General features: G+C 52.1%; 1 protein-coding gene across 5 annotated transcripts; it reads left to right on the top strand.

Moving 5' to 3' along the window:
* Positions 1–65,184: 65,184 nt before the first annotated feature.
* On the top strand, positions 65,185–213,608 carry LINGO1 (leucine rich repeat and Ig domain containing 1). 5 transcript variants are annotated; one of them, XM_064456779.1, is made up of 5 exons: positions 65,185–65,230; positions 100,377–100,419; positions 143,281–143,451; positions 148,815–148,900; positions 211,652–213,608. In XM_064456779.1, exon 5 carries the CDS (start codon positions 211,664–211,666, stop codon positions 213,503–213,505), a length of 1,842 nt encoding a protein of 613 aa, XP_064312849.1. In that variant the 5' UTR covers positions 65,185–65,230; positions 100,377–100,419; positions 143,281–143,451; positions 148,815–148,900; positions 211,652–211,663; the 3' UTR covers positions 213,506–213,608. The 5 variants fall into 5 exon arrangements, with proteins under 5 accessions (XP_064312849.1, XP_064312847.1, XP_064312848.1 ...); XM_064456777.1 differs by lacking the exons at positions 65,185–65,230; positions 143,281–143,451 and adding an exon at positions 77,860–77,968; XM_064456778.1 differs by lacking the exons at positions 65,185–65,230; positions 100,377–100,419; positions 143,281–143,451; positions 148,815–148,900 and adding an exon at positions 194,475–194,989.
* Positions 213,609–221,089: the final 7,481 nt, after the last annotated feature.

Here is a 221,089-nt window from a genome sequence, read left to right as displayed (position 1 = left end):
TTTCAAGGCTCTCCTTGCTCATGGTGTAGCTCGCCTCCCATCTCTCCATCCCCCTCCAAACCTGCTCCCAGCCTTCTGCTTGGATCTTGTGCAGCACACCCCTCCTTCCTCTTGGATGTCTATATTTCAGGGTATTTTCCCCCGTACCATGTTTCACTGATGGATTATGTGCAGCTTGTTTCCTGCTGATTTATTTCCAACCTCTTTAGGGCCCTTGGTGTGACTTTGCTGTCTTTGACAGCGTTTGTAACACCTTCCAGCTTACAGTCATCTGCAAACATAATTAATTTGTTGTTTACTCTTGCTTTCAGATCATTAATAAAGACATTAAACAAACCTGGGATGTGCCGTTTTCTTAGTAACTTTTTATGAGCAATTGTCAGGGGCTTGGTAAGTTCATTAGCTAATTCTATTTAGTTTTGGGGTTACATATTGTCCAGCCTTGCTGATATGTACAGATTCTATTTTGCCAAGTATTCCCTTTCCTGCTCTTTATCTCGAGGTCTAGTGAGGACCTCTGTGTTGCTTTGCCTTCTGTCTGTCGTCAGTGGTCCTCCTCTCTTTGCCTTGTTAAGGGCTGATTGAGGGATAGAGGCATGCAAGGCTTGGCCCTTTGGGTGGCTGTTTGATCTCAACTGTCTCCACCATTATTCATGGGTAACAGGCAGGCTGAACGTGTCCTCTTTTCTCCTGCCCACTTGGCACAGGATGTCCCGCTTCCCTCTCTGGAAGGATGCGCCAGGACCACCTCTAACCCACCAGCAAGCATCCCTGGGTTTGCTCCTGGCTCCCTGTCCCCAGGCTTGCTTTGTTCCCTGCAGCACCAGGGCACTGGGGATAAGCCATCATTTGCCAGGGGACCATCACCCTTGGGCAAGGGCAGCAAGTACGGCTTGAGCAAGGAGAAGACGGCTCCAAGCCCCCCTAGCATCCTCCACCTCCAGGACGCTTGCTGGTCCGCTCCTGCCTCTGCAGGTGGGGTTGTCCCTGTTCCAGCAGCAGGACACCCACCTGTGACAGCAGGGATTGCTGCTTGCTGGCAGTGCTGGCTTCAGCGTCACTCAGCTCTGAATAGGAGGAGGCTGGTGGGAAAATATCAGAGACAAACCTGGCCACAGCGAGGATGGAGTAAAGCCTTCACTGCTTTTTTTATCATTATTCTTTTTTCCCCTCCAATAAGGAAATTACTACCTCTGGTTGAAACCTCATGTGTTATCCAGAGAAGTGTCCCCACCAAGTCCCTGTGGCAGCCCAGGCGCTCCTGCCACAGGCTGCTTCATCTGACTCCCTTGCTGGAGCCCCTGAGTGCAGCCCCATGCCCAGCATCTGGCCAGCACATTTGCTGTCCCTCAGCCAGGCCCTGGCGGCAGCTAGGGATTTGTTTTTCCCTTTCTGAGCCAACATCTGGCCGAGCAGCAGAGGGGCAGAGCCGGCGTGGAGCAGTGCCTTCACTCTCCGGGTGCTCAGGCAGGGCTGTCAGCCTGGCTCTGCCCTGAAACCTGCTCCAGCGCCAGCACTGCTGGGAGGGACCTGCAAGCTTCCCCCCGCAAAGGCAGCTCCAACCGGGGCTTGCCTGCTCTCAGAGTGGGGAGGCAATGCCTGGGTGTCCCTACGTCCATTTACAGGCAGCAGGGAGCTGCCCTTGCCCTTTGGTGAGTGCCCACCACGGGGAAATACGGATGCTGGGGTGGGCAGGGGGCTGAAGGCTCGGGGAGCATGCCGGAGGGTGCTTTGAGGAGGGCTGCGGGAAAATAAGAAAAGTCAAAATCTTTCCTTCCACTGCAGCCCGGTGGGCTGGTGTTTGAGGCTGCCACAGCCTCCATCCCTCTGGGTGCAGGGCTGCTCTTACGCCTCCTCTCAGTGCTGGCTGGCCTGCCGGCCTCCGGATGCCTTTGTTTATCCAAGCCCAACTTTTATTTAGGATGTGTTTCCAGGGTAGCCAGTGCAGAGGGAGGTACGGAGGGCTGCTGGGCACCTCTCAGGCTCCCCATCTCTTGTGGGAGCCTCACTTCTGCTGCTGCATCCGAGCCCAGGGTGGGCTGGCAGAGCTGGGAACCCTTTCCCTAGATAGCAATGCGCCCTGTTTGCTTGACATGGGTAAAGCTGCCCATGGCATCTATTTCATGGGTTGCCTTTTGCTGTCTCCTGTGTCCTGCAGCCTCTGTATGAATAACCCAGGATGAGATAAATCACTGCAGAGCCCTTGCAACCCCACTGCCTGCTCTGTTTGAGACTTGAGCAATTTGGAGCAGCAGGATGCTGGTGTTCACCTGTGGGGAAGGGACAGCACATGTACCCTTTAATAAGCAGTGATCAGCTTCTGTGCTTGGCTTTTCCCCCTGACGCTATGCCCCACGTCCTGGCTGGGCTTTGCACCATCCCCGGGCTCCCGTCCTGCCACCCACCGCTGGAAAAGGAGGGGTTCGGCCACCCGTGGAGCAAGGATGGGGGTTCCTGATGGCAGTGACTGGCTGCAGCTGGGGAAGTGAGTCCGTCTGAGGGAGGAGAGCAGCAAGCGTGCTTGGAGCGCTCCGTGAGCATCTGGAAGGAATATCCCATCCGGTGCTGGCAGGACAGAGCACATTCACAAATGCTGCTGGGATTTAGCTTCTCAGCATCTGTCTTCCCAAGCGCTGGAGGGATTTTAATAGGAAACAAAGCAAAACCTTTGTATCTGACCTGGCCAAAGCAATGCCCTGGCTGGAGGTGCTGGGTGGATCTGGTCTGGGGTGGTGGGTCCCCAGCCTTGGCCACATGATGTTCCCCCAGGAATAGGACATCAGCTGGGTGCTGTTTCAGCCAGGCTGGAGCCTCTCCTGCCTCAAAACGTAAGTGCCATGCAGACAGCCATCACCTTGTGGAGGATTTCTTTCTACTTGCTCAGGGAGAAAGCGATGTGAACCTTGTGACTGTGGTTCAAAACAGCTGGGCAGATGTGCAATATCTCTGTGGTTGGGCTTACCCAGGGAACTAGAGAGCAGCATCATGGGGTTTGTTTGGCACATCAAGCATGCCCTGTCTCAGGGTGAGGGAACAAGCTCGAGGAGAAAGAGGATGCTGCAGGGAGATAAGGATGCTGTGGGGAGTTGGCGCTGCTGCCTGCTGCATTAGGCATGAGAAGTACAGCTCCCCCTAAGCCTTTCTGTTGTCTCTTTGCAACCACCAGCAAAACAGTCTTTGTCTGGCAGAGACTTGTGATGCTGTTAATTTAAGGAGACAAACAGCTCTTCACAAAGCTTCAGGGCCCCCAGTGCTAATTGCCCTGTCAAGCCCCATATGGGCTCTCACCCACACCCTCTGCCTCCCACACTGGGCTGCATTTAAGCTCAGGTGCCTTCAGCCTTTACTTCCCTTTATTGAGGATATGCTATGGTGCCAGGCTGATGCTGGGCTGGTGGTTGTTGCTGGCCTTGCTGGCTGCTCTCAGCCCTGGCAAAGCAGCTGGCCCCTGGGCAGAGGGGCTGCACCCCTTACCCAGATGCCTGCATTGCCCAGCATGGGGGGTCCCATCTCCTGCAGTGACTTGCCCTCTGAGGACCAGGATGGGGATTAGGATGTTGCTGCAGCATGATGAGCAAACATCTCCTCTCTATTGACGTGGTGTTACTTTGGGGTGTTCCCCCCAGGGACACCATGTGCAGCCTTTGCACGGGGATGGGCTTTTAAGTCCCAAAAAAGCAGCCTGCTGGGGTGACCCTAGGCAGTGCTGGGGGGCTACCTCTGTGCTGGGGTCTTGCAATCACACTGGACCTTGGGATAACCACGATGGGCCAGACCCACATCTTTCCTGCTGCTTTCCCCAGGCCTGGTGCAAAGGGCTTGGTGTGAAATGGGCTTTTTTTGCCCCCCCTGGGGTGTTCAGAGTCCTGTGACTGTACTTCCCTGTGACTAATACCCTTTGCTCTTCCTTGAGCACTGAACACATCACTCCCCAGTGTTAGTTTAAAAAAGGAAATCAATAAAGCCCATTTATTTTTAGCCTGGATTTAGGGTGTTTTGGAAGAGGAACTGAGCTGTGATTTGGAGCCGGCAGGCTTACTAGCTTCTCCAGGGCTTGTCAGGTAGAGGAACTGGCTTTTAACACTAGATAAATATTGACCGATATATTTTCAAGGAGTGAGTTCCCAGCTGTGTGAGCAGGGAACCCTCTGAAGGCACAGGGAGGGCTGAAGCAAGACCTTGGGGTGTCCAGGGAAGTGGTGGTGAAGTGTGCTGGCTACTGAGGCTGACTTTGGGCATCCACCAAGGTCTCAGGACCTAACTGGACTGTGAGAGACCTGGGCTTGGACTCAGAGCTGCTGGCTGGTGATAGGGCCTGTTTGAAGAAACGCTCTTTCTCACCAAGCACCACCTAGACCTAAAGCCCACTAAACCCAGCCCAAGACCGTGGCAAGCTCTGGCCTGGAGTAGTTTGGGCTGGCAGGGCTCTGGCTGGTGCTGGGAGGAGGGTGCGCTTCAGGGTGGGGTGGGAGGTGAGGAAGATGCCGGCAGTGCCGGTGCGGGAGGAAGGCTGGAGCAGCCCGGCTCGGCTGGGTGTGACCCCGAGCACAAGCGTTCGTGCCGTGCCGGTGCAGCGGGCAGAGTGCGGGCAGGCAGGGCCCGGGGAACCGCTGCCAGCGGCGGCAGCCCAGGAGGTGGCACCAGCGCACCGCGCTCGCCGGCCCCGGCCGAGGGAGGGATGGATGGACGGATGCTCCGGGGCGGCCGGGCCCAGCCCCCACCGCCGTGCCGGGGATGCTCACCCCGAACCGGGCACCCTACTCCTCCCCGGGAAAGGACTGTTCCTAGGGGCTTAGGGACGGGCTGGGGGCACGCAGGGCTCTGCTGCCAGGCTGTGCCCTCGGCCCTCTTGGGGCTAAGCACAGGTGGGGACCCTGGGGGCTGATCCCCTCGTTCCTGGTCTGGCACCCGTTCTGATTTTGGAGGGGTCTTCCCTCCAAGGTAGTATGAACGTAGAGTCTGGAGCCTCCTGCCCCGGTGCTGCCTGGCTAATGCCCTGCAGCAACCCCCTCCCTGGAAAATGGGGAGGGGATTGGGAACAGCCCTGTGGATACAGCCTGCTCTATCTAGCCCAGGGCTCCTGGTACCTCTGTTGCTCCCCATCTCTTGAGCAAGTAGGGGGGGCTGCCTGGGCTCCAGCCCACCTGTGCTTCAGTCAGGAAAGAAATTAGCGGTTTGGGGGTCCCTGTATGCTGAGGGTCTGCCTGGGCTGGTCTTCCAGTAGCTTCTGGCTACTGGTGGTGGCTGGAGGTGGGACATGTGCCTGGGGAGGGTGGGATGAGCATGTTTGCATTGGGATGTAGGGCTGAGCCATAGGGAAAAGGGGAAAGGTGGCCTGGTGATGGGACAGTACGTCCCTGGTACCTTATCCCAGCTGGCACAGCATTCTGGTGAGGGGTGAGATGTCCTGTGACTCCCAGGGGTGGGTGACAAGTAGTCCCAGAGCCCTTGGGGTCCATCCTGTCTCTGCTCTTGATGCAGGTGCCCTCATGGCTCTTCCACCTTGCAGGCAGTGGTAGCAGCTTCCCCCAGCGGAGACCACTTAAAAAGGAGAGACATGAGCTTTCTGTGTCCATCCAAATCCCTATTTTTGCTATCATGTGCTGGTTTTAAACCCAAACAACCTTCCTGCTGCTTGGGCTCTTGTTCTCTGTCTTTGGTGTTACCAAAACAGAGTGGGCAGGTGTTTACCTGCAGCAACCTTCCCTCCTAAGCATACGTTTGCAGGCTGCCAGGAACACACATCGAAACAGCAGCAGCATGAAGCCTTTTGTGCCTTGACCCTGGAAAGTCTTGGCTGCTGCATCACCTAGTGCTCACCAAGGTTGTGATGTGAGAGGCACCAGGAGCTGTCCTTTCCATCCAGCTTCTTGGAGAAAGATGGAGATGGCTTCTTTACCTGGAAAGGTGGAGGTTTCTCTAGGTCCACTGAGGTGGCAGGGTAAGATCCTCGTGGCTGCTTTAAGGGAGATGTGGGAGGGTGAGCGCACCCCAAACCTTTTTGCTGGATAGTGTCCCATGGGGTGGGACACCTTGGTCTCCAGCCAGACTCACGGTGCTGGCAATAGAGATGATACCGGACCAGGGACACAGCTACTTGCACCCCCTTTTCTTTTCCTTCCTTCATACAAGTCCTGAAGCCCCCAAAGATTTAATGGGGTGGGTGGGAATAAATAAGCAGAGGGAGATGCAATGACCCCCCCTTCCCATCACCCCATGTCCTGGTGCTGTGGTTTCCCTCCCAGTCAGGCTTCACCAGGGAATTTCTCTCCCCGCAGCAGAACCCATCTGTCTTGGAGCAGAATAGAAAGATGTCACTTTGCTGGCACAGTCATTTATCACAGCAGCTGGGGAAATTAGCAAGGGTTGGGCAGGAAGGAGGGAAATTGGGCTTGTCCTGGTGGTATAGGTAAAGGTTGCAGAGATTTCTAGACTATTTCTAGCTCAGCAGTAGTTTGTCCTGAGAAGGAAACACAGCAGGAAACCAGTGCCTGGGATTTCCCCCTTCAGGTCCTGATGGGGCTGACAGCAATATATTATGTCAAAATTTATGGGCCAGAGTAGCTAGGATCTCTCAAGCATTGGGGCCACAAATCTCCAGCTTTTAAGCAAAAGCTAATATTCTCCTTTCAGCTGTTAATTCCAGGAGCTGGTGTATAAATTAAGTGTTCAGCCTTGCCATAATACTCACAAGGGTGGGACAAGTCACAGCACCCTGTTGCAGTTTGCAGGGGTTACCTGCACTTCACTCTCTGTGCATAACAGCATCCAAGCTGGCCTTGGTGCTTTGCACAGGGGACAGTGATGGGATAAGGGGCCTCAATCAAGAGCTGCCAGCTGGAAATATGACAAAACTCAAAAAGGGAGAAAAAAGATGCTATTTTGCAGCTGTGGAGAGACAGTGCTGCAAACAAACGAAAAGTAAAATGCAAATTAAAACCGATAAAAATTCCTTGGCACTGTCCCCTTTAAGCATCATATATTTTTATCTTACTCCAGTTTTATTTGCTGGAAAGGGAAATGTAAAGGGAGAAACATTCAATTAAATGTGCCTGTCAGCTGGAGCCTCTAAGCTATGACACTCAGGGGGCTGGAGGAGGGATACTGCTGGAGGTCTCCTCTGCACTGTCACCATCAGGGTGGTTTGGGGCAGCCGGGACCATTGATACTGTCTCTTGTCTGTCTGTTTGCCCACTGCTGTCATAGCCATCTTGTAGCACATGATTGCATTTGTAAGGCAATGTTAATCGCCATAGTAACAACGGCCTTATTTCTGGCAGGATCTGTCCCCCCAGCTGTGTGCAGAGCAAGGCCATCTCTTCCCAAGGCTCCATGGGGCAAGGCTGGCTGTAGTGTCTCCTCAAGGACATGCTTGTGTTTCTACCCTTTTCCCTTCTGTGCCACCATCCCCAACCTGCCCATCACCTGCTGGCTTCTCTCCTGGCTTCTCTCCATCACCTCCTCCTCTCCAGTGCAGTTCTCACAGAGGACACGTGGGGCATGTGGACCAGTGCTAGAGGGACACAAGTCCTGCAATAAGGAGACCTCATACAACCAGGATCAATGCTGGGACTTTTGGGCCAGGAACTTCTTCAGTAGCATCTGGGTGGCTCTTTGGTGGCTGCACTCAACTAACACAAGAGGGAGATGGTCACAGGCTAGTTTTTGCTCAAACCACTGGATTTTCCTTCTGGAGGGTGACATGTTGGAGGTTCCATGAACTGTATGGGTCTACAAAGGAACACAGTTTGTAGGTGGCAGAAATGAAAGATGATTATCAACCGTGAAGCCCAGAATGTGTTCACTGTTGGGCTTCTTAAACATCTAAATGTTAGAGCTGGAAACATCCCTGCAAACCTTGAAGTCTGAATATTTCTGATTTTCTACCAAGGCCATATTTTAGTGGGCTTTGACACTTTTTCATGAATATAGTATTTGTGGAAAGAGCCTGGGGAGATGGTCCTGGAGAAGTTTCTCCCCAAACCAGGCAGGGCTTCTCTGAACACCCCATGCCCCAGCCAGGGCTGATTCCCAGCAGAAACTGGTGATGTGGAGGATCCTGGTCATTTGTGCTGGTGGGACTCAGCACTGACTTGAAGGAAACCAGCTGCTGGCTTTGTCCTGTTGAAGGCACAAGGCAGTGGAGAAGATGCTCCCAGAAGTACTAGCACCTGTGGGTACTTGGATTTTTCTTTATGGCAAGGAAATCTCCTCCCCTTGGTGGAGGTGGCTGCTTAGCAATAGTTGTGCCAGAAATGGCTGCGATGTGGACATCTGTCTCATAACTAGACTGAGACCAATGGCTTATTCCTTGCAGGTATTCATCAGTTGACAATGGCTTTCTGTCTCTATTGACCCAGGGATGGAGCTGAGCCAGTGACATAGAGGTAAAAGGGCCTATTTACCCATAAAAATATTCCTGAGACATTTAGAGCTTCTTCAAGCTTCAAATAGTGGTGAAACCAAAGATGTGCTGTGCATGGGGAGACATGGGAGCTGGTGGGACTGGAGCACCCAGCAGGTGTGCATGGAGCCTTGCTGAAACCAGTGGAGTTGGTGCAGGTGATGCTCATGAGATGTGGAGGGGCTGCTCTATGGATATGGGTAGATGCTGCAATGATGACAGCAATTCTTGGAAGGTGCCTTTTGTGCCCCTGTTCCCTCTTAGCTGTCCACTGGGCGAGGGGAAAGAACCAAGAAGCTGTGAGGAATATAGTCATAATAAACCCAGACCCCTGATCAGAAGGGTGTAATGCACTGGAGAGGAGGTGTTCAGCAGGCAGTGGGTGGTAGGTGTGTTACAGAGCTGGGGATAATAAGAATAATATAAAAAATGTCAGGGAGAGTGGCAGCTTGGCAGCCTGGGTTCAGGCTTGCCTCCCGCTGGGATCCTGCCGCCCACTGGCAGCTCCGGCAGCTCTGCTGAGCCTCAGGAAAACTGTCAGCTGCTGACATGGCACAAATAGAGCTGTTTCCCTGAAAAAAAACAGCCTCTGCTTTGTGTTTCCACTCGACGTGTTGCTGCTGCTGCTCGGTGAAACCCCTTGCTGAGCGCACTCAGGCGCACGCCTGGGCTTCTTGGGTCTGATTGGGGATGGAGAGAGGCAAATACAGATGACATAAAAGGGACAATATTTTTTAAAAAGAGCAAAGCCAGGAAAAAGATTGACTGGTTGGAGAAGGAAATGGGGGAAGAAATGTTTTGGATGAGAGAAGATCCTCCATGCCTGAGGCATGGGCTGACTTCAGCCCCTCCATTACCACCTCAGCCTTTTCCAGCCAATGTCCCTCATCCCCTCTGACTCCTACTTGCTCTTTCCATCTCTGCAGCTGACCTTGAACACATGGGTCCACCTCCCCATGCATGTCCCCATCCTCTCCTACTTGGCAGTTCTGGAGCTATACCTGCTTCCCACAGCCCTGCTGGGATGCACACACAATCCTTCATCCCATTCCCCATGCTGTTTCTTTAAACAGAGGAAAATTCCTCATCCTTACTGATTCAGCTCATTCCACGTGCTGTTAGGAAGATGTATAAAATTTAGTTCTTGCACAGATAATGATTATTTTTATTTTCTAGCTTGCTAAAAGGGCCAGGCGCATCCCAGAAGACTTTCCTGCATAAGCCAAGGCTGCCAGTATGTGTGCGGAGAGCAGACCAAGAAATCGCATCTTCTGCTGGATGTAGATGATCCACATCCAGCCCAGACCCTGGGGGATTAACTGCAGAGGAAGAACACAAGTTGGAGGAGGAAGAGTAAGGCAGAAGGAAGAAAGGATGAGCTACCTGGCAGTGATGTTGGAAGAGTGGAGGGTGGGCTGGGTCTCAGCTGTGAGGATGAGGATGGATTTTCAGAGTAGCCTTGGAGTGTTTTTTGTTGGAAACTGCTCTTTTGTCAAACAGAAAGTGCTTGTGGGGAAGGTCAGCCTTGATAAATCTCTCAATTTGAAAGCAGGCATTCAGAAGTGCTCAGGAATGTCCCATTTTGGTGATTTGTAAGTGGACAAAATGGGGGAGAGTTGGTTCAAAATACTTTTTGCCTGGGCAATGTGAGTTTGCAGTACAACATCTAAAGACAAAAAATGAAGCAAACCCCAATAACTGAATCCACTTGGACCTTTCTGGTGTGATGGGTTTGACTCGCAGCCCTTCCTGGCCATCTCTGTGTCCTTGCATCACAGCCCCATGAGGACAATGGTCCTTTTGGGGGAAGAACCCCTTTCCTACCAGTTCTAGCAAGAAAGTGGCTGAAAGCCAGTCCAGAAGCTCAAGAGAGGGATTGAGGGGACTGGGAATTTAAACATGCTTAAAGTTCAATGTCCTGCCCAAGGAAAATGTAAGATCTAGCTTTATGGGTGCTGTTACAGACCTCCTGCCCCTGATTTCCCATTTTGGCTTCAGGGTGCAGGGAGCGGGAGCCCTGCAGCAGCATCCTCCAGCAGGAGGGCTGGCACTCATGCAGGGGGAACCAGGGTTAGTCACTAAATTGGGGGAATCTTCCCTAAATAGCCTGTGCCAGAGTGACTTCTGAATACCATGTGGTTAATAGGGATTAATGGGAATTAAATAAGAATGGGAGAGAACTGCTGGGAGGACTAAACTGCCTTGGGAATAGGCATTAAGGGAAGGGGGGGTGGAAGTGTTACCTAGAACGTATCTGGGGAGATGGCTGCTGGTATGGGATGGCTGGAAAGTGGAATCCTTTGGATGATGGCTTTCCCAAAGCCTCAGGGCAGGGGGATGCTGCAGCCATATCCTGAGATGCAGGGCAGGGTTTGAGGGCACCACCTAGGGCATGGCAGGGGCAGGCCGACAAGGGGTCTGCTCAGAGCCAGCAAGGGCTACTTATTTCTAGACCTTGCACACAGAGCACAGAGTATTTTGCAGCTAGTCAAGTACAATTTGGGAGTCACATAAAATTCTGGGAGAGGTCTGGGGGATGCTGGCTCACTGGAGGGCTTTGATGGTGTGCAAGGCTCCCTGACCCTCCTCACCCTCACTCACAACATGCCAGACCCATGCTAACTAACGTGACAGCAAACTGATGTCAAAGGCAGGTAAAGGCTGGAAAAAAGCTGAAGAGCTGGATGCTGATCTGTACTTAGCTCAGTGAAATTACAGCAGACCCCCAGTAAAAGGCTCCCCTGGCAGATGCTGCCCAGGACAGCGTGGACTGGGGTGTCTGTGGTGTTAGGAGCCCCCCAGAGCCAAGGGCTGTCCTGGCTCCTGATGACAGCAGCTCCTCTAGATGTCCTAGCTGCTGGCCCGAGCACTGTGCAAGCTAATTACATGTTGTTAGTGGCTCCAGCTATTAGAAAGCGCCTAAGTGATGACATGAGTTGTACTGGCACAAGGATGTGGTGGAATTGGGTACAGAGCAGCCTGCAGAGCCAGGCGTGGGGATGTGTGGTGAGTGGAGATGGGTCATGGTGAAAGAGAGGACGCCTGCAGCCGGCTTCCCTGAGTGCCAGCCTGCTCCGGCTGGCTTGGCTCACCTCTGACTCTGGATTTTGCATTTTTTTTTTTCATCTGGGCAAGTCTCACAGAGGCAGCTGTTGAGAGGCAAAGAAGCTGAATTGGATTTTTGTGCCTGCATGAGGTAGGGTCTGGTTACACAGTCGGAGAGAATAAGAACCTAAATTGGATTTTGCAGCTCACTTGGAATGGGCTCCAGTTGTGTGGGATTATTGGGGATTTAAAGCTAATATATAGGAAATGATAAAGACACCATCCCCCAGCCAAAAAGATGGGGACCTCCATGTGCTGCTCTGTTAACAAATGTGGAGGAATCTCGCAATTAACGTCTGAGCTGTGAACAGAGCATTGCTGGTGAGGTAATGAAAGTTTGCAGGATCGCAGCATGGCTATTATCTCCTCCTCTGTTTGCAAAACAAAGGCATGCATGCCAATGTGGCTGGCTCCTTCCTCCTCACTGCCTTGTAGGGTCCGTGTCCCCTCCTTACCTCTCCCAGCCTGGGTGACCCTTGCGGGGGTCTCAAGGGGACAAAGCAAATCCTCAGCTCTGGGATGGCCAGCACCCATCTGCAGATCTGCAAAAGCATCATGTTCTCCAGTACAATCAATGATGGATTTTTTTTTTTTTAAAGAATGAAGTTTGGGATGCTTAATTGGATTTGCCTGGTGCTGAGATTTAGTGTCTGTGATTTGTTTCCCATTCCTCTGCCTCCCCCTCGTTTTGGCCCTAGAAATGTCAGGGCTAATTGTCAGCATTATTTCTCCTCTTGTTTCAGCCTTGCTCACCCGAGCACTGGCAAATTAGGCAGCGTGTGTGAGCATCATTGCCCAGTGCTGGTGTGGGCAGCCCCTGCTGTGTGAGCTGGGGTGGCTGAGGGGCTGGGTTGGGTGGGGAGAGACAGCTTAATTTGGGGAGCTTCTGCAAGCTGCTTAGCTGTAGAATGTGGCTGAGAGAGGCTGGGCGTGGATCTGAAACAGCAACAGATTTTTGTCGATTGATTAATTGAAGTGGAGCTATGGGAACTGAAGTGGCAAGGGGGGTGGAATCAGAGCCTGCCTGCAGCTGGGCAGGCTGTTTTTTGGGGCATGGTGGGGTCTGAGGCTGCCGGGGTCCCTGCAGAGAGGCCCTGCTCTGGGGGACTTGCACCCTGGCTGGTCTGGGGGGATCTCGGAGTGGGGAGCAGGGCTGGGTGCTGACAGACAGCACTCCTGAATGCACTGCACAGTCTCTTGCTTTGCAGAAGCTGCTCCGAAATGGTTTCCCTGGCTTCTCTGTGCAGAGGGTGAACTTGGGGAGCAGCTGCCCTGCTTGCTGCCAGCATCTCCTGCCTGCAGACACTGTGCCTCGCATCTCTTGCTCCTCTTCGCCCGGGTGTTTTCCCAGCCTCTGCTTTGCTCTCCCGTTGTGTCCAGGGTGCTGGGGACAAGGACGTGAGGCTGAAGGTTGGGGTCTGCCTAGGAAGCCCAGCCTGAGGTTTTGGTGCCCAGGTTGGAAACGTGAGCATCACCGAGAGCGAGGAGGAGGGCTGGGAGCAGAAGCGTGCGGAGGCTGTTTATTTTCTGTCCTTTGGGTGGTAGGCTCTTACCTCGGCCTCAAATTACAAGTCATGTCACATCTTGGGAGGCTTGAAATTGTGTTTCTCAGCAATGTTCCCAAAGAGATTAGAAGCATTGAAGTGGCTGAAATACCCTCTGAGCTTGGAGCAGAACAAGCTACTGAACACAGCGGAGTGGGATGGGGAAAGAGCTGTGACATCCTCACTGGGGTAGAGGTAAGGGTTGTGGGCAGCTCATACCTTGCCCCCTTCCCACACCCTTCCGGTTTGGGGTTGTTTTTTCAGTGCCAGTTCATATTGGTCCAAATATGATGTGGGAAGAGCTAGGGCAGCCACCTTTCCTCTGGCATGGGATGGAGAGACCCAACCACCATCCCAAATACAAGGTGTCTTTAAAGAGATAACTAAATGCTTACCCATGGAGCTGGGTGTGGTTTTCCAAAATTTACAGATGGAAGGAGGAGCTGTGATTTAAGGGGATTAAGAAGGGCCAAGCAGCCAGGCAGATGCTGACCCCGAATGTGGAAGGGATTGATTTCCAGGGCTGATTTAGAGGAGGTAAGCTTCAAAACTTCTTAATACAAGGCAGAAGCTGCATGCCTTTTGGAAGCTTGGCTGCTTGTTTTCAGTTGGCATATTGCTAACACCAGCGAAAATTGCTCAGCTCTGACTCTTTGCAGTCTCTTTTTGTTCCTGGAGCCCCTGCAATGGTATGCAGCTGCAGGTAGCAGTGTCAGCTGTGGGGCTGCATCCTGGTCCTCACCGTTCTCCTCCCTCCTCTGCACATCTATGTTCCTGGGACTGTGCAGAGCTGTCTGAGATGTCACCAAAGTGAGTTGGTCCCCAGGTGCTGCTCTGAGGGCCTGTCTGACAGAGTGATTGGTGATCAGCCGGCTGAATGGACACATCGTACCACAATTAGACACTTCCTCGTAAGAAAGATTCAACCAAGGCAAAGACTGAGCTGGTTACAAATATTGAAGGAGCCATTAAAGATGCAAAATCATTATCTCCCAAGCAATCCACTGACTCTCATGAGGACATTAGTGCCAGAAGAGTACATAGGAAAGATGAATGCTTACATACACGTAGGTCTTGCGTTACGGAGTGGACAGAAAGATGAGCTCGATGACAAACACATCCACAAACAGAGCCGTTGTTCCAATTACAGCCTGGAAAGAAATGCAGACCATTTTGCTCTCAGGAATGGATGAAAGAGGCATCAGTGAAGTGGGGCAAGGTCTGGTCTGCTGCAAAGAGAGGTGACCTCGGGTGCTGAAAAGCCAGAGCATAAGTGAAGGAGGAGCTCACATGGCTCGGTCTGTTTGGGGAAAAGCTGTCTCCAGTTGGGATTCACCACTCTGGTCTCTGCTGGCTAATTATGTTGCTGTATTCTTCATGACTTGTGAGACTCAGCAAAAGCCTTGGCGAGGGTTGCCTTGGAGGTCAACAAAACTAATTGAATTGAATTTCCAGTGAGAGTATTTATATGGCTATTTTCAGAGCACACTTCCATACCTCTGGAAAAATGCAAATCAAAAGGTTTGCTCCTCCGCAGCCTGGTGAGACCTGCTGCTCTGGTCCTGGCTGCAGCCATGTTGGTGGAGAAGATGTCACTTCCCCCACATATGGTCGTATCTGTAGTGGAAGAGGTACAGGGAAGCTGCTTCAGAGGCCTTCCAGCTGGGGTATTTAAATCCTCCTGCTCTGGTGAGAGAGAATCCCAAACAGATTTCTATCTGGCTTTGGGGCTTTATCTCTGCACTAACAATGTGCTTAGTGTGCAGGGTGAAATTAATATAGAGCCAAATTTATCTTGGGAAGATTTCAGCAAGTTTTAAAATTAATATTCATTGGAATATTCATGCTCTTGTGTCTTGCTTGGCCCATCATGGCTCTAACCAGGCAGCTGGGTCAACTTTTTCCGGGGCATCACTCGCCCTGTCAGAAATGCTAGAAATGTCCCAAAAGAAAATATCCACCTCTCATTTTCTCTGTAGCCTGTGAAGCTATGAACATGATGCAAATCCTGCTGTTGACATCTGTGCTGTGATGTGAAGCTATGAGAAAAGAGGAGTTCTGCCCCAGGTACAGCTCCTGTTTCTCATCCCAAAGGTGCCGGCTGGCTGGAGCAGAGGGATGCAGGAGGGACCCAGGGGTTTACAGCCCTGAACGGGAAGGCATCTGGCAGCCAGGAGCTGGGTCAGAGCTGCAGGACAGGGGTGGACTTGGCAACTGTAATAAAAGTATGTGATCTAACCTGTGGCCAACTCTATAGAGAGCTCTCAATGCTACAACTAAATGAGCTGGTGGCAGATTCAGGCAAGACTAAAATTAAAACAGGTCAGGTACAGGCAGTATCATGGAGCTGGAAGCCAGGGTTTCAAAGCACACTATCTCTGAGAGAGGGAGAGCAGAAAAAAACCCTTCCTGCATATGCAAAGGACATTTCCAGAGCTCTAATCCTTTGATTATAACAGATCTTAAGAGAAACTGTGCTGCTCCTTGAAGATGGGGAAAAAAACCCATAACTGCTCTAAACTGATGGAAACCGAGCTGCTAATCAGCAGAGAATAATGATCAATTTATTGGATGTGATATATTTAATGATGAAATACCAACTGTCTTTTCTAATTCCTGTGACTAATGGAGAAGGACATAGTAAAAAGTATCAGCATACACTGGTACAGTAAGTGCTGGAAGAAATAATGAGATGGGGTAGTGGGTATTTATATGAGAGCAAATGGACAAGGAACAAAACATGAAGTGCACAGAGTTGGGCAGCTGAGGGCTGCTGGGAGGTCTGGGAGGGGATGGGGCTCACAGGCTGCATTTCAGCAAAAAAAATCCACCCATGGAGACAACTTCCCTTTCTCATCACTTTTTCAAGACTCTATAGGGTGCAGAGATTCATGCTGGCATGCTGTGGTTGTGCAGGTACTAAAATGAAGGCTAGCCAGGCCAGTCCCCACGCTCAGTTAAGTGCCACCCCAGCACCTTTGTGTCCCTTTACAGCAGTCCTGCTCTGACGGTCCGTCCTCTTGCAGCTGGCTGCTCCAGCTCCAAGGGTGCTTCTTAACAAGCCAAGAAAAATTAAGACTGAGGAATGATTTTTTTTTCCTTCCCTTTTACTGCTGCCAAATGCAATCTATAAAGCAGTGAGGGAAAGGCAACAAGGCTTGTCCGGATTAACCAGCCAGGGGAGCATCCAGCTGGGGCCGGTGCTGTTGGAGAGGAGCCTTGCTACTAGTGCAGAGGCTGCAGCAGCCCAGGGCACTGGCAGAGGGACCATGCTGATGTCCCTCTCCCTTGGTGGCCTCTGTCCCTCCACCCTGATTGTGCTTCCTGATGCTGCAGGGACCCCATCTTGGTCTCTTTGCTCTCCTAGATGATGGGTATGGCATGTCTGCCAGCTTGCTGTGCATGACTTTGGAGGGCAATGCTGCTCTCCAGGACTGGAGAAGGCTTTGCTGAGCAAAGACCCTGCCCTTGAATGAACCAGGGAGGTGACTTTCCAGCAGAGAGATGGTGTTACTGCTCTGAGGGGCAAGGAAAGCCCATAAGGGCATACAACCCTTTCAATGCCTGATACTCAGATGCCTGGTCTGTCCTGGATGGCCACTCCTCCTGACCCTGCAAGAGGCAGGGGGTTGCTGGCATTTCCCATGGTACAGGGAGACTAGCTCTAGGGTGGGAGATGCCTTCACAGAAGAGCAGCAGGCTGCCCACTACCTCAGCTTGCCAGGCTCAGCGTCAGGGCTGGGAGCATGCTTGGGCCCTGCACACTGCCTGGCATGAAGGCAGCTGCCTGCCCTGGCATGCCAAAGCTGCTTTCCTTGTCTGCACATCTTGTGCTGTCATTTTTCCTTTTTTCTTTTTTTTTTTATATGCTTGCAACCTGTGAGGTGGGAGAGGGGTTGTGGGAAGCGCAGAAGCTGAGGGAGCCCGTGAGACACCAGCCAGCATCCCTGGATGAGGGGCCTCATGGGCATAGTCTCCAGCCCTTCCTGTGGGCGCAGGAGGAATGGGTTTCAGCCACCAGCCAGGCAAGGGATGACGACTCAGCTCTGCTCTGCTCCTGGAGCTGCACGTGCCTTCACCAGTGCAATAGCAGAGCCTGTAGCTAGATGCCACTCAGTACTAAGGCGTCATTATTTTTTATGAACTAAGAGAACATTCCCTAATGTGCCTTGGAACATTATCGTAAATAATTAAATCTGAACTGCAGTTGTCACAGTAAATGAACAAAAGATTGTTCCGCTTCCCATGTGCAAAGTACAAATCACAGACTTTTAGTCTCCCTGAATTTTTACTGCCAATTTAAGGAAAGCGGCAAAGAAAGAACTGATATTAAGTCTCCAGGTTGGGAGCAGATCCAAAACCCCTCCTAAACACTCAACCTTTGGGCAGATCCAATCCATTTCCCTCTCTGCAAGGGCTGAGAAGGTGCTTGGGAAGCAGGATTGCAGCAGCTCATTGTGATGGCTCAGATGCTGAATGCCTGCAGGCACAGGGGTTTTGGGACTGAACATCCACCTTTCCCCTGTGGGATCATGGACGGTTTGAAAGCAGATCAGAATTAGTGAGCTAATGGGGTGCTTAATGAGCTCCAGGTATTTGCCAAATGCAAGGACTGTTAGCCGGGGGCTAACACACCAGCCAAATTCTGGGAAAACCCAATATGCAATATTTGCAAGTCCTGCTTTATAGTTAAAGTTCAAATCCCTCCCTAGCTGATGGAACACTTCCACTCATGCATAAGTCTAAGGAATGTAACAGGGCACAATAAGGGGTTTGTTTATGTAACTAAGGCTTCGTTTAGCTCTTGGGCCATCACGCAGGAGCATCTTGGTTTGCTCCTGAAGCAGCTGCTAGAGCCAAGCAGACAAACTATGTCCCTGAGGGTGGGAGCCAATGGTCTGGTATGACCAGGATGTCAGGAAGCTGGTGAAGGGTCTGGAGAGCAGGTCTTACAAGGAGAGGCTGAGGGAACCAGGGTAGTTTAGCCTGGAGAAGAGGAGGCTGAGGGGAGACCTTATCGCTCTTTACAACTACCTGAAAGGAGGTTGTAGTGAGGTGGGTGTTGGTCTCTTCTCCCAAGTAACTAGTGATAGGACAAGAGAAAATGGCTTCAAGCTGTGTCGGGAGAGGTTTAGATTGGATATTAGGAAAAATTTCTTTACCGAAAGAGTGGTCAGGCATTGGACCAGGCTGCCCAGAGAGGTGGTGGAGTCACCATCCCTGGAGGTGTTCAAAAAACATGTAGCCATGGCACTTCAGGGCATGGATTAGGAGGCATATTGGTGTTGGGTTGACAGTTGGACTTGATGATCCTAGAGGTCTTTTCCAACCTTGACTCTATGATTCTATGAAAATATAGCCTGTGTCTGGGGAAGACTGTTCCTGTATATCACAGGGACCCCTGTGGCCACCTGGGCTGAGCTTTGGAAAGCATCTCCTGCCCCTTCGGTTTCTTTGATTTAAGGCTGTCGGTGTTGAGGATTCAGTGATTTGATGATGGATCCTGATGGCTGTGATGCATGTCTGAGGTCCACATCTCACCTCCCTAAATGTTCACACGCAGGTCTTAATTCGGAGCAAAGCAGGGACGTGTCACTCTGCCTCCCACTGTCTGAGTGAGCTTTGCCCTTCATCTTCCTCAAGGCTGTGGGGGGAAGGCTGCTGCTTGCCCAGGGCTCAGTGTTCATGCTGGTGAAGGTGTCATCGTGCCTGATAAAGATTGCATCGTGGAGGGGATGAGAGTCTGCAAGTGTCAGCAAGGCTGGGTCCTGGTTTTGATCAGACCCCCAATCTCTCACTGCTCTGCCAGGCAAACATGCCGCTGGCCTCCAGCAAGAGGAAAGCAAGCAGAATAATTGCTTTCCTCTACTCCATCCCAGGTTTATGATGCAAAACGTTTTAGAAGGGTGAATAATTAAGTGCTGCTCATAACAGGGTTGGTCAGCACTGCTGCCAGGCTCCTCCATCTTCAGGGACCAGGACCTGGACCAGGATGGGTGGTGCTCTTTGCAGGGGGACGAGAGCTGAGATCTCATCTTATGCTGGGTACTGGGCTTGTCCCACAGGCAGAGGGACCTGGGAGGAAAATAAACACCTGGGTTTGTTCTGACAAGCAAGGCAGACACTTTTCATTTGCTGAATAGGTCCCCACGGCTGAATCCGTTTGCAGACTGTCCGGTGCAGGAGGTGTTTCCCTTGGCGAGATCCAGCCACGGTAAATAATCCTGAATTTGTGCTTGACGGATGTTTGCTCCCTGCCAGCTTGTCTCCTGAGAGTTAAATAATTCCCTTTCCCGCAGCTCGGCTGTAAATTCAGTGTGATTCATGGTGGGTCCCTCTGCCAAAGGCTTTTACAGCCCTACCACCCCTGGGCAGGCAAGGACGGGGCAGAGGGCATGGGGTGGCCTGCGCCGAGTGGGAGGATGATGCTTGCCAGGGCATTGAGCCTTTGAGGGCTAAAGCTCTTTTGTGGGGTGGGCAGGGCTGTGGGGACAGAGCGGGATTTGATTTTTGGAGGGAGCCATCCCTTATTCCACTGAGTAATCTCCTGCCTGGCCATAAACCCGGCTGGGGTGGTGGGAGCCCGGACAGGGGGTGGATGGTTCATGGGGTGGGGGGGAGCCCCCTGGGTGTCAGGCTGGCCCCTGCCTGCTCCACACTGCTGGGGGAGGCTGTGGCACCCCGGGAATTGTGAAATGAAGAAGCAACTCTGCAAACAGCCTTTGAGTTTTGGCAGGAGCTAAGCAATGGGGCACTGCCACCCCAGTTGTCTGCCAAAGCAGAGATCCTGCAAACCATTGTGGAGCTGCTTTTGGGCACTCCCCTGGGGACACTGGGGCATCTCCCCTTGCAACAGGGTCAGGGCAGGAGGATGCTGGGTTGGATCCTGAACACCTTGTCCCAGCAAAGGGACCCTTGTTAGTGTTGTTTGCTGGGCTGGTCCCCTTCCCTTGCCCCTCCCAGCCCTGCTGGCGAGCTCCCATCGCAATTCGTTCAGCTCTTGGGGGTGATATCCTATCTGCAATATTAACACATGTGTAATGGAGTATATACGTATCTCCCCTTAAATCAGATAAACCCCATGGTGGATGCAGCTGATAAATCCTCCGGGCATTTACAAAGCCAGGGAAATTTAATTAATTCTTATAACCTCTGACACAGGCAGCAAGCAGTCGGCAGGGAGAGGGATCTTTTTGGCCTCTCTTCCCCACTGAGGAGCAGGAGGAGGCTGCAGCACCCTGTCTGGCATTGAGGCTTGGTCGCTGCATCCTGGTGGCACAGATTGGGGCTGGGGCTTGTGCATGAGCACGGGAGTCTGCTGGGAGGAGAGGAAACAGGAACGTGCCAGCCTGCCGCTCGTGGGCTTGATCCATCTAAATCCAGACACCTAAATGCGTTAAAACACTGGGACTGTATAAATATCTATTTCCAGGTACTGGAAGTGTGTCTAAATAAAACAAACCAGGCTCAGCTGATTCTCCTGGACAATAAACACGTGTAAATTGTGAGGTTTCTATGATGCACTGCTGGAGAGCACCCATTTCTGCTTGGAAAAATATTTTTGAGCTCAGCTGGTGGTATTTATCTCTGGCTGTTGGCTCTGTAGCTGTGAAAGCAAAGCAGGGCTCAATGCTGCAGTGAGGGGCAGATCGGATGCAAAGAGTATCGAGCAGGGCACCAGTAGTGCTGGAGAAAGGCAGAAGGGGGCATGGGTCTGCCTGTGGGACAGAGACCCACTGGAGGGTCCTGCTGCCAGCATCTTCTGCAGCTGGCTCAGAAGCTTCAAAGCATCCTGGAGTGTGGTCTTGAGCAGAGTGGGAGTTATGGGTGAGACTGATGAAGTGCTGCAAGGGGAGAACTGCTCTGACCACCCCAGGTTTCTACCAGCTGCTGGCCTGCCCCAGATGTGCTAGGCTTGGGGGACCGATGGGGCAGCTGCACCTCTGAAAGCTGATGTTTCTGGAGGGTCCATGGTGTAGCTCACAGCCCCTGGAGCTTCCATTAAGGGGCTTGGCAGCACTCTGAGCTTGGCCTGACCCCCACAAAAGCCTTGCACACGCAGCCTTGCTTGTCATCCCTGCTCAAACAGGGCAGGGCACCGACCATGCAGCGATGGGAATCCCATCTGGTAGATGGGATGGGCTCAGACAGCTGAGGTGCTGGGAGCAGCAAAGGCTTCCCCGACACCTGCATTCATGTGCCAGGAGAGGGGAGATGTATTTTAATGTGGCAGGTGAGGATGGCTTAGTGTCCCCTGAGTAAAAATGTCCCCAGCCAGGGGGCAGAACTATGCTCACGTGCCCCCGGCTTGCTGAGCACCCGAGGCTCGGTGCAGAGCTGGGTTGCTGGCACAATAACTAACATGGCAATGTCCGATGTGGTGGCCAGGGCTGCTGTTGGATGTCCTCACCCAGGGTGGATGTCCCCTCCTCAGCGTGGGCCAAGGCTCTCAGCGTGGTCCTGCTCCATCCCACCGGCGGGGCAGGACAGGTCAGTCCCTGCCTTGCCCAGGGTGTTCAGACTCCATCCAATTTCACCAGCGCTGATCAATTACTCAATTTTAATGTTCCTGCCCTCCTGAGAAGCTTTGTCTTCTTTTTCTTCTCCTTTTCTCCCTATCACTGGCCATTGCATTTTCATCTTAATCTGCCGATAGTTCATTTTCATTTGACATATTAATCTATGCTTCTTTCTGTAAAGATAACTCATCCCTGCTTGATGGCAGGAGTGCGTAACCAGTGCCATGCCAGGAATACTTTACTCACTTTGAAAAATATGGTGCAATAGCAAGTAACCAGATCTGAGCTGGTATTGCCCATCCATTTTAAGAAGCCAGAGGTCTCTGGCAGAGACCCGCTGGGCAATGCTGGTATGAGAGCTTTGCTCTGGCTTGCAGGCAGGTGAGGCTTTGAAGCAGGAGCTCGGGGGGTCACGATGCCAAGGTGAGGCTGGATGTTGGGACCCCCCCCATCTCCATCCTTTCACACACACACATTGGCAGTGCAATATTTGGCTGTTGGCAACGGGTCGATTTATTTGCTGTTGTTTATCAGGTTTGCAACTGGCTGGCGGTTTTAGTGCTGTTTGTATAAGGAACAGCATCAGTATACAACAGCAATTATTTCTGTATAAATAAGAGTATGGATGCTGTCAGCTGCCTCTGATGGGTCCTGGGATGGGAACTAAATTGACATCACCACCCCATCCCCAAAGGTGGCAGTGGGGACATGGGAGGTACTATACAGGGTGGCAAATGTCACTGAAAGGAAGATTTGACAGCAAAAACTGGCCAGCTTCCCCTGCACCCTTCTGCTGAAACCGCACAGCTCCAGAGATGCTCCTGGTGCTGTTCCCTTAAACACATAAAAGGGCTCCATCTGGTTTTAACTATTCAAATGAGCTGACAGGGTAATCAATATAAATGGTTAAATGTGGCCAGGATTAGTGTTGGCTCTGCTGTAGCATTGGGTAAAAGCTCTCAAGATGGGGGATTAGCTGCTGCCCTGGCACTATGGGGAAGCAGGGTGCTGAGCACTCCCCTTGCTCATGGGCACATGGTGGCACCACAGCCTGGGCTGGGGGTCATGGAGGGAGCATGTGTCTCCAGCTGCTCTGGCAGATACAGGATTTAAAACAATAACCTGCGGTACTTCTGGCTCTAGCTGCTTTTTTATTGCTAATATACTACTAATTGTGCTCTGCTGTGTGGTAATACTAATAAAGGAAGATTTAGAAAGCAGGAGGCTTAAGAGAGTAAATCAAGGGCATGGCACAGCCTTAGCAATCTGCATTGCAATTACCCACAGCTCCCTAGCACCAGGGAAGGGCGAGGGACCCCACCATGAGGACCCACATGCAGAGTCCCCATTGCACCCTGAGCTGCTGGGGCAAAGGGGTTTTGTGGGTGCTGCACTCTGTGTGGGAACCCTGATATCTCCCTGATGCTGGAGGACTTGTGTCCCTGTACCCTCCCCAACAGCAAAATTTCTCCTGACCCATTTCACCTCTCGGGGTTGCTGCTATACTGCTTTTTTGCTGTGTTGCCATGGCAATCCTGCCTGCATCCATCCCTGGTCCTGCCTACATCCATCCCTGGTCCTGCAACCAGTGAGTGCCACCAGTCTCCTCCCTTGGGGAACTGCTGAAGGGGGTTTGGTGGATTTGCTTGGGCCACAGCTTCCCATCTCCCCAAACACTGGATAAAACCTTAATAAAAGACAAAAAGAGAGAGAGGGAGGGAGACAAGCACCCCCTGGGTTATTCAATCCGTCTCTGCTGGGTCCTTATTGAAACTGCTGGTGCCCGTGCCCCTCTGCGTGCCTCGGCATAGGTGTGCTTCATCAAGCTGGCACTTGCCTCGGAGCAGGGTCATGCAGAGACAGCCACTGCAATGAGAAGAGCTGAAATTGCTGCATGTGGCAGGAGGGGGGCAGTGGCAAAGGCAGGGGGGATAGTGACGTCCTCATCCCCACCATCAACTAGCTGCAGGCTTTCTAGGCTTTTCTAGCCCTAGGTGATGGGAAAGCCAAGGCAAGGCTGTTCCTGTTCCCTATCTTCCCAAACCCTCATTTTCATCTCGTGTTATAGCATGGAAATGTTTGACTTTACAGCCTTAGTTTATATTGCTGGGAAGTAACTTAACCGTGCTCTCTAAGTGTTGAAGCTGCATTTCTTTTTGATGATTTCAAAGATTTATTAAGTTCTCCCAGGGAGAAGGAGGGGGGGGAAAAAAAACCATGCCAGCAAATAAGATTCAGTGGTAGGCCCAGTGAATAAACTGAAAATATATGTGCAGTGTTTAGAGATTTTGCTGGAGCGTTCGCTTTCTGCCAGCTCCTATCTACAAACGCGCCTCTGCGATGCTCAGCGTTATCCTTGGCTATAGAAGCTTTGACACCCGGGGGCGCTGCTCTGTGAACTGCTGCTTTTAAGGTTCCCTTTCTATTTTGGGGTTCAGATACAGGAGCTGAATAGGGGATAATTAAAGGTTCACTGTTTGCTAATAGCCTATGCACTGGAAAGCGCTCATCCAAACCACTCAGCTGAAATTAAAACATAGTAAGTGTTCTCTGAGCAGGAATCTGGAGCATTTCCTGGACAGTTCGTGAACATGAGAGATGGGTCCAGTTCACTGCACAAGTTAGTCGCCATTAATTAATGGACTAGGTCTATTAATTTACTCCTGAATCCAGTCATTGGGGGATGAGGTCACAGCTGGCAGAGAAGTACCAGCAGGATGCTGTTTTCTCTGCAAAGTAAATTAGCAGCATTTAATTTCACAGGAGTCTAGAAAAAATGTGTGTTAAGAAGTGACAGAGACCTGGAAAACAGCCGGGGCTGGAGCCAGGAGAGGCATGGCCAGCTGTGAGGTGGGTGAGAGACAGAGCCAAACTTATATCTGAGGATTTGGGTTCTTTCCCTTTCTATTGGCACTTTGTGGAAAAATTAAGCAGCGTAATCTGGTGGGGTGGTGCTGGTGTCGGAGCCCGAGGCTGGCATTGCTCCTGCCTGCTGCTGCCAGGGCCTGGCCAGGTCAGCAGGGGCTATCCCCAGGCTCTTGTTACCCTCCCGTGATGCCGGCTCAACAAGTCTCTGCCTGCAGCATCCTAGGTGAAGAGCCTTGGAAGCTCCCATCTGCCAAGGAGCAAGCGATTGCCAAAGAAATTGGCAATCCTGTTTTACTGCAAATGCTCCTGGTTTGAAAAACAAAAATCACAGGTGGAAATGCTAAGAAGATGCAATGTCAGTAGCATTTGGGGCCGACGAAGGGCAGCATTGAACACAGGCCACTGCGTGTGTCTTGGTGGTGCTGGCACTCAGACGACAAGGGCCAAGCAACCCTTCCCCTGTGAGGTTCCCTGGGGGCAACTGTGCCATATTAATAAGCATATCTCTATTAGGAGAATATATTTAGTTGTAAACATGCTGCTTTGCAACAGCAAAGGGGAGATTTTTGCCTGGGGAAGTGACCCCAGGGAAGGACAAAGGTTTGAGCCAGGCCTTTTTACACCGGTTTTAATTTAACCTTTGAGAAAGCTTTAGCTTAGGATATTTATGTATCTCAGCTTTACCAGTACAGTCCCAGTTTCCCCAGCATAGAGTATTGAAATAATGTTCTTTTGTCACTGTTACTACTTTTCAGCCCCTTCGAAATGCCATTTGTAGAGATGACCAAGTGTAAGATAACTGTGGGGTGCTGGGCGCTCCCTGAGAGCAGCTGGGAATGTGGGCTCAGCCTGGTGCAGGCATAAGCACCATCAAAGCCGCTCTCTTGCCCCCAAAACACGCTATCGATGCTCGACTGCCTTTTCTGAAAGGCTTGCCTGATGCTGTGCATTACTAGAAGATCCTCTGCTCTGAGGAATAACCTCGTCTTGCTGAGAGGAGTCAGTGGTGATGCCATCAGTCATTAAAAATAGAGGCTGGACTTCTACCAAGTGCTCATTCTTACTGTGCGTCTTCACGTGCTTGAAAACCTGCCGTCCCTTCTGCCCAGGGAAGCAAGAAAACGCAGGAGGATCCCGTCTGGCTTGGGTTTATTTTCACATGAGCCTCTGTCTTTGGTGAATGCTGAGAAAAAGCTTAAAGACACTCAAGAGGAGCGGGAGAGGAGCTTAAGTGCTGTAAGAGGGAAAAAACCATCCACATGCTGTCCCTTATGGGTTTAAGACATCTCAAGCGAGCTTTCTCATTTTTATCTTTCTAATTGGTACCCACTTCTGGCTCTGGCGGTACTGCCAGACAGGTTGCTGAAGCTGGCTTCTGATTTTTACCAAAAAGGAACATTTTCTCCCCATTTTTTCTGCGGGAAGATTTCTCTTCCATCCCTATGGGCAATGACTCTTGAACTCAAATTGGAGCTCTCAGGGGGTTGTCTGGCCATGTGCTGGCACAGGTATGCTCAGTGGAGGTGGCAGAGCCTGGTGGGACCTGGTGAATTTGGGGACTGCCTTGTGGGGTGAAGCAGGCTGCTCTGCTGCTTGTGGGGTTGAGCCGCATGCATACAGGAAGAGCAGTCCCTGGGGGAAGCTGGTTTAAATTACCATCTCCCCAAATAGACATGATTTGAAATAATTTCCTTAAGTATGAGATTATTACATGTAGATTATATATTGATTTTGAAGGCTTTCAGATGAGCAGAAACACTCTCCCCTCATCACAGAAAAGACTGAAAGGTTGGACTTGGGTTTTTTTTTCCTTTTTCCTTTTTTAAAGAGGAGGGGAAATGCACCAAACTAAGGCAGAGGAGAGGCATGGGAAGGCCGTGACAGGTCCAAGGTCTCCAAAAGAGCTGGGTTATCCTTAAGGAAAGGTAGAGCCAGGGAACTGGGGTTCCTGAAGCCCCATGGGTGTCTTTCCTCCCCAGCCCTCTCTCCCTTTCCCCTGGCACCCAGCATCCCTCCAGCCTGGGCAGGGGGATGCTTACCGAGGGAAGCACCTGAGATAAATCACTGTTAATCTTGGCTCACAGTACGTGAAGGGTAATAGCTCTGCAGTTTGTTTGCTCACCTGTTTGATGAGCTGATGGAAAATAAGGTAATATTCCTCCTTGCTGCCCTCACTGCTCCTGTCCCTGCTCTGACAGAGGCCAAGATGCCACGCTTGGGTGTGTGATGTTTTGGGGAACGGTGGGCAGATGCCCTGTAGGCCAGCAGATATCCCAGCATAATTATCCAAAGCATACCAGTAATCCACCTGCCCTGGGAACTGGTCTTCTAGTTGTAGCTGCAAAAAACGTAGCTTTCTGCATCAAAAACTACCCATTGTTGGGTAACCTACTCAAGCAGTGTATTAGTACTCAGGATGGACCCGGGCTGTCTAGATCCCCCCACCAATGCTGCTGGAAAGGGGTTTTCTAACACCTAACCTGATCCTTTCTCTCCTCCCCACACTGTATGCAGAGAACAGGTTTTCTCTTCCACTTTGCAGCTGTTGTCTTCTGTATACGCGGACTCAGTTTTGCCCTTGACTGTCTCTTCTCTGGGTTAAGCAACTCAAATTCATTCAACCTTTTGTATTCCCCAGATCTCCTGGATTGACTTATTGAATTAATTACCAGGCCAGGAGGAAGGAGGGTCCTGTCTGAGCCCAGGCTTATCACTGGAGGTAAGTATTCCTCCTCTGTCCTGATGCCTCAGGGGCCTTTGGAAGCACACAGGGGATGTTTCCAGAAGTTTAGGTAGCTTTTTTGCCTATGCCTCTCTTCCAAAGGTGCCAACAGCCTTGTGCCGGCCAAGAAATCAGCTCTCAGCATCTTTAAGGCCACTGGTTTGGCTTTCCTTGAATGCAGTCCTGCACAAGCACCTCGCTGTTTCTCCCGCCATATATATATTTAGGTATTTTCCCATATCTAATTAATTCAGCCCCCGCCACTGAAGCATTGCTCAATCCTTCCTGCCTTTCATCCTCCCACAATAAAGGCATCTTTTGTTAGCGGCTCACTGCCGGGCCATGTTTCTCTGTCAGGCTTGTGTAAAACACCCCCAGAACCTGTTAGATAGAGATGTTCATTACCCTCTTTTGGAAACCTTGGTGCCAGTGAGTGGAAGGGAAGAGATTCATTATATTCTGTGGAGGTATCTGTGCCTGAGACCCTCGGATGAGAGGCAGCCGATGGGAAGGAATGCACAAGCGATGCTATGATTAGTCAGAAAAAGGTTGGGGCTGTAACCCTGGGGAGCTGTGGCGGAGCTTGCCGGAGCATCGTAGTGGGTTTTTTAGCACCAGTGACTGTCTCATCATAGTCCTGAGTGGGGCAGCTGTGATGGGCTGCATCTCTGAACTTGGCCACAGGAAATGGGACTGAGGAAATCTGCTTTCCCCCTGTCCCCCGCCACCTTTTCCTCATCACAAACCCTTTGAGATAAAGGAATTTTTTTCCACTGATGGCATGTTTTATTTCCATCCTCTCTCCTCCTTTCCCCTCCCAGCCCAGGGATGATAAATCCAGCCTGGCTGGATGGTTCATGTGCCTCCAGGGGAGGGGTTATGCTGTGGGGTTCATTCTCCACCCGGCAGGGCTGGGGGTGTCCTGCTAGTAGGGTCTCACTCCCAGGAGTTTGGGAGATGTGGCTCTTGCCCAGCTCCACATCCTCTTGCCAGCAGCACAGGGGCATTTACTGGGAAAGGTCCAACTGGGATTGCAGTCACCGAGCCACGCACCGCCTTCACTCTGCCCCATTTGAGACATGTTGTACAGAGCAGGGAAATTACAGGGCATTGGGAGATGCCTTCTCATCTTTGCATTTCTGAGGCCAGGTGCCTGATGCTTCATCCCCAGCTCAGCTTTTCTACTGTAAAACCAATGTCCCTTGTCAGGGGGCTGGTTGATGGGAGCTGAGAGGTTTTGGTGTGGAGACCTGCCAGCCATCAGCACGCCCCAGGGTCCCCAACCTGCCCTGCCCCACCAGGGAGCAATCGCAATCAATCTGTGTAATTAGGTAAGCAAACAGCTGTATTTGCATGAAGTGCCCTGTCAGTAACAGCAGCCATAAAGCCCTGCAGCCACAGCAGGGCTGACGTTGAAGCGATCCAGCCTTTATGAGCAAAGATAAAATTAAACTGCTGGTGTGGGGAGAGTCACCGTGGGCAGAGTTAAGGTGACTTAGTGCAGGACCAGGTCCTGCTTTGCCTGGCCAAGGCAGGTTTTGCAGATGTGAGCAGGGGTGACTTCTCCAAAGCCCTGAGGGATGCAGCGTTTCTTCTTGCCCCTTTTCCAGCAGACATTTGCGAGCAGGTCATTGCCATCCCTCTCCTTTCCCTCCTGAAAAATGCTCAGCTGTTCCAAGTTATCATTGGTAGGTCTGTCAGAAAAATTAATTTTTTAATTAAAAACATTTTTTTTAGTGGTGCTTTAATGTCTGGGTCTGGAGTAATTATTAGTAGCTCCAGGGAGACTGTGCTTTAGAAAAATTATTGGTGCTACTGCAAAAGAATTTATCTGATTAACGTCAGCCTTCACACGTGGCTGTCGGGGGGTGGGGGCGTGGGAGAGGGGGATGGACAAGGACGGGAATCCTGCTGCTCTCAAGCAAACTGATTAGTCGTGGAAAATGAGGCAGGGCTCTGCAGGTACTGAATTTCCACCTTGGAGGTGGGCTGGGAGAGGAGGAGAGGTTAGGAGCAGCAGCACAGGGCTCCATCCTGCACAGAGGTCCCGGAATGTGGCTTGAGAGATTGGCGAGTGGTGGTTTTGTCCCTTGCTGGAATAAGGGGGCAGAAGAACATCCAAAGAGAGTGTGAGTAAAGCCTTAGGCCATTCTTGTCCCCACATACCCATCCTGGGTCGGAGTGGAGGGGCTGCTGCCAGCTATGGGGCTGGGGATGCTCAGCGATACCCCAGGCCAGGCTATCCCCCCACTGAGATGCTCACACAGGGCATTTTTGTCTGCACATAGCCAAATCCCTCTCTCAGCATTAGGTCAAAGGTTCCCTGAAAAAGGCAGCTTTCCCCCCAGTTATTCCCTCCCAACTTGTTATTAGAGGCTTAGTCCTGTCCTGAAGCATAAAGGTTTAGATTCCTCGCAAAACTCCCAGCTCCAGAGGGAGTTTTGCTGTGCTGTTTTAATCCCCATAGCCCCGGCTGCTGTGGCTGCTCTGGCTTTGGGCTGGTGTGGGAGATTAACTGGGGTGTCGGGATGAGCTGAGCAGAGCAACATCATTAGCAAGTGGAGAAAATGGCGTGAAGGCATGCGTTTGCTCATGCATCCCCCTCTCTGCAAGCACCTCCTGGTGATGGGGTTCTCTGAGATGCCTAGGGGATGGGTGATGGATACAGAAGGTCCTGGGCTGCTTGGGGGCAGGGGAAGCCAAATGCTGTACCACTCAGGATCACCTTTCCTTCACAGCACCCATTTACCTGATTTCATCATAATGTTTTTGGCTGCTTCTCTAATGGGTTCTGCAGGCTGCAGGCAAATGCTACCCTTTGTGTTCAATTAACAGGCTATACCTTGGAGAATGGGAGGTAATATAAATATTTTCCATGTAGTAATAAGACTTTTTTAAATTTTTTTTTTCTGTGGTGCTGTCATTATAATATTGATTTGACATCCAGGTGTCAGGAACAGCTGGATGGCAGAACAAAATAGCAACTTTAATTCATTTTACATGTGTGTGTGGGGAGACTTTCCTCCAGGCTTTCAGCCCCCCCTCTTCCCTCTGCGATGTTGCATGTTCCACCCTGACAGGAACATTTATAAACTGCCACTGTGGGGAGTATTATTAACAGCTCGATTCCTTAAAGATGCAATTAATTATTCACCTGCTTCCAAATCAGTTTAAGCAGCTTCTAAGCTGCAGTGTAAATAAAACTTTCCCAACTCACCTCTCCTGTTTCTCACACGTACACACACATATTCCTGGTATTTATAAAGCCGAGCTATTTAAATTGAGCCAAACTAATGGTTATTGTAAATTACTGCAGCTCCATTGGCTTCCTGGGCTCTCTGCTGAGTTACACCAGCCAGGATTTTAACTCATCCTTGTGAGGATGGCAGCTGTCGCTATTTTCTCATTTGCTGTATTTTTAGGCTATTTTTGCCTTGTTGCTGAATCCCTCCTGTTTTGTCGTGCCTTGGCCCTATCTCCCTTTTACCTGTTTGTTATTTAATAAATCATCCCCTAAATGACCCCCTGACTTGAGCATCAGCTACAATGCTGGTTCTGGAGGTTTCCTAGGGTTTTTTTCCCTTTTTGGAAATATGTTGTTTAGGTCTCAGCTGACAGCTGTTTTCAAAGGGAAAATACCACCTGTGCTCCTGGGGCTCTGCAAGCGAAAGGCTGTGCCAGGCCTGGGATGGGCTGATTTGGGGAGGCAGAGCGGAAAGGCTGGTGTTTGCTCTTCTCTCACTTCCCTGGGTTTGGGTTTGGATGGCCAAAACAGGTTGAAACAGCTTCAGGGTGATAGTATTGGGTCCCTTATGGCCCTGTTGGGTTTCATTTGTTGTGGTTAAGTTTCTGGGCTGAAATTTAGGTTTAGTAAATGGCAGATATTTGTGGAGAAAATGTTTGAGGGAGAGATTTGGGCTTTTTTCTCTAACAGAAAGCTGAGACTGCATTGGATTTTAGTGGGAGAGGGCAGCACTCCTGAAGCATCTCACCATTGCCACCCCAGAAAAGCTGAGCACCCAGGACTGAAGGGCAATGGAGGGGCCATGGCCAGCACCCCTGCTGCAGCTCTGCCTAGTCCGGGGAGGTGAGGACCTTCCCACTGCCTGGCTGCTCCCCTATGGGAGATGCTGGGGGCTGGAGGAACTGCTCATCACCAAAGCTATTCAGCACCAGGTCCTGTGAGCTCCTGTGGTCCTAACCAGGGAAAATCTGCAAACCCTGTGACAGAGGAGTGAGCATGAATGGCTGGAGGATACTCATCTCCACAAATAGTCTCCAGAAAGAAAAAAAAATAACTTAAAAAATTAAATTGATAAAAATCCCCTTTCTCATTGCAGAGTCCTTCTCTGGGATGAACACAGCTGCCACCTCGCATGCTTCAAAGAGGCCAGGCCAAATCTTTGCATAGATTAGTTTTTAACAATGGAGTTAATAATGATAATGGCACAAATGTCCTGTGCCTGCATGAGAGACACTTAGAAAAATCTACTACCACCAGGTAATCACCACGTTTCATACTGTCAAAGACATCAATCATGTTGAGAGCCCAGTCATCAGTCAGCTGTGCCAGGGCATTAGCAGGTGGGTTGGGAATGCAGTCATCTCACAGTGCCCCAAAAAGCTGCTCCCTGGGATGGGAGTGGGGCTGGGAAGCAGGATGCTGGCAGGTTTGTTGGGGGAGGTGTCAAAGCCCTGGCAGGCTCCAAACCCAGCCAGGCTCCTGGCAAAGCCTTCACTCCCTTCTCTCAAGGATGCTCCCTTGGATGCTCCCCTCTCTCTGGTGGCTGGGGCTGACGGGGCTTCCTCTGTTGGAGACAGATTGTTTGTTGCTGTTTCTCCATCTGGCTGGAATCACGTCTGTCTTCCACAGTGTTATTTGTTGCCTGATTGCCACTTGTAACCTGTCCTTTCTCCTTTGCTTTCTACTGAGGAGATGTCCTCAGCTGCATGGTCCCAGAGCCACCCCCATCCCATGTGGGATCCCCGTCCACTAGTGTTGGAAATCCTGCCCTGGGGGACTTTCTGCTCTGAAAAATAGGACCTTACTCCAAAGAGCATCCATAAATCCACAGTCCTGGCAGCAGTGAGCCAGCAGACAGGGAACGGGCAGCCATCTCATGGCAGCTCTACTCCAGAGAGCAGCCGGAGGTGATGGAGAGCCTGTCCCCATCTGCGATGAGTCCAGGGCCGGACCAAGGCCGAGGGGAGTTAGCTGGCAGCCACAGAGGCCAATCATAGCTTTGGAGAAGGGATAACAAGAGGCTGCCAGCGGCATGTCATGGGCAGCCTGGGATCTGCAAATCCTGCTGGATAACCCTTTATCACTTATTTATAGAGGGCTGGCAAGGGGAGAGACCTCAGTCCTCCAGCCTCCCAGCTCCTCTCGCTACTGAACCCTACGGGAGCAAGGCAACCCAGCGAGGGGTGGTCCTGGGGTGGGCAGCCACCAACCTGCCCATCTTGTGCATGCGTCATCCTCCCTGCTAACCAGCGGGCAAGCAGATTGGGAGCTGGGAAAGGGCTCCAGGTGCTGCTGGCTCTGAGCTGCTGTGGCTGGCAGGGCTGTCCCTCTGGTCTGCATAAATCAGCCAGCAGAAGGCTTGGGGAGACAGAGGGGACGCAGCCCTGCCTGTCACTCTGCTGGCCTCTCCATCCAGCACTGGACTGTCCATCCGCTGCCACCTTTGCCTGCCCAGACCCACTGGGCTCAAGCTTCTATGCTAGATGAAGATGCAGCCCAGGGACCCCCTCAGCTAAGCAGGGCTTTGGACCCTTCCAGGGCAGGATTTTGGGCAGAGGGCCATACACCTTATTCTGGGTCTCATAGTGACATGCTGCAAACCTCCCAGTGAAAAGGGAGCAAACCATCCAACCTATCTCACTGCTCTGCCAGCTAAAGGGAAATGGAAACCCCAATGCAAGTACTGGCAATGCCTGCCTGCAGACAGCTGAGAGGATGGCTTTGAGGGCTGGGCACTTGCTGGTGAATTTTAACTTTGATATCTGCATGGAGCCCTTGGTTGTATGGCACTTTTATAATTCAGGAGGCAAATATTATCGCAGAGCATAGCCCATTGCTCCAGCCTCAGTGGTGTGCTCCCCAGAGGTTGACCTGGGCTTTCTCAAAAGCAGTAAGCCTTCCTTGCAGTGCTGTGGGCAGCATCCTCGACTTCCACAGCGTGATACCCAGCTACCTCGAAGCCTCTGCCAAGGATGCTGCAAATGTTGCCCAACAGGTAACAGCATGTTTGCCCACACGGCTGCTCCAGGAAGGGATGTGGGGCTGGTGGCAGGGCAGAGTGGACTCCAGGAGTCCCCCCTATTGCTCTGTCCTCCCATGTCCCAACCCTGCCTGCCCCATTTCCTTCTTTTGCCTGGCAGCAACACTGTCTTCCCTCCTCTCCTCCTTTTCCCCACTTCTGGGAGGCTGCTTGATTGCCTGGCTCCCTTCATTAGCATGATACCTCTTGGAAAATTGGTAAACAGAGGTGTATGAATGAGGTGTTGATTGCAATCAGCAGGGGAGAAGGGGGGCTGAGAGCACTGGAGAGGCCAATGATGCTTCCCAATCACCTGGTGGCCCAGGGTGGCTGCTGGAGAGGATCCGCTCCCTGGCATGAGCTGCTCAGGGCAGCTGCACCACGCGGCTTGTGCCAAGGAATAGATCCTCTCCAGCAGCTGCCCAAGCATCCTTCTGAAGAAGGGATTCTTACCCTTCCCTCTTGGGAGAGCTGGATGCTGTCTTGAGGGAGCCCATCCTTGCTGCTGAGGGGGTGGGATAAGGAGGGGATAGGTGCCAGATCACCCTGTCCCAGGCTGATGCCAGGATGCAGCAGGATGAGAGCACCCTGGGGCTCTTATAAAACAAGAGCTTAAAGAGATAAGCATGCCCTAAAGCACATCCTATTATTAATCTGGGCAAACTGCAATGGAGTTGATCCCCTCCCCTGGCACCACTGGAGATGTTACAGGGGCAGGCAGAGGACGTGGACTGGTATCTGGCATTGCAGAAGTGGATTTGCCTAATTTCTGGCTTGTTGCAGGATTAAATGGCTGAAGCTACCTTCCCTGGGCCAGCTCCATCACTGGATTAATGCTACCTGGCTTCACTGGCACCACAAAGATACTGCAATCATGGCATTTGGCACATTAGAGCTAATGGCTTGCAGAGGTGAGGAAGAATTATCAGCCCTGTTTGGGGCAGAGACGGCAACATGTGTGTGGTCCTCCATCACCCCGCAGCATCACTGGCAGAGTGGGGAGTGTAGGGACCCCTCCATGGGGAGCCGTCCCCTGGGCAAGGGGTCCCCAAGTGGCAAAGTGAAGATAGGCAGCATGATGCCCATTGGATAGCCCAACACCATGCTGTGGCAGTGTCTGACTCACCCTGCTCCTGGCCCTGGGCTGCTGCCGACACGCTTACCCAGAAGTGTCTGTCATTAAGCATGTATTCAGGTGTGCAGAAGTTGCCTAATTTTTCAATGGTGTTACAAACCTCAGATGCCCTTGAAATCATGAGTTGCTGAAAGTACCCAATACTTCAAAAAATGGGTCATGGGAGGCGTGTGTCTGATGCCCAGCAGAAATAGGTGGGCAAAGGGCCTGCTCATGTGACAGGACAGCTGTGTCCTGCTAACAAAAGGGTGTATCGGGGGGTATCAGAACCCCCCTGGGTGTTAGGGAGTGATGCCTTGATCCCATGCTGAGGCAGGCTGCAGCCTGAAACACTGGGGAAACCCCAAGAGCAATGGGAAAATCACTCATGAAAGCTCAAAATTTTCCCTGCAGGGCATCCCTGTTGCCATCCAGGCCAGGTCTCTGGAGCCCAGCCCCAGCCCTGCCTAGAAAAGGCAGCTGAAATAGGATCCCAGAGGATTATTCCCCAGCCGTCCTCAGCAGGAAGCATGACCGCTGAGGATAAAGGCAGGAATTAGAGGAGGGCACCTGAAGACTGGGGCTCAGGCTGGGAGAGGCATACCTGCAGAAGGAGGCAAAACACTGGCAGTACTTTTTGCTACCGTGCATCTGTTATTTGACCTTATAAAACTCTATTTGTGGAGGTGGTTGTTATTTTTTGTTAAATCTTTTAATCTAAAATCCCATTAGGCTCAGCAGTGTGTTCATTTGCGAGCAGAAGCAAAACAGTTCAGTGTTGGCTCATTCCTGTATCCTTCTCACTTCAAACAGATGTAATAAAGTATTTTTTCTTTCCCTCTTGTTTCCCTTTGTGTTTTGGCTTTTTTAAGAGCCTTCGAGGCAGTTCAGCCTGTTTTCCCCCCTCCCAGCACCACACACTGCTTCTAGCTCTTCTGCTTTCTGGTCTGTTGAAATCAAATAATATTCACATGATGTCCTCTGGAGCAGAGACTTTTCTTTGCCTGGCTCTCCTGCCCAGCTGCACTGGTGGGGTTAAACCAGCCTTGCTGTTTCCAGACCACAATGTCTGGCCTTAGACTAAAACAGCATTAAAAGATACATTGAGGGGTTGTTTTTTGAGGAGGGTGTTTATACAAAACCCTGAGTATGCAGAGCAAAGCATGCAGTTCCCCATCTCTGCTGGGCAGCAGCAGCCCACAGCAGGGACAGCCTGGTCCCTACACCTTGGGAGGCATCACAGTGGCCCTTTTTAGTAGTTTTCCTCCCCCCCTAGTCTCCATCGTCTTTATTGCAGGACTCACTTAAAATCAGGCTTTGAATAATTCACCGGGAGCATACGGCAGTCCACCCTAACTGATTCGTCACAACTTCCCTCGACTTCAATAATTCACTTTCTTCACTAGGAGCTGATGTGATTTCCTTGTACATGGGTTTGCTGCCGAGCACGCCAGGCTCCCAGACCAAAACCATTCACGAGGAGGAGAAAAAGGGGATTTAAGGCCAAATGTCTTTGTTTTAAGAAATGCTAACTTTCAAGCAGGGCAGAGGGTTTGCCAGGCAACTTGCCCAGCTGTGGGAAAACAAATAATAACATGATCTGAAAATGGTCTTGGCTTGCTGCCGGAGGCGCTCCTCTTGCTGCCGGCATTGGTCCAAGGTGCCCATGGCAGCAGCGGGTGGTGGTCCTGCAGGCCCCTCCCTGGCTGCAGTGCAGACAAGCTCTGGTGGGTCAACATCTACCCCACAAGAGCATCCTGGACACCCCACCACTGGGGATGTGCCCCAGCCCCACTGCTCTGGCTGGCCAGGAGCTGCATCTCACCTCAGCCTTCCTGACAAGGTACCTAGGCGTATGTTATTCCCCAGCAAATGAAACCGGCATGCGTTAATTAGACAGCAATGGCTGGTAACAGTTTGTAAGAGTGAGAAGGGCCACAAGCTGTAGGGATTTGGCAGTCTTCTTACCCAGGCCCTGCTTATCTGGGTAAATTAAGGTTTAATTTAAAGTACAAAGGTTCCTACTGCAGTGTATTGTCAGAGTTGTGCTGGAGAATGTACAATCCATATGGTGGAGAGGTTAAAAATATATCATGTACAAGTTCTACACAATACTGTTTCTGCTGCGATCTCTTTTCCTCCTATCTCGGGAGAGCAGTGGCAAGGCTGGCGAGTGATGTGTAACAAGGAACCATTGCAATGAATAACCAGAAAACTCCAGGGAGGAGAGCTGGGTACCCTGCCAGGGCCCTGATCCTGCAAACATCAGGGAACGTATCTTTGCTGTCAGGCAACCTGAGGTAGGTAGTGGTGAAGATGCTTGGGTGCCTGTGTGGGAAAGGATTTATGCTTATGCTAAGTGTGATGAATTTCATTTCCTTGCAATAGCACTTCAATATTACAAGGCACTCCAGAAAAATCAGAGAGGGCCTGAAGCAAAATACAGCTGAGTCAATTGAAGTTAACTTCCCTGGGCACAGGGCCAGGCCCCTCTTTAGAGGCTATTTTCCAGAAAGGCACTGTATTGCTTGCAAAAGTATATTTCCAGTTGCTTTTGATTCGGCTGCCTGAGCCTGCCAGAGCCCAAGTGAGCTGTGTGTGGAAAGGCCCCTGGAAGCCTGTGTTTGCAGGAGTGGGGAGCAGGCTGTGAGGAGCCAGTCTTACTTCCCCCCCTGGATCTCTTGGAGGAGCTCCAGGAGTGCTAAAGGGGCCCCCAGCCCTGCTCTCTTCCAGGCAATGCGGTATGACCCGATGAGGACTAGGAAAGACAGGCTAGCTGGAGGAAGGTGGGAGCTGTCTTGCAGCCCCTATGGCATGGGGAAGGGTTCGCAATCGGGTAAGGCAAAGCCTCCCCCCCATGCCATCTGCTGGCCGGGGCAGCAGAGGGGCCTCCAACACTGAGGGACCTGTGAGGGGTGGCATGGCTAGAAAGGGAGTTACGAGGAGAGCCTGAATTTAGGGCTGGAGGGCCTGGGCAAGCTTGCTGCGGTTTGGGGTTAAGCTGAACTTGCTCCCAGGGGACCCCATGGTCCCTGGGGAGGGGGCTCCAAGGCTCTGTGCCCTGGGGCCAATGAGGCAAAGTATCCCCTAGCTCTGCTCGCAAGAGTCTTCTCCCCCAAGGCTGTGATTCCTGCTCAGTGATGGGTGGGCAGGAGAGGTTTACGCAGCTTTTCTCCCTGCCTTCCTGCTCCCCTTGTGCCCCCCACTCTGATGCTGCTGCTCCTGATAGCTGCTGCCTGTCTAATTGCATTATAGCCTATGGGGGTAAGGAAGCCACTGCTTTGGTTTCAAACAAGAGATGCCCTAAACCAACTAATTAGGCACCTGACTTGCCCCCTAACCTCCTGCAACACCCCTGTATTTTTCATGCCATTTTGGCACCGCTGATGAGCACAGCTGCTGAGGCTGTGGGTGGTGGGTGCCCCCAGCACCAGCACCAGGCCCAGGCTCTGGCAATGAGCTTGTGTCCAGCATACCAAGGGGATGCTCTGCCTCTTCTCTTTCATTCATCCTTCTCTTTGCTGTCATCCCTATTATTCACAGGTGCTTCTTCTGGCCTACTTGCATCCAGTTCATTTTCCTTTTCTTAAATAAAACCTGACTCCAGGCCTTATTTGGTAAATAGAGCTGGGAGAAGCTGGGCTTGCTCTTTCTTCTCCTGACAAGCCTTTCAGGATGGGGGAGATCAGATGGAAAGAGAGACAGCTGAATAGGATGCAAAAGCGGTGAAGAAAAATAAACATGAGATAAAGGGAGCATGGGAGAGAAAGAGAAATGAGGCAGATCCAGAGCTGGGATGGGGAAGCAGAGCAAAGGCAAGGAGGGACCTGCTAAACCCTGGCCACTCTAGCTCCTGTGTGTGAAGTGAGGGACTGAGGGGAGCAAACTGGGACCACACTGGTATAACATGGGCAGCACTTAGCATCCCTCCCCAGCTCCTCCTGGCTGTGCCAACATGGGGATCTGGGGAGGGGGACCTGGTCTGGTGAAAAGACAATCACATTTTCACCCAGGAGCTCTCCGCTCTTCCTGCGTCCCCTAACAAATTTTTGCCTGAGGTGCAGATCGCTCATGGAAGCAGCTGGGTGCTTTAACCTGGCTCCATCTCCAGCTGTCAAATGCTGTAAATATCTGGGAGGCGGTTAATGCTGGGAAACAACGGAGGTGCTTTAAATGCAGCCCAGAGCCAAACCCACTGCTGGTATGGCTCATAAATATCTCCTTTGTGTTTCTTCTCTGTCAGAAGGCAGCAATAAAAAAGAACAAAAGCCAAAACCACCATGGGGCGGCTTCAGCATCTCTGGTACCTCCTTACCCCTTCCAGGGCACGTCTAATAGCGATGAGGAGTACAACCCAATTAGCTGGGGGGGAGCTGGTGGCACGGGGCTGTTCTCTGGGCATGGGGAGCCTGGCACTGAGATGACGAGGTCGGGAGCTGACACAAGAGGCTCCTGAAGGGCTCAGCGTGGAAATCATTGTTTTTCCTATTATTTCCCCATTTTCAGCAGGCTGAGTAATACTGAACATCTGCCTGAAGGCAAGTAACCTGGCCCAGCTCTTGAAACCACCAGCTTCATTGGCAGCAAATGAAGTCCTCCGTTGAAGAGATAAAGCAAGGGCTAAAGTGCTAAAATTATCTGTGCTGAAACCAGGTGAGAGCAAATGCTGTTAGAGAGGGCATGCAATGGAGGAACAGGTAATTGCTGGCACTGAGCAAACTGCTGGGAAGCTGGGGAAATGTTTCCCCTTTATCATGGGTCTCGCCGCTCCATCAGCCCTAAAAGCAAAGGACCCTTGGGGCAGCAGGACCCACCCTCGGGGAAGGTGGAAGCCCCATCTGGAGGCAGGCATCGGCATTGTAGCTCTGCCCCAGTTGTGATTTTTTTTTTTTTTAATAAGCTGAATTCTCAGCTGGACCTGGCAGAAAAATCAATAGCGGGACTTGAGAAAGAAGTCAAAATACATGGAACTAAATTGGCCACCCTGCAGGCAGCTGTGTGGCTTCTCGGGTGGTGTGATGTGCATCCACACTGGAAGGGGGGGGAAAAAAATGACAATTTCAAAAATCCTTTGAAATAACTGCCTAAGATTATTGAAGTCTCTTAAAATACCAGGGGAAGATCCAGAAATGCCTTCTAAGAAGTTAGTGGTGAATATTGGAGGAGCGACGGAAGCCAGCTTCCCACTGCTGCAGGCATCTAGGGAGGGTCGGGGTGGCTTTTTCCCTTTCCCAATTAGACCTGCAGAAGCTTTATCTGCAAAGCAGCATATCAGCTTTAGCAGAAAGCCTCTCTTTCTCCAAAGTCTCTTTATTCCATCCTTTCAGATCTGCCTTTTCAAGTGCAGCCCCAGTGACATCCATCTGCCCTTACAGTAGAGACAGTGTCCTGAATTGGTTTATTTTTGGCAGCTTTGCCTTCAGCTCCTCCATGGTGGGGAAGCAGTGAGATGTTATCCCCGTCCCCACAGTTGCTGAGGATGCTGTGATGTTCTTAGATTCAGGGACAGCTATTTTAGTCCTCAGGGCCTCATCCACTGGTGGATGCAGGACAGATGGATGCTTTTGAACAGTGGCTACAGGCACCTCCTGAGGCTGTGCAAGCCTGTGCATGAGTTACTAACAGCATGTGGCTTTTGCTGGTTCATACCCAGGTGCCTGTAGGGACAAACCTGTATCCCACCCTGCATCTGCCCTGTGGTACGCCCAGGACTGGGCTGGCCTTTTAACATTTGCTGCTTGGAGTTGGGAGAGAAACGGGCAGCCTAGCCCTGAGGTTTTTATGGCTAGCAAGCTCTTCTGCAGATAGAGGAGAAAAGACAGCGGAGGAAAGTGGGGAAAAATATACAGAAACAATTTGCTTCTAACATCTCACTTCTTCTTTTCAGTGTGAGCCCTTCCAGGAGGAAGTCTTTAAAATTAATAAAATTCTTTTTTTTTTTTTCTTTCTATTCCCAAGAGTCTGGGTCTAAATTAATAAAATGTCAAATACTATTAAGTTCCAATCATGTGTCTGTGATAACGAAGGGACTGATTTCCAGCCAGTTTACAACTCTGATCTGTTCTCCCCCCCTTCTTTTTTTTGCTCTGATTAAATCTCCCTTTATTAGATTTAGTGTTTCATCAGCTCCCTCTGACTTCCATCCTTTGTGGTCCAAGGCTGGGGAAAGCCTTTTAACTGAGCAAAAGATTTTAAGGCTTTTTAGCATGCTAGTATTTTCCTCTAACATCTGCTTGGGCCAGAGGTGACAGCCCCTGCCACAGTGCTCTGCAGGGAACTGATGGGTGCTCCCAGGGACCTCACAGCCTCTACTCCCAAGACCACAACACCCATCATTGCTTTTCTCTCTTCCTTCCTCCTTTTCTGTACTTGGGAACTGATTATGTTAATGAGTTTAAGAGGCCACATAATAATCCATATGTACCATAGCCAGTGACCTTGCAAGGAAGAAAGAGCTTCGTTATCTTCCTGAGTGCTGTTTCTCGGTGGGGGAATGACAGAGGCAAGTACAACTAACACAAACAGCAGTGTGGGTCAGGCAGAGGATGGCTGGTCCCTGCCTGCAGCACCTGAGGGGCTGCAGGGCATGGCACAAGTCAGGGCCAGACCCTGGCATTGGGATGCGGCTGCCGAGGCAGCAGGGATGCCAAGCTGGGTTTTTTCCGATGGTGACTTTACCAGGACACTGTCAAAAAGAAAAAAGTCCTCAGCCACAAACTGGTTTCGGAAAGATCAACTGAGGGTCTCTGAGGAAGGGCAGCCCAAATGCCTGAACTGCCCAGCTATGAATCAAGGCAGCCCTTGCTTTGCTTGACAAGGTCATATGGAGAGGGTTCTACAGCCGGCTGTGTTCCTACAGGGATGATTTAGGGAAGGACAAATGGATGGACTCATGTAGACAGCTAGATAGGCTCATCCCCTAATGGCTGGGCAACAAGGTGACAAGGTGCTCCTGCTGATGGCTTCGTCAATCACCTGTCTGTCTGGGCTCTTCAGCAAAGTAGAAGACCTCAAAGAGTTAATCAGTAATTTAGGACTCAACATCAATGATACAGTCATTGGGAGAGAAGAAAGCCCTGTCGAAGGCTTTAGGAAATAATTTGCCTTGGCACTTTCTTATAAGGGTGAATTGATTTTTCCTGGGCTGTGTCAGGCTGAATTATGAATGGGGGAAAGCAGAGCTGGTGCTCCCAGAGGTGAAGGTGTGATAATTAGAGGCATGTGCGGAGGGGGCTTCTCACACAAACCTGGGGACACAGCGTCATCGTCCCCAGAGCCCTTGGAGAGGCAGGTTTGCTCCAGTCTGGGCACAGAGGTGGCACCCCAGATCAGGGAGGAGGAGCCTTTCCTGGACCACCCAGGACCATCTACTCTCCCTGCCCAGCCAGCAGAGCAGCTGATGCTGGTTGCTGAAGGACAAAGCGAAACATCATGATGGCCCTGGGAGGAGATGGGAGAGTGCAAGTGTGCAAGATGTGATCCCATCATCCTGACCTGCCCTGCCCACCACATCCTGCAGCCCTGCTGGAAGGGACCATGCCCCTAGCCCTGGTCTTAACATCTCCTTACAAGGAGAAGTGCTGCCTCACTGCCCACATCCATCTCCATCAGCCTGGCGCTGAGCTTGCTGCCTGGCCGGCAAGGTGGCTATGCCCCCAAGTGCTTTATCGATTGCTCCCTGCTCAGTGCTGCTTTCCGAGGCACAGACCCTCCTGCAGGCTGCTGGGAACTGTAGTGCAGTAAAGCTGGCGGTCAGGGATGGAGACAAAGGCAGCTGTCAGCTTGCTGCCAGCCTGACCTCTGCGGCTCCTCTTGGCAGACCTCACCCCTGGCATGAAGAGCCCCCAAGGAATGCATTGTCTGGTTCTGGCACAAGATGCTCCTCCATAGCTTGGGCTGAGTATCCTGCCATGCACCTTGGCTTTCGTTTGCCAGCTCGAGGGGGAGGTAGTGGGAAGAAAAGGAGGTCTGGGCTTTTTTTTTCCCCCGGTCTTCCATTTATCATCTATTATGGCTCTTTGGAAAGACCTGGGAACAGCAATTCCTGAATAAGAGAGACCCTGTAGAAAAGCCTCGCCTAACTGCAGAGACTTCCAAGATAAAGAGGCTCAGACTATCTGCTTTCTCCCCTGCCCCCTTTCCCAGTAAATCTGCCCCAAAGAACTCCTCGTTCATTAAGCTGTCTGCTCCATAATCACAGCTAACCCAGTAATAAACACTGGGCTCATCCAGATTGGCACAGCATTCCCCAGTTCCTGGGAGAATAGGCATGCCCTGCTCCCCAGGGAAATAGGCAGGGACAGAGAGGAGGAGGCTATTTGCATGGCACATCCAGCACTCAGGGTGGGGGGGAAAGGGGGGACCTGGCCCTGTTGTCTCCTGGAGCTGTGGCTCAGCCTCCCCTAGGTAATTGTGCACGGAAATGGATTCCCATTTCTCTGCTCAATCGTCCTGTTTGCTGTCACAGCCGAGCGTTTTGCATGTGCAATTACCCGTCCCTGCATATATCTGTGGGCACACTCAGGTGTCGACTGCCAGCCTTCAGCAGCTGCTGCATAGCTATGTCGCTCTGCATTTGAGCTTTAACAGCAGTCAAGCAGAAGCCATTTTCCATATGAAGCTGCAGGACCTATGGCGTAAATAAATGGGTTTGAAAGCCTAGCAGTGTAATGAGTTAATTTGAAACCTGCCTTTTCTTCATGTATATTAATTTACTTGGTATTATGTTTAATCTTCCACTTACTGGGGTTTTATCGTCTTCTTTCTCCCCTTCCCCCTCCAGTGGCTCCCTGGGATGCTCTGCCTTGGGCAGGAGCCAGAGGAAACCAAGCCAGGGCTGAAGAGTGGGGACCAGCCCTGGGCCAAAAGGAGCTGCTCAGTCCCACAGGATCCCAGGGTGGCACCTTGCAGTCTTCTGCTCTCATGGGTGCCTGACAGGTAGCTGCAGACCAATTTCCCTGCAGCTGGGGACAGACCACCCGCTGTTTTCACTGGTGCCCTTCGCCAAGGTGCTAATCACTTTAACCAACTGGAGGGGTGGCCATAGGAATTAATCAGCTCTAATCAGGACAGTGGTAGCTGATAAAGCAGCCAGGGGTGGAAGTGAAGAACTGGGTTGTGCTCAGCTCCCAGTGCCTGTTTTAACTGCCTGTCTCCCCCTGGGCATGGGGGAGGCCGAGCTCTGGAACCCCCCAGTCGCAGCACTGAGCCAGGGGACCTTGAACCGCAGTTCCCCATACCCTCCATCCAGCTGTGGCTCTAGCCCCCACTTTGCTGACTTCCCACAGTCGGCCCTGTAGGGAGGGGCTGAAATTTGGCTGCCTGGGGACAATTCTGCCCAAGCATCCATCATACTGGTCCTGCTCCTGTCCTCCTCCGGCAACCGTGAAGCCTCTGGTGCAAGCAGGTAGCACTTTGCACGAGCACCTCTCTGAAGGGGCATGGGAGGCCAGTGCAATGAATAAAAGGCTGGTGGAGCCAGGGAAAGCAGGGCAGAGACAGCACCAGCAGCTCCTCAGTGCTCCAAGGGCATGCTTGTGCTGAGGTGGTATGAGCCAAATTGGACAAGTGAGACATGGGTCCCTAATGCACAGCACAACTTTGCACTCCCAGTCTCACTGCAGGCAGCATGAGACTTTTCGTCACCCCATTAATGAGGCTGTGATGCAGCCATGTGCTCATGGCTGGTCTGGATCCCCACCAGATTGCCTGCTAGTCCAGTTGAAGAGAAATCAGAAGGTGTGATATTGGAGGCAGTGCACGGGAAGTGGGGAGGGAGGGAAGCATCCGGCAGGGCTCACCAGCAACCTAATGACAATGCAGTGGGTGCCAGAAAGTGTAGCAGGCATGTCTGACAGCATCAGGAGACCTTGCCCAGAGCATCCCCTGCCATTTCCAACACCTGTCTCCAGGAGGAGGATTAGCCTAAACTGACTTGGAGAAAGATTGATGGATGATCTGGAAGAGAGAGAGACAATTGTGGGGCTTATTTAAGCCAGGCTGACCTCAGATACTGTCCCTGAGGCCACAATGGCAGGGCGGGTTAATGCCAGGGAGAGGAAGATGGAAGACTGGAGGGCAAAGTGTGTGGGTCAGGGCCCTGGGGTGGCATCCAGCCCATGCAGAACAGGGTCATGGGCAGGAGGTTCAGTCTCTGTCCCGCTGCCTCTTTGGTGCCGGGGGAGCATCGGCAGCAGCTGCTGCTGGGAACATCCCCCTCCCTCCCCTCTCGCTAATGAACGTAGGTGAAACTTGCTGTGCCATGACTTTAATCAGCAAAGAAAACTGCAAAGCCATTTTTTCTTTCCCCACCTGCTGAATTCAGCGCCGAATGCGAATTAGGTGGTGTTTGGGCTTGGCTGCGCGCCCATTTCCCGTGCTAACACAGGGAGCAAGCCTCTTCTGCACATCAAGCTCCTAGGCAAATCCACAGCATGCCTGGATCAGCCCCTTGTATTACACACTATGTGCAATAACCCCTGGAGCTTAAAGGCTGCTCGCTGCAGGCTCAGCCTGCACGACTCCCTGAGCATCTGGCTGATAAACTCAGCACACGCTGAGGAGTAGGACTGGCCTGTGGCACCCATGGGTGGCCAGGCAGGGCAGGTCTGGCCACAGCGCTGGGATGGAGAGCGAGGACATGCTGCAGCGACCTTGGGAGCTGAGCCTACAGCAAGCGCTGCTGCATGCACACTGTGCTCGCAGCCCCAGGGAGCTTGTGGTTGCATTAGCCCGTGGCTGGTGTGCAGGCAGCATGCTCAGCAGTGACAGGCAGCCCAGGAAAGGGATGGAGGGGTAGGTATCCCAGAGCTCTGCGTGTGTGGGGGGTGCTGGAATGGTAACCGTGGGCTCACACCTATGGGTCCATCAGCGTGGCAGGAGTAATTTGCAGCTCCATTAGCACTCGGAGTTGGCACAGTGGCCCTGCAATGTGTCCATTTGATAAGAGGCAAGTTTCACTGAATAATGAGCAGTAATTGGATTTCAGGGTTAACCAGCTTGCAGCAAAAATAGAAAAGAACAGAGAGCCATTGGATATTTCTGTTCTGGCTCATCAGACACTGGAGGTTTATCTCTGCTGAGAATAGCACAGGAGAGGTAAAGTTATTAGTGACCATCAGAGCATGGTGATACCATCTCCCTCTTGTGTTTAGTGGGATGAGTCTGCGCGTCCTCTGTGAGTTTCATTTAAGGCTACAGGAGTTAATAACCCCCCGTGGGAGAGCTTGGCACGTACACCATTGCAGTGCGGCGGAGACGAGTGAAATCAGCCCTCTTTGGTATGCAGGAGCACCCAACCTCTCTGCCATCGGCCAGCAGGGAAGGCAGGAGCCTGCAGCCTGGGAAGTGGGCTGGGACAGCCAATGTCTGGGCAGATGCATTCAGGAGGCACAAGCCAAGGTCTCCCACCAGTGTCACCTCATTCAGGTGACAATCTGACATGGGGAAGGCCAGCATATGTGCGGCACTGCCATGCTTGGAGCTGCGTTCACCTGCTTCGGGGTGGCATCAGTGCAGATGGAGTGGGCACTGGTGGCACCGGGAGATGCTATTTTAAGCACTGCACACAACTGATAGCCCATCTTCCAGCAAGATTCATTCATGCTGGAAGTGGTGCAGAGAAGGGCTGTTAGCATTGTGGGGGGAATGGAGAGCCTGTCTTAGAAGATGAGACTGAAAGCACTTGGCTTGTTTAGCCCAGCAAAGGGAAGGCAAAGCAGGGATATGATTACTCTCCATAAATGTATCAAGCAAGTGAACACCAGGTACAGAAAAGAACCATTTAAGCTAAAAGACTGTGCTGGCACAGGAACAAATAGGTTTAAACTGGCTAATGTAGGCTGGAAATGAGGAGACGGTTTTTAACCATGGGAGTTGTGAGACAGTTTTTAGCAATGGGAAGCAGAGGAGGAAAAATATCTCATTGCTTTCCAAATGGAGCTGGACCAGCGTGCAAAGGGAGCAGAGCCAGTTGCCTGTAACCGCAGGGGCCTGAAGTGGGAGCCGGCAGGGTCCTGCCACTCTAGGCTCCTTCCAGGAGGTGCTGGGCACATCATGTGCTGCCGGCGTCCCCTGATGTCCCCAGTTTCATAGGGCAGGGAGCTTCATTCCCGCAGACTGGGACAGCTGACACCAGCCTCCCTCTGCTCAGGGGCTGGCAGGTACCCAGTGCTTGGGACAGCCCCGCAGAGTGCTCAGGAATTGAAGGGGTGGTGAGCCAGAGGCAGCCAGCATCGACCACTGGCGGGGAAGGTACCACAGGAGCTGAAGCATCAGCCGATCTGAGTGGGGCAGCTCATAGCACCTGCATTTGGGCTGGTGACCTGCTACCATCTCCACTTTTTCTGGATCTTCTTCTGGAAATGGCACACAGCTGGGCCACCAACTCCAGATTTTACCTCCTGCATGAAATTATTCTGAATTCCCTGTATATTCTAGGGCCTGCCTAAAGGATGTGTGAAGAATCTGCTGATGAGGACTCTAATCAGTTTTGAGAGCAGGTAATTTCTCAGCTAGAGTTCCTCTCTAAACAGGAAATCAGATTTACGAGATAGCTGCTTTATGCAGCACATCATGGTGGACTAGAGCAAAGCTTGTTGTAATAATAAGCAGAGCTGGAATAAGATAATTACTAATATGATGCATTAATTAATTCACGATCCTCCTACCAGTTGGGTTTTCCTATCTCACTTATCTCTAGTGTTAATGGAATAGGAATAATTCTAGACCCAGTCCTGTCATCTGGGCAGGTTTTTTGGACCCTGTACCTCCTTCCTGAAACCGGAGGAAAGGCATTCCCTGCCTTCAGTGCATTTTGAGTCTGGCACAATGCCTAGGATCGTAGTAAGACACAAAAGCATCTGATGGAAGTGACCACTGGATGGAGCCTCAAAGGTCATAGCAATACCTGGTTCTGGTACAGATGGTGTTCACTGATTAAAAATGCCAAGTGCAAAACCAGTGAGCACCTGTACTGCAGCATTAAGGTAAGGGGGGATGCTGCCTGCGCTCCAGCTGCAGAGCCGGGGCTGGGCAGCGGTGCCTGAGCACACCACCCTGCTCCTGGCTCCGTACCCCTGAGTGAGCTGCCTGCACCCCTGCCTGCTCCTGCCTTCAGCTCCAGCTTACCCCTGCTGTGGCGGCTGTAATTTCTGTGGGCTACTGCACCCCAGCTGATAGCCCACAGCCAGGCCCTGTGCATTCACACCCTGGGCTGCACAGGCTGGGATGCTGGGTAAAACCTCACCAAACACGTTATTTCATTTCAGCAAGACAGAGATAATGCAACTGTGTGAAGAGAATTCTAGTTTTGATTAAAAGCCACAGACTTGCAAGCCTCGGCTCCTGCTTGAATAAGGATGAGGATAATATTGGCAGGAGAAAAGGAAAACATCTGATGATGTCTGAAGCAAGAGGGTGACAGGTTTGGGAAGGGGTGGGTCACTGCTTGTCTTGTGGAATGGAGGCCAGTGCCTTTTCCCTGGGCAGGGTCCTGTGTGCTGAGTCCTCTGTGGCTCCTCTCCCCCCAACCTTGGGAAGGGATAAGACAAACCCAGCCAGGGGCTGAGATTAGATCTGGGAACAGAACCATGTACAATTCAATCATCTTGCAAACTTGCAACGGAGCAGGCTGAACATCACGTAGCAATGGGTTTTATGGATGAGCTCACAAAAATGGGACCTGTGGAGAGGGTGAGGGCTGCCTGGGGAGCGGGCTCTGCCACAGCTCCGTATGCCTTTCTGCAAGGATTAATGTCTGCCATGCCATGTCCAGTGCTGGATATTCAGCCACGCGCACTGCATGTGCTCAGGACATGGTGAAAGCTGATCTTGCAGAACAATGGCTGAGGATGCTCCTGTAAGGCTGGGGACAGCTGTTTGGACTTGGGTGCACTGGGGAGCAAGGGTTTCCTCCACAGGCAGCCGGATTACCAGGCCCTGCAGAGCTGGCAGATTGGGCCTGCAGTCTCCAGGCAGAATTTTCAGCATTGCTGCTGAATGCGCTGAGAACCAAGGAAGCCTATGGCTTCCCTTCAGACCCCACTGAGATGTCATATGGATAAAATCTTCCTTGCAAACCCCCTCTGGCAAGGCACAGGCTGCTGGCGGTGCTGTGCTCCTGGGGACAGATTGGCCCAGTGTCCCCTGACTGCAGCAGGACTGGGGTTCACTGGGTGCAGGGCAGCAGATAACCTGCCTCAACCACAGCCAGCTCTTCTCTCCCCAGGGATCCAGGAGCATTTCCCCTCACCTGGCTCGCAACGTTGCCAGGTTGCTGGGGGTCTTTCATTGTCCCAAAATAACAGAGGTGGGTTGCTTGGTATCCTGCTTGCTGTGGCCTAGCATCAGGGCTGCACCGCGGGACACGGCTGAGTCCCAGCAGCTTGACGCACTGATGCCATCAGTGCGTCGATCTGTCAGGGCTCAGCTGCATCTCACGCCCAGCACGCCGGGGCGCCCAATGGAGGCTGGGGGGGTGGGTGATGGACAGCCCCGGGATTGCCGTGCAGCCCCCCTTCCCGGGTTGGCTATGCGGGCGCTCTCTCTTTAAAGCAATCCCAGCCGCGATTTGTCACCGGGGCCGGGCGCGGAGGGGAGCGGGGAGGCGGGGGCGGACGGGGGGGCGCGGCTCCTCGGTACGGCGGCGGCGGCGGCGGCTGCTGCTGCTGCTGCGGGATGTTCCCGGCGCCGCGGAGGCGAGCGGAGCCTTGAGCCGCGTTACGCGGGGAACCGGCAGCAGCCGCAAGCCCCGGGGTATGCGCTCGCCCCCGCCGCTGCCGCTGGAGCGGGGTGTGGGGAAGCGGGCGCGGAGGAGCGCGGAGCTAAGTGGAGAGCGGCGGAGAGCGGGGCGCAGGAGCCCGGCCGAGCCCCGAGCGGCGGAGGATGCGCCGAGCCCCGCGGAGCCGAGCCCAGTTGCAACGCGGTGCATCTTGCCCGGCATCCGCCCGAACCCTGGGAGGTAACGCGTGGGGCTGGGGCTGGGATGGGGGGGGGGGTCCATCCCCCGGGGGTTGGCACCCTGCCACCGCCCCGTGCTCCCTGCGGACCTCAGAGCATCATTCAGCAAGTGGGAGCCGGACTTCTCGCAGGGGGCTGGGATGAGGGAATGCCCCCACCCCCGCCCTTCCTGCGGTACGAAGGGCTCCTTGGGACAGGCAGGCTGGGGGTGACCATGCTCTCGGCCCCCCACCCCACCCTCCCCCCGGCCATCAGCCCACCGGCCGAGCTGCTAGAGGCCCAGCCCAGAGCAATGGCAGATGCTCAGCGTCAACCTCAAAACCACCACGATCGAAGCTCGGCTTTGAGGTTTGATGCAGCCAGTAACCTCAGGCAGCACTCACTGGGGACGGGCAGAGCTTGGCGTGGGGCTGTCTGCTGCTGGCAGGCCAGTTGCTTGGCTGCCTTACCACCTGCTCCCCTAAACTGGCCAACTTTGAGCTGACTCTATGGGGCACCTGGTACCCAGCACTGCTAGGAGTGGTAAGCTCCCTTTGCACATGTCCCTGCCTTGGGCGGCTTAGGCTAGAGCTAGAGGAGATGAGAAGGGTGCCTGGACCATCAAGGCTGGACATCTAGGGATCAAAGGCTCAATGGTGGATGGTACCCCAGGTAGCAACAAGGGGGGTTTAATTCAATCCCAGACATATGATTTCCAGCTCTTCATTCACCAGATGATCTGCCCTGTTAGGGAAGCTGCCTGCATGTGTCTTACAGCTTGCTCAGCTCCCCTGCCAAATTAGGGCAAATTGCAAAGCTGTGCCCCTGCCCCCCGTCCATGTGTCTCTTGAGAAACTGAGTCTCCTCTCGTGTTCCTTGACTTGTACAGGAGCAACTCGCCGTAACAGTGACTGGAGGGCCCCAGGGCTCTCCTTTTATCTGCTGCGCTGCTAACAGAGGAAAGAGAGGGGTTTAATTATCCTCAAGTGTCAGTTCAAGAAAAATCTGCTGGGACACAGCTCTTGGCAGGTGCGAAATAACAGGACGTTTTCATGCATGGGAGGCTGAGCTGAGAACAGTTCAGTGGTTTAATTGGTGGCTCCTAAGAAGGGTTCATATCAGGGTACAGAAATGGGATGGTGCAGGCTCCAGCAGCAATCCTGGTGCTACAGCTGTGGCAAAGGGAAGATGGATGCTGAAGGCTAAGAGCTTTCCCCAGTGTGTCGCTCTGGGGGCTTGGTGCAGAGCGGGTGCTCTGGGCTGGTAGCACAACCTCAGTTGATACTGTCCTCCAAGGGGTTGATGCTTTTCCAGCATCACTTTGTTTCTGCTGACCTTTTTAGTCGGTTCCCAATGGAGTCCTTGTGGGGCCATCAGATGTGCCCTGTTTTATGGGGTACTTGGGGAGCAGAGAAGGAGGGAATTACCTCCAGAATCAAGGCATTCTCTGCAGCTGATGTCCAGTCATGTAAGGTGGGATGGCCTCAGGGTTTATCAAACAGCTTCTCTTCCCTCCTCCTGCAAAAAGCCCTGAAATGCTTTACAGAAGCTCTTGAGATAAATGTTTGAAGAGTTTCAGCTCTCCAGCTCCATGGGGAAAAGCCTCTTCCCTCTCCAAAACGGCTGCAGCAGGGGAGCTCAGTGCCCACAGGGGATGTCCCCACCCCGCCAGGGCTGCAGTGCTGGGTTTCATGGAGCATCTCTCTCCTTGCCTCCTGTCCCACCCGTGCCACGCCTGTTGGCCCCTGGAGCTGCATTCAGATCAGAGAGCAGAAGCTCCTCCATGCACTCCTCCAGCTGTGGCATCCCACCGTGGCCACATCGCTACCACAAGACAAGGCCTTTCTGTGGCCAGACCCTATAATGTCTCGGTCTAGGAGACACCAGCAGGAGGAATAACATAATATTCCATTTTATTATTGTTCATCCAGAGGTGCTGAGCTCTTCTCTGCCCTTAGCCTTCCCAGAGGTGGTGTGGGGACAGATGTTGTAAAGAAACGGTGTATCCCCATCCCCACTGACTCACTGGAGGGGATGCGATTATGAGGAGCTGGTGCCACTGCTTTTCTGGAGGAAGCTGTGGTGTTGTGTTTTTATTGTAGCTATGTTCCTTGTTTTAGGGTCCGAGATAATGATTTAGTTGTACTTCATTTTGGTGCTAGGTGGAACAAGCCAGCCCTCATACAGCTCCCACCAGCATGTAACAGCAACTGGCATTAGAGCTCTAGGGTTGGTCCTGTCTCGTCCATACTGACCACTATCAGTTCTGGCTCCTCTTGTTAATTGCTGGTGACTGTTGCTGATACTGTTAGGAGACTTTCAGTAAACGTTCTTGTAAGACGGTGAGTTTCATAGATGCACAGAGGTGGAGTGTTCAGGAAGACCCTGTTATCAGATGTCATCTCAGCACCGTCTGCTTTCTCTTTGTGCTTGGTGAATGCTGCCGTTTGCTTTCAGCTGTGCCTTCGTTCCTCCTTTGCAAATCTGCAATAGTGAAACTTGTAGGTTGTTGTTCGGGTGCAAACCTCGTTGATGCTCCGGGTGCTGATCACTGTGGCCTGCATGCTACTGATGCTGATGTGGGATAGTTGGGTATCTGGCCAGGGGTCGCTTGGCTGAGGACAGCTCTAAGAAGAGGCTTTCTGTCCCTCACTGTAGTTATCAGTGCCTGAGTTTCTGATGAAGGCATTGTGGAAGTGTGGTTGAAGGGCAGAGACCTTTCCTCGCGTCTTGCAGGTCAGACTGCCATGAGATGGGCTGGATCAAGTGAGAGCAGAACCCACACTCATTTCAACTGCAACAAGATTTTGATGCCACCTGTGACAGGAGCGTATTTAGACTTGAGGTATATCCCCTGCCTAGACTTTGGGCTTTGGATCAAGGCATAAGAGCTTTTGATGCATGCACACACAACAAGGGGAAAAAATTTAAAACCACAATCCTCAAAATGTTTGCAAATCCAAGAGCTTATCCTCACCCCGGGTAGAAAAATTAACCAAGAGTAGGATCAGTAAATCATAGAATAAGCCACATTCATCATTGAACATGAGGCATCTGGGAGCACAGCTGGCACAAAGCAAACGTAACGGCACCAAGTCTTTGTGGGGACGCTCAGGATATGGTGCCGCAGGTTTTTTCTTTAATACCATTGCAGCGAGTGGCTTGGGAACCAGCAATACATCATCAGGATTGGGCCTAAGATGGGTGTGATTAAGAAGAAAAGGCTGCCTGAGGTACCAAGGGCACCCATTGAATGAACCCCTTGCCAGGATTGGTGGAAGAGACAGTGGCTGATTCAGGACCAAATGGCTGAGCTAACACAAGCCCCCACCTTTGTCAAAGGAGTCTGATAACTTCTCCCTCCTCGGAGCTTTGGATTTTGGTTGAACTCACACACTTTTAGCACAGGGAGGAGATTTAAACAATCCCTGCGAAGCTGAGAACATCCCATATGGAGGTCAGCACTTCAGTGCAAACAATAACAACCATAAAGGGGCTGGTTGTTCAGCATCCTGTTGCTTTAGCCACTTTCATACCTCCATTTGCCAGCAAAACCCATCTCCAGTGAGGCCAGCCTCTGCTGCTGAGCTGTGGCCATCATCTCTCGGTACTTGCAGGAGCAGTGGGGAGGTGGAGCAGAGCTGTTCAGCAAGGTGGGAAGGGATCAGGCTGCCCTGGCATATCAGCATCAGTGGTGCATGATGCCTCGAGGCAGCCTCCATGGCAGCTGACCATATGTGGGGCATGTGCTGGCAGTGTCATGGAGAAGATGAGTTGGCATCTGGCCTTCAAATCTGTCCTTCTGCCATGCCGAGAGCAAACTCAGTGGGCAGAAGTAGGGCAGGTGGCAACTCCCTCACCTGCACTTGTGTTGAGCCAGGCTGATGTGTGCTCTGTGGGCAGTGGCAAGCGCAAGGGGAGGAGGACAGCACAGGTTTCATTAAAGTCACTGGGGGCTCAGAAACCCAGTGCACAGGGAATATTGCAAGCATCTGAAGGGGTTTTTTTGGGTGTGTTTGGATCTGGGACATCGGCCAGAGCAGCGGCAGCTCCTGAGTACCCCGGTGGTGTCAGAGGCTAGGGTCAGACCAGTCCATCTGGAGCTTCATGGCATTATCTCTTAAACGCCTTTAACTGCAATAGGATGGCCTGACTGATTGGATTGTGCTCTGTAATTAATTAGCTGGGTGCACTGTAAGTGAAGCAGCTACAGTGGGAAGAGAGGGGGAACCTGCCAGTGAGAGCTGTTAAGCTTCAAATGGCCGTTTCTCATTAAACCAGCATTGTGCAGCATTAGTCACTGGGCACAGGGTGTTAGTTCCACTCTCCTGGCACTTTTCCAGGCAAGTAATTGTGTTTTTGCTGCCCGACCGTGCCCCCGGTGCTCGGCATGCTGCACCCTACTGCTGCCATGGGAGCTACCAGCCCACCTGGCCTCGGGGACCTGCTGGGAAGAGAGGGTCAGTTCAGGCTGTAATGTATATAGGGGTGGTAAGGGGGTGCCCCCTCTCCTCAGGAAGTCCTTTCCAGTGTGACAGACCCTGCAAGGGTGTAGGATTGTGCAGCCTGGGCTGCTCTGCAAGTTCCCTTCACATGCTGGTGATGGCTTCTGTGTGTTAGAGGCTCCCGGGCACGGCTGGCACCAGCCCCGCCACTCTTCCCTCCATTGCCAGGGCCCGTGGGCTGCTCCTCACTCTTTCTGCTACGCAATTGCTTGGGCTCCTTTGTCTGCTTTTAGCATCCATTTGTATCTTTAAACACAAAGCATCCCTCTTAGGTTAATTGGGTTTTTTTCCCCCCTTTGTGTTTACTGTGGGGATTAATAAGGAACTGCAGCATAAGGAAAATCTGCAACGGCTCCTTGTTTATTGTTTCAATTAGGAAAATGCTACTGGGCTGCGCTCAGCATGCTTAGTGCTGGGCCAGGGTCAGAGAGGGGAAGGCAGGGTGGACATCTGCATGCCCAGGGGAATGGCTGGGAGTCATGGGGCAGGTAGCCCCTCAGCTAGCCCCGTCTCTGGCTAGCTAGCTCAGCTCCTTGCTGTCCCCTTGGCTCTGGCTTGCTCAAACGTTTCAGGTCTTTGCTGATTTCTAAGGAGGTTGTTTTTGGGTGTGAGTAAAGCCCACAGGTTTCTGAGTGGACCTTGTTTGTAACTCTAGGCCCATTTGCACGACTTTCCTTCCCAGACCCTCCCCTGGCTCTGGTTGATGATAGGAAGGGTTTTGGCAGCCTTAACTGTAGTGCGAGGGCAGGAGGTGGCCTTGCAGGGTGAGCTGTCACCCTGCTGCTGATGTGGGAGGAGGGGTGTCCCCTGCCAGCCCTGGGCAGGGGTAGCTCCTGGGTGATGGTACCTGGGGCACTTTTCAGGCCTGCAGCCTCTCCCTTCCCTAGCTGAGTGCTCATGTAGGTGGAAGAGAATGTTCTCTTCTCTGGGTGCCTCTGCCAGTTGTTGGATGTGTCCCCTGTGAGGTGGATCCTGCTTTCTGCTCGGGGCATCCTAGCCCCCAGTGCAGGGACAGCAAGCTTGTCTTGTGGTGCTGGACCCATCTGACGTCCATGGCTCTGTCTTCCACTCCCAGGTTCCTCCAGTGCCCATTTGGAAAGCGGTGGTCTCTGGGGCATTCTCTGCTAACAGGTGTGTCTGTGCTTTTGTAAAATTTCAAGCTGGCTTGTGACAGGGAAGCTGGTGCTCTGCCCGCAGATGCCCGCTGGCATCAAAATGGCCCCTTTGCCTGTTTTGCCCGTGTTTGCCTTTCCTCTCCTGACAGCATCGGGAGGCTTTGCCGTGCAACCCTGGGTGCAGCTGGGGAGCACAGCCCGTGTCCCCCTGGGCACACTTGCCCTTGGAGCTGCCCGTGAGCACCCCTTGTCAAGCAGCCTGCTGCATGTCGGGTAGTCTGGGATGGGCTCTGCCCAGGCTGCTGAGGGCCAGGGGCTTCCTGATGGTGCAAGGAGGCTGGAGTGGAGGAGAGCAGTGTAAAACTCTGGGGGGTTGGCATTGCCACCAAGCCGGAGGGGAGTTGTAGTGCCCTCTGCACCAAAGGCTGATAAATCTTGGAGGAAAAAAACAAAGAAAAACCAACAAAAACCGGCATGTGCCAGCTCAGCTTAACCCACAAAGGAAAACCACGTCATTTAAAAAAGAAAAGCTTTTAAAAATAGATTTTTTTTAAGCAGAGAATGCCACTCAGGAGAATCAATGAGCTCTGTTTCAAGAGCTGGGGAAACAAAACGCTCTAGGAGCTGTGAAACAAAACCTCTCATTTTCAAACTCTCCAAGTGTCAGGTGTGGCTCCTCGAGCTCTGTGTTTTTCCAGCTGGCTGTGCTGGATCCAGCCTGGCTATGTGATCGTTGCTGGCTGCTCCCGGCCTCTGCCACTTGCTGGAAAAGAGGAATTCACCATCTTGGTGAAGGAGAGAAGCTGTGACTTGGATCTGTGTTATATCTGGCCTTGGTTTCCCACTCGCTGGTGGAGCCAAAGGGGAGGTGGTGAACCCTGCAGAGCATCCCTGATTTTTTTGTTTTAATTGGCTAAGGAGCCTTCTCATTTGCTTCGGCTCTGACTAATGAGGTGCATCTCACTTTGACAACGTGTCACAAGCAATAAACTTCTCGGGAGCTGCTGGGCTGCCTGGATGCCCTCATGCTCCTGCCTGGGCTTAACATTGCCCTGCGCTGCTGGCTCTTGCCTCTCCCTGGCCCTTGAGCATCCTGCCAGAGAAGGAGAGGAGGGTTGGGATGAAGAGGTCTGGGTGCAAAAGCAGCTGTGAGCTGTCCTTGGGACCAGGGATTCAGGGGCTTCCTCTGTTGTTTGCCTCGGCTGGAAATTTGAAAGAAGAAATTGCCAAGGACCTGGACCAACAATTGTTTAGCAGCCATGATCTCTGCTATGTTTTCCCAAAGATCTCTGCTGTGGCTTAGAGTGTGAGCACTGTGCCAGGCTCCAGCTAATCTCACTGGGGGATTGGGATGGCTGGTGGTGAGCCAGCATGCAAGGGAAGATCCTATGAAAATTTTTTTTTTCCATAAAAAATGTATTCTTATTGAACGATTTGGTAGGAACATATCTCCTTTGGTGAGGAGAGAAGGGTTGGTCTCTCTAATAGGAAAATCTAGATAGATCCATGATTTTCAAGGCATTCCCCACAGGAAGGCAATTCTGGCTTTATCAAAGTGCCTCAGTCTCTCCAGGGGGTGCAGAAACTGAATTCTCCTTCCCTCCCCATCCTGCAGCTATCGACCACAGAGTGCAGGGACAGGGGCGAGAGCAGTCATGCCGGGATCCTGGCTCTGGACGGTGGCATCCTTGTGCGTAGTAAGAGTTTACGGTATAGGTATTTTATGCTGCGCATATAGGTGAGGAGAAGGCTATGGGTGAGCTGGGGATGCTACCCTGGGGCAGAGATGCTCAGCCACATCTGATGGTGAAGGAACAGGTCAGATGCTGCTCTGTCCACAGGTGTGGACACTTTTGTGCTGTTCATCACTTGTTGCTGGGTGACACTAACCTTCACTCTCCTGGCATTGTTAAGGGACTGCTCAAGGTTCTAATCATTGATGGGAAGCACCAACTATTAACATGGCTCCTCTTTGTATTCTTGATGGATTCTCTTTAAGTGTTTTTCTTAGTGGATCTCTACTGTTAGCTTTTGTTTTCTCCTCAATAGCTTGTCTAATAAACGCTATTATCTTGGGCACAAATCTACTTCATGTCTCAATTCCACTTGGCAAGAGTTGGTAATAACAGTGGAACAGCATCCTTTGAAAAGGGGCTCTGTCACCAGCAGCCGCAAATGCTGCTTCTCCACTTCCCATACCTGTCCCCAGAGCAGATAAAGACCAGCGAAAGATGCGTGGCCAGAAAGCAAAAGAGGCATCTGCCTGATAAATTGGATGTCTAAGCAGTGCCAGCAGCAGTCAGTGCAGCAGCTCCGGGGATCAGGGCAGCTTGGCCCCTGTCACCTTGGTAATTAGAGAAGATGTGCTTATGGCCTGGGATCCTTCCTAATTCCAGCAGATTAGAGGAGAAAAATGGTGGTGAAGGGTGATGGCTTGTCGGGAAGGAGATCAGTAGTATTTCTTACGGCTTGAAGGAACTTCTCATCTATGGCCAAATAAAGCTGTTTCGCCCCAGTCTAAATCTGGGCCTGGAAAGGCTTTAACTGGCAAGTGCTGGGGTGCTTCTGGGTTTTGGGTAGCCTGCAGGTCCGTAAATGGAAGCATTAAGGTGGCTTCATATTTCATCTGAGGGCAGCATGTTCCCGAGGGTCCACAGAGACCTGACCCTGATGCTGGCGCTGCAGCAGCTCTTGCTTTTTCCCTTCCCTTTGCGCGAGCGGCCAAAGCAGAGGACAAATGGTGTTTTAATTAAGGCAAACCCTATTGCTGCTGGGCCAGGCAGAGCTCAGCTGCTGTGTTGTCAGAGCTCTCAAGGAGGATTTCCCATGCTCAGGGGGAAAGGGACCATCAGACCAGGCTCCTCTTCTGAGTTCTTGGTTGTCCCATTGCTGGAATGTTTGGCCACCTCCAATATCTGTCCCCTCCCAGAGTTATAAATATTTTATCCTCTCAGTACCTACTGCATCAAATAATCTTTTTAAAGAGCTTTTGATTTTTCTATTTTTTCCTTGCTGGATTCTTGCATTTTAAAACGCACCCGCCATGTCTGAGTGCTGCACACATGCTTTCGGCTTCCCCCCAAATGTAATTGCTTTAAAACTGCAGATGGTTGGTGAAAGCAATTTTCTTTACATTATGGAAGACTCCTGCTCCTCTCATCCTTCATGCAAGTTGCTCTCCTGCAGTTCTGCCAGCTCTCTACCGCTGTGTGATGCTCAGCACCTGGGCTTGTGGTACCTCTGCTTCCCAGGATGATGCTCTTGCTTTTCCAGGGCTGTGGGAAGAGGCTCGAGTGGGCACATGGTGAGGGACCTCTTTATGAGGGATAACTAGCTTCTGTTGCAGCTTCTGCTGAGCAAGGGTGATGCTCGCTGGCACCAAAACCCTTGCCTTGGCCGTGCTGCTAGCAGGATGCCTGCTGGCGCCACGTCTCCCTGGCTGGCCGGGTACGTGTGCCAGGCATGAGCTCACCTTGGTTTTGCTGCTCCGCTGCCCACATTTAACATGCTCTTTCTGTTTGCAGGACGTGTTGGGCTTTCAAAAGCATTAATGATGGAAAATAAATTGGAATCAGAGAGAAAAAAATCTTCAGGCATTCTCTGTAGGCCTTGTCTTGCCTTGCCTTTCTCACCCATGTTGAAGGCTGTGGCTGGAGGGGAATATAAATGAGCAGGAACCCTGGGTCCCTCTGATCTGTTGTGATGTCTTTTACTCAGTGGATCTCACTGCAGGAAGCCTGCCTGCTTGCTGGTGCTGATAAACCTGAGGAGGCCTGGAGAGGGTGGAAGTGGTAAGGCATTGCTGGACCTTCTCAGAGGGCTTGCAGTCCTGAGTCAAAGAAGGTCAGAGATCTTGGGGCATGAAGGCTTCTGAGGGTGCCCTGCTTGGGTGGCTTTAGTTGTATCCTAGCATGGGACAGCATTTCTCTGTACCACGCTCTTTAGTTCTGCACCAACCTGTTCTGGGGAACCAGGACCTTGTGTCAGGGACTCACCTTGCAGATGGACTTAGCTCGCAGGTAAATGCACCTAAATATGCTCCATTCACACCCTAGCTGCCGCATTCCCTGCCCTGTGCTGAGACCTCATCTAGTGCCAGTCTCCTGCTTGGAGGGGCAGGTGGGACCCTCTGCAGGACCACTGCCCTCACAAGCATCAGGGCGCTGGTTGGTGATGGGTGCAGGATGTTTCCTGCCTGAAGCTCAGTTTGAGCCTAAAAGGGATGAAATTTGCTGTATGTCCAAAAGCCAAGGGTTCTGGCAGGAGCAGATTCAGACACATAAAAGAGTGTCTGCCCCTCTGTCGCAAACAGTCCCTGCCTGAAATGTGACTTCCCACAACTGGATAATTAATGGCATGGCGGGTTGTTCAGATGGGAACACGGTAAAGAAAATCCTACCAAGTTCTCAGTGCTGACTTTTTCATGGCAGCCTTTGGAGGTTCCCTCTCCTCCTTTCCCTGTGCTTCCTGTGCTGGAGGGAAGGTGCTGGCCACCCTTGGGACGTCCCTGCCAAGGCCAGCAGCATCTCTGGAGGCATCCAAAGGTCTTGGCTGAGCACCCTCACAACAGGAAAAGGTGCAGTGGCTTTGTCAGCATCAAATTGTTTGGTCCCTGGAGGAGAGACCATGTGCCAGAAAACCCAATCATTTTTCCTGCCCCTGCTCCTGCAAAACGAATGCAGAGCTGGCATGGACCATGAGTCCATGGAGAGCCGTACCTCACGCCAGCCTCCAGCAAGAAGTTGTTCAGGCACCGTTTCCTATCTCAGTCTGGCCCCTGGGCTGCTCTTGGATGAAAACCAGCCTTGTAATGAAAGCTTTTTCTACGTCTGTTTGTTTTCTGAGCATCAGTTTAACGTCTGGAAAATCCTGTTGCAGCAGAGCCCAGAGCACTTCAAAGATGCTCAGGGAGAGGACAGATGCTCTGTAGGGATCCTGTGTGTGCCAGGTGGGAAAAGAAACCCAGCTGGCCTCCGCAGAGAGCTGCCCCGTCTGGGTGTTGACCCTCATGCTTGCAGTGGGAAGGGCTGAGTTCTGGCGGCTCTAAGGTCTGGAGGCTGTATTTGCTGAGCACGATTTTGCTTGAAGGACAGAAATTGCAGATTTTTGGTGACTCTAGTTCTGGGTTGTTCATGTGTGCATGCATTTGCACACGCTGAGGGTGGATTGTGTCCTTCTCTCTCCTTTTAAATGGGAAGAAACCCAGATGTCTCCCACTCAAAACCTACTGAACTGAGATTTTCTGTTCTCCAGAAGGGATTGGGTTTGGTGTGGTAAGGGGAATGCTAAGGTTTGCTCCCACAGCACAGGTGCCCAATACTGGGAGAGCCTGGTGTGGTATGTACCTCAGACCTTTGGAGGTGTCTAGATGAGGAGCTGGGGGTTTTGGCAGGAAGGATTCATGGGTCTGAAACTTGCAGCAGTCCTCATGTTAGCATGCTGAGTGGTGCTCGTACATCACTCTCTTCAGGGGCTGGATGGTGCTGGTGGCTTTCAGCTCCCACCGAAGCCGGGGTCGGGGCCATCTGGCTGCTCTGAGGTGCTCTGTACCTCCCCAGAGTGGGACTTCTTGCAGCGGTATTCTCCCATTCACATGGTTATGTGCTGTCTTAATAGTGTCAAGTTCTGAATGAGCTCGGGCAATTTGCTTTATAAAGCAATGCACTAAATATGTCAACATTCAGTGCAAGTTTTTAATATAATATTTCAGATTGTTTTGAAAGAAGCCAAGATCCTTCTTTCCCTCTTCATTAGGAATGTCTTATGTGAAAGAGAAGAACAATAGAGAGAGTTTGCCAGAGAGAAAGCTTTCCCAAGTATTTGTTGCTGCTGAGAAATCATCTGCTTTTTTTAAAAAAAAACAACATCCAAAAAAACCCTCGATGCGTAACTATCAAGGTAATTAAGCAGCATGTAAGTTGCCAAGGAAGGCTGTAAGACTGGCTTTGCTGGAGATGTTGAAGGCCAGGCTTGACTGTAGCAGTTGAGCACGTTTAGGCACAGTGAATCACCATTCCCAAATGGACTAAATGACGCAGCAGCAGCTCCCAGTCACCCGGGATTTTCAGAAATGCAGTCTGGGCTGCTCTGGCGTTAATGGTCCCAGGCTGGGGGTGAGTGGGTTTGTGAATCTTGTACTGTTTCAGACCAGAAAGGATGGCTTTGGCTTTTAACTTGTGTCTCGGCAGGACCAGGAGTGGGTTCTTTCCTGGTCTCTGGTGGGGAGACTTGGCCTCCTGCCATGGAAAGGGTAAGACCTTCTGCCTGGCTGGTTGCAGTGCTCTGTTCTGGCTGGTGCTACTCAAAAGGGAAAAAAAACCAAAACCAAAACCACGAAAAAAATCCCACTTTCATCAGGGAAACTGGGTTCCTCTCTATTCTCCAAAGAGTTTCTCTTCCATCACAAGTTAGAGGAAACTTTCAGGGAATTCCAAACTTTCCTTTGCAATGAGGGCAAACCTGGACAGACGGTGGGAGGGAGCTGTTCCCCAAAGTCCCTGCCAGACCCATCTCTCCTTCCATCAGGCCTCCCCAGCCATGGCCCCATGGAGGCGATCTGAGAAGATTTCCTCACAAAACAGATGGCAGCCAAGAGCCTAGAACCTTCCCATCATGGAAAAGCCTGTCTGAAAGTCAGGGAGCCCCAGCCTCATTAGCTGGCTTGGGTGGCACCGCGGCAGTGGACCCTGGAGAGGGATTTGAGCAAAGAGGGTGATCTCGTTGCTGGGATCAGTCCAGGAGAAATGCTCCGGGCAGCAGTGTGTAGATGTTGGCATGACATTTGGCTGTGCCGGGGTGCTATGACCCAGAGCTGGGCTGTGCTCATGCTGGTCTGACCCAGGGCTGGGCAGGAGGGAACAGATGATGTGGCTCTGAGGTGGGACCTGGCATGACATATGTACGCTCGCTGCAAGATGCTGCTGGGGATTAGGGGAGGCCTGGTGAGAAGCTCCCTGGGAATGCTGCTGCCCCACTGCAGCACCGTCCCCTCCTGCACCCAGGACAGACAGGATCTGGTTTTTTTTACCTCCTGGTAATCCTGCTGCCCAAATATTTTTCCTGCCGATCGTTTTTGGTTTGGGTGGGGGTTTTTTTTGGTGGTTTTTTTTTTTTACCTCTCCTAAATGGAGTGTTTAAGCTTATTCTTTTCTTTTCTGTGAAAGAGGCAGTAAATCCTTTATCCTTTCTGGCTATTTCTGTGCGTGTATTTTCTCATTGTGCTCCAGCTTGTCAGCTGTGTCAAAGCCCAGAAACCTTGGCCTCTGTTGGACTCCAGACCTGGATTTCTCTGTATTTAACAACACAGGCTCCCTTGCACTAACAGTTCTTTTCTCTCCCCTTGGTGTCTGTCTTCCCCCCCCGCCCCCCAAAAAAACCCAAACAACTGGCTTAAAAAAGCCCTGACAAAAAGGAGCAAGTGGAGAAGTAATGGTCTGTCAGGTTTGTCCCTGGCACAGCCTGCCAGCACCGGCAAGGAGTCACAACTGGGGTGTCCTCCTGCCACCGCCCCCCATCCCCCACCCCGGCCTCTGGGGTACCAGGGCTACCCTGGGGAAGGGGAAGGCCCATGCTGCCCCCAACGGGCAAGGGAGCTTTCCAGAGATTAGTTTGGGATTGGGGGTCCCTAATGCTCAGGCAGTAGATCCAGCGAGCACAAAGGCAGGATTTCGGTGCATGGGGTGACTAGCCGAGGGGAGGTGGAAGGCTGCCTGTGCCGGGGCCATGTGCCAGCTCCAGCTGCAGTGCCTGCTCCTGGGAGCAAGCGTGGGGTGTCTCCCTGGGGGGAATCTGATGGAGGGACACACAGACCGCCATCCCTGTGGCTGGAGAGAGGAAAACCAGGCTGTCATGGCGGTGGCCACAGGTGGGACTTGGGATGGTGGCATGTGTGCTCCAGCCCCCTCCATCCCCGCGCAGTGGTGGCAGCAGCCTCAGGTGGCCAGTGCCCGCCCTGTTCCCTGCAGCCAGCTCCACTGGCTTTGCTTTGCAGTCGCGCTGGCGCTTTGTGAACACCGTGGTGGCTTACCACGCTCGGCAGGGTGGGTGTGGGTGTTTGTGTGAGAACAAAAGAATAAACAATGGAAACTGTGATTAATTAGCGCAGCTAATTAGCAGTGTGCTTGGCCTGGGCTGGAGCTTGGTAAGGTGCCAAGATCAGAGGAATAGCTGGGTGAGAGACTCTAGCCGGAACCTCTTTGGGGAGTGAGCTAGGGGAGTGGGGAAGGGGAAAGGATGCTTTCCCTTTGCAACATGCCTGCACAGGGAGCTGTGATTGGGGAAATCGCCACCCATATGCCTTGGAGGTGCTGCTGCCATGAAGCTACTACCATCCCCAGCAGCATCCTCTATTCCCTGGTGCTGCCTTCACTGAGAGATCACTTCCCTCATCCACAGTCAGCATCAGGAGATGGCTGCTACACCCCCTGTGCTCCAGTGCTGCAGGTGTTAATTACCAAACCCTCATCAGGGTCGGTGGAGTTGCCTTTCCCATGGAATAGGATCCTCTTTGCTCACCTTCCTGTACATGGTACAGCTGACTTATTCTTTGCTCTCCATTTGCAAATTAGCAAAAGGACCTTGATCAGCAAACAAATTTGCAGCAAGTGCATGGCATGCTTGGAGATTTGGAAGAATCCTTGGTAAATATTTGCCAGCCTCCGCCATGAACCTTGTGAATACTTTTTAAGACTGAGAGATGCTGAATGTAACTGGCAACTTGGGATAGGATGCCAGACCTCAGGTTGGGAATGGCTGCTAAAAAATACCTAAGCTAACAGCACTTGCTTCCATCCCTCCTCCTCCCTGCCCTCTCTCTGTGCAGTGTGGGGATACCTTAAGCTGTGATAGACTTGACTGCAGCTGTTGCACGATCACATCATTCCCATTAAAAGGTGGCTGCGGCTAAATACCATTTGCTCAGCAAGGTCTAAAGCAGTGCCTCAGAGTAACTGGGAGATGTGGCCACTTTTTTGAGGGTGGGAGAGTCTGTTTTCAAGGTGCCATTGCTTTATTATTAATTTGTTAAACACTGACTGCTCAAAACTCTTTGAGGCACAAAAAAGGGTGTGAGCTCTGCCTTGGGGACCTCACCGCTAAATAAATGTATTAAATCAAACCCATGCTGTAGAGGGTTGTGCTGCACACAAAGGTGAAGCTGGTTAGAGGTGCGGTGAAGGTGCCACCTCCTCCATCAGTGAAGGGTCTCACTTCTTTTACAGCACTGAAGTCGGGAGGAACGCTCGCAGATCAGCAGGTCAGGGACCTGCTTTCTCTAAGTATTTCTGAGGTAGCAGTAGGAGCCCTTGGTTTGGGAGCAGAAAGGAGCACTGGGCCCAGTGAGCTGAGGAATCCTTCCCTTGCATGTTCTTGGTTGAGTGCATCAAGGTGGGCAGGGGTGCTGCTTACCCAGGCAAGCTTGTGCTTCCTCTCCCTCCCCACCAGTGATGCTGGAAGTACAGTACCACCCTCTGGGAACAGCTCTGAGATATCACCCGATGCCTGGCAGGAGCCCCTCAGGGGGTGCTGGACCTCTTCAAGTGTCCACTTAGTGTCCAGAGCTAAGTGAGACCAGCGAGGTTCACTTTGCTATGAAGGTAACAGGGCAGTGGAACAGGCTGCCCAGAGAGGTTGTGGAGTCTCGTTCCCCGGAAATATTAAAAACCTGCCTGGATGTGTTCCTGTGCCCCCTGCTCTAGGTGTGCCTGCTCAAGCAGGGGGGTTGGACAAGATGATCTCTAAAGGTCCCTTCCAACCCCCACCATTCTGTGATTCTGTGAGATTCCCACCTGATTGTCCTCATTTCCTTAATTCTGGAGAAGGGGGAAACAAAAGCAATATAGAAAATAAATCAATATTTGAAGTTTACCTTCTTAACTTTCAAGTCATACTTGCTGTGGGGCTGGGTTTGCTGGGTGGGTGCTTAAGGCCATGTGTTCCCAGCCTGACGTCTCCTGTGCCTTCTTACCTGCAGCCCCCTGCACCCAGGAGCCATGAGCCACCTGCAGAGCTGCCAGAGCAGCCCCCCAGCCGCAGCCCCCCAGTGCTGCTAGGCTTCCCTGCTCCCCCAGGAAGGTGCCCGTTGCTGGCAGGGAGAACCAGCTGCGCCTGTACCCAGCCTCTTGCATCCCTCCCAAGGTAAGGACCACATCTTTTCTGTCTGTGAAAAGCAGGGATTTGCAAATGCAAATGAAAGCTCAGTTATTTCTTGGATTGTTGCATCTCCTGCCTTGCCTGGGTGGGCACTGTTCCCTGGGCAGCGCACACAGCTGCCTGCAGTTTGCCCGTCTCCACCTCGGCTTGCCGGGAGGGCAAGCTGCTGGGTCAGGGGTGCCCTTGTCTTTCAATTGAAAGGTGATTTTGAAGGTGGGATAGCTCCTGATGTAACCCGCTACTTGCAGACTGAATCCTGTCTGTGAAATTGCTCATAGCTTTAGAATTGCTGCTGGGATGTAGCCTGGGCTGCTGCAAGGAGCCAGGCTTGGGTGGGACCAGTGCCTTGCGACTGCCTCAGCTTCCCTGACGTACTTCTGAGGATAATTGTCTATAATTTGCCTCTTAACGATGCTCTAGAGTCTTCCAAAGCACGTGCTGTCTTTTCTCTCAGTGTAAAAGGCCTTTGGGGTATTTTGGAGGCTTTCTGTGGTGGGGAAGCAAGGGGTGGCTGGGGCGGGGTGTTTGGGAGGAGGCTGAGCTTCTGTCCCAGTGAAACAACCTCATTTACCCTTTTCATTTTGCAGTGGGTTTTCTTTAAGGTTAAAGAAGTAGAGCTTGATTTGCGGGAAGTGAGCCGGGGCTGAGGCTGATGCAGGGTTAACCGCCTTCCTGCTGGGTGCAAAACTGGTATCCACAGCCGAGGAGTGGAAATCAGGTTTAGAAACCAAAAACTTGATTTCTAGGATTGTTTTGGGTTTTGAGATTTTTGGGCCTCTTGTTTTCATGGTTCTCCTTGCACACAGAGGCATCAGGTGTGTGTGGGAACATACAAGGATCATGATTTCTCCATGTGTGTAATCTCCTGTGCAGGGGAGCTGGGACATGGAGGAAGATGTGGCTGTCACCAGCATTATGGGCATGGGCACAAGATTCCTGTTTCAGGAGGTCTGCAAAAGGGTTGCAGTGTCCCCAGTGAACTAAAAAAATAACTCAGAGCTGGGGTCTGGCTTATTGTGATTCCCTTTGACAGCTCCCAGCGTGCACCTCTGGAGCTGGGATCAGCTGGGATGCTCCAGCCAGGGAAGCAAGGGCCACTTAGCACTGCTAAGGCTGACATCCTCAGCTGTAAATATCCAGCCCTCTCTGACCCTCCTGGTAGCTCCAGCACTGCTGTTTTCCTAAGAGTTATTTGACTCTTTGTGTTGCACTTTTCAGACAAATGGCTTTTAAATAAAACCCTCTGCTAACTCGTTAGGCCTCCTGTCCAGGTCACTTCCTGCATGGGTGATTTATAGGGCTGCTTTTAACGTTTTATTACCTTTAAATCGCTGGGGCCAGTCAATCGGAGTCTATCCCATTAGCTGTGGTGAGTGGCAGTCCAGGGCATCAGGCTCTCCTGCAGCCTCCCTTGCTTCTGGGGAGGCCTCGATGCTCTGAGTGCAATCACAAGGCGAGAGGTGGGAAAGAACAGGAGGAGGATTCAGATAAGGAGGAATAGATCTGAGATAGATAAGTGAATCACATAGGAGTTAAGGAGATAATTGGGCTTGTGATCATATCTGGGGAGCCGGCTTATCTCCTGCCACTGGTACATTCTCGGCAGCATGCCCTGCAGTGCATGCTGGACTGTGTAGCAATGGGAAAGGAGCATCAGGGATTGGTACGGAGGTGACTGGTCCAGACCGATCCCAGCAGGGCATTTTTGCTGGAGCATCCCTGAGTGCCCTCCCTGGGTAGGATGTGTCTGTATTAAACGCCTCCTGTAGCAAATGCCAGCCGACAGCACCTTCCTCCTTGCCTCATGCATGCACAAGCCACTTTAGCTCCCGGCATTCCTTCTGATTCAGTGGGCTGCTCCCAGGGATCCTTGAGTCCACTTCCTTGCCATCTCAAGCCCTCTTCTGCAATTCATTCCCCCTTTGAGAAGAGCCAGCTCTGGACAAGTCCTTCCCTCCCTGATGATGGGGTGAGTAGGGCTGGACCCAGCCCCAGCATGCAGGAGGCTGCTGAGTGCTGCTGGGGACTGAGCGAGCAGAGACTGCTCCAGCTGGGAAAACCAAATGAGACAGAGATCATAAGTGATGTAAGGCTGCAGCAGCGGCTTTGATTATCTCTGGTTTTGTTGCTGCTCTCCCCCCGTGCCCTGTCTTTGTTCCACCTGTGCTCGGAGATGTTATTCAGTGGAGTTTTCCAGATCTTGGTAACAGGGGAAAAAAACCCCGAACTCTTGCACAACCAGAGCTAATGAGCTCTCTCTGGAAATAAAAGCATCCTAAGGACTGCCTTGTCATACAGAACAGCCCGTTCTCTGTGGCTGCCCCGGCCACTGCCTCTGAGTGATAGCCCAGCACAGGGCTGTTGGGAGCTGAGCAGAGTCGTCACCTCCTGTCCTTCCCCCCAGCCATTGCTCATGTGAGGCATCAAGAAAACTGAGCCGTGGTTTGCTCCTCTGGCAGAGCTCTGCTGCAAGGACAGGGATTTGGGAGCTCACCTGTGCTGTCCACACCCTGATGCAGACTCTGTTGCTTTGTGCACACTCGTGGGACAGGGGACACATGTCCTCACAGGACAGGGTCAGCTTTAACTGGCTTGGAAAGGGATTTGGGTAACATGTTGGCTTTCATCACCCACTCCCCCGGGGTGGATGAGTGTAAGGATATGGGCCAGCCGCAGCTTGCTGCAGCCCCGTGTGTCTGCAGGGAGAGCAGACCTGCAGTCCCCGAGGGCTGTCAGGGTTGTCAGGCACACTACAGCCAGGAGGGGATTTATCTTGCAGCAAAGCCGGCATCTGAAAGCCATCACTTCTTATGTGCCCATGGTTTGCTGGAACCTGTGTCGTCTTTGTCATATTTCTGTCTGTCTCTGCCTCAAATCCCAGAGCAAAGACTGAGAACTTGCTCGCAGAGAAGAGTGGGTTTTCTTTTTTTCCTCCACCTTTAAATATTTATTCTGAGCTCTCAAGATACGCACACTGCGGTCTGGGGAGTCTGCCTGTGTGCTGGCAGTGTCTCCTGCATGGCAGAGGTGGGGCTGGCTGCCCTTCCCTCCAGGGAGTGCAGGCAGAGCCTTCCCCCTCCTCCTGCTGCTGCTCCTGTGCAAGCGCTGGGTCCAAAAGGAGTGATGTGGGTTGTTCACCTCTTCCCACACATGTGCTCACATGGGAACATAGCCCAAGGCTAAAGTGCTGTGCAAAGGCGAAGGCGGCTTGGGGTTGTAAGCTGTGTTTTTGGGGAAGGGGCTGAGACAGAGCTAAAAGCAGCCTCGCCCATCTGGGGAGCTCCATCGCTGGGGTAGCATATCCCAAATGGCACCCACCCCTCCATATCCTGCCTGACTTTCCCTGTCCCTGGCAGCAGGCAGAACTGCTGCTGGAGGCTTTCCCTCTCATCTTTGCAGCTTGTCTCAGGCTCTCAAGGTCATGCAGGTAACGGATGCAATGCCGCCAGCCTTGGCTTTGCAGCCTAACCTGCCATGCTCTGCTCAGCTGTGGCTTTGGGCCTCCCTCCCTTTTGTTTTTCTTGCTCTACTTTTCCAGACCTTCCTGCTGCCACCGCTTGGACACCCAGACTGCATTCAGGGAGAGTGGCCCCATGCCGCCGGGACACGTGTGCCTGGCATGCTGGTGCTGGGGAGCAGTGGCTCTGCCCCAGGATGTGCTGGGCACCGAGGGGCTGTGCCAGAGCACAGCCACACTGCAGATGTGGTCCTGTGTGTCCCTGCAAAAGGGGAGATGGAGTCCCAGCTGGCTGCAAACTGGCACCCTCCAAGCACTTCCCTGGAAGCTGGTTTTCCTGCAGAGCTGGCTCACCTCCGGCTCTGCCACAGGGGTGCCTGGACCAAGGGAGAGGGGGTTTTGCATCTTCTCCTTGAAGCTCAAGTACAGTGGTGTTAAACTTCTAGGGTTAAAGCGAGGAGCTGGTTTCTCAGCAGCTCTGTGAGGGATGGGAGGATATCTGTCTTTCCAGGTGAGCACACAAATTGCTACCTCTGCTTCCAGCTGCTGCAGCCCAGGTGACCCGCTCAGCAGCTGGCATTCATTGGCAGACCAGCTTGTCCCTGGTCCCCCCTGGCAGTGCCAGCCACGGGCTCCCTGGGACCTGTAAGCATGTGGCCACTGATGCAGAAAATCCTCTGCAGAGGCCTAGGATTGGATGGCAGGTGCAGCTCTGCTGGGCGATGCCTTGAAAGCAGCATGTAGCCAAAACAAAGAGGAGGCAGAGGAGACAATATCTGATATAGTGGGATTTTTTTCTTAAGGAGAAATAATTGCAAGCCAGCTCACTGGTACAGTGCTAGCACTGGAAAGCTAAACTCCAGTAAGCTGCAAAGCAATGAGGTTGGGACCATGATGGTGGCTTCCTGAGCTGCTTTTCCCATGCCCGCCCGCCCTCTGCCTGTACCTGCCACAAGCTGGCAGCAGGATCAGCCCTCTCAACTCTCACTGAATTTCAGACCAGAACTGCCTCATTAGCCAGAAGTTTTCCTAGGATAAGTTACAACTGCTGTAAGGAATGCAATTATTTCTCTCTTTTGCTTTTGCAGCTGTGGGCATTGAAGTTTGGTGCTCTTACACTGTGTCCTTGTGGAGCTCTTGCACACAGGAGGGTGCTGCCAGGAGGAAAAAAGTTAAATTATAGCAAGGACATTTTTAGGAAAGAAGCTTTCGTTATGGGTTTGTTACCGCTTGGTTGTCTCATTGTGTCAGGGCCACTGCACCCATGCAGAGCGATACCAGCCCCTGCCAGGCCCTTCCCTCCTGCCTGACCTTCCTAGCACTTGCCTGTGTGTGGCTTGGTAGTGCCCCTGCCCCTTCCTCCTTGTAGTGTCACCCCTTGCCCAGGACTCCACCACCCCAGGGCTCCCTGGCTCCGGTGGGATTATTCACTGAGCAGCATGTCTGCGGGAGCAGACAGTGCCAGAAGTGTCTCCTGGGAGTGAAAGTATGAGGTCTGAGACTTGTAGATAATGTTTCCTTAAGATTCAAGCTTATTCAGTCATCGGTCATTTGACCTAACAAAAACCTATGGCAGTCTATGAGCCATGGGAAAAGCTCCCAGAGCACACGCAGAGGAAGTCTGCAGCTGGATGTTGCAATAACTTATTAGCGAATGGTTGAGATAAGTCATGTTTTATAAAATCAGCCAGGAAAAAGACTGCTGATTAATTCTTTTTAATAAACTATGGTGAGCAGTGTGTTTTGGTTCAAGACAGACTGACTGTTACAGTGATTCATGGATTTTTCCGCAGGCAAAAAAATCACTTTTGTGGGGTTTGCTGGTGAGCAGGGTGTCTGCTTGCCTTCGTGAGTAATTTTCCCCCCCAAAGCACCAGGGTGTAGAAAAACTATGAACTTCCTTGTGGGAACTGCTGGGGGGACTTGAGAGGGAGGAAGGGTATGCTTGGCTCTACCACTGCAGCTGATGACTATATCCTTTTGAAGAGCACTGCAGGAGGTGTGGGAATGGGAATTTCACTGCCAGAAACACTGAAGAAGACAAATCTTGGGGAAAAAAGAGCAGAGCTGAGATGTCTGTGTGTGCTGTCCTGGGCTTGCTAAGTGAGGTTGCTTGGGACCAGCTGATGCTCCCCCTTGCAATGTGCTGCAGCACGCCTTTGGCAAAACAAACACCCAAAGAGAAGCGTGTCCCAGCATCGTTCATTTCTATTTATTTTTTTTATTCCTAGCACCTTAGCTTTGTGCTGGAAGCCAGCCAGCCTCCGTGGTCCTCCGTGCCGCTGGGATCCATGGGTCCGGGGTGGGAGCGTGTGCAGGAGGCGGCAGCGTGTTGTTGGAGGTGTAGCATGTGTCTGTGTGATGCTGCTTTTTTAAAACACCAGGGGTGGGATGGGGAAATGCCGGGCGAGGCACTAGTCATAGGTGTGAGCAGTGCTTGAGCCTCGGAGGCGGCGCTGGGGGTGGCAGCAGCCCTTGCTGTGGTGTTGGGGGTTGTTTCTTAGTTTGGAGCTGGCAGCAAAAAAATAAGTAGCAGTTCTGCTTTGCCTAAACTTGAAACTTGATTTGGTTTCTTGGTGAGGTTTTTTTGACTGTTCTTGGTGAAAAATGAAGGTATTTGGCCTTGAGTTGAGTTAGGCCTTTGGCCTAAAACCTTGAGTTTCCCGGCACAGGAAAGGCAAGGTGGCACCATGGTGGGAGAGGCTTGTGTAGAGATGCAGTTGGGAAGGTGGAAGAAGGAGAAGTCAGCCTGGAGCTCGGTCCAGCTCTGGGAAGCCGCAGGCAGGCTGACACATCCTGTGGTGCAGCAACACCCCACAGCAGTGTGTCTCTGCTCATCAGACACCTGCCTGGGTCCCCTGTGCCCACAGCTGCTCTGTGGCATTGGCAGGGGCTGCGTTCCCGGACCAGCATGCCGCCTCCTCCTTCTCCAGCTCTCCCTCCACCGCAGCGCCCATCCCGTATTCATTACGATGCCTGTGTACTTCTCTAAGCTCAATATACTTTGAATTACTGCTCATCTATTCCTCTTGACATCCTCATGCTCATAACTAGGGAGCCTGCGTTACCCATTTGCACATCTGTCAAACTGCGTGTTCCTTGGCCATTTCCAGAGATACATAAAATTGTCCATGGTTATGACATTATTGACAACCCACCCCGTCTCCTTCCCCCTCCCTGAGCCCAAATGGCTGCCTCGCTTTATGAGGATTGATATTTGGGCAGTAAATATTTTAGAGCCTCATCTGATGAGTGTGTCTGTGCGGGTGAATACATTTCTGGCTGAGGACAGATGTTGGAGCTATCTTCATTGGAAATGCAGGGCCTTGGCTTTCTCTCCCCAGCCTTTGCAGCATCTCTGTCATCTCTCTCCCACCCCCCCAGTACTGCCTGTTCCTGGTGTGAAGGAGAAAGGGAATCAGAGGGAAAAGTCAAGCAGAGGTTGCTAGGAAGGACTAGGGCTGGCTGGGCTGGCAGATCTCTGCAGGGCACGTTGGGTACTGATGGCCCATCGCTGCAGCATCCTTATGCTGGGCTCCCCATGTCTGTCAGCACCAGGACTGAATTTCCATGGGCAAGGTGTTTTCCTTTCTCAAACCTGGGGAAACCACCAATTCCTGCTGTGTTGGACAAGTAGTTGAAAACCCTTTTGAAAAAACAGACAAGCGTCAGGCTGTCTGTGGTTTCTAAGGGATATATTTCGACTCGGCTGTTCTGAAAAGCTTCTTCATCTCCCAAAGTTTCAAAACGCACTTTGGTAAATGCCTCCAAAGTGGGAACAACTTCGGAACAACACAGCCTGGGTGACCTGGACAATTTTTTTTATCTTGCTGAGAAAAGCAAAGGAAGCCATTTTCAGTTCCTTAAAACTATTTGCTCTCTTTTCCTTCAATCAGCAAAACAAAAAGCATTGCCTGATTCCTAGTGAAGAGAAAAAGTAGATGCAGCTCTAGCAGAGTAAGCCAGTGTGATGGGAGCAGTGCTGGGCTGGGCTGGGCTGCTGCTGACTGCAGCTGGGGGTGTCGCAGCTGGGCTTGGCCTGGCTCTCAGCTGAGGGCATCAGGAGTTGGGGAGCTTTTAAAGTACATCTGCACTGGGGCTCTTGGGGAGTTTTTCTTGTCCTACTAAGTGGAGTTGTCCTTGCACCCAGATCTGAGCCTGAGCTGGGACTCAGGACCCTTCCCCGCAGGCAGGAGCATGGGGCACACTCTCGCCTGCAATGGAGTTGGAGCACATGCAAGGCAAGTCTGTCCATAGTCTCCCCGCTCAGTGCCGCCTTGTTGCCATTTTGCTGCTTTTTATTTTTTCTCTCTAAGCCTGGAGGGAGTGCATTGAAATGTGAAAAAAATCAGCTACCTGGGGGTGGCTTTGCAACTGCTCCTTGCAATTCCTTGGAGCCTTTGTTGTGAGGGCAGGGGTTTCCTGACTCTAAAGTGGGGTGCTGTGTGCCAGGCTGGGACCCCTTCCCAGAGGGGCCAGGGTGAGGTGATGCGGGGACTGCTGGGCTGGCACCCCTGCTGGCGCATCACCTTGACACCAGCTGTTCCCAGGGGGTGGGTGTCCTTTCCCCACCCTCTTCGCTTGCTGACAGGGGAGCAATGTGCAAAGGGGACTTGCAGCACTGCTGGATGTTCAGGGGCAGGGAATAGGTGGAGCATTTCCAGGTCTTGCTGCTTGGGCTTTGAAGCTGTTGCATAGGCAAGGGGGGTGCCCAAGGGAGTACATGGATTTCCAGAGGTGCCTTTTGGGCCAGAGCCTATCAGCCACCTTCTTGGGGGCCACTGTGCTGGTGAGTGCAGGTGGTTGCTGGTACCTCAGTGCCGGTGTTTGGTACCATGGAGTCCATTGCAGCCCGTCTGTCCAGTTTGCTTATGCAAGGAGAGATCTGCAGCATTGAAGAGCTAATCTGTATGGGACAGACTGCAAAGGTGCTGGGGAGAAGAGGCACTGTCCAACTCTGCTTGCAAAGGTTTGTGTCTCCATCTCCAAAAAGCCTCACTTCAGGAGCTACGCACCAAGGTGAGGAGTTCAGTGGCCTCATTTACTTGCCGATGAAGGATGCTGCCCTGGCCCTGGCCAGTCTGCTCTTTAATAGCAAAATAGGATCTATTTATTTATGATTTCCGTGGGTGGTGTTTTGGATGATCTATTGAGCCAGAGTGAGATATTTTGAGGGACGGTGAGATATTTTAAAAACATCTCATCACTCTGGAAATATCCATGGTGCAATAGCAGCATATTAGTCATTTGGAAAGCGAGTGATTTCAATGAAAGAAAAAACATTTCATCTTGTCAGAGCATTTTCACTCACTGTCTGCCAGGCAGCTGCTGTCAGTCTTCAGTCTCTGTGGCTGGTTTTACTCTTCTCAGGCTCTGCCTTTTTATTTTGTTTTCTAACAAGAAATAAAATAAACCCTCTAATGGATATTGGTAGCTATGAACTCATCAGTTGTCAGTAAGAAAAAGCCTTTAAAAAGATGCAATAAACCCTCTTTGCACTGGATTATTTCCAGTGGGATTATTTCTCCCGGGGACTATCTCCATTTGGAAGGAGAAACTCCTCCTCCAGGTATTGGCCCTTGAACAAAAGCCCCTGCCTCCAACATGATTTATTCTCCTGGAAAGTGGGAGTAACTCCAATACTCTTGCACACCAGCTGGGGAGGCAGAATTAGGCTCATGGAGGACAGGAGGAGAGGGAGTTTTCTCTTAAGAGAAAAAAATCTTAAGAAAACACAAATGATGAGACCCCATCCTGCAAAGGAAAATAGCACAAAGCCATTCAGCAAATCAAAAGCCAAATGAGCTGTAAAAAAACCACCACCATGGTAGGAGAGATTTTCACTTGGAGGGAATTGCCATAAATCACCTAATATTCAGCTTTGCACTGCCATTTGGGAAAACGTTCATCATATTCTGCTGGTCTCTGCTCTACTTTATATGTATCTATAGCTGGGGTTTCTATAGCACAGCCCACGCACCCTGGGGAGAAGGCCATTCGGCCAAGATGCTCCCATCTAGTTTGATCATTCTCCATAATCAGGTTAAGAGTAATTAAACTGTAGTTGCACTGTGAGTACTATGCATTGTTGCTTTGTGGGATGCAGTTGCCATTGCCTTGTGCAAACAGCAGATAACTGCTTAAATGACTAAAAATTATCCCTTTGTGGTTAAATGCTTAGTTGGTGTTTATACCCCGAGTTTTCTCAGGCTGCAGGATGCTCAAGCACATCTAAGGGCACCTCCAGGGAAGCCTGGTGGGGAAGTTTTGAGCTGTTCACAGGGTGTTCCTCTGCTGCTGCGGCTCTTCCTTGGTCTTCTCCTTTGAGTTAGGGAGTCCTGTCTGGGTTTCCTTTGCACCCGCTACCGAAGTCCTGCAGGCACAGGCAGCTGCCTTCGCTGGGGCTTGCCTGCTCGTCCTGGTGTGCTGCTGTGGTGCTGAGCTCTGGCTGCATCCCTGTGCATGCCCACGCCACCTCCCACCACTGTGGTCAGAGCGACTCCAGCCAGGGTTTTAAAATAGAAGCTATTAAGTAAAGAGCAGGAGAGGGCAGGGGGGAGGCAGCTGGGTCCCTCCGGGAGGATGCCAGCACTGTCTCAGGGTTTAGTGAGCCCTGCTGTCTTGGAGCCTTCTCCCCAGCTCCCCTGGGATGAAAGGGACATTGCTCCCCATGAAAGCAAGAATCAGGGGGGTCAGGGTGGCAGCTTCCCTGGACCAAGTGCCCATAAACCGCATCTCTCGCTAAAAACTGGGCCTGGCAGACGGGACTTGTAAGCTTTACAATTGTTACCTTTTATTTCTGGCAAAGTGAAATGAAAATGGCAAACCAGAGCCATTTCTTCCCTGTAACCTTTTCCCTTCCCTTCCATGCTTGACCCAAAATATTCTCTTTTGGTTTGCACTTGGAGCTCCCTTGCTGGATGCTCTTAATTCAATAAATACAAGCCAACCTCTTGCATTTCTTGGCCAGAGGCAGCACTTATTACCTGCGGGGTGAATCTTCTGATCTCTTGCCCTCTTGGCGTGGCACCTTCTGCATCCCTTTGCTGGTGGTGAGCGTGTCCCTGTCCCGCGCCCTTGAGTCAGCAGTATGCTGCTGCTGCCGGCGTGCTATTTCGGCTTAAAAAAAAATAAGAAAGTTTCAGTATTTAAAGTATTTAAGCAGATGGGAAGCCACAAACTACAGTCGGTGGAGGGAGCGTGTTTCATGACTAACAAAATATGCCAGGTAGGCCGTTCCACTTGAGATATTTTCAGGAATATAATCACTTTCACACATCTTCATAAATTTGCCAAAGTGTTAGTTTTCCCCCATATGGATCAGGGAGGATGCAGCATGTCATGACTGTTGCACAGCATCTTGAATGCTTTGTCTGTGGTGGATTATTTTTTTCTTAAATTTTTCCCCCCACCCAGGCTGTAATTGAAATAAAATTTTGATTCTCCTTTCCCTGTAATTAGCGCGGGCAGAGGGTCATCCTCAAGCGTTTTGGTGGGGGAGATCCTTGGCCTCCATCCAAGGCAGGGCAGAGGAGGCAGTGGTTAAATCTCTAATAATTCCCCCCAAAAGGGCTGAGGTTGGGCTGGAGTGGTGCAGGAGATGCTGTCCCCAGTGGGGTACCAGCAGGCGACAGGGGGATGCTCTAAGGGAGCCCCAAGGCTGCATCCTTCACATTGAGCTCCTTTGAATAGATGATCCAGCGTTGCAATGGGGGAAACAAATGCAAAATATTTTGAAGTCATTCAGTCTCAGCACTGGATTCTTTCTTTTCTTTTTGATACCATGGCAAAATTAAATAAAAGGAGCCATTTTCTGCATGTTATTGATCTTTCACTCAAAATCTGGGCCCTTTTCCAGGAAAAATGAGCCCTTTTGTGAACAAAGAGACAGGCACCTTCCCAACAAAAGTCAGCTTTCAAATCCAATGTTCTGTGTGTTTGAAATTTCATGTTTCTGATAGGAAAATATCAATTTCACTCAAATTTGCAGGGAAGCGATGCTGGGGGCGGGGCGAGAAACTGCCCTGAATGGACTGATGAGTACTTGAAGGCCAGATTGCAGGAGGGATTTTAAAGCAAAGGGAAAAGCAACCTTGTCACTCATTTTGAACAGCTTGTGTTGTGAATCTAGAGCCAGGGTGCTGGGCTGGAGATGGTCCTGCCATCTTCATCCCTCAGGGACCTGGAGCCTTCATTCACTGTACACCCTGCACATGGCAGGAGGGCTCAGCCTGGCTCTCCTGACCAGATCTCAGCCTCAGTGGTTTATAGTCCCTTTTTTTTTTTTTTTTTTTTTATCATGGTGGCTGCTGGGGCCAGATACTGAACTGATGTAAGTTGGTGTTGCTCTGTTACCTTGGTTGGGCACCCCACTGAGAACTGCTTGCTAGTGTCTTAGACAAGCTGGGCTTGACCAGCAGTGTTTTACAGGTTAAGTCAATAAATCTGTGTAGCTCATTTATTTGTTGTTAAAACAGTTGGGAATTACCTGGGAGGAGATGTGTTATGTTCTCTTGGACCGCACTACCACGTGGATGCTCAGGTGTTGGGCAGGGCTGCCAAGCTGGGTACCCTAAACACGTGTTTATAGCACAGCCCATCGCTGCGACACCCTCATTATAACAAGGGGGGTTGCGTTCACCCCCCATACCTGCTGCTGCATCCTTTGATAACAAGTAAATTGGTTTTCAGCATCTGTTTTCTATCTGTTCAGTGGTGCTGTTCTTTCCTCGCTGTAATGCACAGGGAGGCAGCACTGGCTCAAGGGCATCACTCCCAGTGCTGTCCATCCACCACCCTGCTCATTCACTGCTGCTACATAAAAAGTTTTCCTGGTGACTCTAAGCAGAGAAGTTTGTCCCGACACCCCAATGGGATTGCTCCTGGTGCTTTGATCCCTGGCTGCCTGTGTAAGCTTGCTTATCTTTGGAAAGGCATGGTGGCGCTGACAAGCAGTGCAGGAGATGGGGGCTGTAGGTGGATCGTTTTTAGCAGCACTCATGGAGCAGACAGCTTGGGCATGTTCCAAAACACTTCCCACGCCCCCAGGCTGAATTTTAAGAAGCTGGGGCATCTGCACATTCAAAACGCTCTGGGGTGGGGGTGGGGGGGCCGCAGGAAAGAAGGAAAAAAATTCCAAAGGCAAGCAGAGCAACCAGCGCATGGAAAGGGCGAGCAGCACCCACAGGCTGATGTCTTGCTGCGGAGGGGAGTTTGTTGCACAGGCTGAGCAGCTCCAAGCCGCTCTCCAGAGGGGCAGAGCACAGGTGAGCGTGGAGCAGTGGCCGCTGGCTTGCCTTGCGGCTGCTTGCAGGCTAGTCTTGCTCTTGGTTGAGTGGGGGGAATGGGAAGAGGAGCTTCAGTTATCCAGGAACGGTGTCCGGGTGAGTGCCTGTTCCCCCCATCCAGCCGGGGTGGTGCAGCTTCTGAGCAGCTCCCTGCATTTGGGTGCCCCAGAATCTTGTAGGAAGAGGGGGGGTAGTGGGGGACAGAGCTGTCTTCCTTACGGTGATGGGGAGATGGGAATGAGCCCTGTACTTGCCCCACCTTGGGTGCTTCCAGGGGCTGCCTGGGATCCTGCCTGCTAATGGCAGGAGGTACCCGACCTACTCCTTTCTGTGGGGCTGCAAGGCTGAGGGCAATGCTGATACGCAGGACCAGCATCATCCCCTTCTGTGTCTGCCGGGGGAGCTGAAGCAAGGCAGTCGGCAGGGGTTGATGTGGGGAACATACAAGCACTGGGCTTGCACCACCTGGCTGAGGGCTATTTCAGCCCTACCCTGGTCTCCCTGGAGCAGGGTGGGACATAGAGCTGGAGAGGGAAACCTCTAGGGGGTGGAGGATGGAAGACAGCTTGTCTGTATGGTCCAGTGAAGTCTTGGAGCCCCTGGAGTGATGACTGGGGGCTGCTTCTCTGAGTCCTGGTAGAGCTTTGGATAAATAGCTTCAGGCTGTGAAGGTTGGGAGGCTTTCTGTGCTGGGTGCCCAGCTTAAGTGCTGAGAAGAGCCCCAGTTCTTGCTGTTGCTGCTTCCTTGAGATCCAAGGTCCCTGCTTCTGGTGACATGGGGCCTTGGAGGTCTTGCACTGGAGTGTTAGGAAAGGATGGGTGTAAACCTGGAGAGCCTGAGCTGTCCTCCAAGTTCCTCACCTTACCGGGCTGGTCTGTATGCTGAGATCCAAGGATGGAGAGTGACTCCATCTGCATGCTCCACTGAGATCCTACTCCTGCGACTGGCGAGGAGGACGACTGCATGATGTCCTGGCAGACCTAAGCTATCCCTGTAAGGGTGTCTGGGCTCTGACAGTTCCCTCCTATCTTGCAAAGCATTTGTCTGCTGGGCCAGGCACCAGGCAATGCTCCTCCCGGCGCATCATGTGCAAGAGGGGCATCTTCCTAGCCCACCCCCATAGTTGCCTCCTGTGCTGCTCAGCTGTCACTCTGGTGTCTGGGCTGCTCATGCTGTGCCCTTCTGCAAACAAAGCGCGTGGCTTATTTAAATGTGAGTTTTGCCTGGTGGCAGCAGCTGGTGGTGAGGAGACAGGGAAGCTTGTGAGGAGCAAAAAGGAGAGAAGCCCAGGTGTGGAAAGCAGCCCTGCCCTCCTGTGAGCTAAACGTGTCTGAGACCAGGACTATTTTCCTTTCTTTTTGGGAAGAGGACATTTCTTGGGAAGCCTCCACTTCCTAAGCATCCCTCTCAGAAGAGGCTGAAGAAGGCTCTAAATTACGAAATTTGTAAGTCTCTTGGTTCCAGCAGAAGTAGCGCTCTCCACTGTGTCCCCATCCCCCAGGTAGCTTCATGGCAAGGAACAACCTCTTGGCAATTGATAAGTTTCTGGGGTCTTTTTGTCCCCTGTCCATCATTCCTTGGGTGGGCAGGAGTACCTTTGCACCTCTGGTATCCAAGGGAGGAGGACAAGGCCCTCCTGGCTGCAGTGCTAAACACAAGATATTCTTCTGCTGTGCAGCCTGAGGTTAGGAGGAGGAAGATGGCAGAGAGGCATGGGGATGGACCCAGGGTACCCTGGGGGGACTGGCTCAGTCCTGCTAATTAGCGGTGTAACCAGCTATTGCACAGACAGGCCCCTGGCAGATAATTACCTTTCTGGGTGCAGGGAAGGGTTCAGAAAGACTCGCTGTCCGTGGGGACTTTGAAACCTCCCCATTCTTGAACTCATTTGGGAAAGGCAATAAAAAAAAAAAATACATATATATATTTTAACAGAGCTATTTCTGCCAGTCAGGCAGGCCAATTTATTACCAAAGTGACACATTTGATTTTAACTGTAAGAGTCAAGGTTTTTTGGCTTTTCTTGTTTTTCAGTCCTTCGGGCAGGGGGTGGCTCAGCCATGGGGTGAACCAGGGCGCTGCAGGGGGTTCGGGCTGGGGGATCTGGCTTCTTCCCCAGCCGAGCATTGCTAAGCTCATGGGTGTTTTAGAGAGGGAGGAGAAAATTAAATCTAGGAGCAACTCCCAGTCTGCTCACTGCAGCACAGTCAGGTTTCCATGGGGTCAGGGTATCCTGCCATCCCTTTGCTAATGTGACAGTGTGGATGCTGCCTAAGGGCTGCTGGGGGTCCTGGCCCCCAGGCTGGCTGCTCCGCTGCCCTGGGGACGGCTCCCAGGGGCTGCCCCGCAGGTCTCTGCCATCTGTGCCAGGGCTGGGCTGGGCATCACCGTCCCTTGTGTGCTCCTTGTGCCCAGTGGGTGGGATTGCTGTCGGCCAGAGCAGCATCTGTGCTATTCTCGCACCTCGAGCTGGGGCCAGGGACCTCATTAGCTGCCTCCGTCTCCTCTCCCCTCTGCTTATCTCTAGTTTTTCAGCCACTTGTCTGATTTTTATTTTCTTTCCTTTTATTTTTTTCTTTTCCTGGCTTGAAGGGAAAGATGACTACATGAGTCATGATGGGGCCTGACATCTCCCCGCGCACCCTGCCAAGCTCTACCAAAGTTGGGGCTGTGGGGGCTGCAGTGACGGCTGACCACATGGGTCCTGTCGGGAGGTATAGGGGAAACAGGCATCCCAGCCCTTTCCCCCAAACACCCATTAACCCTTTGCTCTGCAGTGCTTAGCATGGGATCCGGCAAAACTCAGGTGTCTAAAGAGGGGTTGAGGGCAGACTTGTGATTCTCCTTGGGAGAGCAGTGGGGACATCATGGCATGGGGTGACAGGAGGGCAGCAGGGTGGGAACAGGTTGGGATCAAGGCCCAGTGCAGACCTGCCTCTGTCCGTTGGCTGTAGTAGATTTGGGCTGTGCCTAGCTAAAGGAAAGGCTTTTGGCCACATGCATGGGCCTTGTCCAGGAACAGGCTTGCAGGGATGACAGGCTCATCAGGTTCATGGCCTCATCCCTGTTCCAGTGCACCTGGGATGTCTGCTCCCATGCCGAGTGGGGTCCTGGGCTGGTGTTCCCTCTGGCACCTCCCTGCTGAAGGATCACTGCTGCTTGGTGCCACACACCAGCAGGGTGCAGGGGATGATAATTTCTCCTCCTCCTCCATGGCATGGGGTTGCGGGTGCCGAACTGCGTGTCTTTTGCTGCCAACCCTGCCTTGTCAGCAATCTCAGTCCCCCTTCCTCCACACCCTGTCTGCCTTTGGAAAACCAGCAGTAACTCTTAGTCAGTGCTCTCTTACGGATCATTACTTTGGAAATCCCAGGGAGAAGGGCGCCTGCCCATGGTCCCGTGTGGCTGGAGCCGTCCTCTGCAGCTCATTGCCACCCCACCACTCCTTGCTTAGAAGGCAGGGCCACCCTGACCTCTTCCTTGCTGCTTTAGGATGCTCCCAGCATCTCGCCTGTGCTTTTTATAGCCCGAGCCCGCTCTTCCCAGCAGGCTTGCCAGCTGACCTGGATACAGCTGCACCACATTTGGGCTGAGCTTGCTCGCATCTCCCCTGCTCCCTCCTCATGTCGTGGTGGGCTGGAGCATGCTTTGCTGACTTGTTGGTGCTGAGGAGGTGGCCTGGTGCTCTGCCTGCTACACCCCAGGCTCTTCTCACAAACGTGTCATTGTCTGCTTGCTCTTGCGTGAAGCGTTTTCAGTCCGGGCTGGGTAACAGAGAGGGATTTCTGTGAGCACACACGACTGGATCTCTGCTCTGTGGGGGTCCCTTCTCTATAGCAGGTGCTTTTTCTCCCAGAAGCTGTTCTGCAGAGAGTGAACAAATTAGCATCCCTGGCATTTCTGGCTCTCCCCCCCACCTTGCCTATCTGCCACCCCCCTTCCCTCTCTTTAAAGAGATTCAGGTCATGCCTGGAATTAGGGCTCCCTGAACTGCAGAGAAACAGTGTTTAAACTGCTTACCATCGATTAGATGGAGTGGTTTGGGTTTGGTTTGTCCCCCCACCCCTGCCCTCAGCTTTGGATGGGTGTTCACAGCACAGCTTGTTAATCCTCACTTCAATGCTTTTGCCATTGTGGGCTGCTTTTCCCTGTGCAGGTGGGTGTGGAGTCCCTGGGGGGCTGCTCCCCCCTTTGCACCCCACTAGTAGCCAGCTGCGCTCAGCACAGAGACCTTGCAGGAAGGCATTTTATTTAGCCAGCTTCGTTTATCGCGGCGCTCTGGCTGGGAATAGACATAGATAAGATGATCGATAAATCCTCCTTGTGGCTGAGATGTGCCGTGAATTTTTCGGGCAAGGGTAGGAAAAGGAGGGCACGTGTTCAAAGGTGGCAAGTCAGAGGCAAGGGAGGGGACAGCCAATGCTGTGAGGTAGTGGGAAGGGGCCCTGGCCAGCCCTGCCACGACCTTGCTGCCAGTTTATAAGAAGACATCTGTACATGTTAGGGGGGATGAGAAACTCCGCGCCACTGCTGCGGCTGGCGTGGCTGTGCCGCCAGAGAAAGTAGGTCAGGCTGCGCTGCAGAACCTGGTGCGAAGGCAAAGCCCCTAGACCACCGCCTGCTTCCCCCCGGCACAGCAAGGCACCCACCTCTCCCCAAATCCCCCTGGGCTGCTCTGCCTGCAGCTGGGGTCAGCCTGCCCCCTGCCAAAGGCAGATGCTGCAGGGCTGGGTTGGCGTCAGCCCCTCACCCTGGCATCAGGGTGTATTTAGTTGCAGGAGAGATGCCCAAAGGATGCAACTCCAGCATCCTGAGGGAGCTGCCTCTCCTCTAGCTCCCCAGCATTTTGGGGTCCCCCATTAGCTGGGGGTGGGCAAAACACAGAGCTAACCCTCCCCTCCCCCCCACCTTGTGGGAGCATCTTCTGCATCAGCAAGGAGATTTAGGGCAGGAAGAAAAAAAGGTTAAAGGCAGAGTTTAACACTTAAATCTGCAGCATTTTCAGGTGCCTGGTGGGGCACTCAAAGCCCCCCTCAGAGGGGAAGGTGGAGCAGTACAGGATGAGTTACAGGGGTCCCATGGGTAAGGCTCACACAGGGCTGGAGGATGCCCCAACTTGTCTCAGGAGGATGGCTTGGTCCATCACCACTTCCAGGAAGGCTTCATGGCTGCTGGGGCGAGGGGAAAATGAAGATGTGCTTTCAAGACAGAGGTGTTTCAAGTGCAATTCAGGAGCGTTTCCCCAGCGGAGCCCAGTGCTGCACTTTGTTATAGCTGTAGGCACCTGTTGTGAGATGGAAGAAAACTTTGAAATTGCCTTTGCCATGCGATGGTATGGCTGGGCTCCCGCTCCCGGGCTGCACTGTGGGGAGGGATGCTGTGGGTGCTGGATGGCAGCTATGGGAGCAAGGCTTGCTGCAGCCAGGGGCACAGGGCTGCCAGGCCGGGACTGCCAGGCTCAGGGAGGTGACAGTCCCATGTGAACGTGGCTCTGGTGGCATCAGTGCCATGACCCAGAGGAGAGAGGTGGACAGGGGCACTGCAGCCCCCAGGAAGGACCTGAACTGATCTGAGGACTGGTGGTAAAGATGCAGCAAGCCAGGCAGGGAGTAAATTGAATGTGTATATCACAGGCAGGTCTGGGCTTTATTGATTTTCAATGAAAGGCTGTGTCATGAATTTTTCTCTCCTACTGTATTTGCTGCAAAGTTGCATCTTGACTCCAAGCATTGACCACTAACTAGAGAGCTCATTTCCCACCCCCCAGGAGATGCCAGGGCAGGAGGCACGTTTGCACATGGTCTTTCTAAGTGCATGATGGATGCAGTGGCTTTACTAACCCAACACCGGAAGAGAAAGACAGTATTAACAGCAGAAGATGTTGTGTCCAGTGCTTCAAGTGTCTTATTTTTAAGTGGCTGCATGTGAGATGTCTCTTATTTGATGGACTGTGTTATGCATCCCTTGCTGCTCTGGGATCCTCCCAGGAAAGGTGGTCCTGGTCCCGGCTGTCCCCAAGAGGGACAGGACATCAGCTGGGGGCCTAGGGGTTGTCACTGTTCTTGCTGGTTTTCCTTTGCTCTTGATGAGGGGAAGACTCTAAAAGAGAGGGGACGTAGTCCCTATGTCAAAGATTTTTTTTGAAGCTGCTGAGACATCTTGTCTCAGCATCCCGCTTTTAAGCTGATGTGTGGAATTTAGAGAGTCTCTTTAATCTTGAAGTCATTGTTTTTAAACATTGAAGAACATTTGGAAATTAGTTAGCATGAAATGTTTTAGGAGACATTTCTCCCCATCTTCAGAAACTCTTACAAGCCTTTTTTGCTTCTCTGATGAATGTGTTGAGTAACCAGGGGAAAGCATTGCAACCAGCTGAGGGCTTTAAAAATAGATGACCAATGTTTGAGGGGCTTTGGATAGATTTGTCTGGAAAAGAGGCAATGGAGAGGAGATATTTTACCTGGGTTTGGGTAACACCATGCAGTGAGATACGCAGCTGTGGCAGCTCATGGCCTTGCGGGGAGAGGCCAGGAAGTCTTGCGGAGGGTTGTGAGTGTCCGGGAAGGGTTAACTCTGGTGCTTCGATATAGCTGGATGCACTGAAGCTGAAGTGGAGCAGTATGCAAATCTATCCACTTTCATAAACTGCTTAATTAGCCGAATGTTAATGAGACGTTAATTACTGTTGTGCCGGTGAATCCCACAGAACGGAGATTATGTTTCTCTTCAAACATCCAGTCTTAATTATAACTTGTGCTTAATTCCACTGTCTTGCCTGGGATGGAGCTGGGTAGGGAGGACAAGGCGCCAGCTCCCGCAGACGCCTGCAGTGTGTCCTCCATCCTCGCCCACGCCGCAGCGGTGGCTGTGGGCACGTGGAGATGGAGCTGTGGCTATGGCTTGAGGACAATGGCTGCGAACCCCTCCCCTGCAGCCAGCTCCTTGTGCTTAGGTCCAGCCCAGCAGTGAACCCTCTGGCTGCATGTCACTGGTGGGTCAGGGTGGAAAATCCCATGTCCTACATAAAAGCTCCCATCCTTTCCCTTCGTGGGCTTGGGAAGCCTTTGGGAGGTCCCTGTTCATGCCCCGTGTGCTCCACAGATGCCACATTGCTCTGCTCTGGAGGACTCTGCCCCAGACTGGTCAGACTGGGGCGGGGAGCCTCTGGGGATGCGAGCATCCATCCTGTGCTCAGTCCCCTCCTTCCTCACTTTCTGTTTCTAACTGCCTTGGCCTTTCAAGCCAGACTGCAAATGCTTTCTGCTGCCTGCGATTCCCAATTCCTATATGGATTTTTAATTGATAGAAGCATGAATTGCTGGAGGTCCTGCTTCCACAGTGCTTGACGTGCGCATGTGAATATTTTTAAAGTATGGCTTCAACTTGGAGATCAGCAAGAGCTCACTGCAATGAGCAGAGACACGGCATCCCATTTCCAGTTTTAACACCTTTTTTTTTTTTTTTTTACATGGCTTCCATTAATGTTTAGGATAATGTAACAATTTCACATGAAGCATTAGTGAGCCATGAAATCTGCATCCTCAGGTTTTTTTTTGTCTGTTTTTAATCCACGCGTAGTTGGTGGCTGCTCCAGGCTAACTGCAAGTTTCCTGGGTCTTTGCTTGTCACCACCAGCCCGGTGGTGAAGCACGCTGGGGCTCCAGAGGGCTGGAGGGGATGGTGTCATAAGGCTGAAACATGAGGTTTGGGCTCCATCAGGGCTTTTTTGGTACCTGCGGGGAAGATTTCTTCCAGCAGCGAGATTCTTTCTACACAAGTTGTTCCACCTCACTGCTGCTGTTGGTGGGAAAGCCCAGGGGCTGCCTGCACCACTCCTCCTGGCAGGAGCTCCATGTCCTTCACGTCCCCAGCAAACGTGCTTTTTAGTTACACACGCTGCATCTGCATGCCTCGGAGCTTGTCGGCAGAAACCTGAAGCCAGACCGCGGTGGCCATCGTTGTCTCAGACCCTCTCTGACTGCCGGTGGTGGCTGGGGAAGCTGCTCCAGGGCTGGAGTCGCTTTGGATTTCCATTGCATCCCACTGCAGCCTCGAGGGGTGATGAGAAAGTGTGTTGTCCCCCGAGTGACATGCACTGGGGGTGACGATTCTCTGTATTGGCTGTTTTCGATTACAAAGGGTGTCAGCTTAGGTTTTGTTTCCCCATCATTTCTTTCTTTTCTTCCGTCTGTTCCAATTCTGCTGTTTGATTTCCAGACAGGTTTGATATTTCATCTCCCAGCAAGCTGGCAAGCCCTGGGGACTTTTGCGGGCGGCTTGCTCCAGTGCTGCTCCTTTGATCGTAGGCAATGTCCCTCCCGTGATGGACAGGCTGGGCTGGAGGACGAAGTGCAGGCAGGCTGGAGGCTGAACCTGCCACAGCACCCACGGGGGGTGGCACCGCTCGGGCTGCCCCGCTGGGCTCCAGCCAGCTCTGCCTGCTTCTCGCTGCCTACTTCCAAAATCATCTGAATGTGATTTTTTTTTAATCTCCTGAAAAGCTTTTCTACCAGAAGAAACATGTCCAACAACCAGGGATCTTTGCCTTTTTTAATTCTCCTCTGCATTCTGCCTCTCTCAGTGTTGAAGCCTCTGGACTTCCAATTCCTTTAATTTTTTAAAAACAGTAGGATCTGGCCATGTATCCCCTTGCAGAGCCACCCGACACTCCCTCCTCCCCTCCTTGCAAGAGCAAAGCTCGAACAAACAGAGTCCTGCTGCAAAATCAACAGCTGCGTAGGAGACAGAGGCAGCATTTTGCATATGATTTCATTAAATACAGCGTGTTTGGGAAACATGAGGGACCACAAGGCCAACACAGAGGGACCGAGAGAGGCTATGGCCTGTGTTGAGACTCTGCGGCCAAGATGCCCTCACACATCAGTGGCTCCTGTGTTGCTTTTTGGAGCCCCAAAATATGTTATGAGCAGGCGCTGATGGGACCGGGTGCTCCGGTGCAGCCCCTCCTAGGTGCCAGCACCCGGGGTAGGTACACAAGGGGGGTGGCTTGGCCGGGCATCGTGGGCAGAGGAGCAGGCAGGAGGGGAGAAGCCTTCACCCAAACCCGCAATATTCTGCCTGCAGCTGCTTGTTGCTTCTAATTGCTGAGCCCAGCACCTGCTGGCTTTAAAATAAAATAAAAGGAGGAGGGAGGACAAAGAAGGGTTTGGCACAATGGCATGTCTAAATTAGCCTTATTGTGCAGGGAGTCAGGTGTTGTGGTAAATCCATTTCCACAGCACCGTGTATCTTTACTGAGTGGGAAGTTGGGGGATAAATGAATGTTCTTCATACATTATTATGGCCCGACAGTGATGAGGCAGACAGAAGAGATGCACAGGTGATTAATGAGAAAGTTTGAGTTAACAAAGTGTAGCCATCTCTCATTAGGGGTAAATGAGTTCCCTTTACCACCAGCCGTTGGACTTGTGAAGTTGGGAGCGCTCTCGCCTTTTTTTTTTTAATGCCAGGTAATTTGTTTCTTATTTACCACGACTCACCAGGTTGATGGCACAATATCACTCACTCCATATGGAGCGGCTGCGCTGGACTTGGGGCTTTCTCGCTACCCGCTGATAGCAGTGTCAAGGGTGTGCGGGGGATGCTGATGGGGAAGGGAGATGCTTCTGGGAACACCAAGGCAGGAACATGGTGTGGAGAAGAGGATGCTCAGGGCTAGCGAAGCGAAGGCCCTCTCTGCCAAGGAAGGGAGGGGGAGAAGTGGCTCTCTGGCAATCAGGAGATTGCCAGAGCCAGGAAAAAAGATCCACAGGAGTAACCTGCAATATTAAGTTTTTTAATGAAAAATACATCTGCTGTTCAGCTGCCTCCTGGCCTGAGATGCAGGCGTGCTTTTTTTGGTTCAGCAGTGGTTGCTGCAGGACATTTTATTTTACAACAGTTGAAACAAAAGTGGAATCTATTTTTAATCCTTTCCCTTTTTCCCTTGCTGCCTTCCCTCGTCACCCCGCTGTTTTGCTAACCCTACAAAAGCTCAGCTGGGGTTTGGGTGAGACCAAGGGCCAAGCTGGGTGCCCCGCTTCATAGCAGGAGGTCAACCCATCCCTGTACAGTCCCTTTGCACCAAGATCCTGGCTGAGGCCATCCTGGTCAGGGCTGCTTTGTAGAGGAAGAAATGGCCATGGCTGGCTGCCATTTAGCAACTTTACCTTTTCAAGGAGGGAGGACTTTTTTTTTCCCCTGCCAGATTTGGGGCAGGCTGGGCAGGACGTCCCCCGCCTGGATTTCAAATTGTCTTATAGCAATCGTTCCCAGAGGCAGAAGTAAACACTGGGTCACGACAGTTTGGTCTTTGCCGGTGCTTTTCATGCTGGGATTTCTTAGCAATTTCCAGAGAAGCCATCTATTGCAAAGTCTTTCCAGCCCGTGAGGAACAGAAAGGGCTGGGCAGGTGAGCTGGGGTCCCGTGCAGGGTATTTCCTGCCAGAACCTGCTGCTTGGTACATTTGCGGCGCATCCCCAGAGGTGGAGCACATGTGTTTGGATAGCATTTTGCCCTGCCAGGGCCAGGGGCAGCTGAGGCTGCAGCCCCAGGAGCCGCCTTGCCTTCCCTGCTGCCAGTGCCTGCAGCCACAGAGGCATCGTTTTTCTAGAGCAAAAAGAGACCTTAGAAAAATAACAATTATAAAAGGTAGGTGAGAAGCATCTGTGAAATAATAACAGGATCCCTAGGATGGAGCTGCTTTCATCTGGGAGCTCTTTGCTAACTGTGGGTTGCTCCTGTCCCTTGTTAGAGAGGGAGCCAGGCGGCGATACACCCGCTCAGATCTTCCTTTCCTTTCAAGATCCCCCTGTGGCGTCCCACAGGCTAGTGAGCCTGGCCTCTGCCAGCACATCCCTCCTGCCACCAGCTGCTGAGCTGGCTTTTAATCCCTCTAATCATCCCTGCATCCAACCCCAGTGGCAGTGGGAGAGCTGGGCTCACCCAGGCCGTTGTGCCTCCCTTCCGTGTTACATAAAAAATGAGAGACATGGCAGGGCTCTTCCTGTGCTGGGAGCTACAGAGTACGGAAACCCTATGTCTTCCTCAGCACAGCTTTGTAAGGCTGAACTGCCAGCTTTGCAGCCGGTCACTGCCCAGCCATGGTAGACATTTGGGCTGGGTCTGGTCCAGACCCCTGGGGAACACCCGATTGGAGCAAGAGCTGGCAGGAGCGTGCTCCTTTCCAGCTGGCTAGGAAATGTCCATGAAAACTTGCTTTCTGGGGAAAAAGCTGGTTCAGCCAATCTAAAACATTTGTGGGACTCTGTGTTGAAACCTGGGGAGGTTTTTGATGCTCCTACATGGATGCAGAGGAGCGTGGGCTCCCAGGGCTGGGCTGGGGGAAAGCTGCCCCTGCGAATGACCCCAGAGCAGGGTAAAATGTAAAGGCACCCCACTAGCAGATGCTGGGGAGCAGAGAGGAGGATGGGGGTTCTGGACACATGGAGAACCCAGTGCTGTTTCCAGTTGAAGCCTCCATTTCTGTGCCCTGCTCTGCTGCCTGCCAACGAGATGGGTTTCCTGACTATTAACGTGTGGTTATTTGCACATGGCTTGTAAAGGGCTTTCAGCATGGTCCCTGGTTGGACTTTTCCTATAATAAAATAATTTTGCTACTCTGCGAAGAGACTCTTCTGCGAGTGAGGATTAAGTCGTATTTCAGAGTGTTTGCCTCTTGGTCCGTGGCATGAAGGGAGGTGCGGGGGAAAGGTGCAGCATCTTATTTAGAGGCTTGGTAGTTGAAATGTCTTGTGTGAGCTCAGGAGAGGAGGGATTTCTGCAGATCTCTGCAGGCTGCTGGACCTAAAAAGTGGGTTTGTGGAGGAGGAACTGTGTCAGACCCAGGTTACATTGGCGAGGTGGGCTGGGGGTCTTGCAGGCTTGTCACCTTGGAGGCAAAGCGAGCGATGCACCAATGAACATCTGACAGCATGCTCGGACACCACTGTAACATCCAGCAACATGCTTTCAGCTGTGGATAAACACATTTACACCACTATGCACAAGAGCAGGATCAGGCCCAGGGCCTCCAGCAGCTGTGGAGAAGCAGGAGGCCAGAAGCAGAGTGTTTAAAGACTAATGAAGATGCTCTAGAAAATTATTAGCTTTTCAAGCAGCATTCCTGTGTGCTGGAAACAGGGGTGTTATGAAGTTTGCACTAAGCCCTCGGAGATCTGAGCAAGAGTGATCTGTGTGCTGTGCAGTGCTATTATTGGAAAGGGTGGCTTCACTGCCTATCATCTGGCTTTGCTGAGTTAGCTCCATGGACTGTCGCCAAACATAAAGCATCTTTTCCTTGGCCGTTGCCAACCCACCTACTTGGAGTGGGTGATGACTTGTTTGTTCCTCAGCTCAGCTGGAAAAACTGTGTCCCTGTGGGAGGGTGGGAAGAGGGAGCATTGTAGGGTGGCATCTCACGAGGGAAGAAGTGGATGGCTGGACTTGGGTGTTCAGTGGTAAAAATGTTTGGTTTCCCACTGTGATCTCAAGATGGTCCTGCTTGGATACTGTAGATGCTCTTCACTGCGTGATGAGACATAGCTCCCCTCTTGGATCCTGCTGCTTTCAAGGTGAGGAGCACTTGCTGTGCTCCTGATTGGGGTGGGAAGTATCCTTTGGACTTGGCACTGGATCCATGCATCCCCATGGAGAGATGTACTCCTTCAAGGTTGCTCCCTGGGGCTCTGACAGCAGCTGTGCTTGTTGCCAGCACAGCCTCCTGCTCCCACTGCAGCCACAGATTCCCCTCTGTGCTGCCGCTAACATAAATCCCGAAGTCCCTTCCATGTCACACATGAAATGGTTACTTTGCAATGAATTAGGTTTTTGGTGTTTTTTAACGAAAAGAGCTGGAAAGCATCCCTTTGGCTCCAGAGCTGCTGCCCAAAGGACAGGAGCGGGACAGAGGTGGAAGGTGCCATGCAGGGAGAGAGGAGATATCAAAAAGAGACAAAGGATGCCCAGGTGATTGCCAGCACAAACAGGAATGCCAGGAGACACCTCAGGAAAGGGCATAGAGCTGAGGCACAGGCACACAGCCTTGTGACCAAAGGCCTTAAATCTGGCTGGTGAGTGCTGGGGGAGAGGGTTGTCTCTGCACCCCCTTGCTGAGGATGTGAGGGGGGAAGACTGCCCCAGCTGCTTCCCCTGGCAGTGACCATCACTCCTTCTGTGCTGGCAGCACTGCTGTTGCTGAGGCCGAGAGGGTGTTTGCAGATAAGCCGTGCTGCATTAGGGGTGCGATGCTGCTGGGGCTCCGGCCCCCTTGGCCCCGTTTCTCTGGCAGGAAATCTGAGGAGGAACCGGGAGTCTGATTCCCCAGGGACCTCTGGGAGTGCAGCATCACTATGGGTCAGGGATTAAATCCATTACGGAGAAGCACCTAGGGGAAAGCCCTGGATGCGATGCACGTAGAGGCTGATGCATTAAACCCACTTCCTTGCCGAGATCTCCTCCCGCTTGTGAGGCAGGGAGATGGGTTGCACATGAAACCGCCACCCGGAGCTGACTTCAGCACTAACAGCTTGCATTTGCTGACAAGCCTGGAGCAGTCTGGCTGCCAGCCTGGTGCCAGCTAGTGAATGAAGCTCTTCAAACCCCAGCCCCCCCTTCCCCCCCACCCCCCACCCCGAGCCAGAGCTGAGTGCTGGAGGCGCTTGCCCCTTGCTGTGCTGGTGGGGTCCTGGTGGCTGCCGGGCAGAGCTGCAGCCAGGGGACCCGGCTGTGCCTTTGCTCCACCAGAAGGTTATCAAGGCCGATGTGGTTTTTTCCAGTCATTTCAGATCCAGCCATAAGTGTTGTGCAAGGGGAAAACCCATTTAGTCAGAGGGTTCCCAACCAGCTCTAATTGTAAACGGTATCTGGGTTTCCTAGAAGGTTGCATTGCCTTGCTGCAGCCCAGCACCTGGCTGGAGATGGCTGCCTGCACATGAGGGTATAGGCAAATGTAGGCAGGCATGCCTGTACCCATTTCTTCCCAGGCATTGCCTAACAAATGACAGGATGTGAAGGGCCTTCCAAAGCTTGCCAAAATAGTAGACCTTTCCCAGAACGGGTGCTGGTGTCGAAGCAATCAGCCATTCCTGATTTGCTTTGAAAAACATGTATTTTCCTTCATCTTGTATTTTTCCCTTTTCTCCCCTTCCATCTTGCATCCCCACACACTTCCTTTTATTCTCCCTCCCTCTTCCTCCTCCTTTTCATGAGCTATTTTCAGTGCCAGGACGGGCGAGATCTGAGGGAAGGAGGAGTAACCAAAAGAAAAAAAGGGTGGTAAAATTATTTCACACATTTACGGGGGGAAGAAAAAAAAGGTGTGGGTGTGGGGAAAGAGAACAGTTCCAATTCCCACATGACAAAAAGCAACTTCATTCATTGCCTAATGTAATTTTATCAGGTAGAAAGGTTTGGTTACATTTATGCAGCCCTTCAACTCCCAGTGATGGTCCTGGGGGTGCCTTTGGTCCCCGAGCACAGAGTTGTCCCTCCTGCTTTGCTGCCCTGACCTGGCATGGGTTTGGTGTCAGGGATTCGGTACCAGCAGAGCCGGGGCAGGAGGATGCTGAGTGGGGAGAAAAGGAAGGATGAGCTGCTGAAAAACGTACCTTTGGATTAAGCAAAACTTTTATCCAGCTTGGCCCTGGGAAGAGTAGGGGAGATGCTGCAAATATAGCCAGCTTCACAGGAAGCATTTCTTCACTCAAGGACAGTACGTTGGATGATTTCCTATGTTTAATAAATAGGATTAAACCTAGCGACAACAGTGTTCACTGAGAACTAGGAGTTCAGGTTGTGATAAACTCTTTAGATGGCAAAGTCTTCTTATGTTCAATTGTTTTTCCATTTAGCTGGGAAAACTGGAAATAACCATTTTTGTCTTGATCCGAACCGATCTTTAAATGTGATTTGTTTGGTTCATTAGCCACACTGACAAATCTCGTAGCCACTGGAAAGGGAAGAAAAAAACCCCAGATCCCAAAGGCAGCTTTTCTGAGCCACTCACTGCTGTGATGCTAAAGATAATGATGGAGGACTGATGGTCTGGCTGTCCCACGCTGAAGACTTGTCCCCTTCATTCCGTTGCCTTCAGTGAGCTTTGGAGAAGACTGGAGGAGACTGGGGACCTGGCAGCAGGCATTAGCCTGCCCGTCTCCCTGTGGGTGAGCCCAGGCGCTTGCAGCAGGCTGGCATTTCACACCTTGGGGAGGGTGACATTTTCTTTGTGGCATTTCCACATTCGAAAGCTGGCATTTCACCCCAAGAGGAAGCTGGTATTTATACGGCAGGGCACTGGCATTTCATTCATTGTTACCATCCGGTGATTCAGACAATGTTTCTTAGCCAGAAAGGTCAGCTGGGTCTCTGCTGTTCTTTGCTGCTTTTCTTTCTTTTTCTTTTTTCCCTGAAGGGAAAGAAGGAAAAACAAAGTCAAGCCACACACCAGAACTGCTGATTGCCATTTTTCTTGCCTTGAAAATGAAGGTCTGCTATGCTACATAAAAGCTAAGACTGGAATTTCCAAAGTCTGTCTTGCAAGAGTGTCTTTTGTAAGGTCATGACTTTATTTTGCTTTGAGTTCCAAAGACACAACCCAGACCCCAGTGCCAGGGGAGTGTGGGTGGCATCAGTACTTGCCCAGCACTGCCAGTGCTCACCATTGCTCTGGTAATTCTGCATAATCCTCTTTCTTGGCCTGAAGATCTGAGCTGAAGCCCACGTGAACAGTAATAAGTTTCAGGGAGCCCCAAACTTCATCTTTTCTGGCCAAACACCAGGTCGAAACCCAGACTTGCCCTGGGGCAGGTGATTTCACATTTCCCCTTCCAGGGTGGGCGAGGGATGAGGAGCAGGAAGGGAAAAGCAAGCGCAGGTCCTCACTGTGACTGTGGGGCTCTTGTTGGACTGGGGCAATATAGACACTGCCAGGGCCTGGGGAACATAAATAAAATCAATAAGAAGTTGTTAAATTGTGCCTGAACCTCGCAAGGAACAGCATGGGGAGTGCTGGCTGCAGAGATGTATCTGCTGCCACTCCGCGGGCTGTGGCACATTCATTAAATATCTTTAAGATGGATACACCCCCCAGTTCACCTCCTGCGAAAGCCTGGGAATTTATTTCCTCCCGAACCGTGCCATCAATCACCAGTGACAGAACCGCCCTGGCTCAACGCACGTCAGCAGCTGAGCAGCCAGAGAAGCACGGGGCCAGCTGCCCTGCCTTGTTGGGAGGGGGCTGCCTCAGGCCCTCATGCCCTGGCCAGGAAGAGGGGGACCCCATTCCCCTGCCCTCAGTGGTGCTGCTGGAAGGCTTTCTTGCCCCACAAATGCCTTAGTGCACTTTTTTTCACTGCTCAGGACCCCGCTGCCTTATGCCTGCCTGCAGCCAGGCTCCACATCCCCTTGCCATCCAACGCCGAGTGCATCCATCTCTAAACCCCGTCGGCTGGCGGCGTGGAGAGGAGTCAATGGTTCTTCCTCTTCTCTCCCCACTGCACAGTGCCTTGGGGTCCTGGCCCCCTCCTTGGAACCCTGGCTCTGTTCCTGGGCCTGTGCTTGGTGGTTGCTGGGTGGCTGTTGGGAGCTCTTGGAGGCCTGCGCTACACATGTAAATGCGAGAGCCCGAAGACTTTGCAGAAATATTTTGCTGTGCCTGACTTGATTCTTGTAGCTTTCATTGGAGCAGCCAGACAGGAGCAGGATGAATCCAGTGACCTGGGGCAGTACAGGCAACATCGCTCGCTGAGGGCTAAGCTGCTTTGCTCTCCCTCCCTCCTCCAACTGCTGTGTCAGTGATGCTTTGGACTGGAAAGGAGTGACAGCTCCACTTAGCAGGTGAAAAGACCAGCTAGAGGGGGCTGAGTAACCCTCCTGCCCTGCTCCCAGCACCCTTTGCCCAGCCCTTCCCAGACCCTACGGCTGCCCCTTTCCTTCCGTGTGCTGACATTTCACTCTCTGGTGCCTTCAGCTGACAGCCAAGGTGGATGTTACTTCAATTTATGCAGAGACCTGGGTTTTACTTCTTCCTGTAATTTCTTCTGATGCTTTTACTTTCCCCCCCCCCAATCAGCTGGGAACCTACAGATTATCCCGTAAGAGCACAATAAAGACTTGTCAACCTTTCTTACATGCTCCTTGAGATGAAAATAACTTCCTGAACCCCTTATAATGCTTTATTTTCTGCTGTTTCTGCTACTGAGTATAATTTGACTGACTAAAGGATCTTAAAGCTAAGAGGAAAAAAAGATAAAGTAGACTAATAATAATGATGATAAAAACTGCTCCCGAGAGGGCGATAAGGGCCTGGAGACTCACACCCCGACACTGCCTGTAAGACAGGTGTGAGCCCAGCTTTTGTTCCCCAGCTCTGTAAGCTGGTGCTGGGAGTGGGCACAGTCGTCTCTGCAAAAATGGGACATTTTTCAAGAGAAGAAAGGTATTGTGTCCTCTGTGATATGGAAATGAGTGGGGAGGTAAGGGCAGGGAGAGAGGATTTCTGATGGTAATGAGGCTTTACACTGGCTTTCTTGCCTTGCTTCCATCCCTCTCTTTCAAATGTGGGATGGGGTTTCAAGGGCTGTTGTATTCTTTTCCTTAGATTGTTTGTCATGTTGTTTTTTAACCCTGCCTGTTGTGGTTTTTAAAGATAAAACGTGGAAGCTGCAATTAAAGGGAGTTTGAGGAGGGCTGGGAGATGCTGCAGGGGTTATGGCTACCAAGCTGGGGAGAATGCTAGATGGTGTGAGCTTTCATAGGTGGGTTAGGTGGGATTGGGAATGCTATTTCTCTCCCACCCTACAAGCCTCAGCGCTGCGGAGATGGATACGACCAGCAGGTCATATGAGCTACAGCAAAGGCTGGTAGCAAAAGTCAGTGCTATAGCTGAGATCACAGTGGCCGTGCCATCCCTGAGCACCCTGTCCCAGCTCCACCTGGTGGAAATCAACCCCTCCCCTGCTGGTGTCCTCAGGCTTCTATGGGGACACCTGTAACTTCTGGATGTTGATTGTGAGCAACCTTATAGCACCTCTTTTAGAGGAATAGCCTCTCTTCCCCTCAAGATAGCTGAAGACAGAGTATTCCTCTTGCTCCTAACTTATCAGCTACAAGAGTACTTGTGACTGTCCAACAGTTATGCCTTATTTTTAGTTTGAGCTTGTCTAAATTAAGCCTCCAGCTGCTGGCTCTGGTCTGACATTTATCTGCTGTCTTGAGGAATGTTCCACTATTCCAAAACCCTTCCTCATGTGGGAACTTGCTTGATGGAAAGGGCTAGACACAAACTTCCTGGGCAAACAGTTTCTGATGGAAACCTGAAGTTCGGGCTGAGCTCAATTTGTCTTGTAAAATATGTGCTTTCTGCTGAAGAGGTGAACTTTCTCCTCTGAAAAGCCAGGGCTGCAAGCACGCAGACTTAGTTTCTGGGGGAACAAGGTGGGGACCAGATGACACGGTCTCACTAGAGGAACGACAGGGCACTGAATGAGCAGGAGCTGTTGCCTGGGCAGCTTTGGGGTGGTTGTTGCTCTGTGCCATGGATGGCTGCTGAATTCCTGTGACTGCAGCTGGCCGTGCAGCGAGCCACCTCAGCTGGGAGGGCAGCCTGGGACAAATGGCCAGGGGTCACCTTATGCTCAGTTGTCAGTGGTTTTCATCCACTGTTGATCTGAGGAACTTTACCAAACCTCCCAGGGCAGCTCATCTGCCCATGCTGGGCAGCACCCATGGGCATAGGAGCTGCCTGCCCCTCCTGCCCTGCCTGCACTGCAGCGAAGGACCACTGAAATCTGGCTGATTTCAGAAAGTGCTGATTCAAAACACAGCTGGTGCTCGGCTGGGCTGCCATGGGTCAGGAGGGCTCACAGGTCAAATTTGCTATTCAGGCAGGAGCTGTAAGCAAAGATGTTTCATGGTGATTTTCACTGGTGTTTATTCTGGATGTCCCTTTTTAGCCAAAGCCCTTGAGCCATGCTGGTGGTTGCTCTCCCCCTGCCCAGCAGACATTGCTGCTCAGCTGTTTGATTTTATCGCTCCTAATTTTACAGGAAGTGACAGTAAATCTATCCCGTACTCACAGGACCATGTGGGGTGTTTAAACAATCATTTGCATCCAGATGCGTTGATAGCTTTGGGGTATCTCCTGACAACATGGGTTGGTGCTGGATATATTACACCATAAAAGTAACCTTTGGAGCCTGACATTCAATCCACAAGAGCAAGTGAGCATTTGGCAATGGGCTTTGCTGCATGGAGCACCCCCATCACCCATGGGTGTCAGGAGGGTGTCCAAGCGGTGCTGGGGATGTCTCCCATCAGACCTCCCCACAGACACTGCCACACTGCCATTTAAGGTTCCTAAGCACAGCCCAAGGGTACCTATGCAGCAGTCTCCATGTCCAAAAAGCCCATTAGCCTACTAGTAGGAGGAGGGGGAGGGAGGGGATGTGGCAGAGGAAGATAAGGCTGGGGAGCGGAGGATTTGTGGGGAGTTAATGGGCAGTGAATTGGCATTACACCCTGGCAGGTTCTCATTTCCTCGGCTTTGCACTGCCTCATCTGCACCTCAGCGTGGGGAGGGAGCATCTCCCTGAGCATCCCCACCTGCCACAGCTGGACCACACGGTGCAGGGCAGGGCAGGTGGACTCTATCTGTGTCAGGGGTGCACAGAGAGGGGACACAGCCAGAGCCCAGAGCTGCCCCAGCACATCAGGGCCACGAGCCCCTGGAGCGCAGGGAGCTGGGGTTTGCAGCTCTGGCACATGGCCCTGGGACCTTGGGCATACGGTGGGTGGCAAAAGGGATAAAGAAAAGGAAATGAGGTTACTTCACTCCTGTCCCGCTGGTGATGCTGAGAGAGATGCTCCATCCTAAATCAAACCCGGATCAAAGCAGAGATGGCTCCTCTGCTGCTTGGGGATATATAAGGCTGTGTCTGAGCTCGTAACGTAAAGGCAGCTTTTACTACTTAAAGTCAACTCCTTGCTCTGCTTCAGTCATCTATGCTCACACAACAACCCTGTATCTGCTCTGCTTCATATTATAGCAGCTTGGAGAAGCTGGAGATCACTTGCTGTGTCTTCTCCCCTGGGTAGGAGTGATGTCTGGACTCAGGCTGAGTCCGCTCTGAACCGGAGAGGATGCTGACTCCATAGAGGGTTGTTTTTGAGGCTTCCTTGGCCATGAGGGCTGCAAAGTGGAGGTTTGCTACCCTGCTTCTAGGCACCAGGGCAGGGTGCCCTCCCTGCATCTCAGCCTGCACCCCAGGGCAAGTCCCTGCTGGGGAGCTGGGGTGCAGCGGTGCTGGGGGCTGGCAGCGAAGTCCAGCCCTATAGGCACGTTGGCATCATGGCTTTCCTTTCCGTGGGGTGGACAGAGGCCATCACCTTGGACAAAGCAGAAATTTTCTGGCACAGTTATTAACTCTCCAGCTCAGAGATAATGGCTCTTCTCCTGGTGCCTGGAGAGCACTCTCAGCAGCAGCACTGTGACTGCTTAAGTCCTTCACCGTGGCCACTGTGCTCCCCGTGTGCCTCACCAGGGAGGGCTCAGCGCTCCAGGAATGTGACAGTGGTGCTTGGCATAGGGTGGGGAGCATCCCAGATGGCAGCACGCTGGGTCTGGGAGCCGCTGGCAAGGGGTGAGCCCTGGGGCTGTGGCTGCAGGTGCTGTTGCCCCAGCAGCTCTGGTCACTCTTCTCCATGTCCCCCCCATGTAGAACCAAAAGCCACATGCAAGAGGTCCCTCAGGAGCAAGGGGATGTGGCGGAATGGCCACCTGCAGGCCAGGCCCTGATTGGTATGGGGGCTTCTGCAAGATTTTTTCCTGCTCGTATTCCCTTGCACAGGCCTGGATGGATGAAATGGACTTTGCAGCCCCAAATCCCTTAATCTCCAGTATACTTAACAGTATTAGCCAGATTACAGGAGTCATATACACAGTAATTGCACTCAGCAGAGGACAGGCTCAGAATTTCATGCTGGAAGGAAGCGTATTATTCATTTTCTCCTGTCTCCCACCCATCTGTACAGAAGTACATGGGAGTCGTGATAAGGATACGTTAAAACACGCAAAGAAATGTCATAGCTGAAATATAACATGCTCTCCTGGCAATTAACCTGGGAAGCCTTGCAGGAGCTGCTTGGGGTGAAATCTGCTGAACGTAGGGTCTAGCAGTGAGGCAGATTTTCAGTTTTAATTTTTTCTTTTTTTTCTGAAGAAGGATGGCAATGCTGGGCACTGGTCCCCAAGCTGTGGCATGTCTCTTGGCGACATAGACTTCAGGGTCTAGCCTGTCCCCTCCTCGCCAAGAAGCCACTGTCATCCCTTGAGTGCAGAAGGGCCCTGGACATGGGTGCTGCCCAAGGACCTGCCATGGCCCTGAGCAAACACAAACAGTTGCTGATTGTGTCTCATTTGCTCCTGTTTGCAGAGCTGATAACTGATAGTGGAGAAGACCGTATTGTCTGAGGAATACTTATGCAAACGAGCACAATGCCTTAATAGGGAACACCTGGAGAAATCTCCAAAGAAAGTACCGTAAATTCCCCTTCCCTTGGATTTATGGGGAGATTTTTCACAGATATTTATGGTTTCCCAGGCGTGTTGTTGTGACTCTTTAGCATAGATTTGCATGGTGTGCTCTAGGAGCTGATGAGGCACTGGGAGAGGGGAGTGGTGACGGGGCAGCCCTGCGTTCATACCGGGATGGGAGTGGCAAATGGCTCCTTAATCCCTTGGTGAATTCCCACCATGTCCTGTGGCTTGTAGCCCTGCTGGCACCAGCTGAGTGCCTGGAGAGGCTGGCAAATGGGGACAGGCGAATTTAGGTAGCCTTGATGAATTTAAATGGCCCTGATGCAATGGAGGCAGAGGTAACCTCCCTCCTGCTCACAGTACTGCAGCGGTGTCTGAGTGTGCTGGCTGGGAGGGACACAGTCAAGGAAGGTTCATTCTCCTGCTTCTAGGGCTCAGCGCCATTAGGCTGCTTTGTGGGAGCCTTTGGGGTGCTGGGACATTCCAGCCTACTCCAGAGGCAGCACATGTGCACCTGGATGTGGTACCAGAGAGCACAGTCAGGAGGGTCCATATCCAAGCAACTCTGGTGACGGCCAAGACATTAACTGGTGCTAATTAAGCAGGCTGTGTAGGCATCTCATCTAAGACTCCATCAAACTCTGTTGCACAGCAAGGCCGTGGCTTGGGGCGGCTGGGTTTGTGGTGCAGTTTTGTGCCCTGTGGGGTTGAGCTCAGTGCTGCAGCAGGGGAATGTGCCCCGTCCCACCCACACGGGGCTGGTGCAATGCCAACACTCCCCTGTCACCCTCTTAAAATGCCCGCTGCTGTCAACAGCCAACCCACTGAATGACATCTCTCTCCTTCTTTCCAGGTCCCCTGCCTTACCAGCAGGTCCTTGCAAGATTTCAGCTCTGGTAAGTGCAAAAGCATTTCTTCCTCACTGAGAGCGTGCCTGTGCTAAAGCATTGCGTGGTGCTGGTGGAGCACCGGGACATGAGCAGAGGCCCACATGCTAGTGCAATTATTTCTCCGCCGTGTGAAAATTGGATGAGATACATTTATTGCTGCCTTTCCGTAATCTGCGAAGGGAAACTGTGTGGGCATCAATCCTTCGTGGGTAAACTTTGATGGATGGGAACTGAAAACTTCAATTGAGTAATTGGCATGATGATTTCAATAAAAGCCAGGATGGATCTGCCACCGCCGCCACAGCAGCTCTGGGGTGGGACTTGGGGGACCTTTGGAAAGATGAGAAGGTGAAGTGATGGGTGGGAGTGGAGCAAAACCTCCCTGGGGACCTTGTAGAGGAACCAGGCTTAGAGGAGCATTTAGGTACAGGAAGAAATGTGGAAGTCAGTGGTTGCAATCCTGGCTGCAAGCTAGCATCACCTGTAATCTTTCCAGCGATGGGCTTCTCTCAGGCCCCCTCTCTGCACCAGCCACTCTGTTTGCTTTCTCCTGGGGAGAAACCCTCCCTGGGACCCAGCAGGGAGAAGAATAAAATTTCCCCATTCCCCATTGCTGTTTTCCCCCAGCAGTCCCTACACAATTTTGTTTGACATTTTCACACTTCCATAGTCCCTGCAGGTTTTCTAAACTTGCACTTAACCCAGGAGAAAGGGTTCTGCTTCTGTGCTGGGGTAAATTAGCAGAACTGTCTTGCAAGCAGCAGGGCTGCCACATATTGTGTCATCTTTGCCTTTGCCCTCTTGACATGTTTTATTTTAAAAAATACGTGTTTATCAAAAGAGCAGCTTCTCTGTTTGACGCTAGCCATTGGGTTGATAATTGAGTCCCACCAAAGGCGTTGACAACAGGCCGTGTGCCCAAGGATTTGTCACTGTTGTCCCAGCTCGTGTGGCCCTGTTGAACTCGAGGGTTTTTCTTTTCTTCAGCAGAAAATGGTTCACTAGTTGGAGCCTAAAAATGTCAAAGGGAGGGAGGTTATTGTGGTCTCAGGGTCTCAGGTGCTGCCGGAGTGACCGTGCTCTCGGACAGAGCTGTTCCAGGGTGGGGATGCCACTACGCAGGCGTTTGTGAGCACAGCATGGGGCAAACAAATGCCTGCAATGATGTTTGCTTCTTGCCATTGCCAATCATGTGCAGTGTCCCCTGGTCATCCCACCTCTGTCAAGTCCATTCCCATGGTTTCCCAGCTGTGTTTTTTGAAAGCTCCCTGAACTGTTGTCCCTGGGGGGGTATTGGGATGCATGCTGCTGCGCCAGCTGTGCATCACCCGCTTTGTCCCCTCCCTGGCTGGTGCTGGTGGTACAGGCAGCTGTAAATCATGGTGCTCAAAGGACTGGCCTGATGCTGTGCATTCATCGCACTGGAGGGCATCTGGCATGGCATCAGCTCACACCAAAAACTATTCCTCACTCCAAAATTGTGCAGAGACTCCTGATCCACTGATGCTTTGCTTGTGACATTGGCAGCCTCAGCTGGGTGGAGCTCATGTCACCACATCAGGCACTGCTCCAGCATGTGGAGGAACTCTGGTCAAGGGATGGATGAACTGACTGGCTGACTTTTCCATGTCAGAGCCATGTTACATCCAGAAGTGAACATACAGCTCTGCCTTGCCAGCCAGTTCTCCCAGGAGCAGCTCTGGCCAGCAGCAAGGAGCAAGCATCTCTGGCTGAGGAGTGGGGACACGCAGGACAGGACCTGCCAGTCCCCAGAAACAAGGAAAAAGTGGAAAACAGCCTAGAGGAGTGGGCGGCAAGAGGAGAAGTGGCAGTCGTGGTAGAATTGCCTCTCCTGAAGCGCAGTAATCGGCTCATGGCTTCTTCTCCCCAATCCTCTTACACCCCTCCTGTGGACATCTCTTCCCAGGCGTGGCCATGTGTGTTAGCAGAGATAAAAGCTCCCTTCCTACACAGGGCTTTTCTCCCCCAGTGTGCTTAATCAACAGCCAATGTGGCAAACAGCCTTCCTGGGAGATGCCCCAGGCTTGGCTTCTTGCTCTCCCTCCCTGCCTCCTGCCTTTTGCCTCCACCCCCACTTTCCCCTGCACCCTAGGGCTCCCCACACGCCCCTGCAGCCTGTGCAGCCATCACGTGCCTCTGATAAATGAGCTTCATCTGCACCCAAAATTAATCACATTGTCGTGTTGGCAGAGGATGAGGCAGCTGCGCGAAATGCCTGAATTTCTGGCTAATTTATCACAGGGGCCAGATGCAGAGCTGCTCTGCAGCTCCTGCCATGTGGGGACACACTCCAGAGAAGAAGCTGGTGCTGGGGAGCTACAAGGACTGGAAGCGGACGCCTCAGAAGGAGGTCTTCTACTTCCCGGTGCTCAGCTGTTAATTTTCAACCAGGAGAACCAGGCAGGTGGTTGCTCGCATCCAGGAGGGCTGATGCTGCTGGTGACAGTCTGGCTCCTCTGAGCCACCTTGGACCAGAGAGCTGATGTGCCTTCCTGCACTGGAATATACTCAGGAACCTGGAATAGGAGCCTACTGAGGAAAATGGAATTGAAATTATTCCAGGACTTCCAAAACCGCAGTGTTTGCAGACAGTGGAAGCAGGAGATGCCTGGCCAGGCTGACTCGTCTTGTTCACTTAATTACTACAGCACTGCTCATCAGAAGCAAAGCTTTCATCGGCTGTGTGCCCACAGCATGCGTGCAGCCTGTGATGGGCTGATATTGACATGGAGGACCAGCTCCAGGGCTGGGGGCACTTGGCTGTGCCAGCTCTTGGTACAAGACATTTGGGATGGGAGCTGGTTGTGATGTTTGTTCTTTGTGTTGCACAGAGGATGCATGCCTTTTTGGGATCCAGATCATCCTGCTTGCTCATTGCCAGCTGCTGCTTTCCATTTCAATATGGGTTTGACTGGGCAGACCCTCTTTTCCTAGGCCCATCCCTCGGACAGATGCGGGTTCCTCCAGTATATTCACTCTTGCTTGTCTTCTGGCAATTAATTACTGATTCCAGACCAGACTCAGCGCTGGAGTGCTCATTAACTAATTGGACACCATCCAGCAAGTCCTGGCAGTCCCTCTGTAATGGGAAAGTTGCACATTTGTTGTCTGCTCCCTGATTGTTTTGTCCCCCTGTAGTCGATGGGAGCACCTTGGAAGAGGTCTGCTGGGGGTCCTCTCCTGGAGCTTGCAGGGGGTTTGCTGACAGCAAGGCGGTGAGCTGATGCTTGGCTTTGGGATGTAAAATAACAGAAAGCAAAGCAAAGCACCTTGTAGATGGCCTGTACAGTGGCTGATGATGGGTTTCAGTGGGTTCGGAGCTGGTGGAAGAGGCTGGAAACCTGCCTTGCCCACTGGTTTCTGAGGTTTCATGACGACTCTGCGGATGTTGTCAGATGTGGGTTTTTAACTCATGGCCAGCAGAAATGTAGTGAAAGAGTTGTACTTTGTGATAGGAGGCTCTGCATTGCCACGTTTTGCTGTCGTGGGGAGAACTGGTCCCATGCTTTTAGAGAAAAGAGGCCTTTATCAATAAAAATTGAGCTGCTGGTGCTCCCAGCATCTTGCCCAGACAAAACAATGAACTGCTTTTGTTAAAAATTAAATCTTAAGTCATAAGGACATGGGCTCCCGTACACACGCAGTTAGCTGGCTTTCAGACAGACAAAGTGTTTTGGAGAGGGGGAAAGGGTGGTCTGGGTTTCCTTCCAACACATGCCTGCAATGGCCCCGTGGGGTCTCTGGCCAACAGGCACCAGCAGTTGTGGGCAAGAGGGGACGGAAAGCTCAGTCTGAGCATCTCTGAGCCTGGTCCTCAGACCTTGCAGCCTGCTGGGCTGACCATGGGGTTTTTCTCCCCGTTCGTCTGCATGCTTTAGAGTGGTTTTTGGGGCTGTGCTTTTGACTGCATTTCCAAACTCTTGGGAGAGGCATGGTTGTGAGCAGGAGACAGTTATGACCTGATGTTCATCCTTATTTTGACTCCCCAGGGGCTTGTGGGGTATGATGCAGCCTTTGGCCAATGCAGAGGAAGAATTACTGCTCTCTCAGCTTGGCCACGTCCTCAGAGTGAGCTGCTGCTGTGGGGGAAAGTGCTCCCAGGGGTGCCACTGATCACCCTGGTGCCATTGGTGCTGGCTGCTGGTGGTCGGTGTTGCTCAGCCTTGCTGAGGCTTCCTACTTCACCAGGCTGACTTATTCTATTCATATTCTCTTATTTTTTTTTAAATCAGGACTACAGCCAAGGGTCTATAGGCACCCCTCTCCCAAGACACAAGAGAGAATGGCTTGTGCCCCCCACTGAGTGGAGATGCTGGGGAGGAGCTGGGAAGCAGCTGAGACATTACATGGGGAGTTGGAGGCACATGGTGACACCTGTGTGAGAAATGATTCAACAGCCTGGGAAATAACAGCTTGGGTTGCCAAAGTGTGTATTGAGAGGGTGGCAGGCAGCGCTCCTTGGGAGTCTGACAGCAGAGAACAGCAATGTTGGGTGACTCTGAGAGATGCCTTTGGTTTGGGTTTGTCTGAGGTGGAAGAGTAGGGATCAGTCCCAGGTCTGGCTGAAGCAGCTCAGTGGTGGCTGTTGCTAGGATGGGGCAGGACCTGCTGCCGGAGCCCAGCCAGGGCAGCTGCTGGTGGCTCTGCTCTGCATTTGCTGTCCCCTTGGCTGGGAGGGAGCCCAGGTGCTCCTCAGGGCACAGCAGAGCGAGGCATCCCTGGGAGCACATGGGATGCTGAGCCACCTAGGCAGAGGAGGGGTGTGTGTCTGCCTGGAGAAAAGGCTTTTCCAGCCTCCAGCTGCTGCCAGAGCTTGGGGAAAGCCAGATGTAGATATTTTGAAGTTTTTTGCCACACTCTGCAGTGATTGCTGCAGAGGTGCCCAGGCCCATTAGGGCTCAGGGTTCCGCTTCTGAAGGACCTGCTCCCTAGAAATTCAAATGAAATGTCTCTGCAGATCCCCATGTACCAGCAGCAGGGGCAAACACTCAAGGACCTGCCACCGCAGGGCTGGCACCAGTGAATTTGCTGCCTGTCTTTTCCCAGGTGCAAAGAGCTGTGCCACAAATTACATCAGACTTAACTGCCTGTTAACAGTCCTCTGTTTCTGCTCCTTCAATCTTTTATTGGTGCCAAGGAACTGAAAGTGTTTCTTTGGGTCTAGTGTGGCCCCATGGTAGTAAATCAGGGTGGTGGCAGAGGCTGTGGATGGGCAGGGAGTGCCAGGGAAACACTGCCCTGCAGAGCCTTGGGCTGCTGGCAGTGCCCTGCCCCATGGCTTAGAAGAGCTGGGCTTTGCCCAAGGCAGGTTCATGGCATCTCCTGTGTCTCTGTCTCTTGTAGGATCTGTGTGGATGCCATGGATTTTAGTAGCATCTTGCATTTTCCTCTGGCCAGGCACAAATAACAGTACTTTGCCCTTGCACCCAGCAATGCAAATCCCCTGCACCCATGTTTTGGAGAGGGCTGTGCTGTGAAGTGGCTGCCCAGGCTCCTCTGAGCTCTGCCTTTGGGGGTTCTGCATGGTTTGTGTTTCCTCGAGTCTCTGCACTCTCAGGCAGAGCTGGAAACACCAGCCTCCCTGGGGGGCCGGTCCTGGCATGCTCCAAAGCCAGCTCAAGGGAGCTGGAATAACCTGATACGACTCTGCAGAGCCTGATTTCTAGTCCCTGTAATTAAACACCCAGCTGTTGAGATCTTTTATGTGTATTCAAATTGAAACTTGGCAGGCTTATGGGTAGCAGGGAGCTGGATTTGGTGACCAGGAAGATCTATTGCACTCTTAGAGCAAACTCCATTATAACCCAGCCAGGACGGGCAAGGATCTGAGCCTGTCAGGGACGCTTTTATGGGCTGAGCTGATGAGATTGGATGGGAAGCTTTGCCATGTTATAGCTGATACCTGGCCCATGGGCAGGGGTGAGTGGGGGCTCCCTTAGGCATGGGGTCGCCAGAAGCCAAAAGGAGTCCCCAGAGCCCCATAAAGCACATAGGGGCCACGCGTTAGGCTGTGGTCTTGGAGCGAGAAGGCAGCTTAGCCACTGGAGATCTTCCAGGCTGTGCCTGAGCTGAGCCTGAGCGACAGCTGCCTCATCCTTGTGGAGCTGGCAGAAGATGGCTGTTCCTCTGAACCAAAACCCTAAACGCAAGATTTGTCCATTGCTAGCAATAACGCATGGGGAAGTAAATGTCACTTACAAAATTTATGAGTGAGATGCTTTGCTAGTCTCCTTTTTAAGGTTATACTAAAAATTAAACCACACTTTCCCCCAAGGGGGAGTGGCAGGCTGTCACTGTAAGAAATGTCCCCGTGTGTCACGGAGCAGCACACATGTGTGTGCACAAAGTCTATGCAGGGATCAAAAGGCAGGGCAGCACAAAAGGCACTGCTTATGTGGCTGTTTAGCTGAAGATGATCATTATTTCTATACATATGTTTTTATATCATAATTTCCTGATTGCATTAAAAAAGAAAATCAGAGAATTAGACAAGCTCAGAACTGAGTTCCCAGTATAAAAACCTGGCGCGTGCCTTATTTATGCAACTGAAGCATAAACTCATCAGGGACGCAGGCAGGCGTGCTTGGCATGGCCTCCGCTCCTGCTCAGGTAAAGCAAGAGAGCACCCCATCGCAGTAGGACCTGTGATTCCAGAGCCAGGTGGCATAGGCACTGTCAGCCCGCAGGAAATGTTCATTTGAGGTTAAGCAAAGGATCAGCTTTGGCCAACGTTTCCCCTTCCCACCCCAAGGGGTGGGGCAGCAGCTCGGGGTCTGGCTTTCCCCAGCCACTCATGTGGCACATGGCTGGAACAGGGCTCTGTGGCTTGGGGACATTCATCAGCTCTGGCAGTGGAGCTAATGCAATTAAGGACTTCTCTCGCCCTCCACTCAGTACTTATTAACATTTCCCTTCTAAGTAGTTTATGAGCATCGCTTCATCTTGCTGCGGCTTTGGCTTGCGCTGAGAGGAGCACAGAGGCTGGCTGGGTGGGGAAGGCTCCCTGAAGACCGTGCTGGCGATGGGGCAGCAGAGGAGGGGATGTGGATGGGAGAGCGGCCATGCCACGCTGTGCAATGCCACCAACGCCAACGCTTCCAGCAAGGAGTCCTATTTATACTGGGGATTGGGAGCTCGGGGAAGGCAGATGCCCTGGATGAGGGAGGGTGAGGCTGCCTATCTGGTAGCCTGTGAACAGAGACCTACAAACAGCTTCTCTGTGGTGTCACAACCCCATTCTCTGCACAGGCAGGGAGAGAATCCAATTTTGGAAACTCCCTTCCCAGCTCTCAATCCAGGACCACGAGAGGTATTTTTATATGGTCTTACAAGTAGGTCTTGAGACATCTCTAAGTGGGTGTTTCATAGCCTGCATGCCAAGAAAACCCTCAACACAAAACCCTTCACAGCAGTAAGCCTGAGGCTCTACTCTATTGTCTCTGCCCTGTGCTCTCCTTTTGCTCTGTGTCCCCATCCCAGCTCGAGCCCTCTCTCTGGGGGTGCCTGCGGCAGGCTGCCACAGGGACTGACCCATGCCCAGCAGAGACTGCTTGCAGGAGATGCTTCTGGACTGACTGTGGTGGCTCCTAGATTACTGGGGTTGGTGGGGCCTTTTTATTCTGGGGAAAAAACAAGAAATAGAAAAGTAAAACTTTTCTTTTTTTTTAATACAGCGTTTCAAGAGAAACATCCAACTGATGCAAAAGGGGATATTTGGGTTGTATCCCACTGGTCAGCTGTGCTCCCTCATGTGCTAATGGGGCACGTGAAGTCCATGTGCAGCCCAGGATGATGAGGGCAGGTGGAAAACGTGGAGCAGGGACATGGTTGAAGGTTTAGTTGAATCAGAGCCAAACTTTGTTGTCTTTTTCAGTCACCTGAAATGCGTCGGTCTGTGTTGAACCGAAGTAGAAAACATGTTTAATTTTTTTTTCTGAATGTTTTAATTCTTCCACCAAGAAAAACTGAATTTCCCATGGAAATTGTATTTCCTCTTTGGAAACAGCTTGTTAACGTGCTGATCAGCACTACAGAAGGCTGCTTTTCCAGGGGCTAATACCTGAAGATCAACCGATTTCAATACCTAGCAAGATGCATCCTCTGATTCAGCCTTTTCATTGTGTCATCAGGGCTTTTATGCTTTTTCTTTCTCCCATGTGGATCCTCTGGAGCCTGGCAAGACCGGGCTCCTGCTGCAGCCTGGCTTAGCTGAGCCGAGGCAGGCCTCTCCTCTCTATCCACCTGCCTATTTTCATGAAACCTCCAGGAATTTAACATCTTCGAGATTTCCAGCTGTCACTCACACACTGTTGAATTTGACTGTTGATTCAGAGAGTAATTAGGGGAGACAGACAACACGTGGAGAACATGATTGCACAAGCCTTGTTTTCTTAAGGAAATAATTCCAAATAAACCACCCCCAACTTTAAAATTTCTCTTTTGAAAATCTTTGGGTGCCACCATGGGCAGGATGGGTGCTCTTGTCCCCACAGTCCATGGGGACACGGTGCTGAGTGCTCCGTGGGATGACTTTGGTCCTTCTGCTGTGATGTTGGGTCTGTATGCATGAGCATTTCCTGTAGTACTGTACAATTTCAGGGCAGACTTATCAACTCAGAGCCATCCTTCATAAATAAAGGACATTTTAAATAAAAGCACTAATTGTTAACAGTCTATGGGATGAGATGTTAGCAAAATAGTGGAACATCCATTAAAATACCTGTTAAAATACTGAATGGTGCTGTCATTAAAGGGACTTCGTCTGGTTGCTGAAGGTGTTGCCTTCAGCCCCAGGTCGTTGTCCTGCTCCAGGATGCATTGGTGGGTTGAGGCATCTTGGTTAAGGCAGCCAACGGTGGGTTTGGAGGTGCCACCTGATTGCTTTGTTTAAGCTGTGTGACCCATCTTGCCATTGGACCGGGGTACACCAATGTTGGGGGGCAAAGGGCAGGCAGGGGTGTGCCATGGGAACTACCAAACCTGTTACTATGTCAGGAAGAACCATAAAAGGTGCCGCCTCAGGGTCCGGCTCAGCTCTGGGATGCTTGGAGAAACCCAGACCCACACAGCTGCTGGCTTGTGCCTGCTTTTATTCCCCTTCCCTCTCCTTTCTCTCCCTGCTGGCAGGCAGCCCGGAGCCAGGCTTTTTATGCTTTTTCTTTTTGTCTTTTTCAATGAGAATAAATCTTTTATCTGTTGACTGTGAGACCATGCTGGAAACAAAGTCCTACAAATCTTGTGGATTTTTTATAGCCACCTCCATCTCCCAGGTTGCCTGTTTGCAGCTTGGTCTGTGCCTGGAGTTGGCACTGCTGTCTAGAACAGAGCTTAACCCGCTCTGGTCCATGCTGGAGGCAGGGAGACAGGGATGGGGACACGGGGGGCCCTGCAATCCCCATGGCATGATGCTGTCTCTCCTCACCTTGCAGAGAGTGTGGAAGGAAAGGAGAAGCGTGTGGATCAGAGGAAGGAGATGTACAGCAAGGAAAACCAGCTCATTTTACTTAATTATGACTGACTGTGACAGCCCGCATCTTTAGTTTGAAAAGTATTTGTGAGGTGCGGGCTGCTTCTCTCAAACAGGATAATTATGTTAATTAAAATGCTTTCTTGATAGCAGTTCTGATTAATAAAAACAGTTCCAGTGCTCTCTTTAAACACGCTAACCTTCTGTTGTGCAGGAAAACTGGCTTTTCTCAGCAATTTATGACTTTTAAAACAGATTACAGTGGGACAGCCTGCTGCTTTCATGAAGTAACGCTTCCTACCCGGGGGAGAGAATGGCAGCCCACCACCGCAGCACCCTGCTCCTGGGGAACAGACGGAGGAGAGTGCTCGGGCAGCAGCACCGGAGCAGGCAGCAACATGTGCCCGTGTGGGAGCTGCGGATGGGAGGCGTTGGGGAGCTCTGCAAGAATGCCAGGAAATAAAAATACCACTTATTTCTCTAATTGCTGTTTATTTCCTCTGCAAAGTATTGGGATAATTAACAAGCTCCTAATTAAGAAAAAATTTTGTGTAGGGGGAAAACAGGTACGGGTGCCAAGAGAGCTGGGTTTGTGCCAAAGCATGGCAAAGGGCAGGGGTGATTGTCCCTCTTGCTGACCACTCGTGGGATGGGGCCCTTCAGGGACTCCAGGACTCTGGAGGACACAGCGGTTCCCCAGCTTCTCGCTGGAGACCTTTACCAAGACAATGGTTGTGCTTCTAGAGATTTTAAAGGTTAGGAGCTCACATGACCATTGGCATTTGACTGGTTGATGTTTCGTCTCTTGACTGGTTTTTTGGCTCTCGAATAGGCTTATTTCTTGCATGTGGAGATTCAACCTCCCTGAGCGTAGCCTGATGTGGGCCTGGAGAGCAGGTGAGCATCTACCACCCTCCTGTGAAGCAGTGGCAAGCCAGGAGGGCTTGGTATCTCTGCTTGTAGCTCTGAAAATACTGTAAATAGGCAGCCCAGTGCATCACTTGATGCTTGTAAGGAGGATAGGATTGCCACACAATTGCCCCCAAATGCCAGTCCGCAGCCAGCTGTATATTCCCACCATGGCAAGGAGGTTTTATATCCTCCCCTCCCTCCCTTTTCCTTCCTCCACATCTTTCCCCTGGCTTGCTGTCCCTGGTGGCGGATCGTGCCTTATGCTGGGCCAGATGCTGGAGCAACACATGAAGCTGTTCTCAGCTCCCATTTACACTTCCCAGGCCCAGCAAGGGGCTCTTACACAGGGGTAGTGAATTGCATCAGGTCCCTTCTCTCCCTCCATGCCCAGGAAGGGACCAGCATCTCCAGCAGCCTGTCCCCAGGCTCGGGCATTGCCATCAGCCAGGCTGGAGCTGTCCTGCAGCTCCTCTCCTTTGGCTGGTGCTTCAGGAGGGGTGGAAGCATCCATCTGCCCCACAGGAAAATGGCCAGAGACACTTGGAGGAGTTTGGGTCTGTTCTGCCTTGCTCCTGTAAAAGAGGAGGAAAGAGAGACCTTGTCTCTGGTTCAATGAAATACTGCATGTGAAAAGCCACCCTTGCCTGAAGAGATGATGGCATTAGTTTGCCATCCAGCTGTGACCCCTGATGTAGAGCAGTGTGTTTGGGTGACTTCACTGGGTTTGCTCGACCTGGGTGAACTGCTGGCAGGTGTGGGGAGAGGGGCTGCACAAGAGCTCCTGAGTCACCACCCCGTGACACACGCACACTTGGAGGCAGCCATGCGATATGATTTTCATGCCCTAAACCCCTCCAAATGGCTGCTGCTGGCACTGTCTCACCACACAGGCACCACAAGCCCCCGGGTTTTGAAACCTCACCTGGGCATCGAGTGAGGCTTGGCAGCACTCACTTCCCTGGATGGGTAGGCTGTGCCAGCCCTGCGGCTGCTGGTCTTCAACTCCCTGCTTGTCTCCTGTTGTCACCACTTCTGTCCCCTCCATGACCTCTCTCCTTCCCAGTCCTGCTCCTGCTCTCTTGCTATGTTTGAAGTCTTTTGGGAAAGGCTGGTGAGGGAGAAGGGGAAGCCGTGGGTATAAACCCCTACAGGGTTTAGGGTACCAAGGGCAGGGGAGGGAGGTGAGGGGCTGTGGTGGTGAGGCTCCCACACACGTGCAGCAAGGCACCTCTCCCCTCTGGCACAATTGCACGCCACAGAGCCAGGCAAACAGGGTAGTCACATGGTGAAGCCATCCAGAGCTTCCCCACAGGTTATCCCCGCAACCTGGGGGGCCACAGCCACCCCAGCCCATCCCAATGTGGCTCCAGCCCCCCAGCACATCCCTTTCCCTGCCCCACAGGCTCAGCTGGGGCTGGCTCCACACCACTCCCCTCCTTGCTGCCCCATTTACCTCTGCTATATTTACATGTCTATTTTATGATTTCAATTTTTAATGCTTCTGCTCTTTGAAGATGCTTAATGCTTTGGAGTGGAACATTTTCTTCTGAGTCCTGAGTGCCAATTGAGGACAGACCAATAAATCAACTAATAACTGGAACCTCATTTTCTGCTCCTGTGGCTGCAAGTTAACCCTCCTTGTGCCATCTAGGCTCTCCTGGTGCTTCTCCATCTCCCCAGGCAGGACTTGGCTTCCGCTGCCAGGCTGGCTTCTGTCGCTGGGCATGCAGTGGCTAGGCAGGCATTGCCTGTACTGGGGTGCTTTGAGGACATCCTGCTCTCTGGGTGTAAGCACAGCAAGCATTTTCATGCTGCCTGTGCCAGCTCTGCACATCCCTTGGCTAGGTGGTGTCAGGCTTTTGGAGTTCCCCTGCTGGGCTGTATCTTAAATGATGGCTTCCAGCTGCCACCTTCTTTCCTCTGCCGTCACCACCGTCCCTAACACCCCATTGTTGGGCGGTCAGCAGAGCTGGAGATTTGCAAGGCTGCCTGTGGAAAAGGGAGGAAACATGGTGGATGGGTCTGGCAGGTCACCTCGTGAGACCCAGGCTGTTCCCAAGCCCTCGGCAGTGCCTCAAGTTGGAAAAGCCAAGTGCCAACTGCATGGGTTTGTGATGCTGCAAAATCCAGGACCTCTAACTGTGCTCTGCAGGAATGACATCCAGATAAAGCTTCTTCCCTGCTGCTTGCACAGGTGCTCCGGAGCCTGGCAACTTGTGGCAGAACTGGGGGAATCCATCAGGAAGGCATCCCATCTCCGTTTCACTGGCAGCTGGAGCGGATGAACCTCCAGTGTAGGAGAATGTGCTCTGTTCTACACGTCTAGCAGAAAGTGGCAGATCTTAGGAAAATCTTTCCAGCTATTAGCCCTAGCCCATAAGGGCTGAGGACTTTCTACACTGCTGCCTTCATTTGTCCAATTCTATTCATTGTTCTCATTCATATCAATACTGTCTAATCCTTTAAAGAGGCACCCGCTTTCACCACCTCCTGTAGCAGCAAGTTCTGCAGGTTGCTCACAGGGCATCCCCTCCGCTTCACCTGCACACACAGGCCTGCATGCTTGAGGATTTAAGTGCTACCCCTCCTCTCAAGATACATACCCCAAGACAGTCTGCTGGGCTTACCTTGCTGTAGGACTTCATTGCCTGTTGAATTGTGAAGGCACTGCTTGCATCACCTGGCAGACAGCCATGGAGCTGCCTCTCAGCTGCTCTTTAACTTCTGACTCAAAGGCGTTGCATGCATTAGCCTCTGCTCCTCTATACCTGGAGCCAGGCTGTGTCTGTGGGCTCCACTAATGCTGTGTGGCTGGGGCCCCAGGGAAGCCCTGGCCATGCAGAAAGCAGCCAGCCCCAGTCCCTGCTCCCTGCAGGCTGCTGCGGTACTGTGCTGCTGTACAACTGGGCAGCGCAGCGGGCAGGGGTGCAGGCAGGCCAGACAGGGTGGACCCCTGGGACAGCAGGACACGGGGATGGGCACAATGAAGTCCTTTGGTGAGGCCTGCTGGGCACGGGGGCTTGCCACTCCCATGCCCTGGTCCCCTGCTGGTGGCAGCAGTGGCACCACTGGTTCTCTGCACCCCGGCACTGGCCTGCTGCCCTTGACCCTGCTGCCCAGGAGGGGAGAGTGGGGCTTCGTGAGGCTCCACGGCTGCCTAATGAAGTGTCCAAGGTTCATTAAATGGTTGCTGAGACAGGCACATCTCCCCCGGTACACTTCTTCTGCTGCAGAAGTATAGGGCCGCATAGTAATAACATGAGGCCATAGCTATGCTATTCCCCCTACCTTTGCTTTTTAAACAGGCTTCTCTTCAATGCTGTGGTTTTGCTCCCAGGGGCTGGGGCCCTACAAATACATCTGCATGCCTCTCTGCAGGGACTCGGTCTTTGGCTGCAGGTGCCTGGTGGCAGCAGGGGACCGGGCTCAGCCAGGGTTTGATTGTCACTTTTGCTGTCAGAAGTGATTTGTCCAGAGGGAGCCCTCCCGGTGTTTGGCTCGGAGCAGCCTGGCCCCTGGCCAGCTCGTTTTTGGCAAGCCAGGAGTGCCCAGGGCTGGTTGGCAGAGCTGCTCCAATGTGTGGCTGATGGCTCAGACTGTCCATCACCATCTCCATCGTTCCTTGGGAGCACAGTGGAGAGAATGGGGAAGGGAACAGGGCTCTTTGCCTTCCAGCCTCGTGCTCTATTGTGCTCCAATGGCCCATGCTGTGTTTATCCATAATTATAATGCAGTGACACGGTTACAGTTTCCAAACCCATACACAAATGCTTAATAACCCAGGGGAATGCTTTCCCACTCGTTAAGTTGCACAGGCAGGAGCCGCTCTGCCTCTGCCCCTTCCCCTGGTCCTGAGCAAGCTGAGTGTGGGGAAGCATCTGAAAGCTACAGCCTGGTCCCCTCTCTGCTGAGGACCTGACACTGGAGGGACACCACCTCCGTCCCCTGCATCCTCAGTCAGGCAGATCTGTGCACCCGTGCTCTGGAAATGTAGGCAGGGGGTATCCCAGATAAAATTCTCCATTGGAAAATGCTTTTTTTATCAGGCTGTGTTATCAGAATTGGCATGTAGCCATGAAGCAAACATTCAGGTTGGAGAGTATTGAAGCAAATCATTCTGACTTCCATCCGTTGACAGTGTCCAGGAAATTCAAATGTATCTCTTTGATTTGACGTGTTTTGACTTTTACATTTTAATTTAATATCCAGGTTATATTTAACATTTTGTTATAGTTTGTGGTTGAGAGGTGAAATACTTTTTCCCTTACTGCAGCAAAATGCATGAATGTTCCCCAGTGAAATGCAAGGGCTTGGGTTTTTTCTGAGTCCTGTTCCGCAGATGATTTTGATTCATTGAATTCAGGAAAAAACAAAACTTTAAATTTAGTAACCTCACACAGACCAGATAGTGCAGTTTCTGACAAATTCGTGGCTTTTCCATTATGTGCACCCTGCAAAGGGGCACCTGAGCCCTGGATCAGGTTCAGGGGGCTGGGAGAGCAGTGTGTGTCCTAGTCTGGTGTTTGGAGGTACGGCTGAGATAAGGTAGAGGAAGATTTATGGCTTTGACCAGACCACCCAGGGATGGAGATGTCTGTGGAGGGCTGTGTCCTGTGCTGGTGTGGATACTTTGCTGGGGAGGGCGTCTGGGAGGTGACATGTGCCTCTGGTAGGATGCCATGCAGGGCATCCCTCTTCCCTGCCCTGGGGCAGACAGACTGCTCTGCTCCTGCTGTGACCCTAACAGGTCTCGGGGTGCCACAGATCAAAGCTGCCTTTGCACCCCCAGTGAACCCCAACTTGAGCAAAAGAAAAGTGGAGCTGCAGGCAGAGCTCAGGGTGACTGAAATGCCGCTGCCAGTGCCCATTGGTTGCTTGCTTGCATGCACACATGAGCATGTGCATGTGTTTGTGCATGCATAGAGGGATAAAGCTGCTTTCCAGGCAGCTTTTTTAAAAAACAAATGACAGCTTGTTTGCTGCTAGGATTGCAGAGCTGCCTGGCAGAGGCTGCACACCAGAACTTTGTTTGGAAGATGCCACCAGCAAATAGCCAAACACATTTGTATGGTATCAGTTGACAGCATGTTCCAGCCTCCAACTCTGTGGGGGGGGGAAAAATCATCTTACTGATATATGTGTTTCAACACCAATTATCCAAGCCTCATTTGCTCTAGACTCACAAGACCATGTCCCATGACAGCTATTAATTGCATTAAAAATCTCTCATTATCCTAAATCTCCAGGATGCAGACTTGGAGTTGCTCAGGCCCAGGTTTTCAGGAGGGTATACATGTGTGACAGGGCGGAGTGGAGGATGCTTTGCACCTCTGGCAGGCAGGGCATCTGACAGCCACCACTGTCAGCAGGGCCTGAGCCATTTCAGGTCGGCAGCAGTTTCTCCCAAGCCTCTGCCCTCCATTTATTCATAGCTGGGTTGTATTTCGTATGTGGCTGATTCGTCAGGCAGGATGTGACAGTTCAGCTTGGGGTGGCTCGGCAGTGCCGTTCCCTGAGGCCTCTTGTAGTGTTGGGCGATGTGATGTGAGTGATGCTGCCAGCGCTCCGCACCATACGCTGCCAAGCATGAGCCGCTTGCCTCCTCCTTGCCAAATACTTATTGTTCCTGCTTTGAACTTCTGCAAAGTAAGGTTTGCCAAGGCTCCAACATGAATCATTAATTAATTCCTGGAGGTTTTTTTTGTGTGTGTTGTTTTGCTTTGATAATTGAAAACAGGGAGTGGAAGGCACTGTCGGTGCAGGAGAGCAGATGTGCGTTTGGGGCTGTTTCACCATTCCCAGTCAGGAGGGTGCCACAGGTGCCCTGCTTGCCCCAGCTGCTTGGGCTGGGCTGTAATTGCTGCCAAGTACTGTTGGCACCCAGACCTCTGCCCTCAGCCTCTGCTCTCATACTGCCTGCTGGGCGCCGTTCAAGAAAACATACCTGACTCTGGCTGTGAGCATCTCCTCCTGCACCCTATGGCACGGTGGGGTCTCCTCCAGCATCTGTAGTGCCGGGGGTGCCCTTTGCTTGTTGCTCAACACAGAAGCCCCAAGGTTGAGTGATGGTGGGGAACTGCTTTGCTTCCTTTGGATATGTTGCTCCTTGACAGGGTATTTGGTGGTGCTGGTGGAGGCAGAAAGGGAACCAAGAAAAGGCTTGGAAAGGAAAAGGCAAGTAAAAAGGACGAAAAGTCTCATTAAAAGAGAAAAATGCAATTACTAGGGCAGCCTCGGGATTGTGGGGATTGGAGGAGGGCAGTAAGATCTTGCCTGGAGGCTGAAAACCTGGCTTCCCCTCGTACGCCATGTCCTCCAGTCCCCAACCATACCGATGGCTCCATGCCAGACTTGCTCCAGTATTTCAGTGCCTTGTTGGACTGGGGAGCCCCACATGGGGGCAGAAGAGAGGGAATGGCCTCAGCTGTGGCCATGGAGTGGAGTGTGAGCCTTGTCCCCTGACCCCAGAGCACAGGGACAGCAGGAACGGGCTGCATTTGCAGTAATGACAGGGCCCCCAAGCTTCCGGGAGCTCTTGCCATTTCCACTCTTTTGCTGGTTTAATAACTTGTTCCTTATTGACATTTTTATTCCGAACACAGGGAAAATGCCATCATGGTAATTGCAGTACATGTAAAGCAAGGCACTGTGCCATATCCTCCAGATCACCTCCTTCCCCCTTTCCTCAGCTCATAAGACCCAAGTGGAAATGAGAGGTGGCTTGGGTGAAGGGTGGGATACAGGGACCCACGTGTGCTCTGGGGCTGCCAGCGATGGATGGGTGGCACATGGGCACCGGGCACTCCTCCACTGTGACTCGCAGGGCAGCGGCAGGGCTGAGAATAACACCAGGTCTAATTGCTCTGCTAACAGCTAGACCCGCTGCCTCCAGGAACACTTACATCTGCAGATATCTTGTGGTTTCTAATACCATCAGAAATCCCTCTTGCTCTCATGTTTACAAGCATGCAATTGCAACCCCTTGATGTCTGCATAACAGCCTTCCATCTCCTGGTTCCCTGCAAAGAGCGACAGAGATATAACAATCTGGAAAGAGGCAAACAAGAAGCAAAAACCCACTGGGATACAGGGGAAAAATCTCCGTCCTGCAGGATGTAAATCAAAAATAGAAATGCTCTTCCCTGTCTCCACCCCAAAAGTATTCAATAAACAGATAATGTAGGAAGTATATAATTTTGCAAAGCCACAGTAGCCTTTTTTCATGCAATAAGCCAGAAAATGTTTACTGCACAAGCAGGGCAGAAGCTGTAATGTTGCAAAATGATAGTGCTGGGGAGCCATCTGCTTATTGACTGAAGTCTGGAGCACAAGCTTTCTGCTATCGTGTCTTACATAGATGTGTTTGCATGCATATGTGCCAGGTATATATACTGAATACATACTGACTACATGATTCCTTATGCCCAGGGGATGTTCGTCCATGCCTGGACACACGAGAGCACGTGCTACGGCTCGTGTGCAAGCTTGCAGGTAGGGCTGTCCCATGCACTGGGGCACATCGCGCTCAGCGGTGGTAATGATGTGCTTCAGCAGCCTGTCCGTGCCCCATGTGCACCTGCAGCCTCCTTGTCTCAGCTTGGCTCTTTCTTTTTTTTGTCCTGACATATTTCTCCCCCACCTTCATCAACCAGCCAAGCCTCTGAGCCCTACCAGCATTTGCTGTTGCCTTCTGAGATTTGGTTGTTAACATGAAACCACTGTGGTTTTCCTAAATTGCACTGTCACACATGGTGAGGGAGGGACCCCGTCGCACACAGCACTGGGACCGGTGATGAGCTGCAGGCTCTAGGCAAGCTGCTTTCCCCAGCATTTGGAGCAGAGCATTTGTATGGGTGGGCTGCACTTCACCAGGGCTTCCTATTTAGCTTGGAGAAACCCTGGGGTGTTGTTGGGTTATATTGGGACGGGCTGTGAGGTGGTGGCTGGGGAGGAGGGTGGGCTGGCAAGGGCAGGCACAAGGGATGCAGTGGGAGGGTCTCCTCTCCTTGCCCCCTGTGACTCACAGCTCTGGTTTTCAAAGCAGGGTGATAGAAAAGCGACATGAAGCAAACAAGCAGACCCATAAGATTAGGGGCTCTCAGGATGGCTTTGCACTAGCGTACAGCAAGGGGGATTTCACCAGCGCAGCACTGGTGAGGGGCATGTCGGAGGGCTCAGCAAAGACCTTTCATGGATTTGCATCCAATGAGAGCTTCATGCATCCCAGGCTTCTCCCGCTAAAACCTCTCAGCCACGCCAGTACATGGTCGCCTGTGGTTAAGTAAGGGATTATGCATGTATGAATGGTTGGCACTGAACTCCTAAACTCTCAAAATCAAATTTTGCCCTGCAGAACGGTGGCCCTTCTCCTGCTGAGGTCAGGGTGATTTGTGGCTGCTTGTAAGAGAGCCAAATCTGTCTTTTCTTCCCCTGCTGAAGGTCATGCCACAGTGCCCTCAGCATCTGGCTAATCCAGCTGGCGCCCTTCACCCATACACAGACCAATGCATCTCTGGTGCCTGCTGGGGCCGTGCTGAGCCCCGCACTGGTGTCCCATCTCACCCTGCAGGAGCAGCAGGCACTTGGGCTGCCACATGTGTCTGTGCACCCATCAGTGCAACGGCCTGGCTGCAAGAAATCAGCCTGCAAGTCTCCAACGCAGTGAATTTGGTCTGTAGCATTGCATGCCTTTGTTTAGATGACAGGAGTGGCGAAATAACACCCATGGGACAGAAGGGATACCAAAATTATGATATTGCCCTTTGGAATTATTTCACAGTCAGTGTAGCTTTCCTGTCATCTCAGTGGTATTTTACCCAGACATTGCTCAAAGGATCACTGTCTTATATTAATCCATTTCTGTTGATGCACCAAATAAAATGCTGTATTCCCCCTAGCACTCCTGCTGTCCATTTTGTTTCCAAGCAGCAAGCTGCCACCATTCACGGGCAGCGGTGTTTGTCTGCTGCTGTGTATTATGATCGGCTATTGTGGAATGGGAATGGGGTACAGATTCATTCAGTCTTCTGCTCTCTCACAAGCAGCTCTTGTATTATTGATAACCCAGGGCTGAGTGATTACTACATATAAAAATTTGTTTTAATTTCTTATGATTGCTGCTGTGATTAAATTATGTGCCAGGTTGTACTTACCCTGGCAGTGATTAGGCGCTACAAGCCATGGCAGAGTTTACGTTAGTGAGACTGATAGCTGGGACAGGACTGGTTTTCCACACGCAGGGCTTTGGCACTGATCTGCAGAGGAATTTCGGTGCACGTATTTGCTTGATTTCAGTTTTGGTGGGTCTGGGTCCTGGCCTCGAGCTTGGTGCAGTGCAATTGTTTTGGATGTGTGGACTTGACCCATTTCCCAGGAGTGTTGTAGCCCTGGTAGCAGGTGTCGGGCTCCTGATGTGGATTTCCTTGACTCAGTTCTCTTTTGCATTCCTGGCAGGGTTGTCTCCATGCCCTGTGATTGTTTGGTCCAAGCTGAGCAGGAATGAGTGGCTCTGCTTGGGCAGCCAGAACAAAACCCAAACTGTAGTGTTGCTTATTTTTTCCAACCAGTCCCATTTTCTACAGAATTATGAACTTTGTGCCGGAGTTATAGAGGTGCTTAGGCACCTAAAGATGGAGAGAGGAGCTGAGAAAGATTAGGTGTCTACACCCTCTTCACTTGCCCTATAGGCTCCCATCTACATTTTAAATATCTTCCAATATCTGGCTATTAGGGCCAGGTAGAGCTAATTGTATGAGAAAATCTGTTGCCTTAGTTATTGCTGTAAACATTGACAGAATCAGCCCCCTGTTACTCAATAGAAAGCACTTCCCAGCAGAAAATACAACCAATTGCTCTTCATATCATAACATTTGAAAATAAAAATATCAATAAGAAGCTAAGTCAAAACTGCATTGTAGATTCACGGAGTATTCAGCAGAAAACGCGAAAACAATGAAGCTCCTCTGAGTATGATAATAAGCACATACAGACGTATTGCTTTTTCAGATCACAAAATCTCAATACCCAAGATCAGTAGAAAACTAAGTACCAAATGCTTTTTATAGGATTCAAATTCCAATTAAATTAGAGCAGATTATTCAACAAGAAAGCCTACAAAATGAAGTCTCAGTTTATGTATTGGAAAGCAAAATGCAAATATGTTGCTTTCCGGCTCGCAGGTTTTCAAACCAAAAGACAAACTTACTTTAAGTAAAAATTATTTCATTCAAATTCTGGGGGAATCGACTCAAGTAACTGATCCTCAACTGAATTATTCAGCTTTTTTATCAACAGACTTATTTCTTCCCTCTTTATTCTTAATTTGCCTATTCATAAATTCCACCACTTTGTCAGTCATAAGAAATACTTTCCAGTAGCTTTGACAAAGCAAAAATTAGCAGGGAAGAGAACTGGCACATAAACGCTTCACTGCAAAATACTTCCTTGCAACGTAAGATATTTTTCTCTTCCTGGAGCTTTAATGCCAGCAGAAATCAATGCGACCATCTCAACTAACCCTCCTGCGCAGCACTTGCTGCAGGGCTTCCTCCCAGGATTTGGGGACAGTCGCCAGGCTGGCCCTGCAGCAGCTGTTTGGGACCCCACAGTCTTTGGTGGCTGAGGGAAAGGTGGGTGGGGGGTCCTGGTGCCGCTGCTCAATGATGGGTCCCTGCCGAGCCGCAGGGCGGCCTTGGGCATCCCCAGGGGAACAGCTTTGCTTTTAGAAACCCTGCTTTGGGCTGAAAGGTCCCGCAGGGCAGAAGAACGTGCTCCTCGGTAGACAGCTCTGTTAATCCATTTCCTTTGCTCTTAAACAGTGGTATCTTCTTTCCAGCTTGCAATTGCCTGGCTTTGACTTCGAGCCATTGGATCACATTACGTGAGCTTCTGTGGATCGTGGGTGTTTCTAGGGGAAATACTGGTGATCATAAATCTTTCCTTTTGATCTACAAACCAATCTCAGCTGATCTAAAGAAGACTCAAAGGTTACAGTAAGAGTTTGAGTCAGAGGGGTAGAACTAGATGAAAATCTTAGTTCTGTAATGTTATTAAGAATTGGGAAATATTTTAACAGGGGAATTAAATGTATATTTAAATACAGAACTTAAAAAGGAGGAAAGGATTTGTTCAACTGGCACACCAGAGGAATTGTAGGACCTCAGAAACAATTTGTAAAACCTCATTAAATAGGAGAAGGCTCTGCAAATCCATCCAGTTTTCCCGAAGAACTTTTTGAACCTTCCTTCTTGCTCCAGTCTGGGGCTATTTGCTGCTGTGTCTGCAGAGTAGTAACCTGCCTGCAGGCACCACGAGCCAGCTAGCCGTACCCTGGGACCCTGGGGCTGCAATGCGGGATAGTAAATGCAGTCAGGGTCCCTCCCTGTAATTGCTTCTGATTCTCCCAACTTCTCCAGGCGATGGCTGTCCATGAGGCTCGTAATAGCACAAGGACTGGAAGGGGCAGTGATGCCTTGGGTCAGAGGTGGGACTTTGGGGGTGAGATGTGGTCTTCCTTCTGCTCTGGAAACATTACCTCATGTGTCTGCTGCAGAGTGTCTCCTAGTCCTCACCTTGTTTGGAGACATTGTAGAAGAGAAACCAGCTGTTGCCATCTTCCCCTCTCTGGAGAGCAGGCTGGGAGACAGCACAGAGGTGCCGTGGGGATCAGAGGTAGTTGCAGAGAAAAACTAACAAGGGGTGACAGCATGGACCCAGCATCCTTGCACCCTACTGCGGCATGCTACAGTCAGGGCATGCTGTGCTGGTGGCTTGTGGGGACATGCTACCCAGCCCTGTCCAGCCCTACTGTGACCACCCCAGGTGCTGCAGATTTTTGCCTCCCGAGATGTGAGTAGAACGCTGGGGATTTTGGCAGCAGCACAGAGAGCAGCTGGCATTTCTGGCACCCGGGAAGCTTATGTGTTTGAGAGACACCCTGATATGTTAGTGCTGAGGAAGGAATGTCCCTCCACCTTTCTTCTCCCTTGTTTCTTTCGTGTGGGTGAGGGTTCCCCACCCCTTAGTGCTCCAGCTGCGAGAGACTCCCTATGCAAGGAGCCTTGGGAGTGCCACCCCTTTGGACTGTTGTCCTAGCAGCCTTGTGATGATGTTTTCCAGTGTGCTGACAAAGCAGCCTTGACTGCTGCTGCCCTGCTGTGTGGTGGGTACCTCTGGGTGCGTGGTGGGGGACAGAACTAGCAGTGATGCTCCTCTCATGGAGAAGGCAAGCCCTTCAGCCACTGCTACTAGTTAACACTGTCTTCATGCTGCCCAAGCCCTGTTATGTCTGGTGGCAGAGAGGCACGGGAGCATCAAAGACTAACAAGTGCCCTGGGGAGAGGAATATGGATTTGAGGGAGAAGGGCTCTCATCGCCCTCCTTCCAGATTTTAATGGCCAGCTGATATGTAGATGTTGGCAGCAGAATGAAAACCCAGCCTATATTCCCCATGTGATTTGAGTTCTGTGCCCAGGAGGGGAGAGCCTTCATGGGTGCTGCAGAGCAGGGGGGCTGGGATTCCCCCAGGATGTGGCTCAGCGGTGCTGTCTCAAACCCTCAGTGCTGACTGAGCTAGTGCCTTTTAGGTCCTGCGTTGGACACAGCAAAGGCACAACTCAACCTTTGCTGGAAGGAAGGGGTAAAAGGCAGAGCAGGGGCTGCTTGTGCTCCAGGGGAGCTGGGGAAGGAGAGGCAGAGAGGGAGGGAGAAGGAAAGGGAAGGGACATAAAAGAAGGGGGATGCAGGGTGGTAGAGGGCTGCTCCCTCCATCTCATCTCCCATTAGGGAGGCTTGAACAGTGCACGGCATCCCCTCCTTGCGGAAGGTAATGGGCTTTCTTCAAAGCTCTCTGTTCTACCAGGAGGGAATGAGAAAGCAATGTCAAATATATGTTTGAAATGTCAACAGAAGGGCCCTGCAAGATTGACTGCAGTCTCGTGAAATATTTAATTCTTTCTCTCCTTATGAAGAGAGATGTTATTCTGTATGAATCAGGGAAGTGGTTGAGTCACCATCCCTGGAGGTATTTATAAAAAGATGTGTAGATGTGGCACTTAGGGACATGGTTTAGTGGTGGACTTGGCAGTGCTAGGTTAATGGTTGGACTGGATGATCTTAAGGGTCTTTTCCAACCTAAACAATTCTATGATTCTATGAAAGATTTATGCAGAAGGAGGGCATGGGAGGAAGGAAGAGTGGGGGGAAGAAGTGTGCAGGGAGAGGGAGGGGACTCGCTGCCTCCCTCTCTCACTGCTACCCCTAAAAGGGTGCCTGTTTGATCTGCCTGCCTATTACTCATCGCTGGAGATGTTGGATGTTGCTTCACTACCTCAGCCTCGTTTATTTCTATCAGCATCTTTTCCCTTTCTGCTGCCTTTATCTTTGCACATGTGTCAGTCGCAAAGTGTGTGCCCACCTGCACGCCAGCTGCTGAGCCCCATACAGCCCCAGCACAGCACAGGGTACCAGGAGCTGGCGACACTGGTGGCGGCATGGGGCCCTTGGTGGGACAGCCATGGGGAAGCTGTCCACAGAGGTGGCAGAGGTGTGTCATATTGAACATGATACCCCTTTTCCAGGCCTGCAGGTTTTTTGCCACCTGAGGGAGAGGTCTTGCTTTCCCACGTGGGGTACCAGTGTCTGATGCTGCAGATCCGGGGGGATACAACTGCAGCTAACCAGAACAAGGGGGATGGGGAGGGCAAAGAAAGCATTTCCCTTGTCTGCTCCCTGCTCAGTGCTGTCATCTGCTCCATGTTTAAGGGCTCACTGCCTGTCCATCTGCTTGGAGTCTGCTGAACGGGGAGCCAGTGAACAGCCAGATACCTCTGGGCTCCAGAGGGACCCCTTCCTCTCAGCAGCTTGCACCAGGGCTGTAACTTGCATCCTGCCCTGCATCATGCCGTCAGCTCACGAGGGTGACAGCTGATCCTGTGGGTTTTCCCCACTCGCCTTCCATGGCAGGGCCAGCACTCGAAGGGGGAGAGGAATGGATGTCTCCAGACATGCTCACCCAGAGCCTCCTGAGCAGTGAAGCTTAGTGGAGGCCTCTGGCATCTGTTGTAATGTCAATAGCAGTGATAATCCATCTGAGGTCATGCTAGCGAGACCAGAACCGTCGGAGGAAGCATCTTCTCACCCCTGCAATTCTTGAAATAGAAAAGAAATGAGTTCCCAGCAGCAACAGGAACAGAGATGTAAAATTCCAATAGCAGTAAAAGAAAAAAAAATTGTAAAAAACCTCCCTTTTAATTCCACTGAATTTTTTAAAAATCATTTCAAAACATTTTGATAGTTGCTTTTCATTTCTAGTTCTTTTTGCAAAACTACAAATTACCTTAGATTTATTAACCTAAAAATTGATTTTCTTTCATTTTGAATGTGTCAAAAATGGGACATTTTGACCTTCTGAGCCTTTTTCCAGAATTTTTGTGAAATGGGTAATTTGTCACAATTGATCCTTTTTTGGAAGGCTTTGAATTTCAACAAACTGGTATTTACTGATGAAAACACATTTAGTTGACAAATTCCCAAACCAGCTCTGTTCAGGCGGTGGCTGTGATTTCACTGGAGTGGAGTGGAGAAAGGTTTTGGTACATGATTAGAAGCTTTCACTTCCTGGGTGGGGACGCATCCTGAGAGCCGGCACCTCTTAGAGTTACAGCTCTCTGCACCTGCCTAGCTCACATGCAAAGCACGGACCTGGAGCTGTAAAGGGCAGTAGTGTCCCCTCTTGAGTCTCCTGAGCCTCCCACATCCCCACCACGGTCTGCGTGGCTGGCTTTGTGCAGAGCAGAGAAGCTCAGAAACCCATGGCTCCCCTTGCATCTCCCCGCTGAAACCACACGCACTGGCATCACCAGCACCCAAGCTGTTACACTCACTGCAGCGTTAAACCTTGATAAATGCCTTTAATATTTAATTGGTCTTTTAAAAACATAAATAGGCAGGATATTAAATGCAGTTCCTCAGGCAGAATAAGGCAAGTAATGTATGTTACCTAGCGACTGGTGGCATCTTGCAAAAGGCACTTAGTGCTGTTTGAAACCAAGGCTTTGGAAATGTTTCATTCTGTATGCTGACAGGAGCAGGAAGCTGGCAGTGCAAGGGAAAGCACCTGTCCTGCCACCCCATGCCCCACAGCCCAGCCCCGCTGCAGCCGTACAAGAGCGTTCAGCTACCATGCCCCAGTGCACGGTGACAGAGAGGGGGTTCGAGAGGCCAGGCCAGGCTCATGCTCACTCCCAAAAGCAGATGCATTGCATCTGTGGCACAGACCTGCCTCGCACTGTCTGGCCCCAAATCAGGGAGCTCTGCTCAGTGCCAAGACATGCAAGTTGGTCCATGGCTTGTTCCTCAATGTGGAGTTTATAGGTGCTCAAACATGGGGTTTCACTGTCTCCAGAAATGAGACATGAGCCTTCGTTATGCACCTTCCACGGTGCCTGTGAGGCCATGGTGCCCACTAATGAGATCACCAGAGGCCCTCCTGCTCCAGTCTTTGCCGGCTGCCTCAGCCAAGGGGGAGCTGTTAGTTCCACCCATTGAAAACTGTTTCCTGAGGGTCCAGCAGTTGTTGTGCAATTTGCAGCAATAGATAGGGGCAAAAAGCACCAGAAAATTCAGATGGAAATAAGGCCATGGAGCCAAATTAGGGGTCTGAGTCCCAGGGCTGTGTCCTCTGTGGGTGACAGCAGCATGAGTGCCTCCAGCCACAGTGCAGCACTGTGAAGTCACATCCTCTCAGGATTTTGCAGGATTTGCCTGTGAATTCCCACCTCCAGCTGTGCCGGGTTTCCAAAGGACTTCAATTCCAGCCCCACACGTCCTAGTGTGAGTCCGTCCCTTAGGAAGACATTCCACTGCCCTTCTGAGACCACAAGATGATGATCCAAAAGCTTGGGCTCGGCTGTTGCTAAAGGCAAGTTATGGACTATAAAGCAGAGGTATGGGCAGATAACCCTCAGGAACACTAAAACAAACAAGAAAGCCCCTACTCAAACATCTTTTGAAGTTCACAGGAGGTTCAGCTGATGTGCTGAGGGAAAATTTAGGTTTATTAGGGAAGCTGAGGTTCAATCATTCCCCCCATACCACCTGAGCCAGCGATCCTCGCAGAGGAGGTGGGAGTAATGCAAAGAGCATCCTCCCCTGCCATCACCAGCACACTTGTCCAACTCCTTCAGCACCGCCAGCACAAGTGGTGGGTGAACCTCCACGCATCTAAAGGCTGATTTTTTCAATCAGATGAGCACTTAAGCCTCCCAGAGTTCAGGTACTTGTTTCTCCGCTGCCACTCCTGCCTCTTCAGCGTGAACAAGTGGGCTGGAGATCCCAAAAGAAGCAGCTTTGCTATGAAGTTGCTAGCACCTGGGGTTTGCGGCTTGGGGGTGGCACGAAAATAGCTGCTCTTTGAGCTTGGCTCCCTGTTGTTCACCCACAGCAGTGTCTCAGCCACCACCAGCTTCTTCTAAATATGGAGCAATGCTGCAGGCCTTTGGCAGCAGTGCCAAGGAGCTGCCACTAAACGCATGGGAATAATGATCTGCTGCTGGGTGGCCCTGGAAGAGCAGAGACTTCTGGAGGGAGTGGAAGGAGCAGCAGCAGCAATAATAAACAAGGAGCGATCCAGCAGGGAAAGGCTTGATCTGAGGTCTGGGTGACAGGTCTGCCAGGGCTTTTCCTGCACAGGCTGAGGGATGGACCTTGGACTTGTTGGAGGGGAGTAAGAGGCAGGAGCAGCTTACACCTCACCCACAAGGCATTCAACCCACCTCAACTGTGTCTTCGTGTGCAATGGGGAGATCCCTGTGCAGGCAAAGCCTTCTGCTCTTTCTTTCTCCAGATGGAGTGAGTGGGGGTGGCGTGCAAGTCTGGATCAGCAGATCTCGCAGCCGTGCCATGTCGTGCAGGCAGTCCCTGCCTGCCCTCTCCCTGCTGCCTGCCTGAAACCAAGCTGGCTGCTACCCTGCACTGACCGGCAGAGTGGCGTTTCCTACCAGAGCAGAAACGCTGTGCTGCGGGACCCCCTACACACATGCTTGTCCTTCTCTTGTGAAGCTCCTCAAAACCCACCCAAAGCAGCATGGAAGAAGCCAGTCCTGCAGGAGCTGGCAACACCCAACTATCTGTCTTTTCCTTTCTCTTTTCTTCCCTCCTTCCTCTACTTTTATTCTCCGTCCTCTGCAGAACCAAAACATTTTGGAGACTCTGCACTCTGTGCTAGCCTATTATTCATGGAACCTCCTATCTCCCTGCTTCAGGATGCTGCCTGGATCCAACCAATTACCAGCTCCCTTGATGTATAACACCATAAAACCCTTAACCTCATTATAGAAAATTTCTTTTGAATGGCCTTTAAAAACCATCTCATTACACAGGAAGAACTGTAATTACCTTTAACAAGACAGAGATATTGTGCGAGCAAGTGCGTTTGGGCTGTCAAAACAGCAGCGGTGGGAGTTCATCTCTAGCCAGTTTCACCACAAGGGCAAACACTTTGTATTTCTCTCCCCTGCCCTACTCTTCATCCTGGCCCTTCTCCTGCCTCTCATTCCTCCCTCCTCCACAACTTTGCTGGGAAAACACAACTCCTGGCTTGGCTCTGCCAGGATAAAGCCCATCTTCCCCAGTGCTCATCTCTCTAATGCTACTGGTCTCTGCAGTCTGAGAAAAGCTCTTGCAAAGCTCACCCCTGCTCTGAGGTAATATGTGGTCGATGCTGTCCAAGGGCTGCTGGGGTTCCTGGACTTGAGGATATGGTTTAGTTGTGGACTTGGCAGTAATAGGTTGGCGTTTGGACTCCATGATATTAAGGGTCTTTTCCAACCTTAACGATTCTATGATTCTATGACTAAGGGTTGGTCTTGGCCAAGTGGAGTCAAGATGGAGGTGATGATGTGGCTCCCAGGACTTGCCATTGCCATGGCCCTGTGGTGCCTGGGCTGCAAGGATCACACCAGCTTTCCTGAGCAAGGACACCTGGATTTACAAGGAGGGCTGAATGCTGGTTTGCCTTTGCAGCCTTGCATGGAAGAAGAAAAATGGGGTTTTTTAGGGGAAAAATCCTGCCTCTGCACTTTCCAGCTTTGGCCTCTATTGACCTGAAGGGCAGGGGTCCATCCCTGCAGCCTGGTGGGATTCAGCTTTTTGCTGCCATGTTACAGCTCACCCTTGGAGGAGGACCAGAGGCGTTAAGTTGTTTTCCTTTCTGCATGCGTGCAACTAAAAAGAAGATATTTTTCCAAACAAAAATTCTTCCATCCCATCTGTCACTAATGTCAATGCACTCCTTTGCCCAGATCCAGCTTTTTTTTTAAAAAAAAAAACACCCTAAAAATTGAACATTATTTTAGAAAAATCTGAGTATGTGTTGCCAGAGCTGTGATATTTTCCATTTCTCGGAAAGGAACTGTTGCAGTTTTTAATCCTTGGTGTTCAACCTGAGGGGCTTCACCATCCTCGCCCTCAACGGGTGGCTCTGCCCCTTCCTCCCTGCTTTCTGGCTGCTGCTTCCTTATTTCTGTCCTTTTTATCTCCAGGTTGTGGTGTTTTTTGGATGTGTTTTCATATTAACAAAGGAGAAGCTCCTTGAGTGCCATTTACCCATGCCCAACATGTCTGCCTCTGGTACCCCTGGCAATACACACTCTGTCCTTATGTATTGATAGGGAAAGAGCATTTACCACATTTTCCCCCTGGTTTTAAACATTTATGAACAAATAAAAATCAAGGGGCCAGATATGGGGGGCAGCCAGGCCCACCATACTGCCCTCCCCGCTGAGGGGTACACGCTAGTGCAGGCCTCGACAAGGTGGAACCATCACAGAGCAGCCCCACTTCCCACCCTACAGCTTCTCAGCACTGATTTCACTGCTGGTTGTACTGGGAAATGGTGTCAAAACCAGTATGAGGACTGGGGCAGCTTAGGGCTGTCTGGAGGCAGCACAGCCCATCCACCAGCCCTTGATACAGATGGCTCTCCCCAGGGGGCATGCAGACCCTCTCATGAGACAAGCTGCTGCCAAAATATGGTTGTCTTCTGTCGTATGGAGAAGAAGAGGGTGGACATTGAAAGGCCAGCTGCTGTGAGGCAAGCTAATTGCTTAAGTGCCTTAATTGCCCTAAGTAGTCCCACCTGGAGCCTCCACCTGGCCCTCTTCAACCACTGCTCTGGGAGCCATATTTAAGCTCAGGGCTGGCCTCCTTACTCTTTTCCTGAGCCCTGATGTGGGTGGATGTTTTAGCACCTTTGCCTCCTTTCGCTCTAGCCTGGGCTGCTAATGGGGCCCGTGGACCTGGCTTGCTGCTGTTGACGGACCTGTCCGTAGCACCTACCTCTGCCTGCTGTGTTTGGAGCTGTGGGCACATGTCCCATTGGGGAGGGCACCCTCTGCCCCTGATTCACCTGAAAGAATAGCCAGCCCTCGCTGCACCCTCATGCTCCAGGGGACATGTTACTGAAGCCATCTGATGAGTTTTGACCCCACAGTAGAGGGCTGACAGCTGAGCTCTAGAAAGGCACCACCTTTCCTATCACCTCCCTATTAGCAGCTCCCTGGCTGAGGTTCCCAGTGTGTATCTTTGGAGTTGGGCTTTCTCAATATGCTGTCCTTGTGACTCTGTGTGTGTTGAGGACCAGTATAGAGAGCCAGGCTGTGTTTATGTGTGTTATCCACCTGTGGTCCTGCTTGCAATCTGCAGCCTTGCTGAGGGCATGGCTCATGTTTCCTGCCTGTGTCTGGAAGGAAGGTTAACTCCTGGGGCTTGTCTTTCTCCTCTCTGGAACAGACAGAGGGGTGCCAGGTCTTCAGGGATGGGGTGTTGTGTTCTTATTTCATGCGGGCTGGCTGGGCTGGCTGGACTGTGGCTAATCAAAAGGCTGTGAGTGAAGCAGCTGTGCTGTGTTTGCCTGCCTGGCTTGTAGCCTGCTAGCAGGACTGTTTTCCTTTCACTCCCCTGAATGCCTCAGGAGAGGGCTGGACTCCAGACAGTCTCCTCTTACATCTACTAAAGATGGGTGGTAATCATCTTGGGTAGCTGCCTTCCATATCCCAGTGTGCTAGAGGCTCTGGGAGATGGCTGCACCTGAGCAGGAGCCTTGGGACTCCCTGTCACACCAGTTGTGACTGTTTCTGCAGCCTCCCCCTGTGCTGGGCTCTGTGGTGCAGGAGTACAGCCCTGGCTTGTGCCCTCCTGTGTTGCAGAGTATTTTTTGCAAGTATCTGTACCAGGCCTGTTGCGGAGTGCTTTCATGGGCAGGTCCTCTTGCAGCAGCAGTCAGTCTGGTTGGGAGCAGGTATGCCTGTAGTGCAGGTCCCTGCCACTTGCATGGTGGGAAACAGGTCCTGGTCTGCAGCCTGTATCAACTGAGTAGTGCTCCTGTCCTGCTGTAACAGCCCTCCTGAGAGCAGCTTTTCTCAGCCTCAATGTTTCTGACCTTATCAGTGTTGTGCAGTGGCATTGGCTGCCTGAGTTGCCTTCAGCTCTGCTCACTATCTAATGAGCCTGTGGGGATTGAGGGGAAATAGGCAGCCAATAAAAATACAGAATATTGAAAAGGTCAGAGCTGTTTGGTGTGGCGCAATAACTCACAAAACTTCTGAGGCATTGCATCTCCTCTCACTGCTGGCCCCTGGTTGCGTGCCCAAGGTGCAAGGGCTGTGGGGCTTGCAGCTTGGCAGTGGGTGGCTTGCATGGCCCTTCCTGTGGGGTTAAGACTCAAGCTGTGCTCTTGAGGCAGTGGTGAGCTTTCCAGGCATGCCAATACCTCTGATTTTGCACATTGGTTGCACCTTTGCAAGCTGTATTGGAGAAATCCTCCTCCAGAAGGAGTCTTCAGAAAGTGGGCTTTGCTTTCAGCCTCTTTGCAGAGGGAGAGATGCCTCTGTGGTTGGGTGTTAGCTGACTTTTGCTAGCAGGTTCCTGCCATGATCCCAACAGCAGGGAGCTGGACAGATAGGTACCTGGTTGAGGTTGTTTCAGTGTCATGCTCTGGATCTGTGCCCCATGTGTTACAGCAGTGGCAGGCAGGGACCACAGACCTCCTGGAGAGTGCTTGCTTCTGCACTTGGTCTCGCAGGGTGCAAGGGGCTGCTGCTCATCCCTGATTGCCAGCAGCTAAGGGTGCATTTAGACTCAGGTGTGCACCTGGCTTTCCTGTGTGCCCTTCTGGCAGTTCACCTGTGCAGGAGGAGCTGAGCCTCTCCTGCTTGCTAATAGGGGCAAAGATCTCCTGCAAAGTTGGGCTGATTTAGCAAATCTGTCTGTTCTCAGGGCAGGGGGGAAACTTGCATCCAAAAGTTCTCCGACTGACTCCACTTCTCCAGTGTTAGCACAGGGAGGAGTCCCTCCTCTCTGCTTCTGACCCCTTCCAGTTCTCCACCTCTGTCCCAGCACATCTGTTGGCTCATCCTTTGCCATATGCCACTGGCTGGTGGGGACCTCACCTCTCCAGCCAAGGTACATTTGATGGCCCTTTGTGGTGGCAGAGCAGAGCCCAGTGATCTCGCCATATGCCTAGCTATGAAAATGTGCTGTAGGCCTGCCAGGTGCTGGGAGCAGGGGGACAAAAAGGTCTTTTGAAACCTACGTATTTCATCCCACCAAAACTGCCATGACAATTTACTGCTGAAGGCTCCATATCAGCCCTGTGCCACAATGACAGTTATTGGAAGATATCAAACAGCACTTCTGGATTTCCCTTTCCTGTGAGCAGAAGGCATTTGGAAATGACAATTCATTGAGCTTGGGAGTGAAAATCTTTAAGTGCTGGAAGAAAAAACAAAGGAGCATGGAGAAATCATGGGTCAGAGCCAGGCAGGCAGCAGCCAGGGCTATGCACTGGCACAGCAGCAGGTCTTTCCCTGGATGCTGCATTCTTCATCTGGATGCTGATTTCTCTCCAGACTCTGTGCCCGCTGGTTGGGGCTTGCCCAAGTTTCTGGCAGAGGAGACTGTGTTTTATGCTGCTTCCTTTGGTTAAATGCGATTATCACATCAGCTCCCTGCAGCTGTGCCCCTGTGTGCCCAGCTCTTGTGTGCACCCAAACCCTGGCCATGGGCACTATGGATGTCTGCCCAGCCTGGTGCTTTTTACAACCCTTGGCTTTGCTATTTCAGGTCCTCATGTGGTGTCCCGGGGACAGTCTTTTTTGTGATGTGGAGTTCAGTAAATATGTAATGTGTTGTTTTAGGGCTTTATTTCTTTTATGCAGCACTAATGTAATGCTATTCAGAGAGTTCTGGCATGCCTATTAGCAGCTAAGTGGAGCAAAAGAAGGATGTTCTTCCTCTCTAAGCCCATCATCTTCCCCTCTTGATGCTCTCAGCCATGATATACTAGTCTAAAGGAGACAACTTGTCTCTGTTATCACTCAGTGAAAAACAGTCAATGGGATGTTAGAAGTGACTATGGATTGGCCTTGTTTTTAAAAGGGATCTAAAATATTTGGCCAAAGTCTCATTGGAGCATTTTCAACTTTTGCAAAAACCTTCTGCTAGACCAGTTGTTTCTAGAGTTCCTACCAGAATCATGCTCTCAGGTTTGGGGTGACCTCCATGAGGTGCTCGTAAGGGCTTTAGCCAGCCCAGGAGGTGTCATCAGCACCCTGCCCTAGCCACGTGTCACAGCCCCCCATTGGCTTGGCGGGGATTGTCCAGCCTTAGAAGTGTGTTGGATGGTGTTGAAAACACTTTCCTTCCTGGAGTTCCCCTGATTCGGGGTAGGACTTAGCTCATGTTCCTAGCTGCACCCACACTGGCTTCTTTCAGACTTTTCCTGGGCAGGGGTGTTACCCTGAGCAGAACCTGCTCTGTGGTGAGCCTTGTGACCCTGTCCCACACCACTGCACCAAAGTGCTTGAGCTTACATGTGCATGGCTGCTCCCAGCAGGTTGTTAAGTCGCTGTTATTCTGGATTGGTTCTTTAGCACCTTGCTGGTTTGGGCCCCTAGCAGTTAATAATTGTAGTACCTAATTTTAGTGTAATGGCACTCATTCAGTCTGCAGTTCCCATAATGTGTGACATAGATTAATATTACACAGAAAGAGTCAAGCTTCTGGTGAGAGATCAATAGATCACAACTTGGTGGCATTTGAAAATGTCTTATTAGCAGTTCATAGTTGGGCATTTTCCATATATTCCCATGAATGCCCCTCCCTGCTGTCCCAGGGACTTGCTGTGCATGTGGTTGCTGATGGTATCTCAAGTCCTGTGAAATAACATCTCCTGTGCTGGATGCCACTTTGTGGCTTTTACCTTGTGGAAAATAAATACCCTGATGGAGAGAGGTGAAAGTGCTGTTGATCACTGTGGTGCAGCAACCAGGAGCCATTAGCATCTTGCAGCTGTAACGACTAGGGCTTTTTTCTGAGCTGGTTCAGGGCATCTGAACCCCCAGCAGGCATCTTGCTGTTGACGTTGTGTGGCGCTGTTGTGACTAGCCTTAACAGAAAGGTGGGACTGGGAGAGTGGCTGTCCTGTCCTAGATGAGGATAGAGGTTCATTGGAAGGACAACTCAGGTCCTGTGTGACCTGGGCTGTGCGGTAGATGAGCAGAGGCTTTGTGTTTTGGGGGCACAAACCAGCACCTTGTACCAGCATTAATGAGGAGAGGTAATGCAAGGGGCCCCCCATGGCAGGGCATGGCCTTGCCTTGTAGTGATCCTTCTGAACCCCAGCATATGGGGATCTTTGCACAGAGGCCTTTGTTTGACAGCTTAAAGTGACTTCCTCAAAGTAAAGGCCAAGTCTATTTTGAGTCTCGACTGGGGTCCCCTGTAACTCCTGTGCTTATCTCCTTGTTTTCCCACATGTGGTGGTTGGTGCTGAGCTGATTTTTCTGCATGAGTCAGGCTCTTTGGCAATGAGTTCAGAGCTGAATTTTGCAGTCAGTTGTAATAATTTCTCTTCAGGGCACGTACATGCATGCACATGCACCTCTCCCTTCACACGTCTTGCTCTGCTTTCTCCTTCTTGGGAGGAAGCTAATCTTCTCCACAGCCCTCACCCATCAGAGCAGATTAGAGCAGCTCTCAGCTCCTGTGCTGTGGAGGAATTGCCAGGATTAGAGGTTTGGATCATAGCTGTGGGAGATGATCCCTCTTTTGGTAAGCCTGGATGAGAAATGTGGTGTGCAGTTATTCTGCATCAGTGGAGTATGCTAGAGAAGGTGCACTTTCCTCCAGTCCCCAGAGTCAATGGGAGCTGTGCTGAGTTTTGCTCAAATGGAAGATGCTTGTGTACACTTCTGTAAGCAATGAAGTGACACAGGTTGCCCACTCAGTCTTCTCTTTCCACAGTCTGTTCCCAAAGTCCCTCTGGACTGAAGCATCCTAAATAAGACCTGTGTGCATTGTGCTCTGAGGTGGAGGCTGTACTAAGCTGCTCAGAAAAAAATAGGCCATTGCTTTTCTCACGCAGGCAGGCATTTAAAAAGCCTGTGCAGGAGTAGTGTGGGCATGTGGCTAAATCAGAAGTGAGGAGCTGTCCCTTCCTTTGGCACTTCACCTGCCTTGCATGAAATGGGGACGTTGGGAAGCCAGGCTGCAGGCTGGCTGGCTTTTTTTGGTAGCTTTCTTGGTGGCATTTGCTTTGTGCAGTGCTCCTACCAACCAGCAGAAATCACTAGGGAGAAGCAGCTTACTTGTTGCTTTACCCTTCTGGGTAGGACTTCCAAAACTGCTTAGTTTTTTTACCTCTCCTTCCAGAAAAGTGAATGGCAAAACTTGCTTGCCTGCAGTGGGATTAGGTAACCAACCTCACAGCAGTCCCTGCCTTGCTCCCCCAATCACTTCTCCAGCCAGATGCCCAGGCAGAGAGTCCATCTTTGTCTTCCAACCTGAGATGCTGCCTCTTCACTAACTAAATAAGGAATATCATGTCTTCATATTTCTGTCAGCTGATTTGCAATTAAAAAGGGACCTATAGGACCAAGAAGAACCATATCCTTCCTTTGAGGATTGCCTCCCTTTTTATTTAAGATTTTTGCAGACTGATAATTCCATCTGAAGGCCTCCTGCAATACTGTGGTAACCCTTGGACGCTATTCAAGTGCATCCTGGCCCCTGGTGTGTGCTTATTGCCTCATAATTGCTCTAAATAAGTTGGGAATGATGAAATTAAAGTGTCATTGATATCAGGCAGCTCTGGAACACTGCAGTTAGAGGCATGTAAGGGAAGCGGACAGATGGGGAGATGTTAGAATAATAGGTATTCAATGCAGATTTTACCCTGTTTGGGATCCCCAATCTAAGCACAGTTCAACTTCGCAGTGCAGCAAGTTTGGCAGCTTCCATGCTGGTGCCTCAGCCGAGCATTTGGCATGAGTTGATTTTGTACAGGACAAAACTGGATGACCTCCCTCGATTCCCCAGAGTTTCCTAGATATTGCGCTCTTCAGGGGCAAGGACATGCAAAATAACCCTGAGGCCACACAAAGTCCCCAATCTGTAAATCCTCAGTGGCCAGTCCTTGGGTCAGTGTGGTCAAAATGAAGCAAGTAGGTGCAGGCTGTTGGGGCTGTGCTGGTTCATCAAACAGGCAGGGCCTGTCTTTATGTTCACTCCCTTAATCTGTAATGGACTGACAGCTGAGTTTTGGGTTCTTGCATTGAACCCAGAAGGGAGAGAGTAGTATGTCTCGTACTCTGGTGTGCAGAAAGCTGGCCTGAGACTCTGATGTGCCTGGGAATGGCAACCCCTGATCTTTATGCCCTGCCTGGGAAAGCATCCCTTGTCCCAGCATGGGGCAGCACTGGCAGGGATGATGGAGAGGTAGGGAGGACATGGGGGATGGTGGGGTTGGGAGATACCCTGGGGATCTGTTTGGTGAGATTCAGTAGCTGCTCTTGTTCTCTGCTTACCTGAAAATGTTGCTGCCTTTAGTTTCCTTTGCTCTGAAAAAGAAACTTGATTTTTACGGTATGTAGTCAAAGGGGAAGAATGATATTTTCTTCTTGGCTGGCAGTCTTACTGTGGGAGCAGAGGGGCCTGGATGGGACCTGAATCCAGATCCTAAGCAAAGGCACTTTTGTGACCATCTGTTCCCAGCCAGAATAGACCCATCGCATAATCCATGGGGTGAAATTCATCCAAATCATGGACATGCAGACCAGCAATTCAGCACTTATCCCCATGACTGGGTATCCCATCCCTGATCCTGCAGTGAGGGCTGCCTGGGTGAGGTAATAGAATGCTCAAGAGGAGCATCTTGGCCAAAGCACCCCATTTTTGGAGCCTGAAGGGGGTGGCTGGTCCCAGGGCTGTAAGTGAAGATGAGCTTCACCTGCCTGCAAGCACTTGTGTGCTTGCGTAGCCTTATAGGTGTGTCCAGTTTCGTGATTGTACAGTTAATAGTTTTCTGAAGATATGTGGCAGGTACAGCACAACAGCTTTCCCTCCAAAAAAATGCCAATCATTTTAATCACTTGCCTAAGATTTGGGCCAAGTCCAGCCACCTGGCTTTGGATAATAACTCTCCCAAGCCTTCCTGGGCTAGTCTTGTGAAGCATTGGTGTTATCAGGACACAGAAATGGATTGAAGGTGCACCAACACGGCAGCCAGCCGGCCTGCAGGATGGCTGGCTGGTTGCAAAGATATGGAAAGTTACATTTCTCAGTCTGAGCCAGTTCTATTCCTGTAACTGGCCTTGGCTGTGACTTTGGCTTCCCCATGGCTCGTTGGATGCTCACCCTGTGATATGCTTACCTGGCTTTGGGTTGAGACAGCAGGATCCCTTGCTCTGGGCAGCCCTCCAAGCTCAGGACTGATCTTTCAGAGAAGTTCAAGACCTCTGAATTCCACCTCTTGCATGTTTAAAGGCCAAAGGAGACCTCTGGCCTGCAGAGGTCTGACCTGCTCTGCCAGAGAAGCCAGAAATTGTCCCCTGCTGATTCCTTTGTCAAGGCAGTAACTCTGGGTACACTCAAGCACATGGTTCCCAGACACAGGAGCTGCAGGGTCTTGGCTCTGCTGGCAGGTAGGAGAGGTCTCTGTGAAGCTGCAGAGGAGCAGCCATCTGTTCCTAGCTGGGGCATTTGGAGCAATCCTTTGAGTAAGGGTGCTCCTGGAGCACCCAGGCTGGCTGGTGCTGTTGATGGCACCCTGCTCTAGCAGGGGGCTGTATGGGGCAAAGCAGTCTGTTTGCAGGAGGGACCATGGACACTGCCCTGGGCTCGTACCAGTGACTGAGTGTTCAAATATCTCTAATACATGGTACCTCCAAGCAAATGGCTCACACTGCAGGAGGCGGTTACAGTGCTGTAAATTCCTACAGGCAGGAAACACCCTGGGTTTGGAGGGGTTTGGGTGTTAATTTATTGAGTTCACTTTCTCAAAAGGATCTATAAGCTGCAGGGATATGAGCATGATGCCATTTGTGCTTTCCAGTGAGTGGGCCAGTCTCCCTGGTACCCAGCACCCCACAGTGCTGCAGTCCTCTTCAGGGGTGACCTCCCACCCATCGCTGCTCTTCCTTCTGCTCAGGTAGAAATGCCCCCTCCTGTCGCAGCCCCTCTGCAGTTGCGCTCATGACCCAACATGCTGAGTTATTGACAAAATCTGATACATGTGCTGGTCAGCACAGTGCACTGTGATCTTGGGATCCCCTCTCAGTGCACCCTCCTGCCTTTGTGTTGGCTGAAGCAGAGTTATCCCTTTCTCCTCATCTTCTATGTGTGTAGGCTCATCTCTGTTCTTGCCTTGTCTTCCTTGGCTTCCCCTTGGTCACTTCCAGGAGGTGACTGCCTCTGGGCTCAGTGCCTTGGGCTGGGATAGGTCTATGCCAGCTCCCACCAAGAGCCATACCCTTCTCTGCATGGTTCAATGCACAGAATCACAGGTTGGAAGGGACCTCAGGGATCATCTAGTCCAACCTTTCTAGGAAGAGCCTAGTCTAAACAAGATGGCCCAGCACCCTGTCCAGATGACTCTTAAAGGTGTCCAATGTGGCAGAGTCAACCACTTCACTGGGGAGATTATTCCAATGGTTCCAATGCAGCATGGCTCACCCCTGGACCCTCAAGGAAAAGGTCCTGGCGTCACTCATTAGCAAGTGAGCTGGGCACTGCCATGGCACTGGGGAAGAGGGAGAGTGCAGGGCATGGCTGGCTCATCCATGCAGACATGCTGGGTTTTGGACAGCGCTAAAGTTGGCTGTTCCTGCCGGGCAAGGAGGAGGAAGGAGCAGTTCTGGGTGGAAAGCCCTGGTGAGCTGGGCTTGGCATGGGTGTAGTAGGAGGAAGGGGGTAGTGCTGGATGTTCCCAAGAGAAGCCACAGGAGCTGTTACCCTGTATGATCCCCTTTTTGGCACCTGCAGCCAACTTGGCTTTCATCGGTAGTGAAAAAGGCCTAGCAGATATCACGGCTTGTTTTGCTACCAGGAACTGCTTGATGCTTTAGACAACTGCCTTGCTGGTTGTGCTGTGTGTAGCCCTGGCAAGGCTTGGTCTGGGGGAGGTTCATTTCTGGGGAACAGATCCCTTGGGTTTACTGAGTGCTGTTCTGGTGGAGGTGGTGCAGTTTTTCACACTAGGATTCTGCTAACTGGTCCAAACTTCAATATTCCATGGACTTTGCAACCCCTGCAAATAGGGCAGGTCTCAGACTGAGCAGAGCAGGTTGGTACTGGTCCCCTGGTCCCCAGTTGCCCCAGGTGCCAGGAGATGTCCTGGCCCTGTCCTGCAGGGTAGTAGGTGGAAGGAAGGACTTGTTTTCGCGTCTTGACCCCTCAAGGCTGAGACTTTGTGGAGCCTTTCACCCAGAGGTGAAGTCACTCACTGTGACCACCTTTAACAGCTGCTTCTCTGCATTGTGGGTTGTAAATGTCCCCTTAATTTAGTGCCTGCAGTGCACTAAAGCAGCAACCTTAGCACAGCCTCTGCATAGTAACTGAAGGTGCTCTAGATCCTTTGTTCTGACACAAGGCTGCTCTCCTTGACTGCTGTAGCACCAGTAGCTGATGTCTCCCTTACTCTGGGTGCCTCTGTCCCATCCCTGCTGTGTGTCACAGCCCAATCTGCTCCTGGGGATGACAGGAGGGGCTGGTGCCTCTGTGACCTCTGCACTTGGGGTAAGGGCAGGAGTGGACAAGGAACAGCAGCAGGATCCTGCCCCTGGGGTCAGAGATGCAGCAGGGCTCCCTGAATGGCTCTGGGGTCTGCCCCATCCCCACCTGAGCAGGCACCAAGCTGGTCACTGAAGCACCTTGCTCCTCCCTGTTGGTACCAGACTGCCCCTCTGCCCCAAGACTAAGCCTCCCGATGACTTGTTTTTCAAAGATAACTGTTAAATAGAGATATTTAGCCTAATCCAGCCAGGCAGATCAGTCCAGACAGTAATGCGCTCACTTCCCAAATGTTTCATTTCTTTTGGCTAAACTTACTAGTGAAAGGTGTGGGTTTTTTACTCTTTTGTAAAAAAGAATAACAGCTCTGACCTTGGAGAGAAATGAGGGTTCAGAGCTTTCTTTCCTTTTTTTGTTGCTATTTTTCTTGCAAAATATTCTAGTTGAGAAGGATTTTTTGCTTAAACAATTTATGCCCAGTGGATAGATTTATTCTGTTCGGCTGCCAGCCACAAGAAAGCCCTGTTATTCCCTGTGGCATGGCTTTTTTTTTTTTCCCCTCAATAGTCATAAATACTCTTTGCTAAATCTGAGTTTCTACTTGCAAATGTGAGGGACCAGGTACTCTTGCCCTGTTCCTGATGCTGGATGTGCCTCCTTGTAGCCATCTTGCCTCATTTGCTGGCCTGGCCCTAGGTACCCCAAGTGGTCCAGGACCTGCTCCTAAATCTCCCTCTGTCTCCCTATGCCTGATCCCTTTCTTCTCCCTTGTTATTTCCATCTCTCGAGGATAAAGGCTTTGGAAAAATTGCCTTTTTTGAATGTCCTGGCACCAAGAGATGCTTTGTAGGCAGAACCTCCAAATCCCACCTGGCTGCTACCTCCCACGCCTCTGCTCCCAGCCAACACTGTGCTGTCCTGGCTTTTAGCAAGAACCAGGCAAGAAAAAAGGATTTCTAGGCTTGCTGGGTGGTTTAGTACCATTCCTTCAAGGGAGAAGGGGAAAACGTGAAGGTTTGGTTTGGTTCTGAATGATTTATCTGAATGAATGTAGCAGAAATGCAAAGTATTTGGGCATGACAGCAGAGTTTGTTTGCATTTTGGGTAGAAAAAAAATCAGGCTCAGGGAGGAAAAAAGGGAGACATTTTCTTTTAAACACATCAAAACTGTTTGTTTTTAATGCTGACTGATCACTTAATATTCTTTTCTGAAACACTGTTCCATGTGAAAAGGCAAGTTTGCTAGGGCTGTGATTGCTGCAGCTGCCTGGCTTACTGGTCAGTTTGGCTGCAGTAGCTCCAGAGCTTGCCTGTCACCACCTGCCTGCCAGTCCCTTGCATGATTTGTGTCTGCCTCAGTTTCCCTTCCCTCACCTGCACCCCATGCAGCATATCCATGCGGGAGAGCCCTGACTGCCTTCTGTCATCCCTGCTGGGGTGCGCTAATGTAGGGGATACATGTGCTGCTGCAGCTGTCTTGCTCAAGAGATTTAATTGAGGTCTGGACTGAGATCTCCAAACTCATTGCAGTGGTGAGCCTGAGACATACCATCCCTTCCCTGATGTCCAGCTTGCTGGCTCTGTCTCTCTAGTGCTTTAGAGCTCAGATTTTCAGCCTCCTCACCTCTCCACTAGTGCAATGTTTTAGGAACAGATGGGCTTAATTTCCGATTGCCACCCCCTGAACTTGGGAGGAGGTTTGAGTTTGGAGCAAGTCTGCTTCTTATTCCATGTGACTCCATCCGGCAGACTCCTGTCTGCAGGCAGCCAGGTCTGCCGGCCCTGTGGACACATAGCCTCCTACTGAGGACTTGGCGAATACCCTTCTTTGTGCCAAGGAGGGCTCTCTGAAGTAAGATTTTCTCTCTTAGCAGATAAATCTGTCTCCATGTTACCTTAGCAGTAGCAATGGCTGAGCATCATCTTACAGCTTGATAATGTTGAGATGCTTAGTCTAAGCTTCATCTAATCCTCTTTCATCTAGCAATCGGGCTAGTGATCACGCAAAAACAGGTTTTCTGAAACCAGCCTCAGCATTTTGTGGTGTGTGCTCACGCTGGAAGGGTAATGCTCCTGCGGTATCTCAGTGCTGCTGCCCGTGAACTGAACCAGAGGAAAAAGGGAAAAGAAAATAAAATTAGGTTTCTAACCTGAACTATGTTACCTGATTTGTGGATTTTTGGTTTGGTGTTGGCTTGTTTTCACAGGATTTTGTGGCATGTGGTTTCCTTATCTGGCTTTGCGTGGAACATAAACGTGATTTTTATAACCATGACTTTGGGTTGGATTAAAGGTTTGAGGTTGTTTTTTGAGAACATCCTCTTGGATCTGACCCATGTTGTTCCTCTCTGCTGCATGTTGCCAGTGCACTCCAGGAATCCTGCAGCTCTTCAGGGAGTGATAGGAGTCAGTGCTTGGCAAGGAAATGCAGAGTCTTGGGTCAGCACCAAGGGGTAATCTGGGAGAGGAAGAAAAGGAAGGGTTAAAGAAAACTTAAAATACTTCCATTTCCTTCCTGTGTGTTGAGGCCCTGAATTCAAGGTGGAATTGGGGGCTGATGGACCTTGTTCATGCTTGAGAACATGTGGACTGTGAACTTTGGAATCAAAACCTGATTCTTGCTTGCTGAAGGTGGGAGCCTTGTGTGTGTGGTTCAACAGACTCATTGTCCTCCAGCATCACCTGTCACCTAGACACCCAGCTGGGGGATAGGCTTTGTGCTGTAGGGATGGAGTGGCTTGGCTGTGATCCTGGCACAAGGCAATATTAGGGGCTAGCACCCAGAACAACCCTCCCATGGCCTTGGGGAATAGAAGAGGGGTCATGGGGTTTGCTGCTGGTAAGATCTGATCAGCCCTGAGCTGGTTACCAGCTGGGAGTTAGAGCTTATCCCTGGGATCTGATTTTAGCCAGCTCTGGGATGAATGTCATCCCTCCTTGAGCAAGAGAAGTCAGGTGGGCAAAGCCTTCCTCAATGACTGTTTGCCAGGGCTGCTGTAGTGCGAGCTAGCTGCAATGGTGGCTGTGGGTGGGAGGGAGTGAGCAAACCCTCCTGGATGGGCTCTCCAGCAGGGCAGGTCCCTCAGCTTGGGTTTGCTGCTAGTGTGATACTTCAGGAGTCCTCCTGCTTATCTCTGTGTGGCGACTGGCACAGAAAGCCCTGTGCTAGCGAGCAGATGAGCAAGTGCACCTTGAGCGCAGGGCAAGAGATGAAGACACTTGCATGGGGCAGTGTGGTGTCTGGGAACAGACTTAACACCAGCAGCTGCTTGCTGTCACCACCTTGTCCTGATCCCTTAACTGTGCTTAGCCTTGGACCCCAAAACCTCCCTCCTTTTCTGCCGAGATTGGATGTTTCTCCCTCCAGCACCTTCTCTCACTCTCCCCATCCTCCTGTCTTGCAGGGCTGTGTGTCCAGGGCTGAGCGAGGTGCCTCACTACTCCACGTTGGGTCCCATGAGACAGGCAGGACCCCCCTGTGCTTCCCACCTGGGGCTGCAGCACGCCCCTCTCCCTCCGCTGCACAGGAAGCCTCTCCAGCACCTGAAACGAAGCTGCATAGGTCTGCTGCCTCGGTGAGTCCCTGGGCTTTTGCTTTCCTTTCCTGTGCCACTTCTCTGGAGAATAACATGCTACAGGGTTTGCTTTCCCATTTGCTCCACATGCATCTCCCTGCCGCAGCAGGATGCACAGTGTGCAGTGCGTACGCGGGCCTGCAAAAAAGGTTTTGCATGAACAGCTTATGCACCGAATAATTCAGGTTTCAGTCAACAGAAACAGCTCACGAATTCAGGTTGTATTTAGCAAGTGGTTTTGGCTGGGGAAAAAAGTGAAACACTGAAAAGTTTCATTTTGACATTTTCAAAATGAAACCTTTCAGCCATCTGTTTCGAGATGACATTTCATTTTGAATTTTTTCTAGGTTTTTTCAGTGTGGGGGGGGAAGCCACCTACAAACAAAACGAAAGCTTCACTTCACACCAAACAAAATATTTCGTTCAGCCCCAGATTATCACTAGGGTTTTAAAATTTGGCAAAGAAAAATAAACTTTTGGTCAGCCTGATTTACTTACTTTTCTCAGTTTGGCCACTAAAACAAAAAAAGCAAACAACCCCCGTTATTTCAGCCCAAATCCTCAAAATAGGTTGCTGTCAGGGTTGAAAGCTGGAGGAATGGGTGTTACACCAGGGAGTTTGGGCAGCCCCGGCAGGCAGGAGGAGGGAGCCTTGCCCTCAGCAGCACAGCACAGAGTGAGGAGGTGGTGGCTGCAAAACCTGCGGGGTTATTTTCTTTGTGTGAGGGAGTCGGAGCTGCGAGGCACGTACTATGCATCGTTGGGTTTTTTGAGTGAGATCTTGGGAAGAGCCTGTGGTGGCAGAACATGTTGTACCAATGACTTCAGGGATGGCAAGAGAGACTCTGTGGGAGCTAATTTTAGCTACGGCAGAAAGCTTGTGCCTGTGAGGACAGTATGCTGTGCTGAGTCCACCTGGGAGTCAGCATCCTCCTGGGAACAGGACGGAGCCCGAAGGCTGTGGTGGTGGCCACTGGCACAGGTGCCCAGACCTGTGCTTGGCTGCTGCTGGGTGCCGCAGGAGCATGGCAGGTCTCACCCAGCCCCATTAGCTCCCCGCAGCATCTGTGCCTGTTATCTCAATGCTTTCCCTGTCCACTGTTTGAGAAAGTCCAGTTTAAGGGGGGATCAATGTGACACTGAAGGCACCTACTGGTCTGCCTGGAAAGTGTTTGCAGCCGGGCTTGTCCTGTGTGGGAGAAACCTGTGGAGAAACAGGAGTCTGCTGGGGTGGGGAGGGAGGAGAGTGGGAAAGGGGACGCAGCAAGGGGGGAAGGTGGCATGGCCAAAGCATGGAGGTGAAGGGTTCAAACACATGCCAGCTTGGTTTGGGGTCAGCAGGTGTAGCAAAGTCATGGGAATGAGGGAGAAATGCCATCGCCCAGCAGCACTCTGGCTTGCAGGAGAGCAGCAGTTGGGCACTGTGAGGGCCACAAGCTGCTGATTCAAGGCAGAGGGACACTGCCTTGCAGTGAACAAGACCCTATGCATGGGGCTGCAGAAGAAGCCTGCATGGGCTCCTCTTGGCCCCTTAATGACAAGAAGGAGATGGTCTGACTATACATGTCAAATCCTATCACTATGAGTGCCTAGGTAGCCCTTCCACCATGCTCTCAGCTGAAAGCTGAAGCTACCTAATTAGAGAAAGAGGATGCACTTTACATTTACTACACCCTCTTCACTCCCAGTTTATCCCAGATGTGACCTTATCAACAGCCACATTGCAGAACTGCTGGATGTAGAGGTGTGCTGGAAGGGAGATTGCTGTGCTTGGTGGGGGCTGCCAGAATCCTCCCTGGTGTGAGGCTGTAACTGCCCTGTGATGGCTCATGCCCTTCATCAGGAAGGAGGAATGGAGGGCTGAATTGTAGTGGGAGAGTAGGAGAGACCCAAAATCATGCCACAAACAAAATCTGTGCAGCAGGAATGCACCCTCCACTGATTTCCTAGGAGGAGTGTGCTGCTGGCATGTCCCTGGCTCCCAGCAGCCTGGGCATACAGGACTCCCACTCCAGCAGAAAGGCTTAAGACACAAAGAGTACCAGGCAGGTGTCTCAGTATGTGGTGGGGACAGCAGGTGTTTGATATCCATTCTTGTGTGCTCCCCATGCTTTTGTCAGCACTAGCTCCCTGCTGAAGTGTTACAGGGTTGCTGCCTTTGTTGTAGAGGCAAAAATTGGCTGTTCAGAGCTATGTGAGATCAGAAGGGATCAAGGGTTTTTGCAGATATGAAATCAGTGTCTGCCCTTATTTGGAGGGGAGCCAGTTGTGCCCAAGCCTCTGTCTGCTGTTTTGCAGGTGGTTGTGAACCTAGGGTGTGCAGGTGGCAGTGGTAGGACTTTCATCCCTGTGGCCTCCATGCCAACAGGTCCTTGTGGTATGCCCGTGCCAGAGCACAGCTCAGGTTCTGGGTGCTTAGAGCAGGGACCAGCCTCTGGGATGTGGGGTAGATGCACAGAGGTAGAGCTTGTGGGGCTGTATGTTCCTATGCATGATGTGGACCTGGAAGATTGTGGTTGTCCATGGGTGGGAGGTGGGTTGGAGGAAGGGGGTTTATCCCACAAGGAATCCCTCCAGCCTGGTTTGGGAGAGGTGAAAGGGTCTCTCCCAGGCCCTTAACTGAAAGACCCTGAAACCTGCTGAGTCACTTACCTCTGTTTTTGCATTTATTATTCCCATCTTCCATTCTCTTTCTCTGTTTTCATCTCTCCCTCTCCTTTCCCCCCCCCTTCACCTTTATCAGTAGCTAATGAAACAGGCAGGGAGAAACCCAATTCATACAGTAATTAAATTTACTTAGTGGGTATTCAGCTGGAGTAATGAGAAGTTTAATTCAATGATTAGTTTTTTCTTTCATTAATTAAAAATGGAACAATGGTGTAGTTACAGTGGGCTGCATTGATCCTCCTTGTGGAAAGCTGCTGATGGAGGAGAAGGAAGGCTTCTCATTTTTTTTCTATCCACCCTGGATGCTCTCCCCACACACAGATGCCTTTATTGTCCCCTGTCTCTCAGCTGACCCCTCTGCCCAGGTGTCCCTGACTCTCTGGGTAAGGGGTGCTTGGCGCAATGAGGGAGGAGAGCAGTGGAACAGACCCTGCCCAGGTCCCCTCCCCAATCTGTCCCCAGAAACAGCCCTTCATCTTAAAAGGGGATTTGAAATATTTGCTGTAGGTGGAAGATTGAAAAAGCAGGTCTCAGCCCACAAGAAGTTTGGGGAGGGAGAGCTGTTTTCCTTCCCAGCTAAACAGATTTTGATCCATTTAAATGTTAAATCCATAAACATGTTTTTAGTCTTTTAAAATAAGTCATGTGTGAAAGCAAAAATAAATAAATACACCAAATAAATTGTTTCCCATTTTTCAATGATTTCTGCAGGCTCATGAGCAATGTTAGGACCTCAGATGTCCTCTGAAGCATGGTTGGGCACGTTGTGTTCCCTTAAAGCAGAGGCATTGGTTTGCTCCTAGTTTTCACATGGAAAGTTTGTTTTGGTAGCTTTTGAGATTATCGTAAGATCTGCTAAGTATATGAGTTCATAAGGAGATGTAGTCAATAATGGGAATAAAAAACCCCACAACAAAAAATGAACTATTAATTGGTATCATAGATCCAGTCTGTGCAGGAGCTATGTGCATAAGGGGGGCTGGCTCAGGTGGCTGGGCAGGAGAGAAAGCACTGCATCCCATCTCGCCTGTGTCCTCTCTGCCCCATGTGTCTTCCAAGTCATCAGTTTCTCTGCTGCTGTTGTGGGGACTCTGTGATGGTAAGAATTAACCAAGGACTGGGAGCAGTGAGCACCCCGGATTGAAGCCAGTAAGTGCTAAGGGCACTCAACACCTCTGGAAATTAGATGTTTTTGCTTTCCTTGGGTGTCTTTGGGTTATCTCTAGTAACTGCTTTGGAAAAGCTAGTGGGCAGGCAAGAGGCTTCTGGCCAGCCCAGTGCTGTGCCCCTGTGCTGGGAAGGGCAGGCAGAGACCTGCAGTGGAGCTGGGGCCCCTCCAGTAGCACTCATGTCTCCCAAGGCTCCTCTGTGCCCCCCTGCTTGTGGAGCTACTCAGGATTTAGAGAAATACTTTTTTAATTCCAAAAAAACCAAGGAATATACCCCCCTTGCCTTGACCTTGCTCCCCAAAGCAGTGAAAATTGTGATGGAAAATAATTTCTGGCAGGAGAAAAGGTAAATAAGGGAACAATCCTTTCCACATGTGGCAGGAGCGTCACAGCTGTGGTACCTGCACTGCCCCCTCTCCAGCATGTTACTTCAACTGTGGCAGCAGCAGGGAGGTGAGCCTGGGGCTAGGATGTAGTTGATTTGGGCACTCTGGTGCTGGCAGCCTGAGCAGGCTGTGCTGCCTCCCATGTTTGGGGCAGGTAGAGAGGGGTCAGCTTGCCCAGCTTGGGTTTAGGGAGCATCCCCTACCTGTCAGAATGGCAGCACAGGGTGAGGCTGCAGTAGGGCAGGGAGGGACAGGGCCTCTGTCCCTATGCACTCCTTGGCTGGACAGGAGCTCCTGGTATCTGGCAGGGCCCCACACCATGGGGAGGTGCGATGGTGCTTTGCTCTGGGCAATGTTTTGGGTTGTCTCTGGCTATAGTATCTCCAAATCCCAGTACATCTATGGGAGGACCCCCAAACACTCCAGGTCCATGGGATGCAGTGTCAGTCAGCCAAAGCCTTGTGCCCTGTCGCTGGGGTCCTGAGCTGCGAGACCCTTTCGCAGCTCTGGGCTTTAGTGGTGTTTTGCAATTCCTGTCCTGTGTGAAGCACTTTATTGCTCTGCATGACCTGGATCCGCCAAGGCTGGTGTATAGGGGTGCAGCCAGGAGCAAGGCCTAGGTCTAAGCTGCCCTGGCAGCCCTGCCACCCACCCACGGAGGCTTACTGAGGGTGGTGCAAACCCATGCTGGCCAGCCAGCAAGTGCTATCTGTGGCCTTGTAGACAGCTACAGCGCTGTTTTACAACAGTATTTTTCTGAGGGCTTTTGCATGCATGTGTGTCTTGAGATCACTGCAAGTGATTCCCAAGTGCTCTGGCCTAAATCTGTCCCGGTAGCTGTCAGCAGATCAATGCTCTGCTAAGTGCAGGCCCGCTCTATTTCCATGAGAAAACAGCTTCTATTAAGCAGTTCATTTTGGTCCTTTCAGCAACGGGTCCACTAAATTTTGGTAGTTGTGTTTTTCTGTCTGTTGCAGCCTGATTTACAGCTTTTAAATATCAGCTCAGATGAAGATTAAGCTCAGCTGAGCTCTGGTTTTGGGAGGGAGAGGAGAAAAGCATTCACAGCTTTTTAATTTTTCTCCTGCTTGCCTCAAATGCCAGGTTTAAAGCCCTAACTGTGACAACATTTCACCCACAGTGCATGAGTGGAAAGCAGAGGAGAGGCCGAAGCTCAGCACGCCCCTGGCATCTGATCCCCCAGCATCCTGCCTTCATCTGACTTGGGTAGGTGACACATGAGCTCGGGTGCTGTTATATTGCTGAGCATATGACACTCACATGCCTCTGTTGTGCCAAGTCCAGGACTGGACTGGTTTCTGCTGCTGTTAAGTGTGGTAGGAATGCCTTCTGCCCCGTAGTCTGGGGCTGCTACCCAGCTGTCCTGGGGTGTAATGCAATGCAGCTTTCAACCAGGATGTGGGGCAGGCACTGCCTGTGTGTGTGGAACAGGTAGGAAATGTTCAATCCATCAAGTCTGCACAGGGGAGGGGAGGCATCCAAAATGAGTATTTGGACAGTGGCACTGTTGAGAAGGGAGGATTTGCTGTGGGGCTGTAGCACTCTGCTTAGGCAGGTGGGTTTGCTCCAACTTGTATTGCATCAGCAAGGGGCAAATGCTGCCTGCACGGAGTGAACCCATACAGACAGCTGATCACTGCAGCCTGGGCAATGCTGTGCAAAAGTAGTTTCATCTTCCAGGAGAGGGCAGGAGAGAGGGTCCTCAAAAGGCAGTGTTTTCTGAGATGTCTCTATTACTGTTGCTTGGCGCCTGCGTGCTCTCCGACAACTCAGCCTCCTTCCAGCATTCTCGCCGGGACAGTTAAAAGAGATGGGAGGAGGTTTCAGCTTGTACTGTACATACAAATCCTCAGCTGAAATCTGTGAACTGTCAGTTTGATGCAGGCAATGCGTGAGACAGCAAACATCAGAGCTGACTGGGCTGAGGCAATTTCCCAGGATGTCAGTCCTCAGGAGAGAACAAAGGGATCTGTCTGTGAAAAGCAGAATTCAGTTTCCTAATGAAAAAAAAATTAGGATGATTCAAGCATCTTTTATATGCCAGAGCTGGGGATGGGAATTGTTCAAATTGGGTGTTGTTGATGGTGGGGTGTGCTGTGATCTTGGTGTTGCAGGTGCCACCAGGAGGGACAGCTCTGCTTGGGATGCCCCTCTGCAGGGGCTCACCTGGCACTGCCTGGGAGGCAGCTTCCTGTGCCCATGTCGGCTCCAGAGAAAAAGGAAACAAAACAGTGATGCAGAACTGGCTTTTTCACACTTAGGCACATGCACACAGTTATATAAGTTCCCCTTTACATTGTGTTCTTTGCTCAAAGCAAGGAGCAGGCCTCATAGGCTCAAGTTGATGCATTCAAAAACGGGGTCTGTGTCCTCACCTTACCTCATGTTCCTGCACAAGAGGGGCCAGTAGAGAAGTATTTCTAGTTTCTTGTTGTCATTTCCCATTTTATGGTAAGCAGGAATGAACCCAGGCACCCATCCCTCCCTTCTCCTGCAGTTGCAGGTTGGGCTGTGGGGAAAGCTGTGTGCAAAGGATGCTCAGTCAGAAGAGTTCTCACTGTCAGAGCAAGTGGAGGGACCATGGAAATGGCAGTGTTCTGTCAAAACACATTCACAGCAGCAAGCCCTGAAACACGTTTATTCTTAGTAATCTCCTATCAAAACAAAATTCCGCCAGGAAATGGTCACGCTGGTTAAAACTCTCCCTGAAAAAATGCACAATGAGAGCCACCTGATTTTGGTTGAGTTTTGGATATTTTCTTCCAGAGCGCCATTTGCAAAAGTTAAAGATTTTTCCTAAACGGTATTTAGGAACAAGGTGGGTTTGGTTTTCCTTGTGCCTTTTTCCTTTGAGAAAATTAAAAGTCTTTTTCCTAGGAAATTTGCGATAGTGGAGTGGGGTGTAGTCAGTGTTTCTCAGCCTGGTCTCTCTACTAACTACTGTGAGACCAGGGTAGACAGGTGCTACGTAGCATAATGTGGGCAGCAGCAACATTTTGGATCTGAATGCCCTAAGGTCAGCCCACAGACCCTTGCCCTGCCCAACATCCTGGAGTGAAGCAGGACCTGGTGCTGGGAAGGGGCATTTCAGCCCCAGCCTTGAGCAGATGCATAAGCCCTCTCCCCAAGGAGACTGTGAACCTTGAGGCTGGATGATGTGGTCAGAGGTTTTATTTAGTTCTGAGGCAGGGCTCAACCTGAGTGCATTTTTAATGCATAAATTTTTAGTGTTTACACTGAGAAATCTTTGAACCTATGTGGTTTCTGAGGGATGTTTCTCTTCCTCTCTGAATGCATGTGCCATAAATGCTCTCAAAAAATCCTCCCTCTCCACTCTGCTGTTGCTAGCTCTGGTGATGCAGTCACAAACTTGCAGTAGGTCAGGCTTTCTATTAAGCCTCTGTGTCACAGGAGTGTCTTGGGTTTTCACTTTTTAAAAGTAAGTTTTCAGCATCAAGGTTATGTCAAAAGCCTATAAATGTGAACTGGGGCGCTGCAGGCTCCCCATCTCCTGCTGCAGTGGTCCAGAAACACCTCATGAAGGTGGCCAGGAGCAGGGAGGAGGATGTGGGCGACCTGGGGGTGCAGGAAGAATGAGAGGGGAAGGGGCTGGGTGCCAGCAGCTGGCATGGGAGCAGCTGGTAATGGGAGGAAAGGGATGGCAGCTCTTTTACCAGAAGGTGTCTATCCTGGGAGTGTGCCACACTGTGCACGTCAGCACTTGGTTGGGGAGGAGCAATACAAGTTGTCAGGTGGAAAACATTACCTCCCCTGATAAGTTCATTTTGCTGAACAAGCTTCTGGCTCAAAGCAAGTTAAAAATCAGTGCAACAGAACCTGGCTGCCCATGCAGCAGGAAACCCTGCCTGAGACACCCTGCCACCTCACCCTGTCCCCACCAGCTGGTGCCTCCAGAAGGAGGGGATCTCATGTAGGAATAGCAGCAGTATTGGGGCTGTCCCCAAAAAGTTGCATGGGACAGTGGGAACACTAGGGATGCTCTGTCTTCAGCTGGCCCAAAAGCTAATGTTAAAAAGGGTGGATGGAAAGAGTTGAGAGAGAACAATGCTGGAGGTGGGGGGGCAAGAGAGGGAGAGGTGTCTGTAGCCTGTTTTGGAAGGTCTGCTCCTTGACCCCAGCAGGGCCAAGAAAAACCCTGAATTTCTTTTCCACACCTTACCTTGCTCCTACCTGGCTCTCTAGATTAAACCAGATTTCTCTCTGTCTCACTCCCAGGACTGACAAAGCCATTAACGTAGATTTTTTTTTTTTTTGTAAGCTCATTTTCAAAAATGAGTATCAATTGTGCAAAATGCTAATAAGCTAGGCAGGGAGCCAGGCCATGCAGCCCAGGCATGGCACTATGCATGCAGAGGCTGGCCCTTGGTGCAAAGCTGGACGCCAACATCACAGTCCATTGGCTCTGGAGAGCTTTGTGGTGTCGGGGTTTCATATGGGGTGCCTGATGCTTAGGGCTTTGCAGTGCCTGTGAGCCTTGGCAGGAACCATCGGGGACTATTTGTGGCAGGAGTCTGGGCGCTGTGCTAGCGAGGCTGGGAGGCACTTGAGGTTTTCTAGCAGTTGAACAGCTCTTCCCTGTCTCAGGGTAGGAGTTAGTATCGGTGTCATGCACACACAGTTTGGGATGTCATATTAATGTTAAACACAGGGAAGAAGCAAAAGTGAGTGAGAGCAGGAGTTGGGTGTGCATAGGAGTTTGTTTCTTTGGGTTTAGGCGCTGATACTTTTTGCTTAAATGCACCCTGATATGCACAAAGGAGGGGAAGGGGTTTTAAAAAAGATTTAAAAAAAATTACCTTCCATGAAATCTTTGGGACAGGCTGGTTTCTTTTTTAGAAACTGGCATAATTACTCCTATAAGGCTTTCAGTTCTCCTAGTTTCATCACATTTGGAGAGAGGCAGCAGGAGTGCTTGTCCCTGTTAGCATGGAGAGGGGCTGGGCTGGTTTGCATTCATTAGAGGGAGGCTATCACTGTATTGATACTTGGAGATGGGTGAGTTGGGGGTCAGTGCGTTGGCTTGTTCCTATGAATGCTTGTTGGGGACAGACTTGGGGACTCAGGAGGGAATGGAGGCAATTTAATGATGTATTAGGGTACACTGGGAACACAAAAATTGTCCCTTGTGCCCTGGGTGCTCTGGGCTGTGTACCAGGGAGCATCCCACCCTGATCCCACCCCTCCTTCCTTGCTATGTCCTTTCTCCCACAGATGTGGGGGAGATGGTGGTGGGCTGTGGCCACGGGGGCCATGTCTGTCTGCCTGTGGAGAGGGGGAGAGGTGCTCCAGGAAGTGCTCCTGTGATGCTGTTAGGTGTGATCCAAAATTAGCATCCCATTCACTTGCTCTTAGCTGTGTTAGCTCTGTGAAGTTAATAGGGCTTAAAAAAAAGTCTGTCACTGAAATCAGCAGCTCTGACTCAGAATACATGGAGGGAGCAGACTTGTTGAACAAGGCAACATTGCTGTTGTAAACACTGGCCTGGCTGCAGCAGTGCTGGGGTACTTGGCCAAGGTCAGCCCCAGAGTCTGTGTCAGAGCCTGGGAGGGGTCCTTCATTCCCAATTTGGTGGCTAAACCACTGGGCGAGGAGGATAAAGGCACGAGCGTCAAACCGAGTCAAACCAGGGAGCTTTCCCAGTGCCGTGCTGTGTTCCACAATTAATCGCTTCCACCCACATTACGCCTTCCCCCTCCCCTAAATCCTTCCTTGCCTGGTACTGGAGTGGGAAACAGAGGCAGCTCCAGTTTTATGAATCAAAGACAATGCCTGCTTTTGAGAGCTGCTGATTTACAGAGCTCTTTGCAAGCATGTGTGCAGTATGATTTCTTATCAGAGCATGGCTCTGGATGAGCCTGCCAAGAGGAGCTGTTCCAGCTCCTGGCCACATCCTGGGGAGACGGGCTGAGTGGTCTTTTCATCTACAAATAAAACAAACAGGAACAAAGAAGGCAATAATATTGACTTTCATCATTGATATTCCCATTTATCTCAGTAATAATTAGTAATTCTATTGCTGCAAGGGTATAGCTCATAATCTCACTGTTTCAGGGGAGCTTATTAATGTCATCACCAACAACAGCCAGGCATAAAGGGCTGAGGAGGGTGGGCAAGGTGGAGGACTGGGAATGGAGCAGAGCTGGACATGGAGGAAAGAGGCAAGAGGCTGCAGAGGGGCATGTGGATGCTGTAGGGAGTGGTGGAGCAGAAGTGCTGGGGCAGGTAGGAGAGGTGATTTTGGGCATATGGGTAGGGCCTGGGTCAGCACTGATGTGACACTCCTGCTGTGCCTGCGGTGAGGTGGGAGAGCTATGCAGGCTAACTCATGGAAGCTGGGGCTCTCAGGGTCCCCATCACCCAGCCTCTTACTGCCTCCTCCAGCACAGCTGGAGCAAATCCCACTTGCTGTGTTCAGGAGGGAGAGGCAGGTCTGGTGCTTCATCATGGTGGCCCAGCAGCAGAGGATGCATGGTGAGATGCAGTCACAGTGCCTTCCCCAGTGGCGTGATGTGCCTCCAAGCTATAACAGCGGGCCTGCCTTGTCACTGGCACACCAGGCAATGTGGGAAACCAGGGCAAGTTCTTGCATCTGTCCCCATCTCCCCTCAGTGTGCCTGTGCCATTCGTGGACAAACTTCCTGCAGTGTCCAGAGTGGTTGCTGTTTGCTGGCACTTCATTAGTCATTCCCTGTCCTCTTTTAAAAACCCCTCACTGCTGTCTGTAGGTGCCTTGTTCTGTCAGAGCCACATATCTGGACAGATCCTCCTCTGTAATCTCAGAGGAGATGGGACACTGAGGTTTCAGCACTGGTGCTGCTGCTCTCCTATGTTTCTATGAAAGCTTTGGCACCTCACTGCTCTGTGCAGACTGAATCAGTCTGGAGGTCCATTTCCTGCATCTATTTTTTAATTGTCCTATTAAGTGCATGTCCTGACCCTACCTGTGAGGCATGGTTTCCGGTATGCAGTCTCCTGAGCATTGTCAATTCCACAGGAACCACTGCCACAGCAGCCGCAGGGACCAGCGAGCAGCAAATGCAAATGCAGGGTGGTGTTTTTATTAGGATTTAAATGAGTTTAAGGCTGTTCAGAATTACAATGTGATTTGAGCCAGGAGGGGCTTATAAAGCTGGTATGAGTTCATACATTATACAGTAAACATGCCAAACCCCATGACTCCTGCTGAGCACTTTCCTCACCAGGTGGGGAAGGGAGCAGGGCAGCTGCTAGGGCTCAGCCATTAGGTCCCCAGGAGGGAAAGGGCTGTTTGAGGTGGAAGGATGGCTAAAAGGCTCAGCCGTGGAGGTTGCTGGGCAGGGGAGCTGGTCCCTGTTAAGAACTCCAAGCCCATGGTGCAGTTCAGGCTGGCATATGATCCTGGGCTGGAAGGTAGAGGTGCAGGGGAGGCTTGTGGACATGTTCTGGGGCAAGGTGCACTTCACCCATGCATCCTTCCCTCTCTGTATAACTCTACTGGGGGTAGGTAGCAATGGGTGCTAGCAATGCTCCAGTGCTGGCCATGGTAGAGGAGGCTGTGCAGCATGTCTGCACCTTCCTCCTCCCTGTGCAGCAAGCTGTGGCTTCTCTGAGCGCTGGTGCAGGACACAGGGACCCTTCCTTGGGCTGGACCTGGCTCCAGGTTTCTGGTAGCAGGGAGCTTTCTCCAGCCTGTTCAGGATGTGCCAGCCCCAGCTGGCACCTCTGTAGAGACCCCATAGCACCCAGATCACCTGCCTGTTGCACACATATCGTTCATACAGGCTTTAATGGCCATTATTGTAATCTATAGCTCTGTGGGGCTTTGTGCAGAGATGGACAGGTGGGTGACAGAGCTGTACCTGTGTGTACAGGTGCCCTGGGTCTGTGGGGAGCCACGGTGGGGGAGACAGGTTCCTCTGTCCATTACCTCAGCCAGGACAAGAATAAAAGAGAAGTTTAAGCTATTGGCTTGGGGTGTTCGTGCCACACCTCATTCAGTGCTATGTTTTTGATTGCTGAAGGATACAGCTGAATATTTGAATGAGAAATACATGGTTGTATTGAAACCCTAGACAAAATGCCTTTTGTGTCTCCCTGCATGTTTATTTGCGTAAGAGTGTTTTGCTGGAGAAACACGGGAAGGAGCTCAAGGGAGAGAAGTGAAGGCGGGGTGAGAGCATTGGGGAACTTGCACTACAATTTCAGGACACTTAAGAGCCTCTTACTGTCAGTGGCGAGACAGCAACATCAGAGGTGCAGCTCAGGAAATTGTCTGAGACAAATTGCTTCATTTGATGGATCTGTCAGTATCTCACTAGTTAAGTTTCTGGGTTTTTTATATATACACACTCAAAGCACCAGAGAAATCCAGAAATACACATATGCATATATACATGTCTCTGTATCCATAGTTATCTCTCATAAATTAGCTTGCAGGCATGAAGGAATGTTATCAGCCTGCCTGGTGCTTCTAAGCAGCTGGATGTTTGCTCTTAGGTGTGGGGAGCAAAGGAGCCAGGCCACCTCTCAGGACTCCTGCTGTGAAGCCACCAAGGTGCTTGCTCTCGTGCCAGAGAACTGGCAGTGTTTGCAAGTGCTGCAAGAGGGAGCATCTCCCCTCCTCCCCAAAAAGAAAGGTTTCACTCACTTCTGAAGGTGCTGAGGGAAGAGCCTTTGCTGATGTGTAACATAATGCTAAACAAAGCTGCTTTCCACAGAGAGGGAAAACTTGCTGGTGCCTGTGAGAGAGGTGAAGGTGGAGGTGTGGTGGATAGCAGCCCTGCTGTTTCGTCCTACTTGGAGGAGAGATGGTAAGCCAGGTCTGCAAAGGGACCCTGATAAAAAGGCCCATTGGTGGCATTTGGGTAGCAGTGCGGGACAAGCAATTGCACAGCTCTCCCCTCCCCATGCATCTGAAACAGTGCAGACTCCCTGCTTTGGATGGCCCTGCCCATGCCAGCAGCTCTCGTTGCACCATCTCCATGGTGAGGATGCAGGAGGAGGGCAGCCAGGATGGTGTTGGCCCACAGATGATGTGTGCTGCGTCCAGCAGCCCAGATCAAAGGGACCTCTGCCAGCAACATCCACCAGAAAGCCTTTAATGCCTAGCCCTGGAGCAGTGAGATTTACTCAAGGGGCTCATTTCCTTTCCTGAACATAAAAAAAAAAAGTTAACTTGGCGTTCAAGAAACTTTATTTAATACCTTCTTATTCGTTTAAGCTTAGCTAATTGCAATGCTTTTTGTTATTTTTATATACTTTTTTGATTCATTCCTACTTTGTCTACATATAATCTCTGTTCTTTAAATCCATTTTATTATGGGGAGTTATTGCCTGTGCTGGTTCTCTGGGAGGATGGGGGAAGGAGGAGGGGTGTCCTGGCTGCACCCATGTGCCAAAGCTTTTGGCAGCTCAGGTGAGACCGGCTGGTCTCAGCAGATTGAAACAAGATATTGCAGAAGCTGCTGCTTGTCCTTGTGGTGGTGGTGGCTGAGAAAAATGCATCTTCAGCAGCAATGGAAGTTTGCAGACATGACTGTGTTTTGCTGAATTGTTTGTTTGGGGCAGTAAAACAAATATTAAAATGGCCCAGGGTTTCATTCTGTTTTCTCTATGAAGTGACTGCCGTTTTCCTTCAGAAGGAAAACTTTGGTTGTAATGTTCCTCAACTTTGATGTTAAAGAAATGGCTAAGTCCTTATAAATGTCCAGATGTAATGTGAAATGTTACTATGCTTCTCTACGTTATAGATTCACCAGCATTTAACCAAAGAAAACTTCTTCTGTTAAGCTAATTCTTACTGAATTGTCAAAAATATGGAGAAAATAATTGCAATAATAATAATTACAGTAATGATAATGTGCTTTCACAGCCCTGGCTTTTACCACAGCTAATTGTGCTCTTTTATTCCTCCTGTTCTGTGTCTCAGCTGTCTCCTCTTCACTCAGACCTTTCCCCAGGCATGGCAGGTCCCCACACAGCCCCCCAGTATGTGACCTTGGACCCAAGCTCCCAGCAGCCCTGGCCCTATTATATACTGAAATGACCAAGTCTCTCTGGAGCTGCCCCTGCCCAGGATTAGCTGCATAGATGAGCTCAAGTTTAAGCTGTACCTGCTTCCAGCCTTGCCCCTTCGTGCCGGGGTGCCCTATGGCATCCATACCCCACAGCCCTGGGCCCTGGCCTGCCCAGTACCAGGTCTAAACTGTCCCATCAGGCTGCTCAGCATTCTCCAGAACAGAGCATGCTCTGCTTGGCTCCCTGTGGGGTGCCACCCCACTACCCACCCAAACAGATACTTTCAAGGCCAGGAGGAGTTTGCAGCCTCCCTTTCCTCTGCCCAGTCTGATCCCTGCTCACCCTGTGCACACAAGGACCAGCAAGGAGCAGAGCTGGGGAAAGATGTCAGGAGCTTTTACAGCGTTTGTGGGAGCCTATATAAAAGGATGCATTTTCACTCTCCTGCTTGTCTGCTTCAGTCAAAATACAATGCCACAGCTAACAATGTTTTGTGTCATAGCAGACCACAGCAAACTAATGCATGGGCTGCTGCGGTAGGTGCTACATCTCTCTGTACCGCAGCTGTCCTGAGCCCCTACCACAGCCCCTGGGGCTGCCTTCACCCATGGCCCCCGGGAGCCCACAGCTCACCCTGCTGTGAATCATGTCTCCCACTGAATTGTAGCTCCTTGTGGGCTCTGCTGTTCACAGGTTGCAAACCACAGCCCTGCTGGGCTCATCTCCCAGCTGGAGCAGCAGCTCTCCATCTTCCCAGTGTGAGACAGAGCAGACCCCTGTGTGCTTGCTGCAGCCCAGCTGAGCCCACTGCAGGAGCAGGCAGGCATCTCTAACCCTGGGAGCAGTACTTGGTTGTGTCGCTGACCTCTTTCTGTTCAGTAGACGTATGTGTGTACACATGCACGTGCATGTACTGGAGTGCCCTTGAGGTGTCTGGCACCTGGTGTCTCCATCTTCATTATTCAGAGGCTGTAAAGGACATCTCTGTTTGCCTGTTGCTCCATGGGCATGTTGCATGACATGCTGGGGACGGCTGTGTGGCTAGAAATGTCAGGGACCCAGAGATGGTGCCTGAGGTAAATGGGGGGCAGTGGAGGTTTGCACGCTCAGCCCACTGACCAGACTGCCTTAGATAGGGCAGGGTGATGGCTGTAGAGCAGGGGCTGTGCTGAGAGATCCTTAGAGGTGAGGGGAGTTTGTAGGGACCTGTGTTCCCTTTCATCTTCTCCAGTGTACCTTCACCCATTCTTTGGCAGGGCTGATCTCACCTGGACACCTCCTCCTGTTGAGGGGGACCCTCCATTTGGGGGATATTAGGCTTTCTTCTGCTGCTGCGTTGGGTAGCAGATGTTCTCTGCGTCCTATGGAGAGAGCAGTGTGTGTGTGTCAAGCCTGATCTGTGCACAACTGCTTGGACCTGGCATAGGCTCACAGATGTTTTGGGTGAGCCTTTGCTATCGTATTCCCCCCGCACCCACCTTCTCCCTTAAGTCAGTGCTACATCTCCTTTGGAAATCTAGGCTGAGGCTGTGTGGTTGGAAGCTGTGGCAGTGTGGCTGTGGAGGTAAGTGGCTGCCCTGACTTACAGCAGGCTGGAGGGTGTGTTTGCTGGGGAGGTGGATGTGGGTGACTCTGCCCTCCAGCAGCACTGCTCCATGATCAGCACTGTCAGGGACCATCCTCTGGACAGTACTGTGTCTTTGTTCAATATCTGCAAATTGCTCATTACCCGGGACTCTGCTCTGTAAGCAGGGCCTGTGTACAGGAGCAGACAATATGAATTGTGAAACCTCAATGCACCGAGCCGTTTCCATCAGAGGTTTTCACACCTTTTTCCTCTCTCTTCTTTCATTTCTCCTTGGTTAGAAAGATATGGAAACATGTCTCCTGAGCTTTGATTGTGAGCTTGCCACCACCCCTTGCCTCTCATTGGTGCGGGCAGAGCAGCTGATGGGATTGTGGGGACTGGGGACGCAGCGCAGCCGCAGCGGAGCTGCAAAACTCCTCCTAGAGCCAGCTGGACCAAGGCAGAGGGCACCAGCTGTCTCCCATCCCATCCCCCTGAAAAGTCACTTGCTTTTAAATGCACTGGTAGTTTAAAATAAGAATAACCTGCTCCAGGGCTCCTTAAACCATAGAATTAAATATGGTTCTGGTCTCTAGGCAGAGTCTGACTCTTCAATTCTAAATCTGCTCAGCCAAGCGAAATATTGCAGGGGGAAAGAAATCAATATTTCTCAGGCCCAGCACAGAGAGGAAGCTGTCTGTGTGTGGCTGCAGGCATGCAAGTGCAGATGTGCGTGCACAAGTGCGTGAGGCTGGGTGGGAGTTTGTAAGTGGCATGTGTGAGCACAGCAGGGAGGAGTGTTGCTGAGAGACAGGGGATGGGGAGGAGGACATGATGTTTGCAGTGCCAGAGAGCTGTGCATGCTGCTCTGGGAAAGGCGTGGGTGTGAGTCCATTGCACTGGCATGTGTGTCTGGGGACACAGCTGGGATTCTCTCCATGTGGTTCCCAGCAGTGTCTTTCAGATAAGGAAACACAGCTTTCTTGGTTTCATGATGTGTAATTTAGTGGCCAGTGAGAGGCTGTGAGCTTATGCAGGTGCACTGTGGCTATCCTGGTTTCTGGTACATGGAGCTGAGCTGCATAGAAGGGATTAAACAGGGTTTCTAGCTGAGCAAAGTACTCCTACCATGACATGTAGACCCCATTGTTTGGAGAACAGCAGTGTTTCAGGTAATGCATGGGATGTCCTTCTCTCACTGTTGGTTGTGGATGTACTCTATCATGTGGAGGCCTTTCTGCATGGTGGTGGGACCCTGACCCCAAGGACTGCTCTGGATGCACAGTGTGCTGTTGTGTGGCCTATGTCAGTGTGCCCTGGTGCCAGGTGCCCTGGGCATGGCTGTCCTTGCCCGGAGGACATGGGCTGCATGGGGAATGGCCCCTGGTATCTGCTCAGGAATAAATGCTGGAAGTTCCTGTCCTTCCCTGCAAAAAAGGACTTGAGCTATAGCTAAGGGCTGTAGTTCAGGGGAAGATTAAGCTGATTTTGCCAGGCCTAAGCTCTTGAGGTGGTTTCTGTCCAACCCCTCTCCCCACCATCACTGTGTGCAGAGTCCTGATGTTCGCCCTCTCTGCCACTGTGTGTCCTCCACAGAGCATGGTGGTGGGAGGAGGGAGCTGTGCAGCTGCATTGGGATCAGGAGCAGAGGCGGATCTCCATCTGCAACAGAGAGGGAAAGGACAAATGTTATTGACCTGCTCTGGCATCTGACCAAACCACAGACACTCACCCCTCCCAGAAAGCCTCTCTGATAGCTTAATTCCTTAATTGCTGTCTGTGATCAGGATGTCAGCTCTGGCTTTCCTCCAAGATATGTCACTTCCAGCAGCCCAGGGCTCTCTACCACCTCATTTGGACACTACTTTCAGCTCACCCACTCGACTAAATGGAGAATCTCCCATCTCCATGCAGGCCACCTCTGCTGTCCTGAGGGCTTCATGGCAAATGTTGAGGGAGCCCAAAGTGTTGAATGCCAAGGCCAGACCCCCAGCTCCAATGCTGTTTTGTGCCTTGGCCAGAGAGCCAAGTGTTGCACCTGGACTATGTGCTTTGAGGTCCCAGCACAGTGCCTGGAAGAGATAAGCTTCTCCGATGCCTGGTGCTGGGCTTGGGATGGAGAGCTGGGGAGCTGGCATGGCAGGGTGCCTGGAGGTGAGGCCCCAGGAAGGGATCCAAAGGAGACCTGTGCTCTCAGGGGTCTGGAATTGGGCTAATAGGAATTCCCAGTGGCTCCAGACATCCAGCTGAGGCAGTTGTGAACGCATGCAGCAGGAACTTACAAGCTGCCATGCAGCAAGGCTCTATATCTCAATAAGCAACACTCCAAGGCAGACCTGAAAATAAATATTTGAAGAGGAAATAGTACTTTGTCTTCTATTGTCTCTTCTCCTTTCCTCTCTCTTTCTCTCCCCCTTCTCCTGTCTTTTACGTCTGACTGAACATGAGAGTTTGTTGTTAAAAGGATTTTGTTTTCTTGTATTTTTTCCTTTTTCTACTCTCCCAATGAGGAAACTGCATGAGCTGCACTATTAACAATTCAGACCTGTACAGCAGCAAGGGCTGTCTTCATGCCATCTTGTCCGTGCCCAGGTTGCTGGGTGCTTTTTTTTCTTCTCTGTTGCTTAGTTTGTTTGCTATGATAAAATACAACTAGGTGTCTGGTTTTTGTGCAGGGAGCAGAGATATGATGGGATGGAACTGTCTGAAAAGAAGTCTGCAAGTGAGGTTCAGCCCAACCCTACAATAATTTTCCTCATTCTTGGTAGCTTTGGCTTCATGCAGGGCAAAGCAAACAGGGTCAGTGGTGCCATGAATGATACTGCTCCTGGTCCCTGTTGGCCTTCATGGGAAAGGTTAGAACTGGGCCAGGAGGCGGCATCTGGCCTTGCGCCTTCCTAGAAAAAGAGGAGTAAGGGACTCTTAAGCTGCAGAAGGATGTGAAGGTCAGGGCTTGTGGCACTGCATGTACTCCAAGTCAGACAGAAGGTAAGTTACGGAGATGGTGGATTTTCACGCAGGATTGGGAAAATCAGCCTCTCATCTGCCATCAGCTGCTAGCTGGGTAAGCAAAGAAAGGGAAGCCCCATACAGAAATGGTGCATGCCCCATGCAAGTTGGGGTGGGACTGTCAGCAAGGCTCTCCATGGGCAAGAGCTGGTGAAAGTAGGGATGTTGTGTGCATAAGTTGGTCCTGGCATGGAGAAGTGAGTGCAGAGTCAGCCCACAGGCTGTATGATCTTCCCCTCTGTATCTGAGGATCTGTGGGCTGGGAAAGGAGCATTGGCATCATCTAGAGCCCTCCTCTGAGTATGAAGGGAAGTGTTAGGAGAAATCAAATGTAAAAGTAGAGGTGAAGAGTGGTAGTGAGAAGGGGAAGGGAAAGACTCCAAAGAGGAAACAGGACTGAAAAATGCAGGGGTGTTTAAGGATATCTGAGGCATCACAGGCAAGGGAGATAGTCCAGGGAAGGTATAACTTTGAGACAAATCTTCTCAGCCTGGCTGCAAATGTTTGCTAAGTTCCTCTGCTATATTTAGCAGCCTCCATGCCCTTTGGAGAGTTCTCCACACAGATGGTGGAGGAGCAGCTTGCCAAACGGTGGATGCTGTGCTGCATCGGAAGGGGGTGCCCAGTGTTCAGGGAGAGAAGTTTAATGTCGGCTTCGCCCTTTCAGCAGTGAAGTCAAATAGTTAGCTTTGCTGCCCAGTGGATGGGGCTGCCAGATGGCTAAATATTTACTTGTAAATTAGCAATGGGAAACATGAGATGTAAAGCCCTAAATTGAAGAAACACAGGGCCTGGATTCGACTCTTCCTCCTGCAGAGGATGGTCTCTGCAGAGCAGGGTTGGGTAGATCCATTACAGGAGCAGCACAAGATCTCAAAGCAAATAAACATGTGGACTGCGCTGCCATGTCTCCCCTGTTCATTGGCACAGTCATGGGCCATTACTCAAGCAAGCTCAGCCTCTGGCTGTGTTTGCTTTAAACCAATATGCAGAGAAACACAGCTTTTCTCTCTAGGAAAAAAAATGCTGCTTGTTCTGTATCTGTGCAGTATCTCACTGAATGGGGTATGACTGGAATGAAATTTCCAGGCACTAATGCAATATAAGTACTCCTAATTTGTGTGTGTGCATGTGTGGGGATAGGCAATGTAATGATCCTGTGCTGCACGGCCCTGAGCAGCATCCCATACTGTCCTACCCTTCTTGAGCAGGAGCTTGCCTGTGAAAAAGCTTCATGGCTCATTTTGGGGTATCTCTGCATCATGCCTGATCTGAGGCTCTGTGTTGGGGTGGAAGGTGGGGAAGGAAAGTGTGAGACATGCTGAAAGATTGGGGGGGACCACAGGGATATTCACAGAGAATCTCACCAAGGTAGTGTTAATGCTGCCTCCTGTGAGTCCTCCCAAACCACGGGGCTGTCCAACTCCCTGCTCTCCACACACCTCCACTTCAGAGGCATAAGATAATTTTAAAAACAAGTATATATTAAAACATTGGCTTCCTTTTATTTGCCATCTGGAGCTGGAGCCTAGTGTTTTCATGTCTCCGGTGTTTCTGCACAGCCAGGAGGGCTGGCCCCTCTCCCCTTGGTTTCTAATGAAAGCCAAGCTTCCCGTGTCTTAACTTGACTCCAGGGGCTGGGGCTTTGGGAAGCTCTACCTCTGTAATACTGGCTATAAAAATCATAAGAGCTGGCTATGCTGCTGTAAAACTTTTATTGCTGTGTGAAGAGGAACAGCCAATCCTCCCTCCCTTCCTCCTGTCCGTGTGGCTCCCCAGCTCTCACTCTGCTCTGGGGGCTCTGAGCCTTTGTGCCAGGTAGCACAGACTGCATCCCACCTCCCTCTGCTCCTGCTTCCCTTGATCCCCTCCCTGTCCTGCTTCCCTGCGGCTGCTCTGCCACTGCTCTTCCCTCGTCTGGCCTCTCTGTGCCCTGCCGGCAGGTCTGCTCCTGTCCCCTGTCCTTGCCAATGTTGCTCGGCTGCACGTCAGCCCTCCGTTTGCGGCATGATCAAAAGAAGAGCTGTAACAGCTCCCCGTGTGGTTAGCCCATCCATGCGTTTTGCGTTTCATGGTGACTAGGGGTGTTGTCTGCCTTCCCACACCATCTCCTACTGTATTTATAGATTACAGCAGCATTATCCGTGTGGATGCAGATTGTGCATGACGGTTTTCTATAAATACAAATGCTCTGTAATTATCGTTAGAACTATTTAGCCTAATTCAAAGGTAGATTAAATAATGAATGTGTGTGTGATATGCCTGTCGACATCAACAAATGGAAAGAGACATCTCTGGATGCGTATCTGGAGGTTTCCCCAGTGAAGAAGTTGGGGGAGGGAGCTGAGCAGCTGTGCTGCTGAATGCCTCTCATAGGGGTTTGGGCAGCGCGGTGTGGCCCAACGTGCACTCTCTGCTCCACAGTGGGATCTTGGGGACAGAGAAGTACGTGGTCCAGGAGACACCATGCCAAGGGATGGACAAGGAGGACTGCCACATGCAGAAGCCACTTAGTATTCAAAGCTACCCATTGCTGTGCATCTTCCCCCTCTGCTTTCATTGTGCCTTGGGAGCAGCAGGAGGTAATTTCAGACTAGGCTGCTGAAGGAGGGCAATGGAAGGTGCATGATAAGGCTCCCCAAAGCTTCTCAGCCCCTTGTTTCATATGGTAATTGATTTTTCTCTGACTCCATACGTGCCCTGGTGTGTTTCCCTTCCTGCTGGTCTCTCCCTGGCTGCAAGCTGGTCTGCAGCAGAGCCCTTTGGGGATGCTGGCTCTTTCCCCTGTTCTGGCTGTGCTCCTGCCCCAGCTCTCCCTATGAGAAAGGAGGAGGGGAGCTTTAGCAACATGAGTCCAGGGACAGTCCCCTGGTGGTTCCTTGCTGAGGATGAATGTGGCTTTACCAACATCCCAGAGGGGCGCAGTGAGGGGACTGTGCATAGCAAGGCAGGAGTGGCATGATTGGGAAGAGCCGTGGCACTGGCATTTCAAGGAGAGGATGCAGATATGGCAACCTCTAAACACTGTGTGTGCCCCAGGAGGGGAGTTTGCAAAGACAATAGAAGGACAAGGTAGATGTCATCACTGCTTTTAACACCGGAACCTCTGTCTCTCCCTCCTTCAGCCTCTCCCCAGGCACAGTGAAGCCCTGCCACTGCTCGTGGGGAGTAGCTCCATTAGCTCACATGTGGCTGCTAGGTCTCAGCCCTTTCCTGGCTCCATGTCACATCACAGACTGCTCCCCTGCCCCAGGGACAGTAGCGTCGAGACCAGTGAAGAAGTGGAGCTGGGAGGAAGGGCTCCATCACAGTAACTAATAACTGTGTGCTGACAAATTGAATTATACCTTTTCTAGTTGCCTGCACTATTGATCAGAGAAAAGGGATTTTTTTTTTTTCTTTTTCCTTTTAAGTTACAGTTGTAGTGTCCTGGGGGCTTATAATGAACTAAATAAGGTCAGGTTAGCAGAAGAATCAAATATGCTCTGGCAGCAGAAGCATGGACTTTTCGTGGTGACACTGAGTGGAAAGGAAAGCAGTGGCGGAGCAGTCAGCGGCTCCTACCTCTCAGTGCCCTGGTGCATGGGAGCATCCCACGCAGCCTCCTGCTCCGTGGGAAGGGCAGCGCTGAAGCAGAGGGTGGGCTCATGAGGTTGGCAGCATGGGGCCAAGCAGGCAGCTGATAAAGGGTGAGCGGAGTGGGGTGAAACCAGGCCTTGCTGCACCAGGCAGTGTACAGAGGGCTGCCTGGGTGATGTGAGTGGGCTGTGGGGGAAAGGCGATGCAAGGGTGATTGTGCTTGGCTTGATCCTGAGCAGTGTGGCAGGAGCTGGGGGCAGGGTGGGGAGCAGGGTTCACCAGGGTCTATCTGCTGCCTCCCCAGCTCATGTCAAACTGCACCCCCCAAGCTGCACGAGTGGCTCCCACCCTGCCTGGGAGGCTGCTGAAGTGGGCAGGAGATGCATGATGGGGGTATTAAGGAGCTAGGATTTGGCCACACGCAGCATTTGCCTAGCAGCTCCCTGTGGGCTCCCTGCCTGGGGAAGCTGATGGTGTTTGGTTCTTTGCTCCAGTGCTGGGATCCTGCTGTGAACTCAATTAAAGCTGTGTTGGGAAAGAGGGAATAAATTATCCAGATGAAAAGGATGAGTAAAAAACATGTGCAGAGAAATGCCAGCCCACCTTTGAAAGGCTTTATCAAACTCGGACACGTGTCACCTTGGCAGCAGTGAAGCTGCAGGGAAGGGGGAGGACTCCCTGGTGTCCCCCTCCATGTCCCTACTCCTGGGCTGGGACCAGGGACGAAGTGAGGAAGGACTGTTGCAGAAGCAGAGGGTTGAGGTAACCTGTTGGTGCCAGACTTGGGACAGAGGTGACGGGTTGGAAAACCAGCTTGAAGCTGTGCTCAGGTAAAGGTTTGCAATGGTAGTAATGTCTGCCTAAGAGAGGAGGGCAGCTGCAGGCTCAGTAAGTGGCTCTTGTGCCCCATTCTCTGTTTGTCCAAACACCCAGCCATCTGCCCTGCTTGCCCCCCGCACCTTTGGTCCCCGGTCTGCGGCTTGAGTTGCTCTCTTGTGTTGCTGGAAGAGGCCCGCAGCTCTGGGTAAAGGCTGGATTTGCTGCTCAGAGCCATAAACATTATAAAGGGAACAGCTGCCATATGGCAGCAAGCCCTTCTGCCACCAGCCTCGACACCCAGCTACTGGTCAGCTGGGGCTGGCAGATAAACCTTGTGATGTTGGAAAATCATTTTAAGAAGCCAGGACTAGTGCAGGCTGGATCTGGCCCTGGACTGCTAGCTGGACAGACCTGCTCATCCAAAAAAGGAATCCAAGGGCAGTGTAATGCAGTGGCCAACTCTGCAGCCCTGGGGCTGTGCTTGGAGGGGTGAACTGAAGGCAAGTCTCTCAGTGAGCAGTAGAACCAGGGACTTCCACAACTTGTTTCTGTATAGCTCTGTTTACAAAGACCTAGACTGAAATCTTGGCTGCCCCAGGGTGGATCTGGACAGTCTCCAGAGCTGTCTGTGTGCTGGCAGAGCTGCTGTGCTCCACACCACGTATTTTCCTACTTTGCACACAAGTCCTCTCCCTGGTGACCCAGGAGACCCAGGCTTTGGAAGCAAAGGCTCTGCCTGGGCCAGCTCCCACCTGGCCTGTGTCCCCACCACTGCACTAGGGCCTGCATCTCTTCTGGACTTCACTGGACAAAATTCACCAATCACAGGCAAGGACCAACAAACTCTGTAGTATCATCACCTGTCTTAGCATATGGGGTCTTGGTGGAGAAACACGCTCATCTCCCATAGTTGTCTGTCTGACATGCTCCTTTCTGCATGACTTTGTGTAATACAATGGCCCTTCTTGGTAGCAAGCTGTGGCCTCCTTGCCCCATTAGCACACTGGAACCGGAGACTTGATGCAGGGTTTGGACATGTATGTAAGGCGCTTGTTCATGCTTGGCAGTCTGCAGCACTGCTTGTGTTTCCATCATGTCACCAGGACGGTGAAGTGCTGGTCCCTTGACAGGTGCCTGTCATCCGGTATCTTACCCTGGTTGCTCTACACCTAGCCCTGAAAGCCAGGGTGATGGCAGGAGAGCTGGGTCTCATCCTGCTCAGTGTCCCCTAGGGACTGCTGTGGTGTGACCAGCAGCCAGGGGACACTGTCTGGGTGCAGACCTGATATCTCTGCTTGTAAGTGCAATCTTCCTTCTCCTGCACTGCCCTGCTTGAGAGTCCGGCCACATCGGGTACTGGATTAACATTCCCAGCACAGTGTCACTCCATCACCATTTCTATTAAACTCATTTGCTATCTAAAGGAATTCATTTTCCACTTTGTTTGCCCATGATAAAAAAAAAAAAACAGGCCTCTGATCTGAGGCCCTGGTGATTGGGGCCGGGGGGAGCAAGCACCTGAGCAAGGACCTGGGTGCATGTCCCTTCCTTCAGGCTGTGTGCTGGGAGGAGGGAGGGCATTCCCACCATCCAGGCAACGAGATGCCCCTGTCTCTGTGTGCTTCCACCATGCTCCTGGAAGGAGGAGCTGCCAGCTGCAGGCGCCAAGGTTAGTGCTTGCTTTCTCAAGCAAAAAACACTGTTTCACCCTAGGATGAGGCTTTGCAAAATCAAATTGTCCCTTTTTCACTGGAGATATCCCTGGACTACAGGAAACTCTACCCCCTTCCAAAAATCAGGTTTCCCTGGAGTTTACAGCAAGTCCAGGGAAGGCAGAGGCAAACTAGGTTCTCTCCACCGGCTCCCACATCTCCTTGTGTGTCATATCCTTCAGTCAGTCACTTTGCAACAGGCTTGAGAGCTGGATTTCTGCCCCTGCCTGGGGTTCAGGGCCTGTGTGTGTGTTTGGGTGCATGAGGGAGGGGGGAAACAGGGGTGGGGGGTGCCAGAGGGAGGAAAAGTGTGTGTGTGTTTGTGTGCATGTGAACAAAACCCTTGTGTGTGTGATTTCCCTCTGGGGACCATGGGGCTCCTGTTGACCCCCACTTCCCCTCGCACAGTTTACCACTGAGCCTCCTGGCATGGGCATCTCCTGCTGGAAAAAGGAGCGAGATGCTCTGCAGCCCTCTGCACCACTGCTTTCAAGGTCGGAGGCTGCTGGTAATTGATCTACAGCCTTGCTATAAATCTCGTGCCGAGGGGAGCCTTGCCTGCTGGCTCTCGACAGCAGCATCCATCCTGCATGGCTTGGCCAGCCCAGTTGCCAGCAAGGGGGGCTTTTAATCACTCCCTGCCTCTGCCGGACAGCATTCAGGTCTGCAACTGGCCTTGCTGGCTCCCAGCTCTGCCATGTACCCTGTGCTGCTTGAGGCTGCCTTTACAGGCAGTTCCTTCTGGGGTCAGCTAACCCTTGTTGTGATCTGCAGCCCCAGGGCAGGAGAGCATGAGTGACCAGCATGGGGCCTGGGATGCAGCTGCCAAGTGGTTGATCTAGTGGGTTTGGAGTCTACAGCATGGCCTTGCATGCCCCACAGGACCCAGTGTTTAGAGTAATCTCCTAGCAGGTGGGAAATCTGGCTCTGAGGCAAGCAGAGGAGGAGTTGGAGTTGGCATCCACCTACCCGGGGAGCCGTTTGTTATGGGGGGAAAAGGAGCTGGGGGGAAAAGAAGGGCAGTGATGGTGACCATCAGCTGTGGAGCACTGGGGCTCAGTGCTAGGCCACCCTCCTCACTTGGTGTCTACCAAGCCCCAGGCCTGAGCAGTTGGATGCCAGGCTGGGCCCTGGCTGCAATTCCTCTGCCTGATCAACTGCCACGGTCAGAGCAATTGAGTCTGTTGTTGTCAGCATGCATGCTTGCTGGGTGTAGTTCACAAATTGAATTGGAGCCCCTGCAAAATGACAGTCCTTCATCAATGCAAAATGTTTCCCTTCATAATAATCATTTGTAACTAAACAGCAGCTCTGTCAGCGATCATGGCAGCTTTCAGCTCCGGAACAGGTGCTGACTTCAAGCCCTCCTCACCCGCGCCATGAGCAAAGCTCTGCTCTCCCAGTCCCTCCCCATGGTATTGGCCCAGCCACCTGCCCTCTTCCCACAGAGCAAAGGCATATCCTGCTCCATCTGGAATGAAACCAGTTTCCCCCCCCCCCCCCCCCAATCCTTTCCCAGAGTCACTGGTACTAATGGAGGAGTAATCAAGCCAGTTTAACCCCCCTGCTACCTGTGACTCTCACTGCAAAGCCTGCTAATGAGGGAGCTCAGGTTGTGCTAATTACTCTAACCCTAGCAGGCCAGATGAGAGCACCAGGAGTTAACTAATACTCAATTAACCCCTGGTTGCTTGTGCTGATTTCCTATTTCCAGCAGCTGTCAGAAAGTCAACATGTAAATAGCAACAGGCAGGAGGCAGATAAACCTCCATGCAGCTGGGGGAGCTGGTAACTGCCCTTGTGTGGCACAGGAACCGTCCAGCCCACCCACACAAGGGACCTGAGCCCACACTGCTGAGCTTTTTTGGTACTCTTGCCTAGTGGCTTGGGGCATGTTGGAGCCTCTCTTTGAGGCAGCAGCATTAGGTCTTGGGTGCCTCTTTGGCCCTTAATGACCTCATCCCTGGGAGCACCAGCACAGCCAGATGGATGCAGGGAGCTCCCAGCCCTGTGCAAGTGGCCAGAGCAGGCAGGAAGGAGAAACCAGGAGGGGTTGAGGTCATCTGGAGAGTCCTTCACCAGGAGCACAGCACACGTTCTGTGAGTTTCAGGGAGCTTTTGACCAAGTTGTTTCTCATGCCTGCAATGCTGGTGGTTCCTGAGACACCTTGGCTGTGGGGCTGGGATGCTGTGGGATGCAGAGGGGCTGGGGTGGCCCCAGATCCCACTGACGCACTGAGCTGCTGCCCAGAATTTGCCCTGCAGTTGCTATGGTGACATTGCCATTTCTTACCTCGCCAGGGGGAAAAAAAGCCTCCAAACATTTAATTCTGTAGCCCACCTGGGAGCCTTTTAAACTCCCCATTCGGTGTTTGACATGTAATAATTTTTCTGCTTTTAAGATTATCCTAAAATGCTCATTCTCTTTCTCTCTCGTGAAATCTCAGCAGTGGAGCCTCAGAAAAAAATCAGCATAAAAAATACCAATGCAAGTTTTAAATGCCAATTTGTCACCGTCACTGGGAACTGGCAGTGACAGGCAGTGGGGAAGGGGACACAGCAGCGCGAGTCAGGGCTGACCACTGGTGGCACAGGCATGGTGCAGCCATTGCCGGCCAGCTCCTGTGGGAGCTGCCATGATGGAGGGCTGGGCCCAGGGGTAAGATACTGGGGCTGAGTGAGAGAGGGGAAGGAGGCGATGTGGTGGATAGTGATTCAGGGAAAATAGTGAGAAAGCAAGGAATTTGGGGAGGAGAGCTTATCCTGGTTGGTAGCAGGGAGGGCTGTGATCTGCTGCTTGATATACACAGTGATGCCGTTACTCAGGAGAAGAGACTCACCAGTAGTGTAGGCATCAATGCAAAAATGATAATAAGATAAAACCTCACTAAAGAAACTGAATTAAGACTTGGCTCAATTCTGCCTTGGGCTCCCCAAGTGACCTGGGCTCCCCCGTCCCTCCCTGTGTTTCCCTGATGGTGCAGGAGAACAGAGCCCAGCTCTGCATCACAGCCTTGATGTGTGAATAAATATAGTCAAAACTGTCAGATGCTGGGTACTGCAGTGACAAGAGGCGCTTGGGTACCAGCAGTGGGACACCATCATATGGCTGTTTATGCTTGGTATCTGCACACCTTACCAAGCAGATGGTCTGCTCCAGAGCACTGGGATCCAACAAGCCTGTGGAGCAATTTAATCTCCAGAAATAATTTAATATGGCTTCCTCCAGAGTACAGTGGTTTGATTTTTTTTTTTTTCTGGTCAGTTATAGAATAATTTAATCCTGCCTTCTGTGTGAAGGTCTATTTTGAGCTTGCCACCTGCAGAGTGTTTTAATCCCACAACTCACAAAGTAATTCAATCCTCTCCCTTGGTGAGTAATTTAATCCTCCATTTCCAGGGTAATTTAATCCCCTCCCCGGGGAATAATGGAATAATTTGATCCTCCATTTCCAGAGTAACATGATCCACCACCTGAGAAGCTCAATACTTTAAACCAGCTACCTGTGAAGCTGCACGCATGCCTGTCTGCAGGTACTGCCATCACTGCAAGACTGTCCCTGCCCAGGGAGATTCGGCTGTTCATGAAGTAAATCCATCCCCATGCTGGCTGGGGTAATCCAGGCAGGTTCAGAATGGGCAAAACCATTCAGTACTGCCTGACCTTGGGGCTTTTGAGCCTGGATGTCTGTGATTGCTTTATTTAAATTCCTCCTCAACTGATTAATCCATTTGCTCGTGAATTAGTTTTAATCTGGTCAGTGCCATGGTTGTTAAAGCAGGGCAGCCTTCACCCCCCTTCGTGGGGCTGCTGGCATGAGGGAGGTGTCCTGTGGGCTTGTTTCGGTCCTAGTGTGGGGTGGCTCAGTTCTACCTATAGATAGATAGACGAATATATATAAATTGTCGTTCCATTTATCTGGAAGGGCACTGCTGCGCCCCCTCACCTAGCATCACCTCCAGCAGGATTTGCTGATGGGGAACTGGCTATTGAAATGACTGAACCCTGAGGGCCATTCAGACAGGACCACCCTTCAATGGGAGTCTACAAGCAAGGTCCCAAGCATGCAAGTCTCCCACCAAGGAGCTGAGAGCATGGTAGGGCCATGGAGACAATCTGTTCCTGAAGATGGGCATCCCTGCCCTGCCACAGCCTTTGGGATGCCTGCATTGCCTCTGTCCATGCTGTCATCTTCTCATGGGGCTTCTGGGCATGTCACACACGTTCTCCCAGCACAGAAATCCACCTTGAAAGCAACAGAGACTCCCTGTTGTGCTGCATTGGAGAGAGATTTGCAGCAGGAGTCTGGCTGTTTTACACCTCTTCCCCCTCGTTTCTGCTATAGCAAAGGCTCACAGTTAATAGGAGAAAAAGCGTTTCCTTAGCTGAGATGTTAACAAGAGACAGAGAAATAGCAATAATGATAGTGTCCATTCCATGCAGAGGAGGATCTGTGGAGTATTCAGAACAGAAATATTTCCCTGCCCCTCTGAAGACAGCAGCAGTTTGTACTCAGGAGAGGGATTAGCACACTAAAAAGGAAATAACACCCTGAAAAAAACCCTGTGGAAGAGGAGAAAGAGGCAGAAGTGAGGCAGGAGGGCAGAAGGAGAGATGTGGCCAAGAGGGTGAAGCACTGAAGGACTGTGTTGGCCCAGGGATTCAGTTGCCAAAGCACAGATGGGAAGATGCCCCAGCGTGGCAAGGCAGAGAGGGGATGGGGTTGGAGTCTACCCACTGCCCTGAGCCGCCCCTTGCCAGGCAACCCTGCCCACACCCTGTGGGACCATTTTGCACAGGGAGGTCTGCATCAGTCATCACATCCCCAGGGAAAAGTTATGAGGTTGAGGCAATTATTATTAGTATTGTTAATCCCACTGTCAAGTTAGTGCTTAAGTCTTTTGGAAGCTAAAGGAGAGGCAAGTGGTTTGGAGGACCAGAGCCAGCTTTCCTCACTCCCTGTTTGCAGCTCCTGTCTGCACAGTGTCGGAAATAACTTCCTGTTTCCCTGAGCCTGCTGCAGCCTCCTGGGATCACCCTGTTATCCAGTGCAGCTCTCAGCAGCCTCCAGCTGGGGATGCACTGGGCTGAGTGGTGCCAGAAGTGCCAGTGATAATTGTTTTTCCTAGGGACAGAGAATTCAGACAAAAATCCCTGCCTCGGCTAAACAGAAATCATTGCTACTTCCACCACATGCTTTACATGCCCCAGTCCCTCCTGGGACTGCTGAAATTCTGCTTTTAAAACTCTGCTTTATATGAAAGTCTGTCCTGGATATGTCATCTCACATTCTAACATGATATATTAGACAAATAATTCTTTATGTGCAAAGCGTTCCCAAGTACCTGCAGGCCAGAGGAAAGAGAGGGGCCTGAATATCTTCAAAAATCCCCTTCTAAATGTCTCCACTTCAAAGCCTCTTCTGCAAATTCTGCTCCATGCTGCATCTCTTGGCAAAAGTCAGCTCTGCCGGCAGTTTCTGGGTTGCACTGAATGCCCTGTCAGCCTGCACGCCTGGTTTGGGTGGCTGCGTCCTGCCCTTTGGCCAGGGAAATGGTGGGCTTGCACTGGCTATGGTGTATCTCCCAGGTGTTGTGGTCTTGTATTGGGGTGGGGGGAGAGAGCAGGAGAGAAATGTCTCCCTTTACTCCTTGAAATGTGAGCTGCTCTGTTTAACTAGTCTTGGTGTTCACTCACCTCTCTTCCCCTCTAATGAGTCGGTTTTTGTTCTCCCATATCACGTCTGAATGCACATTGCGGGTAATTGATGGACAGGACCCGGCCTCTGAAAGCTATCATCGTGGTGACTGTGAAATCACACGTCCAAATATGTTTATCTTCTCGGCTTTTTGGGCCTGAGTGCTCTTCGGACACGGATTTCTGTGCTTCAAGGAGGAGAGCAAATTTCCTTCAAAATGTCAGCAGAGAAATGAGAGATAAAAGGGAAGACACAGGGACTGCTTAAACTTTGCATTCACGACAAAGTAGGGCAGCTTGGCTTGGAGGGAAGAAACCAGAGCTAAGCCATAGCTAAGCCTTATTTTGGAATGGGGGGGTGGTGCCTCAGGGGTCTGCATCCTGCAGCAGTGGGCTGAGAAGGCTGGTGCCATCCCTGGATGCTGCCCTGTGATGGGTATACCTCCTGTGGTGGCCTCCAGCTTGTGCTGGGTGTGCAAACTACCCACTCTTCTCAGCTTTTTTTCTCCAGGAGGAGACATCTCAACAGGTTACGGTTTGGGTGTCTTCTCCTGCTGTGAGCTGACCCCCATGTGTTTGGCATGGGTGAGTCCTTGGGGTCACTCTGCCACGTCTGTCCCAGCGCTGGGGAAGGTCTCTGTGCACCAGGCAGGGAACAGCTGCAACAGGCAGGGAAGCAGCTGTGGCCACTGTGGCTGTTGCTGAGCTGCTTTTCTCTGCCGGCATGAGGACAAGGCTGTCCTGCAGGCTGCAGCCCCACAGGGCCGAGTCACAGGCAGTGGCCTTGTGGCAAAGGGCTCAGGTCTGCTGCCTGCTCTCAGCACAGCTCTTGAGTGCTGTGTGAGTAGTTCTTGAGTGCAGGAATTACTCTCCACACAAGCACCTCTTCAAGACTCACACAGCAGCAGCAGCAGTTAGATGTTTCTCCTCAGTCTCTCCCCAAGCACTGGGCATGGGAGGACAGTGGGTGAGCTGCAGTGTGCGAAGTGGGAGGATTTCCCCGACCAGCGAGGAGAATGAAACGGATTCTCACTGCCTGGTCACAGCTGTCCTCCTCCCCTGGCCAGACGCTGGTGGGGCTGTCCACAGCCACCATGGAGTAATTTCAGTGAAACCATGTACCGTCCTCTGTTACAGATGGAGATGGAGCAGCCACAGCATGCTCCCTGCACGCTGCTGATTGACGGCAGAGATGCATGACCGCACATCATGTTTTCAGCAGTCTCAGTATTTAGGTTGGCAGAGCCTGGCTCACACTAACAACAGGAGCTGCCTCTCACTGTCAGCAGCAGCTCTGCCATTGCTGAGCCTTTGCACACCCCACTCTTCCCTGGAGCTGGTGGTGGCTCTGCCAGCCTCTGCTCCTGGCACCGCTCACATATCCACCTGCAGCCACAGCACTGGTGGGCACCCACTCTCTGCCCTCCTGCAAGCACAGATTTTGCCTCTCTTTTGATACAGCCCTGTTGCTCACCGTCCCCCCAACCATCATCCCTCTGCCACTGTCCTGGGAGCTGGGGGACTCCTTGCACACCAGGACCAAAGCTTAATCTGCTTCAGAGCTGCACTCTTGAAGACAGAGCTGCGCATCTGTCTTAAATACTGACAGCGGGTTAAGTGAGGAACCCTTGTGGGTTTGATGCCAGAGCTCCTGTGGGATGATGTGGTTTGTGCTAAGAAGAAGCTGGGAGTATAGGCTGAGAGAGGTCCCACAGGGCCCACCCTGTGTGAAGAGCACAAGTCCCCAGAGTTGGGCCTTGGCTCCTGGCTACGCAGCTGCAATATCCATCCCTCACAGTGCCCTGTCCTCCTGTTGCACTGTCACCAGGAAGCTCCCATCATGGGGCCAGTGAGCCCGCTGCCTGCCAGCAGGACTTGAGCTTTACCCTCTGCTGCCATGCAGGGACCTGGCAGCGGCATGGTGCAAGAGGCTTGTGCCTCTGCCTTGGGATGACAGATGCTGCTGTGCCACTGCAAAGACTTCAGGCTCAGCCTGAGTGGTCAGGAGCATAAGAAGCTCTTGCCTGGCATTGCCAGAGAAGGAAGGTGAGGAGAAAGAAGAGGACAAGCTGGAGCATGGGAGCATGCAGGGACATGGGCCTGGGAGCAGGGCTGCAGGGAAGGAGAGTGAAGGAGTGCACAAGGGCTGTGCAGGTGACCCTGGGCGGTGCAGGAGAGAAGCCTGGGCTCTGTGTGTGCACGCACGCACACAAAGGTCATGTGTTCGTTGCATTTGACTTATAATGCATCCATATAACAAAATCACTGCTGAGGGTCCCCACCACAGGGACAGCACATAATAACAAGACATTTGTAGATGCTTCATGACTCAGGTGAGAGCTTGGTTGCCAACCTGCTCCTCTGCTCTCCTTCTTTCCTACAAGCAGTAAAACCATCAGAAAGGAGTTTTGCAGCCTCAAATCCAGCTCCTGGTCCATTCTCAGCCTGTCGGCACAGTACTAGGTTGGAGCACTTAGTCTCCAGAGGCCAGGGCTGTGGGAGGAAGCCTTGAGCTACCCTGAGACCTCTCAGTATCCTGGATGCACCTTTTGGTTCTGTCACCAGAAATTTACCCAAAATGCACCTTTTTAATGGAGAAATGTAAATATTTTGGATACCAAAAAAACAGACTTTTGGAAGTGTTTCTGCAGAAGGGAGGACAAGCCTCATTTCATCCCACTCCCACCCTCTCTGGAGCCCAGGAAGGCCCTTTTGCTGCCAGAGAAGCTCTTGCACACGTAGCTCCCCCTGGGTTGCATGTACCCTCCTCTCTAGCAAATGCATTTACCACAGTGTGAAGCACTAACTTGTCTTCTTCATGTGTGACTGCGGGCTGCATTGTAGATTAAAAGATTTGTCTTTCTTCTTTATCCAGCAGGTGGGTCTCTGGTGGCTATTTCAATACCATTCCTCGCATGGGCTCTGGGACGTCTGTGCTGAGGTTCTCAGTAAACTCAATTACACTGTGGTAATAGCATGGTATTGACTCAGGAGCCTCAGCAGCACAGGACTCTTGCCGTTTATTAGTTGTTTAATTATATGGCACATCAGGCCAAAATAATGTCATTAGCTAATTGGCCCATGTTGGGTTTTTTTGTAATTTTTCTTAAATGAATGTTAACATCAGTGAAAGGTGCCAGCTGGTACCTCAGGAGACCAGGCTCCTTTTATGCACAGAGCAGGTCGACACGTCCCCCCATGGAACTCCTCTCAGGGTTTGGGTGAGCTACTTATAATGGCACCTTCTCATTATGGGCCAGCTCCGGCCCCAACAAGGCTGGGACGCCCAGCACCCTCGAAAGAGCTTCCCATGGGCATGGTTGGTCCTGGGCTTGCACAGGGTTTGTTCAATAGCAGTGCTTTTAGGATTTAAGGAGTAGCGCTGTGGTATTAGAAAGGCACAGCTCTCCAGGACTGTCATGCAGCTCACCCCAGACAGTGACCACATGCTGCTGGAGCCCGCCCATAAGTCACTGGCCCCTTGTTCAACACCGGCACAATTACGCACCGCTGAATACACAGCAAAATGAAAATAAGTGCTCAAATGCCAATGGCATGTACTACATTTATAACCCACCAGAGGGGGTGACAGCAGCACAACTATAGGTCTAAACCTTTTATTACACACCCGGCGCCGCTCGTGCTGCCCGCTTTGTCCAGGAATTAACCAAGTTATTCAGAAATGCTTTTCTTCTCCTCTGTGCAAGGGGCTGAGTGTGGGTGTGCATGCGTGGGGCTGGGGAGGCAAAGCCTGTGCGTCCCACACAGGAGACGCTGCCAGTGCTACCATGACTGTCTGTACACACAGCATCCCCGTGCATCTGCCACGACCCATGCCTGAGTGCAAGCAGAGCTGCCCGCCTTCCCAGACCACAGTGTGGGAACTGCTGGACCAGGATCATGTGCTAGGGGCCAGTCTGCAACAGGACTTTCTCCTTGTTTCACCTTGGTGTGGGTGCACAAAGGAGCAACATCCCAGTGGTTCACTCGGAGGTGGATGCAGGCTGCTGTCATGGAGATGGGGTGCATAAATCCTGTGGGATTTAGGAGATCTACAAGACAGCTTTAGCTAACTCTCTGTGGTTTCTGTGGCTTTTCTCTGGAGGAGGCAGCATTGCCATGTGGGAGACGGTCTGGGCAGGATGCTGCAGGACTTCCATCAGTGATGTTTTTATAATTAGTGATGTTTTTATAATTTTATAATTGGCTGCTTTATCACAACAGCACCAAAGATTTTCAGTGCGATGGCTGCTGACTTACAGAGGTCCTTCAGCTGGCTGCTTTGGGCCAGCAATTCCCAAAGTGTTCATGTTGCCCCTGCAGGATTCCTACCATTATTTAACCCAAACAGATTGGCTCTGGGCTTTACAAAATGCATTTGCTGCTCCTAAAGGTTTCTTAACATCTTTCAACCTGCCTGGGTCTCTTCCAAACTCTGAAAAATTGCAGGCCCCTGCAGATGCTTTCATGTCCTTGAAGACAAGTGCTGCAGACTTTAGAAACTCCATGGGGAGCCCATGCACTTTTGAGAGGTTCAAGAGTCCATTGCAAATAACTCCAAAATTAACCATGCAGTCCTCCCCCAAGTCCTCAAAAGCACTAGTTCAGATGAATAAAATAAGTTTAGAGTTAATAGACCACACTGAATTTAAAGTATGACATTCCAAAATAAAAAAGGGGGGGCGGGGGGGGGGGGGGGAGTGGTGTATAAGACTTTTCCAGTAGTGAGAAACTTTCCATTTTTCAAACCTTCTTATCTCCCCAATGCCTTAGCTGATTAATTGGAGACTCTCTCGAATAATTATTTTCCAGAATAGAGAATTCTTTGGCAGACAGATTTTTTTTAAATTGTTTTTTAAAAAGCACTAGGGAGAAACAAAATTAGGCTTGTAAGGAGAATGAGTTACATTCTTAAGCTGGACATTGCTCCTGTGCTTCGACAGTACTGCTGCGACATAATCACCCATTCTCCCATGCTCTGCCGCTCACCTTAATAACTCTCCCAGGATTTGATGTAATGGTTTACATAACCTTTCTGAAGCATCCTGAATTCTGATGCATCCAGCACTTAAATGTGACATTGAGTCAACTCCGAAGTACTTTACAGCTGGGTGATGCTGCCGGGGGCTATCCAATACAATGAATGAAAGTTTCACTTACCAAGCTGAAGCCATTGTAACTTCTTAACAGCTGAGACGTGTGGCTGGAACCAGTATCTCAGGTTTTCAAACCCTGAGCCAGGGGTGTGTGTTTGCCTCCCTGTGCCACCTGCAGATGGGTGTAGCACCAGGGTTGATCCAGAGCAGCAGCTGTGTACTTGGAATTGCTTCACCTGACTGCATGTGGCCCCTCTGTAGGTACCTGCCTCCAAGCCCGCTGGCTGGATGACATTTATAGTCAGTGGGGAGAAAAAAGGCACGTCCAGGCACAATTCATCTGACCTTTCTCAGGCAGCCACCTTAGAAAGAGATTAATCCTGCCCCTGAGAGGCCTTTTCTCTCCATTAGCAATACGGTGATATGGCTTGTTCATGGATGTGGGCTGCACTGGGGCAGATGGATCCCCTCTGGCTCCCTCTTGGTCTGTAGGATTTAGGTACCTTCATGCCCTGTGCATGGCTCTCAGCTTGCACAACAGGGAAGGTGCTTTGCTCCTTCCCAGGGCACCGCGCAGAGCGCGTGTGTGGGAGATGGGCAGCCCTGCCTCCCCGGCAACTTCCGGGCACCTGTTCTGCCTAGCCAGCACCTTCCCCAGCTGGGGTTCTGGCATGTGGCATTCACCAGCCTAAGCAAAGGCACCTCCCAGTACCTGTCCTGTCTCCCCAGCACCCTCTCCAGCTGGGACTCTGGCATGTGGTATTCACCAGCCTAAGCAAAGGCACAAGCTGAGAGGATAAAGATAGCCATTTACTGATATCTGGGGCTGATTCCGCTGTCTTAAAAATCCTGCAGTAACTTCTGGCATTGATTATATATGTAAATCTGTATCTATAATAGTCTCTCTCATATATGTCTGTGTATATATATACGCACACACACGTAGATGTGTGTATATCTAACATATGTGCTCTCAACCCACACAACATATGCAGCTCTGAAAGCCGCTGGAGCATGAGCATTTCTCAACCCTGGCCTGTGTGGCACCGCAGAGAGAAGCCGGGTGACGCGCCTGCCTGTGCCAGCCTCACCACTCGCCCCGACATGGCATCTCCCTCCCTGTCCTTCCAGCTGGGATTTTCACCCTGCATGGTACTGGTCCCCCCAAAAGGTGTGTGGGTGATGGCATCCTCCTGCACTCCCCAGGGTCCTCAGGGCTTGGGTTTTTGGTAGGGAGGACAAGGCTTTTGACAAGCATTGCAAGGCTCAGTTAGCCCAGTGCGGGTTGGTGCTATGGGATGGACTGGGCTCACAGTGCTTCTCTATGGTTCATTCATTAGTTTGTGTGTCTTAATAACTCAGGCTGGCCTTCTGCCAGCAGGCATTAAGTGAGGCCGGATTTGACGGTGGGAGAAGCACCTTGGGGATTGGAGGGAGATGGTGCCCCTGGAAAGCATGGCTGTGCCCCAGGCGCACAAAAGACACAGGTGTACACAGCCCTTGGGGCTTATGCTACTCCAGGTTCTGGGCCAAAATCACTTGGAGAAGGTGCTTTTGGACAGCAGCATTATCCCTTTCACCCTGGTGTGAGACCCATGTGGCTGCAGGGCATCCCCAGGCTGGCATCCAGCATCAGCGCTAGCACCCATGACATTGGAGGTGGCAGTGGGGGAGGCTGGAGTTGCCTGAGCACGGTGCTCCAGGGGCTGCAGGGACAGTGGGGTCTACAGGGTGCCCGTGGCTGTACAAAACTCAAATCCCACAGCAGTTGGAGGCGCAGCCTGATCCTTTTCCCCATATCTAGACCAGGCATCGTGTCCCCCAATTTCTTCCCTTTGCCAGACAGCTGAGCCCAGGCCCGTTGCTGTAGTGCAGGTTGTGGTAGCACGGCCAATCACAGTTACGCAACTTGATTCAACTTTGTAATTTCCAGCTGTAGCATATTCAGAAATAGCCTAGAGGAGCAGATCTGATGGAGGCATGCATCTGCAGGAGTTGCAGTGATGGGAAGGGAGAGCACATGCATCTCATAAGTCGGTCTCTCAGCTGTCTGTGAGCTGAGCATGTCCTGCAAAAGAGCAAGAAGGAAAGCAGGGAGGGGAGCAAAGGGCAGGTCTAAGAAAATTTCAGATGCACAGCTGAGAAAGACCCTTTCTTTAAGAGAGCTGTTGGTGTTGACAACATGAGTAGTGTCACTGATGGAGAAATTCAATCACTTCCAATGAGGGAAAAATAATTGTCTTTTGAGGTACAGTAGGTTGTTGTCATTTTCCTATGACACACTCCATCAACTTTCAATTTCTAGCACAAAAGCCCTTCGTTCTTGCTCAGGCTTCTCCAATCCGTTGTGGTGAGTGCTCATGGCAGACCTGGTATTGGCTGTGTGGGTTGTTTGGGAACAGAAATGCCCAAATTGTACCAAAGTGACAGCATCACCCAGACTCCGCTGCAGTGGGGAGGGTGCCAGAGGGGGGAAACCAGCTCAGGTCGGCAGTCGGTGAAATATTTCATCTCCCTGAGCCCTGGGTTCTGTAAAACAAGGAATGTAAAACAGTATGGTGAGGGGTTCATATAGCTTGGGTGGAGGGATTTGGGGTGAGCCCTGGCACTGGTGTCCCAGGCAGGTTGAGTACGGGGAAGCTCAAACCCTCTGGGGCTGGAGGATGCAGGTTTGGCTCCATCATCCCCTCCAGTATCCGTGGTGGCATGAAGAGTGGCAGAAAGGAAAGGAAGGGGAGAAGTGCACAGCAGTGACTCAGAGCAGAGGTGTGCGTGCAGGAGAGCCAGAGCTTGGCACAAAACACTTCCCTGCCACTGGGTGAAATAAGAGGTGATTAGCAATGTATCCCAGTGTCCCAGCCACAGAGCCTTCTCCTCAGGCATTTAAAGAGGAAATATATATTTAAAGGTACTGCTCTAACAGAGAAAGGTAATGATGTGTTTCGAGGCAGAGATGGTATCATTCATAAAGACCGTGCTGTTTAATTACATCAGCACCATTTAGGAGAGGAATGATTTCCCAGTGAGTTTCTGGTTTGTTTTCCCTCTGTCCCACAGTATCTCACTCTGGCTCCAGCCATTTGTCATGCTCTTTGGTATCCCTGTCTCCAGCCACAGCTCAAGACCGGCTGCCATGCCCAGGGACTGGTGGACTGTCTCCGACACCAACTGTCAGCCCCCAGAGAAGGCCCAGAGGCTCAGGGCGGGCAGCACCGCAGCACTGAGGTGATGCCATCCTATTCTGACCCCGGGTAGAGTAACAGGGGTGAGCAGTAGGTTGATGCCCCTTGTGCTTTTGGGGCAATAGTTAAGACTAGTCGACCGCACTTACCTGCTGTCATGGGCCACGGGGCCACATCTAGTATTCCCATGATCTGGGGAAGATCTGCTGCCATGCGAGATGAAGGACACCCTCTCCGTTAGGCACATAGCTGTACTGCCCTTCCTGGGAGCTCCTTGGGGACCCCAGTATTTTTCTAGCAGTCTCTTCCCTGTGCAGATGTGTGCCTGCTCACCCCTGTGCCTACTGCCAGCCCTGCTGCCCTCCAGCCCTGTAAAAGGGGGTTCTTCCTTCCAGAGAAGAGCGTTTCATGCTGCTTTTAACCAGCCTTACCTCGTGGTACTTTCCTTTTGCCTGTCAGATTTAGCCTGACATTATTTGGGTAGGAGCAGAGGGGTGGGAGTTTAGAGAGGCAAAATGGTGCTTTTTTTCTTGCATTCATAAGACATTTCAAGTGACACACACAGACAATAATGTATCACTCAGCCTGAGTACAGCTTGAATGGTTTAAAAATACACTCCTGAACTTTCCACCCCTATTCATGCACAGGCACCATCCCTTTGGGGTCTGCACTTTGGCAAGAACAAGCAAGGAGTTAAGCAGCTCAGCAAGGCGAGCTATTTATGGATGTTGCAAGCTCCCTGCTCTTCTCCGATACCCCATTCAATCCTTTAATTATCTGCAGTTGTTTCATGCTGTGTCTCACCGCATGCTCTCTGGGGGAAACCGCTGGGGCTTTGCCAGTTGATGGGGAGGGGAGTGGGAAGGGGGAAGACTCTCCCACTCGACCCAACACAGCCCAGGAAAATAAGGGACACTATGAGGTAGCTTATCTGTGGGCTGTGAGGACTGTGGGGAGACCAGGGCATGGCCATGGAACCCTGTGGGACAAGGAAACAGAGCTTATCAGAATGACACCCCCAGTGGGAGTTGCCTGCGGGGAGGAGGATGTAGCAACAGAAGGTGGAAAGAGACTTCCTACATCCCTGAGTTCAGTCCCCTGGGTCCCTAGGCCCTCCCTGTGAAATGGAGCCCAGAAGCTGCAAAGCATAACATGTGAGAGGGAAGAAGGCAGGAGGGACCGCATGGCTTGCCAGCCTCTGATGTTGCTGCCCTCCAGACAGCACTGTTTCCCTACAACACTGCCAGTTTTGGAGAAGAGAGTGGCTGTTGCCAGGACTCTGTGCCTCTTGTTCCCCTGGCAAACCCACCCAGCTGCAGACTTGCTCCAGGGTAACATTAAAGCTACCCCTTCCACCTCCCTAACCCCCCTGTGAAGATGCTGCTCCAGCGTCATAAGAATTTTAATTAATACACTAACAGTCTTTGAGTAAATCAGCCAAACAAGTAAAGAGACAAGAATAATCTCCAGCGCTGGAGCTACATAGCTGTTAATGAAACCCGCTCTTCAAGTATCCTCTGTACAACAGCCTGCACCCTACCTTCCTGAGCGTTTCGCAGTCCCAAGACCCATTCTCAGCAACTTTTCTGGCCCTTATGAACTGTGACAAGATGGTCTGGGGAGGCCAGCCAGGACCAGCATCCAGTATCCCCTCCATGTGTCAGGGAAAATGGGCACTGGGAGGGCTGGAGGGGCACAAGTGTAGCCCTGCCCACCCAAAGGCTGTCCAGCAGCCAGGCCAAGGGACCATCCCCTGGAGATCTTTGCAGATCCATTTGAGCATAGGTTCTGATACCCCCCCAAGGCTGGCATCTGCGGTCAGTGCTGTCTGGTAAGATGTGGGGGCAGTTGCCAGTTACACTGGTCTCAGCTAAGTTGCTCGTGGGAACAGGAGATTCTCAGAATCAAATTTTTTATGGGTCTCGTATCAGACGTGTGGGGCTGTTATCTTCCCTACCTCTATCTACCCATGTCTTTCTTTCTTCCTTCCTCCAATCCACTGCCTTACGCTTCCCTTCTGGCTTATCCTGGCCAGCAGCAGTGATCCTGGGAGATTCCTGGGTCTCTCTTCCCATGCAAGCTCTAGTCCAGCTCTGCACAGGGACTGCAGGGAAGGCAGGAATGGCTTCTGGTCTACTCACCTCCTCCCTACGTGCTCCTCAAGCTGGGCCAAGGCGCAATCTACCCTGGGGGTACTCCACACGTTGCACCCCTGGGAACAGGGCTCAGACCCGAGATTTTACAGACACGCGCACATCCACATGGGTGAATTACCTGGCCTGTGCCTCTTCTGGCATCTGGGCTCTTCCAGCCATACACCATGCTCCCAAGCCCATCAGCAGGGCAGGAAGGCCATGGCCAAGCCCCTGCGTGGTCCCAGCAGGCAGCACATATCCACTTCCATCTGCCATGGCAGCCGGAGGCACAGGCAGCCCCTGTACCATACACCTGGGCTTGGGGAACAAGCCCACATGCCTCCATCTGCTCCATCTGTGGGGAGTGGGACCAAGATGACGGTGTCCCTCCAGCAGCTTGGGCTGCACAGGAGCTTTGCAGGACCATGCAATTTCACATGAAATATCTCTGTTTAAAGTGCTCTTTCAGATGGAGACATCACTTTTTTAAAATGGCTGGGTACTGCAGATGTCGGGGGGGGGGGGTGTGTGTCTAAATAATCATAACAAGATGTGGGGGATTTCTTCCCTCGTTCTCTTTGCTTTCTTCATGATAGCTCTCATGTCTTCATGACAGCTCTGGATGTCGCTGGGTAAAGGCAGGGCTCTGGCATCCCCTGCGTTGGGGAAGCCCAATTCAGTGGGTGGTGATTGGGCACTGGGGACCATTGCCATAAGCCCTCTCCAGCCCCTGTGGGGACATGGCTGTTGATCTGGGAGTGCTGCCAGGAGCCTGAGGCTCCCCTTCCTTCCCCAGCTCCTCTCTGCACGAGTTTTCTGTATTCTCACCTGATTAGTGGATTTGAAATACAGCCTTTGGCTTTGAGACCCAAAATAGATGTTAGGTTGTCTTTACTCTGCTGGAGGCTCCTTAGTATGTAAATCCCTCCCCAACATGGTCGGTGCAGCACCGTGCCTTCTGAGGGGATGGCATCACCGGGATCCTGGCTTTGTGGGGGATTTCCGCCCCAGCTCAGGATCTGCAGCATCCCACTGAGCAGGGACAGCCACGCTGTCCTCTGCCAAGCTTCCCTGGGCCCTGCTTGCACCCACACTGCCTGAGCAGGGCTCCTGGCACAGCTCCCCTGTGCCACCACTTGCCCCTGTGATGGGCATGGAGGCTGCTGCGCAGTGGTGTTAGGGGTGGTGCTTTGCTGGGGGAGCAGCGTCCCCCCTCCACCACCACCCCCTTCCTTCCTCCCCCTGCACTCCACTGGACCCGGCAGGTTTCCAGGGAGGCGTCGGGGCCAGCGAGCACTGACATTTGTTTTGTCACTTACTCTGTCATCACCAAAAAACCGGAAAAAATAGCTGCCTGTAGGGGAGAGCTGGGCCTTGTGACATTCACTTCATCTGATGGCAACTAATGCATCCGGCAGTGTCCCCAGAAACTGCATGCTCTGCCAGGATAAACAAGCTCCATACTGCCAGCAAAGCCACAGCAGCAGAGCTGCCTCCCAGGCCACCCCAGCGCTGGTGGGCCACCATGCTGGGACCGACCAGGCACAGGGCAGGACCTCCCCCAGGGGCCAGGGACACCCCATGCCGTAAGAGCCACCTGCTCTCCATGAGCATCAGCTCTGCAGAGAGCAGGGAGCGGGTGTTCATTAAGTGACACTAATTGCTTGATACTTCTGCAGTGTTTCCTACCTTGTAAAGATTGAGTCAAAAACTAGCACCCTGAGGAACCGCCTCTATTGAAATGATGTTCATTAGAGCTGACTTTGCGCTGCCTCATTAGGCTTCTGTAATTGAAGGAGTTAATTGATTATCAATAGCTTCAGTTCCCTCTTCCCATGCCCGCGAGGCCCTGCCGGGTCTTCATCAGAGCCCACCATTCATCATGTGGCTCAAACATGCCTCACTGCTGGCAGTCGTGGACCAAAGCAGCTCAGGTCACTCCATGCATCCCTCTCTCTATGCCGTGCTGTGGCCGTCAGGATGCCAGTGCTGCCTGCTTCACTGCAGCAACATTTTCCATATGGATCCTTTGCGTTGCAGCATATTCACCCTGGTTTGGCACTAGCTGCTCTAAACTCTGTTTAAAATACTTTTGATGGTTCCCCTTTCCATATCTGTTTTTTAATGCATATGTATTATATTTGGAGAGGGTGCGTGTGGGGGTTCATCTCTTCAGTGACTCTCTCATGGGTGTGAAAGCGGAGCCTCCGAACCAGCTGCTCCCTGAGTGCAGGCTTGCTCTGCCTTGGTGGCGTGCGTTCACTATGGGGGGCACAGCCTGCGCGGGGGGGGCTGGCTGGCTGGCGGAGGCTGCGTGGGCTTGCTTGCACGCTGCTTTTCCTGTGCGCGGGTGCTCTGGCTGACTCCCTCATGCAGACACGTGCTGCCTGACTCAGTCGCACGTCTGCTGTTTTTAGAGGCGGCCTTCTAACACCCTGCCTCGCTCAGCAAAAAATCAGGGAGATGCTGTGCTTCCCCCAGCAAGCCTGAAACCAATCCCCTGTGCTCAGGGCAGCCCTCAAGCTTCGCACCCTGGCCCGTGGCCCACTGGAAATGGGACAGACATGGCTATTTTGGTGAGAGGGCCCCCAGGCAGGGACAGGTCTGTGCTCAACGCTCCTGCCATGGAGATGTCTGCCTCCTGCCCTATCCTGCTCTCAGGGTCTGCCCTTCGTGCTTGCCCTCCAGCTGGGAGCAGAGCACCCAGAGCATCCTTGGGTACCCCCAGGAGCTAATGCCCGTTCCATTGCTGTGTCCAAGCAGAGGATCGCAAGTGACATGAAGATGGTGACGCTGCAGGAGGTGAGCTGGGGATGGAGCCAGGGACTCCTCCATCCTCGCCACTCCCCAGCCTCCACTGAGGGCACAGGCAGGTCTCAGAAAGCTAGAGGTTAGGGGTGCCACAGGCCATTTCTCTGCAGCCAGTGCTTCTGATTTGTCCTGAGACTTTGGTTTTTTAGGCAAATGCCACTGCTCTGCCCCAGCCTGTGGTCTGCGCCGCATCACAGATGACAGCAGAGACGGCAAGAGGGGAGATAGACAAGGCAAGAGGAAACTGTTGCTCCCCACCTTTGTTAGTTTTAACTAACGAGCTGTTTATAGGAGCGACATGACACCTGCTTTCCTCTTTATAAATTCAATAATTTATGAAATGTATTAAAGGCAAAACAGCCTCCCGGATAAAGCCTGTGATGCGTGCACTCTGGGTATTAGCCAAACGGGACAATGAGCTACACTTGAATAACACACGAAGATATTTACCCTTTCCCTCTATAAATTATTAAGGGGCTTTTTGCACATAATTACATGAGCTTTTATGTTTCTCACTCCCTGCTTTTAATCCTTTTTGGAAAAGCGCCAGTCACTTATGACAGGAGCTAAGCAAACAGCAAACGTTATAGCTGGTTTTGGGGTCACTGCAGATGAAGGCATTGCAGGAGAGGGCACCAGCATGAGCCCACCCTGCTCGGCACATGCCGAGGCCAGGGCTCTCTCCACACACTGCTGCAGGGGAAGGAAATCAAAAGGCACACGCCACAGGAGTCCGGGCCAGGCTTTGGCCCCAGCACGAGGTGCTCTTTCTCCTCAGCGTGGGTTCATGGAGGTGGCTGTGGGAAAGTGCAAAGCAGGCTCCAGTGTTTTAATTGCTCTCCAACTGTGCATGTAAATCAATGATATGCAGGTGTAATTGGGCGTGCAAATGTCACTAGGCAGCTGTTTACATGTGCAGTGTACATTAGGGGAGCGTGTATGTGTGCAAAGAACACTAAGGATGTAATAATTATACTTCCAAGGGTATCCGGGTGCTGGGTCCGTTGCCTCTGCTTCTCCAGCTCTGACCTCTGGGGAGCAGAGCTCCCTCCTCACCCTGCCCCATGCCACACTACCCTTCCCTGGCCAACATGCTTGCTCCTCCGTCTCTGCCCAGCCTCCAGTGCAGCTCAGCTCCCTTCCCTGCTCCATCACCGCCTTTGCCTGTGCCGCTTACCGGGGTGGCTGCAGCCCCAGCTGAGGCATGCCCATCTCTCTGCCTGGGACACCAGGCAGGGGCCAAACCCCTTTGAAACATTAAGGTGAGGGGCTGTTTCGTCCCCTCCAGGCTCCCTGACCCCTTTCCATTAGTTGCCAAGCATTTGTGAGTCAGCCCCAGCAGTACGTCTCCCACACCACCTTCCTGTCCTCCGCGTCCAACACAGCCTTTTCTTTTTCTGCATGGGCATTTGACATGACTCTTATGTTCTCCACACTCACCACAGTCTCTGGGCCCTCTCTCCTTTGTGAAAAGATCTTTAATCATTGCTCTTTGTCCCATTGTGCAGCTCCTATTCTTACCCCAAGCTGTTAAAAAGCTGTCACTGTCGTAACTTCCTTGTCCCAGAAATTATCTTTCATCTCCTGGATGTGGGCTACAATAGACACTGAGATGCTTGATATTATTAATAACTTCGTGTACGTGTCAATGAGCTTAAGAATTTAATGGAGCCTTTTCCCACAGCCCTTCACGTGGCATGTTTGGGCTGCTTGACAGAGCAGTCAAGCTATCAGGCACTTGAGTCAGGCTGACACCAGGATATGTGGCCTCTCTCCACAGCACAGGATTGCATAACAAGGCCTAATTTCTGCACCCTGAGCTCAAACAGGACGGGGTGGTGGCAGTGCCGTGGCAGAGACCTGGGTGAGCTTAGCTGGGGCAGACCCTGTGTAGCGGTGCCAGCACCAACAGCTCATGTCCCCTTCAACACCACCCACTTGAGGAAGGCTACAGGAAGGCTTTTTTTCCTTCTTTCTACCTCTTCTCTGGAGCCTCACAGAGGTCGTGTCATGATTTGAGATGGGCAAGGCATGAGCACGGCATCTCCTACCTCTTACCCCCCTTCAGTTGAGCAGAGATGCCTGGAGATGGGCTCGGCTGCATGTCTGCTGCCAGAGGGGCTGCAGCCTCCCAGAGAGCAGGGCTGTGCATGGGGACAGCAGTGGGATTGCCCTCCATGGCCTGCACAGCCCAAGCCCATGTCAACGGTGATGTTGCGTGGCTCCTTGCCGCAGCTGTCTTGGGACACCAGCAGGTAGCTGGTGATCGAAGGATTTTGGTACCTTGCCTCCTTCTGCTCCAAATCAATCAGCTGACCAGGGCAAGGAGCAGTACAAGACAGTACAGAGAGAAACCATTATGATAATTCTTGATAATGATCCTCAATTTCAGTCAGGAGCAGCCGTACAATGCAGAATTTGGACTCCCTCCAGCTGATAATGAGAAGCCACTGGACTGACTCAGCCTGCTGTGAAGAGGCATCGGAACACATCCAGATGGCCACGGGGATGGGGGAGCAGGAATATCCTGCTTTGCCCCTTCATCCCACTCCCCCACACACACCCTGAAATGTCACCACCTCCAAGGAGAAAAGCACTCGCGATCTGAGAGCACGTTTCTCCCCTGACTGCATCCTCAGGGGCCGGGTGCTCTCAGCTGTCCTCCAGAACAGGTCCTGCCGCCTGCAGAACTGCAGCCCTGAGGAGGGCAGAGGAGGTCTGTGCACATACATTGTGCAAGGCAAACACAAGACTTCTGGGTCCCCTTTCCATCCCTATCCCAAGCAGCCAGGAGATTACGGCTGCCTTCTCCAGGGACTGGTTAGTACTGGGCAGGATCAAGGAGCCAGTTGCAGGCCAAGCCCAGGGGAAATGCAAGGCACCCTTCCTCTCCTGGTGAGCAGAAGCAGAGTGGGTGCAGACCCTCCCTCTGTCCTTGCTGACAAAGGGAGGAGGCTGGAGGGACAGACAGCTGATCTGGCATTCTCAGGGCTGGTCCTGGCAGTACTTCAAGGTGTGGTGCATCTTATCTCAGCCTGGCATTTGCACGTATTTTCTCAGCTCAGCTTGTTACGACAGAAGTGTGAAAATCTGAAAGAAAAGGAACTATAATAATAATGGGAGTAATTAAAATCCATCTCCCTCCTGCCAGCTCAGCCCCTTCTGAACCTTTTGTGGGATTCCTGGACACACATGCTGAAACCAAGATAAAGGCTGCTGGGGAACATCAGAGCATGTTGCCCGTTGAGGGGCAGGTCTGCTCCCTACTGCCCAGGCGGTAGGCTCGGTCCCTTGAGCAGTGTGCAGGTGCCGCCTCTCCAGGAGGGAGCTCAGAGCAGGGATAAACTCCTGCCTCCTGCCAAGAGAAGAGAACCATCTGCCACAGCCCGTTACAATCTGAGGATGGCAGTGGCAAAGAGCTGGAGCATCTGTCTGAGGGATGAGCCCCCACAGATGGACACCCAAATGTTGTTGCTGCTCCCTGCAGGTTTTAAAGAGGAAAATGTTCCATGAGGGCTTATGAGCGGAGCTGCTCTCTGCAGTGTCCTCTGCAGCCTGGGGCTATACAGAGGTCAGGATGGGATAGTCACTCCTGGAGGGCCGGGATGCCCCTTGTTTTGAGTCACTCCATGCTGCAAGAAGGAGGTTGGCTCAGCTGACTGGGTCTCTTTGGCCTCCCACAGCAGCTGGAATTAGTCCCCATAGTGTGGAGGAGGCCAGAAAAGGTGATTGGAGAGGGAAAAAAAGCATGCCTGCTGCAAAGCTGGCCGCTGTGAATAGAGACAGGCTGTTAGTGGGGACAGGAGAGGGCAGTACTTCCAGTGAGGTTTGGGTGCATATTTCTGGCTGTCCCCAGTGCTCTGTCAGCCATGCTACAATGCCTCAGGGACCTTAACAGTAAGTTCACCCTTACCTTAACTCTGAACGTGACTCTACAAAAGCAGCCCCTTGCCAGGAATGGTAGCATACAGTTATCCTGTTTTTTTTTCCTAATATCCCATTGATGTCCTTCTCCCAGGTAATGTTACAAACTTACCCCCTCTGGGCTGCATCACTGTTCCTCTTCAAGCGGGACCTTCATGTCAAGAATGTGCTACGGGTGGGCTGTGTTGCCATCTGCGTGCGGGATGGTCTTAGGCCTCATGACGGTTGTTTGTCTGTGGTGGCGAGATGCTGGCCAGGGGTGGTCCATGAAGAGCTGGGGACAACCTGACAGTCCCAGGTAGATCTGGGCCTCTGGTGCTGTATGGGGTGAGCTGTGCTGCTCACCAGCCCCTGGGGGACAGTGCCATGGCCTTGCACCTGGGCAGCTTTTCCCATCGGTCTCTCCAGTCCCAGGAGCTCACTGCTGCACCAGGGCTGCATGACAGCAACATTTTGGGGCAAGAAGGGGACAAAACGTCTGCCAGCACAGAGCTTACAATGATGGGTTGATAATTGCAGAAATGTGGGATCCTTTGGGGCTTCTGTGCAGGGACCAGTGCACTTCCTCCTGCAGACATCAAGGGGCTTTATTGCTACTGGGACCTGCCTTTGCCCAAGGTGTCCTTGGGGCTGCTGGGGTAAGGAAGTGTCGCCCATGAGGTGGGTGAGAGTTTTTGGAGGAAGGGAAAAGCAATGACAGCGCTGCTCCTCGAGGGGTGTAGCAGATCTTGGGGACATTAGGCGTAACAGTCCTTCATAAACTCTGGTGCCATGGATAAGGGCCTTCACGTTCCTGCACCCAGCTAGGAGAGTGGTTATTCAATGATGCTTTCTTTCCACTGCACTCTTCATCCTCCCCAATGCCTTTCCTTTCTACTTGCCAAAATGTACCACTGTAGCTGGCAGAGCAAACCAGGGCTTTGCTCTGCCACTGCGCGTGGCACACCCTTGCTGCGCTGCTCCCTCTGCCCACCCAAGGCAGAAATCACACCCAGAGGTTTCAGAAAAGGCAGGTTTTACACAGGAGTTGTCTACAGTATTGGTGTGCATAGATGCCATCTTAGCCCAAAAGCTCGTCTCTGCTTCTTCATGTCAAGACCCCCATCCTCTGCCGCTCACCATGCCGCCGGGGTGGGGACAGCCATTCAAGCCGAGGTGGGAAAGATGGTCTTGGAAGGCCCCCTGCTTCCAGGCAGCGTATAGCATCACTCTCACACGGCCACCAGCGCTGCTTGCATGGCATATTCGCTGTATCTTTGTGGGAGGGCTGAGGTGAAATTTCCCCCTCTCACACCAGACAATGCCAGGAATTATTCTGGAGTGTTATTGAATACATGGTGCCCTGCACTTTCATGGGGCTTTAACCATGGCAGGGGGAAGCATTAAAAACGGCATTCAGAGCTCTTAGCCTGTCTTTTGTCCTCTGTGTTTTCTGTCCGCATTCAGATTGCCAGCTTTGTCTGTGTTTGTGAAGTGCTATTAACATCGATGGCATTGCTGAAATAGCCATAATAATAAGAGGCATCGATCTGCACTGAGTAAAGGTCTGAGGACCACTGAGAGGGGCCAGGCTGAATTTCCTTGATGTCAGGAGCAGGGTGCGCATGCACACACACGCTCTCCCCCCTGCCCCCGTTTCTTGCCACGAGGATCCTTTGCCGAAGCCCACGCAGGGCTGCACTCCTGACAGGCACCCACCCTCCCAGCCAAACCAGGGTCTGTGCCCGCGGGAGGAGAGGCAGCAGTGTAGGAGTGGGCAGGAGTGCTGAGCAGGAGCAGGGAACTGGAGTGATTCAGCCCTCAGTTGGCGAGCTTGCAGTGCCTACCCTTTGTTTATTCCTGCTCAGCTCAGAAGCTTGCGTGTGCTGAGCAGGAGGATAACGAGCTCCGCTGCGGGCTCCGGGGAGGCAGCCGCCTCTCTCTGAGTGCAGAGGGGGGCTCATGCTGCCCTGGGTTTGCTCGTAGCCTGCTGCAGGGACAGGAGCTCAGGACAGCTGCTGGACTCCCATGCTGCATGGCAGGCATGTGTAGGCCTTTGGCCCAGCTCCGGCACGCTGCCCGCCAGCCTCCCCGCAGGCCTCTGTTGCACAGGAGAGGCCGGAGGCAAGCGCACAGCTCTGCTTTCACAGGCAGCAGGAAGGGAGTCCTGCCCAGAGGGATGCTCGCATGGGAATCTCCACCCCTGGGCTTGGTTAAATGGCTGGTGGAGGAAGACCAAGCCATCGTCTTCCTCAAAAGCTCCCATTTGCTGAAAGAGCCATCCAAGGGAAGGGTCATGGGACCCAGCGAAGGGACTCCCGCAGAACCTCTGGCCCCAGCCCGTGCCAGCACAGAGGGCCCTGGAACAGCTGCCTTGGGCCTGCCTTGGCTGACAGCCGGCCACGCTGTGGGGGCGTCTGGGTAGAAGGCAGACAGAGCAGGAAGCGCCCCAGGAGAGCCCTACCGAGAGGAAGCAGGAGGGGAAAGTGCACATTATGAGCAAAGTTTGTGTCCATTACTGCTGGAGAAATCAGCCTCTGCTGGAAGAGCCAGCGCTGGGCAAATCTGCTAATGCTGCTCAATAAATCAGCAGCCATTATGGAAGGGGGTGAAGCAGTGGGCAGTGCTGGGGAAGTTGTGCACTTAGTCCCGAATGAGATGCCACCAACTCAGCACGCGCCGAGCCTCCGAGGAGGCCTTTGGGATCACCAGGTCCCAGATCAGTCCTCAGAGGCATCCCCCCCACTCCTTGCAGCCCTTTTCCTCTCATGCGCTTGGGGAGGGGGGGGTGGGGTGGGGAGTGAAAAAAGAGGAGCAAAACGCTGTAGGTAGCTGCTGTAGAATGGACCACTCTGAAATCTCCAGGGTAGCCTGGCATCTTCCCTCAGCAGGCTCCAGCAGGGTTGGGTACTGAAGCGAGGGTGACAGGCAGCGCTCCGCTAGTCCGTCCTCTGCCGGCACCGAGACTGCACCAGCGGCGGAGGAGCGGGGACTGCCGGTGCCCCCCCTCTCTGCAAGGGCTGCCGGGGACGACCAGCCTTGGCCCCTCTTGGCCACCGGATTGCGGGGGCAGCCGCTCGGTCTGCCGGTGCCCAGCTCCCTGGCCCGTGCTCTGCCCCGGAAAGCACCGCTTCTCCCTGCCCCGGGGTCGCGGGGGGGAGAGGGCTGCTCCCGGCCCCCGGGTCCCGCACCCCCCGCCCCCCGGCTCTCGCCTCCCCTCGCCGCGCTGGAGCGGGGGAGGCGGCGGGAGGAGGGGACTGGCCGCGGTCGCCGCCGCCACCGCTCCCGTCCCCGCTCCGCTCCGCGCACCGCCCCGCTCCCGCCGGCGGCTCCTCCCGGAGGGGAGGCGGGGGCCGGCGCGGCGGCGGTGGCGGTTTCCAGCCCGGCCCCGCCGCGGCAGACCCGGCCGGCGGCAGCGGGCGTGCGGAGCCCGGGCCGTGCCAGCCCGCCCGGCGGGGCGATGCCACCGCCGCCACCCCGCGACGCCGCCGCCGGCCGCCGCCCGGCGGGTGCGGAGGGGAGGCAGCCGGTCACCGCGCGTTCCTAGGGCGGCCCCGGAGGGGCCCCGTGGCCGGCGCGGCCCTTCTGCGGGGTCGGGGCTGGGGGGGCGGCTGGGACCCGGGGGCGCCGCCGCCGCCTCTCGCCCTGTCGCTGCGGAGAGGGGGAGCTGCGTTACTGCAGGTGGAGGTTTTGGCGGTGGGAGGGGGGGGGGCCGGGGAGATGCCATTTCTGACCGAAGGAGATCGCCGGCGAGAATGAGATGCAGGTAAGCGAGACGGGGATGCTTGGGGGGGGGGGGGGGGAGGAGGGGTGGCGGGAGCGGGGCTGGCGGTACCGGCGGTGCAGGGGAGCTGGGGGTGCGGGGCTCCGTCCCCCCGGGCCGGACCCGCGCCGGTGCGCAGAGGCGCCGGGCTGGGAACTTCGTGCTGCACCGGGGAAGGCACGGGGGGTGCGTGTGCCTGTGTGTGTGCGTGTCGAGGATGCCCGCCGGGGCTGCGCCGCGCCCCGGGCTGCGGGTCCAGGTCGCGGAGAGCGGTGCGGGCACCGCCGGGCGGGGAGGGACGGCGGGGCCGGGGGCTCCGGGGCTGCCCGCCGCGGGGCCGGGGGAAATGTGTGCCCCGGGCCCTGCCGTCCTCCGGCCCCTCTGGTGCTGCTCCCGCCGCCTCCATCGCACTGCTCTGCCCTGCCCGGGCGGCTTCCCTCTGCTCACCTCCTCCCCGGCACCCCTGCGCGCCCCCGCCGCTCCCCGCAGCCCCTGCCCAGCCCCTGCGGGACGGGCATCTTGCAGCCAGGCGGGGCCGGGGTGCGGGGCTGGCGTCCCGGCCACCCGAGGCTGACTCGCCCAGCGAAGGGCTGGGGCGAGCGCAGAGCTGCATCCTGATGTGGGAGCCCTCCTCCTCCCCACCCCGGTAGCTAAGCAGCCGAGTTAGCCGGTCTGGAGCAGATTACATATTCAGGTAGGGTACGGCCGGGACAGTGCTACCTGCCAGGGCTCGCTGGGGAGCGGGCGGGGGGATCAGCCCTCAAGCAGGCTGTGCCCAGCTCTCCAGCCAGCAGGGGTTAATTCAAGAGGAGGAATCAGCCCTCTGCCTATATCCCCAAGGCAGAGACACGAAGGGTTAAATACAGGCACGGAGAACTCACCAGCCCACCAGCCCTGAGCGACTAGGCTGGAGGCAGGAGTTATGGGAGGCAATTTTTTGGGGGTGGGGGCTCACCCCTTCATCACCAGCCCCCCAGCCTGGAGGTAGGTGAGTTGGGGCCATGGGGAGTTGCTGCCCGACAGGACGATCCCTCAGGGTCTGGAGGGGGAACGTAGGGCACTGAAGTGTCCCCCCTGCCTGGGCTTAGCCCCACGCACAGGAGCCAGCCCAGAGAATTGGAGATGCTGGGGAGGGTCAAGCTGCCAGCAAGGGCTTAGCCCACTGTTTGTGTCTGGCAGAAAAAAGAAGGTTAATGTTGAAGGGGCTTTGCAGGGCAGTGGGATTGTGAGGATGCCCAAGAGCCTGCTGGCCAGAGGGGCTTTGGGAGCCCTCCTGGGCAGTGCTGTTTCTTGTTGCTCTCTGATACTGTGTGTAGGTTATCAGATTTTTTTACCTTGCGCCTTGGATGTATAAATAGCTCTGAGGGAAGGGTAGACCACGGTTCTCTCAGGCTGCTGGAGGTGCCACCTCTGAGAAGAAATGGGAGTGTTGGTGCCGTGAAAGTGATTTGCACTAGGAGGGAGGGACAGCGGGTGAGTGTGAGTGTGGGCACCGGTGGAATCAGGGCTCCTCACCGTGGGTACGTGCTAGTTGTCGAAACCGAGGCTCTGCTGCCTCTCTGCCTGTCACTAGCCCAGCTACCACCCAAGCAGTTGCCATCCATGGTCCTTTCCCAGCAAATGCCCTTTCCAGCACGCGCCGCTATCTGCTGGCCTGCAGCAGGGGACCCATGTGACAGCCCTGCGCTCGCTCCCAGCCCTCGTTGGTCTCTGGGTCCCGGCCCACAGGGTGAGCGTGGGGCAGAGCTGTTCAGGCATCCCTGGGAGCAGCCCAGCTCCACAGATCTGTTCCTTCTCCCTTCTCCCTCCATCTCCCCTTCCTCTGCACCACCTACCGGAGCCCTGCTCTGAAATGATATCCCTTCCACATCCCCATCCCAGCCCTCCTGCCAGCCTTAACCCTCTCCTCCCCGCTCTGCCACTTGCAGCAGCCCTGACCTGACCTTCACGCCTGCCAGAGACGGCTCAGCTGTGGAGCAGCGGCATGGCTGTGCCTCCAGCCAGCCAGCCGGTATGGGGGCTGCAAGGACTGCACCAGGGCTGCCTGCACTGCCCAACCCACACCCACCCCAAAGGCACCCACGCCAGCACCACAGCCCAAACCTTCCTCCGCATCCACTCCCCCAGTTTCAAGTGCACACCTTGAACCTCTCCCGGATCTCTTGGAAATGCAATTCACCAGTAACACACTGCCTGTACCAGGTGCTACCGAGCCAAGGGGCAGCCTCGCTCTTCTGGTGCACGAAGCCCTGCTCAGCCCTCTGTCCATCCCAGCAGCGTGGGCTGGGGCTTGGTGGGAGGAGATGTCTGGGCTGGCTGTGCCTTTTTGCCTGCTGCTCCTGGCTCCTTCCTGGAGCACATTGGCTCGGTAGCTTAATACCATGGAGGAGAGGTGGTCTCTGAAGCTCTTAGACCAGCAAAGCTGGTGAGCAAGGCCAAAAGAGAAATGTGGCCCTGGGCTAAAGCCTCCATGCCTTCCTCCAGACACGCTGGGGCGGTTTTCCCCATATCCAGGCCCTTCAACTCCTTCCCCAGCGCCGCTGCTCTGGGATGGGGACAGACACTCCATGGAGGCAGCAGTGTCCCTGGTGGAGATTTTGCCGCTTACCAGGTAGCAGGAGGGGGACTTCCCTCTCAACTGTAAGCCCCCAGCCAGCAGCTTGGAGCTGGCAGGGCCGTGGGCAGGGGCATCTGCCTGCACCGGGTGCTTGGGCAGCCCCAGCTTTCACTGAGGCTCTCACAGGAGGGGCAGGAAGCGACCAGAGGAGATAGTGGAGCTGAGTTTACAGCACCTGGCGAAGAGTCAGGTTTTCCGAGCTTTTTTTGTGGAGGGATTAATTACAAAACGAATGGTTATACTTCTGTAATACTGTACCGTGCTGCAGTTACTCTACACCTATAACGTAATTACTCTGTGATACCTCTAATTACCACTGTTTCATATCACTGGAAGGTTAACAGCATGACTGAATGACTTATTATTCCTTTAGTTTCCTACTTAATACAGTCACTGTAATGATGCTGAAGTTTATACTGCTTGATGTATGTAACAAGTATAAAATCCTGTAACTTGAGGTTTAATTTTGGGGGTTGATAAATCACTTTATAATAATGCCACAATTATAGTGTAATTATAGTGTAATTACAGTTGCTGAATTATAAAGCACAACTGAACCTATTGTGGCTCAATGAGGATTAATACAGCCCATCAGGTGTTGCCTCATGTATGTGGTTGCCTCTGGGCAGTGACAGGCCTGGATGTGTTGGACGGCTGTTGGGTGGGGGCTGCTGCAACGGCTCTGGGGTGACACCTCTGTCTGGGCTGGGGGTTGGACCCGTCACCTCGATACAAGTGTTTGCTATGGGCACATCTCTGTGAATGTCCTGGTGGAAAATGTGACTCCACCAACACTTTTGAGAAGCTTCAGGTGTGGAAACGGCTGGAGAGACACTTTTCCATGTCACCTCAGCCGAGCCCTGCCAGCCCTGGGTTCTCCTTGGCTTGCGACCCCTTGGGGAGTTTGCTGGGGCAGTGCTCGCGCTGGGGTGGACGTTAGCAGTGCCATTGGCTCGTATTGGCTCTCCTTCTATAGTACAGGCTAACATGAGCTCAGTGTCCCCATACTCACTCTTCATGCTCGACACCAGCCACCACGGCAATTGTTCGGAGCTGGTGAGAGGCGGGCACAGCTGGCAGCGCAAGTCACGGCACAGCTCAGCAAGGGAGGGTGTGTGCCTGGCTCTCAAACACAGCCAATGCACCAAGTCAGCAGCTCTCCTACCTTCTGTGCTAAACCGCGAGAAGCGAAGGGAGAAGGGTCTTCCCTAGCATGAGCAGAAATGGCTCTTGGTGGGAAAAGAGCCAGAAGAGCTTGTCAGGTAGCAGGGAAGGCTGGGATGAGAAAGAGGGCTACAAACGCTTAACTCAAATCAAACAATCCAAGAATAATAAAGGGAGAAAGCAACTGAAAGCCATGGCCTCAATTTTCTTTCAAGTCAATTTTCCCCCATCTCTTTCCATTTTGGGGGAGTAAAATTGGAGCTTGCAGAGGGGCATGGCTGCATGGAGACAGATTTCCGTGCCTTTGCCATGTGTCCCAGCTCCCTCTGACCCTGGCTGAGGACATGCCTTACTAACAGCCAGTTTTGGTGGCTGAATCTGCAGCCTTTGGGGCAGTGTCAGGGCGTGAGTGATACAGAGAAGGAGAGGAGTGTCCGAGGATAAGACTGACTTGGGGAAGGTGAGAAACACCAGAAGGAGTGCCCCCTCAGCTCCTAGTAGCTTCCCCAGCCCCGGGAGCGTTGTCAGCAGCACAGCATGGCCTCTGCCCTCCCTTGGCATGGTGAGCCAGGAGGAGGACAGGTCACACAAAGGTGGCTGTGTCTGAGCGGGCAGCCTTAATTGTCAGCTTGACCTGGACAATTGACTAAATGCTGATAAATGCCACAGAAGGCCTCATCTCCTCTTTAGCCCAGGCAGGGAGCATGAGGCTCCCTCCGTCCCTTAGGGCAGCAGGTCACGCCAGCTGGGTCAGGAAGGGAGGACAGAGGGGAGAGTGCCCACCCTGAGCAGAGACCCCACGCTGCTGCAGTTAACATATTGATGCATTGGCAGCAGCGTGGCCATGTTGGGGGGAGCCCGGCCATGAGCTCCAGCAGCGGCTCAGTCTTCCCTCTGGCCTCCCCAACACCTCGGCCACCATCCCTCACCCTCCATGGCCCCACACCCCATCTAAACAGGCTGTCCTAACTAAACATGGAACCAGGCTAGGCAGCAGGTCAGCATCCTTGTCACAGGGGCCAGAGAGCTTGGCTTGATTTCACTCATTCTCCCACTTAAGCATAGAAATGACTTCTGTTTAACTGTCCTGCATGGTTTCTTCCATAATTTTTTTCATTTGTCTCTATAAGCAGGTCAGCCTTCCTGTGCCCATGGCATCCTGCAGTGGACATGTGTCCACACACAGACACAGCTCTCCTGGGCTCCAGAGGAGGACCCAGGTGTCCTGGTCAGAGGCCAAAGGCTTTGCCCACTGAAGCTCTCATGCCCCTTGTCTCAGGACCGGGGGCGGTGTCCTGAGCTGGGGACAGTCCTGTGGGTGAACCAGAGGGTTCCACAGGCAGTGGGGACAGGGTGAAGAGGTGCAGGACTGGGCTGCGTCCCCTGGGACATGGTTCCTGTGGCCTAACACCATCCAAGTGGTGCTCAAATGGCAAAATACCTGCTGGCAGCCATCAGACCGGGCTGATGCCCTGCTTTGGGGGACAGGCTGGCAAATGCTCCCTGAGGGATGTGCCCATGAGCACCCAGCCTCACCTTGCTGCTGTGGGGTCCCTGGGATGGGCGCCCATGGTGCAGCCCACCCCCTGTCACCCTGCACAGCCCTCGCTCCCCTGGCAGCCGTTTCCCCCCCACTACCCCACATTGCTCTTAGTTATCTCAGAGAACCCACAATTTTTTCTCTTTTTTTTTTTTTTTTTTTGTCATTTCCATTCTGTTTCTTCATCAGAATGCAAAACATTAAATATCACACTTGTAATTATGGTTAATTTCATAACCAGCACCTTAATTGGATTGGTCTCTGATGGGGAATTCTTGTAGGAGGGAGAAGCAGAAATATTTTGACATGATCTATTCTTTCAGGTCTTTGTTTAGATTTGAGATGTCGAGTGTGAAATGGGATACAACTGGTTTAGACCTCGGAGGCAACCTGGGGGTGGCAAGCAAAGTTTGAGCACTCTCGGAGGCACTTCCCTCTGTGCAGGCATGTGGACAAACCTCTCCCTCCCGTACCTGAACCCAGCCTTTTCCCACCATCCCTTTGGATTAGGGGCGGTCACAGAGAGCCCAATTGATATGGTCTAACCCAAAATGTGAGCCTGAGGAGCCAGGGAGGGCCTTACGGGTGAGCACTGGCCTGGTGGCTTGCTTCTGCCCCAGCTACACTGGCAAGTGGCCTGTGCATTGCACCATGGAGCAGGGCACAGCAATGAGGATTAGGTAGAAAAAACATAAATGGCATCTGTAGCCATTCTTTAAATGAACATGGACTGCAGGAGCCAGGTGAAGGAAAGGAATTAGGACTACAGTGGTGAGCAGCGTGAAAACCTCATTGCTCAGCCCATGCTGGGAGAGCAGCCTGGCATACCTCTGCAAGCTCCCAGTGGGTCCAAGTCTGCCGCCAGGACCTCAGGGGTGTGAGGGACACCCAATGGGACGCCTTTTTCTGCTGGGAATCAGGCAGACAAGGGCCCACTGGCATCCCAAAGCCCAGACACCAGCCCCTCTTGAGCCATGGTGGAACAGGTTATTTCAGCGCTGCTGCTGAGGGCAGCAAGTCCTGCGGGGGACCCAGTGGCCCCCCAGTGCTCAGCTGGGGCTGTGCCATGCCATGGCTGTCCCACAGAGCTGGCGTGCTGTGTATCGTGCTGCCACTTTGGGCTTGAGCTACGACTTGCTCTGGGAAACATAGAATTGCGCTGCCATTAGGTGCTGCCATTAAACTGATTTGTGCTCAGCCTGTTTATCCTTTTCAATGTGAAACGATACAGAAGCTGAACCAAAATGGAAACCCTGGCCTTGTGTTTCCCATTTAATTTCTATGCACTGTATTTCCCTGTGATTACTTTTGTTCTCACCTACAGCCTAAAGTGCAGTCTCTGTACTATTATCAACATCACTGGGGAGAAGGAGGAAGGGGCGGAAAGCATCTCTTTCAGCACCAGCAAAATACAACAAAACCACCCCAAAGCAGCCCTCCGTCAAGGGCAGCAGGGGAACCACTATATCCCCCTGGTGGGTCCCTTCTTTTTCTCTGTGCCCACAGGCTCAGTCCGCTCACCCGCTGGAAGACAGAAAAGGCCGGGAAGCAGCGTGGCTCCCCGCAGCGCTGCTAGTGTACTGCCAGCACTTATCATAGGCATTAAACCAATAGTGCTTTTCACCCCTGCTCCAGCTGCTTTGCAGCCACGGGGCAGCGCTGCCTGCCCTGCACCGAACCCTTTCCTGGCATGATGCTGCGGGATGGTGCTGCACCTCCTGGGACGTGTTCCCAAAGCAACTGGGGCTGAGATCTGCTGGGCACAGCACTCACATCCAATGCCAGCTCAGCTTGGGGCAACCTTGCTAGTGAAATCAGTGTGCTGGATCTCATGAAATTGCCCTAAAAAAATCCCAGAGTTTGCAGTGCTTTGTTTACTCCTCTCAACCAGCATTTCCCACCTTTTTCTTCTTGCCTGGGGATGTTTGAGGTTTGGGTGCGGTGCCAGGACCCCAGGAGCTCTGTGTGCAGCCCCTGTAACTGGAGAGGACACGTATCCGTGGCCATCTCTGGGTGCTGGCAGCACCCAGAGGCCAAATCCTGGCCCTGCAGCACCTCCCCACCCGGAGGGATTTGGGCTGGGAAGGGCTGGCAAGGCGGTGACCCCTCATCCCCACCTGGCTGGCACTGCCCGGCCGCTCACACCCGCAGCGCCCGCTCTGCCCAGCTTCATGGCTACGGCTGAAAGCAGGACAGACGGGCTCAGCCGGGGCTCAGCACAGTTTGTTTTTATCTAATCTATTTTATTGTTGAATGAAACAATAACAGCAAATACAGGCCCTGAAGACAAGCCATAAATAATGCAAAAATCAAACAAGCGAGAAAGGCGGAAAGAAAAAAGAATTATACATGTAAAACCAGCACAGAGAAAGCCAGGCTGGGTCTTCTGTCTGTGTTTGCCATCACTCATGTTTTCTTTGGCTCCCTTTTTTCTCCACTCCTCTTTCTGGAAATTCCTATGGCATTAAATTTGTTATTATGTGAACAGAACTTAATAACTGGGAGAGGAGGGGGGGGAGAGAGAGCTGGCTTGCAGGAAGGAGTCGGGAAAGGAGGTGAATGGAAAGGACCGAGGCGTTTGTCTCTCACAGCACTTTGCAACACAGCTGTGCCCCTGTCCAAGCTTGCCACCCCGCTCTGCCCCTGCATTCCTGTGGGAGACAGGGCAGGGACAGCTCTGCTGATGGCGCCCAGCACTCGTGGGGCCTTTGGCCTGGCAGCACAGCATGCACGCCATCACTGCCCCGTGCAGCTTGTCCTGCCGATAGGCTATCACAGAGCCATCTTGGCTGGGCTGGGCTGCAGTCGGCCTCTCCTGAAAGGCTTCCGAGGCTGCTTATTTTAGGCAGCAGTATAAAAATACCAGGGCCAGTCCTAAAGGGAGGTAAATCAGCAGGTTTCCCTGAGTCAGCAAAGCTGCTGGGTTTATGTCCTCTGAAGTCCTCTTGCTCTTATCCCAAAGGTTTCCAGGGGAAGACACAGCATTCCAGAGCAGCCCTTGTACTTTTCTAGGTATCTTGTACTGATTATATGGGTATTTAAGGGATGTGGTGTGGGAACAGAAGTGGTGCCATACATATGGTCTTAAGTTTAAATTAAACGTAAGGAACATGACCAGTCCCTGGCAGCATCTCTGCTCTGTAGCACTGCAGGCTCAGGATGCACTCGCGGGTCCCCACTTGCTGCAGCTGCACAGCATTTGCGACTTTGATCTGGGGTTTCCGCCTTCAAGCAGTGGCAGGGACACAGTGGGGACCCAGCAGCTCGGACTCGTGGCTATTAGACTGGGTCACATTGTAAAGCTTCAGCAATGTCCCCTTATGGCCCTGTGCAGTGAGGTTGCTCATGGGGCCAGGGTGTCGGGCTAGTTAAGCATTTGCCCTCCTGCTGAGCCAGCCCTTGGTAAAGGAAGGCAGAAGGCACCAGAGGCACGCCCTCATCTCTTCTTGTGGCCCTGGTTTTCTGCTGCTGGAGCTGACAGGTGCCCCAGCCCCACTCTGGGTGATGAGTGGAGCTCCAGGGCATGGGAAAGCCGTAGGACACCTTTTGGCAGAGGCTGATGGCTTGAGGGGACAGGATGTCCTCAGGCAGGGAGTGGTGGTGAGGGAGCAGCTTGTCTTGGTGCCAGACAGCCATCCCTGCCAGGCCCTTCGTGGTGCCCCCAGGTGTGATTTGTGCATTGGGATTGCCAGGAGCTCAGCCTGGCAGGGCCTGCCTGCCTTGCTGCTGGGACACTGGCGCTGGCCATGGCACAGGGACTGTCCTTGGCGGCTAGTGCTTCGGTCTGGAGTGGCAGGGAGCCACCAGTTCCCGGACCAAGCATCGAGGCGAGCCCATACAGAAATGCCATCTGCTCCTGATCTGGAGGAAACATGCTCTGGCAGCGGGGTGACTTTGTACTAGCCGCTTTTATGATAGATCAGGTGGTGTCCTGCCCCTGACACAAACACAGGGTTTAGCACAGGTGCCATACAGCTGTGCTCTGGCTGATTCAGCAGTGGTGTGACAGTGTGCTAAGCCAAGCAGAGCCTCCCCAGCAGCACTGGGGCCGTGTGGAACTGGTGGGCAGGATGGCTGAGCTGCCTGGGCTGCCCCCCATCCTCCATCCCAAAATCTACCACTGCTGCCTAGGGTAGGGTCCTTTGCAGGGCCGTCGCCGGTGCCAGGGCTGCTCGGAGTGCTCCTGGGATGCTGGATGCTCAGGGGAGCACAGAGATGTTCAAGCCTATTCCCAGGAATAAATAATCCTCCCTCCAGTGCAACAAGAAAGGGTGGCTGCCAGCTGTGGCTGGGCTGTGCTGGAAGGAGAAGGCAGTTTTCCTCCTGCATAAGCAGGATTGGGATGGTGGCCCAGGTTCTGCCAGCTGCTAATGCGCTGCTCTCCCCAAAGGGCCTTTGCAGGCGCCGCCTCGGGGACGGCCATGTCCTGCGACGCCTTGCTGGCCGCAGGCACGTCGAGGCAGAGCACAGGGGATGCCTTCGCAATGTCATCGTGACCCTGGCGGCTCTCCCAGAAGACACTCAGTGGACAGACCTTTCTTTCACCTCTCTGGTGCAAATGTTTCCGTAGACCTAAGAAGAGGCTGGGGATTTTCCTTCCTCCTTTTGCAGCTATGGACAGGGAAGAAAAGACGTCTCCAGAGACCCTCATGCTATACTGAAGCCTCCTCTGCTCAGCACTCGCATATCACTCGCTCATCACTCGAGTGCCTGCTGAACTGGGTGCCTTGCGGCAAAACATCCTGGTGGCCCAGCCCATGTCTACAGAGACAGGAATCCAAAGGATATTTGCCAAAATAAAGAAAGAAAAAGGAGAAGCCCCATTCAACTAGCTGGTGCACGCCCTTCCCAGCCTCGCAGTGCACACCATCCTTCTGCTCTCCTGCTGACCCAGCCTGAAACGTCTCCGGTGCTGGAGTCCCAAGGCCAAGCCTTGGGAGATTTGCCGCCAGCAAGCACAGCTGTCCTTCTCCTTGTCTCACAAGCAGAAGAAAATCCGATCCTCCTCCCGGCTTGCCTGACATGGGAAGCATTGAACCAACAACCAGCAGTGGCTGCGGCAGCGGTGGGCCAGCTCACGTCCTGGCCACCTCGGTCAATGGGTAGGGGAGCGTGGCTGCCTCCAAGCCCAAGCTCCATGGAGCACCACACCCTTACACTCCTCATTTATCTATTGCTAGCACAAGGCTTTACATCCCTGGCATCCACAGCTGCCTTTGCAATTACTTATTGATCACTTGTCAGGATGTTTTCTTTGCTGATGGGGCACTGAAGCATATGCAGCCAAAGAAAGAGAAAAGGCATTTAAAAGTGAGGGAGCAAAGGTGTGAGGAGGGTGAGTGGCTCTTGCGCAGATGTGATCACAGCAAGAAACAGCCTGAGCAAAAACTGCTCTGAATTTCAGCAGCCTGCAGAGACAACCGGGATCTCCTTCCCATTGCCCTGCTCTGATAACCTGCCTGCCGAGCCTGAAAACCACTCTCCAGGTTGGCTTTGGGCCATCACTGGCTGTCACGCCACTGTACATGTCTGTCCCTGCATGGGATCAAGATTCACATCCTGGAGCTAAACCAGTGGACAGCGGGACAAAGCCTCCCCCTTCCAGCACCCTGGCCCCCCAGCCCATTTTAGAGCTTTTCTTCCCTGTGCATCCCCCCTCTCCTTTTTTCTGCTCTTCTGGCACTTTGGCTTCATGATTCTCTAACTTAATCCCCTCTGGCACTGGGGGTGCCACATTTTGGGTGGAAGAGCCCATCACCATGAGGAACCACTTTTGCAGGGCAGTCCCACAGGCCAGCTGCTGAGGGTTTCTGGTACCAGGCAGCATCAGTGCCGGAAGGGGATTTGCATCTTAAATAATTCTTCATGTTCTTTTACAGACTCAGAGCAACTGCCAGAGCAGATCAGGTTGCGGCACACCTATTCCAGGCTCCTGCCTCAGAGCAGCTGAAAGCAGATATTTCAGAAGGCTGAGCAAAAGCTCCCAGCTGGAGAATCATGCCTTCACGTGGGTGAGCAGGAGCCGGTGACCCTGGGCAGCTTGTGGCTGGTGGGGCTGGGGGTGGTCTCCTCTCTGGCTAACATGCCGTGGTCCACTGCCTTGTGCAACATGGTCCTGTCTCTCTGCCACCCTGAACAAGGCACTGCTGGAGGGGTCCTTCTCGGCTTCTGCCCATTTCTCTCCAGCTTCTCACACCCTCCTGTGCTGCTTCTGGAGGATTTGTGGCCAGGACAGGACACAGGGCAGCCCTTTGCACTGTGGCGGCCTGTCTTCATGCCCTTTGTTAGTAGTCCATCCATTTAGTGAAGGCCCAGAGGAAATAACGACAGCAGCGTCCCATCATCCCAGCCAGCGCTGTGCCTCCAGCCACCCCATCCGATGTCCACCAGCCAGCCCTGGCAGTGCTCAGGGCTTACTTTAGGATCTCCCTCTTGAGTTTCTTTTTACCCATGTGAAGCAGTGTGGTCCCAGGAGGGAAACCGTCCCCTCCGCTCGGTGCACTGGCCTCTGCTCCCACCCACCCCTGACCATCCCTGGGCACTGGAGAGGAGAGCAGCTACTACCATTGTCTGCTCTCCAGGGACTGAGTGGGAAAAGAGGAGGAGGAGGGAGCAGGTGGGGTGAGGAGGAAGGAGGGACAAAGCAAAAGGACCCACCAATGCGCGCTGGACATAGGGGGAGTGGTGGAGAGAGGAGGAAATGGACATGAACGTGTTTGGCAAATTAAAGCTTCTCCCTTTGTTTTGCTGCTCTGCAGATAGCTACAGGAACACTTAGTGCAGAGCCCAGGGTCTGGATAAGCAACTCTTTTAGCAGCAGGAAAGGTTGTTAAATATTTATTTGTAAACCTGGAGTCTTTATCTCTAAAATGTAGTCAAGTTCAATAAAATTTGATTTAGCTGGAGCAGCTTAGAGGAAACGAGCACACTGATGCTGAGAGCTGTGTCTCGGCAGCTTTGTGCGAAGCCAGCAGGCCAGAGATGGGGGAGTGAGCCTGTGGCTGACCCACACCCATACCTGCACCCACACCGCAGCCCAGCGTGGGTGCCCAGTGCTGCTGGGGTCAGGCTTGCCTCTCTGTGGAGCTGGGAGCACCAGCTGTGCTGCAACGGCACTGCAGCAAGGTTGGTTCTTGCAGGGACAGACGAGGTAGGGAAGTGGTCCCCTGGCCCTGCTGAGCCCCCAGCGAACTGCAGCATCCCTTCCTTCCACCCAAGGACATGGCTCACTTCATCCTAAATTGCCTGTTGACGTTTGATGCTCTCGAAAGCATCTGGTTCAAGGGTGAACATCTCCCACACGGTAATTTATGGCTGCCAGGTGGGGGTTATAGCTGAGTCGGGGATTTTTGCCACTTGCTCGCTGTCAGCGTGACAGATCACTCAGTGCTGAGGAGCACTGTCCCGGCCCGACCGCTGGGCACCCCCTGGGGCGGTGAGCAGGGGACAGCCCAGGGACAGTGGTGACATTGGCGGGCATGGCCAGGCTTGATGCCACCCCTCAGGGCAGGAGGACAGAAGCAGCTTCAGGAGAAAACGAAGGTGCAGAGACTTGGCTCCCTCCTGGGTCATCACCTGGGTTTGGTTCCATTGGAGCTGTTTCTCCTGCGCGGGGGCAGCCTGTGCCCATCACAAGAGAGCAACCCCCATGCATGTCAGTGCCCCAGCCCAGCCCTGGGCTGTGTTTCCAGGCACAGGCCCAGAACAGCATCTTTCCTCCCAGTGCTGATCCCAGCCAGAGACACTCAGCAGGTCCTGCTGCATTTAGCACCAAGGCAGCACCACTCCAGTCCCCCCATCTGCGTCCCTTGGGCCAAGTCTAGCAGCTTCCCTGGGAGAAGGGGTTGTACTTTGGAGCCCTCATCCCCAGGCGGCAGGGTGGCAAGAACAGGGGTCAGTGGATGCTGTATTTCTAGGCATAGAAATGCATAGGGTTTTTTTGCTTTGGTTTGCGCTGCACATTGCCTAGAGGCAGCGAGTCCAGCAGCTGCTCCTTTCTTATCGATTCTTTTTTCTAATGTGAGAAATGAGCCACATTCATGCCAGAGGGATGCGGCTCTCCCTGGGCTGGCCTGGGCTATGCATCACAGCCACGCGGCCTGATCCTGCCTGGCAGCTCGTGCTGGGGGCTGTGGCTGGGCACCCTGGAGGGGTGCTCTGGCACGGTTCGTGGTCCTCCTCAGAGTAAATCTGGGAGGGTTTGGAAAGCCATTGGTGGTGCTTTGTCCCAGTCACTTCCCAGTTTCCTGCAGGTGGCAATTGCTGAGAGCAGCCGCTGCCATCTCCCCCCCACCCGGTGACACCAAGCCCTGTCCCCAGTGTCACCTGAGCTTGTCCAAGGCAGCCGCAGCCCCTCACCCGGCCAGCACCCATGGTCCCAGCACAGGGCACTGCGTGGCAGCAGGTGCAGGACAGCTGACAGGCCAGCCCTAACTTTGGGCTGAGGTTTGCTGATGCAACGCGAGTCCAGCCACTCTACGGGGGGGGGGGGGGGGGGTGTGGGGTGTGCAATTGTTGCCATAAAGTGGTGCACGGGTTGGTGACCTCAGCTCACACAAGAATCACAATTCTAGTCATTTTTAGAAGGGCATCTCTTAATATCCACCTCACCTTGAAGCACAAATATTCCTCTCTGAAACAGCCAGAGGTAAATGGGAACCAGAAGTGATTTAAAGCTCATCTTAGCCCAGAATTTTTCAGCTTATTCATTGTCTTTCTCCCAAAGCTCTTCTGTGACTCTGGCTATTAAGATTATGGATGTTTTTGTCAGGGATTGTATTTATCACGGATTTAAATTTAGCTGAGAACTAATAACATGTGAGGTGTGTCTAGACTTTAATTCTACGCAAGTGGGCTTGTGTCGTCTTTTACGCCATGAAGGTTTTTGCTTCATTCATCATCATATCACTTCTTTGCTTGTATTTTAGTTATCAACACCACATTTCTCCCAGCAGCACTGGCTGCTGCCCCTCTACCGACGAGGCCAGTGTGGCAACAACAGCATGGAGCCAGACATGTTGCAGGTGCAATCCCCTTCCTGCGGGTAGAGAGGCAGAATTTGGCCCGGGAGAGGTCCAGGCTGCTGCAGGAGCTGTGCATGGGGCCCTGTGGTGGGATTTGGTGCTCACCCCCACCCCACATCCAGCAGGGACCAGTGTGCAGCTGCACACATGGGCAGAGCTGAAATTTCAGCACAGAACGCAGCCAAATGAGGCTGGCCGCCTGGCACTCTAATGAGCTGAAGTCTTTTCAGCCCTGGTATAATTAAGCCCCTTCGACTGTATTTTGTTTTGCACGCAGTGTTTTGCTTTCTTTGATGGGTTTCTCAGCATGGCTGTGAGGAGCAGGAATTGGTTTCTGAGAAACACCGGCCGAGGGAGGCTGTGAGTGAGCCGGCACACGTTAGCAAGCGGGCCGTGGGAGCAGCACTGCCACCAGCACCTTGTGGGCAGGAGGAGGAGGAGGGGGTATTTGCTGGCCACACACTGCCCATGGGGAGGGTACAGCAACAGCAGGAACCCAGAAACAGCTCAGCCCCAGCTGGGGCTGTGGCCCAAGCCTGGGGAGCAAATCCAACACGCAGCCCTGTGCCTGAGAGCTGCCAACCAGCAGTGCTGTCCCGGCCCTGGGACACCAGTACGTCCCTCCGGCAGGTCCCGGCCCCAGCGGCATTGCAACGGTAGCAGCGGCCCCGCTTGTATTTGTAAGGCTGCCCAGCACCGTCAGCACTAGGGAGCTGATGACATGGGAGATGATGAATTGTAAACACCCGGCAAAAGGCTCTTTGCAGCCTGGCCCAGGCCCAAGCAAACCCACTGGAAATATTTCCACTGGACTGGGACGTGCTGGCCCAGGGCCAGCAGGAGTGAGCTCGGCACCGCTGCCAGGGGAGCTGTGCGGGATCAGCTCCCAGCACTGCACCGCTTCACGTCAGGGGGTGCCGTGCTTTGGGTGGTCCCCAGCGACCAGTCTGGCTGCAAAGGTAGCAGGGAAAGGGGATGGAGAAGGACAGTGAGCCAGGACAAAACCACAGGAGGATTTCTGCGGAGACTCCGGGCCCTCACAGCCAGACCGCCTGGTGGTTTCCAAGATGGTGCTGGTGGACATTTTTATGGCCAGTCCATCATCTTTCATCCTCGCATCTTGCAAAGAAATTTTGAATAATTTTGGGGGAACAAAAGTTATACTTGGATCATATATCTGTATGAAATGATTAATATAAACAGACACAATGGAAGCAATGCACAGAATGTGTATCAGACTCATAAACAGTGCCAGGGCAGGGAAAGTAATGCACAGTATATGTAATGATAGATACGAACGGAGCCAATGGAAGTAATGTATTGAGTATATTCAGCGGTAGTCATAAATAACATTAGTGGAAGCAATACAGAGTGTACACGTAACAATAGATACAGACAAGGTCCGGAGTAGTTGTACATCTAATATGCAATATTAATATGATTTGATCCCTCGTAAGTGCTTGAACAACAAGGAAATAAATGCAACAGAGGCAGCATGACAGGGAGCGTTTGCTTCACCTGCCAATGGGCCGGGGCAGTTCTGGGCTGGGGCACGAGCCAGACCATGACCCTGAGTGGGTCTCCCAGCCCTCCCCAGGGAAGGCAGCAGGAGGCCGGGCCTTGCCCAGCCGAGACTGGGCAGATCCCTTTACCCCACAGACCCCCTGCCCCTCACGCCAGGCTATAGCTCACCTGTATATAGATACACTGACCAGTTGCGGTTTTTCAGAGGGGAGCAGTGCAGGTCTGCACCTTGCGGGCAGGCGTGGTGGGAGGCAAGGGAGGACGCAACAAGACCAGGCTGCTGTGGCACCTGAGGGAGCACGGAGGAAGGGGGCTGGTTGCCGCAGAGCTCAGACGCCCCACTCCCAGCTGACCCCAGGCAGGGTTCCCCCAGATGCTCGATCCTGCGCTCAGCTCCTCTGCATTTTCAAAGCAGCCTTTATATTCAGACTCCATCTACAGGGAATGGAATAATTTCACGACCTTAAAATAGGATGTAGATAGATGTGTTTAGTATTAATTATTTTTTTTTTTAAGAAGCCTAGGAAGCGAGGTCTGTCTGACACAGATTCCTTAAGGCTTTCCACTCAAAGTCTGGGCACGTTCAGTCATCAAATGGAAAGCTGGGGGTGGGGAGGAGAGATGGTCTTGTAGCCAAAGGGCTGGATTTCAGCTGGAAAATGAGAACCTCTTCTCTGCCTTGGCGGTGCCTTTCACCTTAACAGCAGCTCTACCAGGAGGGTGAACCTTTTGCTGTGGTCAGGCTTATCGTTTCCTCACATCCACCTTGCTCTTTCTCTCCCCTGTGTTACCTGCAGGTGAGAGATAGGATGGTAGCTGGGGAGGCGAGTATGCGCAGCCCAATCCTGGCCTGCTGGCAGCCAATTCTCCTCCTGATGCTGGGATCCATCCTGTCCGGCTCGGCCACGGGCTGCCCGCCGCGCTGCGAGTGCTCTGCCCAGGAGCGCGCCGTCCTGTGCCACCGGAAGCGATTCATGGTTGTGCCGGAGGGGATCCCGACTGAGACCAGGCTGCTGGACTTGGGCAAGAACCGCATCAAGACACTCAACCAGGATGAATTTGCCAACTACCCTCACCTGGAGGAGCTGGAACTAAATGAGAACATTATCAGTGCCATTGAACCCGGGGCTTTCAACAACCTCTTCAGCCTGAGGACACTGGGGCTCAGGAGTAACAGACTCAAGCTGATCCCCTTGGGGGTGTTTACTGGACTCAGCAACCTTACCAAGCTAGACATTAGTGAGAACAAAATTGTGATCCTCCTAGACTACATGTTCCAGGACTTGTACAACCTGAAGTCTTTGGAAGTGGGGGACAACGACCTTGTCTACATTTCCCACCGGGCCTTCAGCGGCCTCAACAGCCTGGAGCAGCTGACCCTGGAGAAATGCAACCTGACCTCCATCCCCACAGAGGCCCTGTCTCACCTTCACGGCTTGATTGTGCTGCGGCTGCGCCATCTGAACATCAACACCATCCGGGATTACTCATTCAAGAGGCTGTACCGGCTCAAGGTCCTCGAGATCTCACACTGGCCCTACCTGGATACTATGACATCCAACTGCCTCTACGGGTTGAACCTGACCTCCTTGTCCATCACCCACTGCAACCTGACATCCATCCCGTACGTGTCGGTGAGGCACTTGGTTTACCTCCGTTTCTTGAACCTGTCCTACAACCCCATTGTCACCATTGAGGGCTCCATGCTTCATGACCTGCTCAGGCTGCAGGAGATCCAGCTGGTGGGAGGGCAGCTCACTACAGTCGAGCCCTTCGCCTTCCGCGGCCTCAATTACCTGCGCATCCTGAATGTGTCGGGGAATTTGCTGACCACCCTGGAGGAGTCGGCCTTCCACTCAGTGGGCAATCTGGAGACGCTCATCCTCGACAACAACCCCTTAGCCTGCGACTGTCGGCTGCTCTGGGTTTTCCGGCGGCGCTGGAGGTTGAACTTCAACAAGCAGCAGCCCACCTGCTCCACCCCCGAGTTTGTCCAGGGCAAGGAGTTCAAAGACTTCCCCGACGTCCTCCTGCCCAACTACTTCACCTGCCGCCGAGCACGGATACGGGACCGCAAACCTCAGCAGATCTTCGTGGATGAAGGCCACACAGTCCATTTTGTCTGCCGGGCAGATGGGGACCCGCCCCCCACCATCATGTGGCTGTCTCCCCGGAAGCACCTCATCTCTACCAAAACCAACGGGCGGCTCACTGTCTTCCCTGATGGCACGCTGGAGGTGCGCTATGCCCAGATCCAGGACAACGGCACCTACCTATGCATCGCCAGCAACGCGGGTGGCAATGACACCATGCTGGCCCACCTGCACGTGCGCAGCTACTCCCCAGACTGGCCCCACCAGCCCAACAAGACCTTTGCATTCATCTCCAACCAGCCCAACGAGAGCGATGCCAACAGCACACGCGCCACCGTGCCTTTCCCCTTTGACATCAAGACTCTCATCATCGCCACCACCATGGGCTTCATTTCCTTTCTGGGCGTCGTCCTCTTCTGTCTGGTGCTCCTCTTCCTGTGGAGCCGGGGGAAAGGCAACACCAAGCACAACATTGAAATAGAGTACGTGCCACGCAAGTCTGACGCGGGCATCAGCTCTGCCGACGCACCGCGCAAGTTCAACATGAAAATGATTTAACCAGGCAGCAATTTGCAAATAAAAATGGTGGGTTTTTTTTAAAAAAAAAAAAAGAACAAACAAAAAGTAATTTAAAAACAAACATTGATACAAACATACCGACCTCTCTCCTTCCACCACACTCTCTGCCCCTGTCTCCAAACCCACCGCACCCACACTGTCACCACCTCTTTCTCCTCCTCTTCTTCTTTATACTAGGAAAACATTCAGCTGATGTCTTCAGGACTCCTGTGTTTGTAAGGACTTTGTCTGATGGACTCTGGTGTCAGATATAACTCTGAGAGGGAAAAACAACGGGGGGGGGGGGGGGGGGTAAGAAAGAAAACAAAAATAAAATCAATAAAGAGTTACGAACTTTCTTCTGTAACTTTGATTTCAATAATTATGGATTTTTATGAAAACTTGAAATAATAAAAAAACCCTATTTCCTATAGATAGTTGGAATGCAAAATCTTGACTTCTTGATCTGTCCAGTTCTGTATCTCTGGTGAGCACTCGCTTCCTAGCCTCGGAGGCATCTTCCAGCCACCTCAAGTAAGAACAGCCCCAGGCCAGAGCGAGTCTCTTGCTGATGTCAAAGGTTTGTGTTCCCCCAGAAGGCTCTTCCCACGGTGTCTTGGGCCCCGCACCACACCGAGAGAAGTTTGGTGTTTTTACCCAAGGACTGGCTGTGATTTTATAGCCAGTTCCCCCACCTGCCCTTAAAGTCTGGGGGACCAGGGCCGCATCACTGATGTGCATAAGCAGTACACAGTGGGGCTGCGTTCACCTGCCCTCTGCACAGTGAGAGGGACGCGAAGCCCCATTGCAGGGCAGGCAGCAGCTCACCATTCCCGTGGCCACCCAGGCTGAGAGCCAGCGGGGCCAGGCTTTACCCAGGCAGTGCTGGCAGCAGGACTGGGGGTACCTGGGGATCCCACTGCCTCTTACCTGAGGAGAGAACATTCTGCCTGCCATTGCCAGCAGCACAGTGGTGTCCCCTCTGCGATGGGGGAGAAACTGGCCCTTGTGCTATGGACATCTCTCCCTGAGGCAGGGATGCTGCAATTCTATTAGCGCCCTTGCTGGCAGCGCAGGCTCCAGCACTGCTCCCAACTGCCTGTAATGACTCTCATGGTAGTTTTCGGATCTGACCGCTGGCAGCCAGACTCACAAGCGCCTTCAGGCACATCCAAGGGAGTTTAGCTTGCAGGAGACCTTGTCTGAAGACAAAATTACATACATTTCTAAACACACATACACAGAGCCTGAGCCAGAGGCACAGGGCTGCAGCAGAGATGGTGGTGACTGCCCTAGTGCTAGCTCCAGCATGCCCATCACCATGGTGTCTGGTCACCGGGCAGTGACCTCCCTTTGCTCAGCTCTGGTACTTGGGATCAGGAGGTCTGGGAGGTTTGTATTGTCTCAAGGAGGAAAAGGGGAGGAATGTGGGATAAACTGGCCCCCGGGCAGGGCTGCGCTGACTGGTGCATCGCTTGCAGGAGAGGTGTGACAGTGACACCCTGCCCAGAGGCCAGAGATACCTACAGCAGTGAGACATGGCACAGGCTACAGAAAACACCAGCATAAAAGCGTTGCACAGCAGATGAATTAAAAGGAGCAAGTCAGGAGGGCAATCACAAAGGGAGAGAGTGAAATTAAGAGACAGAGCATGATGGGGAACGAGATGTTTCAAGTCAAGCCTTGAAAATAAGCGAAGCACTATCAGACCAGCTCGATGTTTCCCCAGTCGGTTTGTGCCAACTTCCCAACACCCAGAAGGTGCGGAGCGGGGTGAAGGCCACAGCCAGCCCTCCCATGGGGCCTGTCCATGGGAGCAACAGGGCTGGTACAGTGGCTTGGGGACCCCGGCACAGCCTGATGGACTTTGGCTGCACTGGAAGCACAAAACATCCCTGCAAACAGTGGTAATACAGGCACTAAAGGTTTTTATAAGCATTACTGAAGCAACGGGTGCTTCTCATCCTTTCCAGCTGCCACCACGATCGGTGGCACCACACCAGCAAGTGGCTTCCTGGCCCGCACAGCCTCGGTGGCATCTCCAAGGTGGATGAGCCGAGATTTGCATGCTTGATTTGTAAAGCACTTAAGGAGACTTCAGGAATCAAATCCACTACAAGATAATAAAAAATAAGCAACAGGAACGTGGAGCGCCGACAGGGAAAAGAATTGATTTGCTTTTCTTCCAGCAATGTGCCAATCTAGCAGAACCAACCTGAAACATCTGTGCTTGTGGGGAGGGGGGATTTTTTTGCTGGTTTCAGCTTTCTATTCATCTTCACACAAAACATTTTGTGTTTCTTTCTCTGCAGTGGGTTTCAGGAGCTTTGATTTGTTAGTTTGTCATCTCTAACCCATCTTTACTTTATAACTTTGAAACTAAAACATTTGTTTAAAAAGCCTTTTACTTTTTAGAAGAGTCAAAGTAAAATGCTTCTTTGCAAGCTTCCCCTCCCACCAGTGTTTAAACAACATTTTCTGTGAGCTAAATATGAAACCACAAACAGCAACATACAAACCTAGGCCCAAAGCTGAAGGCCGGTGCACTCAGCTCCACCTGCACTGCAGATCCTGCTCCAGGGACCCCGAGCACCAGTGCTCCCCTAGGAGAGGCAGGGATGCGCCGAGGCCTCAGCCCTCTGGAGGAAGATGCCGAGCCAAGTGCAGCGGAGAAAGCCATGTACAGTGGCACGTTAGGCACAGAGATGTCAGTCTGAGCCTTGTTGCCAGCACTGACAATAACTCAATCAGCAGTTCAACAGACGGCAGAGAGGTGGAGGGGAGTCTCTGTGTTCCTGGACAGCTATTAACACTGACAATCCGAAAGAGCTTCTTAATTGACTCCAGTTATCCTTTTTTAATGTTGTAATTAAAAGAGCTAATTCAGCACACAGAGATTAAAAAAAAAATACTGATAACCAAGTCCAACAAGGTATTTGCTGCACACTACAGTGTCCCAGCAATCAAAGGGAGGAATCAAGTCTTTCACTGTTAAAAACAAGCTTTAAAAAAAAGAAAAGAGAGAAAATTATTTCTTTTCTGCATAACATCACAGGCTGTGCTAGCACCGGATTTTTCCCAGCCCAGGACCTGCAACCCAGACCCACATGTGGCCCCAGCCTCTGCTGCTTGAAACCCTCCTGGGGGTAAAGCTGTGCTGCCTGCCCTGTGTCCGAGCTGTGGCTCAAAGTCCCTCGTAGCGAGTTTGCCCAATGCTCTGTGACACTGCTGCCTGCCACACAGTTTATCATCCACACTGATTTTTTAATCTTCTATGCTTTGTGAACTGGATAATTTTTTTTTTCAGTCACCATGTGATTAAAGCAGATGGATGGAGCAGAAGAGAAGCATCTCAGAGTGGCCAGCATCACAGCTCAGCAATTTTCATGGCTAGTAAATTTGGAAAAAAAACCCAAATGCAAAGAATAAACTCGTTTTCTCTCCTTTGTTCAGATTTACAGTGTGTTTCTTGTGCAGCTTAATTAGGGATAAGAGAGCAGGGGCTGGGTTCCAGCATCGCTCTTCAGGCAGCATGACACATGGCCTATGTGTCAGAGCCAGACAGCTCTTCTCACTTGGTTGTTGGTTTGGTTATTTTTTTTGCTAAGGGTAAATAAAAAGCACTTAATAAAACAGCTTAAAAGACACAGAGAAAAAAAAAAGAAAAAAGAAAATCAAACAGGAAGACATATGTTTAGGGCAAGGAGGGGACGCTGCCTGTGAAACACACCTTACCTCCCCTACTTCCAAGACTGATGAGAGCCCCATGGGGATCTCCATGACAGGCACCGTGTGTTGGGACATGGCAGGGAGGAGGACGGAGGGTTATTCAGCACTTCCAACCTGGGCACATCACCTGTCCCAGGCACTTCCCTCCTCACCAGGCTCCACATTTCCCAGAAACCCAGACACCCAGCTTTCCCCTTCGGCCACGAGGCAGGAGCAGAATTATGAGCATCCTGCAGGAGAGGCATTTATACTCACTGACTCCCCAACCCTCCTCATCAATCCCTGCGCCTGCTCAGCTCCTCTCCAAGTGTCAGAGGCATGCAGAGCAGGACAAAAAGCCAGGTTTGAGCCTGTGCCTATGCAGGGGTGATGAGCAGGGATGGGGCTGACTCTTCCTTTGTCTCCCTGTGCCCCACAGCCCCCCCGGCTCTCTGCCCACAGCCCCTGGCTGCTCTGCCCAGGCTTGCTGCCTTCCCATATTTTTATCAGGCCTTATCATGCTTAATTTTACTCCTTCTCTCACTAACTGCCCTCCCTCTCTTATCTCTGCTTCAGAGTCAATTTTTTACTCTCTCCCTTTTTTCTTCCTTATCACTTGCTCTCTTTTTTTTTTTTTTTTTTAAATTTTTCAAATACTTTCTGCCTTCTGTGCTTCTCTCTCACTCTCCTCCCATTTCTGTCAGGTGCTCCTCTCTCCTCACCACATCTGTACTTCCCATGGTCCCGTCTCTGCACACACATTTCTTCCCCACATCTCTGCCTCCCTCCTCCCTGGTAGGGCCTCATCCTGCTCCCTCCATGGCGAGTAGTACAGTGACATGGAGGGGAGGAAAGAAAGACCTTTGGGCTTCACCTCCTTTTCTCCTTTCTCCCTTTCCTTCCCTCACTTCCCCCACCCTCCTGCCTTGCCCCCCCTTTTCCCACCTCTCCTTCCTCACTTCCCATGTGCTCTCCAACCCTGCCTGGCTGGTTTGCCAAGAGGAAGGGCATGGACTATGCAGCTCCATCCCTGCTACCAGGTTTTTGCAGGACACGGCAGAGAAGGAAAGCTTTGAGGTGTGGGGGCCCAACACCCCGGAGGAGGTGGCTAGGGAAGCAGCCCTGCTCCCCATTTCCCTGGTCCTGCCATGGGCACATGCAGCTCCTCCAGGAAAAAGCAGGCCTATCGCTTTCCTTTTTTCAGGGTACATATCTGCATGCTTATGATAGATTTACTGTGATTCTATCGGTTTATGACTAAAACCCATAAATTTTACTAGGCCTTTTTCTTATTTTCCATAATCTGCAGGATTCAAGGCAATCAAATCTTAACTGGAAAGCATGGGCTGTGCACTTAGGTCCCAGTGTAATGAGGAACGGTCCATTTCCCAATCCACCCCCATTACTGGTGGTACTAAAGAAATATTGCCCTGTGAAAGAGATTTTTCCTCAATTCTCTTTAAAATAACATACTTACCTCAGCAAAGGATCAGAGGACCTTGACTAAAACACAGTGCCCCCCACCACTGCAGCTTGTTCCCCTCCTGAGGTTTCCAAGCAGAGTTTTCTGGCAGACTCAGGCAGGCGCTGAGGGTTTTGGGGGGACCCAGACTGGGGTGAGCAGGATGGCAGTTGTGGGTCCCTGGCAGCTGCTCCTTCTCAGCTTCCCATCACCAGGCAGTGGGTAGCTCCAGCCCCTCTGGAGATTTCATCATGTGCCTGTTACTATCTAGGTAATAAGACATTTCATTCAAATGAGCAAATTTATTCCAGTGGCACTTTAGTAACAAAATCAATAAAACTACACTTCCCAGCAGGGCTTTATCATACACTAAAACTACAGCATATTGTCTAAATATACTAAATTCTCTCCCTGAAATAAAGTGCAAAGTTTAGAAGACAGATGACACCATTTGCGGCACTAGTAGGATAATACCCTAATAAATCCATGGCCACCTGCTCACTTCAGAGCTGTCGCATACTTGGTGTGTGCACTCGGTGGCCACTGGGAAGTTTCCAACGGCAGTGAGAACAGGAATGATACCTTTGTGCTTATCAGGCTCACAGTGCAGATGTAGGGAGTGTGGGCTCTGGAGCACAACCCTGTGTCAGAGCAGCAAGGCATCCGCATGCACAGACCAGCCAGAGCCAACTGCATACACAGGAGCATCGTGGACCCGTTATCAGGGTGGGTTACTTTATCTGTGGAAGCTCTCACCAAAAGAACCAGCTCTGATCAGGTAGGAAGGTGAGCACCCAGCTTGGGGACCAGCCACTCCATGTGGCAGGGACCAGGCTGGCCTCTCCCAGCAGAGCTCCTTGGTGTCACCACTAAGCTAGAAAAGAGATGAGACAGTCAGGAAACACTGCCAGTCCTGCAAGCCCAAGTCAGCAGCGCCCTGTGACAGGCAGCTGTCCAAGCAAGCACCTATAGAAGAGGACAGTTGCTGCCCTGTCCTCCATGTGGCTGTGCACCCCTCTGTGCAGGATCCCACCTCTTGAGCCCTGCGGTGAGCACCCAGCCTTGTGCTGGGCTCTGGTGGCTGCTCTCCCACAGACCATCCCTCTCGTTCCCTCTCTACCTCGCCATCCCCCTCAATTACTGCCTGGTGCTTCATCGCTGTTCCCCATGTTGTTACACACCAGCATCTTGCCTGGCATAAGATTATGGCTCTTCCCTCTTCCATCATCCTTGCCAGACCATCATCCATCAGCTCTCCAAGTCCTGCCCTGCTCCCAGCCGTCTGCCAGTCAGCCACCTCCCACCAGCTATCCCCTCCTCCTTCTCATCCCTCCAGCTTCTGCTTCCCTATCAGTGTTCCCCAGCCTTGAGTGCTGCGAAACTAATTAGCTCACTACAAAGACTGAGGAATAATTAGGGACTCCACTGAAAGCATGAAACTAGGGCATCTTGCCTTAAATAAACGAGAGGAAGTGTCTCTCCGCTCTGCTGATGGCCTGCAATTGCTTCAAGCAGATGATTACACGACTCACGGTCCCACGGCTCCCACTCCAAGCATGTCCACCAGAGGTGCCTCTGCCTCCATCTCCCCCCTCAGACAGGTGCTTTCTAGCTTTTTTGGCTTGTGTCCCTGCCACTAAAGCCAGCTCCTCCCTGGAGCTCCATGGCTAGCCAGGCACTGAAGAAAGCAGGCAGCTTTCCCAGAGATGCTGGAGCTGCTGGTTTGGGCGCTGCCTTCTCGGTGGCCCACCACCTCCATCTCTCTCTCGGGGAAAGCTAGCACCAAGCATGGAAAAGAGTTAGCAAGAAAAACATTTGCAAAATTTCTTTTCCAGTTGCCTGCACTGGGTAGAAGAGACACTAAAACAGCATTTTTCCTGAGCAGCTCCATCATGATGGGCGGGATTCTGCCCTGCCCATACTACAGTCCCTAAAGAATAGGGTGATACAAGAGGAGGAGGATCTTGGGACTGCACAGGTCCCATTTGCTCAGGTACAGGCCATCCTAGGGACCCCACACTTGGGCATGTTGAAGTCCCTCTGGTGACATGCAGGGATTCCCTGCAAACCCACGTCTTCCCCTGAGGAAACACCCATCCCTTCTGCCTCCTCGAGGTGATGAGCAGGAGATGGAGTCAGAGGCAGTCCAGAATGAGGCATCTCCGACCTTCACCACTCACTCATCTCCTTGGCGCTGCAAACAATCCCTCCTCCAGCGATTGTCTGTGCCTGAAGTGCTCCACACAGTTTTGTCACTTACTAATGATATTTAATAACAACCTGACACTCAGCCCCTGCGTCTCACTCGGAGACCTGAAGCAGCCGTGCTGGAAGCCTGACTAATGTCCCCAGCCATTTAGGGAGGAGTGGTACTTGCTGCCTCCCAGGAACAGTGGGACAAGGTGTGGGGAGGG

Source organism: Phalacrocorax carbo, chromosome 7 (genome assembly GCF_963921805.1).
Source record: "Phalacrocorax carbo chromosome 7, bPhaCar2.1, whole genome shotgun sequence".
In the NCBI taxonomy this organism is placed as follows: domain Eukaryota; kingdom Metazoa; phylum Chordata; class Aves; order Suliformes; family Phalacrocoracidae; genus Phalacrocorax; species Phalacrocorax carbo.
The sequence above is the reverse complement of the archived record's forward strand: the minus strand, read 5'-3'. Positions and strand labels throughout refer to the sequence as shown.

Coding starts and splice junctions, on each gene's coding strand:
- LINGO1 (XM_064456777.1), top strand. CDS start 77,864: ATGGAAAGGGCGAGCAGCACCCACAGGCTGATGTCTTGCTGCGGAGGG. Junction 77,969..100,376: donor TCCAGAGGGGCAGAGCACAG/GTGAGCGTGGAG, acceptor CCTTCTTTCCAG/GTCCCCTGCCTTACCAGCAG. Junction 100,420..148,814: donor CTTGCAAGATTTCAGCTCTG/GTAAGTGCAAAA, acceptor TTTCACCCACAG/TGCATGAGTGGAAAGCAGAG.